General features: G+C 42.6%; 4 protein-coding genes across 5 annotated transcripts; 3 read left to right on the forward strand and 1 right to left on the reverse strand.

Moving 5' to 3' along the window:
* Positions 1–31,569: 31,569 nt before the first annotated feature.
* MTA3 (metastasis associated 1 family member 3) lies at positions 31,570–165,831 on the reverse strand. Its single transcript, XM_065679279.1, has 19 exons — positions 165,762–165,831; positions 163,678–163,745; positions 161,602–161,695; positions 143,387–143,513; positions 133,255–133,318; positions 132,009–132,126; positions 113,965–114,067; positions 104,507–104,606; positions 99,248–99,436; positions 94,074–94,148; positions 86,737–86,795; positions 84,063–84,187; positions 82,772–82,923; positions 81,728–81,950; positions 74,224–74,310; positions 68,584–68,730; positions 60,321–60,352; positions 53,196–53,350; positions 31,570–35,911 (listed from the first exon to the last, which is right to left on the reverse strand). Exons 1-19 carry the CDS (start codon positions 165,787–165,789, stop codon positions 35,776–35,778), a joined length of 2,082 nt encoding a protein of 693 aa, XP_065535351.1. The 5' UTR covers positions 165,790–165,831; the 3' UTR covers positions 31,570–35,775.
* Positions 126,984–129,527, forward strand: LOC136014537 (progesterone receptor-like). Its single transcript, XM_065679278.1, has 2 exons — positions 126,984–128,189; positions 129,410–129,527. The coding sequence occupies exon 1, from the start codon at positions 127,099–127,101 to the stop codon at positions 127,822–127,824; it is 726 nt and encodes a 241-aa protein (XP_065535350.1). The 5' UTR covers positions 126,984–127,098; the 3' UTR covers positions 127,825–128,189; positions 129,410–129,527.
* A 16,916-nt stretch (positions 165,832–182,747) lies between the features above and the next one.
* Positions 182,748–193,576, forward strand: KCNG3 (potassium voltage-gated channel modifier subfamily G member 3). The gene is made up of 2 exons (XM_065679283.1): positions 182,748–183,367; positions 192,315–193,576. Exons 1-2 carry the CDS (start codon positions 182,748–182,750, stop codon positions 192,958–192,960), a joined length of 1,266 nt encoding a protein of 421 aa, XP_065535355.1. The 3' UTR covers positions 192,961–193,576.
* Positions 193,577–209,142: 15,566 nt separating this feature from the next.
* On the forward strand, positions 209,143–215,755 carry LOC136014539 (cytochrome c oxidase subunit 7A-related protein, mitochondrial). 2 transcript variants are annotated; one of them, XM_065679280.1, is made up of 3 exons: positions 209,143–209,295; positions 214,420–214,545; positions 215,419–215,755. In XM_065679280.1, the coding sequence occupies exons 1-3, from the start codon at positions 209,224–209,226 to the stop codon at positions 215,560–215,562; spliced, it is 342 nt and encodes a 113-aa protein (XP_065535352.1). In that variant the 5' UTR covers positions 209,143–209,223; the 3' UTR covers positions 215,563–215,755. The 2 variants fall into 2 exon arrangements, with proteins under 2 accessions (XP_065535352.1, XP_065535353.1); XM_065679281.1 differs by lacking the exon at positions 214,420–214,545 and having other exon boundaries at positions 209,149–209,295.
* The last annotated feature ends 72,603 nt before the right edge of the window (positions 215,756–288,358 follow it).

Below are 288,358 nucleotides of genomic sequence, written 5' to 3' on the forward strand. Positions count from 1 at the left end.
AGCAATACTGCATTTAGGGTTCCAGACCTACAGATCTATAGGCTGCCGCAAGCAGCAGCTGAAACTGTACCACTATCCATCAAGCACTAAAAGCAAAGAAAATACAGGCCCCATCTCATTATAAATCATCATATATATCATATATTGGGTACTATTAAGCAAGAGTTTGTGAAGCATAAATCCTGCGAGAAGAGATCGGAATGCAAATTAGCTTGTTCAGAAAGGCATAAATATGTGCAGAAATTTTTTTTCTAGCGAGCCCTTCTGTCTGCATACAGCCCACTGAGTAAAGAGATGACTAAACAAATAATATTGTTTTCATCAGAAAACAGGGATTTAGGAGTATATTTATGGAATTCTGATCATTCCTCTCACTTCTACCCCTCTAATCTTTCTTACTCCATAGCACTGAAGAAGCTCAGCTCCTTTATAGTGGAATTAACTGGAGTTTGGTTTAAAAGTTTTTCACATATTCAGGACTTCACGTGAAAAACAAGTGATTTCAAAAGCCAAGACAGACAGATTGTATTAACATCAGCTGGCCTTTTTCATGTCACACAAGTAAAGACAGTAAAACTATTTTTCAGACAGATTAGTGAATCTAGCAACCTCAAAACACTATCAGGATCTTCAATAATATTAAATATTAGGGGAAATATATATTTTAGGCTTGCTTGTGCATAGGAAAATTGCCTTACTCACATCTATTAGTCCTGATGCAACCCCATTTCAATTATGAGGACAATCTGCTCCCTATAACTGCCTGACAGGAGGATGGAGCCAGGAGGGGCTGGGCTCTGCTCCCAAGGAACAAGGGATGGGACAAGAGGAACTGGCCTCAAGCTGCCCCAGGGCAGGTTTAGATGGAGCTGAGGAACAATTCCTGCCCCAGAGGGTGCTCAGGCATTGGAACAGGCTGCCCAGGGCGAGGCTGCAGGCACCGGCCCTGCAAGTGCTCACACACCGTGTAGAATACTGGGAAAAGAAGGAAGAATATTAGGAGTATATCAGGGTATCAATGTTACAAAATGTTATGGGTGCCATCCCATAGTTTTTGTTATCTATTCTATAAACACACATGTGCTTGCTTCTGCAATGACTGACCAAATCCAATCAGAACGGCATTTTACACGTAAACTTTTGCCAAGATTAATTTGACGTGGTTGAGCCATAAATATAAACATGTGCTGAGCCTAGTTCTGAAGTTACTCCATTTTTACATCCAGGCTTTTGGTTTGCCAATTACACATTTCAGTTGAATTGTAAACACACTTTATTTGGCCTGATGTTATCCAAAGATAGTTGTGAGTAAATTGAAAGTAAAATTGTTTTACATGTTTGAGAAATCTTGTGTAAGCTGTAACTTTCTTGCTTGAGTGGCAGCTGCATCAAGAATTACCTCAGCAGTTTACATCTAAAATACAATGAGACCACACAGTTCAGAGAAAGTCAGAACTGCTGCAGGTGAAACCATCCTGCTGAACTTGACAAACCTTTGCAGGATGATGCAATCTTTTCTATGAGCAAACAGCTTCTGTAACAGTTCTGAAAAAGGCCATGAAAGACAAACGCTGCTGTACTTTTCAGGCATGCATTATGTGAAGAAACCATCCAGTCTAATCTTTCTGCTGCTGTTATGTCAAATATACTATTATTAGCTCAAATTTATTGAACAAGTTTCCTTCTGCTGGATCTCAAAAATGTCTTAGAAATTAAATATCCACACAGAAGAACTGAGCTCCAGCTACCTTAGGGGCACAGCATGGGCCCTGCACACATAACACTGTATAACAAAGATAAGAGAAAGCAAATTCCCACCTTCAAAGCATCATAGGCAGAACACTGAAAAAAACTCAGTGTAATTTATATTGGTTCCAATGAAGGATCCTCACAAAACCATGGCAGGATCCTTAATTAGTGAAAGATGCAAAATGAAATGGACTAGAACACGAATGAAAATGTAGCTTTAGGAAGAATGGTCAAGGAATTTGTTGCCTTCTAAAAGCTTCTATCTCACATGAAGAGTGGTTTGGAAGTCAAAAGCCAAGTGATATGGGCGTAGCGGTGTTCACATCTGGTCAATAGCCTGACTGTTTCTTGGTCAAGCCTTGTGCAGCTTTATGGGTCTTCGCTAAAAGAGAGGGTAAAGTGTGGGGTACTCTCCATGATGAATCACAGAATCATAGAATAGTTAGGATTGGAAAGGACCTTAACATCATCTAGTTAAAGATGAAGCCTAATAACCTCCATTCCTGGCTTTTCATAGCTGTTAAGCTACCAAACTAGCAGGCTTTGGGGGTCCCAAACATCCTACAAAACTGTAGGAAAGGTTTGTAAAGGTGAAAACATCATTTTCTTGTTTTCAAACCAGGGGTCTTCATTTACGTGCTATGCATTCTATGACAAAAATCATCATAATAATAAAAACCATAATTCTTTACATCCCAGATTAAGTCAATAAGAAGTATAGTGATAAATGCTTTGAAAATAAATAATGCTTTTCTCACGTATTTCCTCTGACAACTCAAGAAAAAGGACATAGTCCTGAAAACAGCATACCTGAAATTAATGCATAAGAGCTACGTCCAGACTTCCTCTAAAACCGTAAGTCCATGCCCCCATTCATACTTAATTTGAACCATTTGGAGACAAGACCATACCCAGGCAAATGGTGACTGCTACCCAGCAGAACAAAAAGAATAAAGTGAACAGCTTATAAAGATTCCCTGGGAACTTAATATCTTACTGAAAAAAAAAAAAAAAAAGGAAGAAAAAAGAGAAAAAAAAGGTTTAATTAGTGACAATTTAAAAGTTAAAAAGATGCTGCAACATTAAATGTTTTGTCCCAGGGAACAGTCTGAGGGGAGCACAAGGAGTCTTTCTTACCTGGCTTTGTAGCTGCAAAGTTCTTTCCTTGTGCTGCTGATGGCACTTGCAGAAGAAGGTACTGAACGGACACATACAAAGACTAATTGATGCTAACGTACTTCAAAAGGAAGTTGGATGCCCAAATAATCTGATAAACTCCGACAAAAGTGACTCCAAGGGCTTTGACAATTATATTCTACAGATTTAGTATCCTAAATAAAGGAAACCACTTGGTCTTGGACCCATTCTTACTGCACGAGACTGAACAAAAGCAAGAACAAAATGAAGGGGTTTAGTGTACGTGTGGTTTTGCTGGAGACCTAAAGCCAATACAGCCAGGTTTTGCATGCTATGGCAATGCTTTAACTTAGAAACTATTTCACTAATCAACTCTCTCAACAGTTTGAAAGAGTCCATCATGCTCATTATGACTCATCATTTGCATATAAATGTACCACATCTTGAAAGTTCCCTGTACTTCCTCTGCAGCTCACTTCACAGACTCTTGGCTAGGAAACAGCTCAGTTTACCAACTGACTGTGGGCAGTAGGCCTTGAGCAACAACAGCGATGACGATGAAGCCAAGAAAAGCTCCAGAACTGCAGCAATTATTAAAATGACAAGCAGAAAAGACACAGTTTTGATAATTCTTGACCCTGTGCTTGGCAGTGGAATTGCTTTGAGCAGCTTTTGTGCTTCTATAGGAATAGCTACAGACCAAGCACCAGATATCTATGCAGTATAACCATTGCTGATTTCTTCCTGATGTTTTTATTTATCCTGCCTGTCACTTAATATGCTGAACAACCTGAAGAGACTTCCAAAGAACTTCTCTGCAGTATTAATCTATTCATGTTGCCATTTAACAGGACAGGGAGTATTGTATTTCTTGTTGCCATCACATTAGATTGGATATTTAAAGTGGTTCAAATGCACCATTAATTGAACAAATACCTAGTGCTACAAAAATAGCATTTATAGTCTGGATTACTGCTGTACTGCTGAACGTCCACATTATTGCCATGAAAGCTTTTCATTATGACAGATCTTGTCAAAATTACATAGCAGAAAGATACAAGCAGCAGTTGTATGGCATAAGCCTTCAGGTTGTTCTGGAATTCTTTTCTCCTTCTTAGGCTTTTCTTTTTTCTTTTTTCTCTTTTCTTTTCTTTTCTTTTTTCTGCATTGTCTTCAAGCTGAAGCAGTTGGCTGAAAGAACAAAGTCCAAAGAACTAGGAAGTTCTAGGAGCTGTTCTTTGTTCACTGTTACATATATCGCCTGCTTCTTTCCTGCTCTTCTGTTTGTACTAACTGGCACTGTGGAAAGCATTACAAAAATCTGGTATTTTAGTCACCTTATTCCATTTTCAACTACCTTTATGTGCCTAAACAATGTGCCTGGATAAGTGTGTATTGCTTTTAAAGGGTTCCTAAAAACTGATGCAAAGTAAAAATAGCTGCACCTCTTTAGAGAGACTCCAGTAACAGGAAAATGAGAGGTCAGCAGGAAATGTAGAACAAAGACTGTAGTATCTCAAAGTATTAGTGTTATGCCAGTAAAACTACTTCAGAATTGTGTGCGCATCCCTTGCCTATCTCCTGGTTTTCATTTACTAAATTAAAGGAGTGCTTTCTGGGTTTTGATAGAATACAGAATCATGGATACATGTGTGATTTGGACACAATAAGGCACCATGTCCCACCATTTCAAGATGAGCATGAGGGAATCCTTGGTGAACATTATGGTCTTTTCCAGCAGGTAAAAATTTGGGCAAGTTAAGTGGCCTCAGAGCTTTGAACTGGCTTCACTTAATTTTGTATGTACCCAGCTAATGCTTTGTCTGATTTTCTGGGACATTAAGGTTTCAGATGAAATCTGAATTGCCCAGACTTGGGGTCGAGTTAGCACAAACACCACTGTAGTCACTAGAGAGAGACAGCAGCACATCAGAGGGTGATACGTACCATAGAGAAGCAAATCTGTCCCCTTAGACTGTTTCTCTCCACCTACTGATTACAGAAGAAATCTAGCATGACTCAATTGACACAGAGACCTTAGCTAAATTGCTGATAGTAGGCAGGGTGAACAAGAGTGTAAATGCTATTACCTCTGAAGTCCCAATCTCAGAGGGACTCAGCTTTCATCTAACAGGAGTAGAAAAATCTTTTTAGAACTAAGCACTCTAAAAAATGAAAAGTCTGGCCAGTGTACCACCGTGGGTACTGGAAATCTGTCCAATTGTCTCTGCCCCAAATACTCTTCAATCTTTCTTTGACAACTCCAGACCCAGATGATTAAGTCTGTCTCTCAGGAAACCAATGTGAGTTTTGCAATTACCTTCAACGAAGTCAGAATTTCATTTATGAAACAGAAATATGAGATGAAAACCAAGGTATAAGAAATAAATTATGAGAAGCACTTTCAGTAATGTAGTTTACATACTTGACATGCAAAAAGAAAGGCTGGTCCAAGCACAGGGCATATATCAAAAGAGGCAATGAAGTATGAACCAGAAGACAGAATAATAAATTAAGAGCAGAGGTGAACAGATGGAGCACTGGCAGGAAAAAGAGGAGCAGGGCTTTGAAGTCATGGGACCACTTCAGACTGAAACTCAAATGCTAAGATCAGAAACTGGCTTTTCATAATGTAAATTCTGCCTTGGTTACCAGAAAATAAAATCAGTTTTCCACGACTTGATTATCTCAATCTAGAATCAAGTCAAATTCCGTAATCTGAAATTGCTTCTCTTTGTATCCAGTGCAGAATGAACAACGCTCTAACAGTGTAATGAACAGCAGCTTGTGAGAAGTCAGGTCCAAGCCTACTGTTTACATTTATTACCTGATCTCTAGAAAACAGCTAAATAGACCAGTTGCTCTTAGGAAGCATATATCATGTTATGAGTTATCTTCTTTGAATCATGCGGAAAATAACCCAGAAGTACACTGGTATTGGTATCACTAGCCGATCCAGCTATGGTTTCACAGTAATTTCCTAAAACAGCAGTTCCAATCTGTTAGCATTGATTAACCTTGTATTAAATCAGGATTCTCAAGTGCTTCACTTAAAAATCACAGTGTTTAAATTTTTTATATGGCTGAGCTCTTCTTGCCTTTATAAACAATAGAAATCATGTGTCATCTCCTCTTCCAGTCAATGCTGCAATGTCAAATTATATCAGTTACGAAGCTGGCCAAGGTTCAAAGTTCATTTAGAATTTCTAAGCCCTGATACAGCAGGCGACAGTCTCACAGCTGAAAGCATTACCACAACAAACACCAGCAGGAGGTGGAATATAGCTCATTTCATCTGCTTCTTCCAGATCTAAATAAGAGAACTTAATGGCTGGGGATGGTAAGGACAAATTCAAACTTCCAGGTGCTCTTCAAATTCATAGAAAAACTTTTTGCCCTCACCCCACCTTTTCCTTTTTAAATAAGCATTGCCTCCTTACAAGAGTTTTTGTAAAAGTAGTTCCTTGATAGGCTGCTAGATGGACAGTAGCAGACCACCAGTTGTTCTTAGCAGAGAGGCCACTTGTCGATAGGTTCAGACTTACCATCCAGCTTTAATTTTCACTTAAAAATTCCAGAAGGAAAGGCTGTGCCATATTGCTACAAAAAGCTGATCTGGTCTTCTTCCAGCTGAGTGAAACCTACCTTCTGCTGATAACATGAGATTAGAGTCAGACCCAAATTTGAAGGGAGAAGCTGTTTAAAAATCCCGATTGAAGTACATTGAGCTATTTCATCCCCTGCACATGTTCAGAGCCACAGCTGAGTTCCTTAAGCCCTTCATTTGAGAGTGGAAGTAGCCCCTTCCTTTTTTGCTAAAGCAATAGCACCATAATACGTAATTTCATCTCATGGTATTTTTGGTAGCCAGACACCGAGCAGTGATAACCAAGCACTGTTTTCATTTGCTGCTTTCTTGTACGCTACACAGCAGTGTGAAATGAAACTAAGTACAACTGATGGTATGGAATCTTCAGATACGGATTTCAAGAAGCATTTTAAACTGTTCAGAACTCCCCCTGTATGCCATCCCTGTAGTTTTGGCTGTTGGCTGATACAGAGTAAGATGCAGTGGAACTTGTTCCAGAAAGTTTGATAACTACTGATGGGGTTTATTGCAATTCTTGTTTGCGGTGACAGCTCTCCATCAAACAAACACCTGCCCAAATATACTTTCCTCCCTGAATGGTTTATTACTCTTTGTGTGCTAAGAATATTTCTTCTCTGTAGCTGGGCATAACTGTGCAAATTAAAACTCAATCAACCTACCTGGCACAAAGCAGTTTTCCTGTGCCCTCAGATTACTGCCATACATTCTGAATCACTGTCACAACAGCCAATGACAGGTGCTTCAGTTATGGAATCATAGAATCCCAGGCTGGTTTGGGTTGGAAAAGACCTTAAGATCATCCAGTTCCAATCCCCTGCCACAGGCAGGGACACCACATGCTAAACCATGTCACCCAAGAGTCTGTCCAACCTGGCCTTGAACAGTGCCAGGGATGGGGCAGCCACAGCTTCTCTGGGCACCCTGTGCCAGCGCCTCAGCACCCTCACAGGGAAGAGCTTCTGCCTTAGATCTAACCTGAACTTGCCCTGTTTCGGTTTGAACCCATCACCCCTGGTCCTGTCGCTGCAGTCCCTGATGAAGAGTCCCTCTCCAGCATCCCTGAATATGTTTTCAGGTCACCTATTCATTGTAACAATTGAAGGTGTCATAGATAAGAAAAACACTGGTTCTTGCTACTTGGCTAACAACCCTTTTACTCTTTCAGGAACTGTAACATGTTGATTCAATGCTGCTATATATTGAGAGAAGCTGTATGGATAAAAGGCAAAACCAATCCATTCATTATCCTGGCACCTAACAAACAACTTCTCCTCTTTAAATGATATTAGTGCATGTGTTACTAAATCACGCTATTGCAGTTCTACAGAACGTCTCCATTGCTTGGCTTTATGTTTGGGATTCCTTTTCTTTTCCACTGGTTAATATTGCCAGCTTTCTCTTTCCAGGTGCTACTGTGACATTTCCTTTACAGGGGAATGTGGGTAGAGCCACTTAAGTTATTTACAGCATCCAGTTCACACATCTGTTACTATCTACAGCTCACGTGATACACAGAGCTCGAAAAAGTCCCTTCCCCCAAGTCTAGCCAGGATAAAGACAGCACGACCAATTCAAAGCTGATGACATATCAATTCAAAGTGATGACATATCAGTACTTAGAGGTTTCAGTTCAGTAGGTGATCCTTTCAGCTGCCTGGACTGCTCTTCCGCAGCAAATACCAGTGAGATGTTACAACTATTTCACCTTTGCAAACTTATGTTAATTAGTAATTTGTTGCCTTTTTGAGATAGGAAAAAAATTACTTCCAGGAATATAAAAGAGACCACGGATTCCTTAAGAAATATTCACCATATCATTTTCCTGGGTATTCACCCTTCATGCTTTACGCAGCTGCCACGTTACCTAATTTACACATCTTACTTGGCAAAACCCAAGTATTTTCCACTTGACATTCAGCTCAGTGGCCTGAACCACAGCTCCTTTCCAACTCTCATTACCAGTTTTCCTTCCCACATGGAAGAAAGCACCAAGCAAAAGCCCAGCATATACATTTGAACCTGGAGTTCATGTTCATAACTCCAGCTTAGTCTCGTATCCATTTTACCAGCATTAAATACAACTTCCAAGTCAGTTCTCTGCAACAACCACAGACTAGTCACCATTTTAAATATCAGTATTTGCCAAGAATTGCCAGTGCAACTGTGAGTAGCATTAACATCACCAATTGGCTTCTAATTAGAAATGCAATTTAATTTTTATACCACCTCTTTTTGTTTCCTTTTTAAAGCATCCATATGTTTGACATTTTGTTTGTAGGAATATTCACAGAAATGAATCGTGGCTCCATGGCTGAGATACATAAGGAGATTAATGTTTTTGTTTCAAGTGTAAGGCACTTTCAAAGGTTCATTTGTTGAGTCAAAGAACTAAAACAGTAATGTACATTCATAACATATCACAGAGCTTCACTATTAATCATGAATACTAAGTACTTGACTAAACAAACTGGTAGGAAAAAAGGACTTTTCCCAGAAAAAAAAGTTAACAAAAATGAAAGGCAATGAAAAACAGCTATCAGCACTTTTATAAGGAACTATTTCTGCACCTCACGATACCTGCCCCTCCAAAAAGAAACCTAACAACAAAAATCATTTCAGAAGAAAACAAACTATTTCATTTCAAAAACATTACCAATGGAGAGATCCAGAGGAACTGGAGTTCTAATATTCTGCATTACTAGTCTCCCTCACAGACAGATACACCTCTAGGTTGCACTACATTTTCAATGGCATCATAAGAGAAGCCAGATATATCAAGGCTGGGCTGGACGGCGCTTGGAGCAACCTGCTCCAGTGGAAGGTGTCCTTGACCATGGAAGAGGGGTTGGAACTGGATGATCTTAAGGTCCTTTCCAATCCAAACCAGTCTGGGATTCTATGATTCTACAGAAGTCTGTGGTTAGAGCACATCAAGAACAACTTAATGGAGCTTGAGAGCCCAGTCTAATAATCTAAGAAAAGACAACCATGATTCCCATGATGCGTCACAGCATAATTTTTTGAATAAAATGTCTTATTATTATCTAAATGCTGGCATATTCAAGCAATCATATTTTTAAAAGAAAATAATAGACCCAAGTGAACTACTTGTGAAAACATTTGTTTTGTTAAAACCTCACTTTTTTCTACAAAATAAGCAATATTGACTATAAAACAAAATACAATCACCCTGAATATTTAGAGCAAATGGATGTAAATGCAAATAGCTGTATTGCTTATAGAAATTATTTACCTATTGAACTTTGCATTCAGGGTGCTACAGTATTTCTATTTCTGTTGGCAAGCCTGGATTTCATGCCAATATATTGCCCCCGTAGTAGTATGGCGATAGGACGCTATAGCAAGCTATAGCACAGCTTCCTCTGATGCTGTACATGCAGAGTGAGTGACACACAGAGCAACCATTTAAGTCAATATAATTTAGAAGCCTTTGAAATGTAGAAGCAAGATAAACATAAGCAGGGAGCTTTATTAAATGGAACAGTTACTAACTTGAAAAGGCCCTTTTTCTCTCACACTCCCACACAGAATTTCATTGGTTTCTGTAAGATTGCATACATCTGGGTTGCACGAATCTCTGATGGACAAGCTTTGAGCAAACCAAATGGCTGCCTAAACTGCAGGTTTGCATTCAAAACCAGTTATAGCTCTGCTTGCCATCTACAATGCTTATTACTATTTCTTCTGAATGTTTACTGCACTTGGAATATGTTTGAACAACATTGTTCTTACTCATTCCAAAATAGATCTTATAATGGATTACCAAATTATTCATGCAAAGCTTTGTCCTAAGTCAGCCACAGTAAATAGCACATTCTATAATGACACTTTTTGCAGTGGCTTAGGAAAAAGAAATGAAAAACACAAGGTAACTAGAGGAAAAAGGCTTTTCATTGCTTCCTTTACCTTACTTATCTACCTCTTTTCTCTGTATTTGCCTTAGTTGACCCAAAACTACATAACAACTATGCAGGAAGAAAATGCTCAGCAGACTGTCAGTTCTCATCTCTTGATTACTACACGGTGTAAACTCTCGGTGCACAAGTTCCCAGAGTTCAGGGATTATATGACAAATTTAATGACCTTTTTGAAGCGAGTGGAGATGCTTGAGAATATGGCTCATGCATTTCCTCATGTTTCATGCTTTTTGAAAGAAAGTAATGGCATTTACTGAGCCTGGAGGGGTTTTAGACTTTTAAGTCTATTTTGACAGTTTTTTCTTACAGGAGTTTTATCATCTGCACTTCATGCAGAATCAGCTATTTAACATACCAGAGTGTGGGTCTCTAAAGCAGAGAAGAGCAGAGCTCTCGTGGGTTTCATGCACTGGAAAGGCCACTTTTTCCATTCCAGACAGAGGAATGAAATTGTCTGCACTAGAGAACACTTTAGTGAAGAAACAGCCCCTTCCTGACTCATTTGTAAAGGACTTCAGAGAGTGATTCTTCATGGCCATAAGGCAGGCATAAAGTGCTGCTGTCTCCCATTAGCAGCCAAAGCTCTTAAAGTGTCTGAAAGTGCATCAGATTTTTAGAAGCCTTCTCCTAAAGCAGGGGGCCAGGGCAGGAAGGGCTACTAATGTTACTGAAAGCTTGTTACTGGGACTTGTTGGAAGCAAGCAGAAAGACAAATCATAGAATCCCAGACTGGTCTGGGTTGGAAAGGGCATTAAGATCATCCAGTTCCAACCCCTGCCACAGGCAGGGACCCCTTCCACTGGAGCAGCTTGCTCCAAGCCCCTGTGTCCAACCCGGCCTTGAACACTGCCAGGGATGGGGCAGCCACAGCTTCCCTGGGCACCCTGTGCCAGCGCCTGAGCACCCTCACACCCTCACAGGGAAGAGCTTCTGCCTTAGATCTAACCTGAACTTGCCCTCTTTCAGTTTGAACCCATCACCCCTTGTCCTATCGCTGCAGTCCCTGATGAAGAGCTCCTCTCCAGCATCCTCGTAGCCCTCTTCAGACACTGGAAGCTGCTCTGAGGTCTCCACGTAGCTTCTCTTTTCCAGGCTGAACAGCCCCAATGTTTTCAGCCTGTCTTTCTATGGGAGGTGCTGCAGACCCTGATCGTCCTCATGGCCTCCTTCAGATCAAGCATCTAGCTATGCACAGCTGTCCCCAACCCTGTATTTCTCACAGCAACAGAACACTTCCAGTGTTTCCATAAGCAGTACCTTTAGATTGGGCACCTATAACCGTAACTATCATCATGTTACTTTCAGGATACAGGGTCCTATTTGCGTAGGAGCCTGAAAATACAGCATATGCTTTTGAAAATCAACAGTACTTCAGCAATAAGGCAGCTGTAACTGCTTCTCAACAATAAAGTAAGCTTTGAGTGGAACAAGACACTTGATACTTTATTCCACTTCTAATTAAAAGTGACTTTAAAAATAAATGGAAAGCTGTTGGGAGAATTTAGGTTGGAAGGCACCTCAGACAAGACCGTAACAAACTCATTGAGGACTTGAATTTCTATTTGCAGCTGCAGTGAATATTAAAAGAAAAGCTTTCTTTTCCCTAGTTCATGTATTTAAAATTGTGTTCTTGCAGTTAGACGACTGGTTTATAGAAGCTTACAATAAAAAAGGCAGCAAAACATTGGGAGTGCAACTTGCATGTGCAACGCAGCACTTGGCTAAAACAAGCCATTCCTTTCTTGCCAAACTGCTGAACAAAAGCTGTCTTTAAATAAGGCTCCTGTAATTTAGCTATTGATAAAGAGATAATGCCACGTTATTCAATCAGGAACTGTCTTCCTCACATTGTCAACAACCATGGCAAACACAAGACATTCATTTTCAAAGGAGGAAATACTTCAATACTTCAACTGTGACAGAACCATTACATGCCTTTACATGAAATAATTGATTTGCACACAGTACTAACATGTGGTGCGGGGAGAGGAGAATTCCAGCAGAGAAAAGAAACAGTCCTTGCCTTACAGTAATTGCAGTAATTCATGCTTCTACCTTCCTCGCAGAAGACCGTTCCCAGTGATTGAAATAGAAACTCATTGGTACTTACCATAATCAGTTTGGCTTAAAATGCTTTACCTCCAAAGTATTTCTTGAATATTGATTTTCAGAGATTTAAACTATGTCTTAAAAATGCTTGACCACTTTAAAGTAGCCAATAATAAAGGAAATAAGGAGTTTCTTACACTAATACAAACAGTCATGAAGAATAATATTTAATCAATATAAATTCTTCAACCTAATGTGTGGGTTAGTTCTTGTTTACACATATAATACTATCAGGGGTCTTTACAGAATGCTAGAAAAAGCAATTTTTGCAAAAAGCCTTTGCCCCAAGGACCTTATAGTCTTGGCCAACTAACTTAATGATATTCTTTGTATACCTAAGGATGGGGATAAGATATTCAAATGTCAAAATCAAACCATATAAAAGGAAGCACTGCCATCCCCTTGCAGGCCGGTAGTATTTCCATGGTCTAAATTTAGGACCATATAAAATCTCTGGGTTAAAAACTTAGAAAAGAGGAAAATTTGATGGGATTGTTTCATTTTATCTCACTAGCTTTTTGTCTACTTTTATCTTCTGAGGAGGATTAGCAATAAGAGATGATGAGACCTTGCATATTGTGACAACTGTATTTCTAAGGATGTGCTTGAGACAAAGGCTGTAAACTCCTGGCTAATACCATGTCCTGAAAAAACAATCCTATGTAACACAAAAATATCTGAAGACATACTTTTAGCAACAGAATCTTAGTGCTGGATGGGAATTACTCATATTAAAAGATTTTTTTTTTCTTTGAATTTCAAAACAAGATTTTTACTATTTTTCTATGTTTTCAACAAGCCCTAATTTTATTTCCTACAGTTTGGTTTGGGTTTGGAAGACCATTATTTCATATTGGTGACACAGAGGTTGTCCTGGGTTCAGCAGTAGCAGTTATTTTTCTCCTCCTTAGTGGCTGGCGCAATGCTGTGTTTTTGATTTTTGGCCTGGGAACAGTGCTGATAACGGCGATGTTTCCAGTTACTGCTCAAATGTTTGGTCCGGCCAAGGACTTTCTGAGCCTCATGCTCTGCCAGGGAGGAGGGAAAGCCAGGAGGAAGCAGAGACAGGGCACCTGATCCAAGCTAGCCAAAGAGGTATTCCATACCACAGCACATCGTGGCCAGGATGTAACGGGGAGTTACCCGAAAGGGCATGGGGACTGCAGGGCTGGAAGAGGTATCAGATGGTGCTCGGCTGGGGGGAGTGGGGCGAGTTATTGGTCGGCTGGTGCTAAGGTGTTGTATTCTTTCCTCTTGTTATTTCCTTTAGCATTATTGTTATTGGTGGTAGCAGTGGTGGTTTGTGTGATACCTTAGTTACTGAACTGTTCTTACCTCAAAACGCGGGAGCTGCATTCTTTCTGATTCTCCTCTCCGTCCCTCCAGGAGCAAGGGGAGGGCAAGAAGCGGGGGGAGTGAGTGGACGAGCTTTGTGGTTGGGTTTAAACCACAACAGTTCTTTTTGGCGCCCAACGCGGGGCGCGAAGGGTTGAGGTAACGACAGAGATGATCGGATTAACAGTCGTCACCAAGCTGATTTACTGGCTCTCAGAGTTGTTCCTCTTGCTCTCACAGTTTCACAATGCTGTACATTACTCAGAGCCGGTGTTTGCTGTGTTGGTGTTCATCAAGTGTGGGGCCTGGGCTAAGGTTCTTGTCTCACTGTACTTGCCGGCAATGACTTGTGATATGGGCGGGCTCCGGCAGCAGGGAGGCATGGCCGTGGCCGTGGCCCTGTACCCGGCCGTCCCGCTGCTCTTCACCGCCCTGGCCCTTGTCCTCGCCTCCGTCTCCGTGAGGCTGCGGGGAGCCGAGGGGGAGCGGCCCCGGGAGCCGGCGGCGGCCGAAGCGGCCCGGGAGAGCGGCCCCGGGACCCAGGCGGCGGCGGGAGCGGGGCCGGAGGCCCGGAAGGTGGCGCCTGCCGAGCAGCGGGAGGGAGCGGCGGAGGAGCCGAGCCCCGCGGGCGAGCCCAGCCCCGCGGCGGCCGAGAGCGTCCCCCGGCAGCCGCCCGCAGAGCCGCGCGAGGATGCGGGAGCCCGGGCAGCATTTCCCAGCAGGGCAGAGGGGGAAGAGCTGCGCCCAGGAAGAGAGAAGCCGGTGGTGGGAGAGCCGGCAGGCACGGCAGCTGCACCAGCCCCAGGGACAAGCACAGCAGCGTCATCGGAGAGTTCTGAAGGGTTCGAATGGCCTGTGGGTGCCCTTGGGACCTGCCTGCTGATTGCGATGGGGATCAGCCTGGTGGCACACACACAGAGGGGCTTCTACCCACGGCCATTTTGTCTGATCTCAGAAGTTAGGCAGTCAGGTTTGCTTCTTGTCTGGGGTGACGACGATACAGGAGGAGCAGGAGATTTTCCCCAAGGCTGGACAGCCACGAGTGGCAGGGTGTGTGGGACAGTATGAGCCAGCATCTGGTCCACTGGGCCCCTCCAGTGCTGTGGAAGCGTCGGAGATGGAAGGCAGCTCTATGGAGTCCCCAGCAACAAGCTGCAGAAACTGCTGAAGGGGACAGTGAATTATTTTGAGCCTGGTGGGCCCATGGCACTTCAGGCCATCAGGGCAGAGATGCAACATAGAGATGGACTCATGATCGAGGGGTGGACTTAGCAATGGACACCACTGCCCAGGCTATTCACGAGTGTGAACACTGCATGCAGCCTCTCCTGCTCTGAGAGACTGTAACAAGTAACCTGGTATCATGGACTTGATAGACTCAACAGCTTTATAGGGACTGGGCCGTGCACTAAGATAAGAGTGCACTGAGATAAGAGTGATGGTATATTGAAAATGTGGGATCTGAGCATGACTTGAATGGCATAGAATAATGGGTGGATACTGTCCTGTGTTCAGCAGTAGCAGTTATTTTTTCTCCTTCTTAGTAGCTAGTGCAGTGCTGTGTTTTGATTTTTTGGCCTGGGAACAGTGTTGATAACTCCAATGTTTTCTGTTGGTGCTCAAAAGTTTGGTCTGGCCAAGGACTTTGTGAGCCTCATGCTCTGCCAGGGAGGAGGGAAAGCTGGGAGGAAGCAGAGACAGGGCACCTGACCCAAGCTAGCCAAAGAGGTATTCCATACCACAGCACGTCATGCCCAGCATGTAACGGGGAGTTACCCGGAAGGGCATGGGGACTGCAGGGTTGGACGAAGGATCGGTCAGTGCTCAGCTGGGGGGAGTGGGGCGAGTTACTGGTCGGCTGGTGCTGAGGTGTTGTATTCTTTCCTCTTGTTATTTCCTTTATCATTATTATCATTGGTGGTAGCAGCAGTGATTTGTGTTATACCTTAGTTACTGGGCTGTTCTTATCTCAACCCGTGGGAGTTGCATTCTTTTCAATTCTCCTCTCCATCCCTCCAGGAGCAAGGGGAGGGCAAGAAGGGGGGGAGAGTGAGTGAACGAGCTTTGTGGTTGGGTTTAAACCACCACAGAGGTCTTCAGAAATGAAGACATAAATGGGGTTGTTTTTACAATGGCTGAATACTTCTAGGAGAACTTAACCTGATTCCTACCCCTTCCCTCCAATTTTTCCAGGGAAAGTGTAAGAAGTGAAGTGGAGAAGGAGATGCTAAACAGCTTGGGACTCAGTGTATGTCACACCCTTGGAGTGTGACCAGCAGGTCAAAGGAGGTGATCCTGCCCCTCTACTCTGCTCTTGTGAGACCTCACCTGGAGCACTGTGTGCAGTTCTGGTGTCCTCAACATAAAAAGGACATGGAACTGTTGGAACAAATCCAGAGGAGGGCCACGAGGATGATCAGGGGACTGGAGCACCTCCCGTATGAAGACAGGCTGAGGAAGTTGGGGCTGTTCAGCCTGGAGAAGAGAAGGCTGCGTGGAGACCTCATAGCAGCCTTCCAGTACCTGAAGGGGGCCTATAGGGATGCTGGGGAGGGACTCTTCATCAGGGACTGTAGTGACAGGACAAGGGGTAACGGGTTCAAACTGAAACAGGGGAAGTTTAGATTGGATCTAAGGAGGAAATTCTTTCCTGTTAGGGTGGTGAGACATTGGAATCGGTTGCCCAGGGAGGCTGTGAGTGCTCCCTCCCTGGCAGTGTTCAAGGCCAGGTTGGATGAAGCCTTGTGTGGGATGGTTTAGTGTGAGGTGTCCCTGCCCATGGCAGGGGGGTTGGAACTGGATGATCTTGAGGTCCTTTCCAACCCTAACTATTCTATGATTCTATAATTCTACACGGTTTGCTCTTACACAGCTATGAATACAAAGGACAGTCTCTTGCTGGAGTTGGTTTCCAGAGTACCTATTAATTCCTTTCTGAACTATCTCAGATGCTGGCAAGGAGCGATTTGTTTCCCTGATGTGGGTTGTACACAGCCTATGTGAATCTTTGTTGCTTTTTTCCTGCACTTTTGTTGCAGTATTGTCTAAAATGTTAAACAAATTCCAAATTTAATTAAAAAAAAAAAAAAAGGCAATTCAAATGAATTGCAGTAAATTCAATGGCAGTAACAAACGTAGCATGCAATCCTGAGTGAAGTTATCCAACTTTATCTACTTACCCTAGTGGGTTTTGTTAACCTACTTTTTTTCAGTGAGTTAGCATTGAAACAGTCTGTTTAGACATTGCATTTAATGTACTGTATAATGGATTAGTTACTATTTATAATTCTATTTCATTTATAACCACAAGTTTTAAACATCAGTAGAACAAGAATATACTGAAAAAAACCTAGGTATCGTTTTGTCCAATGGCTTTTACTCACAATTTCTTCATTGGTTTGGGGTCCATGTGACCTAAAAGTTAGTTCCTGGAAAATCCTCAAGGAAGCTCATGAAAGCCTTTCAATTTCATTCATTGCATGCAACGGTACTTACACATCAGGCTTGTTTCACCTGCCTGGAATATCCTGCAATATACACAACCTGCCACCTTCATTTAAAAACCCATTTCAAAGCAAGTAGGAAGCAGATGCTGTTCTCTCTTCTATGACACCAGCACCATTCCGCTGGAATTCACAACATTCTGGTGCAAAGGCACAGTCAAAATTAATGCAGAAGTCTTGAGCGGTTGCCAAAGTCAGCTTTAGCTGGAAGGCACAGGAGTTGTCTCTGGGACTGCACAGATGCATCACCAGCAAATGGGCTATGGGTTGAGCTCCATCTTCTGTGAATGTGCAGTGTGAAACATCCCAATGGGACTTCCCTCTGACAGCTGAGACAGAGGAGTTGCTCTCTGAAATATATGCCAGCATTGGCAGGAGTGTGGCTCCTCTCCTAGTCCTGTGACAGTTCAAGGAAGCACAGGAACCCCAGCTGCTATGAACTGATGATTCTGACCTAACAAGCACCACAGGTTAAACACACAAACCACATCACAATTCCAGCCCTACTGGTCCTGAAAAATAAGATGACCTATGTAAAAAATGAGAAATGCATTTAAATTTCCCACAGATACTCAAATACGATATTCTACAAGCAGTCTTCGGTGTTTGCCACATCAAGTTTGGCTCTCCGCAGCATGTCTCCATTATGCTCTTCCCAACAAAGCAGGGGAAATAGCATGATCTGCTCTCAAGCTCTGTCTTGGTAAAATCCCCGATTATTTCTGTCATTATACACAAAAGTAATTTCAGGTGACTGCTCTCCATTTTCTAAGAATGTCACAAGAGCTTGGGCCATGCCCTACCTGCCCTGTCAATTCAAATCTGCCGTATCTACAATGCTCACTGGTGGACCTCTCCTAGAACTCATCAAGACTCTGTGGGTACTTCGGTCCATGGATACAAACATCAGGCAGGTAGCACGAGCAGCCAGTGCAGGTTACAGAAAAGCACAGTACAGTGTCACATCTCACAGCCAATGGCCAAAATTGAGTATTTGATCTAATCATGATATGGGTTTTTTTACATATTGCTCTGCAAAGCAAAGAGGACTTTGTTGTAGAAATCAGAACCCAGAGGTGTAATACCGTCATTATAATGACGAAACATTACAGCAACAGAGCGAATGCTGCAGTTACAGCAAAGCCAAGACCTGGCAAAAGCTTCTTCATTCTTCTTGAATGCAGCTACCGACTGAGCATCTAGAAGCTGCCTAAAAGCTAATAAGGTTCCTAAAGGGCGAAACAGAATAAACAACTGCACTGGAACTGCTTAGCCTAGAGAAGAGAAGGCTCAAGGCAGACCTTATCAATGTTTATCAATACCTGAAGAGAGGGTGTAAAGAAGCTGGAGCCAGGCTCTTTTCAGTGGTTCCCACTGAATTACAATTACAGGACAGGAGACCATAGGCACAAACTGAAATACAGGAGGTTCCCTATAAACATTAGGAAAGATTTTTGTTTACTGCGTGACTGAGCACTGGCACGGGTTGCCCAGAGTTGTGGAGGCTCCTTCCTTGGAGATATTTAAAAGCCATCTGGACATGGTCCTGGACAACTAAGTGGCCTTAGGTGACCCTGCCTGGGCAGAGGGTTGGCCAAGATGACCTCCAGGGGTCCCTTCCCACCTCAACCCTGCTGTGATCCTGTGATAAATGCTAATATAAAATGATAATATAAAGTGCTAATACAAATCATAGCTATTTTACTGATAGGGATACCATGTCAGTTCTATGTCTGTTTGTTTGCCCTAACTGATATTTCTGTCTTGCTCAGGTATTAGATTAGTCATGCAGTCTGGGCAGATACAACACAATGTCATCAGTGCAGCAGGGATATTGCCCTCTCTTCCCAAATAAATGGAATCCTGATGAACTGTCTCCTCTAGGGAAAGGAGTAGTTCATCCAAGCTGTCCCTTGGAATTACATCAGCCCTTCCCAACTCTTGTTCATTAATTCCCTTACCACTCTCCTGTGCCATATCTGTGCATCAAGAAGAATCAATTGCAACAGGCATTCCTACTAATCCTCATGCTGTTGGAAAGAAAGAAGAATTAAGTGAGTCATTAATAAGGACACTTAGATCTTGAAAGAAGCCTTTACAAGCATCTGGAACCCCTTTCCTGCAGATACAAACATAATGCCCAAAGCTATATTTTCATGCAAGACCTAACCCATCTTTACCATTCATCCCCCAGGAATATTTATTATCCAGGAAGATCAGTGGTTTCATGGACGTGAAAGTACCATTCACATTTAAACCTCATCAAAACTGTACCTTTTAAACTTAGTAAGAGCCTATTGAAAATGAGGTTCTATTCCATCCATTATAAATTATCCACAAACTGTCATGAGATCATGTTACAATGTGCTCTCATATCCAGCTATCTTTTAGTCCTTGAGTATGTTTCTGTCATGCAGTCTATACTGGGATAATGACATTTTTAATACCATGCTTGTGCATTCTTCAAGATGACTAGCATTGCAAACACCCGGTTTCTTTCTGCTCATCCAAGGAGATGTATCATTTCAGGAAGCATGATTTTCACAACAGTAAATCAGCTCACTTCATTTCAAACTGAAATGGATAACTGAAAAGAATTACTTTCAAGCAGCTGGAGGTTCAGTTCCTTCCTGCTCACTGAAAACAGTTGCCTTGTTTCCTCTTCCTATGAGCATGACAGTCAACCCATGACACTGCATATCACATCGCACAGTGAACATTTCATCATGACTCAAATGCCAGTGGCTACCTGCGTCTTTCAGAAGTTTAAAGTTTACTGTTAGCAAGCAAGACTTCCCTGCTATGCTTTTGAGAAGGAGTTTGTCCTAAAGACAAAACAATAAGAAGTTGTTTTAAGCAGCATAATTCGGATTGATTGTACCTACTTTCTGACAAAGGATCTAGGGCTGGGATCATTTGAAAATGAGATCTTACATAAGGACAATTTCTAGCTGCCCTGCTGCCAACTGCAGTAATGTGAAGTTCAAGCAAAACAGTCACCACTGCATCACCTCTGCTGCAGGGTGGCTCCTGCTGCTGGAACAACTCAACTGTTGATGCATCAGATACTGAATCACAGCTATTAGTCCAAAATATTTAGAAGAAGCATTAAGGTCAGATCACCTTCACATGCTGGGTTTTAAACTGTGATGGTTCAGCAGCAAGAATTCAGAGCAGTAAATACACTTTCTAAAACTAACTAAAGCTACTTCAGGCTGCACTTGTGCCTGCTAATTAGAAGAATCTTAAAGCATGGGCTGAAGATCTCTAGATGAGATGTATCAGTCTAAAATCCCCTACTAGGTTTGCAGGCAGGGAAGATGCTGTAAGGTGCAATTCCACTGTCAGGTTACAGAACTGCTGATGGTAAAGACTGAACAGAACAATGAGCAACACATATTTTTGAACAGGTTTTGTTGTCTATTTCTGTTTTCTATTCTCTCACTGACAGCTAAAGCGATTACCTTCAAGAATGACACAGGCTCAAAAAATCATCAGTTACATTAATGAGCAGACACAAACAGAGAAGGGATTAACATAATCTAATCCAATTACTCAGGGAGGCACAATACGCAACAGACCTATACGAAAAAAGAGCAGTTAGAATTTTCCATAAGGGATGCTCTTCAACATAACCACAGGCAAATGTTAGTCTGCTGCTCATTTGGTCTTAATTTCCCTGTTCAGAGCCATTATATAAACCCTGCCTGTAAAACTAACCAATTCCCTTAAGGCTGGCTGCTTCATTTTTATAAAACCCACAAGACTTTAAGTATTCTCGGGAGCTGCTCTCAGGAGTTAGTTATCAGGAGGAAATGGAAACATGCAGACTCTGGCATAAAGAAGCATTCACTAATGATCAAAAAGACACCAAACAAACAAAAATAACCCCAAACCCCCAAGTAGCTGAAGTTTTGGGGTTCCTGGACATAAAAACCCCAACCAACCAAAAAACCACACACACACAACAACAAAACCCAAAAAACACAAACCAAACCAACAAAACCATGGAACGCAGAAATTCAGCTAACCCATTTGCTCAGTCAGGCTGTCTTCTTTCATGAGATATCAACAAATAGGAAACATCTGGTAAGAGGGGAATTCAGTGAGCTCAGCCTATTCCTTAACTTCCTAGGTGCTATATCCGTAGCACACAGACAGACGACTACATCAGGGAATAGGACTAGTTGTTACTTCTTCCACAGAATGAAATGACAGAAAAATGACACCATTTTGACGGAAGTATACTGTGCTTCTCAAGATACCTCTCCCAAAGCCATTTCAGTTGTTCTATAGAAAGCTTGGAGTGCTGGTGTCTGGACTTGCCCATTCACTGGCATCAGACCCATAGCTCTCCTCTTCATTCATTGTCTTTAAGAATTAATTGTTCTCATCTTAACACTGGGACTGGCACAAGCACTCCAGCACAGACTCTGTCCTCAGCACTGAAAGTAGACTGTGAGCTTGGTGGTGCTAACTCTGCCTGGCTTCAGAGCACCATTCCTGGTGGGATGTCAGATGTCCCCTTCTCATCCCACATGATGTGGTGGTCTATGATGGCTACTTCACCCATCTGTTTGATTCCATCTTTTAAAGAAACTCTTGGAGGGGCTGGGGACTAAGGAATGTTTGCAGCAGACTTAATGGCCTTCCAGTATTACAAAACTACTGTGGAAGAAGAAAGGAGTTAAGCCAAATCAAAGTGCTTTTAAAAACATACCCTTGAAAGAAAAGAATCTCTGAAAAGAAAACAGATCAGTGCTTGCAAATAGAAAGTGCATTTAACAACCCCAACAAAAACTAAAATTTTGATGAAAAGGCAGAATGGAAAAGCTCTCAAAATACATTCAAAATATATTTTATATATAAAATATATAAAATTATAAAGGCCAATCTCCTATGAGATACTGAAATCCTGTATTGTCAGAAAGCACTAATGGGAAGTGGTTCTTTTCCATGCAGGTAACTAATAGCTGACGGTGCAAGGAGTATTAACACACCTAGGAATTAAAAGATGAACTTTGTAGAACTACACAAAGCAAGGGAGAACACTCAAACAGAGGTTTCTACAAGATGGCACCACCAAATTCTCTTTGCTCTTTGTGCTTCAGGTAAGCAAACCAACTCCAGCAGTGCTAGAAGCCACACGCTTAACCCTTATGTTGGTGCCATTTTTTATGCTGCATACCAGAAAGCCACAGCTCTGCCTGAACTTTGGGAATATCGGAATGGAAACCATGCCTTAGTGACGTAGCAGACTGCGAGTCTTCAGAGATGTGTGCATGGTGGGGGGAGTAAGGTTGAAGACTGATAATTTTACAGTCCTTATAAATCACTTGCTTTTGCTCTCTTTAGCATATTTCCACTTAAGGGAAAATAAGCAGTTCCTGCCTGCTTTCAAGCCCCTGACAAAGTACACATTTTTATGTGCATTTCTAATCAATTTACCCATGAATGTTCAGATCAGACACAACATCTGTTTTGCAGCAAGATTTCCCTTTCCACGAGAAAACTGAATCTATTATGAATCAGTCGACAGCACTGATGTGACAATGTGAGCTGAAATAACCATCATAGAACTACCAGACAGTGAGCACAACACTAATAACAGTAGGGGTCATTAATGTTTGGCATTCTCTATTTTCTGCCATCTCAACTGATTTTACACTGAGCCATCCCTTTCTTTCTAGCCGAGAATATTATCCATTCCGTATCTCAACCCTAAACTGTATCAAATGGCTAGAAAGGGATAATTTCCTTTGCCTAAGAGGTCACCTCACGCTGCAGAGTCTTTACTTAGAATAGTTCAAAGAAGGAGAAAAGTGTTTTGGATGGACAAGGTAATTCCCATGAGAGAATCACCCTACAAGAAGCATGTATTAAATCTGTTCCCTAGATTATATGGCATACAGCTCTCACACAAATAAAGTGATGAACAGTTTTCAACCTTCTGCAGGTGATGGGGTCACTCACCATTATGTTGTTTTTATCACTTAGTATCTGGACGATATATTCCAAAAAGTCATTTTGTGTGTGGTTTTAGTGGAAGGTTTGCAGTTTGTGCTGCACTACAGACTAGATGTCTGGTAGCAAGACAGCAAATGACAGGTTAAGTTCAAAAGCTTTATCCAAATACAGCTACGAAGCATGAAAAAACGCAATTATTGATCTGAATTATTTCTGATTAGAACCAGGACACATAGAAACACAATTTCAGAGCAAGGAGCTCTTAAGCTTGCCAGAGCATATGAGCCTGTTGAGACCAATTATGTTCATTCCCAGAACCCTCACTACCTTGTTTGAACTGAGAAATGCCCTAAATGAGATTTCTTCTTTCCTTAGTCCTACAAAAACTTGAATCTCTGGGTGTAGTTCTACCAGCTTTGCCTTTCATTTCAGGCTTAAAATAATGCTGTCTTGTCTGCCTAAGTAGACTCTGTTTCATAAAATAATGGCAGCAAAAAATGCATAGGCTCTCAAACCCAGAGTTTAAGAAACCCTTGGTAACGTCCCCTTCCTTTTCATTCCACTTCCCAAAAGAATCATTTGGTGAACAAATCATACGTTGGGTTTTTTTTAAGTCTCATGGTAGGGTTTGATCTCCTCTGATTTTAAACCTGCAAGTACATGTGGGAGCAGGAGACCTTTCCCTCATCACAAGAACTCTTGCAGCAAGAGGCAGAACCTCAGCTGGTGATGGATGCCTGAGAATGAGCAACGCTCCCCAGCAGCAGCTCTAAATCTTGTTATCCTGATGAATGTGAAGTGACTGGAAAGAGGGCAGAAGTTACTGCCAGAGGGACTCTGCAACACAGGTGCAAGCAAAATGTACTGCAAACAGCAGTGGAGTTCATTAGCAATGGTAATAATGGATGGGCCTCTCCCACAGTGTGCCATGGAGCACATGCTGCGTGAAGCAGCGCTAATAGGAAAAGTAACAGCACACTGAATTTCTCATAAACGTGCCCCACTCTGATCCAGGCACAGAGGAAATTCATCTCTGATTGCATTCCAAGTCTGGGCAAGGTCTAAAGAACATCTGCCAAGAGACATTTAGCTGAAAGCTGGGGCTTGGGTTGGAGCAGAAGGTATCACCTTCCAGCAGTATGCAGGACTCCACATTTAGATTTGCATGAACACACGAGTATGTACTTGCATTTGGAGAAAGAAAGAGCTGTTGATTTCTGGTTTTTTGTATTTTTAGCCTGCTGTAAATACACGCACTCAGGTTTTCTGCATTTCATTCCTCGCATTTATGTACAAGAGTTTAAGTGAAGCACAAATTAAAAGGGGGACAGGGTGAATGTACGCCACTTGAAAGTTATTGAAAGTTACAGGGACTTAAGCTCTGATGTGCTTGTTTCCTTTTGGCACTGAAAGCACTTCCTCTGCTCAGTGTCATAATGAAGTGGCCTTCTAGTTATTTTATAAATGATTTTTATCATGCACACTAGATGGTGCTCAAGTTAAAAAATGAATGGCTACTTCCATAAACTTTTAATGGAATTAGCAAAACACATGTTATTCCTCTGCGGTATTTAAAACAAGAAATCAAGGCAGGAGGGGGGAAGCCTATTTACCTGAGTCTCTTCCTGACTGCTGATCATGCCACATTTAAGTAAAATTCTATTCCACTGGCTTTGCTCAGAATCACTCCTGATTTTTAGTTGCATATTTATGACATTTTTTGCAGTCACTTAGAGCATTACTGAGGAGCTGAATTACAGGAATGTAAGTACACAGCTACAGACAACACGGAAATACATTGCCCAGCCATCAGAAATTCAGTATCTGTGTTCATGACAATACTGCCTTGTGGAAACTTTTGAAAATAGAATTCTTTCTTTCCCAGGGATCATACTGGATTAAATTAGCTTATGATAAAATTATAAATTACTTGATACTTCAAACAGATCAACTGTACCGAGTATGTCACTGAACTTTACCCTAGCTGCAGGCTGAGTTTTGAGCAAATCGGGCTCTTTTCAAGCTGTACAGAGAGAAAGGACTGAGCAATTCAGTGTCTGACAGTGTTTAATAGGAGTCCAGTCCCGGCTGAAGACTGATAGAACCCCCTGAATCGGCAGTGATTGAACACAAGTGGTCACAGTCAGACGCAGATGAGAACATAACTTTGGTGAGGAGCAGCCACTGGCAACAGTGCTGGATGGGTCACAGGCAGAGACACAAGACATCACATTAGCCAGAAATACCTCGATGCTTCAATGTGCCTGACCTTGCACTGATTAATCTGACATTTTTCTACTTTCTCAATACCTTAATAGCTCCTCATGGAAAGTTACTTATTTCTGCAAGGCTACTAACTCCTTAGGTAAACACAGGGGCTAAGCTGGGCTGCGGACAAATGGCCTCTTCCAGATCCAGCTCTGCAGCTGAAGATGCTGCTGACCTGAGCTATTTGTTTTCCATGGCCATCAGAGCTTCTTCTCTACGCCTGTCCCTCTGACTTTAAAGCAGAAGCATCAGAGCCCATCATGCTGTTCTCTCTGCTGAGAGGGCAGAACCCCCCAGCAAAGAGCTGTTCCGAGTTGACATCTTCAGTCAGGATGGCTGTTTGCAAAGCGAACACCAACCCCACAGCCTCAGCCCAGTCCAGTTATCAGCTCCAGCTTGGGGAAAACGATGACAGATAATTCCAGAATTGCAGATCAATGCTCAAGGGAAAAGGAGGCAGGAAGCAAATCTAATTGAATTTTACAGGACTCCACAAATCCCCCTAAATATTTGCACAAAGCCGGGAAGTGATCTTGATTCTTTTTATCCAACACCTGCTGCTCTGTCACAGTTCAGCATTAAAAAACAAATGACTCCAATCTGCTGGAAATAACAAAAGGCAAGAGAGTGTCAAGTGCTGTTTGCACAGAGAGAACTGTGCAATAAAGTAGTTCATAAAATCATGAGCAAAGTTCACCTTTATCCTCTACAAATAACATTTCAACTTCCCTGTGTGTATATAATGAAAAAAGCAATGTTTCATCACATACACCCATCCTGTACCTTTTAGTGTATTATCCTATCTTTTTTTGCCATGAAGGGAAAAGCATTTTCAAAGCTGTGAACAGAAAACACCATGCACTTAAATGTGGGGAGACCATCAGGAGCTAGTAATGCCTCACTCAGCCCGCAATTCAGAGAAGAATACATCTTTTTCCTCCTCACATGAGGTAACACCACACCTTTTCTGTAGAAGCAGCGACATGCTCTCCTGCATCCATTGCTAAATCATCGAATCCCAGCCTGGTTTGGGTTGGAAGGGACCTTAAAGCTCATCCAGTTCCAGCCCCTGCCACGGGCAGGGACCCCTTCCACTGGAGCAGCTTGCTCCAAGCCCCTGTGTCCAACCTGGCCTTGAGCGCTGCCAGGGATGGGGCAGCCACAGCTTCTCTGGGCACCCTGTGCCAGCGCCTCAGCACCCTCACAGGGAAAAGCTTCTGCCTAAGAGCTCATCTCAGTCTCCCCTCTGTCAGGTTAAAGCCATTCCCCTTGGCCTGTCCCTACAGGCACCTGTCCAAAGCCCCTCTCCAGATAAAAAGACCCAATTATCTACTACCAGCTCTTTATTTTTTTAGTATCACAGACATTGCTACCAAAGCTGTAAATCTAAAGAGCATTTTTTAATAATTCAGGAGGATATTAGCCCTAACCCAAAGAGCTTACAGCTTCGCCTACAATCCTGCTTCAGGATTCATTGTTCCCTTCAGGAGGATTTGTACAAATGCAGGAGTTTGACCAGAAGGCTGTTTCTAGAAGCCTCGTGTGACTTTATAGAGATTAATTCTACAGTTCTTATGGTGAGTGGGGGATTCCATCAGAGCATCCCCAGACAGGATAAACTGATTTGCTCAAGGAATCAATTCTGTCCATGCTACTCCACAGTCTTATAAACTGTCACCAGATCTGAACATCCTGAGAACTGAATGGTTAAATGGGAGGGGTTTGGAGAAGGTGCTTGGTTCTCTCCCAGCACAAGAGAGAATTACCTGCAGAATAATCCCCCCTTTTTCACTGAGGATTTGAGTCATAAGAAAACAGAGGGTTGAAGTACACTGTTGCAAACAGCGCTTTGCTGTCAGGCTGAGTGTCTTTGACTTTGGTTATGTGCACCAATGAGTTCACACACTGGCTTTAGAACAGTATCTGTAGGTTGGCCCAGATGGGCAGGAGGCTGAAATCAAATCAGCGAAATTGAAAGAGCTCAAATTAACTGCTACTTAAAAATAATAAGCAACTGCAATTGACTCTCATTAGTGCATCGAGGGAAGATGAAGAAAACCCAGAGCTAGGCAAGTCACTTCATTTGTATTCCTCTCCTGAAATCTTTCAAATTTAATCCACACAAGCAGTAAACAGAAGAAAGCTACTCAGCATTCAAGCAGCAGGTCTCATTACGGGCAGGCAAGGCGTGTTACAGGTACAGCTGAGCCAAACCCTAGAGCAGAGCTCCCCTAAGGAAGGGTAAAAAAGCTAAACACATTGAGATTGCGAGTCTGCAGCAAGCCCAGTCTTCAAAAGGGACAGTACAAAACCACTGGCTCCAAATACCTGAGAAACTGGGACAGTTTGAAATATTAATCTGGATTTGAATTCTGATGACTTGGCCAACACACTATCTGGGATTATGGAGCTATAAGCCCAGGCCCGATTTCTGCTGCCCTCGCCCCAGTTGGTACAGTTTCATAGCTTTGAAGACTATGTCATATTCCAAGTAAGATCTGAGCACATTAGATGGATCTTTATCAATAAAGGAAACACCAATGGAAAGGAAGAGGAAAAGGAAAGAGTAATGGAATAAAAATGGCTTTAAACTGGAAAATTAAGAAGTGATGAAGAAGCAAAACCTTCCAGATGCTTATAGCATCTTGATTATAAGCTTCCTTGACATTATTCTGAAAAGTGAGGTAGAATTCATTGAGATTAGGACCCAAGGAAGCAAAGTAAACATAGCAAAGCAGGATTAGTGTGCCTGAGCATTGGTGAAGCAACTTTGAAAGGGAATGGATCCAAATATGCCACTGGGATCCAAAGAAACCATTAAATGAGAGGGCTGGCAGCATATTCCAGTTATGGAGAAGTGGAAAGGGAACATCTCCAGAGCGCTCAGCCGCTCTGAACCATTTATTACACTACAAAACGCAGCAGTGACACGGAGCCTTCTTCAGCCACAAGACACTGTTGTGCTATGGGTGACAGTGGCACTGGCCAGACGAACTGTCCCCATACTTAAAATTTCAGAATAAGAAGTATTGGAGTGGTTTGTAGTGACCAGTACACAGTGCACAAAGGGACAGGCAGCACTGATCCAACATTTCCCTCTCCTGGGCATTCAGCAGCAACTGAGCCAAACCCATACACACTGGAAAGAAGAGGACCATTGAGCTCTCCTTTCTTCTGGTCATGTACAAGAAGCAGCAGAGCAAGCAGAGATCATAGAAGAGGAGAAAATATTTAACTATGCCTTAACTGTGCATGCAGAAATTGCAGGATGGAGTCTAGTCCACTTGAAAAGGCCAATCAATACTGCTCTCACTGTTACTAATGTGGAAAATAAACAATGGGCAGGATGAACAGCTAGGACAGAGTCAGGCTCCTGAAAGCAGACCATGCTTTCAGGACACAACTACCTTAGGCATACCATAAGGATTAAATGCATTCAGTGTAACTTTGCTTAGATTCACTGTGTGAAAAGAGATTCAAATTCTACTGAAAATCAAGGCTGAAGGAAAGAAAACAAACATTCATCAGCATTAGAGTCTCTAAATTTCCACTGCAATCTACCCCTATGACTTACCAAAAAAGCTGAAGTATGAATATTTCCTTTTTCCAATATGTGAGTACTGGGCAAACAGCACAAAGGCAGGAGTCTGATGAACACAGCAAAAGCAAGTGCAGTGTCCAGAGAACTGGAATGGAAAGGACTGATTGAAAGAATGATCCTTCAGTCATGGCCAGCTGTACCCATGTAACAAAAGCAAATCACGTTCAGTGCCCTATATTCTGCTATTTCCTGCTAGTTTAAGGTTGTTAGCTTCATGGAAATCCTTGTGAAATTCCTTTTTGTTGTTATACAGAATGTTCTTTTATGTGCCCCAAAAGAAGAAACTAGGAAAAGAGCCACTTTGAGCCCAGGGGTGGTATGAACTGCTTCTTCCACATTAGTGAAATCATTGATTGAGATGACTGAGGAGCAAATCTCCAAAGTAATGACATAGCTAGCAAGCAAGGAAAGAAACAAAACAGAAAAACCCAAACAACACCCCCTCCCCCCCCCCCCCCCAACCAAATTAGGGAGTCATCATGCTCCTCCAGGCTCCCTGGGGCTTAGCTCTGGGAAGAAGCTCTGCAACCACGAATTGCTAACTTGGTAGAATCAGCATCAAATCCTGGCCCTAATCCTTTTCCCCCCATTCTATTGCCCAAAGCAGTACAGACTAAGATTTATTTCCTGCAGGAGATTTCTTCATTACAAGACTCTATTAAGCCACTTAAAACCAAATGTCCTCATCACACAATGCAAGTGCGAATTCTACTGCTTAAGGAACATCCCAGCTACACGAGGCAGACTTTGATTTGACTGTGGGTCTTAAAAATTACTGGCCACAGACAGTGCTTTTGCCTGTCATCTAGGTTTAACCATCATTTAAATTAGTAATAATAGTTTTTATTTCCATAAAGATCCATCTGCTTAGCTTATAAAGAACACATACTTAATGTATACACAAATAATATATGTTTAAGGAACCTTCGTTCTTGCACCAATGGTAACAAGTGGCTTTTACATTAAGTGGACATGGTAACAGTCACTCATTGGCTTGTTTGTTACTGTATAAAACAGCCCATGATGAAGTCAGTGAATCTGACCTCATGGAAAAGTGTAGTGGTGTCAAACCAGTATCACAGAAAACGTGTTCTGCATTTGAAAACATAGACTCATAGTTCGGGTTGGAAAGGACCTTAAGATCATGGAGTTCCAACCCTCTTCTAATTACAGTGTTTTATGAAAGTTCTGCATATACCAAGTGCCAGAAGATTTCAGCTCCCAGTGAAATGCCCTCTCCAATCACTTCCTTTTTTTCTGATTGCTAGTGCAATGGAAAGAAAAACACTTCTAAGTGTATTTCCTTTCATTGCTGAGGCCTTGTAAGTATGATCAATGCCTTTACAATGAACTAAACAAAAAAACCCTAAAGAGATACCTTAAGTACATATTTCAAGTAGACAACAGAAGGGCTTTACAGTCCTAATTTGGAAGTGATGAGTGTCTCGGACCTCCTCCTTTTTAACTGTGATTCCTTATAAACCCAGTTAAAGAGATGCCCATTTCCTCAGTTCCCCTAGCAAAGGACTGCTTCCAGAGCGTATCCCCTCCTTGATATCAATACAACTCTCCCAGAAGGGCTAGAAAATAGAACTCTTGCCAAATAAATAAATCCAGCCACCGTGGAAGAACTTCATTTTTGCTACTTGGAATCTGCACAGATCACTTTCAGGGAGAGAGAGGGTACAAAGACGACAATCCATTGGGATGTACACACTTGAAAAAAAAGTTAGGGTATTACCAAGCAGCATGGATCCACATAAATCCTGCCTTCCCCAAGACAGATGGGGGAATTAGTACATGAAAACAGTTGCCTTGAACAAACCCGTGAAGTAGCCACCATTACTTCTGTTCAGAAGCCCTTTGATTGTCTTCGTGTGCAAAAAAAAATCCAGTATGTTTTGGGAAATTACTTCAGGTGTTGGTAAGGAAGAGGATTCAGATTATGTCCCATATTCACATAGAAGCCACCAGTTCTAGGTGCTACCAAGTTTAAAACACAGATAGATTTTGACACTAATATCAACCTGCAAAGTTTAGATGGGTCAGTGCAGCGGAGACTAACTTCTAGTACTGTTTTGTGGAATATAAGTCCTTTCGCCCAGATACCAGTTCAATTCCAAGAAGTTTTCTAGTGTTCCAATGCAATAACTAATACCTCATGTCTCTCTCTCCTTGGCTTGTGAGTCTTCTTTCCTCATCCACATCTAATCTAATGTGTCCTTAACTCGACTGCAGATTGAACAGCTCATCATCTTTTAGTCTCTTGGTCATTCAATAGCCTACTGAAAATAGGGTAAGTGTCCACGCAGAAATTTAGTCTCCTGCAAAAAGGGCCAAGAGTCACAAAACTCATATACAAATCCACTTTAATGCAAACCAAATAGTACTGTGTTTCAGTCTAAGGTGCTCCACATCCTCAAACACTCAACATTGAGCTTCCCAGTTTTACCATTCCATTGAGAAATCCACTTTCAGTCTCAGCAACAGGATTAAAAAAGACAGCTCTTTAATGCTTCTCTTTTTTTATTGAATCAATACTGTATTTCAATATCAACTGTTACATCTTTCTGAGCAACAGAAGCATATTCTGCAAATTTGTTTGTCAGTATATAGTACAACCTCAAAACTCTTATCCAAACCCCATGTATTCCAAAATTAGGTTTCCTCCCTCAAACATGCAACATTTGAATAAAAAAGTCCTGACTTACTCCAAAAAATTCCACTGTGCAGTTATATAAACTCAGATCTCTTGACACCCACTCTGGCTTATGAAGACACCGGTTTATATAAAGGACCTTCAAAAGAAAATGAAAAAGGAGTATTATTTTGCTGGGATTTCCAGAGGATTCTAACACTCCCATCACCATAGCAGTACACATACATAAAAACACCATGTCCAATATATCGTACTAGGCAATATAGTATTTCTGAAAGACTGGTCTTTGCAAAAGGCTGTGGCATGTTATCCTGTGACTACATCAGAAACCACCATGCAGCCATTCTATTTCATTTAAGCCTTCAGAATTAGGAAAGTACCAGTGTTGAAATTATATTTATGAAAAAGACCCCCTAGATCTAACGTTAATAAGAAGTGCACATTCTGTAAGGGCAGATCCCATTTCACCATTTCTACTGCTTGGCTGGTCTTCATTTCAGCTTCAATACCCAGTTTTCATAACAACAGCAAGGTCTGGATTGCAGAAATGAAGGCTATATTTGCCCTTAATCAAAACACTGTTTTAAAAGATGTTGTTTTCATATCACCGACACATTTCAAGCAGTCTCAAGTATTTCAAAACTTCGTTTTTCCACCCTAAAGATCCATAACTTCCATCGCTAAACAGGGCCTTTAAAAATAATCTGAAAACAATATGCAAAATATTTCAAGACAGCAGGATAGTGATACAGTTGAAATCAGCAATATGGACATACAAGCATAATCTTTCCATTTTATATATGAGACCTCTTGACACAAAAAGACCGTGCATTTTGCATGGGATTTTAGCCTCACATTTGTAAAAGGAGAGGCAGATTTTCAGATAGATTTCTATTTAGCTAACAGGAAAATTAATCATGTTGCAAATACAGGGCTGATGCTGCCTAGATTCTCTTGCTCACATCCATGGTAAGTACCAACTTCTTGTCCTTGTTTCTGAGGTTTATGTTTATACTCAGCGTCGTTGCTGATGACTGATACATGTTAGCTGGTTTTAAAATAACTACCTTGGGAAGCTTGATAAAAACAGTGCTAGGCTCTGATTTGCTGTGGAGATGCTGTTACAGTTTACACAGGAATGTGTCATCTTTGCTCGCAGCCAGCTTCAACAGACAGAATGGAACTGCATGATACTGTGGTGAGGACTCTCACAACGTCTACAACAATGTAGACCTTTAAGCCCAGACCCAGCAGGAACACGTCTTCAGCTGATCTTCCATTAACACTTCCAGTTGAAATCACAAGTAAATCTTGTATCCATCTCTTGAGAGAATCTTGCAGGAAAGGTCAGACAGAGAGAGAGCAGGTAAAGCCAAAGGTGCGGTACATGGCATACAGTTTCTCTGTGCACTGGGTGCATTTTAGGGAAAGGAAAGTCTCTGTGTAGCTGCATGCGAAACAGTTTAAAGACACAGCAGAAGTTGTTCCAGCAGCCTCCTTGTGCCTTATCCACCCCAAGGGGCAGCTACTGCAACCTTTGAAATGACTCTGCCAGGCACGGATGCAGCATTATTTGCAGTGTATCCAGATGAAGCACCTCAGCTTGAAGCTACAAAGCTACCTTACCTTGGCTACTTGATGCAAAAGAAAATGGCATCAGGCAGGTGGCTGCATAGCGTTGTTACCAAGCTCTCTCCTCAGAGAGAAAAAGAAAAAACGACTTCACATCAGACTATTACAGACGCTAATACCTTTGTCAAAAGCAGAAAAAGAGATTTTACAGAATACTGGCTAGACACCACAGCACACTGACTGAAAGGAATAATTTGAGTACGAGCTTAATAAGGCAGGGTAAAAAATCCACCACCTTACAACTAATGACACTCTGAAAATGAGTCTGCTGTGTGTGATTTCACTGATGCCTGAGGGAGACAAGGATCTTTCGTTTCATGTTTTTCATACTTTCAGTCAAACAGATTGCTGAATAATCATGTTTTCTGTATTTTAATGGGAGAGGAAGCTATTATACAGAAGGTGTTTCCATATGTCGTAGTTGATAAAGGCAATTCTTACTAGTAAGGTTGTCTCCACTCAGTTACTTGATGAAAAGCCCTCCTGTTGTAAGGAAAAAGCAGATCCTGTGGATAGAAGAGATGCCTAGGGCTGCACACTTCAGTGGCTACTGGGAAGAACCATGAGCAGATGAATCCGAGGTCTTCTCCAATTGAGTCCAAATCTGTGACATTCACTAGGGTGCTCAGGGTACTAGGAGCACTCCATGTCATAATTGCTCCTTCATATTCACCCTCTTCTTGCTGCTGAAAGACAGTGGACAAGACCTGGATCCATCACTCCAGAAAATCATCAGCAAGTCCCTTTAGGAGGTCAAGGTGCTTTCTTCTTTGAAGAAGCATCTGGGTCACTGTCTCAAAAGCTCAAAATCCCACAAAGAGTATGGCTTGTTTTAGGCTGAGATCACAGATGCTCTTACGAGTGGAAACCGTAAAATGCATGGCAAGGGGGAGGTGGAAAAATCGGGGGGGAATTACCCCCAGGTCTGAGACACCACTGACATCTTTGTCTTTCTAACCACAGAGCCAAGTGAACATCCACAACTGGATGAAATCCTCACATCCATTCTATCTGTTAGGGCTACCTAGTAAAGAGAGAGAGGGAAAAAAAAAAAAAAGTCTTGAAGCTCATCTCAGCTTACTATGACATGTTCAGTGTTTGACTACCTCTTAAAAGCCATATGGAAACCAAGCCTATTGTAGAACACAACTTGCCTCAGATCATCAACATATCTCAACTAGGCTTACACAGCAGTGCTACACACTGGTTGCCTCTGAATGTCAAAGTAGGGCAGAGATTGTTCACCCGTAAGTACCTGAGTAGAAAAAAGACCTGCCTCTGTTGCCATTCCCACTTTCAGGAGGACTGACAGTTTCCTACAAGCAGTTTCAAAAGGCACATCATCTCTCCATGGTAAGTATCCACCTGCAGCCTTACAATTATGAATTTTAATGCATTATGCACGACATCTTTTACGCAGGCATATCAAAAATGTACAAATTACGTTGTGGAGAGACATTTCTAATAGGCAATACTCTATTTCTTCATGTTTTCCTGGGAATTACGTTCTGCTGGTTTTCACTATTCAGAATAGGCTTCAAGAAATGCAAAAAGATGCAAGAACTAGGTGGATGCTTGCAAATATACAGACAACAGGACCAGTTCCTACACATGCAACTAGTCCAGCTGGATGTTCACTGCCACATGTTATACTTTCCAGGATTTGAACCAAAGCATTTTGAAATCTGGCCACTAATTATGGGCACTTCCTGATCCAATCTAAATTTCGTAACTGCTGAACAACTCCTTGTCCTCGTTTCAGGATCTGGATGCTCAGCAGTTCAGAAAATCAAATCCAAAGTGACTCAAGCCAATACTGAAAAATATGAACACCCAAAGTTTGCAGCTGGTTTTGAAAACACAAACCCCTCAAGGCTAAATGCTGCTTTAAAGACACTGCAATAGTTTCAAAAGCTGCATATTTTTTGTATCAAACCACTAGAAGACATAGACAAATGTGGTGGGTGGACTCTGCATCCATACTCCTTCAGTGTGGTCTGTGCAAACAGCCCCCCTGTGACCAGCCAGTACTGATGACTGGGAATGGAGGGAATAGCAGGACAATCCAGGATAGGCCTGCAGAGTGAAGCAGAAGTAGCCGTTGCAGAGACAAGGGAAAACAAGGGCTGCTGTTGGATCCTGCCCAGAACACAGAACCCCACCACAATCTGTCCATACAGTCCTGAAGATGTGGAAGGTCCTGTTGTATCTGCCTTCACAATTAAACATGATTCTGACATGATTATGGTGCTGATGCTGTTATATCTTCAGTGCATGATGGCTCCTGGCTCTGTTCGTGCCTGCCTATTGTTCATGAGAGTCTTTGTCTTTGCAATAATTGGAGAACAAGGTGTTCTGGAAGCTCTTTTCAGCTGTGACCTGGTGAACCTCTTACGGATTTTTCTGTAAGGAGGAAAGAAGGGAAGGAGGGAAAGAAGAGAGAAACAACAGAAGAGATAAATCTCAGTCTTTAACAGAAGACTGCTCAAGAGCCAATAACAAACATAACAAATACTCTTACCAGAGCAGGAAGGCTAGTTCATGGAAAAGAGACTCGCAGTCAACAAGAGTGAGCCCTGTCCATCAACTGATGGCTCACAGTTGCCTCCAACTAGTAACTGATAATTGATCAGTGAAAGGTGAGTTGGTGCTAGGCAATATTTGGACAATAACATTTAATTACATGAAAGCGTGGGCCAGAATGCTCAAATGCTGAATCCTCACACGCAATATCAATACAGGAATGAAGGGCCACAGAAGAAAGAACCCCATCGGCACTCAAGCGGCTGCCACCTCTGTAAAGAGATGGACTGGGAACAATTGTTATTCACACTCTATCAATTTTGCAGTTTATGCATGACTTGAATCTCTGGGCTTTTTGTGCTAGTGCCTTTCAGGCACAGTAAATTCACTTTCATTTTAGACTTTCAGAGGATAAATGAAACATTAACTACAAGCAGCCATGTTGTTTGTATTGTAATCTTATGCATCCAAGGATAGTTAATCCTGAATTTAAAAGCTTTATGTTCTAACTGCTCTGTTTCTCTACTATTATAAATCAGTAATCACAATCCAGGGGAGGGTATCAGAAAACATTGAAATGACACACAGAGACTGTGTCAAGAACCATCTCCATTGGCAGATTCCTGAACATTAGACGTCACTGGAAAATGGCCTACTTTTTGAATTCACTCAAGTCACGAATCCTGGCTTTCATTTTGGTAGTTTTATAAATTACAGAGATTTTGAGTTTATCGGAAGTGAATTAAGGCAGACTAGGTCCTCTAACATTAAATGAGACCAGGCTTTCTAATTCAAACTTTCCAAGATGAAAACATGACCTGACTTACAAACTACAGGGTGATGATGTGCCTACCTGCATTGCCCTCTCATCTTAATGGGCTGTTAACTCTGAAACTGAAAAATGGTGGCACATGGCATTGAAAACATAGGATGAGCTCAAAATAAATTCTCTTGGATATTAAAATAACATGCATATTATATTTAAAACACCTATTTTGTTACTGGCTGAATATTCCCCACGAATGTAAGCTTCCAGTTAAACAAAAGGGCCACAGCAGAGAACATAAGCAAAGACAAAACAAAAAGTCAAAACCCAGGAGAATAAACTGCCTTAGAGGTAAAAGGGAGCCTAATATTACATGTATTTTGGTTAATAGATTTAAAAGATGCAGAGAAATACTAATTTCAGCTGGCTGAAAGAAGGATGTCATTGGCATCTCATGGCCTGGGATACCAAATGATGATTTAGCATCATTCAGTAAAAAGTAAAAATTAAAGGAATCACCAGAAAGATAAGTTCAAGCTTTCCATACAACTCCACAGAGACCCAAATTTACTGTTTGAGTAGTTACTATACAAGGTTATTTTAAATTAGGAATAAGAAGACATTAAACTGATTGACAAGATATTGCATACCCTCTAGAATGGCAAAATCATAGAAATGGAACCTAAGGCTGGTAAAACGTGTATTTCTAAAATAATGACACAGCTAGGCTTTATACGTTCATAGGAATAGACAGCAGCCATTACCCACACTGATTATTAATGACAATCACTCCAGCAAATATCCTTTTGATATTTTTCATTGCAAAACTCGGTATTTATTTCCAGAACAAATGTGGTCATTGCTCACTTGAGAAGACCGGGCTCTACAGAACTATCAGACAGCTGTTTGCCCTTCTGAATTTTTACTATAGCAGTTTCAGGAACTGCCAAGAGGTTACTACTAATGAAAGCAGTTTGCAGCTGCCCCCAAGTGTAAGAACAGTAAAGTCTTTGTGATTAAAATCCGTGTTTATTTTGTACAGACAGTAAAGCCAAAAGATGTAGTTATTCTCCAGAAATACTGGTTCAAAACTAGCATGAAGAAAGGCAGAATAAAAAAGGGGGAGTCATCACATTATTCCATAAAGCAAACCACAACATGTTAACTCCTCACTTGGTATAACTTAAAGTAGCTCTATATAGACTGTATGAAGAACTAACCTGCTATGCACTCTAAAAAGACAATCCAGCACTTCCATTTAAACAGGATTGTGAAAATGCTTCAGAAATTCACTTTCTGGGATAGAGCCTCTCTGAACTACTGGAAGAATGGAAATTTCCACTGACTTCATTAAATGCAATATTTAAACAACCATTTCACTAAAAGCCAAAACTGTTCTTTTTACTGCAAAAACCATATAGAAGGTGGAGGGAACCGATTCTTTACACTGAAGAACTTAGCAAACAAATACAGTCAAGCTGTATTTAGCTGGGAGGCATCAATCAGGTCTTACAATGCTTCAGAGAGGGGTTTTTTAACACTTGAAATATTGAGGTTGTAATAGTAGCTGATGAAAGGCAGGAAATTCAAAGATAAGGTTGTGGCCCTTTCACTCATAGCATTTCTCCTCCCTCCCCCATGCCACAGTGAATTAAGGGCAGAGTCACCTTTAATATCAAATTTCCTGTCCCTTTTTCGGTTTACACCAGCCATATGTCTTAATTACAGCAAGCCTTTATTCACTGGCAAATAAATGGCTTTAATATCTGTCGCGTTAGCAACATCCTTTGCAGTTAATAGGAAAAAGTAATTGCTATTTCTCCCTGCTTCGTCTTTGACTTTTGTACTAGTGCTGGAAGTCTGATGCTTACAGACTTCACTTGAAATGTGAATGAAAAAGTATTTTAAAGACTTTTTGTTGTATTTCTAGCTCTCCTGAGACCCAAGGTATGAGAATGAATCAAACTTCTAAGAGGTGATTGGTATATAAAGCCCACTGCGCTCATTTTTATGTCAAATGTGATGCGCTGCTGCTAATGTAGGAATAAGACAAATTCTTTATGTCTGAATGATACTTCAAACAGTAACTGTGGATACAGGTATGCAAGGCCCCAAGCACCTATTCAGGGAAATATGGAAATGTACATAAGCACTACACACTATAAAGACCTATCTTTGCAAGTTTCCTACACAGACAGGAACCTGCTGGGTAGAACTAATAGTTAGGTTGTACAGGGCATTTATGCCTTGCTTGAATTTAATTCACCAGCCCTTTCCTAGGATCCAAGTGGCTTCCATGTAGCTAGCTAACCATGTGGTGAAGTTAAGCACAATCCTATCTAATCAGTTATGTCCAGATTTCCCAGGAATAGGATAGCTGGTAACAGTTCCTCATTTGTAAAGCGGGCTCAAAGTTCCCATGCCAAACATTAAAACAACAGTGATTTTTAAGCTTGAATGAAATAAAGAAAGGCGACCTTCAGTTGATGTTAGTCAAGAATGTGTTTTTCAAGCCCTTTCTAATAGGAGTTAAAGGAATTATTTGCTTTAGCTCTCCTGATACCAGGCATATCTGTCTGTTACTGCTTCTATATATAAACTGTTATGCATCAGTCTTGCCTCCTCTGCATTAGACTCAGAGTTGTGATGCCTACAGTGACTTTGGTCTATTCAGCTACACCAAGAGTACTTCAGAAGTAATAGAAAATACATTCAAGTTATGGCAGAAGGTTTTACTGTGAGAAAAATTAAATGCATGCAAAAGCCCGCTGACATTTTAGCAGATACCAAACCTTGTTCTGAAAGAAACAAACATTTCCCCGTCAAGGGGAATCACCCCCAACACACACTCACTTTTTGGGGTGAAGTATTCTAGTACAACTTGCCAATCGTAAATAACACTTAAATGTGCCAAGTGCAGTTTTAGTCACTAAAGCAAGGCAGGATTTTGCATTCTGGCACCAGTTTTATGTGAAACTTGCGATCGGTCTCACCATCAAGACATCCGGAGAGCAAAACTACAACAAAAAGAAAGTCTTCTAGGCACAGATTCATGAAGTTTCTGCAGCTCTAGGGCAATGCAAATTCTGTGCAACATGAATTCTCAGGGCAAGCTCGAGGCCAGTCAGCAAAAAACAACTTATTTAGAAAACAACCACCATTCCCAGGGTGTTTTGAGACCCAATGATCACTCATTTCTCTGTGGGCTTCTTGTATGCAGAGGCACACTGCAACTGTTCAGTGAGTTCAGCTACAGGAGGGGCACTATCTTAGGAGGCTGATGGGATCCTATTCATTTCAGTGGGCTTTTAAAGTGAAAGGCCAAAACGTGCAATGCTGCCTGCTCAGAGAGAACTGAACTGGGCACGGATCCCAAAAACCTGACAGCTTACAGACAGACTGGTTGACTCGCAGCACTTCCTACATTTCTACCTGTGTGGAAAGGAGAAGTGTTTATTTAACTACTTGGTTTGCCTTTTTTTTTTTCTCCCCCTCAGCACTTCGAGGCTAAAGCGCATCCACATCCCATTGAAGTTTCCATCTAACTTCAAAATGACAGAAACTGGGCTAAATAGATCTGAAAGGCAGAAGTGGGTTGACAGTGATACACCTTTTAAAAATAAGCACCTTTGTGAAATATTCACTTCTAATACAAATCAGAAGTGGTTTAATAAGCATTGGGCTACCAGAAAGCCACTGCCATGGGCCGCTTAGCTGCATTATAAAACTCATACAGATGTCAGGCAGAGCAGTACAATCTTTGTAAGCTTAAAGAGGTGCTGCTGTAGACATGCCGACAGATTTTCAATGCTTTAAGAGCTTCTCTTATTTTTCTCCTTCTAGCAAGGGAATATTTTCCTTTGCTGGTGTTTATCTTCCAATTTGGTAGTGATATTTAGGGAGCAAAACTGTTCTCTATGAACAACAATTTGCAGACACACCAGTTACAAATTACTGTGTCAGATCTTCCTAAACAGCTTAATATAGCATTTTCAGGCATTGCACCACCTTGAGGGCATCTCTGATGTTTTGTGTTTCAGAGCAACAGGTTACAGCTACTATGTATATATATAAAGCAATAAATAATGGCTTTTGAGTGTTTTCTTTCCTGAGAGGACAAACCCACATCAAGTGTTTAATGCACAGACTTCAATGACTGTGCCATGTCTGACCTCTTGCATGGCACAAGCCACCTCTCTGCCTCCTTTCTGCCTAGTGCTGACTTAAAATCTGCTTGGAGCAGAAACCATCTCTTTGTGTGCATTTTTAGGAACCCAGAACAACAGGAACCTGACCCATTATTATTTATACCCAGTTTTGCTGCAAACAACTGGCATGGCTTTTAGAAAAAATCACCTTGTTCCACAGGTTTTTCCATGCTCTCATTTCCCCCAAAATGGCACATTTCATTAATATTTTAAGGTGGTTTTGGATGCAAGGAGAGAAGGAATTAAGGAAGCGCAGAATCTCATTCTCAGCACTACTATTCATCTTTCAGTTGAATGCTGAAAAACTTTTAACCCCTAAGAAACATTATAAATAGATGCTGCCGTACAGCAGTCATCACATGATGGCTAAATCTAAATCTTAGCAATCAGCAGCGAAATTATCCTCCTAGCTCCTCTGTCAGCTTGGTATTTACCACCAAGAGACAAAAGTTACATACTGCAGATGGCAGGGACAAAAATGATTGCGTGTCAGTTCTGGTGCAACACGAGCTTGGAGTTGGACTGAGTGATCCTTATGGATCCCTTCCAACTTGAGATATTCTATGATTCTATGACTTGCCCCATGTCTTGAGTGGAGCTGTGTTAACTCGGCACGGATGATATCTCCTCACACCCCACACAGCAGTGACTACGGCAGAGGGAACCACAGAGGCGTGCTCCTCAGGCAGTTTTCCCCTTGAAGAAGGGAGGAAAACCTGTCTTTGGATTTATGGTGTTTCAGCACCGCATCCCGCTACATAATGTGAATTAGAACCAGTAAGGCCTAGCAAAGACAGCTCATTGGAATGGGTAAGAGGTAAATTATTAACATTCCTTAAAAAAAACAATGGCTCAGGCTTCACCAGGCTTGTAACCTGAGCTATGGGAGAGCTGCCCTGCACCTTATCTGAAATTCATTAGCCTCTCCTCAGCTACCAGCCACTTCACAGGCTGCAAGGCATAAAGACCTGCTTCACCTCTCCTCCCCATGAAAGCACACACAGGGTGACTGCAGATTTGTCCATACACAGGCACCCCGGCAAAGCAAGGAGCTTCTACAGCTCACAGAAACCTGAAGAAATCAAACCAACCCCTTTATTGTTTCCAACTGTATCAGCAGATTGTGGGTGAATTCCTGCCCTGCATGACTTTATACTGAACCCACAGGAATTTTCATTACCATCCAGTTCTTCTGCAGAAGGATGGCTACTCTGTATATTGATTAAACATCATCCACTATTAGATGAAAATACTTGCCATGATAATGACTTAAACAAGCATTTCACTGTGTATAGAGACATAGTCATGGACAAGGCTACAAGGACTCAAGATAAAGAAGGCATGCAACAAGAGGACCAGATGTCTTCTTTTAAACCAATGTAGGCCTTCCTGCTGTTGATAAGGCCTGAGAAATAGGTACATGGCTGCAAAAGAAAGCAGCTCAAGGAGCCTCTCAGGGTCATAAATTAGCCCAAACAAGAACATGCGGTTAACTGGAAAACTAAACACATTCCAATGTTCTTAACTAATGGATTGCCAGAAAAGGATAAAATAAGTGGGGTCATTTCTCCCTAAATGACCACCATGACCCCCAGAAACCATTCCTCCAACTCGCAGTACCTGCACTGCATCCTTACCTACCCACATTGCCATGTGCAGTGAGTAACAAGAATTGGGTGGGCATTTCACAGCATTATGATGCATATGTATATAATAAAGGTGTATCAGCTGTGAACTGTCTCTTCTCAGTGTGTGTGACAGGCAGAGGAATCCCCCATGCACCCAGTACTTCAATCAAGTCACGTCGCTATCTAACCAGTCATTCTGGTTGGAGAGTTTATCTCCCAGATTTTGGTGACATCCACATGGCAGCATGTATTTTGTCCCGAGACACGCAAGAAACTGGAAAGCTGGCGAAGACTGGAACACAGTTCTGCTTTCAACCACTTCCCAAAGAGCCTGAGTATTAATTCACAATTCCAGCGGTATGCCAGACTTTAAGATTATAAGAATGCTCAGAATATACATCTTCTGTTTCTGGCCCTGGGCTCCAAGCATTAAGTGCTGCTTCCCCAGCAACATTAAATTCTGTGTTGGAAATGGTCAGAAATGTTGTGTTCACTAAATATACTTATTTCAGTCCGAGATAACAGAAAACTTTCTATTACTTGCTCCGCGGGGGAAGATTTTTGTTGCTGTTGCCAACTTTGACACACCAATCTCAATTATTTCAGTGTTGTGTGTATTAGGAACACTGCTTCAACACAGCTATTTGTACGGCTTTTGATTAGTATTTTCATTTCTTTCTTTACCTTGTTTGACAGAATTTTATCTTGAGTGTAGAATTACTCCAGGATAGAATTTCACCTGAGGATTCTGGCCAGGACGTTGTGCTTACAGTTATTACAGTTTATAGTATTACCCGAGGCTCAAAAAAAAAAGGCAGTATTTTTCCTCTTTATCAATTATGCATATACATTTCCTGGAATAATCTATGCACCAACAGAGCATCTTTGGAGTTGCTTCTTGGCATTCTGGCTACTTGATATTAAGGAAGGGCTGAAAATCAAGATTAATCAGTCTTACCAGAAGGAGTTGGAGAGCAAAAGTGCCCTCACAAAACTGTCCCCTGGGCTCCGCTCCACACCATCATCTCTTGCATAATCAGCACTTACACTACACACAGGAGCTCTGATGCAGATTATGGATCAGAAATCTGCACTCTCCATTCTTATGGCCATCACTTTTCATGTTGGCATCTCATAGGCTTGCTTAATCCCTAGGAGCAGGCATACATCAACACTCTTCAAGTTTACAGACAAAAATGTGGAGCTACTCAGAGGTTAAATTACTTGTCTCACACCAAGTAACAGAATTTTAAAGTGCAGATCTGTGCTTTTTCCACTAGAACAACACTTGTACTGTGTTTTGTCAGGTACATAGAATCATAGAATAGTTAGGGTTGGAAAGGACCCCAAGATCATCTAGTTCCAACCCCCCTGCCATAGGCAGGGACACCTCTGCATCCATAGCACAAGTAAGGAAAGCAGCCAGCCACTCTCCTTAGATGTTTGACAAGAACAGATAGTTATCTCTGTGACTGGCTTTTGTAGTCACAGTCATTAGGCTCCCTGTGGTATTTTACATTTAAAATGCCTATGTAGTTACTTCTGCAAGCTTTACAACACAAACCAACTAACATTTATTTTTCCACAGCCTTACTTAAATTGATGCCAGAGGGTCATCTTTAAAAGATTTTAGTGAGCTAAAAATCCCCAACCAAACAAGAAACCCCAACCGAACCCCAAAATACACCCCCCCCAAACCAGACAATCAAAGGAAAGGAATAAAAATGAATTATTAAATACATTCACTGAAATATAGACTAGTTGAGAATTAAGTCCTCTCTCTGTCATTCAAAATGAAGACTCCAGTCCAGGACAACTTACCAGTGAGAGTCAGTGGGCAGATTTGGGTGAATTTTAAGACTGTGAGGATCACTGACATTACACTTTTGACCATATTCACCACAGTACAGTTTTATCCTCTTTGCTATCTAGTTTCAGCAACAGTGTGCTCACCACAGGATTCATCCAGTGTCTCCATCTACATGTACATTATTGCTGCGTATTTCTCTGCTTTCAGATGAAGTAATTCTTAACCCTGTGTCCAGCTTCTACTAGTTACTATTGCTCACATGGCACAGAAATTGTAAAAAGGGGAAGAGATCTCTCAAGACTGAGACTGTGCAGTGTTTGAGGATTACAGTCATCAACAGCTAAGATTTAATGTGATAAACCTCTATCGTTTAGGCATAGGAATGGTGAAACTAGTGTTACCCTCACCTTTGTATAGGTTACAATCTTGTAATTAATCTTGCCTTTATCTTTTCTATGATACTTAAATATGCAGAAAACTATGTTGGTTTGACAAGTTAGCATTCTTGTTGTTATTCTGTATGTTTCCCAAGGCTACAAAAGAGACAATGGCTTCCCGTACAAAGATGTTACCTCATAGAAAAATTTCTTCTCATTCAAAACCAAATTGGTTTTAACTCCCACAACAGAAGATGATCAAATATTACAAGATGACACATTCCCACTGGGGATGTGGATTTAGGAAAAAGCTGAGCAGCAAGCTTACAAAGAGCTAAGCCCTAAAACCTTTAGTTAAAACATCCTGTAAAGAGGATTGGGTTCAGCTACATCAAATCCTCTACACAAACACAAAAAGACAGCTTCTGATGGAAAACCTTTTGAAATGGACAATCAGACTTCAGGAAATTAAAAATCTGTGAAGAACCGTAAGGGAACAGGTTAAAAGAGCTGCATGACATCCCAATTTAACATCTGACGTGTAAGGTGCATCACTATGTGATGTACTCTGGCTGACAGGCTGCACTCAGTGGGAGTCAGGCATGCACCTAAGAGCTTTGTGAATTGGGTCCGGAATTTCCAACAAAGTGAATGAGGCTTATGGAAAACTTAAGTACTTATATGGGAGCTTCTCTACCAACACCTGTGTTTAAGACAATCCTTAATGCACTTATTATTATTATGCCCAAGTTTCATTTAAGCTGGTTTTGTTTCTTCCCCCCCGAGTCTCCCAAGACAGTAAAATTTTACAAAAGTCTCATTCCAGAAACAGTATTTCCCTTCCCAAATATCTAAATGCTCTGACTACTTCTGCAGCTACTGCCTGAGTGTGAAATGGCTCTGGTCAAAGGAAGTAGAGAAGATTGCAAGTGCTTGAGTAACACCTCTAAATGTGCCACTGCTCTTCAGCTGAGCCATGTGAGTTAGCCACAGCCATGCTCCTACCTAAGCTGCAATTGCGAAATGCACTTTGGTATCTAAGCCACCATCAAGAGGCAGCACATTTGACTTTCTGCTCTCTACAGGGTAGGCTCAGAGAAGATCATTTCACAAGGTGCCGCGGTGTGCCTTTTCAGGCAGCAGTAACTAAGTCATTTGCAACCATCTGCTCTTCGCCTCCGTCTCCCTGTGGCCAACACCGAAGCTGTGCACTGATTAATTTTCAGCTGCTAATCAGTGGAAACACCCTCTGGAACTCACAACAGTCAATGGCCTCTGGGCTCCTGAGGGGGAGATGTCATTACCAGTAAAGGTAAAACGTTTCCTCTGAGAGAAGATCCCCTGTGAGGCTTCTGACCTGCCTCATGTGCAACAGCCCTGAAAAGAGTATCGTACTCTTCATCTCATTCCTCAGGCAATGAACAGAGGGTACATTCACAACTGCCTCCAACTCTTCAACAAAGTATTCAGGCACCTTGTTAATTTTCATCTGAGGAATCAAGCATCTAAATGCTTGGAAATCTGAACTTGAAAGACCTGCCTGAGGTCTCATGGGAAGTCTGTGAGGGACCATGGAACTAAATCGTGTTTTCCCAAGTCCTGTGTAAGCAGTCCAACCACTGCAACATCTCTCCATGTAGCTTTAAATAGGGCGAGTACCTTACTGCAATGTACTGAAACTGTGAGAAGATTAATACATAGCTCCAAGCCAGAATGGTTGTGTTTCATTTGTCCTGAAGACTGAGAAAGCAAAATTGATAATACCATATGCTCTTCAAACCTACCAGCTCTAACTAAAGGCACAACATTGGGCTCCCTTGTGTACATGTTTTCCATGTATACAATGTCTACTATTCCTTCTATAAGTTAAAAATAAATAAATAAATCACATTCTTCAAATGAGTTGATTTTAGCTTCATGGAACGATCCTGCTTTAAAAACCAAACCATTGCATTATCACAGTAGTGTTACTTTGACTTAATGGGTATTGTAAAAGGCGTCAGAGGAAAAACTCATGTAGATAAACGGTGAAAGAAAGTATCTGGAGGCCCATGAAAGGTGCTTAATGAGAAACAAATGGCAAGAGATTATGATCTAGTTTCACCACTGCTGGTTGCAATTCTGTACCACAGTACCTCAGCTATTGCTCAGAGCAGTACCATTTGTAAGGTGTGAACAGTGTGCAGCATTCATACAGGGCATGTAGAGTCCACACTAAATAAGCTCAAAATAACAGCTCACAGAAACTCATGGATATGTAACCACTGTGAACAGTGGTGAGCTACATAGGACAGCTCCTAAAGTATAGGACAGTTCCTCCCGAAATTCCCCCTATGCAACACTGTCCCAGTGACTGGTTATGGTCGTCAGCTCACCTATACTCAGCTGCAGCCAATCAATAAGATATTTGCAACCCTATCAGCAAGGATTAGACATAACTCTAAGGGATACATTCTGTAATCCCTCCTTTTCAAAATGTAGGACAACTATATAATACATCAGAAGTAAAGCAACTGGAAAATGAGATCCTTAGAGACTGATTTTTTTTGGGTTAGAGGGTCATATGTAGTGTACCTCAGGCTTGCAGCTGATGCTGCAGGGATGCAGCCAGGCATCTCTGTGCAGCTGGTTACAGGGTCGGGGTCTAACAGCCATGCAGGCAAGACATGAAAATGCACTGTGCCCTGGATCCAAGTATGGTAAAGTTCAAAACCAGGATCCCAAATAAAATTGCCTCATCTTTATGAAAAGCAGAGGTCATCCCTGCACAGATATATTAAAAATACTTTTTTCTGTGCACTTTTTTTTGCACAAAGAAAGCTGAAAAAGAAAGAATAAAAATCCCTATGAACACCTCTGGGATATGAACTACAGATATGAAGAAGAAAAAAAAGCAGAGAAATTAGCACTGAACTCTTATGCAGACCTGCACCTGAGCACTGCAGACTTAGTTTTCCTTTTTCTCTCAGCAACATGCTACAAGTGATAATTCAAACACTGTGCCTGACCTTGTCTAAGCACTGACTAAGACACATGTGGGAGGCAGAAGGGTCAAGGGCTGGTTGTTCACAACTCCTCATAGAAGTCTGGTTCACCCAAGTTTTCAACTTGCTTTTAAAGGTGCAGGTGAGGGTTTACCCTGACATGGCTCCAACACAGAGTGTCAGTGCTGTGTGCAGCAGCACCAAGGGCTGTCAGCACCAGCATGACTGTCCCCTGCTCTTAAGAGAACCAGACCACTGACAGCAAGGCAAGATGCAGCATTTTGCTGAAGCTGGCTGGCAGCTTCCCATTCTCTTCTTTCTCAACATGCAGCTTCGGGTTTCAAGCTTTTTTTTTGTATGCTATGAGACATGCATAAATAAAAATTATCACAGCAATTTTGATATCCTCATGTAGCACCTGAACAAATCAAGGGAAGATCTTCCTTTCGGAGACAGAACATGAAGTGAAGAATATGAAAATTGCCTATATAATGCTGCCACAGGGATGCCTCTCAAACCATTTTATCAGCAAAAAGGAAGCAATGTCTGCTGGTAACAGCTAAAGATCATGTTCCAATTTTACCAGTTGCTGTTAACTCATTCCCAATGGAGTTGCACTTACCGTGAGAAGGTTTCTAACTGCTTCAGCACTGAAAGGAAACAAGCATTGAGTCATTCATCTGCAGTTCTACATACAAATATGCTTTTTGGCCATGAAGGGAAAGCATATGGAATTTGCTGCTATAACCCATTCAGCCAAACACATCCACACATTTCTTATACTGCAAGTACTGAAAGAAATACTCATTTTCTAGTGTTTTGGCTGTCCCTATACAGGTAAGATCATCAGCATGCACGTGCATTCTGATATGGACAGAGAATGTGGATAGCAACTGCATGCACACTGCATACTGAGAACCGGTAAGAACAGTTTTAATCAACAGATGCATTTCCCTTGACATCCAACAGCCATAGTACTGATCTGGTTCATAGATTATGTCTTAGATAACAAAACAGATATTAAGCTGATATATTACATTTTCATTAAACTTCTGGAGACCATAATATGAACTGTCCATTTTTTCCCATTATTCTCTACCTTGCAGTATGGTGCTTCAGTAGAAGACTTTAATTTTACACAATATAGTAGTTTTCCACATTAATTTCTAACAGGGCCTACAACAGAATCCACATCACGGCTTGTCAACAGAAGGGGAATAAAACCCAGAAAGCTTCTTTACAGCAAAGGTGATTTAGCACTATTTCCTGAATAAAATTATTTTATAGTTATGAGACTTCTGGTTGATCCTCAAGCATGCACTTAATGCCAGGAAATAATATCTAGGTTTATTAAAAACAAATACAGAGACTTCCTTGATGAGCAGTGACAAATGTAAAGCTCTTTATAGCATGACTTTTTCAATGAGTTGTGCAAACAGATTCGCACTGCAGAATAAAGCCATGAGCAAGTTATTTCATGGCGGGGAATGAGAATTCCTTTTTCTTTCGAAAAGGGTAAGAATAAAGAAAACAGAAGAATGTTCAACCCAGTAAAGCTCAACATAAAATTATGATGTGATGTCAAGGTAAGTGTTCTTGAACTGCCGCCTGGGTTTCTGCCTGGGTAATCCCTGCTGTGAGCCTGTGACTGAGCAGATGTGTGGAAATCCCAGGTGAGCTGGACTCACACAGGCATCAGGAAGGTGTTTGAATGGAGACGGCAGCATGCCACTACAGAGCAGAACTGAGGACATCTACAGAGTTACTGGCAAAATTCACTGTGAGCACTGAGCATGCTCACAGCTATTCAGGAAGGGGACCTTGAGACAGACAGAGATATAGATTAATTAAGAAAGTCACACGGGTGATTCACTCATGGCACTAACATGTAGGCAGATGCAAACTTGCTCTGTCCCTTCCCCAGCCTGGCCATGGACTGTACTCATGTACAGCCCAGCTCTGCAGAGACCTTGACATACAACAGGAATTATGCTGGCATTTCTCCCCAGATGTGCAGGTACCAATACCCAACAGGGGAGGAAACTGCACTCAAATAGCTACAGCTTCAAAACCAAGCTGGAATGTATGAGGATGCACATTACAATGGAGATAAAACACAGTCCTGTTCTACTCTGAAGGTAGGCTGAGCTTAGATGTAAACGCCAGTCTTCCTGCTTCAATGATACACACATGCTCACACTACATTATAAGAATACCTGCAGGGACTGTTGAACTACGGCCTGAGTGAAGGACACTGCCCTAAAAATCCCACGGGAACTCCAAGGGTTACCTTGGAAAGCGTACATGACACACACTTTCCACAATGATTTTCACTGCTCTGAATATTTTGCTCCCTCCACATCCATTGCTACAAGGATCTCAAATCCGTGAGCAATTAATTCATAATCAAGGTTGCAGAAATGCAACTGCTGCTTAAGTTTGGATGGGGGAAAGGTAATGCTAATTTCTTTTAAAATATCATCTAAAATAGAGCTATAGGCATAAATATATATATTCACCTCATCTAGGGATGGATAATAACGTTTAGAATGCTCATACGCATCTTTGGCTTGGTTAGCATTGAAATAGGCACTTCATGTAGTTCAGTAGCAAGAATATTACATTTTTTCCCTCAGATAATATCAACCAATTCTTGCAGCATAATTTTTAGCTAAATGTCTGAGAAAATGTACCCTCTACACTCCCTGCTTGATGTTTTTATAGAAATATGCATCTGAAACATTAATTCACTGCAAAACCAAAAATGTCTTAGGCTGGAGAAGGGAAAATTGTTGTGGACTGCTGGAAACAAAACCTTACGCTGAAAAACAGCCACCCTTTTGCAGGCTGTAATTACACCCCCAAATCTTTCCCCTTTTGCGGTTAATTAGCATGTGTCTGTCTTCCATGCATTTTTAGTCAGCAAATACACATGATAAAACAGACTGGACCCTGATGCAGCATGGAACAAGTGCCCTGAAGAGCAAGTTGTTCCCTTGACTCAAATGGGGTGATTATTTCTGAGACAAGTGCTCAGAAGATTTAAACACCCAACACTGCAAGCTGGCAATTGATCTTCTGATTCCTCTTCCTTTCTGTCATCTCGAGGCAGGGCTGGATAAACTGTGTGCTGCCTTCTCACAAACATCTCCTCCCCCAGTATCTCTTCCCATCACAATTATATGGTGCTCAACTCTGTCACGGCCATGCTCAGCTACACAAACTCCTATCACAGGACAGGCTGGCTGCCAGAGACTAGTGCCTGTTCCCTCTTTCTCCTTCTTCCCCAGAAGGGGCATCAGTGCCCTCTTAGCAGCAGAACCAGGGAGTGCTTTCCACTTCGAGCTGTGAAGGCTGCAGGCAAGTGAGAGCCGAGAGGATAATGTGCTACACCGGCTCTTCTAATTAATGTTGGAGTAAGAGAGGAGGGTGTTAAGGAATCAAAGGAAAATGTCAGCAAAGAGAAAGCACACCTGAGGGAAGGGGGAATCAATGGGGATGAGGGAAAAAAAGAAAGGAAAAGAGAAAAAAAAAAGGGAAAGCCCTGTGAGAGAGAAGGAACAGATTTAATGCAAAACTGAGCTTCGAAGGATAAAAAGTTGCTGTCTCCCAGTAGTTACAGGTTTGAAGATTAATGTGAGAGAGGCACTAATACTCCTTATGTGTTTCTGTCACAGAAGGAAGATGCATGCACGTGGACTGAACCTATGGGGTTAGCTCCTGTCAGACTGGAAATGGCCGCATTGGTGGGGGCTCAACCCTCATCAGCCCCGGGCATTCCCTGCTGTGCATCCAGTGATGCTACACAGTGTCTTCAGGCACCTCCTTGTTAGAGGAGAGGAGGTATCACCGAAGTCTGACTGCCCAGTGCTCCTCATGTGATTTTAAATCATTAACGTCAACTTCTAACAATTTGTAGGAGACCAGCAGCCACGGAGCTCTGAGGACTAAGCCCCTTGTTTACCCAGCACTGAGGGTGAGGAGGGGGAAACAGTGCAAGTTCTGCCTTGCTGCTGGGTACGGTGTTTGCAGCCATGGGAGTGGGGAGGAGGATTCTGTAGGGTGGGAACAGGCAGAGGTATCACGGATGAGTGGTTTGCAAAGGCAGGGCTCATCTCACCCTACTACCATCATTTAGAATTTAACGGTCTAGGCCTCTTGTCTGGGCTACCCCTGAGATCAGTGGGGAGAGACAAACACTGTCAGTGTAGGACTCATCTCATCCTTTGACAGGCATTTCTCTATTGTAACTGGGGAAAGAAAGACACTGCAAATTCTAAAGGTTTCCAGTCTCACTTTGAGAGTATAATCACTGGGGATTAGTTTGATACTACTAAACTCTTTGCATCAAATCTGAAAATAGTGAATGCTATCAATCTGGGCTTGATACCAGAAGCCTAAGAGCTCATCATCCTCCTGCCTGAATCCTCTCTGAACTGTCACATCCAAAGAAAAATGAAGTGCCATATTGAACTGATCTTGAAACAGCCACCAAATTGTCACCTACTAGTATTTTAACTTATCTAGCTGAATCTACCACAAACAGGACTAAATAGGCAGCACATTTTCCCTGGTTAGCTCTACATTTGCATCTGTTCTTTCTCTTCCTCCATTTTATTATTTACATTTTTGCTCAACTACCAGCTTTTTCAGGCTTCTGGAATCACAGAAGTGAGGATCAGTCTGATGTCACTTGCTATAATCAACCCCTTACTTAAGCAGGTTTTTAAAGGGTTTTAAATAACAGGACCAGCAACCACAGCTTATGAAAGTAGATTAGAGCTTCTTGTCTTAGTCTGAATTAAAGTGGGGAACGGCCAGCTCTTAGCAGGGGAAGAACAGGACAGAGGAGCCTACAGAAAACTAGTGACTCTTCTGTGATATAAAGCTCTAATCAGCAAAGCAAAAACTCACTAGATTTTACCAATTAATCTAGGTAAATGAATGACTGAAAAAGATGAGCATCTTAGTTGCTTTTAAAGGAAATCATAGGGAAAGGTGCTACCTGCTGTCCATTTCTCTGTTGTGTGCTATGTACTTTTCAAGTTCTGAATATTTTAGAGTATAACCTACATTGTGGATGAATTTACATTTTGCTGAATGATCAGAGGTGCCTTATTCTTCATTGTATATGAATTGCAATTTAATAACAATTAAAAAGTTTTAATCTTTGCCACAGAGAAGCAGCCCTGGCTGACTTAAGTCCTATTAGTGAAATACTGATAATATTAGTATGCATGAGATGCAAAGTTGGGTGTATCTTTTGCCGTAACATTGCTCTTCACTGTAACAAAACCTCAAGCAATAATGTCAAAAGGTGTTATTCGAATAGTGGATCAATAACATGTATGAAGTGAAGCCTCGTTCCCTGCTTAGATTTTATTCTCTTACCTGGTCTCTTCTGTAGCTATAAAGAAACCATCATCTGAAGCATCAAGCCAATTTTGCCTCTGTCTCTTGATCACTGGAATGGTGCTTGTCTTAATGGCACTTGCACTGGCTTGCAAGGCCTTACCATTAGTCATATGAACATGGGGAGCAGCATGCTGAAATCATAGTAAAAGGGAAAGATATTTGCCTGAGAATAAGCATAATTCTGTTAACTAATTCTCTTGTAAAGGGTGCCCTACACACAGCACCCTTCTCAAAAACCAGCTAGTCTTCCTCAACCAGTACCTAAGGGTCAGCTAACATCCTGTGCACATTGACATGCTTTATCCACAGGTCTCAGAGCCCTTTAAAGACTAACTATTGCTAATGCCATTTTGTACAGAGAGAAATCGAGGCATGAATCAATGCCATGAAATAAACAGTTCCTCAACAGAAACCCACTGATTTTAGGAAACAATTCATATTTTCTAAGCAAAAAACCAGCATCCCAAACAATGAGAAATGAGACTTGTTTTGTTCATGAAGTATGGCATTAATCTAATTTTTAAAAAATCCATACTTCTCATTTCATAGGTCCTTACTCCACCTGATTTTCTTTTCAAATACAAGTCACTGAATAAGGCAAGGGGTTTGGTCCTGCTGCTCACCTAAACAGCAGCAGGGTAACAAAGGTTTCTATCACCTTACCGGTGCCATGGTTAAGTTTACCCACCCATCATTATCCATCAGCACCTACTCCTATATGTCTGCATTCATTTTAACACAGATAACATTAAACACAAAGTGATGCATTCATTTTTCCACTAAACCTTTACCTGGAATAACTGCAATGAGAGTAAGTAGTCAGGCCTAATGAGGAAAGCTGCCTTCTGATACATGAAAAGGAGAGAGCAAAAGTAATGTTTTCTGTATCATATATAGATAACATTTTGAAAGAATAGCCCATGACAAATATATTAATCTTGGAAATTCAAAACCTGTTTCCCACATAACTGATTAGCAGCAGGACTGATAACACTGATTGGAACAGATATTTTACAAAGACATTATACAGAGATGGAAGTTGGCTCACTTTCTCTCACAAGGGTTCAACATCACATTTTCTTAGGAAGAGGCGCTATTTTCTTGCTGAAAATACTGGTATGCCACATTAGTGATAGCATTTTGTCATATTCCTGAAGTGCACACAGTGCTGCACATTGCTGGGAATACCCTCTAAAGAGGGGACCAATTCCACAGTCAGCGTGTAAGGAAGGGGCTGGCAGATCCACAAGGACTAGCAGAAAGGAACACAAACCTCACCTCCTAAATGATGCCATAAAACCAGAACAGCCCAAACTAATAATCAAGGGCCTCATTTCTTTTGTATAATTCTTACACTCATATTCAATGCATTATATTCACATTATGCCACAACTTTCAACCCATCCCAATCCACAGTTTTCTTCATCCAGGAGGACAAATTTTATGCCTTTGATTAAAAATTCCAGTGTTCATTATTTTAGTGCAAGTGACTGAACAATCTCCTCTGTGATTCCTTAGATCTGATGTAACAAAATTAGACAAAAACAAGACACAAAATTTAAGCCATATATAACTCTTTCTTTGAGCTAATCTATTTTCCTTTGTCTTAGAGACAAACAAGGTTTATAGGTGAAGTTAGTTGTTGCACACAGGGCTGTAGATCTGTCTTTGCAGCCCCTCTAAATACTTTTTCCACTTCTTCATTCAGTGTCTAGACTGCAGTTTGGTTTTCACACATTGGTTTGTACTGGCTTTGGTGGAAAGGAAAAACTAACGAACATGCTACTAGAAGAAATTCAGTTGTTAGAATAAATTCAGGATCAAATGCAGAGCTTGGATGAAATTAGACATTCATACAGGTATGTCACTGGGGATCTCTTAGTGTACAAAGTGGATAATGCTCAAGGAGTAAAAATTCATGCATGTTGAACACTGCCATACATCAGATTTCACACATTATTTTTATCTGGCACCTGCCAGTGCCATACATTACAGAGGAACATTTAAGGGCTCAAATGGCAATTTTCTGCTGCTTCCCCAGTCAGAAATGGGTTTACGTTATCAAACATAATGGTATACCTTTGCCCAGGCTGCTTCCTAATACACCACTGAATGCTTCCTTCACTCAGGATAACATGCACGAGCAAAAAATATTCAGGAAATGAACAAGGTACAAAAAGTGTATTTTCTATGGCATACACGCTGAAGAACAGTGAAGCCTGGTGGGAAAAGTATGTGCTTTTTCATAAGACTTTTTCCCCTTACAGAGACAGATGTCAATACTAGTCCTGACCTTCTATTTTGTCTACTTTTACTAGACCATAACTCTTTTTCCAGGCAAGAGATAACATTAGAGAAAATGGTGCAAGGGTCACAATATAATCTATTTTGTGTTGCATCATACTGGTTAGAATTTCTTCTTTTCTCTCCCTTCTCCCCTGGTCCTTTCAAGCTATTTGAAGAAATTAATGACATTTCAGTTCAGGACAAGAGCAAACAAGATCAGTGTTCTCCAGTCTGTGCTAGGGACCACATCAGCTTTCATTTCTAGTTAATTACAACAATTTATGCTCTTGAGTAGCAAATCAGTTCATTAGTTCCTCTAAAAAATATATTTATCAATGCGTACAAAAAGGAGGTTTCAATGCCACTGTCATCAATATCAAGGGCAAAATGAACTTTCACACAAAGTACTTGCTAAATGTATTTTTTTCAATAAGGAGGATGATGACGATTTTAGATTTTCTCCTGTCTAGCACACAGTTATGCCACAAAGGTTAGGAAAGCCTCAGGAATACTATCTGTGCTACCACAGAAGGCCTATTCTTAAAAAAACCCTGCGTGCAGAAGGCTCCAATGGATTCATCACAACACTGCAATTAGCAGCTCAATTTTGACTGTTGCCTGTGTACATCACCAATAAGCCAAGCTGTGATTTTGCAGCAAAACCACTGGTATTAAGAGGCCGTATCACCAGTGGCAAATCTCAGAGCAGGATTTGCACCCAAGCAGCAGGAGCTTTACCCAGCTTTTGCCAACTGCATGTTGGACAAATCCTGAGTGCTTCTTTTCTCCCAGGTTTTTCCTCCTCTCAATCCAGGTATGTTCACTGAGATCTCTTGTGCCTTTAAATTGTTCCATGCCCAGAAGACATCATAAGAAAACCTGTCTCTAAGCTTCTCAGCTCGTACTGGCATAGAAGTGGCTGAACAGTTATTCACTGAGAGCCACTGAAGATCCTGAAAAGAAATCCAGCTTTGAAATACAGACATAACACCAACAGCTGTTAAGAGTCTAACAACTAATGGTGAAAGAAAAATCTCATCAGGCTAACGGAGCTCTGGTTCAGGCAGTGTTACATCCAACAGAGAATACAAGTACTTAAGTCAGCACAGAGCTCTCCCCTGGGAAGAGTTTCACCTGCTGAACAGGTCTCCATGCTGCAGACACATCCTCAGCAAGCTCTGAGGCCAAAGGCAATCTTTCCAAGGTCTTCAGCGAGGAGGAGCTCATGGGAAAACCATTTGTTATAGTGTCTTTGCAGCTTCACTGGACCCCTGCTAAAACCTTTCTCTGGGGACAGCCATTCTCAGGGACTTCTCTCACAGGCTGGAATATAGCTCAGCTTTTGAGAGCTGCTTGCAAGTGCTGCTCATCAAAACTCACCTGGCAGGGGCACGGGTTTTCCATACACATTCATTTCCCAGTAGGCAACCTAGATGCCTCCAGTGTTCCATGGATGCAACAGTCCCTTTCATGAAGAAGCTACATGAGAATGTGTTTCTCTGTCAAATTTTCTGGAAGCAGCAGCACAGAGTTACTAATTCCATCAGTTGCTTAACTCTAAATCAGGTCTTTAAATACTAAACATAACGCTTTGCAGTGTCAGGGAAACAGAAATTAGCTGTACAGCATCACCAGACACATGACGTGTGCTGCAGTGGCAGCTACCAGTCCCACAAAGTTTGGATACTATTCCGAAGACACCTACAAAGACACTCCACAAACATCCTGCATTAAAGTGGCAAGTTATTGCATCTTCATTACAGAGGGTAAATCTCCTGTCCTCACTAGCTCCCAGGAAAATCTCGACACGAGGATGTTAAGAAGCATGTTGGAAAGTCAAGGAGAGGAATCTTGTACAAATTCACAAACAGGACTCGGATCGCAAGTCACAGTTGAGGTTCCTGTCTCTATCAACTTGCACTGGCATAGAAGTGCTGAGCATTTATTTATTCACTGAGAGCCACTAAGGATTCTGAAATCCAAATCCAGCTTTGAAATACAGACTTAACACCAACAGGTGTTAACAGTGTTAAAACTAATGCTGAATGCTTATGCTATGGCTGAAAGAAAGTTTAACTGGACTATCACAAATTCCTAAGTGGACCCAAACTTACGATCTCTTTCATTTTTCCCTATCTTTTCAAAAAGGAAGAACATCCCCACTGCCTTAAATTAGCAAACCTAAAATTTTTCTTGCATCTTTAAACAACAAAATCAAACCAAAATCAAAGCAAAAGCAGCTCACTACGTGGAGAGCAAAAAAAATCACTAGAAGAAATCAGGCATTCTCAGATGACTGAACCATATTCATTGGTTGAATACATTTTGCACTGACCTAATTATATTGACTTATGTCAAATCAGGTATTGACTCCGTTTTGCCACACCTGAAGTGTCCTTATTTGCAAAGGCATTAATATTATACCTCTAACAAGCATTAAGGTTTGGGCCAGGTTTAGTAAATTCATAGAGATTTGAGGAATGCAGAAATTGCAAAGCATGGTCTCCACACAGCATGGAGCTGCAAGTGCTGCAGATGCCAGAACGGAGGCACACCTTCATTTTGGGTATAGGATTTCTTTTAAGAAACCTGAAGGCTATTTAAAAGCAAAATAATTCCAAGAAACAGGTCATACAGAAGAAATGAACTGGTCAGCACAAGTATCACTTTGGAACCTCCTGATCTGCTACCGATTGTTTCACAAAACACCCAGAAGAGATGTAACGTTGAAAATCCAAGTCAAGGACTTGTCTACGCAAGGGAAAAAAAACAATCCAACAAACAAAACCCAGATAATTGACTTTCCAAAGCATCAGGGCTAAAATATGACAATGTCTACGGCCTCTGTATTTTACGGAAGTTACATAAAAGCTACCTAACCTCTGAATAAACCTTCCCTTTAAAAGCAGCATCTGAAAGTAAATACTTACTTGTATACTTAGCAAATTAGTAATGAAAGACTAACCAGGGTATCTGTCCACAGTATAAGAGGAAATTCATTTCTTATAGTTAGAACCCTCTCTCTCCCTGCCCCCAAACAGAACCTTAAACATATTTCTAGATTTTATGTTTCTGAACAAGAAACTGAAGCAAAACCCAGGGAGATGTCACTGGATTTAAATACAGAAGAATTCTGGTAATGGCTTCAGAAAAACTGCACTTCTTTCTCCTTAGGAAAGTACAGTCTGTTCCTCATTGGCTTTACAGAAATCGGAATCTTCAGAGAGAAGATCAGATTTAATGCCTTACTTGCGTTATTCCGCCACCTATAAATGCATCTTAAAAGGAGCTCAAATACTTTGTCTTGGTGAGACAAATGCCTTTTTTCTTACACCGAAGTATCTGGGGCAGTGTACGGATTTGCTGCTACACCTCTCATATTCTGACTGACTGAAGATTCTGCTTTGACTTTTTATCTGTTATATTAACCATAATCAGTCAGAAAAAGGGGACTTTATCTCAGAGCTCTTCCTTATTGCAGCAGTCACTCACGAATGGATCTCAGCAGCACTGCTTTATTTTGCTTGTACTGAATAGATAATCTCATACTGTTTCTGATGTAAGGAATATTATAATTTCTGGCTTTACTAACACACTCCACCTCCTCATTGGAGAGTAAGAAATTTTCCATTACACATTCAGTTATGCTCTAATTGCACAGAAGAGTGGGCATATTGTTATAACCTTTTCATACTAAGCAGAATACTTACTTTTACTCGCACTTAAATAAAGTGCAATGGACAATTACTGCACACTGCAGAAAATTAGTTTGAGTGGTCTGAGTTGTCAGCAGAGAGATCTGGAGAGGTTCACAGCACAGGAACCTCAAGAATTCGTGTTATTTAAAAACCTTTCTCTTAACCCTTTGAAGTTTGGCACACTTTGATGTCAAGAGAAATTTTGTTACCTGTAGTCATTACCTTTTTATTACCTATTTGCACTGAATTATTAACAACTACTGATGTTAAAGCCAATGAACTATATCTACCCTTTGTTCTCTGTTGAATTAAGTATCTGTGAGGGAATGTGCATGTCCAGCAAATGCTGCATATACAGAAGAGGTAATAAACTTGAAGGGACACCCTGAAAACTGTAGGAATGAAAACCAACAAGCTCACACCATAGTTTGTTGGGGTTTAGTCTGAAAGCTCAAAACTTGCCTCAAAAAATGGTCTTTTTCCAAAAGTGGAGAGCCCTCTTTCCAAGTATCTACAGGGGAGGCATGAACCATCCCCAGTCAGAGAAAGGTTTTCTTTATGTGACTTTTTGTTCAGTCTTTATCTAGCTTTTATGAGGAGCCTGAAACAGAAATTGATAAAACCCTATAAAAACCCAAGACAGACACTAAGTTCATGACATTTTTACACACAGAATTTTTCAATCTCTTTTTTGAAGATATATCTGTCTGTTTAAACACTTCTCTCTTTCTGGAACCTGAACTATCAAACTCTAGGTAAAGTCAGAACCTGGCCTGCCAGGAAATTACTCAGCTGTTGTTTTGTACATTAAATGTGCTCTGACATGTGATATGCATAGAATGCAAGAGTTTTTATCAATATTAATTTGACATCATCAAAAAGCACTCACAAAACTGGATTTTTCACCTATTCAAAGTGACAGCACTGCTACTTCAGCTATTCAACCTCCCATTTTTTTCCAGGGTGGTGGCAGACTCATTTGTCTATAAGGTGATATTGGACTTTGTAAAAAATCATGCCAATAGCTTACAATACTACCATATCCATTCTGTTTTCAAAAGAAAACCCCTATCTATAGACAGATTGTAGGAGAACCTATAATCTCCTTTATACTTACCATTATTGTTCTTGTTGTATGGCTGGATGATTCTGGAAAACAAAAGAACCAAAGTGGATTAGAGTATTGTCTTTATCCATAACCCCCTATTTTCTGATGCTCTACCTGAAGGCTAAGATGCTGCATGCCAGCTACGACAATGAATGTAACAGAAATGCAGAGACTGAAATGATTTCTCATGAAACAAGCATGAGAATCATCACCAGTCCTGAAAACACACAGCACACTCTAGTATGCTGTGAACAGCACTCATTTGTTTTGTGCAATTATCCTCTTCTGCAGGACAATATAATAATTCATAATTCATGTTCAAAAAAGTGGTTTTTTTCAGTTTGCTTTTAAGATATGGCATCATTTCACATGGGGGATTAGCTCTGCATGGAAAAAAAAATACAAATAGCATCAGCATAATTCCATTCTGATTCCCATTTGAAAAAGCTCTATAAAACATGACAATCCTTTTTCTGAGAATTTGGAGATGGATTCTCAGTTTGAAATTGACAAAATCTATTCAGAAGTGTAACAACCACAAATCTGAATTATTCTCTCCTATATGATATATCAGGAGTCAACTGATCACACCATTATATTGATATAAAATTGCTGAGGAATCACTACTAGGCCAATAGCTAACACTGATCTTACTCTGCTGTTTAAATTAAATTACATTTACTCACCCCCCCCCCCAAAAAAAAAAAAAAAAGAACAGAAATTTCAACCTCTTTGGCTTTAAAATGCAACAGTTGTCACATTAAAGCCATGCTCTTTCTGGAAGCAGTACAACTTCAGGAACTAAACATCCTCCCAACCAGTTAAAAAAATGCAAGGAAATTCACTGCTGATCTACAAGATGCAAGACAGTGCTATGAGGAATCTCGTAGATTTGCTCAAAAATCTGGGTAAGACATCAGCTACAGTACACAGACTTCTTATGGAAGAGACATTTAGCAACACTACATGCAGTTCTGGTTAAAATGTCCCCAATTCAGCATGAATTGGATGTGCAGAGTCTCAATTCTGCAAGTGAGATAAATGTATAGTAATTATAATTGGTTTTTCTTGCCCTGGTTCCAAATGGTGACTCTTATGGAGGTCCCAACTGGCATCACTTATATGAAGGATTCTCCAGCGGTTTTGCTATTGTTGGAAATAGTATTAAAGATATTCCAAGGACATGAGAAAGAAGAGCGGCACATCCTTTTCTGAAACAACTGTAATTACACTCTCAAACTGTTGTTTCTCTTTCATTCTCACCTGGACCTCACCTGGAGCATTGTGTGCAGTTCTGGTGTCCTCAACATAAAAAGGACATGGAACTGCTGGAACAAGTCCAGAGGAGGCCACGAGGATGATCAGGGGACTGGAGCACCTCCCGTATGAAGACGGGCTGAGGAAGTTGGGGCTGTTCAGCCTGGAGAAGAGAAGGCTGCGTGGGGACCTCAGAGCAGCCTTCCAGTACCTGAAGGGGGCCTATAGGGATGCTGGGGAGGGACTCTTCATCAGGGACTGTAGTAACAGGACAAGGGGTAATGGGTTAAAACTGAAACAGGGGAAGTTTAGATTGGATCTAAGGAGGAAATTCTTTCCTGTGAGGGTGCTGAGGCACTGGAATGGGTTGCCCAGGGAGGTTGTGAGTGCTCCACCCCTGGCAGTGCTCAAGGCCAGGTTGGACGAAGCCTTGTGTGGGATGGTTTAGTGTGAGGTGTCCCTGTCCATTGCGGGGGGTTGGAACTGGATGATCTTGAGGTCCTTTCCAACCCTAACTGTTCTATGATTCTGAAGAGTCACCTTAACCAGTCTGAAGGTATAGTTTAATCACTGATAGAAACAAAGAAGAGGCATTTTAAACGTCTCAAACTATTTCAAAACTCCAATCCAATATGCAGTAATCCCTGTATCTAATTTCCATTTGTACAAGTCTTCATCCTTTATAAATCTAATTAAAAATTAAAACAAAATAAAATAAATACAAGTATCAGTAACTTCCCATTAATAAAGGCTCTATCATGTAAACACCTATGTAAAGCCACCAATATTTTAGTTGTGAGCTCCTCTCCCAGCCCCCTTTCCCTCTCTTTTTCTGTGCAAAAGTCATCATAGATAAAACTATGTTTAGGCCACCAGTCCTCCAGGCATGGTTTAAACTGGTAGTATAACAATTAAATACTGGGACACCCTACTGTTTCCTTATACCTGAATATACTTGGCACTGTTATAAAGTAAGAGAAAACCACAGGCAAGTGAAGAACACTCTAATCTGCTTGATTTTTATCTTCACAGTGAAGTTGGTTTTGCTGTTACAAGTTTGTTTAGTTTTTGACATTCCAGTGAAGAACATTTCAGTACCTTATTGGTCCCGAGAAAACCCAGAGACTGCATCCATGGAGGTACAACCACCTGAGTAACTCTTGAGACATGGACTCATTCTGTTTATAAGCTGAACTACTCAGAATAAACCCCCCCCGGCTAACATACCTCCAAAAGCACAGGCACATTTCCTATGAGGAATCCTCAACTTCAGCAGAATGATCAGGTTAAACAAAAAGGATGGGGCTGCTTCTCTCTCAAAATACGGAGAAGACACATTCACAGCATTTCCAGTCACCCCCAAAAAGATCAACATGAACAACCAGAAATCCACACTTTTTATATTCAGATACTACAGCAATAAAATCTTGGCTTTTACTCAGAGGTGCTGTGCTTTTGCCACAGTTTTCCATGCCAAATCTATAAAAACTGCACTTAGCCATGATGGTCCCAAAATACCCAGTCACCCTCCCAATTACACAGACAACTGAGTGAGAGCATCTCCCTAAAGGGACTTGAGGAACAGCTGAATGTCCCCCGAGGCTGTTAAACAGCATATTTTGAATAATACTTCACAGACACTCTTAACGCAATGCCCACAGTTGTTAACTCCAGGGTAGTACCATATTGATAAGCTATTCATAAAACACAGCAAAGAAATGAAGAAAGATCTGTTATATATGCAATAGCTTCATGCGATAAAAACGTCCTCTGATTTCTTTTTCTTAGCTGTCATTGCTATTGTAGATACTCAAATATCATCTAAGTTGCCAAACATTTTTTAGGAAGACCTAAGTATGTCCATAAACAAAAACCTAGGGAAAGAACTGTTTAGTAAGCAGACATAGTCAAAAGATTCTAGGATCTAGCACAGGCTACTAATGAAGGTGCCACTGTCACACAGTATGAAATCTTACAGACTCTGATACCCAAATATTCAGACTTTAGAACAGAGACACTGATTTCTTCCAGAAAACAACTACACCCCGATTTGGCAGGGTTCTGACCAATGTTTATGCATGAACACAGCCCAGCCAATCCTGTGGAAAACTTTGCTTTTAATTAAGGTAATGAAGGAAGAAAGCTCTTGCTTCCAATTAAAAAGGCAGTCATTGCGCATTCAAGAAGTCGTGCTTTACAAAAGGTCTGCCCACCAATGCAACCTCCAACGCAGCTCGAGGGCAGTAGAGATTACCTAAAAACTGTCTTGGTGTTCAACACAAAAGGAAACAAAACTTTGGGTTTTCAGCTCTATCTGACAAGTTTTGTAATGCCTCAGGGAACTTAAATAGCCATGCTTGAACTTCACTGGCACCAGTTAGGCACTTCATTTATAAATGAGTTCTTAAAGCAACTGACTATGTGCAAGGCAATAGCTGTTATTTGCACTTCTCCAGCATCCACAACACAGGATGTTTCTCCCTTAGGGCCAGTGAAGTGCTAGTGAAGGGGAGTCCTCCACTTTAAACAGAAGTGGTCAGACAGCATCACTAACAAGGCATTTTGGTGATGTGATGTGAGTAAATTACCGTAAATGCAACTTCAGTACTGACAAGATGCTTAGAAGTTTATGATTGTGGAGAAATCGATGCACCTATGGCAGAAACTGCCTAAGATGCTCGTATGCTCCTTCTGCAACTTATTCTTCTCTTGAAGGCATCAGGACATCTCAGCCTGAAATACAGCATTAAAGGTCTGAGCAGAGAAAGAGAGAAGGAGGATCAGGGCTGCTGGTTAAAGTCTCTTCAGCTATGAACAACTGGTTCTTATATTTCTGCCCACAAGTCATGAAAATGGTATCAACAGGCACAGACTGATTTCTGCCCCTCATTAATGACACATATCTTGGACATCCTGTGGATATTCTGGTTCTGGCACATGTATAAGTCTGGAAATGTCTGCCAGCTGACAGAGATTATACTCATGTAAAATACCTCTACCTGATGTTTCCAAATAGCGTAAGGAAAATTATCATTACTCACCCTGCCAAAACAATAGCCTGATGTGAAACTCAACTACTCAGATGTACTGTTGCTCACAGTTAAGCGGCTTTGTGGGTGAAAGTAATTGCTCGGAATAATTTTAGACACTGTAATTTAAAGATCAGATCCAAAATACCTACAGAGCACTTTAGAGTCACACCTAAATCTTCCCATCAACTCCAGTCATAAAATGGGATCCATGACACATTTTGCAACGTCGTGATTTTCTGTAGGTGGAATCTTCCCATTCAAAGGAGACTGTCTTCACTGATGAGAACCACTTAAATATTTTGTGTTGACTTTACTTTCAGCAGCAATGGAAAGACTGACCAGAGGCCCAAACAATCCTGTCTTCTGTGTATACTACATAACCACAGCTCAGAGTAGTTAAAAGCACCAGCGTGCGTATTATACAAAACCTCCCTGAAGTACTGTGAAGGAAAAAAGCTTTCTGGCATTTTTCATTCCATTCTATGGAATGACAGATTTGCTGTTTGAAAATACAAAGAAAAAACACTTTTCTGAAAACAGCCAGAAAAAGTCTTCCTCCTACAATAAAAGACACAAAACAACTACAAGATCTTCTATCTATCCGGTTACAATAGGCAATGCTTAAGCAGCACAATTTTACTTCTCTCTATGCCTTATACAAGGGTTCATGAATACAACTACATCTCTCAGCCACAAGTGACTGACACTGAGACAAGTTAATAGCAATGACAAGGTATCAGGGCACAAACCCCAGCATTTCTGGAGAGATAAAAGGAGGACTTGGGAGACGCAGTAGCGGTCTAAAATGACAGACTCCCTCAACACTATCAGTCGCACCAGACTCTTGCTGGACACGCATCCATAGTAAAAAGAAAGGGAAGCTTGTGCTGCCAGTCAAAAATCAAGACCCGAGCCAACATAAGACTTCTTTAAGAAATGCTAACAGTGGTTTTGTTTGTTACTCTTACAAGCATTAAAACAAATATTAACTTGTAATCTTCCCCCACTCCCCTATACAGGCATAAAGAAGTGCCATTTCCACATTGCACTGCGTTACTTAAGAGCCAATAATTATTATTTTGTTAATAACAAATTTCTGCCTTTTAATAACAATATATTGTTATATATTCCCAATTTATTGTTTTATTGTTTTAATATTCTCAACTCACCTAGGCAGGAAGACTGATTTTAAATATGCCAATCTAAATATCTATTTGCACAAGCCTAAGTGACGTTTACTTGAATGCTGTCAGTTATTGTGTATCTTAAACATATTTATACTGCTTCTTTACAACAAATTTCTAATACTGTTGGAAAAAACCAAACCTGAACATGTAGACATTTCTATGGCAATAACATTATGAAAATAGCAAGAGGTAAGACTTAATGTAAGTCCACTGCGCTCCCTTTTGTTTGCTCATTTCACTGAAGTATGCATTGAAGAACAGAATGTATCATCATCTCCATAGCAGGCTTTCTGGGTCCTGTTAATTGATACTATGCAGTACACCCTGTAACGATCAATAGCATTTGGAGCCAAAAAAAGCTTTCTAATATAACACAGACACCTCTGGAGGTTGGCATAACCTCCCAGTGCACAAACAGGGCACTGTGGTCAGTGCAATTACGCAGAAACTACCATTCCCCAAGTTGAGCTGCTCACTGAGTTTTTGCTGTGTGCTGAAGAGAAGCTGATAAATCACAGCAAAAAAACCCCACCAAAACACACACACAGAAAAAAAAACCCACTACAACAAAAAGAGAGAAAATAGTTTATATTTACCAATAACCAGAGGAGGAGTTAATGGTAAATATTAAAGATAATACTTAAGTCAAAAGGAACAGAAGACCTGTGCTGTTGAATATCATTACTACTAGTTTGTTGCTTTTTCTATGCATTTTATTTACACTTTGAAGGCTTTTAATTAAAGACAGCAGCCAGGATAAGAACCAAAGCAGCCACTTTTAAATATTAAAATAGATATTTTATGCTAATGAAATAACAGATTTCAGTTATTTAGGATAGATGCTTTCCAGTAAGTTATGTTTTCACAGAAAAGAGATAAGCAGCAATAGTTACCTCCTGAAGCAATGAATTACAGTTCTCAATAGTGATTTATCAAATTAGATGTTATTTTGTGCAAATTGCCTTAGCACAGTTCGCTGTTTGAGCCAATCTAATCAGTGTCGTTAATGGCTGGGTTTATATACTCTTTACTTTGAGGATAAAAATCTGTACTAAGTAGGAGAAAGCTTTCAAGACTTCCAAGCGTGCCTCCTTACAGGGACATCATCATCATAACCTTTACCTCAAGCGTATTGCTACAGCCTTCTCTGCAGAAGAAATGGAACATCATCTTTATTTCCAAAGTGAAATATGATGTCATTCATCACGCAAAGCCCACATGGAGAGTTCAGTCTAAAGGGCAGCACTGGCAGAGCAGGAAGCAGCCTTTGTTCACATTCCCATGCAGCAACTCCCAGACCATCCACACAGGACTGCACACCCCAAGACTGCAGTAGAAATTCAGCATTTATGGCTACGCCTATTAACGTCATCACTTTCTTCCAAGTACAAGTCACATGGATGTCATCTTGGCCCACCAAATAGCTTGTGTAGCCATTCGTGCATGTGATTTGCCTACCGCGTCACTGGGCAGAGGTGCAAGAAATCCTGTCTTCTTAATATCCACCTTTTGTCAAAGTGCCTGGTGATTTCTGTCTAGGTGTTATTAAATGTACAGGAGGCAATTTCACTTCACAAAGAGTGTTGGCAAGGACAGAATCATTATGGGAAGAGGACGGATAATGGATCAAGTTTTTCTTCCTGTATTTGGAATACAATTTCTATCATCTAAAAGGCAAGTCCCCCTCATTCCTACCTCATTTCCACATTCTGTGAAGCATGAAACCTCTTTTGTGCTGATCGTGCCCTGACCAGTCTATTTCAGAGCCTAACTTCTTTGAAATTCCTAATCTCAACAACCTCATTCAATTACAGAACAAATAAGGTAATGGCTTATAGAAGTTACATCTTACACAAAGACAGTTCAGGAACGCATGCACTTCCTTTCAGTGCAAACAAATTATGTCTTACTGGATTCTCCTCTTACTGGCACATGAAGTAAAACTGTTCAGAGTTAAAAATATTTAGTTTGGGTAATGATTAAAATAAAAACTAATGGAAGAATCAGTAACGCATGGTAATTGTTCAGAACAAAACCAAAAGCTATTTGAGACAAGTTAGCCTTACTCACAAACTTCCACGTTTTCGCACAGCTTCATACCTGCTCTCCCTCTGCGCCATACTGTAATGATACAAGAGACTTAAACATCACCTCTGGTGCTGCAGAGAGTACTCTTTGACACCCTTTTGCTTCCTCCTCCGCAAGTGGCAGAAATGCAGAGACAGTTGCTGTCTAAGGAGCTATACCTTCCACCAATCCTTATTGCCAGGACTGCTTTTCAGTGACTCTGTGACAACGGTCTTTGGATGCTAGCAGCTGTTGTCCCTCTATTGACAACCTCACTGTTGAGAGTTCAGACTAAGTTTAGAACTCACATGCTAGCAAAGAGATTGGCTGTAAACTAGGAGGTCCAGTACATACGAAGTAATTCCACATAGAGTAATTCCAAAAGTCTTGCATGTACCTGCAAAATGCTTCTTCAAGTCAAAACGCAATGCAACGAGCTAAAACAAAACATGTCGCATTGCAGTCTTCACCATATTTGTTTCATTCTTTTCTTGTCCTTTTATATCAAGATTAGTAAGAAAAATGGTAAAAGGAGGTTTTTTTTAAGAGATGGCATTAATATACCCACATTCAATTAATAAGCACCACCATCCAGTGCGGTAAGAATCAGTGCTATAAACATGCTGTCCCTATCTTACATTTCTGTTGGTCTGTACCACCTTACTTAATGGCATCTCAGGCCACAGTTCAGAGACTTAAAGAATAGTTCTTTGATATTCCTCCACATACCATCAAGGCCATTATGATGGCTGTAGTTTCTTTTCCCCAAAATACTTAATGAAGAGTGATTGGAGGGTGCAAGCAGTCGTTTTGCACTTGGAGTTTGAAGGCTTGGTGTTGACCTGATTACATTTGGTTTCACTGCAGGATGAATCTCTGTTTGAGACAAAAGACAGAGAGAAATTAGACACACTCGATTTAAAAAAACAAATAGAACCAGTCTATTCAACATACTAAACTTACATTTAAATTTCCAGCAAAAGCAAAGAAACACACTCTTCTGCACGAGTGTGTTTACAGGACCTTAAATAACAAATCTTCATACCTACAGTTCCTCCAGGCAAGAAAGATCTATTTCACTTGAGATTGCCCAAGTTAACACTATGGTGTTGATGTGTAAGGATTTCAGGGGCTGAAGAGATAATACAGATCTATCTGAAATAGGTTTCTGTTTACATTTTCCTACCTTTGAGGTTTGTATTGGAGCTACACACCTACAGATTGCTTTAGCAAGCAAATCAAAGCATTTTACTATAGCAGAAGCAGTAAAGTGCATCTGGCCAGCACACGTCAGGGTGGCAGCTGCTTTGTTTGCCAAAAGCTGATAGAGCTGTATGGAAATTTCTGTCATATGCCAGACAAAAGCGGCAAGAAGAAGCCTCAGTAGAGTCTGCTTGTGCTGCACCAGGGATCTGCTGAACCCATTAACTTATTCCTGTCACACATTTGGGTTCAAAATGCCACCACTGCAGCTGACTTTGGACAGACCCAAGGTTTGGAGGGAAGTCAGAGAGTCCGAAGGCAGGTCCCATCCCTCTGGCACAGGCTGTGAGGCACTTGCAGTCCCATTCCCTGGCAGAGCAGGAGACCCCTGAGCTGAGAACATGAGGGCAGAGGGGCTGTGGGGTGGATCAGGAGGTTGAGCTGCCCAAGGGGAGTGAGATCAGAAGGCAGAACTGAAGCACTTTCTCATGTGTAGTGCAGGTTTGCATCTCCTGAAGAGTGCTTCCTTCTGCTTTTCTGTTTATAAAATAAAATACAGAAGCTGGGAATATGCAGTATCTGAAGTGATGCCAGACATCCAAGTAGGAAGCCCTCCAGCCTCTGCCGTTCACAGCTATCATGCAAGAGAAACAGAAACCATTGCATGAAGCCAGAGTCCACCACAAGAGCACATTTTTTCTCTTTCAGAAAGGCCAAGGAAGTCTGACAGCCAAGGCTCCCATGGCAAGCCTTCACAGGCAGCCTGCAGGTACCAGCCCACCCACCCTGAGCAGCAACCAGTTGGGGCTGCCACGGGAAATCATAACATTTAAAGGGAAGATGCATAAAGGTGAGGCAGCCAAACAGGTGGACCAGTGGAAAGGATTATCTGAAGGGGTGATGGGTTCCACCTGAAACAGGGCAAGTTCAGGTTGGATCTAAGGCAGAAGCTCTTCCCTGTGAGGGTGCCGAGGCGCTGGCATAGGGTGCCCAGAGGAGCTGTGGCTGCCCCATCCCTGGCAGTGCTCACCCTTGGGTGACATGGTCTAGTCTGAGGTGTCCTTGCCCTGATGGTTGGAACTGGATGACCTTAAGGCCATTTCCAACACAAACCATTCTGTGATTCCATGATTCACATCTACACAGGATGACCGCAATGGCTTGGCTGTCCTTGGACCAGCATGCCAGGAGAACGGAACACCAACAACCTACACATTTCAAGAGGCTTTGCTTAATGTTTAACCCCTGATCTGGTCAGAGCTCACAATTACACTCATGAAGCATGAACACCCTCATCCAAGATGCTTCAAGAGGGTAAGAACGAACAGAGCAGGGTAATACCCAGGCAGGTATTAAAAGAGCACAGAGATAGGGTACAGGTAATTGCTTCAGATTTGGGTGTGAGTGTGAGGGCGAGTTTGAGGTCACCTATCCTCTCACCACTTACTTTGATGAGAGCTTTTTACTGCCATTCACTGCATTACTCATCTGCTTTTTGTGTAATAGGGTTTAGGAACACCAAGCACTCACCCATTTTCCACGCTAAAGAGAACCAGTTTCTACTTTGCTTTCTTACTAAAATGGGAACAGAGGCAGTGCTTAATGTTATGAATACTGATGACTAAAGCAAAACCTTAAACTGAAATAGAAAGGTTTTGCACTGTTTGCTAAAGATGATTGGAATTTGGATTATAGAACACTCATCTGGCAATCTTTTCCCATATTCTGAAGGAAATGGTTAATTTCCAGGGCTAACACCACTAAAATATAATCTTATTTGCCGAAGAGCTCCAGCAGCAATCACAATCATCCCAGCAGCTACATGAACATACGAGAACTCATAAATCCTTCTGTCCACAGCAAACAGGAGATGTGATTTTATACTGTTAGGGTGAGCAAACAGTTGGAAAAGCAGCATTTCCTTACTTGGACTTTACTTCAGCGGGAGGTCACCAGTCCTCCATCAGCTCACCACAAGGCATGTCCTTTCTCCTCTGCTCTCGAGGAAGGCAGCCACCCCAAGCTCTCCTTTAAAAGTTCTAGAAATGAACTGAAACAGCCAGGACCGCTTCCCAGTGGACTTAGTCCTTCCTGTGGGGACTTTACACCTTACACTCACATGTCTTCCACATACAGACTGCATGCTTTAGATTAACACTTTCTAATAGGCTTCATCACACCCCAGAGGGGTTATGAGGCATTTCAGGGTTTTGCCTGAATTATATTACCCTATCATATTACTGTATTATGCAATAACAGTAACTAGGGTTCTTTAAGTTCCTGCTGCTGCTCTGATCCTTGTTCTACTGCTTAGTACTTCACTGAAAATCTCCTAGCTGCTAAGTCAGAGAACTCCAAATTACCCAAATTACCCCATTACCTGCACAATAAATAACCTGTTGGCCAGATTCAGAGTGCATGGGCATTTCTGAAATAAAGATAAAACAGGAAGAAGAAGCAACACTTGAATGACACGTTAGGAACCTTTCTCGTGAGACCAGGTTGCAGCCACAAACACGCAAATGCAGGAACAGCTCTAAAATCTTCTCCCCTTTCCACTAATGAATCAAAAACCCAAAGCAAACAAGAGGAAGTTAAAAGTCTCCTACTGATCACTTAAATAAGCATCCTGGATTCCAGAGGCACTTCTGCAGCTGCACCTCCGTCTCTCATCTCATCTCCTCAGTATGCATCCCAGCTGGAAACATTAGCCTGGTTTCCTCATACTTGGGAGGTAATATAGGACATTCAATTAGCCAGGGCTTGCACCTTAGGGGGTTTGCTTAGTAAAGCACAGCCATGACTGCAGAGATTACAGAGGATTAGCCCCAGCTCTCAAGAGGACAGAGCCTACTCTTAATGCTCAGCCTACCTCAGCTGTGGAACTGGCAGCCAGGAAGCAGAACAGGGATAAAGGGAAGCGATGACCCAGGGTGTGCAGGGCACTGAAATGCTGTCTGCCTTACCAACAGGGCTGAAAGCAGCATCGCCTCGAGACACACAGCCTGCTAATAAATGTCTGTGGGAATGGCATGGAAGGCATTTGAAAGAGGAAAACAAATGCCTCCTGTATAAGCTATGACACGATGCTTCACACCAGATTTTGTGAAGAAGATCATGCCAGCATTAATTATCCACTCAGACAAAAATCCCAAACAAACAAACAAGCAAACAGGAAATAAACAAACCCAAGCTAAACGGCAAACAAGCCAACTTCATACAACTAATTCAGATGCATGTATTTAACTCCACTGAGCACACTTCATATCCCTGGAACATGTGCTATTTGCCTTCACTTCCCATACAGCCAAATGCTGAACAAACTCTGCAGGTAGATGGTATATTTTTGCACTGTTAATCTACAAAATCTTCACCCACGTACACAGAGAATCACAGAATCACAGAGTGGTTTGGGTTCGAAGGGATCTTAAACCTCACCCAGTTCCAACCCCTGCCACGGGCAGAGACACCTTCCACGGGCAGAGACACCTTCCACTGGAGCAGCTTGTTCCAAGCCCCTGTGTCCAACCTGGCCTTGAGCACTGCCAGGGATGGGGCAGCCACAGCTTCTCTGGGCACCCTGTGCCAGCGCCTCAGCATCCTCACAGGGAAGGGCTTCTGCCTTAGATCTAACCTGAACTTGCCCTGTTTCAGTTTGAACCCATCACCCCTTGTCCTGTTGCTGCAGTCCCTGATGCAGAGTCCCTCTCCAGTATCCTTCTAGCCCCCTTCAGACACTGGAAGCTGCTCTGAGGTCTCCACGCAGCTTCTCTTCTCCAGGCTGAACAGCCCCCATGTTTTCAGCTTGTCTCACACAGGAGGTGTTCCAGCCCCTGAGCATCCTCGTGGCTTCCTCTGGACTTGCTCCAACAGCTCCATGTCCTCCTTATGCTGAGGACATCAGCACTGCACACAGTGCTGCAAGTGGGGTCTCACCAGAGCAGAGCAGAATCACCTCCTTCAACCTGCTGCTTACACTGCTTTTGATGCAGCCCAGCACATGGGTGGTTTCTGGGCTCAAGCACACACTGAAGGGGCTCATGTTCAGCTTCTCACCAACCCCAAGTCCTTCTCCTCAGGCTGCTCTGAATCACTGCTCTGCACAACCGGTACCTGTGCCTGGGATTGCCCTGACCTAGGGGCAGAACCTTTCACTTGGCTTTGTTCAACTTCATGAATTGGCACTGGCCCAGTGACACCATACGGAATACACACAGCTGGGATGCCCGTAGGAAACTATCACTGGCTGTTCTCTCAAACTCCAGGGCAGGAAGAATCAACATTCAGTGAGAGCTGGCATCAATTTTTCATTATCCATTTTTTTTGTGAAAACCGATGTTTTGGAAGAGCAGTTATAACCACATCAACAGCTCATTTCTATTTCAGCAAGTCAAGAGACTGTTGCTGTTCCCTTTGTTCCACTACAAAAAACCTCTTGTTGACTGAAATCTCAAGAAAAACATCTAGACTGAGCTCTGCCCTCAGCTTCACTGCTGTACACTGGGATTAATACACTTCACTGCTTCTCTGATCAATTGATTGATCTCTGTTTGAGGATTAACAGAAAGCCTGTGGGGTATCTCAGCCCCTACAGGCCTGTGTAAACGTTTATACTCAGTGGTGCTTCCTTGCAAAAAGGACAATTTTCACTTTTGTTTTAATAAGGAATCACAAATTCCTAGGACATCTCCTCTCCCCATTATCTTACATGAGCTCCTGGTCCTCCTGGCTGTGATCTCAGCACTGATTTCATCACATCTACTAAAATCACATCATCACATTAAAAGATCAGTGCCTTAGTGCGGCTGAGGTCTCCTCCTTTTAAGCACACAGGAATATTGCAAGTGGATTCCAGGGGCAGAGCAGAGCAGCACTGAGCATACTGAGAATCTCCCCAGTTTGAACACTTATTTCCATTCATTTAGGCTACCAGACTATTGTTCACATTCTAAATTGCACCAGGTTTTACTCTGCTGTTTAAAGACAGTAGCAGAAGGGCTTCTGCCTCCATCCCCCAAGTTCTGCAACTGAGAGAGGACTAGAGTTTTTATTTGTTTATTAACTTTATAGTTCGCTTGTTACTAAAAGCACGACTCTCTCATTCCATGTGTATGGGATTTTTAAGTCTCAGTATATGCTGAGTGTTCTCTGAAGGCAGATACATACCTAAATACCCAATGATACATGACAGTGGTTTTCTGGTGCTTTTTATCTTCAGAGGATTTCCAGCAAGTTCACAATGTCGATCTGCATCTGAGGAGTTTAAAGAATAAAACCCAGTTTCAATATTTCAACATTACAAACAGAATCAGGACACAGCACAAATCTCTTTTTTCCTTCTAGCATATGTCCTTTTTTCTCCATCAACGCTCATAATGATGGATATTTAAAGGCAGGCCAGGTCCTCATTCATGCAACTGATGTTGCTATTTTTTGGTTTAAAGTTAACGTAAGTTGTAAGACAAATGTGATGGCAACTTTTGCTTACAAAGTCTTTTTGGAGACAGTCAGCCAGGCAAATGGAACATGAAAACATCAGTATTAAAATAAAAGTAGCTCATTAAAGCAGTAAATTAAACATAATTTACATTGAATTCTTCCTTGTTTTCTACAAGCTTGTCTGGCTATAAACGGGGTAATAGAGAGGTAGAATTTAAAGTTAAGCCTACTGATTCTGGTCATGTCTTATTCGCATGGTGTGGCAATTCATGTAATTCTGAGTAAGTAAAAGAGAACACAGGGGCTATCATGGCAAGATGAAGCTTAACAAACACAACCCCAACACACGAACAACCAAAAAAGACCCTTTACTATAAACTTTTGAACAAAGTGGTCAGTTGTAACCAAGTATCACAGAGCTCAAAGGTCTCAAAGATAGCAGACAAAAAGCAGCTCAGTAACTACCTTAAATGTGATGCTATAACTAGGAGCTCACACCTTTGAAGGCACTGCAAATACACAAGCAGAGAATATGCCTAAATGCCCCAAACATAGAAGTGTTACTATGAAGAAGTTTTCACGGTTAGACAGCGGAGTCAATCGACTTAAGGCAAAAATTCACAATTCACTAGGTTTCAGCAAATAGTTTCAAGACTCCTGGAACTACACTATCTCTTTTTAAACTACCCAGAATGACTGTGTTATGTGTCTTCCAAAAGCATGTAAGTAATCCCAATATAGGGCTTCCAATATCCCTAGAACAGAGGTATTCTGTTTTGTACAAAACTGCATTCCTATGTTTGTAGCTCTAGAATTCTCTCACATGCACTGCTTCCCATGTATGCATACCTGCATGTACACCTTTGTATAGGTTTCACACACACACACACGTGCAGAACCACACTTTCTAGCAAGCATTACAGGAACTAGATATTCTGAATAGATGATGGTAATTGTTACTCCACATTGTCTCTGCCTTCTGTTTTACCAAGATGTTCCTGTTTGCTTCATTCCAGCACACGAGATAGGAGTACACAGTCACACGAAGAGGGTAAGACACAATACAGAACAATCTGCAATCTCTTCATACATTCTATCTAGCTCTGTGCAAAAAACACGTAGGTCACAAAACCACAGCAATGACTGAAATAAGTACTTCACCATGTTCACAGATGTTTCCAATGCAGCAGCCAATGCAAAGCTCAGTTCAGTATATTAAGGGATTGACTCGAAATTCTGGAAACGCCAGCTGGTGTCTGGGCAGTCCAAGGGTTCCTGAGCCCTAACGCTGAGTACATGAAGTACTTGAATATTTTAGCTTAATAACAAAATACACTGTTCTCAGTATCAAAAACTACACTGAACCTGGTGCCTGGAATAGATTTAAAATTCCACAACACTTGAAATAGTTTAAGTGACAGAGGAGAATGATGCGTCTCCACACTGTCTCCCTTATCAAAATAAGCACAGACTAAGCAGTAAGTATTTTAGAGTTACTTTGGGAACAGCAAAGCATCGCTTAAGAAGTAATTAGCAAGAAAATTTTCCATCTACGTGTCTGCGCTGTAAAAAAAGCCATTGACTCATGGTGAGGTATTAATGTGCTGACTGAGAATACAGGCTGCCAAGGGAGCACAAGTTCCATGCTGGAGGCAAAGCATGTTCACCAAAGGTACTGGGTGGGTGTCTCAAAGCACACCTACCTACTAAAACATCTAAATACATTTATCAGCAGCAAACTTTAATCCATAATACGGTACTGCCATAAAAGGTGTAGTACAGTTTATGCTCGTTATGAACTACATAAAGAGAATCAAAGTTGGATTGTGTATCACTCTCAAGTGTAAAACCACAGCATAAAATTTAGATAGAAAAGTTGTCAAAACCAAAATGAAAACCAAGTCCTAAAATCAAATATGGGCTCCCACAGGCACAATGAAAACTTCAGGAAGGTCAGGGAAATAGTGGAAGCTATGAGGAAAAAACCCCAAAAACCCTAAAATGAAATAAAGGAGTATAATATTTGATAATGTATTTTTTCAAACATATCAAAAGCAGAAAGTATGCTACTGCTGTAGCAGTAAGAGATGCTCAAGGTGTGAGGACAATATGCAAGACATAGGCATGGCAAAAAAGCTGGGTACATTCTTTGCATCAGTGTTCACTGCAGAACATAAAGCAGCTCAGTTCCAACACACTTTGATGAGGGAAGCGTCAGAACTGTGTCACATCAAAGTGTCCACAGGAAGTACCACAAAACAAACTGGTTAATGAATAAAAACAGATTACCCAGACCAGGTGTAATTCATCCAAACAGAAACCGCTGAGCGTGTACTCTACTGGTGTTTAACTAATGCTTAAGCTGGTCTTGGTTCAAGAGAACCAATGAGAACCAAGAGAACACGGCAAGTGTGATAACATTCTTCAGTAAGTAGGTCTGCAGCCTGGCGAAAGGGTTGAGCTATTAATAGAGGCAGAAAGTTAAATGTGGAAACATCAAGGGAGCCAACAAAGACCTGGTAAAGGGAAAACATGTTTAATGCTCTCACAATATTCAGTGGTGTGGCCTTGCAACAAGAGGGACAACTGCAGGAAACCATGTTCAGACCCTGTGTTGAGTTCTGGGATCCCTACGACACAAGATGCTTTTGGAACAAGTCCAGCTATTGGAGACACCAAGCTCGTGTCTGGAGTGCAGGACACACAGAGAGCCTGAGAGAACTGGGTCAGGTCTCCCCTTGAGAAGGCCAAGGGGAGACCTAATGACCATCTGTAACAACAGAGCAGCAGAGCATAGACAAGACCCAGCCAGACCCTTCTCAGGTATGCAGTGACAGGACAACATACTATTTCTGTCTGTGGCAAAAGACACAAGCTGGGAGATGGAAAACTGTTGTTAGATGTAAGGGAAAGACTGTTTACTGTGAGGTTGACCCAATGCTAGAAGAAGGAAGCTGTGGAGTCTCCATCCTTGGAAGACACACAGATCTCATCTGAACAAAAGGCCCATGAGCACATGAACATGCAGGGGGTAGGATTAGAGACCTCCAGAGGTCCCTTCCTACCTACATGTCCTGTAAACCACTGACTGCAAATGCCACAGGTCTTCCAGGACCCTCTGGAGGGATTATGACACATACACATGCAGCTGATCTGGCAGCCAACATGGCATTTCAATTGGCTCTTCACAGACTGTGCCACCAGACTGCGAAGCTGTCCCAGGGTTAAAGAGAAGGGTTTTTTTCAGGGATTAGAATTAATTGTCTGTGTAATCCCCAAAGGATCTGTGCTGCTCAACATATAAAAGATCAGGAAAAGAGGTGATCAGAGAGCTAAAGTTTCCTGGTAAGAAATTCCTGAGCATAAGTAAGCTAAAACTGATGGCAAGTATATCAGCAGCACCATGCAATAAATCTAGGGATAAAAGGCTAACGTACAATGGGATGATGAGTTCCATATCACCCCCATGCAGAAGAAAATCCATGGAGTCAGTGTTAACAGTGTTCTAAAAATACCTAGACAATACTAAAGAGTGATCACTTGAGAGTAAAATCAGAGTATTATAAATTATGATAGGAAAACAGAAAACATGTGAGACTAAAATTAGGGAAGACCTGTCTCTTGAAGCACATGTAACCGGCGGCACTACAACCCTAGAGAGGATACAGCACAACTAGAAAAACTCCAGGGAACAACATTACAAACCATAGGGGGAAACGGATTCTTCACATAGTTTTAAACAGACCAAGCTCTTAACCTAGAAAGGGGATGACTGTTGTGGGTATTAGAGGTCAATGAAGTCGTGAAGGCTGTAGAGAAGATGACAGTGAATGAGGCTTGTTCTTTTAGATTTGAAAGGGGATTTAAAAGAAACAGATTTATAATTCTCCAAGGCTTAGACAGAGGTGAGGAGTTGTTTCTCTTTGACATGCCATCATCTATCAAAATTCAGATTATCTAATAAACATACTGTGCTCTATGGATTCCCTGAATTGTATTCTTATAACTTTGGGAGAGAAAGAGTGTGTTCTTCTAATTATTTTACTGGCTAATAAAATGTGGCACAAATTGTAATCAAAGGTAACAGCAGAGAAAAGATTTTCATCCCACTGGCAGCCAAAGCATCTTCCATAGCTATCAAAATCAAGGATGGAAAACAGTGCTTGTGAACGCTACTCACCTCAGATGAATGGGCAGTTTGATGTCAGTAAAACACAGGCCGTGTGCTTACAAGACAGATCAGTAACATTTTGCATATTCTACTTAATTTTCACTTGTCTTTGTTTTATCAATCCAGCCTGTAAGAAACAAGTGCTGTGTACCAAACTTGTTATTAAATCTGCAGATTGAAAGGTATGTTAAGTTTTGGTTGTGATCACTATACCCATTTCCAGATAACTGTATTATACAGATCATACATTAGCATCCACTGAAAACATTTTGACAATCACATCAACACAGATGGAATGCAGTTACCCAAATTTAAATTACTATAATTAATACATAAGAGTTATAATGATAAAATTGTATCTGAGCAAGGGAAAAAGATCCCTCAAAAACCTTCCTGTGCTGAAGTAAGAAGGTTCACATATATCAACATGCTCATAAGCTGGAAACAGATCCAATCTTGCCAGCGACTGCCTGGAGAAGAATGCCCACTTTGGCTTCCTCTAATTCAGAGACCTTCCACAGTCAGGGTAGTCTTGCTTAACTTTCAAACTGAAAAGAAGGTATTTTGCCTAATTTAGAGCATGAGAACTTCCTCTTACTGAAACAGTTCACTAATTCTAACTGTTTCTAACAATCCATCAGACAAATTCATTGCCAACATCTACAGCGAGTCTACTGTCTTCAGGCAGAACAAGGTTTGAGGTTTCCGTGATGGCTTTTTCCAACTTCCTCAGAGATGGGAATGAGTTTCACTTACAACCTGGCACTACAACAAACTGCATAAGACCAAGACAACATAAAACCTGGTATGCTGCTGGGGAAAGTGCGCTACCAGCCCTTGTCTTTAGATTTTATGGTTTCTGAGTGTGGTCTGGTGCCTATTGCAATATAATTGAGAAATGCAGCTATGTTTTGAAGCACTGGTTTGGCACACACAGAGTCAGGTGAGTCTGACAAAGCAACTAAGCAGCCATTAGATTCACGTTTCAGCACACCAACATGGAAAACAAATCCCAAATCACTTCTTGGATGTCCTAACCATCTCATGCCATGTCACATCAAGGGCAACCTGACGCTCTGGCCAAGTTATTAACTAAGCATGGTTGTCACTTCTGGAACACCTGCAGACATGCATTTGATACTGTAATTACTCAGCGGTATTCAACATCTGAAATTATCACTGTTAATGAAGTAGCTCAACTAAAAATGAAAAGATTAAAAAATTACAAGCTTTAAGAATGCAAAGATTTAAGAATGATTCACATCAATCCCTCCTTAAGAAAGAATCCAAGGCGTTCTCAGGAAGAGGTAGCCTATTTAGTTGTAACATTAAAATCTACAGTATGCACTCAACATAGGTCAGCAGATGAAAGTACAGGAACAAAACTAGAAAACCTTTATTTTTATCTTTAAATTTACTTACTTACTAGTCCTTACTAGAGTAAGGACAGGCCAACAACAATGCAGGTAAGAGCACTGTACAATTCCACAAAGAGAGACAATGCCAGCAACAGTGTGTGTGTGCATGCATATGTACACACAAACACAAGTTAAATCAGGTATCATTTGGTTTCTGCTACTTATATAACTGCTTTTTTTTTCCTTCTATTTTTTCTCTTCCTTAAACTCAAGCTTCATCTTTCAAACTGAGTTACCGCAGTGAGGAAAAAAGATGCATATGGATAAAAACCCATGAGGTTCAAGGGAACTCCACAATTTGGCAGAAATCAGTGCCAAATACACACATTAAATGGTGCAATTCCTTCCTCTCAGAGAACTCTTATTTTGTTTTAAGGATTTAAAACATAATCCTTGTCCAGCCTTAGACACACTTTTTCCATAAGGTACAACTCACTTGGACATATGATTTCCTTAAACCTGAAAGCTGCTCCTGACTTGCATAGCTTTGAAATAAGAAAGAAAATGGCCAACAGGACAATAAACAGAAATAGTCACCATGCTCTGGATGACTGCAGAAGCAGATCAAGAGTTTGCATGGGAAGGACGGCCAGTGTTAAAGTACGTAAGGGGAAAATAATTACTCAAAACCAGACACTAAGCCCCTATGGAGTAAATTTCTTAAAATCAACACTGACACCACCTGCATCCCAGTTAAATACGCTGGGAAAATATTTAGCCTTAATCCAGTAAACATGGTTATAAACCCAACATCTAATGTTCTAAAAAGGTCTCTTCAATTCTAATACAGTTCGCAGTATGATGAGCCAGCACGGCTCATCTTGGAATGCCAAGTGTCTGTTCCAAGAACTGCATCTATGGAAGTCTGGGAAACAAAATCAACAGCACAAGCAGTAAAAAAACACGCTCAGCACAGACACAAAACCTACTGAAATAGTCAGTGGCTTTGCAGCAGAACTTACACATATATGCACATAAAGAGAACGACCCACAACCAGTGAATTTACCAGTTCTTTCTATTTTGGCTATAAAAAGAACAAACGTAATATAGAATTCTATTTAAAACTAAAAGTTAAAACTGCAACAGGCAAAAAGAAATAAAGCTGCAACCATGATGTAACAATAACCATGGCTATCACCACAATCTGACCACCACAGCAATGAAGGGCTGGATTATAGGCCAGATTTCAATTCTTCTGCATCCTCAGCTCCTTAATCTTTCACCAACCCCACTGAGTAAAACACGTACAGGTTTATGCTTTCTGCTCAGTGAAAGAATCAACACACAATATGAAAGCAAACTCCTTTCGCACTGCCTAGCAGGAAGCATGGTTTTTATGTCACAGCACTGATTTCCCCTCACTGCCCTGGATTTGTTATGAGATTTTTTTTGTAAGCGAATGAGGTAATAGTTATCCACTTTTTAATTCACCTGAATTTTTCCCCAGCCTGAAATCTGTTGCAGGCAGCCAGACTTGATTCAATGTATTGGTGATATGCTGGACAAATAAAAAAAGGAAAATGAAAAGCAAAAAGTGTATAGACAGAAATGTTTATTGAAAAAGAAAATAAAATTAAAACACAAAAATAAAATGGGTGGGAAGCACAGCACACAGAACTAAGAGTTAAAAAAACATCTTACATTCTGCCTTAATGGCAGCACAGTTAATAGGGACAAAGGGACGTCTCGCTGCCTGCCGCAGCCGCAGGGTGTTTTTGCAGACCTGACGGGCCAGTTTTGTCCAACACGTTGTGTGAAGAAAGAAAGCCTGACGTGTTTTCACAGCCGACTTCGGGCTCCCAGTGTTACGAACTGGAGTTCCCTGTGTGGCCTGCCGGGACAGGTGAGTCCTAACATGGGATTCCTGCAAAAACACCAAACAAAAAATCGTACCACACACATGAGAACTGCAGCTTCAAAAAATTACACAATATGGATCAATTTACGAAGCTGAATATATACATAGTGTGTATAAGCATGGACATTTGTCCTGGGTTTAGCATGGTTATAGCATGCATAAGCACTGTACAAAAATGAGCTTATGTATGAAGCTGTAAAAAAAGGGAACTGTTTTTTACAAGGTACTGAAGAGGGACTCTTCATCAAGGACTGCAGCGACAGGACAAGGGGTGATGGGTTCAAACTGAAACAGGGCAAGTTCAGGTTAGATCTAAGGCAGAAGCTCTTCCCTGTGAGGGTGCTGAGGCGCTGGCACAGGGCACCCAGAGAAGCTGTGGCTGCCCCATCCCTGCCAATGCTCAAGGCCAGGTTGGACACAGCGGCTTGGAGCAAGCTGCTCTAATGGGAGGTGTCCCTGCCTATGGCAGGGGTTGGAATTGGATGAGCTTTAAGGTCCCTTCGAACCCAAACCACTCTGTGGTTCTATGATTCTATTGTGGGTGGATATATAATGCCATTCTAGATGGCATTTTATAGGGTACACACCATCTGACTGACAAGATGACATCTGTCCACAAAAAAAAGTGTGAAATAGATGTTTGTTGATCTAATAGTCAAATAAAGACAAGGAAAATTAAAGACAGGAAAAGGATTAAGGAATTGAGCTTTGTAATACCAAAGTTGAACACGTACATAAAAAATTCATACCATTATACATTCAGATCACAGCAGTCTTGTGAAAACCCCGCATTATTGGTTTAGGAACATTTATGTACACAATCCTACCTCTGTAGGCTGGCTGGAAGACAGTTTATCATCATCTGTCTGTGTGGGCATTTTCAGGCCACCATATTTCTTCCAGTAAATCCAGCAAGATGCACACAACCTACACTGCATATTAGGAGGACCCCAAGAATACCACTGGTGAGACTGTGGAGCTAAGGAGAAGAAAACAGCACAGGTAAAGTGGTGCATGCTACATTCAACATAATAAATCCAAACGATGCAATAGATGGGTTTATATGGGCATAATATACGGCATTAGAAAAGCATTTTAACACAGGTATTTAATACATTTGACATGGAGGAAGTAAGAACTTGAATTTTGAGTTATGTTTTACAAAAGCATCCCAGAAGTCAGCTGCAAATGGAAATTTCGAAAGTGCTTCCCTATTTAATTTTGAACCAAGGACATTTTCTTCCAGCAGACTACCAAAAAAAGTCCTATAAATCCTCTATTTCTAATCTTACCCAGGTTTATTATGTTGCTTGTTACTTACTACAATTAGTTAAGATCTGCTTTTTTGCTCAAGTCATGTAAAGTGAGTACTTATAAATCAAGATGCCCATATGAAAAGGAAAAGCACATCTGTTGAAGTCTTATGGAAGATGTACCTTTATCTCGTGCGAAGACTCTGCAGGAGACAATAATTTAACCTTTTTTCTTTTCTTCTGGTAATCTTTCACAAGAAAACTCTTCTTTACAAAAATGTGATTTGAAAAACAACCAGTTTAATTTAATTGGTGTTTGAGAGACAGACAGCCATAGCCACAGCACTAGTACATGAAAGCTTTTCCATTCTTGCCATTTCTGGAGTTTTTAATATCTGCTCTGATACAACCCACGCTGAAGGCTGCTGTTTCAAGGAGTCCAACAGGGACCACCAGAAACACACAAAATAGGAAGAACTCAACACACCCCTAACTCCCAACATCAATGGGGGGAGACACAACACCAACACTCCCCCAAACCAACCCCTGCAGCCTTGAAGAAACATCAAAATTAACACTGAATCTAATATTCTGAAGGAAAAGGAATAACATATCAGGGCCATCATATTCTACTGCTTCATCTTTCCATGCTTTCTGAATTGTTAAAAAAGAACAAATCATAAAGTGCATTTTAATATTGACATTTCATCACTATATTGAAAACGGTTCTAACTTATTTCTGCTACAAAGTCACTAAAAATTACCCTCTGTAGCATGATTGCAAAGCTAGAAATAGTGCAGATTAATATCAGCCAACCCCCCTGATTATTAAAATAAAAGAAGAAAGAAAGAAAACTTTACTTACTATAGCAGCTTTCACAAGCCCGACCTATTAGTGAGGCCTGTGCTTGGTAAGAGGCTCCCATCGCTCCATTGACTGCAGCAGGTTTCCCACTGTTGCTGGATATTTGATTAGGATTTGGCTTATTGCTTTAAATAAAAAAGAATAAAATGGATTTTACCAACCTTTTAGTCAACATGAAAACAAACAATCTAGTTCTGGAATTCTGATTCATGGTGACAACTTCTGCAGAATCTGCTCTAAACCACAAGGCTGGTTTTTACATCCCTCTTGTATTTTCAGCACGGTCAGAGACTTGCTATGTGAAGAGCTGCTTTGCTACTCAAATTCACAGATCTTTCTGAACTGCTCTCTCATGGTCAGAGCTACTTGGCAAGCAAGTAAAAGCCCAAATGTCAGGTCAAGCATCAACAAAACCTGACATAGCACAGGGGTTCCAGACAAGAGATAAGGCTTTACAAGGTGAGGCTGGGTAGACATTGGGTTAAGTGGGACAATTAAGAGAAGCAACACTGCCTGCAATACTACAAGGCTGTCCATCCCAGAAGACGGCATGAGATTACTGCTGCCTCCTGTTTCAAGCAGAAGCACATACTTCCACCAGCTGTAGTAAATGTGAATGTCTATAATCTTGGCAAAGCTCACCTGCATAACTTCAGGCTGTTCTGTCTGGGTTCTGTCCTAAATTACTTTCAGAGAGGCTGAAGAACTGGATTTGCTTTTTTTTTTTTTTTTTCCCTCTTCCTTTGTTTATATTATATTATTTTACCTACTGATACTTCAGTGAAGAAGGACTTTACCGGCCAGTTAATTCAGAGAGAATCGGTATACTCCTCACTAGGTAAGTACAATATTTCCAAACTCCAACTTTGCGGGCGTTAGTCACCCCTCTGACAAACTATACTCTCAATACAACGCAGGGCTGGATACACTGATCCCCCCAAAACTATTCATTACTTCAGGTAGCACAAAATATATTCAAGATTAGTTACAATGACCAACTGAAGAAACCTTTGGTGTATGAAGTCTCTGCTCCGAATGCCTGCAAGTCTGTCTCCTACCTTCTCCTTTTTCACTACATTCAGTGAGAGACACAATTTCCAGACACCCTTTTATCAAGTACCGTGGGCTCCAGGTACAAGAGAAGGGATCGAGACATGATTACATCTCCCACGTTATGATTTGTTGCTTGGCTGCCTTCCAGAGCAGCTATGAATTGAAAGGGACTCACAGGAAATGCAGACAGAACATTGCTTTTACAGGAAATACCTCATGATCAAGTTCAAAAAGGTATTGACCTCTGAGAATCAATTCTACTCAGATTTCAAACACAATAAAGCAGTCCTGAAGCAGAGTGGTAGCAATCCATTTGCCCACCAATGCCCCAGATTGCACAGTTACCAAAGACTTGAGAAGTCCTACCACCCTCATCCCATCAACTGGGGATTCTGTCTTGAGGAGACAAAAGACAGTAAGAAAGATAAAACAATCCCATATTTTCCACAGAGATTTTGCCATCCTGTGCTACCAGTCCCTCCTGAGAACATCCTGCAGAAGTCCTGAATTGTCCGCACGGGCCAAGGAAATCAAATTGAAAAAGCATTCCGTAAAGACTGAGCATCTTTCAATGCTCCTAAAGCAGCCACTTCCCTGAGGGAATGAGGGAACACTCATTACCAGAGGTTTCAGCTTGTTTTGAACGGCATCGTTTATTAGAGACCTGAGCTTCCAAATGCACATTTCTCCAGAGATGAGATTAAAAGACTGAATTTAATTGTCTGCTGTTTGTGTTATTAAATCTGTTTAAGAGAGAAATGTCTGTATGCAATATGGAAATGAAGTTCTATTGTATGCAGTTTATACAAGTCATTGAAAAACAACAGTGGATTTTTAAAGTCTCTCATTTGGTATTCTAGCATTCCACAATAAAAACACTCCTAACAATGGGAAATTCACATATATGTAAACTGAATGTACCCACAGGAAGCTTAACAGAACATCATCTGTAACCCTTTCTCTTCTCATAATCTTGAGGAAATTATGAATATGAAAGAGACATTATATCATGTTTCTGCGAAATACATGTTAACAAAAGCAGGTATAGCATCGAGTTTAAGTCTAAAACCCCCTCAGAAGAAAACAGATTTCATTGACAAGACTTAGTCAAAGATAAAACATTTGGGGCTGTGTGCTAGCTACCTTTAATTTACATCTCTTGTTTCTAGCTGAAGAACAGACTGTATCAGCTAGATAAAACTTGACGTAACTACATTAACAACTGCTTCTATGCTGAAACATTGCATTTACACAAATAGGAGGTATTGTGCTACAGGGACTGGAAAGCAGCTGTTCTGGAAACCCTGCTTTCTAAATGGTAAGGCCCTTCTTGCACGTGACAGCCCTCACAGCACTTGATCACCCTTGTGAAACTTCTCACCATTCCAGACCAGGCAGTTTGTAGGTCTATGACAAAGGGCTCAGTGAAGTACAAAGGTTTCACTTATGGTAAGAGCTTGTGATTTTCTGATTATATCGCTATATATTGCTTGCATGCAACAAATACTAAGAAAGTAATGATTAAAAAGACGACAAGAAAATACCATGCATGTAACTGCACGTTACTGTTTCCATTCTACTGGTACAACCTTCAACAAGAAGACTTTATTATTATACTCACTAGGTGGGGATGTATACTTGTTTCAATTTGCTCTCTGCTTCAGCTGCTTTCAGGCGTTTCTAGTTGAAAAATTAACACATTAAAATAGTTTATTACATTCAAATACCAGATTTCATAAAACTGCACACAATCCATCTTGAAACTACTTCTAATTTGTGATTCCACAAGAGCCTCCAGAGCACGCGTAGGACTCAACAAGATGAAACCCATGCAAAATGAGTTCTCTATTTTCGTTGTTAGTCTGAAATTATAGTTAGTCTGTAATATATTGTCCTCCCCAGTGAAACTCCCAGGCCTCACATAAAACAACCAAACTGTTACAATTGTTACAACCAAACAATTACAGTGCACGCAGATTACACCTACATGAACATTGTGGCCAACCTTAATTGCAGAATAAGTAGAAAATGAATGAAATTGCACACTCTGAGTCCTTCATCAGTCGTGTAACTCAATACATCTTGTGTGCTACATCTGACCTGAGGCTAGTATTTCACAAGCAGCAGAAGGAAGTGGAACAGTAAAGACCACTGACTGTTAGAAATAACTAAACATCTACTTCCTTTAAGCCATTAAAACTGTAGCTCAGGAACAGCAGTAGCAGGACAGCTACACTATTATCAAGACAGTCAGTGAATTTCCTGAATTACTACTTTCTTCATACTTGCAACAAATTCAATGCAGGTTGCACTCAAGGTAGTACTGCTAACTTCCAAAATGCTGAGTTCTTGTTATCACCATTACACAAGAAACTAAGACAAGTATTTCAGCAATGGGCACAATACATATGGAGCTCAGATGTCCACTGGTTATCTGAAACATTTGCCTGTATATAAAAGATGAAGGAAAACCCACTATTTCCCTGTTCTTCTCATACTCAAGACATTAATTCTGCTCACTTGCTTAAAAAAAAAGGAGGAAAAAAAGAAAAGAGGAGAGAAAAGGAGTTGAAACAAAAGGAGTTTTATTACGGGGGGTGGGGGGGGTGGAGGTGGTGGTGGCAAATCTGGGACATTGATATCCAGTAGTAATTCTTACCAGTACCTGCCTGCCTCTCAAGATCCCCCCTTTCTTTATCAGGTGTCTAAAGGTCAGTCCTCCATTTCTCCTACAACAGCCAGTTCTCTCCTCTGCTATTCTCTTTATTGTCTGACACCCAACCTCTGCAAGGTTCACAATCCAGGAAGATATTTACCACCTTGAGAAAAGTCACCAGCAAAAGACTCTGCTCCCAGAGCCTCTTGCCTGAGCCATGAGGCGAGGGGCAGGTTCCAGCTTTCCTGGTTGCACAGCCCCAGTTAAGCCTCCCCATGGAAACAGCATCTCTTTCCCATTTCAGAAAGCTGCCTCTGTGCCATCCATCACCATAACTCCCACATTTATAAACACTTCAGCTTTGAGGAGCAATCCATGACAAACAAACTCCTAAGCAGTCTATGCCACCTCGAACGCAGGACAAGAGCCCTTTTCCATCCAGGTTTCTGCTGTTCACAGGTGCCTTGTTGTGTTCAGTGCTACAAAAGCAACTTCCACATTCAGTGCAGTTGCAGTCCTTCCCCAGCACCAGGCTCAGCACCACTGTACTACCTTCAACAGGCCCATGGGAAACTCACAAACGTGATATGCTCTGCCTAGGTCAGCTTCTACAGGAGAAGGAGCAGCAGCATCATGCGCCGAGCCTCATAAACTGAGTTTTTAATCTGAGAACATTTCACAGCCCCAGCAGAAGAGGTCTCAACGGTGAACTCTTTCCACTTAAGAGGAAAGCTTCAGACCATAGGCTTTCCACAACTCTCTCCTTTTTCTTTGTTTTCCAAGTGAAAAAGAACCCGAGACTGTAGGTCAACAGGTAATGTGCTCCACTGAGGTTCCTAACAGACTGGGTGAATTTATTCACCCATTCTATAAGAGTATGAATAAATCTCCCTGCACACCTATCAAGATCATCAGAGCAATGTGAAAAACTCCATAAAGAGAAAGAAATGGGGAGAGTGGCCTTGAAGCACTGTCAAAATGTAAAGGCATTTGTAAGAAGCTGTGTCAGTGAGAAATGACTATACACATTAATTATATTTTAGCACACTTTTAGTACTGGCATGGGGCTTGTAAGGAATGCAATTTTGGCAATATCTTTCCTCCTTTATTTACGCAGAGAGCAAATGATATCCTGCCTTCTACAAAACAATCACACTACGCCCTTCCAGTAAAAGCTCTATTTTTTGCATTAAAACTGTGGTTAAACATTGCTCTCTAAAAGCAAAAAGGACGTTACAGCTTGAATTCACACTGACAGATCAACTGAAGGAGAAGAAAGGATACAGAAACAAAACTATCAACAAAGAGTTGCAATTTCTGAGATTAAACCTCTGCCTGTTGAGAATCAGCGAATGAAAACAGCTGAAGGGTAAAGGCTGGAAGCTGATCTCATGTTAAACAGTAACTACTGCAAACAAGTCTTACAGACTGCAGTGTAGGGGAGGTCAAGCTACACTAACCCAGCTTTTCACATGGGCCCTACCACTTTGAATCAATTACCCTTGAAATTGAATGCTATTTCTTTTTAAGATCTTCTGTGATGACTATCAACTGACAAATACCCCAAGAAATTAACATTTCCCTATGTTAAGTACTGTTTTCAACAATGGAAATCAATAAATGAGAGGGAATGGAACAGTGCTGCTGTACAGTAACGCAGTTACCCTTACGTAGGTTCTTCCCTTTTCCTGTTGAAAAGTCTTTTAGCATTGAATATTATAAGGAGAACACCAGATCCAGTGGAATTCGCCACCTGGCCTTCCTCATAATAGATCATGTAGTGGTCATGGTAAGTGCTACATCACCAAGAGTGACACCCAAGGCCTGAATTAGTTTTGCTAGACAGGTTCGGCTCTCTCTGAGAACATTAACACATCTTATTTCTCTTCACCTTGCGCTGTCCTGACCAATTTAGCACAGTTCAGCAGGGTTTACCCCAATCCAGACCAGCCCAGCACACCTTAGCCCTCTTGAGCCCAGTTTAGCCAAGTTCAGACCAGTTTAGCCCAGCACAGCACAGCTTAGACCAGTTCAGCCTACTTCAGCCCAATTCAGATCTGTCCAGACCAGTTTAGCACAGTTAAGCCCAACTTAGCCAGTCCAGACCAGTTTAGCCCAACGCAGCCCAGCCCAGTACAGTACAGTGCAGCCCAGCCCGGCCCAATGTAGCACAGTTTACGCCAGCTCAGTCCAGCCCAGTTTAGCCCAGTCCAGCTTAGCCCAGCCCAATTTAACCCAGTTCATCCCAGTTTAAAGCCCAGCCCAGTCCAGACAACTTGAGCCCAATTAGGCCCAGTTTAGCACAGTTCAGCCCGGTTTAGCTCAGCCCAGCCCAGCCCACACCTGGTCAGTCAATTGAAGCCCAGTTTAGCCCACTTCAGCCCAGCCCAGCCAAATTTACTCCAATTCAGCCCAGTCCAGCCCCATTTAGACAAGCTCAGATCTGTCCAACCCAGTGAGGCCCACTTCAGCCCAGTTTAGCCCACTCCAGCCCAGCCCAGCCCCATTTAGAAAAGCTCAGATCTGTCCAACCCAGTGAGGCCCACTTCAGTCCAGTTTAGCCCACTTCAGCCCAGTTTAGTCCAGCCCAGCCTCATTTAGCCCAGTTAAGCCTAGTTTAGCCCAGTTCAGGCCAGTCCAGCCCAGTTTAGCCCAGTCCAGCCCAACTATGCCCAGCCAACAACAGTTCAGCCCAGTCTGTAAGTACATGTCTAAAGCGTTCAATCCTTTGGTGTATTGCCATGTTCCAAGTTCAGGTGTTTTAAGTTTACTGAGTTACAAGTAAACCACAGGCATTTGTAAGAGCATTCAAGATGCAGATAACCATAAAGGTATGTGTTTTTCTTGTATGTGAGGCTAAAAACCTAATCCTGTGAAAAGATAAACACCATACCATCACACACCTTGATGGCTGTAATAACAGACCAGTAAGAAAGCCCTAGAGAACTTTAGGAAGGGAGTCTTTCACCAACCTCTCCAGAGCAACTCCAGGAAACAAGATCAGTCTCCGAGCAACCTAAGAGTGTCAACACAAGTCAATTTACACCTCAGTTTATCCTTACTCCATACTTTCAGTATCAATAAAATCTGTTCATCTCATTCTTCACAATCATCCCCTGCCAAATCCTTAAGAGCCAACACTCAGCACGGCTAAACTCTGCTGGCAACACCTTTCTAGGATAAAGATTAACAGCACAAAAGAAGTGAAATGACTGGAAACAAACCCAGAAAAAGAAACATTCCTTTATAAACAGCACAGTCTTTTTTATTTGTATTATGCACAGCACTAAAGGTCCCAGTGATAGCCTGAGACTCTACTATGTAGTAAAAGACTTTTTCCCTTACTTTCTGTGACCTAATGAGATTTTGTTAGGAACACCTCCAAATAAACCAGAACAACCTGAAGCAATCACCCTTCTGGCACACTGGAACAAGATCTGGAGCAGTTCCAAAGATCCAGCTAACAATACAGCTGCAGTCATTACAGCACAGGATTTGTTTTCAACGTGCTGTATCTAACGTCAGCACTATTACGCAGCAAGTAAAGGAGCTACAAACTTAAATGCTCAATCTTAATGAGTATTTCAAAATATTTTATGTATCTAAACCAAGGAGAAAATATATTAAGAATATTAACATATTAAAAGCACCAACATGGAAATTTTGCCTAAACCTGCTTAAAATATAACAGCCTTGGTACCCAATATAATCTTATGTTTCTGCTCTAGAGCAACCCAAATAATTGAACATTCCATCAGAAGGATGAACACATCCACTGTGTGCAGAATGTTCTCCATTTGTTTCTTAAATCCTGGTAATGCCAAAGTAAGGTTTTATTGTTAAATAAATACCTGGTTCCTAATGTTAGTAGCCACTTCACCACAGTGCATTTTTCCTTTTGTTTCAGTCCCTCGGTCCCTCTAACAGCTTCAAAGCCTAACACATTTGCTCTACAGCCCATTTCCTTCTTATTCCATACTGCAGCAGGAACCAGGAACCTTAGAATCACAGAATAGTTAGGGTTGGAAAGGACCTTAAGATCATCTAGCTCCAACCCCCCTGCCATGGGCAGGGGCAGCCGAGCACAGCTCGGGTCGGCTAAGCCCCGCCCGGCTCGGGTCAGCGCGGCTCGGCTCGGCCCGGCACGGCACGGCTCGGCCCGGCACGGCTCGGCCCGGCCCGGCACGGCTCGGCCCGGCACGGCTCGGCACGGCTCAGCTCGGGTCGGCCCGGGTCGGGTCGGCTCGGGGGAGCACCGAGGAACCGGGGCACCGAGGGGGTCTGGGGCAGCCCGGCAGCGGCGGCGGGGCGGGGCCGCTGTCCCGGCGTGCAGCGGGGGCCGTGTCCCCGTTCCCGTCCCTCCCGCTCCCCGCGGCCGCTCGGTGTCCCGGTCCCCAACGGCAGGAGCAGCCCGTGCCCTGGCGGCTGTGAGCCTGCGCCAGCAGCGCCGGGCGCTCCTCCGAGCGAGTCCCGGAGCCCCGGCAGCAGCGTTCCTGGATATTGGATGTGATGGAAGCCACGCTTTGGATGAGGGGGGCTCCTCAGTTTGGAACTGCTGAGCAAGGGAATGCTGTTCCGGCAAATCTGAGTTTCCAAGAACGTTCTCCTGCCATCTGGGAAAACCCAGCCTAGCCCAGCCAAGCACAGCACTGTGCAGCACAGTTCAGACCAGTTTAGCACAGTTCAGACTGGCTTACCCCAGCTCAGCCCAGTCAAGTCTGGCTTTGCCCAGTTCAAACCAATATAGCCCAACCCAGCACAGTTTGGACCAGATTAGCCCAATTCAGCCCAGTGCACACCAGTCTGGCCCACTTTGCCACACTTCAGCCCAGTTCAGCCCACTCCAGCCATGTCAAGTCCAGTTTAGCCCAGTTCAGCTCAGTGCGCACCAGTCCAGCCCAGTTTGGCCCACTTCGGCTCAGTTCAGCCCACTCCAGCCTTGTCCAGCCCAGTTTAGCCCAGTATAGTCCAGTTTAGCCCAGTGCACACCAGTCCAGCCTAGTTTGGCCCACTTCAGCCCAGTTGAGCCCACTCCAGCCTTGTCCAGCCCAGTATAGTCCAGTTTAGCCCAGTTCAGCCTAGTGTGCACCAGTCCAGCCCAGCTTGGCCCACTTCGGACCACTCCAGCCTTGTCCAGCCCAGCTTAGCTCAGTTCAGCCCAGTGCACACCAGTCCAACCCAGTTTGGCCCACTTCGGCCCAGTTCAGCCCGCTCCAGCCTTGTCAAGCCCAGTTTAGCCCAGTGCACACCAGTCCAGCCCAGTCTGGCCCACTTCAGCCCACTCCGGCCTTGTCCAGCCCACTCCAGCCTTGTCCAGCCCAGCTTAGCCCAGTTCAGCCCAGTGCACACCAGTCCAGCCCAGTTTGGCCCACTTCGGCCCAGTTCAGCCCACTCCAGCCTTGTCCAGCCCAGCTTAGCCCAGTTCAGCCCAGTGTGCACCAGTCCAGCCCAGTTTTGCCCACTTCGGCCCAGTTCAGTCCACTCCAGCCTTGTCAAGCCCAGTTTAGCCCAGTATAGCCCAGTTTAGCCCAGTTCAGCTCAGTGCACACCAGTCCAGCCCAATCTGGCCCACTCCAGCCTTGTCAAGCCCAATTTAGCCCAGTTCAGGCCAGCCCAGTTTGGCCCAGTTCAGTCCACTCCAGCCTTGCCCAGTCCAGTTTAGCCCAGTATAGTCCAGTTTAGCCCAGTGCACACCAGTCCAGCCTAGTTTGGCCCACTTCGGCCCAGTTCAGCCCACTCCAGACCAGTTTAGACTTGTTCAGCCCAGTATACCCAAGCCCAGCCTCGTTTAGCCCAGTTAAGCCTAGTTTCACCCAATTCAGACCACTCCAGCCCAGTTTAGCCCAATCCAGCCCAACTAAGCCCAGCCCAGTGTAGCCCAGTTTGGCTTAGCCCAGCTCACTTTAGCACAGATTAGCCCAGCTCAGCCTAGTCCAGTCCAGCTCTGTCCAGCCCAGTTTAGCCCACTTAAGGACAGTCCATTTAGCCCACTCCAGACAAGTTTAGCCTAGTTCAGTTCATTTTAGACTTGTCCAGCCAGGCTCAGACAGGTCCAGCCCAGTTCAGCCCAATCTTACTGCTGCAAAGCAGCACACAATACAAACAGCATAAAAACCCTTCACAGCTATGTGATGTATCAGAGGATTTGACAATGTGCCCTGTGAAGAGCACAAAAACATCTGTCTGGAGCCTAAAGTATTACTGTAGGCCTCCCACAAGAACACAAACAGATTTTTATGCTTTAACATGTTCCCATTAAGAATGTGGCAGACTGGTTCATGCTGAAATAGTCATTAAATTACCTGCTGCACGTATCTGTCAGTGGTTTTCCACATATAATAATACTCAATGATGCTTGTCAGCGACTTCCAAGGGAGCTGAAAAACATTTGTTACAAATTAAAGTGGTTCCAAGAAACTGCAAGTGCACATCTTATTAACACATGTTAAAATGAAGTATAGGTGATACACAACTACCAAAATGTCAGTGTACTCAATAACTACATTAAAATCCATATGCAAATGAATATGTTACTATTAATACTATACAACCTTTCCTTATAGTTAGCAGGGATGAAGAATTACAACAATATCACACATCCAAACCCAACTGTAATTTATTCTGTTTAAGCCATAAGGTTAAACAAAATGATCACAACAGAACTCAGATTTCCATCAGGAAACACAGAACGTAGTGTCTCTATTATAAAGTGTATCACATGGAGAACAACATCAGGACTAAAATAAATACATCGTGACAAGACTATGTTTGTGTCTCATGATAATGTGACAAAATACAATGGCTACTGTACTCAGTTCACAGGTTTTTCAAGTCCTAGAAGAGCTCAGCCCCTCAGCCAATGCCACTAGTTTGGCATAAACCTCCAAATACTCTCAACCACTAAACAAGAACAAAAGGATGCTAGGGACAAATGTTACCTTGAGCAACAAGAGTGGTTCTGACAACAGGTATTTCACAGAGGTATTTTCCATCACCTGGAAACATGCAACATGGGCATGGTACTTCCTAGAGGCATGCATTAACACCAATATTCTCTGCTTTCTATAAAGAGGCATGATATTTATATGGAGTCCCAGAAAATGCAGGTGTGGAAACATCTTGCCAACCTTACTCACTCCCCCCTGGGGCTTTCTGCGTGTCTAAAGCCAAAAGAATAGGTTTCTGAACCTTCAATGAAGTTCCTGTAACAACAGAGGAACACCCATCACACTGCCTCTCCCTGTGTGCAGGAGCTCACAGCCAGTTTTCCCACTGCTTGCTTGTGAGCACTTAGAGGAACCAAGCCTGGCTCCCACCTCTGCCTTTCAGGAGCTGGGATTCAGGTTCAGACTCAGCTATGAACTCTTTCTTGGGCATTGTACCAACAGTTGTAAATCCCTGTCCATCTGCACTTAATTAAGAAGCTGTAGTTTAACAAATGCCTAAGTTGATGTTTCAGTAAACAGCAACATGATTTGGTTTACTGAAATCCTTTAATTATGCATTAAGAGAAATCTACCCAAGCAAAGGCTAGTGATAGAAACATGTGTTTGGTATGAGGTGACAGATGAGCTGCTTCTCAGTCTCTAGGTCCATATTCTTTGTGGCATCCAGATGAAATACTGTCACCACAACTACTTGCCATTGCTAACAAGTACATTTTAGCATCTCCATGTTTGTTTTCCTTCCTGAGCACCTATTAACACATCTATGCTACAGATTACCTTTGTCATTTCTCTAGAAAATACTTCGATCTGTTTTAACTATGCTTGTGACACCAGTGTGCTCATTCAGCAGGCACCCACAATTAAATGAAGAGAAAATTAAGGTGCTTGTACTGGATAACCAATAATCCTTTTACACTCGGACTCCCAACTTGGAAAACCTGTTTGACACACTGAATTTGAGTATCCCGTATTCTATTTACTTACACACTTCAATGACAGCACAAGAGAGGCACGAGAATTTTCTAGAGGTTGTTCTGAACTGCCAGAGAAGCTGTGAACAGCCATAGAATAATGTACTCTCATTACCAGATTCTATCAAACACCGACTGCAGGAGGAAATTAGCAAAGAGGTGTCAGCAGTAAAAAAACAGGGAGAGGGGAATTTTCAGTTCCTGTAGTTTCTTCAGGGTAAAAACAGGCCACTCAAATCAGAGCAGCAGGAAAAACCTAGAATTACGCGGTATCTTTAAATGAACATGTTAACTTTAAGGCATGTTTCCACAATTGTCTTAAGTTGGAAATCAGCTGCTCCTGCTTTCTACAAATGCTTCAAGTCTGATTCCCAAGGTCTTTCCTGCTGTATTTGAGATCTGACAATTACATGTTTGTGAAAACTTGATCATGAAAACCTAAGAATTAACAAGCACAAAAGCTGTCTCTTACATGAGGAAAACAGTTATAATTGGAGAACATAAAATATTCAGGCTTATTCCACTGTACTCCCCTGCGGTGTGAGGTAATTAAAGTACATCAAGTAAATTTAATTAACTTAAAAAGTTTAGGTTGATTAGGATTCACATAGGGTCTTAAAGACAGCAGAACCTCAACAAATGACTCATCAGCTGTTACAGGAGCTCAACAGTTGATGAAAATGATTGTTCAAAGGCAAGACTGGTGACTGGATAACAAATGAGCTTCTCCTGTCTATTAAAATAAAGGTAAACTCCTTTACACCATTTAATTTATAATAATTGTTTGCTTACTAATATTTCATGTTTATAGCTTAATGCTTGGGCTGCACATTGAACGTTTTGAACGTTTGGGCTGCACATTGAACAGTGCCAATACTTACTAACTGCTGGAAAAGCAAATGAACCTGCCCTTTAGAACATTGTACAAGGACTGCAACTGCTGCCTTGCCTTGCAAATCCAGCCTGATTCAGCAAAGGCAACTCCTCTGGCACAGAATGACTTGAGCAGGCACTACATAACCCTCCTGCTTCAGAAGACTGCTACCAACCACTTTCTGCTACACCACATGACAATCTTGCCTCCAATATGACACCACTGCATGACTGCTTAGGTTCCAGTTTGACCTCAGGCATCACAGGGTCCAATTTTATCATTAGATCCTACGTGCAGACCTGGACAAGTTCACATGCACACTACCAGTGCATTAGTTTCTTTGTCCATGCTCTTGTAACAAGTGTAACAGTACTCACTTTTCAGTGATGAGCTACTGAAGAGAGGGAAGATTATAGATAAATGCATTCTTGTGGAAAATCACTGCTTTAGTCCTACGTATTTATACCTACCTCACCTTGCAGAAACTTTTCATATACCCATAACCTAAGTCTTGAAGGACTATTTCAGACGATCACTTAAACCCAAATATTTGTTTTCAAATGCCTATATTTTTAGAATGCTATACAGCAAGTGAGAACACAATAATTTTACTCTAGAGAAATGAAGATATCCCAAGATGACACAATTATTAATAACTGAAAGATTTCAAATTACATAGCAATAGATCAAGACTGTGTGCACCAAGTTACCAATACCATAGAAATTGATACGTAGAATAGATGTTCTCCTAATGATGTTTAAAAATGATATGCCACTTTTCCCAAGATAAAAGAAGCGACCAAGGACAGACTACCTACCTGTGTTAACTAAATGTGACTGTAATTAATTAGTGCCTCACCATCCACTGCTGCTGCACTCTGACTCATCATTAACATGCCTTGAGTAGGCTGCACAACCCTACCTCTAGATGTGCGCATGGCTCCCTTTGGGAGGAGGGCATGGAAAGATATGTGCATTTTGGGAAGGAAGATTCAGTGAAAGAGAGAAGGTATCTACCCGAGAGAAAATCTGAACACTTTACATGGCTTCTAGTAGACTCACTCATATCTAGCATTTGAGCATAGCAAACACATAAGCAATTTCTGCAACACATTACTCCACTGTATTACTTTAATGTATGCATATCTCCAGAATTCCATGCTATGTAACACAGCAGTTATACATAAAATAATACAATGTGAATACCAGAGACAAGGCTTAGGTATACTTGGTCACAAACAGTGTTAGGACTCAACTTGTACACAGACAATAAAACCTCAATTACATGCTTTCAACATTTTGAAAAGCCAAATACTAAGTATTAGGAAACATCTACTGTTTTGACTCGATGATCCTAAAGGTCTTTTCCAACCTAGTTCATTCTATGGTTTAGTTAGAAGACACAGCTACTGAACTACTGCACAATTACAGCTGAGGACCATTTCTCTGTATGAGCAATAATAAGGAACTGCATTTTACATGAAGATTTCAGGTCTAAAACTCTATCAAATATTCTTTTCCAATCATATTCCCTTGAACTTAACAGAGCTGTTTCATCCATGATGCAGTTTTCAACCTTATGCGATGAATGCAATGAACATTTTCTCCCTTGGGAATCTCAAAATTAAGCATGCAGATATAATACACCTGTTAAAATGTCAGTTCTTCAGAAAAACAATAGCCTTCCCTTCATCATTCCATTATCTGTTTCATTTCAGAACTGTGGAAGTGAAAGGAAGACAGCTTAGCTCAGTGCTAAGCCTCATCCCACTGTCCCACACTCAATCATGGAAGGACTTCTACATTTACCATACTGCATCATTTTCCCCTCACAAAGCCTATTAATAACCTCTGCAAAGAAAAAAATAGATCTGAGCTCTCAGAGTCAAGCAGAATGAGATTGTGGTGGAAATGTTTCAACTGACTTTGCTCTTACATAATGGATTCCTTTAGCTCAAATCCTAACCTTCTTACAAAGCCCAACCTGAACTTAGTACAACAGAGGAAGTCTTTTCCCTTGAAAGAAAGAAGGTCTACAAGAAACATGCAAAAACCTTTGCAAACTACTACTAACAACTCCAGAGAAAGTGTTAAGAAGCAATTTAGCTTAATTACTCTGCGTTACAGCTCAGCAAATGAAAGCTCTGCTGCCCTCCAGTACCAAACCCAGTGTAGTTAAAACATAATGGAAAACATTTCCTTTATTTTTCAAAAGAACCCAAATACCTAATAAGTCAAATAACTCCCTGTAGTGCACTTTAAAAAGCTATCTGAATATAAACTTCTCTCTGCTAATCATAGGAGGAAAACCCAGCTTTCCAAAACCACTCAGGGGAGTCAGCCATGGAGCCGCTACTGACTTTCAGTGGAAATTGTGCTGAAGTTCTGAAAAGTTGCTGTAACTTGTTCAGATGCTTACGAAACCCTCGTAGAAGTCCTTATGAAGCATGTCAGCACATGACATCCTACCTGGTGTTAAACCATTAAACGGATTATCTTTCCAATGAATGGCACTGAACAAGAAAGCACATTGATTTTCAGTTAGATAAAAACAGATGATAATTACATATATCAGCTGCACAGATTTCTCCCTCCTGCAGCTAATCTTCCAAACCTACAGAGAGCAGCTATGCTCAGCCATGTGAAAACACAGCAATGGGAAAGTGTACTACTTAAGTACTTACAAAGTCTTGTCGAATGTCATTGAAGTCCTTGCCATACTTTTCCAATGCCTCTTCAAATAAACTAGCTTCTGATGCTGACCACTCTTCCATTTCATCTCTACACAAGACAGGTCCTCCAAGTGGCACTAGAACACTGATGGCGCTGCTCAAATCATAGTTGTGTTTATGCAGTGTATCCATTGCATGAAACTAGCATGGAGGCAAGAACAAAAACCATGTTTAAATAGACAGTAGTCCATTTCAGTCAACGCAAATTCAATGTATTATTTCTTATAAGCCATGCAAGAAGTCTCAATTAGTGCTAAATTCAGATTTTATCTTGCTATCATAGGTTGTCTGCTCTGGAACATAAGGAAGATACCTTGTTTATTAGGCAATTTGGGAAAGGAAATGCCTTAACAAAACGTTTACTAAAAATATCATTACTTTATTAGTTCCTGCAAGCATTTCTAGAGAATCTTTAGTTGGTAGGAATTGGTTCCAAGTAACTCAACAGACTGTCTCTGGCATATATTGACTGAGGAGCTATTTTCAATTAACACAAGTTCTAAATAGCAGCTAAACCACTGCTGGGCATCTATGGGCTCGATATTCTCATTGCTGGCAAAGGAAGCCATTTATTCTTTTCATTATTATCATACTGAAAAACAAGCAAGACTTTTGTCCCTTACTAAAGTCTGTTGTCAGAGATGGGTAAATGAGGTTTCTCTGGTTAATTCACTTTCTGCTATAAAAGAGGAAAATCAAAACCAAGTTATAGCATCCTTCCCTTTACAGGTAACCCTGAACGCTTGCATCACAAACCTACACTGGGGAACATGAATACTGAGCAACTACATCACAAATCCAGCCCCAGGGAAAATGAGCAACACAGAAGCAGCCTTTCTGACTCAGCGTCCCAGAAGACCCCACCACTTACACTGTTGTGCTGAAGGAGGTATTAGAGGTATAAGTGCAATAATGTGTGTGAATGTGTTAACATCACTCTCGTATTTGTCCCATGACAGTGATGAGCTGTAACTTGTAGCACGCCAACTCTCACACAGCCCTAAACTCATCTTATGAGAGGGGGCACCCCAAACCTTTCAAGGAAGGAACACTCTTGTGTTATATGTCAGTATAGCACTTACAGAGCATTTCCAGAGGAGCTTCTGCATACAAATGTACTGCAAGTACTGAATTCCCCTTGCCTTTTGCCATCTAAGAGTGGCTTAAGTCTTTCTCCAGCTTTCAGTACACCTCTTTGAAAGCTTATCAAGCACAAGATTCTTGAACTGTTTTGTCTGCAAGAAGCAATGTCACTATTATCCTGCAATATGTCATCTTCCTTATGGTTCAAGTCAAATTCACCAGCCTTGAGAAAAAGCAACTCTTAAAATCAAGTATTCTAATATGGAAATAAGTAACATATCTAAAATCTGTTCTCTTCAGATTAAAAAATGTACAAAGAAATCACCGATTTATTGCTTATTATTCAGGCAATGAGTAAACCAGGCCTCAAGATTGAACCCTTACAGTCTATGTTTTACCAAGGTTTAAATCGTCGTTTAAATCCCAGCCTTTGTCGAATAACTGTACATTCCAGGCATTTTTCCAAGCAGCTGCTAAATCCAGATCTATTCACTGATTGCAACTTTCTCAGAAACAACAACAGAAATGAATAAACCAGGATCTGGCTCTTGCCTTATGTTCATTTTTTCCCATCTATAATGAACACTTGATTCCATAAAGCTTGTTTTGATATTACTGAAGATTGAGCTCTGTGGATAAGCACTGGTCTTGCTGAGCTAGCTGTTCTGTGACAGAAGACCACTGACAAGCTTGCATGGTAACAACTCTGCCTTCTGCAGAGTTGTCAGCCCTCACCTGCAATCCAATTCCCACAATAAACTGTGTAAGCACAAGCACAAGCAAGAGCAGCCTGAAGACATTACTAGAGGCCAAGACAAAAAGTCCTGAGTATCTCCTTTAACCTGCTTTACCTAAGGATGAGAAGACTGCAATACACAAGGTACTAGGTACCTGATACCTAAGGTGCAGGAGGCTGGGAACACCTGGGGTTGCCCTTCCCAAACAGGACAAGAGGAGGAACCACCCTTCCTTAAGAACTCTTGCCCAGAGCATACTGGCCAGCACAGACAAGGGGTCCCACCAGAGGAAAGGTATTAGCCACAGAGTGAGCTAATTTCTAGTCCAAAAGGAAAAGCAAAAAACTCTCCACCAAAAGCTAGGGAAGGACTGCATGGAGCTGGGACCAAGTGGGATGACAGGGCATGCTGCAAAGGAGCTATAACAGTTCCCAAACCAGCTGCAGTTTCAGTAGTCAGTTAAATCAGACTAACTGCCTCCAACAAAGCGCAGAGTATGGAGTCTGTAATTCAATAATATTTCAAGCACATTTATCTTAGGAGCCACATATACTGAAGTCTAATAAAAATCAGTGTAAAGATGCCATTTGAAATGCAAAGGAAAAACTTGTTCATACTTTTAATTTTGCAGAGACATCCAAAACCAGATTTACATCCTTACAGTATCATGGTCTCTTCCAAACAAGTCCACCACAAGGAACAAGTGATTCCATCAACCTGCTTTGCTTTAACAGCTCTCATTGTCAGTGTATGCACTATGCAGTGTTCAGGAATATGAAACAGGAAGTCTTCCCAGTTTCTTTCTCTTCTCAGAGATCAACTTCTATGACAGAGTGAAACACTGCCTCTGAGAAGGCCAGAAACGCAAGTGTCGGTTGTTTATCTCACCAGTCTTTCTCACTGCAAAAGAACATTTACTATCACCTAAGAAGGTAAGCACAGGTTGTTTCATGCCTTTGAGTAGGTTTTTCTCAAAGCACTGTTAGTTTCCTGCCTTGTCTCATTAACTTCCCCATGTTTTCAAACTAATGATACATGGAAGTAGCCTCTCACTTGCTGTACATCTGCAAGACCTCCTTAATGTGTACACCCACTCTGAATTTACTCATGTTTAGAACCTTCACATTTACTGTGTTTTAGGTTTTTACATCAGACTGTTTACAGCCATCTCTAATTGAAACAACTATTTAGGAATACTGGAAAGGCACAGGTGTGGTGTACAGGAATCCCATTAAGAACACTTCAAGTGCAAGGGTTATCTGTCTTGCATCAAGAATACAAACAGGATCATTTTCTTAGTGTTATGCACCCACATCCCTTCCAAAGCACAAATGAGATACAGACTTTGCCAGAGCTTGTGGTGTAACTAACTGCTGCTCAAACTATGCTCCCAATTAGCACGGGAATGTCTGAAAGAGTAACTACTATGATGACAAATATGTCTTTCCTTAACTTGGAAGTACATTGCCAAAGAGCGGAAGAGAAGGGTTTTTAAAAGCTGAGTGGGCAGGAAAATGGGGACAGACAAAATAAATAAACTTGGGGTGGCTTCTCTGGTGCCTCATTGTAAGATATGCCTTTCATTAAGTGTACTGGAACTTAATGGATTATTTGCAATGGAGAAACATAGGACACTCAAACGCTAAATGCATCCCCTTCTTAGCAGCATTGCACATGAACTGTTAAACAAGAAGAAATTTTGAGGATGAACCTGTTCTATTAACCACTGGATACAGGAAGAAGGATGCACAATGTGTGGGATTTATTATAAATGCTTAATCAAATGAAAACTTTATAAAATGCAAAATGTTAAAGAACTGTTTTGATGGGCAAATTAGACATTTAATGTGAACACAACTGCACTGGTCATATCAGCAAGTGTGAAACAGAAAACTCAGCCTGAGTATTACTGAAAACATCACCTTTTGCCACTGCCTTTACTGCACTGCCATAGTCCAGCTTAAATCAGTTTCCTGTTTAATAGCCTTTGAGTACACCGAAAAAAGTAAGAAATTAAACATTTTTCTCATTATATTATTGAATATATATTATCTGGAATATAAGAATTGCCCCACTGAATCAAACCACCCATCCACCTAGCCATAGCCAAGCAGTGCCAAGGGATGTTACCTAAGAGAAAATAAGTAGCTAAGTCTGACCACGATCTGAAGTCAATTCCCATTTCATTCCCCAGCATCTCCAAACCTTGGGAATTAGGAAGGCTAGATGGTACACCTCTCCCTGTTCTCCTTAGCACCCATTTATGGACCCCTGGTCCATAATTTTTCTAATCCCTTTTTTTTAACCTCATGATATTGTCTGTTCCCACAGAATTCTGTGTAACTAAATTCCAGGGGCTCTCGAGCTACTTTATAAGGCAGTAACTTAACTAAAACTGCTGGTAGTTTCATCAAGTCTCCTCTAGCTCAAATACTCAAGTATCTGATGAATAGCAGGTCTACTTTAGCCGTAACTGTTTATGTACATGATTCTGAATATAAACACTTAATAAACAACTCCTGCTAATGTCTTTGGAAATTTAAGTCAAGCTTGATCCTGTGAAATAGTTAAGATTCTTTTGTTCTCACATAGTTTCCCTGGCACACTTTTATTACTGTGGCACATCTCGTCATCTCAGCTAGTATGAGTATACAGAGACAAACCTTTGGTCTGTAACTGATGTATTTTTAACTTTCTCTAAAAGATGTAGGTGCTCACATTACAGTGAATACTTCAACAAACTAAGGAAACATCCTAAAGATATCTTAAGTAAACTATTCCTCAAAAAGTTGCTTATAAAGTCAGATTGTGTATCCTTTAGAAATTTACTGACACATACATCTAGCAAAAATATCAAATCAATTTTCAATCAGCTTTATTACCACCTACTCTAAATCACGTTATGGATCAATTATATTGAATGAATTGCTACACAATGTGTATTATCCACTCTGCCGCGCCTATTATCACATATGAAGATACTTATTGAAATAGATTCAGGTTAGATCTAAGGCAGAAGCTCTTCCCTGTGAGGGTGCTGAGGCGCTGGCACAGGGTGCCCAGAGAAGCTGTGGCTGCCCCATCCCTGGCAGTGTTCAAGGCCAGGTTGGACACAGGGGCTTGGAGCAAGCTGCTCCAGTGGAAGGTGTCCCTGCCTGTGGCAGCGGTTGGAGCTGGATGGATGAGCTTTAAGGTCCCTTCCAACACAAACCAGTCTGGGATTCTATAAAGTGATTTACAGTATGACTACTAATTAGCTTACAGAAACTACACACCCAACTTGCACACAGGTATTGAAAAGACGTCCAGAGGATGAGGACTCTGCAGTAACAGATAACTGCTGAATTCCCAGATATAAAAGAAGCTGTAGGGTTTTTAAGAAGCCACCTACCAGTGTGATGTCTCGGGAAGCAGCAGCTGCACTCATGTGTAAACTAGGTTGCCTGACAGAACTACTGCAGTCCAATGCTCGAGCAAACGTGCCAACCGCACTGCAACAGAGAGACAATAGACAGTAAATCCACAGAAAGATGTAACCTCTTTTTTCATTATCAAATATATAAAGGTGTCCTTTTAAAAATAAAAGTGACATATTGTTACTCGTAAGATTTCAGATCTCTGCTACCACAGGACAATGTGATAAAGACAAATCACTAAACACTGCACCAAACCCTCTGACCTTCTCCCCCAGAAGTAACAACCTACATACAAGAACAACAGCACAGAGACAGAAGATACTTGGAGAATCCCAATGTACCAACTTTCAATGTATCATTTTCTTAGTAATTAAAAAGGCAAAGTTCCTATTCAGTTTGGGGTTTACAAAAGTGACTATTACATTCAAAATTAAAAAGCCTGTTTAATGAAATAAAGGACACTGTTTAATAAAAACCAATAGTTAACATAAGGGGTTTCACCATGTTCCCATGAGGAAATTAATAACATTTTGATCACTTCAGTAATGCATGTCTACTACTTCCATTAGTGAGGCAAAGAAAGCATATTAGCCTAGTCTAATGTACCTCCAAATCCTGCTTTTTTCACAGGTTTTAATAGTGAAATAAACAGACCTCTCAGCCTACTTAATAAAAGCATCCCAGCATTACTGAAATGCACATGTTTTTCTCCAAAACTCTGCCTTTTTTTTTTTTTTTCAACTCCACTTTTGTGGATGACTTGTACATGGCATTTATGTACTTAGCGGAACAACAAAAAGAAACAGAGATAGTGTGACCAACATTGTTAATACAGGGTTAGCCTCTGGATTAAGGACTCTGGACTAAGCAATTACACTGCCCACAAATTGTAAGTGCAGAAATACACCAATGAGGAATGTCATTGACGGAGATCGACACAATACCAAGTGTCACATTACTGTGTACTATAAACCTGATATTCAACAACAAAATAATGTGCATCAAGAGTTTAACTCATTAAGATGTATTACTGATCATGGGGAAACTGGCAATAACATCTGCTACTGCAATTTCATCTTGGATCTCAAAACATTTAATACCAAATGCATGTTTCAGTACTTGCTGCCAAAATCTTACAAAATACAGTCAAGATTCAACAGCAGTGATTCACACACTCCAGATACTAACTGCCTCAGTTTCTAAAGGCTGTGGAATAAATAAGTTATATTCAAACACTGTTCCACAACCTTTGCTCCCTCTTTGCAAAGATGGCAAATATGTGCCAAGAACACACACACACATTCTATTTTCTCCCTTTAAGTTTGGCACTACATAAAACAGTATTTGTTCACGAATCAGTCCCAAGAATAAGGTTCCATACTGAACGTGTTTCCTGATAGTCAGTCAACCCCTTTAAACATTGATAAGGGTTTAAGCATTGATAAGGGTTGTAGCTAAACAGTCTTTCCTGTGATCCTTCTGTCGCTAATGCTCAAACCAGGGAAGCAGCATACGGCATGTCTGTATTTCCCTTCTCCTGCTACCTACTAGCTCCTTATCTTCCTTTTGCATAATTAGCACTACATTCTTTTGACCATATTTCTAAATCAAAACCAGGGTATGATCTGGAAATTACAAAGAGCGTGTTCTCACAAGTCACTCTGGCACAACAAACTGGAGGCTGATTTCTGGGCCTGAGAGCATGTGAATTACGTTGCCCAGTGTATAAAGGCAAAACGAAGACACACTATAAAGCTAGGTTTATTTTGAATATGTGACAAAGAGGTAAGAACTGATGCACTTGCTGACACTGCTTCCTGTGCTGTACTGAGTAGGAGAGGATCATAACCGTCAGAGCAATGCTGCGTTGGAGTGCGGGGTACATGAGTGCAAACCAAATAAGGAATCGCCATAAAATGCAGGCAGTGTGCCATTCTGGGATGGGGGGCAAGACAGGGGGGTTGTGCCTGTGGCTGTATCTTGAAATCAGCATCACTACCAGTTCACCTGCTTTTGGCTGTTAAACAGTAATTAGTGTCAAAACAGTGGTGCCAGGCCGCAGGACGAGAGACAACGGGCATAAACCAAAACAAAGGAAGTTTCACATGAACAAGAGGAAGAGCTCCTTTATTGTGAGGCTGACTGAGCACTGGAATAGGGTGACCAGACTGGTTCTGGAGTCTCCTTCCCTGGAGATCTTCAAGAACCATCTGGGACATGTTCCTGTGTAACCTGCTCTAAGTAACCCTGCTTGAGCACGGAGGTTGGACCACATAAGGCATGGTGGTCCCTTCAACCTCTACCATACTGCGAGCCTGTGATACACAGTGCTCTGTGTAATCTAGCCATGCAATCCAAATCCAAACTCAACAGTAATTTTAGAAATCACTAAAATCCTTATTTTATTTTTTTGCTTTCCCATTGCAAATACAAATATGAGGAAAATATTGATACAAAGGTCAAACATTTCCTCTGTCATTTTTCCTTGCATGATTTTTCTTCTAATGCCACCGACTTAGTTAAAAAAGATGTTAAAAGGAAAAAAACCCACTAACCAATGCCTGTTTTGAGAAGAAACACTCTCATCTACTCCTTCCCTCTTTTAAAAAGACTCTTTAAATGCTCCATTAAGTTGGTAGAATCCAAAGAATAACTGCAAATATTTAAACTACATCTAATTCAATAACAGCAATAATAAACTCATACTAAAAAAATGTGCGCAGTGACCTCGCCACAAATGAGTTATAAAGGATAATTAAAGTACTTCGAGTTCAACAGAAACCAACAGTACCCATGCTTGCCACAATGAGCTAAAGCCAGAAGGCATACAGTGAATTACAGAGGTGGCAGAGAGATGGACACAATAAACAACTGCTATTATCAGCAGAGAGCTCACTCTTTGCACAGGCGGCATCAACAAGCAGGTATCAGACCTTTAAGCATTAGACCAAATGATCCAGCGTTATCTTAATTAAGTTTTCCTCAGTTTAATTATCTTAAAGACCAGAACCAAGACTGTTCTCTCCAGGACTTGTAACATATTGCAGCTGACAACAGCACAAACATAAAGCAAATTGAGAGACTGCAGTGCCAGGCTCAGAGACCATTGAATAAACCCACAAATTCAGCAAAACTCCACAATATCCACGTCCAAAAAAACCCTGACAGTCTTGTGCCTGTGCATCCTGCACTGGGGCAAAACTTCAGGGTAGGTGCTGAGCACACAAAACAGTGCTCTCAACATCTTACAGCTTAAGCCTAGACATTAAAGGATGTGGTTGTTCCAATTTCTGCCTTGGATCAGTGTTAGTCAATGAAATTATGAATCAGTAAACAAGAGACTGTCATAAACATCCCTAAAGATTTAACTGCTGATCAGTAACTACTTTTGAAAAGGGCTGTTATTTACCAAAGAAACTCTGGAACCACTGCGATTATACATCAGGATAAAAACAGCCACTGGCTTCCCCAGCACCACCAGCAGTCTGGCATCAAATCAGATCCAGAAAGTTCTGAATCCAGCCTAGTAGCTCTATTTTCCTGTTGTATTCCCCAAAATCCACCCAAGTTCCTTTTTAATCTGGATGCTCATTTGAAAACTGTTCACTTTTATATGTTGCTTTTCCATTTCAGTGATAGAAGATGAGCAATAGGGGCACTCTGGACGAATCTGTTTCGAGTGAACCATCTCTGTGCATCCATGAATCTTCCTCACATATCTGCAAGCTAATGAAGGAGGCCTTCGCCCCACCTCAGAGTTATTGCTGTTGAGGAAAAGAATTAAGTGGATCTTTGGGGGTTTCCTACATATTAGGAAAGCTTTTTGTTTTCCGTATCAGTTTGGCAATGTTCCCTTTCACTGTGAGCTGGAAACAGTCCTAAAAAGTGATGTCTTACACTGCTGTAAGTAACAGCATTTTACAAACAGCCAGTTAATATCTGATTGCTCCTTAACAGTCTTGTGATACTTAAAACCTTAAAAATACTCCTTCAGTGGAGACCTGTATCACCAACACAATACTGACACTGAAAAATACTCCTGAGATTTTTACTACTGGAGAATGCAAAATCTGACATAAAGAACACATTTAAAATAAGTTGCTGCTCCAAAAGACAGATTTTCCTTGCATTTCTAAGCAGCTGTCTGTACAGTGCTATGCTTCATTGTCATCACTTCAGGTCCTGACAAAAGCACAAAAGGAGATGACATGATAAACATGAGAAGTCAGCTGCCACTGTTCTTTCTCTGAAAGATTCTCAAAGCTAGGGGAGGGGCTGACTTTCCATATAACAACCCCTGTGCACCACAGCTGGAACATATGTTAAATCTTTGTTATTTATCAGAAAGAGAGCCTGATACATACAGGTAGTTGCATTCACAGAGTATGATTTAAGCAATCATCTGCACATCATCCCGCAATTTCACACTCACAGAGATTTACAGCTCCCAGAAAGCAGGCCCATGACAATGCTACTGAAGAATATTTTCCTTTATAATGCACTAAATCAGAATTCATTAAAAAAAAATGCTGACAGAAATTCAGCTCCAAGTCTGAATTAGTTGTTTTCAAAAGAACTTGATCAAGAAGAAATACAGTAACATGAAATGCAGGAAGGAATAAACATGCATTAGCCAAGCATGATGGAGAGGCAAAAATGTAGTATTTTTGATACTCCTAGTAAACATTATGTGAACGTATTTTTCCTTTTATTGCCAAACTATCTGCCTACCATTAGGTGCTGTAATTCACGCTGCCAGCAAACGTATAGTTTTGCTAGTGCATCACCAGCATCAAGATTTTTCACCTTCTTTACCATGTAATTTTAAGTTATAATTCCACCATTAAGTTTTATTACCTCTCAATGAACTCCGATTTCTCTTACTTCTCATCACCTAAAGAGAATCCAGAAAGAACTAATGCTGAAGCTTTCAAACCAGTCACTTCTAAGGTATTTGTTTTCATTGATGAGCTTTGGGATTCCTGTCTACCGCCACTGACTACACTGAATGATCTTGCAATAACAGAACATTACTATCTGAGCACACTTTTACATGTTTATACATAACATCAGTTATGTATAAGTATGTATCAATCAGTTGATGAGTGTATTCTTTTCCTTAACACAATGACAGACACATTGCCAGCTGAAGCTGCATTGTGTTCCCTCCCTCATTGCAAGATAAATTGTTGTAACACATACACATCCAAATATACCAATATACCATGAGCACTTGGAACTAAATCAACAGTGACCAACAGAAGATTAATATAATCGCTGTCTCAGAGAAAATGGCAAAGTGGAAACAACTCAGGAAGGATCAAGCTCTAATGATTAACATTAATTGATTACATGATTAACATTTAGTTTTCCATTCTTCTGTGATGTTACATCAAAAAATAAGCAGGCATTCCAATGAAGATAAATATGTTATGCTAGCCAGAGGTATGCCATGCCATTTGACTTGCAAAGAAATCAAAGAACAGCATTTTAAGGTAAAGATTCAATGCTTTAGGGCTACTTTAATTAGTCTTCAAAATTCTGTTTTAGTTGGAAATGGCTGGGACCACAAATACCCGGAAAATAGCTTGATTTAGAGATGTATTCTTCCAGAAGATTATGTTGATAATGTAGCTAGATAAAGCAGAATAAAAGAACTAAGCTGTTAACTGTTCCACTGTGTCATAAAGTACATAAGCAGAACTAGAATGTACCAAAAACATATTATGTAATGAATTCTAGACTAAATTAGCAGATAGATAGAAAACAGGAAAAAACAGGTTAGGTCTGTGGCTCTCAGCATCTGTCCAGACTGGAGCTCACACCTCCCACTACATTTGACTCTGACAAACAAAAGACAGGACTATTAGATACACAACAGAAAAGTTTCTATTTCCTAATGCTATGCGATCTGGAACAGAGTTAGAAAGAGAACCTGAGATCTCACAAGGAAATTAAGTACTCCTTGTATATTAGGAATGATAAGAGGCTGCTGACTGGAGAAAACAAGCTTCATCCGGATCAGTGTTTTAGTTCAAGGTAGGAATGGATTTTCAAAGGGACTGTATCCAGCATCTTCATCTACTGCACTTTAACCAACATCAAAGATGTCTTGTAGCACACATACTGGATTTCTGTGAAGTTAAACATACTCATAGTATTTAGTCCACAGGAGCAGACTAGAATTAGCCTAAAAATAAAACTGCTCAAAATATGCATAGTGTGGATGCCAGGTCCTAAGCACCAAACATTGCAATCCCTCAAATCCACTCCTACTATATTGTACTGTCTGCTAATGTGGACAGATCTAAACTGCTGTTGCAGCTTCTCAGAGTCCTGCTCCTTAAAGCTGGTAGACACAAAAAGTGATGACTCCACATTTGATGATTACATTTGAATGGAGTAGAAAATGGTGTCAGAATTCTCACTGCCAGAGTATAAATGACACCGCATTATCACAAACCAACTAAAAACCAGTTTGATGCCTCAAGCTCCTCCTAACAGATGCAGATGCTTTTTGCTAGTTCAAGCAAGAGCCCTTGCCCAAATTATACTTAAGTAGCAATAAGGTACTTTCAAGATTTGTAGGCAAGCAAGACTACTTAGGGAGCTCGAAGTCAAGGATCCTTCCATTCAAGTACTCGTATGCATTTTTCCAAAATCTCCAGTTTCTGGACAGGATCAGCATATTCTACCTTTATATCCAGCATACTAGGGCTTGGTGACAGACCCAGACTGAACAAGCATACAAGGCTTTTTATTCCTGAGGCAGTAAACCTTGCAAGACTTTGGAAAGCCCCATGTCTGAGAGCAAGTTTGTGATGTCACCCAAATGCTGTGCAACCTGAACACTGCTAGGGACAGGGAAGCCACAACTTCTCTGGGCACCCTGTGCCAGGGCCTCAGCACCCTCACAGGGAACAGCTTCTGCCTTAGATCTAACCTGAACTTGCCCTCTTTCAGTTTGAACCCATCACCCCTTGTCCTGTTGCGGCAGTCCCTGATCAAGAGTCCCTCTCCAGCACCCTTGTAGCCCCCTTCAGACACTGGAAGCTGCTCTGAGGTCTCCACGCAGCTTCTCTTCTCCAGGCTGAACAGCCCCAATGTTCTCAGCCTGTTTTTGTACAGGAGGTGCTGCAGCCCCTGAGTATCCTTGTGGCCTCCTCTGGACTTGCTCCAACAACTCCATGTCCTTCTTATGTTGGAGAACCAGCACTGCACACAGTGCTGCAAGCGGGGCCTCACCAGAGTAGAGCATGTGAAAAACATGCAGCATGTTAAAAAGGACCACATGGAAATGCTTTCAGAATGTCAAATACAGCTACATACACACAGTTCACCAGAATCACAGCCAGGAAAGCAGTTAGGAAAAGGCTCTTATTACCAGAATTTCAAGTTTGCAGAACTAAAGGTAACCAGAGAAATGTCATTCCCTGGAAACCCAGCAGGCACAGCCAGCCAGTGCCCAGTGAACTGCAGTTAGGCCACAGCACTTCTGAGTCTGTAAGCAGTTTACCCAACCATAATATCAACTCTGCTGCTACTCAAGAAGCTTTTCATGGTCCAGTATAATGAAAGCTTGTACCTGCAAGCATACAACTGAATTTAAAGCTGCCACAATCATTAAAGCAGAATGGCTTCTCCAAAAATTGGTCAAAATTTGTCTCAGAAGCACTTAATGCAAAAGCAATGTGATCTTGCAGCCTGGGAATACAAATGTATAGGAGCTTGGAAATAGCTTCTGTCAGTTCAAAAGCAGCCTACAAAGGTGAAGGGGATTTTGTGGATGTACATCAACAAAGTGGTACCCTAGTAACTTCTGATTACAGGCGGTCATTCGTGATTGCCTATCAAAACATCTTGGATAGCTGTAATTTATCGGCTATGACCAAGACCCATTCCTGTCATAACAGAAACCTTTACAGAGAGGCATACATTCTTGGTCAGGGCATTGCACAGGATGTCTTAAGGAAAGTGAAGAAGAGAGGAGAATGTTTTTCCTCTAGAATTTCACTTCTCCTCTTTCACTTTCCTGTAGCAGACTGGGAACATTGTCAGCTTCATAGGACACTATTTCAGCTTCTGGAGGGGCTGCAAAACAGGGAGCAAAGGGATGTGAAGGCAGTGCATGAACTCTTACAAAATGCACATAACCTTCATGTGGGTGGTTTTTTTAGGGCACCCCACAATGGTTTGCCCACACATGTCTGGGTATTCTATTACTGGTGATAGAAGTAGTTCTGTTTTCTGGGTTCTGTTCTACAGAGCACTTCTCAGGCATTGTGATCCTCTGAAAAGATGCCTTTTAACACCTACACCCGTCTGGCTTGCTTGGAAATTTAACAGGGGCGGGCAATTCTTACTGCTGTTTAGAAAGGATACAGCACTGCAAAGTCAAGGAGAAAGAAAAAACCCAGCTGGGTCAATATCTGAACTGTAGAAAAATAAATCAGCAACCCACTTCCCCATACATGAGCTATAAAATATGAAGCAACTTCTCCATTTCCTTTCCTGAAACACTTTGTTCAAACAGGAGAAAGAATACAGAACAAAAGCTGGAAACAATGTGAAAGGATTATTTGCCTGAGAAGATGTGAGACTACACTGGGCAACCAGGTTATAGAAAATAAACGAGATAGAGGGATTCAGGATAAATTCCCTACGTTAGCTGGCAATAACAGCTCTGTGCCATCATTACAACAGTACCTTTGTACTATATTTCAATTTCAGGTCAGGCAAAACATGCTGCATGCTATGAGTGTAGCGCTGTCCTTCAGTTAAGAAGCCTAAAGAGTTTTGAAAGTCTTCTTTTTAAATACAGAGAAATAATTCAGGTACTGATGAATTCCAAAGGCTTTGATGCTCCTCTTGTTTAATTTATAAATTAAATTTCAGTTATAAAATGGAACTGACCACATTTTTTCCACTAACAAAATACGTCCAAACTTTTATTTCAACATCCACCCAAAATAATTGCACTGCACATTACTCAGCTTCAATGCAAACTGGGCAAGTTCGGCATTCGTTTCATCTGTTAACATTTTCTTGATTTCTACTCTTCACTTTTATTTTATACTACAAAATCCCAAGTGTCATAATCCAAGACAGAAACCATTAAGCACTGAAGTACCGTTTCGTTTTTTGTTTAGTCTGAGGGGAAAACAGAGTGATGTCTACATTTCAGACAGCAAATTCTACTATAACCTGAAATACAGGGAATGTAGCATTATTCCAAAACTCTTTTCCTCTCTTCTATTTTGGTAGCTTCAATAAATATGCAGAAGGTTATGGTCTGATTTTCTTTTTTAGCTAACTGTGGGAAAGAGAAGGGCTCACAAAATGGCAAACAAGTTGAGTAATGTGATATAGGGGAATAAATAGTCAGTAGGAAAAGGAAAAGGAATTTGTTTTCATTAGAGGATTTTAATCTTACCGTGCTACAACTAAAAACTGGTCAATCTGACGGTCAGTAAGGGGGCTATCTGGATCCCATACTTTTACTTCCAGCTTTGCCTGTTCTCTGTCATCTAATTCTCCTGTCAAAAGGTAGATGGGACAAAACACTTATTACTCACAATGTTTTCCTCTGTGTATTTCTAGTACTACGTTTAAAAGAGACATTTTACATTTTTAAACATACACACAGTACTTAACAATAAGCAGTTATCCATTTAAATTTCATAAGGCAGCATCAGTAAAATAAATATCTTCCCTTAACATCAGCATTTCAATTTAAGGAGGCACAGTACCAAAGAACTTTAATAACATGTGATTATAAACTTGAAACCATAACCTAAGTAACCAGCGGTTTCTTTAAATTGCTTCTCAACTATATAAAAGTTACTGTTTCACTTAAGCCATATTAATATTAATGTTACACTTAGCCAGCTTTAGCAATTAAATTATATCCAATTTGTATTCCATGCCCCAAACCAAAAATCATTATGAAAAAATGCTGTCTACTACAGTGAATTACTTTTTCACCTCTTGCTCTCAGCCACTACATTATTTGTATTGTTAACACAAATCATACTATTAAAATTGCTGTGTACATTAACTAGTTATATCTTCTTATAAAACAACATGTAAGGCTACAGCACAAGAAGGTTACTATACACTGCATCATCATTTCCTAACTCCAGTTGTGAAGTGTGAAACTGCTGCAATGATTCACATTCATAGGGAAGCCTCAATCTTGTCTTGACCACTTGACTACTACACCAGTAACTTACACTGCAAAATGAGAAACACCACAGAGAATGATGAAGTATATTCTACTATATTCCACCACATATTCTACTAGCATGAGAAAATTTACCCGTGGGGCATGGCCAACACATTTGTGGCCACAACAGATGACAAGAGCGAAGTTAAAATCATTGTCTTTCCTTGGTGTTTTATCATCTGAGCACGTTCTTCCTTCAGTGAACATGTGAAAGCCTAGCTGGCTGCCAGTACTTGTCTTTGACTCACGTGAGCGACTACAAGAATAAAAACCTGTTCTCAAATACAGCCATTCCATTTCCTTTGAAAACTTAGGTGTGTGTAGTCTCCCTCTGAGCATACAGATCGCTTTCGTCTGTGCTTCTGCTTATGACTTAATGAAAACAGTCACTCTGAACACACAGTATCATCAAGACATGAAATAACCTGTATACTTAAGAGTCTGGAAGCAGACTGCAAGCCAAGCACGGCTCTTCTGAAACCAGCTCATCTATGGTGAGTTTCTCTAGCACATTCACTCTGGAAGGAAATGAAAATGTGGTATATATATTTATCCCTATCAAATACACAAGTTAGAAGTGCACCATGCTGCATGGCTAATGTTTCAGGAACAAAATTCACAGTCATATTCTAAGAAAAAGACAGTAAATTGCTTTCTTCTGATACACAGGCAAACAAGAATTGCCTGCCTAATGGGACTTCTGCTTAAGTGAATTCGAATCTGGTACTGGAGACAAACTGTTAACTTTTGGCAAGCTTGGGTAGGATTTTAGATCTATAAACTTATTCGATGGACTACAGACCTGTCAATACATTCATTTTTTCCATCTGTGACAGACGCATTGTGGGTGATGTTCTACATTTTATAAATAATCTCTGAGCACTTCATTTCAATCTGTTAATATATAAGTTTTTAAATGTCTTTAATGCTAGTTAACAGTTCCAGGACATCACACCCTGGAGATCGTAACGAAACTCAGGCAGGGTATACTTCCCACAAAGAAGAAACCTCATACAAGCACAGCACAAGTAGTCAAACTGAACATGTCACTTTCCTCAATCAAGATTGCAAAGAGGTGAACAAAACTGCAGTACTACACATCGTCCTTCAGCTGGAGGCAATTAAACAACTGCTCCTACAAGATGTTGTTGTAACTCTTGATAAAGGTAAACCTGAAATATTGCAAACAGTATTTTGTAACAGCAGTAGACATCAGTGGGTTATGAGCAATGGAGTATTGCTACCAAAAGAATTCAAACACATAAAATGTAGTATTTGCAATATTAAATATTACTGCAACAATGGTAGATAGAAGTTTCCAGAAAATATGTGGTCGCTGCCAAACTGCCCTAAAAAAATGGCTTCATTCCCCATTTTCTACTTAAATGGCAGGATATTCTCACTGAAACAGGAGAAAAGTAACCTAACAGAGATCAAATCATGGAGGCAGTCAAGTGGGGCTACAGAAATCCCTTAACAAGGTATTTCAGGAATAAAGATTTTGTCTAACTTCCTTTTAATGTGTTGATAGAATAAGTACATGAGGATCACATCAGCAGGTCTTCTTTCCAGAAGTCTTCTTTCAAACAAGAAATTATAAACCTCCTCTTTATTCCTTGGGCTGTGTGCCCTTAGTCAATCACGCCTAACCTACACTACAGGACTTTTAATGCAGCAGACCCCTTTAAAGCTGGATTTCCCTGTTAACACTTCTACTTTGATCTTTTATATTCAAATATTGTTGAATTTGACACAGAACGCCAAGACATTCCAATTGAACAGGTATCCAAGTTGTCACAGTATTAATTCCATATATTGCAAACTCAAGGACACAAACAGAATCACAGAATCACAGAATCACAGAATCCCAAGGGTTGGAAGGGACCTAAAAAGATCATCTAGTCCAACCCCCCTGCAAGAGCAGGGTAACCTACAGTACATCACACAGGAACTTGTCCAGGCGGGCCTTGAATATCTCCAGTGTAGGAGACTCCACAACCCCCCTGGGCAACCTGTTCCAGTGCTCTGTCACTCTTACAGTAAAGAAGTTCTTCCTGATGTTAACGTGGAACTTCCTATGTTCCAGTTTACACCCATTGCCCCTTGTCCTATCACTGGATATCACTGAAAAAAGCCTAGCTCCATCATCCTGACACCTACCCTTCACATATTTGTAAACATTGATGAGGTCACCCCTCAGTCTCCTCTTCTCCAAGCTAAAGAGACCCAGCTCCCTCAGCCTCTCCTCATAAGGGAGATGTTCCACTCCCTTAATCATCTTTGTGGCTCTGCGCTGGACTCCTTCAAGCAATTCCCTGTCCTTCTTGAACAGAGGGGCCCAGAACTGGACACAATATTCCAGATGCGGCCTCACCAAGTCTGAGTAGAGGGGGAGGAGAACCTCTCTTGACCTACTAACCACTCCCTTTCTAATGCACCCTAAGATGCCATTTGCCTTCTTGGCCACAAGAGCACATTGCTGGCTCATGGTCATCCTCCTATCCACCAGGACCCCCAGGTCCCTTTCCCCTTCACTACTTTCCAGCAGGTCAACCCCCAACCTGTACTGGTACATGGGGTTGTTCTTCCCCAGATGCAAGACTCTACACTTGCCCTTGTTAAATTTCATCAAGTTTCTCCCCGCCCAACTCTCCAGCCTGTCCAGGTCTCGCTGAATGGCAGCACAGTCCTCTGGTGTGTCAGCCACTCCTCCCAGTTTTGTGTCATCAGCAAACTTGCTGAGGGTGCACTCAGTTCCCTCATCCAGGTCATTGATGAAAATATTAAACAGCACCGGTCCCAGCACCGACCCCTGAGGAACTCCACTAGTCACAGACCTCCAGCTAGATTCTGCGCCATTGACCACAACTCTCTGCCTTCTTCCTTTCAACCAGTTCTCGATCCACCTCACTACTTGATCGTCAAGCCCACACTTCCTTAGCTTATCTATGAGGATGCTGTGGGAGACAGTATCAAATGCTCTGAATGGGGGAGTTTAACTTCTAATGCTTTCAGCGTTGCATCAGAGAATTTATTTTACAAGCATTACCTTTCCCCCCCACCACCACCGCACCAATTCCAGCTCCTGAGAAGTGCTAAGCTGCCTTTTTGAATGGCTGGTATGACACACTAGCATATCCAATTTATTTTGAGCACTGCTTATATTATTACAACCAATCTAAACCTGAAGATTCACTTTACTGGAAAACACAAGTAAAAGGCCAGAAATACACCTGATTTTCTCCTCATCAATCATTCGATGCCACACTTCACGTGGTTCTCCTCTAATAAAAAAAAAAAAAAACAAAAAACTCAAACCAAGCAAACAAAGCACACAAAAGAAAGAAACCCCCCAAAAAATTAAGTTCTGCATTTCAGCTGGTCTTTTTAAACAGAGGAAAGTATGATACACCACCCCCCCATCCCCCCAAAAAACCCAACAAGAACAGTTCTACAGAAATAAACCAAATGCTACTTTTAACCAAATGCAATTAAGATGATCTGCAAGAAATTAACAATCCACTTAGTCAGACTTTACTTCCTGTAGATAAATACCTCAAGGTAATTAATTCAGCATGATTCTATGTTCTTCTTACAACATAGATTGATTCTTCTTCTTAACATAGTGCTTAAAACTACAAGGTCACCTTCAGTTCAAAGGCAAGGGTAAGTATTCAACTAAAAGAAAATAACCTGCAACATGAATGAAGTAGGAACATTGCTTAGAGTGCAGCAATTTTAATTTCACAGGTATGTAACGATGCAATGTAGGATCCTTTTAAGAAACTAAAATATTAAATCTACAAGTTGGATTCTTTAAAAAAATGGGTACCTGACTGAAAAACAGCCATTGCTCAGGGCCACAGTCTTACTCATGAATTCTGCACAGTTCGCCCCGTTTTTCCCAATGCCTTTTGGTTCTCCTTTTCAAGAAGTAGCTCAGCAGTCACTTCAACCCAAATATATAAACTGAACATCTGCAGTGCTTATCTTTCTGAGTGAATCCATCTTTCCTGATATGCAAAACAGAGGTACCGGCTGCTAAATCCTTAATTGCATGGGACAGAAACTCTGTCGTTGTGATTTTTTGGTCATAGTAAGAAAGCAGGCATATCAATGGACAGCAGTCGGGCACGAGACCAATAGGTTGTACAGCAGAGTTCCTCCTACTATGGAAATTCATTCAGGGCTCGGTACAACCTCTTGAGATCAGACAGGAGTTTTGACTCATGTATTAATTACCCAGACTCACAAGATCCCAAGCACAGAAACATGAAGGCATTTGTAGATGTTTATACACCTGTAATGCTTAGCAGGTATCTAAGTAAACTCAGTGCCTTCATCCTTGTGTTTCAGTTTTATGCCTGTGAAACGGGAATATCTCTTGGCTGCACTGCAAGGATGCCTAACAGAGGTACTTGTCAGCTCTTACCCCCCCTTAGTGCAGGTGCAACGAAACTGTTGCTGACATATGGGATCAGATTTAGCAGATACTGCATTTAGATGATTTTTGCCAGAACTCTTTGCCAGTATGTTAACTGCAGGTACTCCTAGGTGTGTTTTAGAGCATCGTTTCATGTGCTGAGATTGAAAAAACAGGAAACTAATCACTGAAATGGAGGCTTCAATTCATGAACCACCTTCCCATGCTGCTATTAAGACTGCCTGTCTGCAAGCTTCTCCTCTGACTTACAGATGAGGAAAACAGCATCACACCGGATTTTCTCCTACTGCCTAGGTATAAACAAAGTTCCAGGTATTAAGCCTGTCTACAGTAAAATCTGAGCCTTCTCCTTCAATGAAGAGTTCATTAGTTCCCCTCTAAAGCAGTCAGCATAATCCTACTGCAGAAAATGAATTATGCACTCATACACAGAAGTTAATTACCACCCAGCTTCTTGCAAACAACCGAACAAAGAGGAACGTACAGTTTAACAGAGAAAGCAGGTTATAAAACATCAAAGTAACGGCCATAGGGAGACTACGTTTTACAGGAGGTATAGGAGGAAAGACATCTTTCAGGTGGAGGTACAAACCATCTACTGACACTTAATGAGTTCAGCTCTGTGTAAATGGAATTCACAGTAAACAGCTCGCTGGCTGCTGGTCTCAACTAACAGAAATTGCACCCCTCCTCACTATAAAAGCTCTGCAGACATAGAATTCTCAGTACTCATTTTTAATCTTACTCGTTATCATTTGTGATTCTCCCCAGCACCGATAATCACAAATCAGCCAGGAAACAGTTCTAAAGCTTACACTTAACTCTGCCAAAAATAAAACTGAGTTATGTGCGAATAATTTCTCTGATCAAAGCAACATGAGGAAGCTTAGATTATTTTAGAAGTGTAGGCAAGAGGAAAGTTATCTGTTTACCTTTCAGCTGCAGAGCATTCCCCCCGTTTAGCCTGCCTGACAGATACACATTCAAGATTTCATTAGCCATTCAGATAATGAGTTGCATGTTTACACGCATCTTATGGTACAACTCAATTTAGGAACACAACGCATGTCTGAAAACCAGAAATGAAAATCAAGCTGTATAAAGACTACTTGTATAGAGACTATAAATTAAAGATACCAGGCGATACAAGCCCATTATTTGTCTACAATAATTTAAACTGCTACTGTGCACAGTCCCATCACCTCCTACCCTCTAGAGCTCAGGTCTATAAAAAAATGCAGTCTTCCTTAACAAATCCTTTGGGAATTAAGATCACCTCTAACTCCAAGGAGCTTAGAGCTCTCTCAGTGCTCAGCCTTGCAGTACTTACAAATCAATCACTGATGATGCAAAGACAAGATTTCACAAAGCATTCAAAAGAGAGAGCTTTAGTTCATCAAGTTCTCAATTCCTAGGAATAAACAGAAAGAATTACAGCCGGGCGCAGAATAAACTAAGCTGCACCCATGCAGTAATGACCAGTTCCTCCCTAAATGCTGCATCAAGAAGACCTGGCTTATGTGAATCATAGAATCATAGAATAGTTAGGGTTGGAAAGGGCCTCAAGATCATCTAGTTCCAACCCAACGCCCAATGCCGGAGGAAAGAAACAAATTAGGTTGCCTCTTCCTCAAAACCCTGTAGAACAGTATGCAAAACGGGACCTCCACAGATCAGATAACAAGGAAACAGTGTCCTATAACCACAGTATTCCTCACTTTATAGACCTTTCATTAAATCACATTTAGGTAGAATCTCCATTGTCAGAAAAATTAACCAATAAAAAGTCAGCCATTTCATTTTAGCTTTTTATGGCAAATCTAAAGGCAACGACCTAAATTACTATATTGCATAAAACTACAAGGTCACCTTCACTTCAAAGGCAATTTTAAGTATTCAACTAACGAAAAGATACCTGAAATTCCCCTTTATTCTGGAATTAGCTTCCTGTTCTCCTTTGACATCTGTGAACAAACCTGAACAGTGTGACTTGCACCAAGATTCCCCACCCCGCTCTCGCATTTGAGATGATGTTCTGGTTGGTAGACACTGTGCAGTGGTCTAGCACCTATTCCAATCTGAACACAGAAAGATCACAACAGATTTACTGAATGCCTGAAATACCACCACAGAAAGCAATACAGTTCTTAGGAAAGCAGGATTCCGTGTAGAAATAGTGACAGGACCGTACTCCATGTGAATATTAACAATATTTAAAATACTTAGACCACAACACATAGACATGGGAGTCTTTAAAAAACCCAACCACCCACTAAATCAAAATGAAATCTCTGGTCCTGCAATGTTTGTATTTAAATAAATGAAATGAATGAATATGATTTATGTTATAAATATGTAAATTCCCCGTGACCACAGTATTCTGGAGATAAATGGGACAACTCAATTGCATAAATTTAACCAAAACGTACCTTAGAGAGGAATTTTCTCTCTGGGATGAAATGTATTTTGACTTGTTCAAGTGTGAAAACTACATTTCATCTGCAGCTGATACTGGGTTTTCATCTTCCCCAGAATAAACTTATATGAAATAAATGTGACTTACAGTAGAACAGCAAACAAAACAAAAGCAAAGTTACTGAGGTAGAAAATAACAGCAAAGTCAATTAAACACTAAGATACTGCTGCCTGAGACGTGACTTGAGTGCTCACCTGCGTTATGCTATTTGAGATAATAAGCATATACACAACATCTAATAAGTAACTGTATCCTGACTACTCCACAGAACTCATTTAGAATCATAGAATCATAGAATAGTTAGGGTTGGAAAGGACCTCAAGATCATCTAGTTCCAGTTCAGTTAGTATCTGAACAGCTTCAGCCAGGGCTCTGTAAGTATTTATTAATAAATATTTCCAACAGCAATCACGCACAACATTCCACACCAACAACGCAGCACAGACCATACATGCTGCTCACTGAAACTAGAGAGCAAAAGGGAAGACAGCTACTTTAGCTGCTGCCCTCAAGGTCAAGTCCAGAGGAGGCCAAGAGGATGCTCAGGGGCTGCAGCACCTCCTGTACAAAGACAGGCTGAGAACACTGGGGCTGTTCAGCCTGGAGAAGAGAAGCTGCGTGGAAACCTCAGAGCATTTTCCAGTGTCTGAAGGGGGCTACAAGGATGCTGGAGAGGGGCTCTTCATCAGGGACTGCAGCGATAGGACCAGGGGTGATGGGTTCAAACTGAAAGAGGGCAAGTTCAGGTTAGATCTAAGGCAGAAGCTGTTCCCTGTGAGGGTGCTGAGGCGCTGGCACAGGGTGCCCAGAGAAGTTGTGGCTGCCCCATCCCTGGCAGAGTTCAAGGCCAGTCTAGACACGGGGGCTTGGTGACACAGTCTAGTGTGGAGTGTCTGTGGCCATGGCAGGGGGTAGGAATTGGATGATCTTCAGGTCCTTTCCAACCCAAACCAGTCTATGATTCTTTGTTGTGAAAAACATAAGGTGGATAACAAACATAGGAAAAGATGCCTATGTCTCCTCAAGAAGCTAAAGACAGCAGGAAATCACGGCTCTCTTGTGATGAAGCTAAAATTCCAACTGACTTCTCTTCAAGCATAAAAACTTGAGAAAGGAAGACCTGCTTTTACAATTCAGGGCAGGGACAGAGAGGGAGAGGGAGGAAAAGAAAGGCTACTACACAATCCCTAAGCAGCATGACATGAACAACCTCAACTGCTGAACAGCTAAGATCCATTTGCTAAAAAGCACAATTTCAAACCCTTTTATCATTTGACTGCTAGCGTAGAGGTTGTGAATGATCTGAGAACTGAAGCTCATAAATTTGCATTACCACATCATGTGAGCATAGTGTTTGTATCATAAGTATATAAGGAGGAACCAACTTAATCCATGTAACTGTTTGATCACAATGATAGACACACTTAATACCCCAACCAATTGTACCAAAAGGCAAAAACCATTTTAAAATCACATTACTGAAAAGACTTCAGAAAAAACTCTGGTTTCTAATGCAAAGTTTACAAATACCCCATTGAGCTACTGCAGGACACGTGGCTGCACACCTCAACTACGGCTTACCCTTTCTTCTGCAAGATTAGGAAGAAGTAAAGGAAGTCTTCACTGACAAGAGACACAAACAGGCCACTTACATGGGCTTTATTTCATTTACAGTAAAACTGACCAAAGTCTATAAACATGCATCTAGTTTTCCAGTACACAAATCACTAACCCAACTCCCTAGAAAAGAGATGGAGAAGACTGACATAAAGGATATTATAATCCTATTAAAATTTGACATGAACAACACTGTAAAGAGTATTTTACTATTTCCAGTGATCATGCACTTGGCAGTTAACTATGCAAAATTTACTCCACTAAGCTTAATACAAGAAAAAAACCTGCCAACTGGACAAGTAACCACCATATTTCAATTTGCTAACCCTCAGTTCCTTCTCTTAGAAGGTGTTCTAGAAAAAATAACATGTTAACTTCAAGTCAAAAGTGCAACCAGCAGAAACTCCTATTTGAGAACAAAATATATTTGAGTATACATAAACAGGAGTTTTGCTCTGATATATTTATTACCTGTGTCAAGATGCATCTCATCTAACTTAAACATCCTCCGATCTATTGTAGAAATTCACCTTCAGCTGAGATGAACCAATTCTAGACAGCATTCTTCTACTCTGACCTGGTCCTCTCCAGCTCCACATGACTTTCCCAGCACTCAGAATCCTTACAGCAGGCACTATAGTCAGAGCCAGAGGAGCAGACCACTGGACACAAGCAATTCATTAGCAGTAAAACATTCTTACCAGGTACTTCCCACTGTTCAGATAAGCCTGCACACACTGAGAGTGCGAGTAGCTGCCCCTGGGATGCTGCCCAGGATAACACAGGTTGGGAATCTTTTTGTGCACAAAGACACTCTTCAACCACCTGAGCAATCTGAAGGCAGGTAGGGAATGCTCAGAGGTTAACTGCCTCTACAACCCACTTTCAAGGTGGTGGGTTTGTGCCAAATCTCAGAAATTACCCCGTGTTTTTACAAGAGAAACAGCACTGTTGAAGGTCAGTAGCTGCTCTGTTACACTGAATCATACTATGCATATGTTACACTTTTCCTTACATTGCAGTATTACAATCTAACTATATTGAAGAATTTTGGTAGGTATTAATGTTGTTAGCTTAACGTTGGTGTTTGCACTTCCTAATCTTTGGGTGTCCTTTTATTTTCAGACTGAGATTTGCTAAAAGCTCAATGTATTGGCACAAGCCTTTATGGAAAAAGTCACTTGAAACTGAGCATGCTAATGGCAGTGACTGAACACATACAAACAGGTTACCCCAGCACCACCACCAGAGGGAAGGTGACCAAGTAGCAGCTTGAGGTTTCTCTTGAAGCTTCTCTTAACAGAAGTCTCTAGCCCAACCTTCTCTTCAAAGCAGGCTCGCAGCGGTTTGGAACTGGATGAGCTTTAAGGTTCCTTCCAACCCAAACCAGCCTATGACTGGGGGACCCAAGCCTGGATCAGTAGGTAGATGTGATCTAATGAACGCTCAGTGAAGGCGGATGATCACTTCCCTTGATCTACAGGCTACATGCCAGGGGACAAAGCCCAGGATGTTGTTGGCCTCCTTTGCTGGCTTACATCCATCCTCCACCTACCTGCCAGCACCCCAGGGCCTTTCCCACAGAGATGCTCCCCTCAGCACCCTCATCCCCAAATACATTTCACACATTTATGAAACACATGACTAAAAGTGCCTACATATGCTGTAATTTTCCCTTCAACTAGAACAAAATTAATGCCATCTCAAAACACAGAGGAAGAAAACTGTCCTTGTGACAGAGGCACACTACCAGATAGAGGTTTACTGGGATATTTTAAGTCTTGTCACTCCTCCTTCACCCTCCTATTGGCTACAACATTGTCCAAATTTCAGAGGGCATTCCAATGACTAAAGTCTTCTCTGATAATCAAGACTCAAAAGACCTATATACTACCTAAGGGTCTAAGACCTTGGCAATATGATCTGTTTAAAAAATGAGCAAGTAAGGGGAATTCAAGTTAACTGTCAGCAGAAAAATCAAACTAGTTCCCTGCACTTGTGATGACTGGACAAAACTGGAGAGGTTCACATGCTTCCTGAGAGACCCAGAAGATCTACCTCACCTGTAGGAGACATTACAGAACAATTATACCATAGGAGAAGTACCAAGTTATTTCAGTTTGGACAAGCATTCTCTCAAGATCTCTACAGGAACTCAAGGGCACAACAGCTACTAATCATGACAGGTGAACTCAAATCCACTTGTGTTACCTAGGGCGTGAAGAAGGGCATACAGGCTGAACAGAAAATGTGGGCAACTAAGCACTGTCAAGGCTCACAGCTACACTAAGCCAGATCAGTAGAAATTGAAACAAAGATACACTGGAGATAGGTCAGTAGGCGTTTTATAAAGAAAAATCACACCTCTTTATAAAGAAAAATCAGGCTGGACAACTTGGCCAAAGCAAAATTTTATAGTGATTTTTTTTGCCTTTTGCTTGGGATTTTTTATATACTAGTTACTTAAACACAGTAGGTGGATGCACCAGACAGCAGCTTCTGGCCATCACATGCAGAGAACCAGATACCTTGCTCCTGCACTGTAGAGGAGGGATATTTGAAACAGATACTCTTTTGTCCAAATGCATGTTTTGGTTCTCTAGGATAAAACCTTTTATTCTTGCTTTGTAGAGAGGAGGAGAACATCACCCTGCTCTGGAATCACATTTGGAAATAAACAACTGCTGCATTCACTGAATAAACCACTGGAAAATGTGTTGTGAAAAGCAGAGGAAGGACCTTCTTTAGCATCATACAAGTGAGAATTTGAGTCAATGCTGTAGAAGAATCTCCCATTCTCCACTGTAGTAAGAGCATCTAAGAAGACTCTCAAAATCCCTGAACTAGTCTAGCAAGTCTCGTCTAGCAAAACTGGAGCTCTTGGCACTGGGGGCGATGTGAGAGACTGAACCAGAATCAGACTCCACCGTCCACTGTCTCAGAGGCTGGTGTGAGGAGCCGAGGTAAGACTTCACCATCCACAGCCTCAAGGGCTGGTGTGAGGAACTGATGTCCACCATTTCAAGGACTGCTGACAGACGCGCAAGACCAGCGAAGCTGGATGCATGTGATCAACCAGGAATGTGCAGCAGGTGACATCAACAGAGGTACCTCCCCCTAATGCATTATAAAAGGGGGAAAAAGGTAATTGCTGTTGGGTCCACCCACAACCGAAGACAATGACTATGGACCCTCAGCATGCTGCTGGATCCCAGTAGCGACCATTTCTCTCTGCACTCTAAACTCCTGCTTCATTTCTATCCTTTTTCCAATCTGTCCTATTGCTTTTTCTAATAATAACAATTTTCATATGCCCTGGGTTCAGCAGTAGCAGTTATTTTTCTCTTTCTTAGCAGCTGGTGCAACGCTGTGTTTTGACTTTAGGCCTGGGAATAGCACTGATAACACAAATGTCTGGTCTGACCAGGGACTTTCTCAGCCTCATGCTCCGCCAGGGAGGAGGGGAGGCCAGGAGGAAGCAGAGACAGGACACCCGACCCAAACTGGCCAAAGAGGTATTCCATACCACAGCACGGCATGCCCAGGAGGTAACGAGCTTTGTGGTTGGGTTTAAACCACAACAGTTCTTTTTGGCGCCCAACGCGGGGCGCGAAGGGTTGAGGTAACGACAGAGATGATCGGATTAACAGTCGTCACCAAGCTGATTTACTGGCTCTCAGAGTTGTTCCTCTTGCTCTCACAGTTTCACAATGCTGTACATTACTCAGAGCCGGTGTTTGCTGTGTTGGTGTTCATCAAGTGTGGGGCCTGGGCTAAGGTTCTTGTCTCACTGTACTTGCCGGCAATGACTTGTGATATGGGCGGGCTCCGGCAGCAGGGAGGCATGGCCGTGGCCGTGGCCCTGTACCCGGCCGTCCCGCTGCTCTTCACCGCCCTGGCCCTTGTCCTCGCCTCCGTCTCCGTGAGGCTGCGGGGAGCCGAGGGGGAGCGGCCCCGGGAGCCGGCGGCGGCCGAAGCGGCCCGGGAGAGCGGCCCCGGGACCCAGGCGGCGGCGGGAGCGGGGCCGGAGGCCCGGAAGGTGGCGCCTGCCGAGCAGCGGGAGGGAGCGGCGGAGGAGCCGAGCCCCGCGGCCGAGCCCAGCCCCGCGGCGGCCGAGAGCGTCCCCCGGCAGCCGCCCGCAGAGCCGCGCGAGGATGCGGGAGCCCGGGCAGCATTTCCCAGCACGGCAGAGGGGGAAGAGCTGCGCCCAGGAAGAGAGAAGCCGGTGGTGGGAGAGCCGGCAGGCACGGCAGCTGCACCAGCCCCAGGGACAAGCACAGCAGCGTCATCGGAGAGTTCTGAAGGGTTCGAATGGCCTGTGGGTGCCCTTGGGACCTGCCTGCTGATTGCGATGGGGATCAGCCTGGTGGCACACACACAGAGGGGCTTCTACCCACGGCCATTTTGTCTGATCTCAGAAGTTAGGCAGTCAGGTTTGCTTCTTGTCTGGGGTGACGACGATACAGGAGGAGCAGGAGATTTTCCCCAAGGCTGGACAGCCACGAGTGGCAGGGTGTGTGGGACAGTATGAGCCAGCATCTGGTCCACTGGGCCCCTCCAGTGCTGTGGAAGCGTCGGAGATGGAAGGCAGCTCTATGGAGTCCTCGGCAACAAGCTGCAGAAACTGCTGAAGGGGACAGTGAATTACTTTGAGCCTGGTGGGCCCATGGCACTTCAGGCCATCAGGGCAGAGATGCGACATAGAGATGGACTCATGATCGAGGGGTGGACTTAGCAATGGACACCACTGCCCAGGCTATTCACGAGTGTGAACACTGCACACAGCCTCTCCTGCTCTGAGAGACTGTTACAAGAGATGGAGCCTCATGTCATGGACCAGATGGACTCAGAAGCTTTATAGGTCCATGCACTAAGAAATGACCTTTTTCTCTGTGTGTATGTAGATGTATATATATCTAAGAGTGATGGCATATTGAAAATGTGGGATCTGAGCATGACGTGAATGGTATGGAATAAGGGGTGGATACTGTCCTGGGTTCAGCAGTAGCAGTTATTTTTCTCTTTCTTAGCAGCTGGTGCAATGCTGTGTTTTGACTTTACGCCTGGGAATAGCACTGATAACACAAATGTCTGGTCTGACCAGAGACTTTCTGAGCCTCATGCTCTGCCAGGGAGGAGGGGAGGCCAGGAGGAAGCAGAGACAGGACACCTGACCCAAACTGACCAAAGAGGTATTCCATACCACAGCACGGCATGCCCAGGAGGTAACGAGCTTTGTGGTTGGGTTTAAACCACGACATCATAACAATTACATTTTGTTATATACTGACTGTGGTACTTGACCTTGTCCGCATCTTAATTTCACTCTGGGGATCACAAACACAGCATTTTCAACACTGGGTTTTATCTAGTCAGACCTTGACAGGAGAGAAGTGAGGGTTTCAGACATCCATAATACCATTTTAATCTGACAACTCTGATCATAGTTTTACCCCTAAAGATGCTCATAACAAAAGCCATAAGAGACTGCTGAAAGAAATCTAGTTTGCTCTTTCTCCAAAGTTATAGCCTTCACTAAATGTGTAATCTAAGCAATTCAGCTGCACACATAAGCAGTGCAGCCAAGCAAGGCTTAGGCATTTTCAACCAGATTTAAACTTTGCTTATATTTGTTTACTCTAATCGTGTAAAGGATTTGATTCAGTGTATCTCAGAGTGGAAAACTAGTTTGATCTGGAATACTTTACTCTGTAATATTTTAGGCTTTTGAAAAGGAAAACATTCTTTTCATTTCAAAAATGATAGAGAAATATAAAGTTATTCAATTCGCCCACAGGGCGAGGGGAAAGTATGCTGCATTACCAGAAGTTTGGCCTGGACACCAGGCTTTAGAGTATGTTTTATTCAAGGCCAGAAAAAAATAGTAACATCAGTGCAAGCAAAAAGAGAAGTAAACTATTCCCACAAAGACTAGTTTTCTCCAATAAACACTAAGAAAAAAAGGTAGTTCATTCCATCAGGGCATAAAATTACCACAGTATCCAGAAAATGCAAGCTGTTTGAATTGTTAATCTACTATAATACATCACTATGTTTACAGCAAAATCATTTAATGGGTTTTGAATACATATGGAAGGCCTTTTTTTCTGTTCCAGCCCCTTTCTGAGTGGTCATCTGAAACCTAATCTGAACTGACACGTCTGCAGTCACTGGAATTGCATTTATACACCAGGAACTTCTAAAATGAAATAAACTGGTGAGGTGTGAATCTGATTTTTGCTAAATCTTCTTTAAAATGGCTTTGGGGAATTTCCGTCAACATACAATTTGCTTACCAACCACTTCTGAAAAGGTATTCAAGGTACTGTTCCTTTACATTAAAGGACAAATGTTATGTGGGAATCAAGTTAGCAATGCTTTCTATTTTAGTAGATTATACTATTACCAGATGACATAGAACCTGATTTTTCTCAAGTGGTGCCCAGCTGACTCAAAATTATCTAAATCGTCTCTTTTAATTTAAGGTGATTGCTCTGTGTTTTTTAGGTTTTCAAAGTTATACAGTATGGCATAACAATTTGGACATACAGATCATTCATTAGCCATTTTTAGCAATATAGGCTTGAAAAGTTTATTTCGAGATCGAGAAATCGTCACAGAATCCCATCATTTCTGAACGTATCTGTTTGATTCTATTCATTTTAAACATTGTTTAGATTTGTTTTCATGAATGTAAAGGCTTGATGGTGAAAGGATTAACTTTCAGGCTGTCAGCTTACATAAAAACACAGTAACAGCTGAATCATCCTTTTCCTATCCTTGGAGGTCAGCAGGCTATGAAAACATTTAGATAACAATCAGTCAAAACTAGAATAATTCAGCTATTTTTATCCTACAAACTCTTTTTTTCCACCAGTCAATAGAAATAAATGCAGATTAATCCAACTGAACTGCCAAAGAAGTGCTCCATATACCGTAACAGATCCATAACAGATCTTTGCTTTGTGGGCAACCTGGTCTTTCTTTCTGAACCTTAATAACTGAGGGACTATTACTGCCTACTCAAGTCAGCAAGACAACTGCATCACTCACTGCACTTTGGGGATTACTGAGGTGGGAGAAGAACACCCAGCAAAATCCCGTCTTCCTGATGTAAGTGAAAGATCTTCTACTCATTTAACTGAAGCAAGGATTTAGCTCAAAGTTACGCTCCAGAAGAACTCAGTAACTTAACTTTTAATAAATATGGGATTCAATTTTAGAAGGAGGGAAAAAAAAAAGGAGTAAAATTTCCATGGGAAAGCTATTTACTTTGTACTTTCTATGTAGTATTCACTATTCCATAATTAGGCTCTGTGCTGAGTTAGAATTTAGGGGGAGAAGATTTCCTGCCTGGCAGACAAGCCTAGCTCATCCTGAAAACCCAGCAATTCAACCAGCTACTTCAGAAGCACATCAGTACTTCCTGCCTACTTGATACACACATTGAGACATTTTGTCTTAATCTCTTGGGAGCTTTCCTCTTGAGCATATGAATGTCTACAGAAATATTTGCTTCCCTATGATAGGCAAACTTGTTCTAAAATAAGTCTGTATTTCTTACATACAAGACTGGAAAAGACTTCCTTGGGCTTATTTCTGGTTATTAAAAGTTAAGAGTAACAATGTAGGTGAGCTACTAAACATTCCATTAGAAAATGGAATTTCTAATGCTTCTGTTAGAAAACAATCTGCCACTTGCTAGAAGTCAAATCATTCTAGTTTTATTCAGTTTAATAAGCAAGCTTTGTAGAAATAATGCCTGTTTTATATGAAACAAAACAACAGCAGGAACAAAAAAGCAGCCCATAACAAATGGAAAACACACCACTTAAAGCTACAAATATACCCATTTGGTGCATTCAGAACTCCTGTGAATTACTGCAAGTGATATTCCTGTCACATCATCTCTTCTTACTAAGGAATAATACAGAGACTCTTGACAATTGTATCTATGTGTAGATAATTCTGAAGAAACTTTGGTTTGTAAGCACTCAATGTAGAATGCACATTTCCATGAAAAACACGCAGCTTATTTTAAAATGTACTAAGTAAATGTAACCTCAAATGTAAGACACAGTTGCAATCACTACCACTAAATAACATTCAACACTAAGTACGTATTGCACTTGAAGTTTTGTTTAAAAGAATCAAGTTCCCATGCAGCAAAAGACTAAGGTGCAGGTAGTTGTGCTCAATTATATATAGATAAAATATAATTTAAATACCAGTGATTTTAAAGATATGCCAAGACTTGAAAGATTTGTTTCTGTCCTGCCACAAAACAGGCAAGATGGTTTGATGGAAGCCATTAGTTGAACGTAAGACACAAACACGCTCTCTATGCAAAGCCTGTCTCAAAAGGGACAGAGAGAGTACATTATTCGCTTGTTCTGCTACCATGTGCTGATTCTACCAAATGGGTTGGTCCCCAACATCTTACCATCAGGCCTATATTGAAGACCTGAAGTGCACTGTACAGTTAAATGAACAAACACTGCCTTAACTGTGTTATGCACAATCTGGAAATGTAATATCCTTTCAGCAGCTATTCAAGTAGCCTTTCTTCATAACATTTAGTGGTATTTGTCTATTTTCTAGCACCTACTATTTTACCTTCTCTACCTCTATACTGATTAGGTTAGTTCAGAAAGTCAGCAGAAGTAATGATGCAAGGTACGAATGTTTTTGACTGATCAAAGATCATAGATTTACCTTCTGCAAGCATGTCCGGCACATCTGCTTGATAGCGAGGCCCCACTCGGATTTCTCCCTTGTCTGCTAAAAGCGTTTTCAGTGATGGATCATACACCAGTGAATAAAAAAAGGTATCCTAAAAAAAGAAGACACGTTTGCAACACCATAACGGTTTTTAATCAGCCATCCACACACACTTGAAGAGAGCACAGGTTTGGTACAGTCCTCCTTACTTGAAATAAGAAGGATGTTTCACAAGTACTTTTAAATGGCTCGCTGAAGCTTCTCTCATCACTATTTCAGAACAGATCAGTAATGAGAAGATTCATACACAAAAAAGTATAAAGGGGTTTGAAAAGAGCTTTCTGAATTGAACGTTTCCTCCCCAAAATCTCTACCATATTGACTCTGCATTACAAATTAATCTGAAAAGAGCATAAAACACTGCCAGTGGCTGAAAAGGGCTAACAGCAAAATACCTGCTACAGGCATCTGAAGGATAAGTAAGTCCTGTCTGCAGAAAATTATCACTGATTATCAGTGGTTTTGATGTAGAAATACAAAGACATGCTCATTTCAGGTAGAATCCAGTGTCTGCCTGATGTTACACTAAAACTTTCTGAAGAAAGATGGGTGTATTTTGAGGGTATTTTGCAATACGATTATCTTCCAAATTCTTGGAAAGTTTCTTTCCTTCTGGTAAAGCTCAGAATTTTCAGTTCCCTTCACAAGAAATTACAGGTGAGAAGATACTGCCATGCAGTAATTCAGAGACATCTGAATTAAACGCCTTGGCTAAGCTGCCCTCAGGAGCCTCTCTTGCTCTCTCAGAGTCCATTAACTACAGAATATTCTTCTTTCTAGAATCCATCTGGGGGAGCGGGAGGGGGGACGGAAAAAGAAAGATAAAGAAAAAAAGATAAAACAAGAGGGGAAAAAGGCACCATGTGAATGCCCCCTTTGGTGTCTACAGGAAAAGGTCTGGATCATTTTCTTTTGTAGCATATGTTAGGAATTACTTGGAATTAACGATTTTTGAAATACAACCATATTAATACCAAACCCATCATGTGAGAGTGGGGAAAAAAACCTTTGCTCAATAACATTTTCCAAGTCAGTGTTTTCTACAATGTAATTTTTCTAATTTATCATTCAAGAAAAGATTTTCAAACTCTTATTTGCCCATTTATTATTGACACAGTCAAAAAAAAACCCAACACATAAACCCATCCCAGTATTTACCCAAACAGAAGTCACGTCTTACCTCTTTCTCCAGGTATGACAGCACAGATTCGGTTTCATTCAGAAGTGCAACACTGCATTTTCCCCTACACAAACATAAGGAAGGACTGTTAACTTTTTACAAAGTTCCGTTTTTTATGAGGGCAAGAAGTTATTTCCAAGAAAATACTTAAAACTACTACGTTAATTCTTCTACAGAATATAAAATGAACATTGCAATACTTTTGAGGTACCAAAATTAACATCAAAGCAACCAAATGAATGAACCCATGCCTTCAAATACACAGGAATTCTGTCAGACTGGGAAAGAGTTTCAGAAAAAGAGAAGCAATAAAGGGACAAGAGGTACTATGGCAAAAAAGTAATTGTATTTATATACAATTACTAATGCTTGGCTGAATGAAGCATCACCTCCGAGTGGCTCATCCCCACTAAGTTCAGTGCCTAATCTGAAAACAGCCCAAAGTAGGAGCTATGCAAGGTTTTGCCTGTAAAACACTGCTCTTTTTTTAACTGAATCACGGGATTCTATCCATTTCTCCTATGGCCACATTAAAATGCTAACTACCACATTTCTATGCAGGCTGTCAGTCAAAACCTTCCTGTTATTCAGCAAGGGTATAGATCTCCCCATGTATTACACCACTAGATAATAACATAATGTGGCTTAGACCACATTGCCCCCCCCCCCCCCTTCTTCATCCCTTTCTCCCCCAGTGATCCTTTGGCCTCAAACTCCTCTGCCTCCAACTTCTCTGCAAAAAAACCTACAGATTTATTGTTAATAAATGGGATTCTAAAGAAAACCACATTGATGCAGCCCTTGGGCTGAGCTGCATCAACAGGACCAAGAGCAGCAGGTCAGGGAGGTGATCCTGCCCCTCTGCTCTGGTGAGACCCCACTTGCAGCACTGTGTGCAGTTCTGGTGTCCTCAACATAAGGACATGGAGCTGTTGGAACAAGTCCAGAGGAGGCCATGAGGATGATCAGGGGCTGCAGCACCTCCCATATGGAGAGAGGCTGGGAACATTGGGGCTGTTCAGCCTGGAGAAGAGAACCTGCGTGGAGACCTCAGAGCAGCTTCCAGTGTCTGAAGGGGCTACAAGGATGCCGGAGAGGGGCTCTTCATCAGGGACTGCAGCGACAGGACAAGGGGTGACGGGTTCAAACTGAAACAGGGGAAGCTGTCACAAAAAATAACTAAACTAAGGTAAAAACTACAAGGAATTACCCAGCTTTTTTGAAATGAGATATGAAATCTTCCTCTTATCCGATTCTCTGATTTACACTATATTCTTCCACCAAGCAGCATTCTTAACTGCTACCAACATGGTGATTTGCTAGAAAACAGCATCAGAAGGTCTCCCTGATGTTAAGATTATACACCTGGGTTTGACCTTTTTCCCAAGTTAAGTATTCAGAAAGCCTCTTTTTATATCCTGCAAAATTAGGCAGAATTTCCTTTGTACGAATGTTGAAGGAAAGCCTCGGACACCTCAGCAGTATACAAATAACTACAAACAAAAGGAAGTTAGCTTTTGTGTCTTCACTTAGAACTCAATTCTGATGAGACTAAAGTGTCCCTTCAGAATCCTTTCTGCTCTTAGATGTACTTTATACTTAAACTGGGCACAAATAAGAAGTTGTTATTCCACTGCGCTGACAGCAATGCCGACAAAACTCTGTATTAAATCAGGCTGCAATAAAAACTAATTTCAAGGTCTTGCAATAAAAGGAGACAACAACTTGCCTATATATATGCTCAAGGTGTTACCAGCCTCTATCATATCAAGCACTCGGTATTCACTTCCTCCCCCTATGCTAGGAACCAGAGCTACAACTCCTAACTTTGCTCTTTTCTTTAAAGCATTAACCATGTGAAAGCTGTTTGCATGTGTCACACCTTAGAAGCCCAGACTGGTTTGGGTTGGAAAGGACCCTAAAGCTCATCCAGCTCCAACCCCTGCCACGGGAAGGGACACCTTCCACTAGAGCAGCTTGCTCCAAACCCCATCCAACCTGGCCTTGAACATGCAGGAATGAAAACGTGTGGGAACAGAATTCAGCCAAGGCCACAGCAATGATCAATACTGACAACAGAGAAGTACAAGACTGCCCTTACTAACCTGTTCCAGTGAAGACATAAGATGATGATAACCAGCACAAGAATGTAATACATCTGAGAACAGTGGTACCAAGGCTTACACAAGACAGCTTTATGAGAAGATTTCAATATAGCCCGGTTAAGCAACATAAAGCAAAGCACCAAATTCTCCAGAAGATACACTTAATGTGTATCTGAGGGAAAAAACCACAACCCAAACCAAGGCAAAAAACCCCAAATCAAACATGCAAACGAACAGTGCAACCCCCCCCAGACATCTCGGTTGCAGTGCCTGGGTCATCACCCTCTAGTAAGTTTCTTATTTAAAATAATGGAAAGTGTAATTTCACATTTTACCAACATATCAAAACCTGATGCAGATGCTTACCTTTGAAAACTACCAGGATGAATCAAAATCAATGGCAACTGTTTTGATCATTTAAAGTCCTTGTTTGTTTGTTTCGGCACAGCCCCTACTTTTAAGCCAGTGGAAAACTCTACAATTCCTGTGCTGCTGTCCTTGCAAGCTACTCATTCATGTTCTCACCAGATGAGTAAGACAGCCCACAAGATACAAATCTGATTTTAATAGGGTCTCTTGGGACAGGAGGTATGCAAACAAACGAAACAAACCACTTAGTGCCTGTTCACCACAAGAAACCACAGGAGTAGAAAAAGCAACCCCCTGGGTAAGGTATCATGCCAGGGAAGTTTCCTATGGGAATGTAGCTGCGGTGTGGGTGAGACTGATGCAGTACAAGACCTCTCAGAACTCATTGCTCTCGGTTCCCACTTCGTCAATGAAACTTGATATAAATTGGTCATTCAGATACAAGTTGAAGAAAGAAAATAATACATTCAGGCATGGCCTGACACAGACTTTGAAATCTTACGGTTACCAGTTACTAATGGCCCTCCTTGTCGGGCAATTCTGTACACATACGAATTGTCAGTCACTGATCTTCATCAAGAACACTGGCCTCTGAGTAGGGATTTGGAAAGTGTAAGTGTGAGTCACTAGCTAGAGTCTGAGAACAAAGTAACAGCAGAGAGCATTAGGAAATACTGTGCTTGTGAGAAAAACCTGATTTGATTTTAACATGTGCTCTTAGTTCCGTGACAACCAGAGATTAAACTATAACGAAGGTGTATTACGAAGAAGGGTTGAAAGGCTTTGCACAGGAGAACTCAGGACTAACCTTTCACATATTCCACACAAATGGAAAGAAGATGAGAAAAAGGTGCAGATACTGAGTAGAGGAGGAAAGAGCTACCTTAAATAAAAAAGGTTTTTCCTGAACTGTCTTAAATGGGAATGCATTCTGAAAATTTGCAATCAAACAACCACTCTGAGCCAAGTCTTGATCCTTTGCAAGCAGTCTAAATTGAAGCAATGATCACCAAACTGCAGAATAAGGACTGTGGAGTCCAAAAAAGCTTCTGCCAATCAGATGACATTGATTCCCCAGCTATGAGAAGCAATACTAAGAGTATTTGTGTATTTTACTTTTTAAGCACAGTTTAAGGGGCACAGAATCATAGAATGATTTAGGCTGGAAAGGACCTTAAGATCACACAGTTCCAAACCCCTGCCATGGCCATGGCCACCTCACACTAGATCGTGTCACCAAAGGCTCTGTCCAACCTGGACTTGAGCACTGCCAGGGATGGGGCAGCCACAGCTTCTCTGGGCACCCTGTGCCAGCGCCTCAGCACCCTCACAGGGAAGAGCTTCTGCCTTAGAGCTAACCTGAACTTGCCCTGTTCAAGTGAATGATGCTGACAGACACGTACCAAAGCCTTTACAGCAATTTCAAGTTTTGCAGATTGCAATGGTATTTACAACTGGAGTTTGCACAACACTAAAACAAAGAAAAGCAAAGCATCAACATAAATCTGCAACAGACCCCTAACTAGAGTTTAACATTTTAAATATTCAGTTGGTTCCTAGAAATGTCAGAAGAAAGAAGTGCATTGTATTGATTCGTACTTAACTGGCTTGAGTTTGGCTCTGCTCATTTAAGGAGATGTCTCAAACATGAGGGGGGAAAAAACAACCAACATTTGATAGGCGAATACTACTGCAATCTGTGCCTCCAACAAAACGATGCCAGTCTCCTGAACAGCGTAAAATTGTGTATTTGTGACCAAAAGAGAGATCAATAAATTTGATATTACTGATTAACACAGTCTTGACCAAATAGGATTAGAAACAGTGCACAGTAAATTGATTTATGTACATCTAAATGAACCAGTAATTGCCTGGCATCTACACATACGCACAGATCACATAGGCAGCCCAGGCTTTTTATGCTGCAAGTGGCTTTTAGACGTAAAAATCAGAGTTTTAGTCTTAATTAAAGCTGGAGTGTTGATTTTGAGAAATCCAAATGAGTGAGAATTAAATGCAGCCTCTTGGAGCAGTCATGCACAACTGACATGGATTTTCAAGTAAATTGCATATTCTTAAGGTTCCAACTTTCATGCAGTTCTCCCCACTGATTTTTAGTCATAATCTAAACAGGACAAAACATTCCCAACGTGAGACAAATCTACAAAAGGCAAAATTAAAGGAGACTTTGCCATTCAGTAACAATTTACAGTTTCTATGGTTAAACTGCTACGCTGTTAGCAGAAGAACCAAAACATTCAAACAACTCTTACCAGAAGATCCTACCTTGATAGTTGGAGAAATGTTAAGAGGTAGATGTAGGGATCCATGAACATACCCACATCTGAAACAAGCTTTAACACATTACCACTGAAAACCGCATTTACACTCGTACTGTTCCAGCCTACGTTACTGACTGAATCTTGTATTCTGTAGCTGAGAGGGGTCTGCAAGAAAACTCCGAGTAGAAGAACAACGCACTGAGTGCCACAGACAGAGGTGAATGCTTTCTTGGTCTGGGAACAGTAAAACTGCATGTTTTGATACTCAGAATAAGCGTAACCACATATATACTTTCTATAAACTACTCCAGAAAACTCACCTCATTGGTATATTTACTTTAGGGAATAATTGGTTCTAAAAAGTAAAAGGTTGCTAACTCATAACACAGCAGCAGCGATGCACATACTGAACAAAACCACAGCAGTCTGGTTTGCAATATTTTTTCATGGCATGGTATAATCATTTAGGTTGCAGAAGACCTTTAAGATCATCAAGTCGCCTGGCTCAGAAGCAATGCACATCACTCCATGCAATGGAATTGGTAAATTTTGCACCATATGAAAGACTCCTGCTTTGTAATGATGTCGACTAGAGGGAAATCTGTACTGATTTTCAGGTTTCTGAAAGACAAGTTTCCACTGATTAATACACTTTTTCTTATACTGTTACTAGTACTGGCTATCGACCATATCTGAGAAAAGGATTCTGGCCTAAAGTGAATTTTCATCTTAACTCACATCAGAATTAGCTGAATGCTACTGGGAGAGCCCCTTTGCTCTAAATCAATGCAACTCAGAAAAGAATACCTTTCTTAACAACCCAAATCAGCAGGTAAGCACATGCCTATGCAAAGCAGATTCACTCCTTACCTAGTTTGATTTATACCACAAAAATAAATCAGGCTTTTAAGGTTCAACATGTGCTTTTAAAAAAGTAGCTAAAAGTTGTATCTCACAGATAGGCCAGGCTGGGTGGGCCTTGGGTGACATGGTCTAGCGGAAGGTGTCCCATGGCACAGGGCTCTGACTTAGGTAATCTTAAGGTCCTTTCCAACCCAGACCATTCTGTGACATATACACAGGCACGTGCAAGGTATATAATGCACACACCACCACCACCCCCCCCCACCCCCCACCCCCGCCGTATCCCAGAAACTTCTGGGTTTGCCAAGAATGCCTAAGCTAGAAATCCTGAGGCAATACCACCAAATGCCACGGTGCCATGCCTTAAAAAGTCACACTTCTTCTGTCAAATGACCTGCCTTGTCTGTTTTGAGCTTCAGACCTTTTGGCATGTTTTAAATGAAGGAATCCCACATTGACCAAAAAAAAAAAAAAAAAAGTATTTCCCTGCACTTTAGTTGCTTGAAGTAGCAATATTAGTGACTCACGATGAGATCAGGGAGAAGAAAGTACAGCATAAATTATACCAACCCAACCCCACACAACAGCATCAACTCAACCCACACAACTGCATCAACCAACTAAATCACCAACATGACAGCAAACAAATAGAACTGTGTTTGAAATACTCTTTCCTTTTCACAAATAGCCACCGCTCTTTGAAACTTGTCTCCATTCTCAAGCTGTCTTGACTTCAGGCAAATCATCTGTATACAAGCCTCTTTTTACTTTGCATGAGTTCTTTTTGTAGTATAGGGCAGTCCAAAAGATGCACACCTGATTTTACAGACATCTGAGAATGCTTGGCTTGTATTTGCTTCCCAAACACTTAAAATAACACCACTGCCACAAAAAACCCACAACCCCAAGACTGAAATACAGTTATTAGCAAACAAGAACTAAGCAAAGATAATGAAATGGCAAGATAAAAGATAAACCCTGAAGGATAAATTCTTCTACTCAATGCCTATGAAGTAATACATTTAAAAGCAATCACAAATGATCTCAGAAGTTAATGCAAGCTTTTCCAGCAATCTAAACACATTTATCACCTATTGACTCTTGAGACCTTACAAATGAAAAAGAGATTTAAAGCCCAAGTCAGATAACCCAGTGCATATCTCCAGACTGGAGCTGCTTACAGGAGCCATCCACAGGAATTCTGGGTGCAGACAGAGTATTCAGTGAGCCTGGCTGGCAGCATAACTGTTTCAAGAACTTCTGGGGATTACAGTGCCTGGCAAACTGCATCTGTAACATGCAGGGATTAGGAAGAAAAGATAATTCACTGGAGGAGTGCTACCAACCTTACACATTTGAGCAGATAAGGAGGGAACAGTTTCACTTGTAACATGACAAGCAGGCACTAAGGTAACAAAACCTTGTCTTTGAGACCTAAACTAGTACATCATCTTGTAGTGGTCCACATGCCACTACTCCAGAATGGTGCCGCTCCGAGCTAGGCAATTATACCTTCTTACATGCATTTCACTGCAGAAGCACTGTGACCACAAGGCACCACTGCCGTGTTTAACTACCACTACACTGCCTACACCTAATGAAAAGGGGAAGTAAGATGAAGTCTAAAAAAATCCATATAGTTAAAACAAAAAAACCCTTATATCTCAAGAGACTTTCATATATAATATATAGCAATATGAAAGGTATGAGAATAAGGAATTAAACTGTATTTCCGTAATTCAAAAGCTAACAAATTACATCGGAATCATTCAAAACTCAACATTGCAGACCAAAGAGCTTCGGAATTAGGCTTGTACATCAAAGAAACCTAACCTGCTAAAATAACTGCAAGGCACCTCAACTATAAAGTAGTGGCACCAGGTGTAGAAATGAGACACGACTGTATTTGTAATTGGGAATTAGAATAAAAGTATTCTTTGTCGGAGGGGTCTTCAGGGAGGGCTGTAACTTTCTCTGCCTTTCGGTTTAAAAAGAAAGTAAAAAGACTAAAGTTAAGAAGAAAGATGAAACAAAAGCAGTGAAAGTACATTATTAAAAACCAAATAAAAGCAGACCACAGCAGGTAATTTCATTCCCTTGAATTACAAGCAGAAAGGCAACCAAACTCAGTTTCTTTCCTTGGCTGAAGTTGTAAAAGTTCAAGACCTGTAGCTGCCAAAAGCAATTACAGACAGTTCAGCCTCCTCCATTCCCTTAAGATCACTTTTAGCTTTCTTCTTGTCCTTTCAAGGGGACTGAGGTTTTGTATTCTTACTCTTGAGAGAACCAACCCTCATTGTCCAGTTTATACCACTGTACCATTTAGTTTCTCCTGTAAATCCAACTGTTCCCATGCAGGGGCTAAAACTGCATGTGGTAAGAGCAAAGACTCACAGAATGGAACTACTCAGACTTCTATTGCTTGAGTATCTTCCAGCTTTTTATATGGAGATGACTGACTTAGATGAGTGACAGCAGTGAATGTCATCTACCCTGAGTTTAGCAAAGCTTGCAGTGTGTTCCAGTGTCCTTCACCCAGATTGGTAACATACGGACTAGGTAAGCAGACTATAAAGTGGGAAAAACTAGGCTGAAAAAGCTGTAGTGAGGGGTACAAAGACCAGCTGACAGCTGGTTACAGGTGGCATTTCCCAAGTGGCAATACTAGGGCCAACACCTTAAGTTCTTTATTGACACTTTCAGCAAGTCTGCAGATGATACTAAATTGGATTTGTTCACTCTTCAGGGATGACAACTGGAGGGAGAAATCCTACTGCTGTCTTCAACTACCTAATGAAAAGACATATAACACAGGTCCAGGCTCCTTTTCAGAGAAGCACAGCGATAGGACAAGAGGCAGAAGACAGTTGAGTTTCAACAAGGGAAATCCCAACCAGATGACGGGGAAAAAAATTTTGCCAGCAGTAGTCAAACACTGGAACAGGCACCCAGAGAGGCCATGGAATCTCCATCCTTGGCTCTTCTGGAGTACTGATGGGAAAAACCTGGAGTGCACCACCTTCACGACATTTCCATCCTCTTTTACAGGACCAGCTAATTAATAGACGTTATGAAGCCGAGGAAGAATCACAGAATCTGAGTGCTGGTAAGTTAAATAAGCAAAATAAGGAATAGTTTGTGTGTATTTTCTCCTTTTAAGTAAAGTCAAGATTGTTAAAACATCATCAGACCACATAAAGCTTGCTCCAGAGTTCACCTAGTAAAGGTCCTCATAACACACGACAGCACCGCCCTACAGCATTCATCTGTTCTGAAAAGGAGATGCAAGTCATCACTCTGCATCTGCATGCTGTGCAGTGCTGTGTGTACTATGGATTCACATGGTTTTCTGGTGTCTTTGTGATGTACTGGAGAACCACTATTGTGTTTGCTCTCAGAGCTGTGAGGTGAGGAGACATTTACAATACTTTTTCTATGTAATCTTCTCTCTGAGAAGAGAATACCTTCTTTCGATATCTAAATGTCAAAGGAAGTAAAAGGAACTCTGCAGGATTATTATCTCCAGCTACAGCTCGAGAAGCAGAGATTTGACAGTTAAATGACTTTCTCAGAGAAAAACTAGCTGAATCAAGCACAGGAAACTAATGTAACAACTTCCAACTTCCAGTTTTCTGTTGGCATTGAGAAAGAAAAGCCACACATTTGCCAACAAGAGAGGAAATACATATGCGCATACAAAGTGGTTTTCCTATCGGAGCATACACACTTTTTTTCTAGCTTCTAGTTATTTATGGTCTGGAATGGCTGAGAGGAGCTGGATGTAATGAGAAAATGAAAACTCCTTTGGAATGCAATGTAAGAGCCCCTTTTACACTTGCTACACTCCTCTCTCTCGCTATGCTCTTGCTTTTCCATCATCACCTCCCGCCCCAACACAGTAAGAATTTCCTTGACTGTTAAATAGAGGATGACATAAGTGCTTACATCATTTACAGAAAGAAAATTAATAAACCCTTTCTGAGCTTTAACAAGCCCCTTCTTACATCAGCATTAGAGCAACTTCAAACAATACCTGAAATGCTTTTGCAACATTTAGCCAAACTCAATCACGACTTCTTCACGTGCACTGAAGTTGGTATAATTTAATGTTTAAATGCATGCAGCCCTAAATTGCAGCACTGACCACTGAGCCTCTGCCTCCCTTCCAAAGCCATCTGTGGCTTTCCTGCGCAATCAAAGATCCTCTGGCCAGACGAAGAGTAATTAGACAACTCTTCCAAAGCAGAGCAGACTGACCTTTTATACCACATTACCAACTGATGCTCTTAATTGGCAAGCCAGAGCTCTGAGATTCTTGTTGCCTCCAAGGCTCAGACATGAAGCAACAGAAGGAAAAACAAAAGGTACTTCCAAAGCAGCCCACGGGTCAACCTGGCACAACTCCGCTGTGATCAATCACATCCTTTTGCAAAACAGAGGCTGAAATGAGCTACTGGCAGGCAACCCACCTCTATAGAACACACAGAGTCAATGAGATTGACTTCATCTTACCTGATATGTGTTGCCGGAAGGGACTCATATTGGCGAGAAAGGAAGAGCTCTCTGTGCTTCAGCTGATGTTTCTGTTTATCAGTCAAATCAACCTCAACTGTAGTTTCAGACTCTTCTTCAACTTCTTCTGCAGAGAAGCAGAGCGTAGGTCGAAATTAACTCTGTGCATAACACCCCTGCAGCCATCTCGCTTGACATCCCCCACCCCTTCGCAACCTCCCCTACTACTGCAAAGAAAAGATGAGTTTAGCAGGGCTGCAGTTTATGTAACTTGGCAGAATATTAAGTATGTTGAATTCCATACCTTCTACTTAAAACTCTTAAAAATACTATGCTCCTCTCCTGCGGTACTACGCATTGATGTCTTTCACACAGCAGGAAGAACAATCCTAACAATATTAGTCACTCTTTTTCCATCTTCTTTCACCTTGGTTCTTTCTCTGGGGGTGCCTCTTGCTTGCTGAACAGTCCTGGTTTAGTCTTGCTCTTGCTGATATTGGTATTACTAAAACTCTTACAGAAGTCCTGGGGAAAAGCATGCTTTCTATGAACAGAACTTACCAAACACAACTGCAGTACAAGACTGCCAAGTCACAATCTAAGACAACTACTGCCTTCCATACGTTAATCTTATTAGACACTGACAACAAATAGTGTATTTCCATATTTAAATAAGACCTACAATTATTTCTATTTAAAGCAAGACAGCACTATTTAATCTAGAAGATAGCATCTACAGCAGCAAATCATAAATGATACCATTTTTGAAGGGTATTTTCAATTGAAAAATTTCTTTCACAGTTCTAATCTGGAATTCCCGAGTATTACCTCACTTATAATAAGTCTCTAAAGGGAGTAATATTCCTTGATCTTAAAACAACAGTAAACTGGGAACGCAAAGGAAGAAATAAAAGCAGATACAAGAAAGTGCCACACACAAGAGTTAAAGAGCAATGTTCACAATGGTTGCTAACGTCTCATACGATGACAGGCTCTCCAAAATGGCCTTGGATCTTCACGGCTGAAATCTTCTTTCCTACTCGGTTCTTGGGACATGTGAAACTTCAATCTCTATTTCCTCTTGCTTCCCAGAAAGGACAAAAAGCCTCTGGGAATACTGTACGCAAAACCAGGCACTTTAATACCTTCTCTAAGATTCGACAATTTTCTACCTGCTGAATTACCTCTCAGCTGCAAAACCAAGTGTACTTTATAAAACATGGCTCCAAAATCAAACAACCAAACCTCAGCGCTAGGGAGCACTGCACGTAACCATGTGCAACGGATCGCCTCGCCCGCTCTTTCAACAGTAGCCCTTTCCACAAACAGCTTACAGACACTACCTCAAAGGAAGCCTGCCCGCATCCTCATGGCAACCACAGCTCTTTCCAAACCCACTACGTTACTACTTTCTTTCTTTTAAATCATGCCCCTGTGTGGCTCATTCCACTTCAAATAGTTCTCTCCCCGAAAGTGATAAAACAATATATCTGATATAACCAGTTCTTCAAATCCAGTCCCAACCACCTTAAGCCTATCTTGCTGCAGTCTCCCTCAGTCACCCTCCTTGTTTTGGCATGTTCTGTGTGGGGAGACAACATAAGAAAAAACAAAATGAAAACAAGACTCCCCCAAGTCTCATCTGACACCCCACAGCCTCGCACGTACAGGTTCAAGTACAGGTTCTCAGTGCAGAGTTATCCTGGCATCTAGAATACTAACAGTAAATAAACCTTAAAAAGGATAAATCTCTGTGAAGGCAAGGTTTTTTAATAAGGGAATTAAAGAAAAAATAGAAATTAATGCAAAAAAGCTGTATGTTCATGGTGGTTTCATGATAGCTGGGACAGGGCTGTGTTTTGCATTTGTGCTGGAAACAGCACTAGTAATTCAGGGATGTTTTAGCTACTGCTGAGAAGCTTACACAGAGTCAAGGCCTTTTCTGCTCCTCATACCTGCACAAGGAGTTGGGAGGGGACACAGGACAGTGACCCCAACTGACCCAAGGGATGTTCCACACTCTATGGGGTCATGCTCAGCATACAAAGCTGAGGGAAGCAGGAAGGCGGGACGTTCAGAGTGATGGCGTTTGCCTTTCCAGGTAAGTTACTCGTGACGGATCCCTGCTTCCCAGAACGCCTGCCTGTGATGATGGGAAGTGAGGAATGAATTCCTTGTGCTGCTTCGCTTTTGTGTGTGTTAAAATACCAAGCCAAGCCAGTGACTGCTCTATTGTTTGGGGATTTTTTAAGTTGATGCACTCCTTATATTATTCTACAGGTCCAAAGTTCTCAGCTTGCTATATTTATTTCATCTCTCCTTCCTGAAAGCTATCAAAGCAAGTTATTCTTCTGTTATAACCATCTGAAAAAGCTGACAGAAAGCTGTCTGCTAGAAGGCAATTTAGGCATCCAAACACAGGTGTCTGGGAACCTTTCAGACTGACATACCCAAAACATATGACTGCACATATGGCACAAAACACAGGAGAATATATGTCATTTTAAAGTGGCTGCAGGGAGCCAGAGATGGTATCGCAGAGTTTCAAATGGCTTTAGACACCTGTGCTCAAGTACCTTAAAAGCTCCCTCAGAGAAAGAATTTAAAGCCCCCCAGACTTTAATCATATTTATTGTACTCATCTCACATAAGCCAAGAATCCAACAGTCCAAGAGCCTGAAGCTGCAAGTAAATGTCTCCGACACAGATCTCTCAAAACACTCCAAACCTACGCATGAAACAGTGAAGCTTTCCTGTTGTATGCTTAGGAATAACACACAGATTTTACTCATGACCTGACAAGCTCAGGAGTAAGCAGAACCAACCATGGCCAGACACAGAACAGTTCCACTCTTAACACAGTATCACCAGGTTAAGTACACAACTTTCTTCTTCAGCACTATAATATAAAACCAATGCTAACAGCAGGATTAGCATTTAGTAAAACCAGTATAGTTTGCCCCAGCAGTAACACAAACCTGTAGCAGGGAAGGAAACAGTGCACACCATAAAGAAATGAGAACGCTACCTCTGCTTGACAGCAAGTACAAATACAAAACCAATTTGCTTATGGCAATACAAAGAATTTCGCATCTGAACAAACCTTTGGAGAGCTGCTTTTGAACCAGGTTTTTTGCACAGATCAGGCCTTAACACTTATCAGGAGAAAAGTGGTGATGAACTTCCAGTACTTTTGGAGATCTCTTCACCTTTTTGACTCAGATTTGCATCATGTGCGATGCAGCCCAAAGCTAAGCACATTGTCAGCACTCAGGATGAAAAACAAAGCAACAGCTCAGAGCAAGCAGATATTTTAATGCAGCAAAATGGTGACGCCAGACACAGGCCTCACTGCTCCAAGGGTGGAGCAAAAACAGAGTTCAGCTTAAAACTGTTCTGCTTCATACCTTAGGCATGACTATATATTTATTAACATTATATATATTTACAAGGTATATTTCATTATGTAAAGAAAAACATCCTAGAGTGCAAATGCAGGCATCTCCCAGTGCACTTGTAAAGCTTTATTTCTTACACATGGGCTTTTTAATCAGCAATGGTAAATACTTACTCTGATCCTGAAAAGCAGAGTGATCTTGGTGATACTTTCAGTGGCAGCGCCACAGACTTACCCTTTCCCTTTTCCCCCTGATGTAAGTATGACTTAACTGACTCAATCGAGCCATAGATACTGGGAAGAAACAGAAATCCTCACTCATTTTACATATGCATCACCACTTTTAAAACCATGAGGAACTACCCCCCCCCCCCCCCCCGTGGTGGCATTAGTGCAATATAGCAATAAACAACTGTCCATGTCACCTCAACTTTTGACACAGTGGCTTTATTTCTAGTTAAGTAAGGTGATGACTCAAGCTTGCCACTAGGAAGTACTGCTTGTTTTTACAACTGAAATCAAAATAAACTGAGGGCAAGCCTCTAGAAACAGAATGCTCCCATTTATTAGAAAATGGCTTCAAAATAACCCCCAAAAAAACCACAACCACCAAATCCTGAAAGATACTTAAAGGTTTAAGTGTGACTCAAGCCAGTCTATACTTAACCATCAGCTAGCAAACAAGTTAAATTCCTCTAACATATTACTCTTCCTTAACTAAGTCAAAATTACCCACCATCTGCTCCCCTTGTCTACTGCAACAGAAAGCAAGAGAAATTCGTTTAAATACTGAAGCCTATCTTCAGGGAGGAGCAGTAAATCTTCAGTTTTAAGAGGAAGACTAAAGCTCTCCCTCTCCTGCCACCAAGCTGCTGATGTTGTTTTCACCTAGAGGTTGGCTAGATCTCAGAGCCATGGAAAAAGGTCTCTTGTAGCAACTCCTCCCCAGAGCTGGCTCACCTGTGAGGTCAGCCCAGGTTATTCAACATTTGATTCAGCTGGGTCTTGAAAACCTCCAAGGAAAGAGGCCGTGTAACCTCTCCAGCAACCCAAGCATGGTGAAAAGTCTTTTCCTTGTATCTCATCTGAATTCCTCCTGTTTCAATTTGGTCACTGCGGAGTCCAACTCCATCTTCTCTGTAACTTCCCCATAGGCACTGGGAGCCCACTTCCTCTCCAAGCGGCGCAGGCTCAAATCCCACACCACAGCCCCTCCTGTCTCCACCTGTGATGGTGGCTTCTGCCAAGCTTGCTCCAATTTATCAGCGACTTTCCTGTACTGGGGACCTAAAACTGGATGCGGTACCTAGATGTGATGTAACAACTGCTGAATAATCAGGGAGTATCATCACGTGCCTGGATCTACTGGCTGTGTGCCTGGTAATCCAGTTCAGGATGCTCTTGGCCAACTTCATTGCCAAGGAGCTGCTGTTTGCCAGCACCCCAAGGGCCTATTCCCCTCTGTCCTCAGCCTGTATCCCTGCCAGGGGCTGTTCCTTCCCAGGTGCAGGGCTTGGCACTTTTCCCCACTGAAATACCTTCAGGTTCCCGACAGACCATTCCTCTTGCTTTCTAGGAACCCTCAAGCATATCACTGGTGATCCCCTCAGTGTTGTGTCACCTACAAACATGACGAGCACACTCCACATTGCCCACTCCCATCACTAACAAAGGCAGGTCCTCATGGGGCTCCACACACAGTATGAACCCTTAACCACAACACTCTGACTCAGACCATGCAACTAAGTTTTTATTCACCTAGTTGTCCCTTAATCCAGATCAATTCTGCCTACCAAAAAAGCTAGTGCTGTCACAAAAGCAAGAAGCGGAAATAAGAGAGTTAAACTGGGAAGACATTATGGGAAAACCCAAGATTACTCTTTCCAACAGCAGCACAAACCAGCGCTGAATTAGATCAGCAGAGGAATCAAAAACTGAGGTGCATTAACTTCCTACCTCTTCAACTTAATTGCTTCCCATTTTGAAAGCGTATCTCAGCTTAAACGCATCCGGTTTATGCAAGCTGAGGTGGAGAGATCTAAATCACTTACACTGTTTTTGAAGTTACAGCAGTTTAACCAAGGTTGCTAAAATATCTTTAAAATTGCCTTAGATTGGTGTAAATTTTGGTTCAAATAATGCCACTGAGCCTTACTTCAGAAGAGTTTCTAAGCTTTTCCCTTTCCTGCACCCCTTCTTCTCCTATGCTCTGCCCAAAAACTATATACATCGTAGATATCACCAAACCTGCAGATGAAAAGCTGCGAATGCTGAACAGCAGCAACTTTACTGCACACATCAAAGGGAAGAAGTCTCTTTTAAGCTCATCTGGTTGTGGCAAAAAACACCCACAAAAACAAGTGTGCATTTGGCAGTTAGATGCTACAACACTAAGAATTATAAATACAGATTTTGGGGGAGGGGGAGTAAATCCATTTATTGCCAAACTGAGCACAAAAGATGAACATTAAGTCTAACCATCTGAACAACTACATTCAGACTGTGAATGACGAGCTCTTAGGTGAGCAGTTGGCCAATTTGCTCATCTGCGTGAGGCTTCTTGCCACACGTTGTGTTGTACTAACTTAGCTGTGATATTTAAGCCCCTAATGCTGTAGTAAAGCAGTTTAAACAATTTCGTGAGCTAGACTATGCATGACTAGGCTGTCAAATTGACTGAGAAAGTGTTTACCAAAGCTGATTTAATTAGCTTTACTTACACCATGGCTGTTAGTACAGTGTTCAGATGGCTCTTAGAATATATAACATCAATTTGGTATTTGCTGTTACTGTCAGATAGGAGTACACATCTAAAGCACAATGTGCATGGATTATGAGTCAGCTAGACAGCATATTACCATCTGAAGTGTGAATCTGAGCAATTCTGCAGGTAGGAAAATAAAGACTGATCGGCTGTACTGACAGGAAACAGGTGTACTTAAAATTCCTACTGGATAGCAGAGATGTTCATGTTATCCATGTTAGGGTTATCCAGTTTTCCTACACAGTTACCCAGGTTAGCCTCCCATGCTACCTCATCGTTATCGTTCCAAAGGAGGTCACAAAACAAAAGAAGAATTGCCCTGTACAACCATTAGGAACTAATACATGCACCTACCCTCCGGTAATCAAAATTCTTTCTAAGATCATGCAAAAGAGGGTGTTTTAAGTCCTTCCAAGTAGCACATCACAGTAACAACTCCCAGGACAACAGTCAGTTATAACTCTCTCACACTTATGGTAGTCCTGTAACAAAAGTATTTAATGAACACTATCCGGTTTCATTAGCAGAAAACTCCACCTTTCAAAACGTGATGGATGGGTTTTTTGGATAACTGGGTTTGGAGATTTTTGAGAGCAAGGAGCCCGTAGGTGGAAGCCAGAGGAGAATTACCTTCGTTAAGTAGGATGAATTGTGTTGTGCTACATTAATACATCCTAATCAACTGTGACACGAATAAATGCACGAGTAAGCACAGTAGATTTTTAACCCTATTATGCACCACCTCAAACTACTTGATGATGACACCACACGAGGGTCTCACAGAAGCATGAAAACAGTGACATGCAGGCAGTGGTGAAAGAGCTGGTGATTCTGTATCAGAAACCTAAACTAGGCTTTCCCCCTGTCATCCCCCTTACCTGGTTTCTGTCTCACCTACTCAAAGGCAAACTCTTCCAAACGAGAAAATACCCTGTTACAGGGCTCAAAATGCATTTGGTCATGTGTACACCTGTATGAAGAGTAGCAACCTGCTGCAGGACATGTGAAGCTACAGCCCTACTTTAAGCAGCAGATTAGCAAGCAGCAGACTCTAAGTTGTGCCACAAACACAGCTATTTGCAATATGATGAATATCTGCAATGTCCAGTTACTGGTATCCAGCTCATCAGCCGAATCAGAAGCCAATTAGTAACTTTTCTGAAGTGCAAATACTTCAAAAGCTATGGGAAAGCAAGAGTAAGGTTTTAGTTCCGCCCTCAAACCCAGGCTGGCAGCCCACCCCTGAGCAACAGAGCATGTGGGGAAGCTGACACTGCCCAGGAATCAGCTTTTACATCTATCATCTGACTGAAGGAGTACAAAGGCTATCTGCAAAGGTGCCATGTAACCTGCATGAGTAATTACTAGACACGATTTTGAGAACATGGAGATCTACATCTGTTTTTGTGAGTCTGATGCCATTAACAACTTTTCCCATCGCTTGCATTTTCACCATTTCCATCATTTCCATACAGCCCTCATGCTCATAATAAACAAGATGGTCTTTTTTTTTAGAACAGGCCACAGGTATGCCTGATCTAGTTAGTTAACAAGTTGTGTAGTCGCCTCTCCTTAGCAAAATGCAGTGTATATATTAAATGTATCATGCAGATAAATAGGAAAACCAAAAATCTCTTTAGTTTTCTGTAAGAACCCAGAGCCCACAGTTAAGGTCTATGCTGGCATTTTCTTTCACAGAGTGACAATGATAACCACAGAGCTTCAGAGATCTCAGCTGCTTTTCTAACATACCATTCACATCCTCAATAGCAGGTAAACAGCTTTTCAAGATCTGCTGGCAGAGACGAAGAGGCGCAGATTGTACAAGCACTTTCCCACCCCTACTGAGAATGGCATATGATTCTGCTTATAAAACACAAATTATTTATCCCCTACAGTATCTCCTTCCAGAAGGGCTGAACGCTGTTTGTTGGTTTTTTTTTTTTTTTTGCAGGAAGGAAAGAAGGGAGGGGGGAAGAGAGACAAGGATTTGTATATCCTGTTCTCGAGTAAACTTAACTAAGATACATTAAAGCTCTACGTGCAGGATTTTAAAATGAGAAGAATGTTATCCAAGATAATGTCTGTTCAATGCCAGTGTGGTAAGAAAGCTGTTCTGTTTATGGACCTGAGGAGATGAGCAGGAAGAGGAGTTCATTCACTGCGATGGTCTGTGTAAGACTTAAAAAAAAATCACTTGTTTTCCATCTTAAGGTATGCTAGAGATTGATCTTCCAGGGTTTATACATTATTTCCTTGATGTACCTACAGAGAACTTAAGATTCTAATTAACAGGAACTAGACATAAGACTGAGGTATGAACATATGTGTATCACTTCTAATTATTAAAACCTTTTCATTTATTCTGATGCTGGTGGGGGAAAACAAACCAACCAACCGAACCAGTGTAAGAATAAACATCACATTGTATTAACCAGTCAAATCTTTAAGATGTATGCCATTTTTGTCATCCTCTTTGTAGACAACACATTCAAATACTGGTTTTATTATGGCATCAAGACAAATAGCTCACTTCATACATGCTGAATGTTCAGTATCCTGATCCTGGCTTTGCTTCCCTCTTACTAAGAAAAAACCTGAACAGAAATAAAAAAGGATATAAAAAAAAAAGGGGGAAGAGCATTATGAAAATATATGAAGCTGGTCACCCTTTGGAGGCAAATATAAATACAAAAGCTGTCCAAACATCAAAGCCCTTTCTCTTGTATGATGCTTGGCAACTGAGTCCTTGGCCCCTTGAGGCCCTGCTGAGATTAATAGCGTGAAGATTCTGCTCCTGACAGCAGCATCAGTCAAAGGATCTGGCCTCCGTCACACAGCAAAGGGCCACAGTACCCTGCAGGATGAGGTTACAGGTCACTGACCCTGCCAACACTAACAATTTCTGTGCTGGTTTAAGCCAAAAAAAGGCTGCACTTTTAATACAGGGAACTGAAACATGACTCTTTTCAGTGTTGTGTAGCACTGTCACAATCCTCCACAAGAAACAAGAGCAGACAAATCAAAGTTAAAGCCTATCGCTTGGCATATACAAAATGGGAAGTCTGCTAAGTTAGCTGTGCTGGTTTTGACGGATGCTTGACCTGTTGTACAACTAGAAAACACGTACGTACTTCCATAACCTCTGGATGTATGCGTAACAGTGCTCTGTGCACAGCCCAGCACTCCACAACCTGCACCGACAAGAAACCTTATGTACCATGAGAAATCTGCAAACAAGTTCTAGATTCAGCCAGTGGGTGACAGCCAAGACGAACTACTTGGCTCCTCAAAAGTCTTTTAGGAATTTAGTAATGTAAAAGAGGCTTTTACCAGAAAAAAAAACACCCTCAAACTCGTTTTGCTTATGGGAACGATATATTCTACCTTAGTACAAAACACCTCTCTGCAAGGGTTCTTGCAGAAGCACTTGGTTTGCACATCAAAATCAGAATCAAAGCAGGATTGTACTACAACCCTTCCTTGCTCAGGTAAGGTTACAAACATCAGCTGAGGTGAAACCCAACATATTGATCAAACAAATCACACTGCCACAAAGCCCAGCTATTCCAGGCACTCACTCTGATAGTCTGTGTGGTTCAGGACATGTCAAACTCGACATGTGCTTTGAGCCCATATCCCATTATCTGTGCAAGTGACATGCAACACAAGTAATCTGCAGACAAACCACAGAAGTACTTTACAGATTAAACCGATCTGCTGCTTCTGCCTTTCCCATAATACCTCATGCCATGTATACATACTCAGCAGCGCATGAATCAGCTCAGGTAGGGAGCACTATATTCATTCTCACACAGTGTTCTGCCCAAGCTAAGCTCTACCTCTATCACCATGTGTGACATTACGTGAGTATTACCAAGAACAACTCTTGCAGGCTTCATTCTACAGCATGGTACAGACATTCAAGAATTACAGCTGGCAAGCCTTTAAATCATGAGGCCTGATCCCCGATTCATACATTTATGGCTTTTGCATGATGGGTAAAAAGTCTAAATTCATGGTGAGTTTACATCATTCAGATTTGTAAATTCTATAAAGTACTGATTCAATCAGGCTATCATTGAAGCCTTTGAAGGTATAAATTGCGTCTCTAATTCAAGCTTTACAGATAGAGATAACCTAGCAATGTTTTTGTAGCCTAAAATTTGTGCTTGAGCTGCACAGTGTGGGTCCCCTGGGGAGATCATGGGAAGAGTCATTTCAAATTACAAGCCAAGGAAAAAAAAAGTAGAAACATCTGAGATTATGGAAACTAGGAGCGTGAAACATCCTATTTATCTTCATGAGACAAAGCCACCTATCAATAGAATCAATTCAGATTATACCAGTATTTTAGAAGGCATCGAGGAAACAGTGTAGGATCATTGGCCTGCACAATTGACAAACGTGGAGGAGGCAAGAAAGTTACCAGCTGAGAGATGTTTTCGACAAACCAGAAGAAACCCAGGACAAGAAGTACAGTAATACTGATGCACATATTTAAACTTGACCATGGGGAAATTAATCCTAAGGAACACATGCAAACAGAGAACTTACAGTGCTTCGGCAGCTTTCTGTGCTGCAGTCTCCTCCCAAAATTCAAGTGTGAAGAATTTATATTGTGAGTATACCTCAAGAAAGTGCCACAATTTGTAACCCACTGAGTCCCTCCATGCTCCACACACTAGTAAACCATAGAATCACAGAATAGTCAGGGCTGGAAAGGACCTTACACTTCCTTACACACATAGGAACTTAGATCATCTAGTTCCTATCTACCTACCATGGGCAGGGACACCTCAAACTATACCATGTTACTGAAGACTCCACCCAACCTGGCCTTGAAACACTGCCAGGGAGGGAGCATTCACCACTTCCTTCAGTCGGTAATTAAGTAATAAAAATCAAAGATGCATTGCAGAGGTCTACTAAACAGTAAATCCAGGTATGGCTGCCCAAAATGACAGATTTATTCTGGAGAGGTCAGAAAATAAAGCTCATGGTTACTAGCTAGTTTGCTAATTCATGCAAACAATGCATGTTAGAAAGGGTAATATTTTGACATGTGCAAACCCCCACATACCCAAACACACATCACATGTATTCAGGTGGAAAACCCAATGTATTTATGCAAGTTTTCCATCAGAGCTAAGAACTCCTAAAAGTCTGAGCTTAGTTGGAAATCCATTCACTCCATTAAGAGAAAATCATTAGCATTCACAATCTAACAAGACATTCTGCACCACGGAAGAGTCTGAACAGCCACAGTAGTTAATGATTCCACAAGATACTCAAGAGCTGACAGTAAAGTTGTTAATGAGACAATATACACCACATTTAGCTACCAATTCTCAAATGTCATTCACAAAAAAAGGAGCTTCACTGTCAGAAGCAAAAAGCTCCTCATTACTGCTGCTATAGTGCTTTTACACTTCGGGGGGGTCACAAGTATACAGCTCTTGCACAAAAATCAAATGAACAAAACACATAAATTATGAGACTACGCAAAGCGCCCTTGAAAAGAGTAATTGGGAGCCTTGAGACATGGTCCTCCTTGCTGACAAGGATGTCATTCCGGGCAAGACTGGCTCTATTTCATTAAGTTCTGAATTCCTCCCCCCTCTCCAAACAAATGCTAAGCAAAGGATTTCTGTCGGGTAAATGAAGAAAAACTTCACGCTCCCTTGTCTCAGGAGATCAAAAAGGTCATGTCTTCCTCACACAACAAACAACCTACTCCTCAAACCTAATTTCCAGAGAAAGCGACAGTCACACAGATACAGAAATACCTTCACATACAATCTACTCTGCCCCAATTAAAGAATCAGTTATCTGTATCATCCTTAAATGACCCTCCTGGGGTGTGTCCCACCCACATCACAGACTTCAGCATCCCCAGAAGCAACACAACATACCTGCTTACTTTGCATGTCTCTATTAGTTGACTGTAAACAAGCATAACATGCAAAATTCCCGTCTGGAGCAAATGAGCTACAGGAACTCACTCGCCTACACTTTCCTGGTTTACTGATCGTGTCGTCTCTGTTCACCACCCCATCTTCAAAGCAAACCCAAGATGCCTTGCTCACAGATGCAGACTTCTGAAAGACTTGTATTTTCCTCAAAGAAAGGACGGCAAATAGATGAGGCCAAAAAAGAATTTTCTCCTAGTTCTTGGGTACTCACTGAAGGGGGGTGTGGGCAGACACAGATGTCAGAGCCAGCGACGCTAAACTGCAACCAAACACTACAGAAGCTTACTACTTACAGAAGCCTTGAGATTAAGGCGGTAGGATCTAACTGAACCGGTTACACAAGTCTGCTCACCCACTCCTCAGGCATATCCAGCAGCCAAGCCTTCTTCCTTATAAATGCTCCAAGAGATTCTCCTGTCTCCGATTCTCAGCTCTGCCTTCCACTCCTTAGCTCTTTTCCCTCCTAACATCCAGAAAAATGGCATCCTTTATCCCAGGGTAACATCAACAGATCTGTTTTCTTAACAGCAAGCAGGAAAGAGGACTCACCAAGTGCAATTAAAAACCAAACTGTAACCTAACACTAAGTTCTGCAGCAGAGTCACTTACACACTACTGTAAGGCATACAAACCAACTGAACTCATGAGCTCTAAGGACCTGATTTTCTTCCCCCCCATATGACCATAAATAAGACCAAAAGGTGCTGTTTCTCTTTTATTTGTATTGAGGCAAATACAACACAATGATCTTTTCATTTGAAGGACCACCTGCTAAACAGATTAAACTCTTTAAACTTCAATTCCCTTAAAAGAGTAGCTAAGAACTCACTATGTCTCTGAGCAGCATTTCCTATAGGATGGATGGCAAACTCTTCCAGCACTACCAGTAAAGCGAATAAACTGGAAGCTGTATATAGGATACAACAATCTAAGCAAGCATCCACCCTGTTAAAACAACACAAAAAGTATTCATTATTTCAACATTTAAAGTGATGAAGGTGAAGAAAATAGAACATATGCAATGGAAGAATTAACATTTGTCTCATATTCATTTGATCAAAGGTGCTTCTAATTAAATATAGGCTGTGGAGACAACAGGCATTCAAGGGAACTAATGAGACCCAAAAAAAAAGCCAATGTAAGGTTTCAAATAAAATCTCCATTTTTTACGCTAAGAAATTACATGATTTGAATCAAGTAACAAGAAAAGTCTCTCCAAGTGATTTTTCAGAAAAGGGACTCTGATTAAAGAAACATTATATCTTCTCTGAATAACAGCTTTTTAGTTTGATGTACAAGAAGCACTATGATGGAAAAGAAGCACTATGATGGAAAAAACAAAGATTTTGGTTGTATCATCATCTGACTGGACAAAAATAACCCAGTAGTACTAGCTTATAAATGTTCTGAATTATACTGAGTGAAATATATGACTAAGAAAAGAACACAAAGCGTTTTCTTGTGTGACCTCGCTTGGAGCAGTGTGTGCAGTTCTGGTGTCAGCCTAACAAGGACATGGAGCTGCCAGAGCAAGCCCAGAGGAGGCCACCAGAATGATCAGGGGCTGGAGCACCTCCCATATACAGACACGCTGACAACACTGGGGCTGTTCAGCCTGGAGAAGAGAAGCTGCGTGGAGACCTCAGAGCAGCTTCCAGTGCCTGAAGGGGGCTACAAGGATGCTGGAGAGGGACTCTTCATCAGGGACTGCAGCCACAGGACAAGGGGTGATGGGTTCAAACTGAAAGAGGGCAAGTTCAGGTTAGATCTAAGGCAGAAGCTCTTCCCTGTGAGGGTGCTGAGGCGCTGGCACAGGGTGCCCGGAGAAGCTGTGGCTGCCCCATCCCTGGCGGTGTTCAAGGCCAGGTTGGATAGAGTCTTGGGTGACACAGTCTAGTGTGGAGTGTCTGTGGCCATGGCAGGGGGTTGGAACTGGATGGTCTTAAGGTTCTTTCCAACCCAAACCATTCTGTGATTCTGTGATTTTACTCGAGTTCTTTACTGAACCCCCAGAGTCTTCACAGACACCATTTTTTCTTCCCCTTACAGACTGAATGTCTAAATTCTCTATTGCTGGTTTAGTTCTATGTAGACTGGAGAAAAATACTGAAAGAATGAAGTGAAGTTCTATTCCTTCGCCCGCTGAAGAGCACAGGAAAATCTCTTGGTTTTTTGCTGGAATTATTAACAATGCCACTATGTAACAGCAACCACGTATTAAAAAAACCTGATGACATATGAAAGGAATTCACATTTCACTTCTCTGTATTTTGGGGAATATTAATGAGTAATCTGCCTCACTATTAAATACCATAAACAATATTCCTCAAGTTAAGATCATTTTCTTGCCATCTTCTAAGCTAGCTGCTAACCTGCTGCTCTACTGAACTAAAATGCTTCCCAAAAATTAGATTAACAGCTCCATTCACTTGGATGCATCTGGAGTTTTTGGCAATTATTGTGATCCTGATGCAGACTGACAGTATGCAAAACAATTGGGGGGTTGGGTTTTGTTTGTCACAAATACAAGGTATAGTTACTTAAAGTAATCAAGAGCTCAGCAGCAGCGCAACTACTGTGTAAGATCAAACCATTTCCAGGACTGCTGGAACTTGCTATTAATACCCATTCTGGGATCACTAACAAGACTCTTTCTTTTCTTCCTAGGAATCTATCGTGTTCAAAAAGGCTGCAGCAGAAAACACCATCTTGCAAAGCAATGTGACGAAACACGACTGCTCAAGAGCCAAAAGCTAAGACAAACCCTACAATTAGTTCAACCACAAGAAGTAAAGCCAGTCAGTGATCTCTACAGAGAGCAACAGAGACTGAAAAAAGGAGACTTTGACTACAGCTCCTGTTATCTACAAAGAAATCTGTTTTACCTCTGAACTTTCGGTCACTGAAACCAACATGCCTCAGAGTTATTTTTGAATTGACTCCCATCTCATTCACAAGAGCATCAGTTTTGTTGACGACAAAAAATACATCATGCGTGGGCTTTATCACCAGCACAACTCCAGGCGTTTAGTCAGGAGCTCGGCTCACCTAAAGTCAATGCAAACTCTCTTAATATATCAGAAGACAAAGACCTCTGATAACAGGAATTCCTTTCTCTATCTTCGCCAGGTGGTTGACTAGGCAAAAGCTGTTGGAGGAGCTGCAGTAAGAGAATAACTTCAGACATAGTATTACATGATAGCGCATGACCAAAGAATTTCAAATGTGAAGTACCGTAAAAACCAGCATCATGCAACTCAGGCCACCCTACTCAGCTTCCAGAAAGTAAAAAGTAATAGTTCATAAAGCTATTACAAAAGAAGGAAGTGCAGAAGTTGAATCCATCGCTGTAAGCCAAACCCCATGCTGGTCCAGAGCTAGTACAGTCCCCACCTTTGCCCTAAAATATTTATATCAATTCCACTTTAAAGGATCATCTGAATTGTAAAGATCCAGCTACAGTTGGCAATTTCTCATTCAATCACACCATTTGGTTACAGGGTACCTCTATACCTTGTGTTTGCTTCACCCATTTTAATGAGCTGTGTGGTTTTGTCTCATCTCTCCAAGTTCATCTGCTTATGTACTTCAGTCATAATGGCAATAGTTACTGTACTGCCTTCTATTCACCTCTTCTTTTCCCCATAAAGTAAGCCTCACCACTGCAAGAAGAAAGGCATTTCCCCTCACAGAGACCCTATGGTAACAGCTACAACCTAAGTGCTGGTGGGTGCTGACACTCCAGCAGAACTCCCCTACTCAGTCCAGGAGGCTGTGTAAGACCAAGAAGCTGATCCTGGCCAGTATTTTGGTTTGGCTTCCAAGTTGGCCTTATCATAAACTCTATTTTATAGCAACAGGAAAAAAAAAATGGTAGCAATATAAAATGCCATTAGAAAAGATGAGTAGATCTTATACTTAAAAAGACTCCTCTAGACATGTACACTGGAGAAACCAGCACCTGAACTACAATGTCTATTCCGTAAGAAACTTGCATCTCTTAGCATTTCTTTTTCTAACACCAGATGTCCTGAAGCATCAACACATTTAGCTATAGAAAACATCCCTAAAACATTCCGTTCATAAATATACAAATATTTTGTTTACATACATCGTATTTTTAAACAGAACACTGTGATATTCCATAATCAAAACATTTAAATAGATCTGACATTTAACTACATCTGCTGTATGAGCTGTAGGAAGACCTAGGCAAGCAATGTTTCACTATGTGCTGTCCCCTGTAACATGTATCTTGTGAGGTAACTTGGCTGATTCCAGAGTCTGGTTAGAAAGGAAACATCATGTACAGACAAAAAATCCACAGGGAAACCTAATCCACCAGAACACACAGTTAGAAGACTTACTACCTGTGAGACAGAGGGATTCTAGCGATGCTCGTTCAACCACCTAGATATTACATGTCTATTTTCTCACTAGAAACCAGCAAGAGAATCTCCGCAGAGAAAATGTGATAATTCCATAGTACGTCTATTGACACCAACAAACCCCTATAGTGGAAGTGCAACAGACCGTCAACAAGCCCTTGACATCAAAGTGCGGAGAAAATGGCACTCTAAAACTCATAAAGGAAATAGAAGACTCTTACCCACTTCTCCAATTCAAATGATGCCCACAGAACTAAAAACACCCTTCTAAAAAAAACAAGCCAACCAAAAAGCTCTACACTATTCATGTTTTAAAAATCAAATTGGGAAAAAAAGATAAATGTCTTTCCAGTAAACCTGTTCTCCCTTTTCATCCTTTTCTCTGCCCCCTCCCTTAGAAAAGAAAAAGAAGCAAACAAGAAGTGCTAGAATGCTTAGTGAAGCTCACTGAAAGTTCTATGTTTCTACACATTTCATACAGAACAACTCAAAAAGCTGTATTGATTGTAGGGGCAGACTATAAAATAGGTCACCAGTACTTAGAAAGTAACCCAGCCTTACCAGGAAAGCACTCAAATAATTCATTCCCTTAGAACATAAGCAAGATGTATCATTTTTCTTTAAGAAACAAGCTACTACTTCACACTATACACTCGAATCACCTCTACTTCTCTAGGACCAAGGAACAAATAAAACAAAAGTCAAAAGCTGGCTGGTTCTTTTCACTAACAGTACTTGTATCTTTTCATTGACAGAAACCTGACATTCAACGAATCGTAAGATATTTCTTAAGCACCTATTTACACCATTGTGTATCTGTACACAGAAGATGGCATTAGACAATGTCTTTAAAGATAATTCATTCCAATCAATCAGAGAATAGAGCTTTATAATCACTTATTCACATATTAATGTTGAAAACGCTAGGATCATTTACAACCAAAATGTTACTTAACTTACTACACATTGACACGGTTAACACTATATTTACAAACATGAGTGCAATAGTTCGCAAATAACTATCTTCTCAAACACCTCCAGGTTTTAGGTCTGGTTTTGTCTTCAGAATTGTATTTTTAATTACAAAGTTATGGAAAAAATATGGTATTTCAGTTGTAGACCTAACAACAGCTACCAAGACAAGTTAACTTCATGATGAAAATGAGACTTTCTTCCCCAATTACCACTTGTTGCTCTTCTGAAAGAAATCAAACCCTGATACTTACTGCTATTTTACTCATTAATACCTACGCTTAGTATAAATGCACAGAACTACTTTACAATCTCCAGTGATTTTCAGTCTGTGATGAAACATTCCACTATTTACAGTAAGCACTACACATTTATGTCTAACTCAAAAAAGTCAAATCAAATCCTCACAAATGCTTTTAAGCTTAAATCAACTTACAGCCAGATTTAGTCTTGACATAAAATATAGCTGTATCTTCCAGATAAGAAGTATTTCTCTTTTCAAATGGAGACTTTCAATCACTTTAATACAGCTTATAACTTAAGTCCTGGAAGCAACTACTAGGAGTAGAGCTAGTATCAGATAATGCTAAGCATCTAACTGGGTATTAATTAATGCCCAATACAAACATGTTTTCCACATGCCAAAGAAATGCAGTTTTAATTAGCCACAGAAACTGAACAGGCAGCGACAGAAAAAATGCCCTGCACAATCTACTTACTAGCATGCTTATCTGCAAGCATTATAAGGCTGTTGGAGATATCTCTTCGCCTGTAAAAGCACACCACTTTTGCTTCCACGTTTCCATTGGCAGTCTACAAAAGAGAGATAAATCAAGTCAGAATGTATTTCTGATCAGCTGAGGAATAGAAATTAAATGCCCTCTGTTTGCGATCTCCCCTCATGTTAGCAGTTCTCACATGATCAGGCTGAAATCAACAGAATTACTCAAATAAGCAGAACTTCCTGACACCAATATCAATTCAGATCAGACAACAGTATTCACAGAATCACAGAATGGTTTGAGTTGGAAGGAGCCTTAAAGCTCATCCAGTGTCAACCTCTTCCCATCTGCAGGGACGACTCCTACTAGACAAGGCTGCTCCAAGCCCCATCCAACCTGGTATCAATTATAATTACTTTGTCCTAAGAATGTACATATTATTCAGCTGGTTAAAGATGTAATGCCAGTATCATGTTAACATGAGAAGCCTTGAGAAATACTAGAAGCTCATGAACATTTCTTTGCAACCCAGCCTTAGACAGAAATGTGTGTTTCAAAGTACTGTTAATTATTTTTTTTTCAGAATCATATTTAATATAACATGGATTGTTTGAAAATTCATTGCAGCTCTAAGATAAAGAAGCTACTTAGCTCGCAGCTGTTCTCCTGACTCGTTATAGGGACCATGCTCTTCAGCCTGATAATGTAGAGAATCTACTAATATTTGGAGAATTGTTTCCTCTTGCCCGTCATAAGAAGTACAAAATCAGTTCATCACCTTGAATTACTTATTTAAAACTAAAGATGAGTTTTACTATTAAACTATTATAATGTGTTACTCAGTTTGGCACTGAGTAATATCAAGTTTTAATTTTCTTACACAAAACCACCACCACCAAAAACGTATCTGATCTCTAGTAAAATAACCAAAGCATTTCATGGCACATTTGCTCAATGCCTTTAATACGTAATTCACTATAGACTATATCCTCAAACCTCTCTTTTAAAAAATAAGAGCTAACAAAAAAACCACTGTATGACTCCGTTCTACCATCCACAAGCAAGATTCAGTTTTTCCGCAATGCAATGCAGTTTGAAGATAATAAATATCCCATTCAGAACATCACTGGAATCACTTCAATTACTGTACATAAACATTCTTCTCCAACCAAAGTCTAAACTGATTTGCCATGCACAAATTCAACGGCTGTTGTGTCGGCCAGCACTAGCAGGTAAGGTGGTTGATGTCTGCTAAGGAGCAGTGTTATGTTCTATTAAAAAGAAGAAAACCATTTTGCAAGTCACCAATTCTATAGTTTACTTTCTAACCACAGGGATCATTATTTCCATCGTGACAGGCATTCTGATCATTGACTTCTGACATAACATGTTGGGAAGTTTTAACACTGGTTGATGGATGATTGAAAATACGCTATGCTAAAAAATCCCACACCAGTCTTAGTAGTAAAACAAAGAAAAAGAATCACACTTTCCCCAAAATGACACTGTGAAAATCCTCCATTCTTTACAAAATACACTCGGCTAAAGTCAGAGAATGCAGTCTCTATTCACAAGCCCATCCTTCATTCACAGCTGCCAATAAGCAGAGCAATGAACAGCCACAGAAGTCACATATTCTGGTATCTGGTCACTGCAAAGTCTCACTGATACCCACCAGCTCTTTCCAGACACATCCAAAAGCAGGTACATTCTGCATTTGCTATCATTCCAGATGGATTCGCAGACAGAGCATTAAACTCATTCATTTCCTCAAGCATTTGTAGGATTTGTTTGGAAATTTCTACAGCAGAGTACTCCTGTCCACCAGGACTGATCAACTGGCTGTTGCCTTGCATAACAGAGCAGAAGGACTGGGTATCACACAGCAAGAGCTCAGTGACTGGAACACAAAATACACCAAAAAACCCCAAACAAACAAAACCCCAAACCAATCACACCACACACCCCCCCCCCCCCCCCAAAATAAAAACCTTATGGGATGGAAATCACTGTCAGTGTTTGAAAGTGCACTGTCTGCCAAAGGTTAAGCAAGAATATTAGTTATTTGTGTACCTTGTTCAGTTCTTCAATTCTCCTGATGAGATACGGGTTGCTGGAAGAGTTTTCAAAATACACATAATCTGCAATGAAAAAAGGAAAGGTATTGAAATACCAACCAAGCACATGCAAAATCGTATCAATGTTAGCGCAGAAAACGTTCTCCTAAACATAGAAGGCGTTAAAAAGCCGAGATTTCTTAATGCATGTTAAGACAATGAAGTTTTTCTGCACTGAGAATCAACACCGTTTGTTCCTAAAGTCCAGTTATAACTGTGCTACACGTGCTTTAACAATCGTGCTGAAATCAAGTTAAATGCCTCGTGGTGGAGCCTACACTTGCATTCAGCAATCCACACGCTTCATACCTGATATAAACCCAGTGGTTTCTCACTATTGATTAGGGAAGATTTAAGAACTGAGCACTTGCACTGAGTTTCTGTATTACAGTGATTTCCATAAAATATGGTGCCTAGCAGTTACTGTCAGAAGCTGTGGTAGTGGAGTTGTCCTAAGGAGTAATACATGTTTAATGATACTTGCTTTTGCTGTCATCTCTGTTCAGTAACATACAAACGATACTAAGCAGTAACAGTCCAGGTCTGTGAGGTTCTTCCAATCAGACGATCACTAACATACAAATATTTCCATAGGGTAGACGGACGTTTACTTACACCCTGAGAGCTGCTCCCGTGTAACAAACAAAGAGTTCACAGGGAGCACATCTCCTTCAACAGCTTCCCAAAGCCTGTTTTCCTCAAATGCTAATCACCCTTTACATGTGACACCTGGCTTCTGCACCATACACCTTGGAATCTCTGTTTGCAAAAGTTGGGTGGGGGGACCGCAATGATGCGCAGGACTCTTCCACAGTGTTTCGACACTACATTACAGTGAAACAGCACCTGGTGTAGCTCACTTAGCTCTAAAAACCAGCGCGTGATCTGTGGATGCTGCCCACAATTGCTCGCTAAGATTACAACAAAGTAGCTGAGAATCTATGACCTAAGAAGCAAACCCTACCCAGATTTCAACAGCACTGCACAGCGAAGTTTTACCTCCCTGAGTAAAGGCTGCCAGGACTGCAATTTAAACGCCCTAATGAAGGAGCATGCTGATGGCCGATTTGTGGATGTGTATCAGCGCTCTTTGAAACAGAAGCAGAAAGAGATTCAAACTCCCATCACCCCTCATTTCCCTGCACCTTCCCTCTCGCCTCAGGCTGCCGAGGAGAGCGCAGGAGGAAACAAGCCATGCCTGAGCACCAAGCAGTGCTGAGAACCTCACCGGAGCGCTGCACCTGAGCCGCAAAGCCGAACTCGGCCATGCCCGCTCCGTAAAGGGAGGGCACCGGCAAGTTACCAGCCGCTGTTCCGACAGGCTGCGGACGGGAAGGGAAGGGAAACTGCCCCGTGTACTGCCGCCGCAGTGCCAAGCCCCCGTCCGGGCTCACGCCGCCGGGCAGGGCGGCCCGCGGCGATCCCCGGCTCCGCTGCCAGGCCGGTTATTAACCGAAACCCAGCCGCGGCGCCACCTGACAGCCCCCGGCTGCCCGCGCCACACCGCACGGGCCCCGCAGGCCGCAGAGCGGCAGCGCCGGGCCGAGGCGGACCCCGCCGGGCCGCCCCTCGCTCGCCCCGCGGGCGGCCCAGCCCGCCGCAGGGCGCCGGCTCGGCGGGGCCAGGGGCCGCTCGCCGGGGAAGGAGGCGAGGCGCGCAGGGAGGCCGCTCTCGGCCCGCGCCGCGGCCAAGGGGCAGGAAGCCGGCGGCACCGCTGCCCGCTTCCCTGCGGAGGGCGGCGCTGCCCTTCTCCTCCTCGGCGGCGAGGGCCGGCCTCCCACCCAGCGCACACGGCTGGCGGGGGAGGAACCCGAGTCCTCCGCCCCGCGGAGAGCCCGCGGCTCCTTCGCCGGGAGCGGCCACGGCGGCCCGCTGCCCTCGCGGCTCCGGCCGGGGCCATGGCGATGAGCCGCGGCGAGAGCAGGGCACCGGTACAGCCTCTGTTCGCCCCGGCGCTGCGCGCAGGGCCCGCGGCTCGGCTCGGCTCGGCCAGGGCCAGGCCCCGTCCCTGCTGCCGGGCGCCGCTGCGTCCCCACATACCTCCCACTCGGTACATGTTGGCCGCCATGTCTGCGCTCTGCGTCGTCGCCGCCGCCCTCCTCCTCCCTCCTCCTCCTCCTCCCGCCTGTGCCGGGCCGGGCCGGGCAAGGAGGGAGCGGCTCCTGCTGCCCCCCGCCCCGCGCCACCCTTCCCCGCCCGGGCGCAGGACGCAGCGCCGCGCCTCCCGGGGCCGCCGCCTCGGCCGGTAGCGGAGCCGCCCGGCGGAGAACGGGTTAAACGGCCGCCCCCCGCCGCCTCCTTCCCTCGCCGCGCACCGGCCCCGGGGCGGGCCGCAGGCCGGGCGGCCCGCGGCGGGGTGTGTGGCGTGCGCGGCTCCCGCAGCCCGGCTCCCGGGGCGGGGCCGTCCGCCGCTTTGTCCCCCCGCTCGGAGCTCCGCGCTGCCCGGCAGGAGCGGCCCCGCCGCGGTTTGGGGTGATGCTCGCTGCTCCCCCGGCGCCGCTGTGTCCGCCGCAGCCGGGGATCTCCGGCCCTCGGAAAGCGAGTAACAGCGCGGAGAAAGTTTCCGAGGCCGGCGGTGAGCGGCACCTGTTGGCCGAGAGCCCTTTGCTGGGCCTCGGCCACCCTGCCCCGCCGCCGGCATGCGGGCACCGCGGCCTCGGCTGGCTCGCACCGGGCGGCCGAGAGCGGCTCCCACGGGACAGAGAGGAGCAGCAGCCGGCCTCGGGGCGGTGAAGGACTTGCGTAGAAACCCTCCGGGGAGAGGGATATGCTGCGAAAACATCGATACTGCTGTAAAGCGAAGCCGTTTCCCCGTGTCCATACCAAGTTCACACCTTCGCCGACGAATCATGCACTTCACAAGCAAATCCGTCCCTCTGGGGAATGCTTCCTTGCTCGCTAACAATTTTCTTGCCAAGAAGGCGATGATTTAATCTTGAGTGTCCTGGATTTTCGTGTATTACCAAGTGAACATTTCACTCCATCCCAAGCTGCAGGGAAACACATCTGTTATAAGGATGAGCTTCCCTGGTGTTTCAGATGAATGCATGCTCTCTTTCCTTTCCCTTTTTAAGTGAATCTGGCATTATTAGATTCTACTAAAGAGCCTACTTGCAGGGCAACTGAAAGTAGAATCTAGTTAATAAAGATACTACTTTCAGGGCGCTTTTCGTTTCCTGTGTGACTGCTTTGTGTCAAACAGGCAACTGGGTACCCAATTCCTGAAATACGCGAAGTGGGCGTATGATACAGTGATTCAGTCTTCTTTAATAGACAGCAACGCATTCCTGCACTGAAAGGAAAAAAGGGATATCTTCCTCTATTTTGTCTCCCAACAAGAACATCTGTGGGAGCTGAAAAACTCCCTGGGAAGCTGCAGCTCCCTCCGGCTGGTTACTTCTAGAGACACAGTAACACTACCTTAGCAGAGACCTAAAAACAGACACCTAGAAGTTAAAGTGTTGGTTTGACTCTTGTGGTTTACTGCTTGTTTAACGAAACAGGTTAAACTTTAAAGGCAAAAGTCAATTCTAATAGTCGGCTTGTCACAGTCATTAGCAATTAAACAAAATGCCTCCCAGCTGTTTTCCTGCACTGCCACATCGGAGGAGTTTCCCACCTTTTGAAACTTGCAATGGCCACCAGTTTTCTCACCTACACTGACCCAGCAAAGAGTGGATTTCAACAGACACAGACCCTCGCTGCCCTCAGCTAAAGGCAGGGCCCAGGGAAAAGGAAGGCAGCTCCTGAAGGTACAGAACTGGCCTCTCAAAACAGTGCCAGAGCAGCCAGAAAACCCATGGTCCCAGCCAGCCCGTTCACACTGACCACAGAAAATAGCAAGGAAAAAAACCCCTTTATTTACAATTGCGTGACTAAGGCATGCATCACAGACCAGATAAATAAAGAATAATCTTTATATACCTTAGTACTGAATCATTGGGCCTCATTACTCACACTAAGGAGTTGATAAACCCACAGGCAGCACAACCTGGTACTGTTTGGGGTTATGCTGCTGTATTTGCACAGTTTAAAGTCCCTGCTGGAAGCTGAGGGAGGCAGTGGGCACAGCTAGCTGGCTCAGGTACTGAGCTGCAGCACATTTTACTTTGGTGCAGTGCATAACAAAAGCCTGGAAGCAGTTTATTTTCTGTGCTATCGCAGTGCACAGCATGGGGAAAAGTGTTATGTAAATACCTTCATTTTTCTAGATTAAATACAACAGAAACCCCTTGTTTCAGCCACAACATTGTTGAGAAAAACATCAGGCAGGAGCTTTGTCTTAACCTGGTAGCTGAACTGTATCCAGCTACAGACTGAGATTACTTGTGCTGTTCTAAAGGAACCACATTCCTGGCACAACGTAAAGTTCCAAAATAGATTGTTCCTGTTAGAGACGCAGATTACTCGAGAACTTTTGTTGTTCTGCCATCCCGAGCAGCCCATCTTTCCTCCTCATATTCCTCAAAAAAAGGGCCAAAGACAAAAGAGTGTAAAGAATAATTCAAACACAGAGCAGTTCCCTGGTCCAAGCTCACCAACTGCAATGATGAAATAAGTATTTTTCACTGGGGATAATACAGAGTTTCACTTTTCCTCCATTCAAGGCTTCTCGTGTGTGGAATTTGTCACACAATGGGAATCTGCTGTCAGAGAGTCCGATTCCTGGGTTTTCATTTTTAATTCCCTATAGCTCTTCAGAGACTGAAAGCTGTGTTCAACCAGTGGCAAACTGTGGCTGTTCTCATTAGCTCAGAGGTTTTAGGACAAGTTCTCAAGGATTCCTGCATCAGACACAAAACCTTCTCACCACCAATGCTCTTTCCCCACTATTGCAGAGCCAAGATGAAAGCTTCTGAAAGCTCCAACAAACCTGTCACCCACAAAGCGGCAGCAGAAGAGAACTCCCCTTGTAGCTCTTGTGCAACATCCTGCTTTGTGTCCAGAGAACTTACCTTCAGAGGTTCTAGCCCACCATCGTCTCCAGCCAACAAAAGCCTGAATCTAACCCATACCCACTCCCCCCCCCCCAAGCCAAACAAATACAGATTTGCTCAAAAAAGACACCAGTATTGAAGACAAATTACTCCCTAAATTACTTGCTTAAGGATTAAACCAACGCTTCAGAGTTCTGAGGTAAAATACGTTGGTAGAGGTGTGTTTAAGAATGGAATACTTGGGAGCCTCGCAGGTAGAAACATCTTAACAAAATCGACAAAAGCATTGGGAAAAGAGACAAAACACTGGAAGAGAGATGCTTGAACCTTAACCAAAGGTGCTCAGAGCTTTCATGGAGACTCACCCTTATGCTGATGCAACAGAAAGGAAAAGGCATTTAGCCTTTGCCATCCGGGGGCCATACTTGTAAGACCTGCCTAATTCAAAGCAGCTGAGCCTAGAGGATCTTGTTGGCAAAGGTAATCTGGGAGCACAGGAAACATTCAGCACTTCAAGCTTATGTCTTCAAGCCAAGGGAACGTGGCTCTCTTGCTAGTAAAACTTTGTCACAGTAAATAAACAGGCTGCATGCATGTAACCCGTAACAACAATACAAAGGACTTTACAAATGATTATTTCTTGTCAGCCTAAACTCCTGCTTACACTGAGAGTAACTCACCACAGCGGAGGACTTGGGCAGTTTGCAGACGTGTCCTGGAATATGTAGTCTGTACCAAGGCACTTTCATCTCGTGTGAGCAAACATGCCTGCAAACACAGCTGCACAGGGATCAGACTGCCTTGCAGGCAGCTAGAAGTACACGTACTTGTGGTTTTTATTCATGCAAAGACACAGCGCAGCTTGCAGAAATTCATATTGCTGTCACCTAATTAGTCACCAGAGAAAAACCTTTTTCCATGTGAATACTCATGGTGACATTTATAAGAACCTTAGAAAACTTCCATTTTCTAACAGGCATTATATGAGATTGTACGGATTCAATTCACAGGAAGATGAAATTCAGTGTTTATTATTGTATGCAATAGGTAATTTTAGCTGCCTCTACTGAAACAGAAGCCAGGTGTGATCTGTAAGAGATGCTTCCATATCAACTTCTTTATGGAACAGGAAAAAACCTCAGCACTCTCACAAGAGAAAACCATCCCCTGGCATCAGAGATAACATCGGCTTTTTTATTTACTCTGTCAGTCAGATCTCTCAAATGACTCTTGGATAAATATGTCACTATTTTCATTAAAAATGATTTAAACAATAAAGTTAATTGCAAAATTATCAGTAGTCTGCAGATTTAGATGTTCAAGCCAAATCTTCAAATTCTAAGACTGCCACTAAATCAATGTGCAGAGAAAAATGGTGCTTATGGCTGGCAACAACTTACTTGAGTGGGTAGTGAAAAAGACATATCACCTAATGGACTTTCAGTAAGTATTATACTATTATATAGATAGATGCTGTATCCTACCATCCAGCACTGCTTTGACACCATGCAGAATTTCATCTCCCACAAATCAGACAACTGAATTAAGGACTTTTTGTGCAAAATAAGTCAGATTTGGTCCTGTTTATGTCTGTCTCCTTATTCTGACTGAGTTTGCTTGAATGAAATCCATACTATTGCAACGGAAATAATACTACAGGTTTGATGGAGAGACGGAAGGAGGGTAAAGTAAGGTTTGTTATTAATCTACTACTACAGACTAGGTATGCCAGAAATGCATTTCTTCCACTCCACAGGCATAACTCTCACAGTTTTTGCCAACAATCTCAGTAACAGAGCAAAGATCTTTTCTAATTAGATTGGCCGATTTCCTTTAATCTAGAGCTTTTGTTATAGCTACCAATTTACTTTGCAACACAGACAAAGCCTACAGCTCTAGGATCCTGTTTTGTACCCCATTATGTTTGCCAGTGTTAGAGAAGACTTAGGTTCACATCTTGTTTCTGTTCAAGCCATTGTGACTTTTGTGGTTGACTCCAGTAGGGTTAAGGTGAGGCCATTATATACCTTTATCTGCTTGGGAATCGGAGCAGTTGGAAAGGTCTTAGAGTATTGCACACACCTGCAGCACTCCTAAATGAAGCCTTTTTGGGCTTGAACACAATACTACTAGAGAGGCATTAAACACACCACAGTAGATGTACTCTTTATCTCTCCCTTTCTCTCAACTGATCTATTTTTCCTGCTAAACACCTGCTAAAAAGCTGTCGGAGGTGCTTAATGACACATATTTAAGTAGAGTACAGTACATTCATCTGAGCAGAATTAATTTAAGGCAAGGACTCAGCATCTGTTCAGTTCACTTTGGGGATAGAATGGTTACAGGCAAGCAACGTACTCATCAAATGTACCCTCAGTGCCTCACCATGTCTCTGAACACTGCTTTGTGTTTCCATTACAGATATGTTCGACCTGAATTTCCCAGGTACCGGGTTTACCTTTAGTTCTGGAAATCAGAGCAATGTCTTTATGCAGGTAGCAAGTCTCCAGGTCAGTGCAGCGAGAAGGCTCATTCTACTGGTAGGAGCAACTTCACTTCTGAAATGGCTGGGTGAATTTCAGGGCCACATTTATCAGCGGTATAATACACACACCTTCCTCTTAAATCGTGCCTGCCTGTGTTCAAGTGACCTTTATTTCTAAGGCAGTATCAGAGAGGAAGTCAGTTTGCCTGCCTGATTAACAGGCTTCTGACTAGCTGATGTGCTTCCAAAATCAGACTGGGTCCAAGCGAGGAAGAACTGCAGCACAATAGCGATACTGTTATTTTGGAAGTATTGGGAGTTGCTTTGAAGGGAGTCTTTTACCCAGCAACAATCACATGCCTGGCCAGTGAAGTGCATGAAGTATTAGGATGAGTGGAAAGAACAAGTAATGTAGCGTTAGGTAGCCAGATTACCGCAGGTAGTTAAGAGTCACCACACCAGGCAATAGGTGAGGACACAAGAAATACTGTAGGAACGACAGGCTCCCTAACTGCAAAGCTGGCATGGTTTGTCTGTTGCTGGTTGTATTCTGTTTATGTGTTATGCCTGCAAGAAGAAATGCAGAGTTTGAAAACACTCTTTTCCATAGTGTAAAACTGACTGTTGGAGATCACTCATGCACTCAAAATGCCCTTAGTATTCCCCCCCTGCACGCAAGCAAACAGGAGATGTTACATGGTTTCCTAAACAGGACTACAGCAACGAGCCTAACACCGGATGTCACACGAACTGATGTGTCCTGCAAGCTCTTTAATAATGGCTGTTTGAGCCAAAATAGACACAACAACAGGCAAATTTGTGCCAAAATTTGTACCAAATAGGCACAGACAAAAAAATCTGAACTGCATCCCCACTACTGCAGTACGTCTCTTTGTCATAGAGAAGGCAGATGCCAGTTCTGCTGTCTGAGGTCTGGCATGTCCAAGTTCAGTCTGCCAAGTTGTACTCTTCTCCTATGCAGGTTGAAGATTTTTGGCTCTACAGTCTCAGGCTCATTGATCAGATGGGCCTCTCACTATTCTTTCAGCTCTGCAACCAGATCCTTATGTAGTTTGGGTCTTGGTTACAGCTAGGGGTGGAAACGTGTAAAATCTGGACACCTGAGATTAACCGTCTGCAAGGATCTGAGCTTTAATACTCTACAGTATGGTCTGGAATAGCAGCGGGTATTTCATGTGCTTACAAACATGTCGTTCTTGTCATTTACATTTCAATATAAGCAAAAAAGCAGGGTGCATCAGCCCTCTTCTAATGCAGCTCCACTGGGAGGCAAGTGTACAACATACTGCTGAGACTAACAAACACACAGAGCCAAAGTGGAATGCTTCCATTCCCTTGCCTTCCTCAAAACTATCCAACAAACTGCTCTGAACTAGGGAATCAGCCATGAGGAATGCTGCTAGCGGGAAACACACATTCGTGCTCTGCAGGAAGAATAAGACCAGAGAAGTGTCTCTTAGGTTATGCTCTTTGAGAACACCAAGATTCCCTGGTCCACCGGTTCTGCCATACAACTCTGGAGGGTATTTCAGGGTTCATCCTGCAAGTTCTGCTGACAGAGCTGGAAAATTCAAGGCAAATAAAAGAGACACAAGATAGGAAGGAGCCTTGGGCTCACATGTGTGCAGTGTGCTTGTTTTCCTACTCTTTGAAACACAAGAATGAGCTCTACTGGAATAACCCCCTCTCATACTGTTGCAGCTACCTTCCCTTTAGGGATCTGTAAAAGTTGTTAACCTAATGCATGTCAACAGCCATAAAACTGCGAACCAACCAAGCCACAACCAACAAACCACAAAACAAAAAACCCCAAACAAACCACAACCAAACCCCCGCCAGAGGAGGGGTTTAGTGAGTTATCCAGGACTGCTCCGCTGAAGCCAGTTCCTGCATTTCACCAGAACAACAACCAGCAGCCAATCCAAGTGCAAACATCTGTGCATGTGAAATGCCCAGAAGACATCAGAGGGAAAACAAACACAGCTCCTGCTGCTAAATCACACAAACTGTGGGGTGGAAGAGGCCTGCTCATGTTTGTTTCTTATTTCTGCTTCCAGAAGTTCGGATCTACTTCCCAAATGAGACTCGTGTACCTTCGAGGACTGGCTGGGTCTGTGATTTAGCAGCGCTCAGCATCCAAACCTATCCCTGTAGTATTCATTTCTAGTAGGTGCTGAGTGATATCCGCATTCATGAACACCAGCTGGAAGGTAATGGTGTACAATAGAGGTAGAAAGCCTTCCAGCTTTGCAGTGCTGGAGAGCACCCTGTAAGTTCTTGTCATAATTATTTATAACATCAGTTCTCTACTGACTTCTCCATGAAAACTGTTAAGAAATAATACACTGTGATGGGCAGGGGGAAATTGCCACAAAACCCTCCTCGCACAGTGACTGTCAAGCCTTTCACAATATGACATTTTTAATGAATATCTCAAGAAGATTCCATGTTTTGACTGGGCTCCTCTTTGGTAGTCGCCTGACATTTTGGGATGAGGAAGGTTATTTACGATTGTTTGATGAATATTTTCCTCTGCATATGAGTCATTGTGTGTTTGGCTATCAACCTTTTCTGCTTAGGAAAGAAAATAACAAATCATTGAAGGCAGCAGAGTGAGCTGTTGTGATGGGAGAAGCAGAAGAAGGTGTTTGGGCAGGGCACAGCATTGCCTTCTATAGGACAACATCTGAACTCCATGGAGTTTACACTGCTTGGGATGCCGGAGAGGAGCTGTAGCGATAGGACAAGGGGTGATGGGTTCAAACTGAAACAGGGCAAGTTCAGGTTAGATCTAAGGCAGAAGCTCTTCCCTGTGAGGGTGCTGAGGCGCTGGCACAGGGTGCCCAGAGAAGCTGTGGCTGCCCCATCCCTGGCAGTGCTCAAGGCCAGGTTGGACACAGGGGCTTGGAGCAAGCTGCTCCAGGGGAAGGGGTCCCTGCCTGGGGCAGGGGTTGGAGCTGGGTGAGCTTTAAGGTCCTTTCCAACCCAAACCAATCTGGGATTCTACTTAATCTGACATCTTACCTCAGCCCTTTAGCAGGCTTAATAGAGCCTATAAAGCATAGGATATGTTAAGTTTATGTTAATTCGACCTCTAAAACTTGAACAGGGACAGTGCTTAATAGCACTCATGACTTAAAGGTAAGCTGTCATTTTTTAAAGGCCTTTTACAGATTTTCTCATACATCAAAATGTAAAAGTGAAGTGATCAACTTGTAGTTTAACGCCATCAAAGAGGACAAAAGTGACTACAGCCCTTCATGGTCTTTCTGGAATTGCTTATTACATCACAGTACTCACTCGCTGTTGGAGTCTGCTGCTCTGACCAGCCCAAGGTAATGCTGCTATTTCAGGCACACCTGCCTTGCAACTCCCTCCAAGCGCAAACCTTCGAAGCATAGAGAATCCGTCACGTCACCATTCAGAGCTCTACATTTCCTCCATCGCTATTTCCATTGCCAGCTTCTGTTCCAAGGTTTATAACTTGGCAGTAAAGGTTCAGCCTAGGCTGAAATTTGCCCTGTGTATTTTAAGGAACCCAAAAACTACTTTGTCTTTCACTGCAGAATTACTTCCCTGGTTGTAGGAGACAGAGAGGACTGCAACTTTATGTCAGCAACACAGGCAAAGAGTCCAATGCCCCCAAACAGCTCTACCAAGCAATTTGTCCATAAGAAATATCTTTGCTGTTACTCAGAATATCTGCCTATTGAACCAATTGACCACAATTCCTGCAATGCAAATTCCTTTAACGGATATACTGGAATTCTAGACAGACCATCACTGTTAGCAACGAAAACAAATTGCTTCATTTGCCTACAGAGATAAAGAAACACCGAGCCATAATTAACACTCAGTCACACCACTGTAAGTGCAGATTAACTCTCTTGATACACTGAAGCGTTAGGTAGAAGACACAGAAAGCCAGTGATAGAAATTGGTGAATTAGAGATCCTAGAGGAGGCAAGGAATCAAACGAACCAAGCACTGCAAACAGGAGATGCCTGTTCCCAGTTTGAAGTCTGTTTGGCAGCGCAAATGTTTAAACAGATGAAATTCCTAAGAAAAGAGAGAAGAAGTAAAGAGAGTTACATTTAAACCTGCCGAGGGGAAAAGGCGTTGATGATAACAACACTCCTCGGCAAATGAAGGAAGCAACGTGATCTTAAGGTCATGCTTTGCAGTCTGCAGCACCAGCCTAAACCACAGCATACAAATAAACATTAAAAAGTCCAAACCCCCAAACGAAATGAAGCTGCTCCAGCTGAATGCTGCAGTAGGAGCACTGCGAGACAAGCTTCTCTGTTATGATCACCGAGAGCCAGGGCGTTATCATTCACTGAGGCACAACACAATGGAGCGTGTCTCATTAAATGATGCTAAGCTTTTCTAAGAGACAAGTACAGATGTCAAGGTTCCCCATGTCTCCTGCCTTGTCTGGCCAATAGTTAAAAAAGAACAAACCACAAAACCTCCCATGGATCAAAGGAAAATATGACTTAGAATCCGAAACAAGGCATCTCTTTTATTCTGGCTCTTGCAATTGAAAGGCACAGCTGTAATCTTGGCTGGGCAGCTCAACCTGTGAAAACCCAGTCCTACTGAAAACTTACCAAAGGTATTAATGAGACTAAACCTGCAAGGCTCTGCAGACAGCAGTAGTAACTTGTTCCTTAGCCATCATTTCCAGGAAACGATCTCGTTTGACATCAATATTGTGATGATATTCTGGTTTTCTGCTCTACCCAGGCTAGAATCAGTCCTAACTTCATAGGAAAGTTACGCCAAAGTCACTCCAGCCTCAGCAGCTGGGTCCCACAGCTCATCGCAATGGGAAGCAGGGAAATGAGGGGATGTCTGAATTGCTAATGTCAGTTGATTAGCTTTACATCCTGCAGGTATAGCAGCAGCAGGGTCAGAGGCAGTGGCCATTATAGCAATGCAGGTGGCCACTTGCTGTTTGATTGCAGCATGATACAGCTGGGTTTGAGCACTGCAAAGTCCACCAGCAGCACTCCCTAGCACACCACACAAAGGGATGCATCATTTCCAACTGACTTTCATGATGGATTTGGCACACATTACAGAGGGATACCACTGGCAAACCACTCCTCCCTCCCCTTATTTGCTTTTCCCTCCTGTAATTAGCAGGAAAAGAACAATTAGTGAGCATACTGCAGCTTTCTGAGTGACTCAGGAGCTGTGACTTTAGTGACACTTGACTTAAAATGTGGGGGCAGGTCTGCATGTAGGTAGGAGCTGCAGTTGCCAGCATAGAGACAAAAGGGTGTTGAAACAGGCAAAAATAGGTGCTAAGAAGAAAAATCATTAAATCAGTGCTTGCACCAAATGCAGCTTTAGTGACTTATACCAGAGACCAACACAGCGTAAAAGCTGTACACAAGAGTGTATTTTTACAGCAATAAAGGCGCACTCTCATGCAGCTGTTTTATCTCAAGAACCAGATTCTGAGGCAGTTTCCTCACTCTCTTCTGTCCAAGAGCTGATCAGTCCGGGGGTGTTTGCTGCGTTTGTACCTGATCCAGGCCAGCAGTGGTTACATCTCGAAGCCATAGCTGAACATTAAGGCCATAACGAATATTAACACCTTCATAAAACGAAAGCAGAGAAAGGCAGACTCATTCTGGCGATGAGGCATCTCTGTCTGTGTAATGGAGATAATGGTGTGATCACTCTAGCTGCCAGTTCCAGGACATAACCCAGTCCCTTGTGGGGTTTCAGAAGGCATCACTCGATGTAAAGGGTGAGATGTTAGCACTCCTGGAAGCAGATACCGACTTGGCACCAGTGGTACAGCAGTGAACTTGGGAAACATCTATGGAGTTCGCTTAGATGTTGACAGCAGCACCTGTGGGGACCTATCTACAGCTGTTTACATGGAACCCAGTTGAACAGAACCTCTTTGCTATCCTGGAGACCTCTCCAATATATTACAGAAAGTCCTGAGGCATCTTCACCTTATCTCTGCCCAGCCATGAGAGGCAGCTGCCGTTTGACACCCTACCCTGTACACTCAGGCTGCAGTGGCTTTCCTGGCTTCCCTGGGACTGCCATGGAGCTACGCTCCAGTTGTTCCCCAAGCGCCGGTAATGCAGAGGCTTGCACACCTCATTGCACTGCAGCACGAGGGCTGCCTGTGCTGTGTGCTCACATCCTTCCTCTCAGACACTCCCCAGTGCTGCGAGAAGCTCGGGAGAAGGGGATTTCTACAGAGAGGCCTCATCTTGTTTTCACCAGGAATTGCAGGGATTCTGTGGGAACTGAGCACAAGTCACCGCTGGTTTATCAAGTTGACCTGGGTGGGTGTTTGACTTCCGAGTCAGTGTTTTAAAGCACCTGAGCATCATTTTGAGGTTTGAAATTGCCATGCAAGTGTTTCTCTTAAGTTGGCAAGCTCCATCATTGTTATAAACCAGTACAGTCACCAGGAAGAGCTGCTGAGATTGCGGGAAGAACGTGTAGGATTAGACTAAAAAAGTGAATAAATGCTTTTAGAAACAAAAAGCTGCGTGGAAGGGATCAGAGTGACTGCATTTTGCACGCACAAGTATTAGACAAGACCTGATTCTGCATCAGTGACTGTAGTTTAGTACAATCAGTAGTTAACAACACAGCGTTTGAGAAAGGCAGGATTTAAAAAGGAACTCGTTCCTCTGTACAGGATTCCCTCTATCAGGAAACAAGTGAAAGGGGTTTCAAAAATCCCTTATTTAACTTCATTTCCTCTGAAGTGTGAAGCTTAGAGCAGTGTAATACCAAGACAGAGCTTCTAACTCTCTTCTGCTTCCCCTGAGAGCTCAGATACCTGAAATGGACGAGTTTACTTCTTCTCACTAAGGATTAGAAGAAATTAACCAATACACCAGAACCTGCTCTTCCAAGTATACTTTCCCCAGGTCCAGTAAACCCCGGTGTGCAGGACACGAGCTCCCTGTGGTTAAGTCTCATCGAATTAAACCTCCAGGCTCATCAGCTGCTCTGCATGAGCAGGCAGGGCTGCGTGTGCTGCCTTCAATAGCTCCTCAATGCAGAAGCGCCCAGGAATGGGATTTCGGAGTCCCAGCGGTGCGAGCTCCCTTCCCAAAGAGCACGGGTGACTCCCCAGGGCATCTGCCCCAAGTCCCGACCAACACAGCTGCCGAGTTCGCAGTCCTGTTCTGCAGCAAGTCCCAACAGATGCCTGGGGCTCTCCCGCCAGTGCTCACTGCCTGGCCTACGAACCCATCAAGTCTCCAGTATCAAATCTTCATTGGTCACAGCCACGTTTTGCTAGCTGTTAGCAAGTTTCATGAAGCTAATGATAAATGTCAGGCACAGACTGCGTTCTGTGCACACGTGTACGTGTGTGAATACCCAGCTCCCTGCTAAATGTCATTTATCCCGTTTTAGAAACATTCATATTCAAAATTATTCAGCTCTTTCCAAGTGCCTCAGTGACAAGGGAACGTGTACTCTTATGTCAGGTGCCACTGACTGCATCTCTCATTAGACTCTTTGGTAATTATATGGGGTAATAGGCTCATCTCCTGAAAGGTTTTCTACATAACCCGCAGAGCACAGTGAGGTAGAGGGGCTTGGGTGAAGAGAAGTTTGCTTCAAGGAAAAACATCTATTTGAAATCAATTTTCCCCAGCCGAGACCTAAATTAAAGCTAAATACAAACCACAGTCCATCTGTGCATGCAGAACCTTTTGAAGCATTTGTTCTAGTCGTATGTGTTGCCTCTTCAAGTAATTAAGACAGATACGGCCAAATGCAGCGTGTTTAATACAAAAAAGCATCACATTTTTCCTGCCACAATTTCATGTTACACACCATCTACTCCCGATGAGGGAGATGGTTTTGTTCTGTGTGTACAAGTCTATCATCATGGCAACCTGCACCACAGCTCGAGTTCCAGTGTACTCTGGTCATAAAAAGAACTGAGGTTTGCGACAGAAGACACCCCACCAAAAGCCCATTTTGCTTGCGCTTGAGTCAACAACATTCAGTAGCTACAGAATCTCATCTCTGCCATCAAAATACACCACTCTGTTCACATACAAAATGCAAGTAAGGAATCCCTTTACTAAAGCAAGCATAGAGCTGCACTCAAAACACAGAGCAAGGGGCTCAGCGCAAAGCCAGAAAGAGTCGGAAACTGTAGAAAATACTTCACGCTCATTAAATGCCCCTCGGATGGAACAGCACAGAGCAAGCCATGGAAATCAGTGTTGACACAAAGAAAGCAATTTTTACATAATGACTATTGATTGTACAGTTTCTCCTGGGCAGCAAATGATAACAACTGCAACACCAGGAAAAGAGTAATTGCTTTGATTCAGCATCCCAGCATGTCTCTCCAGATCAAAAAACCCAAACCAACGCCCCAGCCACCTGAATGAACTAAACTACTTGAAGGATTTATTATATTTTAGATTATACAATCCCAGACTGGTTTGGGTTGGAAAGGACCCTAAAGTTCATCCAGCTCCAACCCCTGCCACGGGCAGGGACCCCTTCCCCTGGAGCAGCTTGCTCCAAGCCCCTGCGTCCAACCTGGCCTTGAGCACTGCCAGGGATGGGGCAGCCACAGCTTCTCTGGGCACCCTGTGCCAGCGCCTCAGCACCCTCACAGGGAAGAGCTTTGCCTTAGATCTGACCTGAACTTGCCCTGTTTCAGTCTGAACCCATCACCCCTTGTCCTGTGGCTGCAGCCCCTGATGATTATTAGCCAGCTCAGTTCTTCTGAAGATTCACTTCATGCCTCATTCTTTGCCATTTAACATATAGGTAAGAACTCTTCACTGATTTCTATCTTAACCTATTTAAATGGATTTACTGGCTCACTTGTTTTCTACTAATTAGGTACCATCTTTCTAATCAGGACAGCTGGAACTTTCAAACACACTTCTTCCACAATAGCCTTTGAAAAGGTCTTTTTCTTAATGCACCACTAAGTGTTTTGCTTACAGTCACACAAAGCCTGAAGTGTTTTGTCCCTTTCAGGCTCTCCATCCTGTCTTCTTTCAACTTACTTAAGGCTTTTGGTCACAAAATTCAACCCCAACAAGAGGCTACACTCACTGAATCTTCCTGGAACATAAGGCAGATATCTCACGACAACCACTGAACCGACACGGGGAAATTCTGAGTAAGTGCCTTGAACCAACGTGAGTTACCACAGATTTACCACAAAGCAGCCGACTCACAGCTGCAGTGGGGTGCCCCATCTTAAAATGCCCCAAATCCAAACCTTCACTGGAAAATTGCAAATCCTGTCTGAAATCCAAAGTGCTGCTGCTGGTAAAGTGCTGCTCCTCGGGCGAGGAGGTGTATTTACAGCTATTGCCACCAGCCCGCTAGAACCGATCTCCTCCATTGAAAGTCAGTGATTGTAACTAAAATAAATACACTTGAACACGGCAGACTACAGAGGCAATGAAAACAGGCTGGCTTTGCTTACACTGAGTGTTTGACAGGGTGATTCTGAAGGAGGAAATCATTTTACTCTAGATCTAAAAAAGTGAAGACCAGCAATAGGCATCAGGCAACCTGCAATGCTTCATCAAGCGATGCCTTTGTCAGCCCAGCACTTTACCCGTTGTGCCATACAGCTTCACAACACACGAAGCTTTAGTTTATCTTGAAATGATTCCTAGAACAGACACCCCAGCCTGTGTTTCTATACAGCAAAGGCATGTCCTCAGGCCATGTCATTTGCACTCTCTTCCTCTGCACCCTCCCTGGGAGGAATGAAGAGGGTGAAACCGCATGGAGCAGGAAGCATGACAGACTGCAAAGCCAGGGTAACTCAGCATCACTGCCAGTTCTGGTCAGCTTTTGCTGTCTTTTAACAGGTATTGTAGAGATTCTTTCTTCCTGGGAGAGGGAAACGCAGGAGCACACACCTCAAACAAGAGGCTTAAAATCGTGTTTGTTGCTTATTAAATCAAAAGGCAGCCAAGCAACATGAACGGAATGCAGCTGCTGGAAGGAAAATCCTTTCCAGCTATATGGAAACAGACACCGGCGTGAGCAAAGAGAGCTCAAACCCTTCGCCACGTAGTGTAAAGGGAGTTTTTGGGTGGCTTCTTGTCGCCCCGGTAAATGAGTAGAGAAGAACGTGTAACCGTGACCTCTAGTGGCTGCACCTCGAGTACCACAGCAAAGCCTGCTGAGTCCCCTGCTAACGGACTCGGATCCCTCTCCAAGTGTTGTTTAGGAGACGACAAACAGGGTTAAACCCAGCAGCGCTCACTCGCATTCTGCTTTAAGCCAACCATTTTCACTAAACAACTCGGTGGCTGTCCCTTGATTCTGCCACGGCTAAACGCGCGTTACAGATCTCAGCCGAGAGAGTAACGTGGCAGCAACAAGAACAAAACCACCCCAAACCCAACCCAGAAACACGAGGAGACGTACCCGGAGCAAGAACGGGGCTGGTAAAACACCGGTTTAACCGGGACGTCCCTTTACAGCCACAGCGCTGGAGCGACAGCTCTTTGGCGCTGGTTTTGAAGGGAGGTACTCACCGGCGCTGCCTCTCGCCGGGCGGAGGCACATTCTCGGTTGGGAACACCTCACCGAAAGGCAGGGCTGTAGCTCGGCTGCTTTCACCCCGTGATGCTCCTGATGTCAATAACCCTCGAAAACGCCTCAAATAAAAAGGATTTTAACCCCCCTGTACATACTGCAACCAGCCGGAATCAAAGCTACAGACAGCAGGCAGGGTCGTACCAGCTGCTGATGGTGTAACAATGGTATGTAGGACATACCAATGTAGGTATGTAGGTATGGATGTAGGACACGAGGTGTCTCGGACCCTGAGCTGGGCGGCAGTAGGGAAGAAGGCTCTTCCCGAGGCACCTCACTCTTCCTGATGTCCATATGCTGTGTGTGCGGGAAGACGCGTTTCCGCGCTCGCATGTGCAGGGGGTGGGGGACGGGCTCTGTAGAGCCCCCCGCTCTTGCAGGAACGGCCCCGTGCAGTGGGGGTCCGCGACAGCGGCATCAACGCTTCGCTTCCAGCTCTGCTTTCTGGGGCTGTGTAGTGAACGCCCCCCGCGGCGGGCGCTCGATGAACACCTTCACCCTTGCGCCGCTCGGGCGGCCCAGGCCAGACCCCCCTGCCCGGGGGGTGTCCCCGAGGGGTGGCGGAGCCCCGCGCTCCGCTCCGCTCCATGTGCGCGGGCGCCGGAGGAGGCGTGTCCGTCCCCTCCTACCCCCCCGCCGCGCCGCCTCCCGCTCGCCTCTGAGCCGGCACCGGAGCGGAGCGGCGGGTGCGGAGCTCCCCGGCCCGGCCATGCCCCTGCGGGGCCCGGCGGAGGCTCCCGCCCGCCGGCGCTGAGGCCGCAGCCGCACCTGCGGGCGCCCCCGTGTCGTGCCGGGGCGGCTCCTCCGCCTCCTCCCATCCTCTGCCGCTCACCTCCCTCCGCGCCCGCCCCGTCGCCGAGCGGAGCCGCCAGCGGTGCGAGCGGAGCCGGAGCTGCCCGAGCCGAGCCGAGCCGAGCCGCGCCGCCCTGCCCTGCCCTGCCCTGCCCTGCCCTGCCCGCCCTTCCCCTCCTCCGTCCCGCCCAAGCCATGAACTTTGGCCGCGGCCCCGCGGTGGTGTTGAACGTCGGGGGCACCCGGTACTCCTTCTCCCGGGAGGTGCTCAAGGATTTCCCGCTGCGGAGGGTGAGCCGCTTGCACGGCTGCCTCTCGGAGCAGGACGTGCTGGAGGTGTGCGACGACTACGACCGGGAGCGGAACGAGTACTTCTTCGACCGGCACTCGGAGGCCTTCGGCTTCATCATGCTCTACGTGCGGCACGGCCACCTGCGCTTCGTGCCGCACATGTGCGAGCTCTCCTTCTACAACGAGATGATCTACTGGGGGCTGGAGGGCTCCCACCTCGACTACTGCTGCCAGCGCCGCCTCGACGACCGCATGTCCGAGACCTGCTACTACGCGGCGGAGGAGCCGCCGGGGGAGCCGACCCGCGGCTCCGAGGGCAAGGGCCGGCGGCCGCCGGGCGCTGAGGGCAGGAAGTGGCTGGAAAGGATGCGGAGGACTTTCGAGGAGCCCACGTCCTCCGTGGCCGCCCAGGTCCTGGCCACCGTCTCCATCCTCTTCGTCATCGTGTCCATGGTGGTGCTGTGCGCCAGCACCCTGCCCGAGTGGCGGGCGCCGGAGAACCGCAGCGTGGAGGAGCAGAGCAGGTACACAGCAGAGTCAGTGAGGGAGCCCTCAGGGTAGGAGGATCCTTTATTTTCCCGCTGTCCGGTCCCCGTGTGTCCCGTCCAGTGTGTCCTGCCCCTCGTCCTGACGGTCCATAGCTGTAAACCGCCGCCGGCGGACATCGCCTTAAACCCGCTGCCCCGAACGGGGGCTCCGGGGGGTGTGTTTGGGGGTCTCCCGGGGCAGCGGGTTCTGCCGGGGGCTCCGCGCTGCGGGCGGCGGGGCTCGGGCAGGCAGCGCGCAAGCAGGCAGCGCATCAGGTGCCAGCGGAATACGGCGCTCTGTGAGGGTGGCTCCGACTGTGCGCGGTCTTGGAGCTCTGATTTCCCCCGTGTGAGGAGCCGCGGGACTCCTGGCCCATACAGAGGAGTTAAAACACTCGGAAAATCGCGAGGTCTTGCGACTGTGGAGGGAAAAACAAGGGAAAGAAAGCCCTAAAAGAAAGCAACTCCTTTCTGTTTTCCTCTGGGGAAAGCACGATACTGTGTGTACGCTGCCTGTATTCGTTCCGCTGGAGAAGATCCAGTGCCTGCCGGGGTTCTGCCCGTGTAAACTCGTGTACGTGGGGACAGCCTTAATCCTGTTCCTCCTTCCATCTGAGATTCTCTATGTGGGGAACACAGGAGATGATCAGGCTGCGCATTAAGCTCCTGCAAATGCATCATACAAGTGCCCCAGCATATGAATGTAACATGTGTTTACATTTCCTTTAGATAAAACATAGGTAAGCACACTAAACATTGCAGAACAGCGTCAGAAACCGGGGCATGGGGTATAAGGCTCAATCCTCAGCCTTTCCAGCAAGGACAAACCCTTTTCTGTCGTCTTTGTGACCTCAGTTTAGGGTTACATCAATGCAACTCTGCTGACTTCAGTAGCATTGTGCTTTCTCTCTCTCTGTTCTGTTCTCTAGAGAACAGAATCACAACCAATCCGGTAGGATTTCTCCCATAAATAAGACACAGAAAGCAAGAGGGACAGGGGGGTTGTTTGTTTATTAACTTCTCATTTCCTTTAAAATAGACAGGATATTCAACAGAAAGTTTTCAGCTTCTGCTCTGCTGGAGGGGCCCTACAGTGAAATTGCAGCCTTGTCATTATGAAATCATCACCTTTTACCCTAGCGTTAATTGGAACGTGATATATTATAGCCTAGCAGCCAAATTAATTCCTTGGAAAGTATGTTCAGAGTTTCCATTAGCTTAATGGAAAAGTGCACCTGTATTTCTCATTCTAGTTGAGCCAAAGTATTAATTGTATGAATAAAAAGCAAGATGCCGATTTGAAGCTGTTGATTCCTGCTTAGATTCAGGTATGGCAGAAGTTGCTCCTACAGGTTCTTCCAGTTCCAAAGCCTTCCTTGAGCTTTGCAGGGTTATTGAAAAGGGTGGATGTTCCGGGTGATCTTTTTGTAAGGCAAGAAATTGCGTAGATACCCCCAGCAGACAGGGGAAAATAAACGCAGCACTACCATAGCATTAGCATCGGGCATTCCTTTGTTCACGTCTTCATGGGGTGGGAGTTAACAGCAGTTCTTTTCCTGAGAGAGTTCAATTTGCAGAGGAACAAGGCATGTGACGTGTAATCTTTCTCTCACAGTGCCTTTGGCTTCAAGAACCACTGTGTATTATACACACACATCCTTCTGCTCTTCTCAGTGATTGCCTATTGAAGGACCAGGTCCTACATACTGAGGTAGAGCTTGGGTGAGCACTTCTCAGCGCAGTGAAGGCTGCTTTTAAACCCCAAAGGACCACTGTCAGTGGCAGGGGGAGTTTCTTCAGTACCAACAACAGACAAGAGAGGGATTACCCGAACGGTTGTGGCTGAGCAGTTCCTAACATCTTCTTGCAGGAGTCTGTCACATACACATACTGATACAGCTGATCGTATGGAGCTCATCACAGTTCGATAGCGAGCACATGGAAGACAGATAACAGATGTGTTCTCTCTGCCCGCAGCTGCCGAAGTGCCTTGTTCTATTATAGGAGCCACTTTTCTCTTGGTTGCATATGCTGCACCATGACTAAAAAGCCTCTTATATATGGAAAAAAAAAAGGTGTGAGCTACAGTTGCTTTTATGTGAGTGACCCAGTTCAGTTCAACTACTTACACACACCACAGGATTTGACCTGACGTCCTCAGTTGTCATCTGACTGTATTTCACCTTTAGTTGTTGGTATCTTCTTTTCTTCTGTCTGTAGTTACTTCATTTAGAATGAGTTGGGTTTTGAAAGCCTCAGAAGCCAAGTGGCTGGTTCGGAAGCACACAGGAATGCCTGGGACTTCCTACTCTGGCAATACTGTCCAGAGGCACTTAAACTAGTTTCTGATACATTTAAAAGTTTGAAGCCAAATTCTGCCCTTTGTTCATTAACCATTTAATCCATAGGAGGCTCCTCATAGAAATGAAGAAATTCTGTCTAACGTGGTAACGATGTTTTTTTGTCAAGAGGAATTGTGACATGAACACTGCATGCGGGTGAGTTCTGACTCGCGTGGCACTGCAGTGACTCGGGTGAAGACTTTACCTTCTTCTAAAAGCATCTTTTGTGCTCACCATCAGTAAGCCCTGATACTAACCCCCCCCCCCCCCCCACTTTGTTATGTTACAGTTCAGAAAGGTGCCACATGGATAATGTCCGTGGCTGAACGGTGGTAACCATCCCCAGGCCCCCTTAGGGCAGCTGCAGTGAAATCAGCTCGAGCAGCGTGTCTCCAGCTGACCTGGGTATCATCCCTAAAGCCCTGGGCTCACTGACTTTGGAATTCACGGAATCAGCCTCTTCAGTGAGGTTTGCATGGGGGCTCCTGTGGCTCCCAGCTAATATCAGTCCACTGATTCCTTCCACAAGAGGAACCGAGTCCACCAAACAGAAATCATTACATTGCTCTGACTTCTCATGGTGACCACGCTTTCAAAGGGTGAACATGGCTATCTCCTGTCCTTTGGAGTAACACCCTGTGGAAGGCAACAGAGAACCCCACGAGTAAGCCTTTTGAAGGAGAGAGGGATGGGGAATCCGACCTCTGTATTTCAGAGGCCTTACAGACACTGCCAGTGTAATCCCTTGGTTTGCAGGTCCGTTCCCCAGGTCCTTCTCGGGATGAGTTATTGAATTTCTTGTGGTTTCAGATTCTTGCTCTCTTCCCTGCCTTGGCATGTTTCACTTAGAGCTAGAGATCTGCATCGGATTTGCACAGCTTAGGAGCAGACAGCAGGGATGCCTGTCTCCCCTTCTGTTGCTTCTGGCAATTTCAAGTCATCTTTGCTCTCCTCCGAACACTGCCAGGAGATGCACACTGCGGGTCTGTGCAGGAACCTGTCCATACACCGATTTAGGATCATAATCCTTTGGGAACAGCTTCTCAAGCCAGTAACACAAAGTCATTTGAAGCTGGTTTACTGCCAGCATAGTTCTATCTACCTGCCTTTAAGCTACTTTTCCAACGCTAAATACAAGTAGCTTGTTAGCACAGGGGAAGGACTGGTGCCCCTTGCATAGAATGCTTTGGGTTGGAAAGGACCTTAAAGTTCATCCAGCTCCAACCCCTGCCATGGGCAGGGACCCCTTCCACTGGAGCAGCTTGCTCCAAGCCCCTGTGTCCAACCTGGCCTTGAGCACTGCCAGGGATGGGGCAGCCACAGCTTCTCTGGGCACCCTGTGCCAGCGCCTCAGCACCCTCACAGGGAACAGCTTCTGCCTTAGATCTAACCTGAACTTGCCCTGTGTCAGTTTGAACCCATCACCCCTTGTCCTGTGGCTGCAGCCCCTGATGAAGAGCCCCTCTCCAGCATCCTTGCAGCCCCCTTCAGACACTGGAAGCTGCTCTGAGGTCTCCACGCAGCTTCTCTTCTCCAAGCATTCCACTTACTAATCGTGCTTAATTTTATATTGAGAGAATCACTCAGTTATCAAGCCTATGAGACTGCTGTGTTCTTAAGCAAAAGCAAATCAATGCAGTAACTTCTCCATACAGCGTCCCTCACCTGGTGCTGGTAGCTTGGGTTTTGTTTTTTTTTATCTCTGTAAAATATCAGCTTAAAAAGCTGCATTTGAATTAAGACACACAAAAATCATCATTCCTTCATGGTGTTTTAGAACACCTGAAGGCTCACATCCAACATTGTTCAAAAAACCCCAAAATAACTTCTTTCCTGGGTAGCACCTAACCTGAACGCCGCATTATTGCTAGATTAAAGCAGGAGGGTGAAGGTAAAGGAGGGAACTACAGGCCTAGGTTAAAAGCAGATGTGGATTCTTCCAATGACTTCATGAAAACTAGAGGTAACATGAAGAACAGAAGCATACCAGTGCCTGGCCACAGGAGAACCTTAACTGACCCACTACTGCTAGGTGCCACTCATGTTCAAAAGACATGGAATAGGCACTGAGGACACCAGGGCTTGAGATGTTCATGTCCAGGTATCCCCACGAGGGCTGTGAAAGGCATTTGCCCCTTCCCTGGGGAGTGCTGGGTTGCTACAGCCTTCCACATCAGGCACTGGAGTTTAATGCATCAAGACATGTTATTGCTACCAAAGCAGGGACAGAATGGGAAAAAAGCCAGTGAGGTTTTTCATGCAGGGAAACTGGCTGCTCTGTGGCCTTCCTGTGCTGCTCATAATGAGACAGAAGCCCTGCTCATTTCCAAAGGATTAAAATCATCCCCCAAACATTTGCTGGAATGACCAGTCCTCTTCCTGAGCAGGAATTTGACCACTCTTGGATAATTTTCAGCTTTAATGTGCTTGACATGGAAATAGGCTTTAGCAACAGTTTAACAAATCAGTGCCGACAGACTTTAATCCTGTCATAGACTGTCTTTAATCATATCTGTTTTCCTCATGTGTCCCGTTGATGTGTATGTTTTATTTAAAGCTTTATAGATAATAGTGCCACTAAGAAATATTTTGGCTAGGTTTCAACTGCCTCAGAGGGGAATATTGAGCGTATTCAAACTGGCACGCTGGGGCAAAGAATAATGCTAAGAGGAAATGTTCTAAGACGTTCACAATATGATTTTTTTTTTTTAAGTAATAAATATTTGCTGAATATTTCAACAATGTTTTCAGGAACTCATCTTTTCTGAAGTGGTTTAACTCATCGTACATCAACCACCAGCTTATTCTGAAAGGGAGTTATCAGATGGCACAGAAAATGGAGCAGTGATGGGACTGCAGTAGAAGCGAGGCTTGCAAAGGCCTCCTTTTCTGTTTATGGACAAAGGACTCATTAGAGCAATCTTGAAAGGCTGTCAAGTACCAAGAGGCTGAAAATTTTAGGAGGAAAAACCCTCTTTTATGTGCTGAGGTCTGGGGCAATGAACAGCAAGTTTGAGCAGAAATAACCTGTAACTGAATAAAAATGAGGACTTAGGATTTTCTCTTATTTATACATTTTGGGAGGAATCTTTAAGGAAACACTTATTCCTAATTCCCCCTCTCCTTTTGAATAGCAGCTATGTTAAAACTGAACTGATTGGAGGGGGGGAACCAACCAAAAACTGTGATGGACGTTGATAAAATAGGTACTACATTTTACCATAGAAAGCTCCTGATTTAATTACACAGCTACAGATTGTAATGCAGCATTATTCCAGGAATGGGCAATAAAAGGCAGTTTGTCCTGTGACTATGCAGCAAATACTTTAAGACTTGTTTACAGAAGATGCAGTAACTTTAGCCTTCTGAGCTCATGCAGTTTATTTGTCTTTATACTCAGTTAAGTTCCCTTGAGGACTAACTGTTATATTTGCTTTCCTTCTTAGATGTTTATCCATTGAAAAGGTTAGCTATAAAGATAAGTCACTACAAGGAGAGGAGAGGGAAACTTGAGCTGAAAGTGAGAATGTGGCTTGTAGCCCTCTAGATTTCCCAACAGGCCAGCTCTCACCAAAGTGCTTATTCAACGCCGTTCACCAGGACTGCCGAAATCCATCTACACAGGCAAAAAGGAGTGACAGAGAGAGGGATAATGGAAAAGATGTTCCACTGGTGGCTAAGAAGTAAGGAGGGGAAAGAAAAGAATTAAGGGACACCCTGCTTCTGTCTTCTCCCTAGCCAGGATGCATACAAGTGCTGAGAAAGAAGGATAAATGTGAAATGGAGAACTGGAAGCGCAATAGGTAACGGAGTGGTGGTAATGCATCTCCCACTGCCTTGATCTTGCTTTGTCATTTCTGCATCAGTGTGATGTTCCTTAGCTCTCTTCCAATCCGTTCTACAAGAAAAGGCTTCTTCAGCCCTTCCTTCTGAAGTACAACTGATTTACAGTATTACTTGTGCTAGGAAGTGCCAGAGTGAAACAATGGATTGATCACATTTTCACTCGCACAACTATGTCCTAGTTAATAGCAGGCCCCTGAATCAATGTTGGATCATAAAGAAGACTTCTACTTCTTTCCTTGGCTTATCTTTTTTCACCAGCAGTTTGAGCGACACAGAAGCCAGTCACCGTTGACTTCTCATCCCAACAGGTCTGAAACCAAACTGATGTGAAACTGGGGAGCTGAACCCTACGTACAATCACAGCTTTGTTTGCTACTGCAATGGTCAGGGCCAAACTTCCTTAAAGCTCGACTCAGAGATAACCTGCCTCATTTGTGCCAGAATGAAGGAATCACGTTTCCAACGTGATCAAGACATCAGGAGGCAATACCAAGTGAAAAAGCTTTAAATAGTTACAGATTGCTTTCTCATGTAAATGCTCCATGTCATAAGATACAGGCAGCACTACTGAGAAATCTCATACCATGTAGTGAAATCCTCTGGTGGAATTGTTGACTATTTCTGACTGCAGTATTCCTTCCAGATCCATTTTTTCTTTTAATCATGATATGAGATCTGAACTAGCCAATATATTAGTACATTAAGACTTTCTAGGTGTGTCCATTACCATGATCTTCCTGTCTGACTGATTTTACTAAGGGAAGTCTTAGGTGTTTCCTCATCATGTGGAACAAGGCTGTAAGAGAACCTACCCTGAGTTCTTTAATCCAAAAGGAACGATCATCCACATCCATACAGTATTCATTCTATATATTCTGTATGTGACTCCTGTTTAGAGGACATTCAGATCTGAGCATTTTTTACAGTAAATGAAATGTGCATCCGAGGTAATGCTCACTCACTTTCATTACTAAGAGAAACAGGAGTATTTTCCAAAGCTTAACCTTTAAGAGAACACATCATTCTTCAGAGCAAGCTGGTTTTGAAATTCACAGGTCCTTCCATCGAAAGGTGCTGACAAGAACAAGTGTTTTATAAGCCCTTTATGAAGAAAGGCCACTTGCTCCAGAACTTTCATTGTTATTCATGAAACGAGAAAAACAAGGTCTGGTTTCAGAGAATAACTACTTTGTTAAGTAATTAATTGATGTTCATTTAAATCTGCTGTGGCTGGAATGACAGTGTCCCTTAGGACTTTACATCAACTGACCGCTACTGTTTCCTCTGTTTTTTTAGCATTAAACTCAATAAATAAACAGAAATTAATAATAAATAAAGAAAACTTTAGTGTATGAAGCTTTGATGCAAGTTAGTTTATAGAATCTATCTGCATAATTACAGCAGTTACAGAAGGTTGTTTTTCTAGCAGGCCACTGTATTAATAATGATAGATTTCAGACCTGGTAAAAGATAATACAGATGTGCTGGGGAAGCAAACTGTTAAGTATGAAATGACAGTTGGATTATTACTTGAAAATCATTAAGTTGCTCCAGGCATTACCTTGTTAGGATGCCTGCAGCAGCAAAAAAAGGCTGCGATTGTATGCAGCATTTTCAGCTCCCCCTTTCATATCAGGTTGGTTGCAGACCTGTTGGGATAAGAAGTCAACGGTGACTGGCTTCTGCTTCACTCAAACTGTTGGGGGAAAAAAGATAAGCAAAGGAAAGAGGAAAGAGCCGCTTCCATCCCCTCCTGTATTAAACAAGTGCGCTCAGTCTGCATGTTTAAGACTAGGGCTCTTTTCAGGTGGGAGGTTTGAGACTACAGCCCCAACAGTTATAAAATAATCTCAGAGGAACATGGTTTTCTGTCCCTACCTTCCACTGGGTTCAGGTTGGGATATCCTCAGGGCTCATTCCCTGCACTGGGGCCTGAAAATACTTAAGAACTTACTGAAACCACCTTCCAGGATTTCTCTTCTTCAGGTCATTATCTGTATTTGGCAAGAAGATGATCTTGCTCTGGTTACTTTGACCTTTTTGCTGCAACACAGTTTAGGTGGAGTTAAGACAAATTCAATAATGCAGAGCATAGTGATAAATGGGAGGACATGAGCTTGTTACTTTGTGAACCCCATGGTGAAAAATAAAATACCATCTGTATTTACTGGCAATACCTATAAAGTTCTGAATACAGCTCTAGGTAAGCCCCTGTTTGGGATGCAGATCAAGCAGACTGGTTTAGGTTGGTTCCTGAAGAACCAGTTTGCATGACTTAGCCAAGGCAAAGGTTGATTTCTGTCTACTCTATCTTCATTGCCATTTTAGCATAGCAGTCTGATTCTACACATTGCTGTTCATAACCAGCCACCTCACTGAGCCACAGACCTTGGCATTCTAAACTGAGTCGGGCCTCACAGATTTAAAACAAAAAAGGAAGAAAATCCACCAAGTCCCATTTCCTGTAGGCTTCCAGTGTCTGTAGGTGTACTTGCCCAGTATTAAGAGCAGTAACAACCTATGATACAAAGCAAATGATCAGTGAGTTCTCAGCAATGATGAGTTTAAACTCCTTAACAGACCCTCAAGTTAATTGCTGAAACCTGGTGTTCCATGTGTTGGATGAGAACAGCATGGCTTTCTGTTCCTCATTTGTGAAGGTCTCGGTGTCAATGTGGTGCTGTCTGTGCCCAAACCAAACAGCCCATACTGTTTCTGCACAGAACGTAAATACTGCACTTTGTTTCCTTTGACAGGATAATCGAAGCTATCTGCATAGGCTGGTTCACTGCAGAATGCATCGTGAGGTTCATCGTCTCAAAAAACAAGTGTGAGTTTGTCAGAAGACCTCTCAACATCATCGATTTACTGGCGATTACTCCTTACTACATCTCTGTCCTAATGACAGTTTTCACAGGGGAAAACTCGCAGCTCCAGAGGGCTGGAGTCACCTTGAGGGTCTTAAGAATGATGAGGATTTTTTGGGTGATTAAACTGGCTCGTCATTTCATTGGCCTTCAAACGCTTGGTCTGACTCTAAAGCGTTGTTACAGAGAGATGGTGATGCTCCTTGTCTTTATCTGTGTTGCTATGGCAATTTTCAGTGCACTCTCCCAGCTTCTTGAAAATGGGCTGGACTTGGGAACAAAGAATAAGGATTATGCCAGCATTCCTGCTGCTTGTTGGTGGGTGATCATCTCGATGACCACGGTGGGTTATGGTGACATGTGTCCCATCACTGTCCCAGGAAGGATTCTTGGAGGAATTTGTGTGGTCAGTGGCATCGTGTTATTAGCCTTGCCAATCACTTTCATTTATCACAGCTTTGTGCAGTGTTACCATGAGCTCAAGTTCCGATCTGCTAGGTACGGTAGAAGTCTCTCTGCTGAATTCTTAAACTGACCCAACTTGCATTCTGTTGTAGTTACTTGCTAAGCTTTGTCTTAGAAGAGAATGGTGGAAGGTCCCTTCGCGTGTCCTCCTTGACTGGATGGCCCTATGGAACAACATTCTCGCCAGCCTGGAGAAAGCCCGTCACCATTCAGACAGGAAGGATGGCCATCTGCCTTGGGCATCTCGCAGGGACAGGGAGCGATGCTTCAGATTTGAGAGAACAAAATTAACACAAGAGGATTCAGAAGTCCTCAACCAGACCAGCTTGGTTTTCAGTTTGCCTTTCCACGTAAAAGCAGAACAAAAAACGGGCTTAACACTGAGCTCTGTCATTCCCATAATTACATCCATTCCAAGCAACGTGTAGCAGAAGTTTTTCAAAGATTTCAGTATTTAAATGCTCTGCAGAGGCACTGATAACTTCTTGCCTGAAGTGTCTCCACTTTTAACTCAGATAACCAAGCTAGATACTGAAGGAGAATCACTGCTACTTTTGAGCTTCATTGCAGATTAGAGCTAGTTCTGTAACTCAGGAAAGATGAATAATACCTGACTGTAGGGCAACAAATCTTGAGGCCTGATTCTGATCTTTGGTGAAGCACACAAATCTTCTGTAAAACCAGTGAAGTCAGTGGCATTTGCCTGAATTTGATAATTCAAAGTGCAAAAAGTGCACCTCTGAATCACAGAAAGGTTTGGGTTGGAAGTGACCTTAAAGTTCCAATCCCACTAGATCAGGTTGCTCAATTAGCCACAATTAATTCCTTCTCCAGAACCAAATCGTTAGTGGAAGCAAGTGTTGTACTTTACAAAGATCAGCATAGAAAATCAGGCATTGATAAATACATTTTCTGGTAGCTTATTTGGGGAGCTATCCATATCTTAGGTACATTCAGTTCAGCTCCATCCATCTGAAGTCACATACTCATAAACATAGATTCCTCCCATTTAATTAAACATATACATCTTAGCGAAGGTTCTCTAAGACCAATTGTAAGATTCCATCACTTGCAACAGTCTGGAGAAAGCACTGGTAAACAAGAGGAGCTGCTCCCTTTCAGATGAGGCTTTTCATCATCTTTAAATCCTGCAATCCTTACTGAAGGATACACTTTAATGGTAGTTTAAAAATAACTGTAAAGAGCCTGGAGCATACCAAAGAAAGTAAAATACAGAAGTGTGAGTTGCACTTGGCAAAATGGTATATTCGCCAATTTAACTAGGAAATGAATCAAATTAGGTTCTGAAATACTGTTCACTACATTTCTTGTGTAGTACTGACCTAATAGCATCACTCAGTACAATTCTGAAAGGCTGCTACATAGAAATGTGCAGGTAGATACTAAAACACATTAAGGTACAGCTTTACACATTTGGGTACTGATAAACATCAAAAAGAAGCTTTCTTATTAACACAGAAGTTGAGAGTCATCAGCATAGTTGAATTTGGTGTGCTTGCCTGAAAATACTGCATTTACTATTACTGTGATGTAGAGCCATCTTTTGTATATGTATTTGTCAAAAGCTTTAGAAGCAAAATGAGTACCACCTAGAAAACACATCTCTGAATTGCTCATTCAGAGAAAAGTACCCCGTTGGTCAATAGCCAGTACATTGAAGGCTCTACCTTGAGGCCTGCAAAATCCACTCTCATTTTAGGTGGTCTTAGTCTAAAGTAGTCTTAAAGAATGACACTGCAAACACAATTTGTCTGAAGACCTGAAAAGAATTTTAGTCGCCTTCTTACAGACGAGCTTGACTTTTCCTTCAGCAGCATCTCAAGACTATATTATGAAATAACATTACAGCCATCCCTGGGTTTCTTGTCATGTTCTGGTGTTCAGGTTAGCTCTGTAGTTCCGTCTACTACTATATTTATGCCTGTTGTATCAGAATCACGTCATTCAGAAACCGGCTCCAGCATTCCACAGAGAGGTTAATATGAGATCAGCAAAAATGTCTTTCTTAGGTGAGATTCACAGCTGATGTCGGTTAGGCAAGGTGTGACTTCAGAGACACGGAGATGTTTTACACCAGTGGAGATGCTTGCTCTGTATTCCTGCATGTGTACTTATATATATCCTGCATATATTATATATTATAGTCAGTGGAAATGCTGGCTTGTGTTTTTTTCTCCTTACAAAAAATGTCGTCCTTGACAAAATTGAGATTTCAGACTTTAATCTGAGCACAGCTGGTGAAGAAAATGACATTTTCATCTTCTAATGAAAAGTTTGACAGTATCAAAACCGTTTTCAAGGAGAAAAGTGCTATTTTGGGGGGGGTTCTGCTCCAGTTTCTTTTTTTTTTCCCATTAAAAAACCAACCACATAAGAACTCAATGCTACAGATCTGTAATGCTTGGGAAAAAATACTGGGTTTCATAAAAACTTACTTTGTCTTTTGTCCATATATTGTATTTAACCAAACCAGTACTCTGAGATACAACCCTCCTCCCACAGAACGCCCAAACCATCGTCACAATGACAATAGTTTGAAATCCATACAGAATGTGAATATAAAGTATGTTGCAGTCTTGATTTCAAGACAAAATAAAACGCATTTCAGCACTGCCTATAAATCTAATCTTTTGATGCCTGTACAAAGGAAAAAATAGAAATTACTGCGCATAGTAACTTGAGAATACCAAGTTACACCATGAATCATTTTGTATAAGCAATTAAGGACAGGATGTTTTCAAAGATCCAGGCTATATGTGGGATACAAACAAAATGTCTGATCCTTTATAAAGTGTTTTCCAGCTAAACAATCTTTTCCTAGTGTAAAAAGATTATCTAATGAAAATAATTGCGCAAAGGAAGAAGCCTGTGGACATTAAGTCTTACTTTAACCGCTTATGTTCACTTTTTATATGGCAAACTGTGAACAGAATGAGCTGATGTATCCTTTATTTTGAGTTTAAATTATTTTGCTCTATAGAAGCCCATTAAGAAGAGGTACTGGGGTGGGGGTTTTCTTTATTCGTTTTTTATTGTTGTATGGTTATCAGTGTGTAGACTTTAGTTTCCTTAGAAACCAAGTTGAAGGAATGTGATCTCAATGGTAGCCTTAAACCAGAACTTGATAGGGTAAATAGGGTTCCTTCCTGACTTCTAGTAATATAGATCATCTTATTTCCAATAGACCAGTAGTTTTTTAGTGAGACTAAGAAGAAATGAATGACATGTAGTCAAAACAAAGCGTACTTTTAAGCAGATGGGACTGTTCTACTAGAACTTGAGCCCATGTTTTACGCAGACACAGGGTGTAATGCTCAAATTCAAAATACAGCATTTCAAAGCCACCCAAAGACAAGCTGGCTCATTCCTAGTAACTGCCAATTTGAACCCTATACAGTAGACTACTCCATGGCCAGTACCTCTTTCAATATCTGAAAGATTCAGAGTTGGACCAATATAGATGAAATACAAACGTAATAAAACTGGGGATACACGAAGACAGCTTCTGTGACCCAGACTTTCTGTTCATCTAAAACTAAACCCAATGCTAACAGTTTTTTGAACTGCCATTGTATGTTTTGATGACCACAAAGGTTAATCCTACATTATATACTAGGTTCAGTCCTTAGGGCTGACCTGTTGAGGGCTATATATATGGCTGCAATCCCTCAAGGTACCGTGTGCCATTTAAAAGCATTGGATCGCTAATGAAATCACTGGAATGGAAAAGCTGTCCGAGTGCATTTTCTTTCTACAGTGCTGCATGAAGCAGCATCCCACAAATCACAAAGAATGGAAGAATATAATTTCCCTTGATGTAAGACTTGGAAACAATATTGTCTTGATTAATACTCATCAAAAGGAAAAAAGATCAATTTGAGTAATTTTAAACAGTTTTATCAGCATGGGGATCAGCCATTTACATGTGATACTTATTCTTACTGTACAATGGCTCACCCTGTTGTATATAGCAGCAAGTTTGATGAAGATAAAAGCCCTGTTAATGTAAGATTCATATATTGCTACCCATGTATTTAAAGGAAAAGGGACTGGCTTTTCATACCCTGTATGCGGTTTGTCCCCATGAAGGAATCATTCTTTAGCTTTTGTAGCATTCAACCCTCGTGTTTTCAAAATAAACCTGAAGTCCTTATGGGTCCCAAGCACTTGTCTCTTCCCCTCTGGGTAGCAGCTACAGAAATGTTCCCAGCTCTGACTGCCTGCCAGAAGCGGTCATATGCACAGACCAGCCAGCTAAATTCAGCAGCCAAACCAGGCAGTTTCCTGGGAACCTGCACGACGAACACGCTCTGCTGTGATCTGAATTTTCTTCCACCTAAGAGCTTCAAGGTAAAACCACTGATTAAAGTTTGATCACTTGAAGCACCTTGAACAGTTTAGAATTAGCCTTTCAAATGAGCTTCTAAGGAAGGAGATGTTTGCTGGAGAATGAAAGAAGCCGTGCATAGCAAACAGGATTAGAGCACCTTATACCAAAAAAAAATCATTCTGATTCTAAATAAAAGGAAACAGACTCTCATTTTCTGATATTTTTTGTAAAAGCAAACATGTAGGTCAGGTTTAACTAGCATCACGTAGCCTGCTACATAAAACAGATCCCCATTTAAATAAGTAGGCTTAGCAAGAAAGGTCTTCCAGCTTTGCTAAGCTCCAACAGTTTACACTAGCTGAAGAGCTGCCCCAGCCCATATGGAAGGAACAACAGAACGCTGGTGTATAATCAAAAGCTATTATGATGTATGGCCTGTGAAATGCAACACAGCGTAGGGGGTATCTTTTGCAGATGACAGGAGAGGTTAAGCATCAAGAAGGCTCACAGTGAGCAGCCAAGACTGACAATCTGCTTGACAAGAAATTGTCAGAGCCACAGAAGAATTTAAACCTTCGGTCAAATTAACAAAATCTGAATGTTTGCAACTCTACATTTTAGACTCCTTTATTCTTTACAAATGCAAAGGTTTATAATTTTATAGAACATTAATTTTATACCTTGTTTGCTTATTTGTAAAGAAAAATGTATACTATAATTTGGAAAGATAATAAGTGTGGGGTCTTTTTTGATGTGAATACAGAATTAGATGCATAAAATCACATAATAAAATTTGCTGGTCTTGTTGCTGTATTTCATGGATTAGTAGTGGTCAAAACATAAATGTTCATAAAATGTGTTCTTTGTAACAAATGACTTCTGTGGCTATTCCTATTGGTATCGTACTGCAGCAGAAACTCTTCTTCTTGAACAATTTTTGGCTCCTGAGAAGTCTGCCATTCGGAACTTAGGAGTTTTACTCCATAGAAAATGTGAGTATTTGATCCAGAAGTTAGTTAGAAGAGCCAAAAAAATAAAGTTAAACCTACACAGGGTTATTATTCAGCAACTGAACATCTATTATAATGATGGACCACAGAACAGCCAAAACACAATGAAAAAGCAGCCGTGTAACATGTCCATTATTCTTCAGGGATCATTTACAAGAAAAAAAAAAATGGAAAAATGGATTGAATTTGGCTTCGAGTTCACTGAAATGCATTTCTGTTTAAAACAAAACACATTGACATGGGCTTCACTATGGAATTTCAAAGCAACAGAAGGCTCACCAGTGCAGTGCCTGCATTACTGGGTGCAGATCTGAGGCATTCGGGCGATTCTTTAAATGCAGCCATCTCAAAAGGACTTCCAAAAATAAGCAAACTAATGTTCCTGAAAGAAATAAAGTTTGCATATTTTAAGAGCTCACTGAATTACAAACTATTCTGGCACCAGCCCACTGCATTATTAGGAAAATGATCAGGCTTTGCATTTCGAAACCGGGAGCGGTTTTACTTCTCATATTTTATGTATGAGTTTTGAAGGGCTTACTTCAATTCAGTCTGTGCAGAAATGAAGCAGTGTCCACAGAGCTGTATCAGTGTAGTTTAGAAGTGTGTTTTCTAAAAGGACTTCTAAAATAGTTTGGCAGCAGAAGGGGTTTTTTAGCATTTGAGCATGATCACTTTACAGCTGTGCGCAGCACTTGCACTTCCCAGCCGCCTGAGATGCAACTGTGAATAGACGGAACCCCCCAAAATAAGACTGATTCTTTATATACGTGTTTGCCGTAAGAGTTTCAAAAAGGAACCAATGAAGAGGTTCATTGAAATCTCACCAGTCTGCAAGTTCAAAATGAGAATCCTTTCCCCTGGACTCCAGAAATGCTCCTCTTCAGGTTTTAGATTTCTTTTCACTGCTCTTTCACCAATACTGAAGTAGCAACTAGGAAATGCAGTGAGGACCAGGCTGCTGCTGTACTAACTACTCTGCAGCCATGGGTCAAAATGACAGTGCTGCTCCCAAACCCTATGTAACCCAAGCCTGAAACACAAATCGGAAGCTATCTGCAGACAGCAGTGCAAGCAAACAGCATGGTATTTCTCTGTAACATGACTGTCGCTTATCTATTGAGTCTGATACGCTTTAAGTACTAAGCGTTCGAATACATTTTATTTTAACCCTCAGTTTGAAGAGGCTCCCAGAGAATGCAGTGTTTAGAAAGCAGTCTGTTACGTTGCTAAAGGCCCTGTCAGCTCTACTGGTTGTGCCAAGACAGCACAACCTTTAACCAGGACTTTTTGTTGTTAGGTTTTCGCATTCAGACTTGATGTCACTTGATGGGATGCTGTGAATGAGTAAAATTGGAGCTGTTTATTGTAATAGCATCTTGAATCCTTGATGCTATATAAGGATACTATTACATGATGCCATATAAAAGAGACAAACAATCCCAACAGTGTATTCATTAAGTATAGCCATGCAGAGACCCACAGAACAGCAAAGCATCACTAATATATCACTTCAATAAAAAATAAATAAATACAAATCTAAAAGCGTGGATTCCTGCCAGAGATTCTTGCTTAAAGCCCTCACATTTATATGGATTCCTTGAGTATCCTTGCCTTTGGGTGCAAAATCTTTAGGCTGTACCTGTTGGGTCCTTTGATACAAACTAAGCCTATAGGTCACACCAACATTTTGGTCTCTATTGACTCAAGAGGTTTAAAAACCAGGTATGTCTGAAGAGAAGAGTTTTCCTCAAGGGAGTCAGGAAACCGGCAGAGAATAAAAGCTGAAGATGAATTCTGCTTCGTTTTAGAAAATCTATTTGTCATCTGGGTCATGGAAAACAAAGACTTGGATGTAAATGCCAGGTTACCCAGACCAGGGACCATGAAGCTCATCTGCTCCCCTCTTTACAGCAGACTTCATCTTCAGCATCTCTGTCTTGTTTTCTTAGACCTTTCTCCTTTCACCTGATCCTCATTCAAGGAGCATTAAACATTAACATCCAGGGACTGAAGCTGTTGTTACCTTTGCATTCTCTTCATACAGACTGGCCCATCCACATTTGAAATGCAGTTCAACTCCAGATTAGATAGCTGAGAATAAATATCCATACATTTCTCTGTCTCAGTGTAGGATAAGAAGCTCTCTCCTCCCCCACAATAAATGCCATATATAATGGGAAGAAACAGTGATGCAAAGCAAAGCTTTTACAAGGCAATACAAAATAGCCTAAATCATCCGCATCCCACCCTTCATCTACAGCCTTATCCTGGCACCTCACATCCCTCAGCCCATTCAAATCCACTCACAGTGCTGCAGTGAAGATCACTGATCTGCCTTTGGCCACCTACTCCTGCCAGTGTGAGCGGCCCTGACAGCTGAATTGCCAGTGGGATGCTGGAGTTACAGATTTGTATTGCTTTACTTTTAGGCTGATTATTCCAAATTTCAGTTTCTACCAAGAAACTGTAAAGCAAACTGCCCAAGCTTGGACAATGCATTTCCACTGGCTGGTCCACTCCCACCAGTATATGACAGTCATGCTAGAAGCAGGTAACAGCCTCAGCAACTGGTAGGCTTTCACTCTAGTATTAAACATCCCAGCTTAAGATCCACAAGAGGAATTACTACTTTTATGTTCCCTGCTTTGGGGATTTATCCCTACTTAGAGTCCATAATTATCATGCAAACTGTAAGAACATTGCAAAGAGCAGCAGGAAGATTAATAAATGAAAGAAGGAAACTGAGTAGAGGGACAGGGAGAAGTGAAAACCACTAAATCCAATAATGCAAAGGCTCTCAGGGAGTAACAAAGTCCTTTCTAAGTGACTCACCAGAAACTAAGAGCACGCAACGCAGATCACTCTCAGACACTTACACATAATAGGACCTGGCTGTGCTTTTCAGCCCCCTCCCTATCACTGCTACTGTCCTGCTGAAAACCCATCTCTGCTTTCTTCCTTTGCCAGACTTCCTCCATCCAACTCCGTTCCTCTTTGGTCTTTACCCTTTTCCTGGCTCCCCCTGTGGCTGCTGCACTGGCACCAAATATTTCTGAACTGGCAGTGCCAGCCCACTGTCTGCCATCCCGTCCTGCCCCTTCCTTCCTTGAGTGTCCTGCCCCTCAAAGAACTGTGACAAAAGCAGTTCCCCCTTTCCACTCATCCCTGGTAAGTGTTACCCAACCAGTACCTGCCTGCTTTGCTGAAACAGAAAGCTTTCATCCATTTCTTTGTGTTACACACTGCGACGATAACTTGTATTGCCAACACCTGTGATTTAGTACTTCCCCTAAATGTTTTCTGAATGTGTCTGCTTGCAGACAGTCTCTCAGATCAGAGAATCACAGAATGGCTTGGGTTGGAAAGGACCTTGAGATCATCCAGTTCCAACCTTTGGATTCTGCAGGCTGCAGCTCCAAACACACACAAAAGCAAACAGAGGGCTTTCACCTGAAATATTCCCAAAAGTCACATCCTTTCCTTTCTGAGGTGACCAACGGAAACTTCCATGAAAGCATGCCATTCTGGCACGGAGGGGCCCTACCCTGGCCTTTCATCACGCTAGCTGGGACACTAAACACAACCATTTTGCCGCTTACACAGCCTAAAATTGTGCCCAGCACCATGTCAGCCAACTCCTTGTGCTCTAAGGCTACCAGTAACACAGGCAGCAAATGCTGCTGTGTCCAGCTCTATAACTTGCCCTCCCAAATGACATCTTTATCCATCTATTTTAAACCAGAATATAGTACAAACAACACTCACTACTTAGCTTTTAAAAAAAGTATGAACAAAAGCTCGGCTAAAACACCATAAATTGGCTTGGAGACTTGAGCAAGAAGATAAGCACTATAAGCACTTCATTAGGCATTTTCACTGCTCAGAGGAGAGATACAGATCTGAATCAAGATGTTCAGCTTGAGCATTACACTTCAGAGGGAAAATTGGATAAGCCATTGTAGAAACTTGCAGTTATTTACCAGTAGTCACAAATTATCCATAAACTCTCTAGTACATCTTTTCATTTCCTCCTCATCAAATGTGCAAATCATACTTTATTGCTTTTTCCTTTGAAACCAGCTGTAAGAAAGTTTTTAAGCTTTAAGGCTGCAATCACCCAAAAAGGAACACAGAGAGGTATCTTTAATGTTCAAATTGGTTTATGTGTGAATCAAAGATTACATGGAAAATATATGGGACCTTAAATAAAATCTTTTTAATAGCATTTGGAGAACATTTCCCTCCTCTCCACCCATAAAACTGTCCAGTAAGGCAAGTATGGAGATGTGACTCCTAATTAATTTTTCCCTGCAGCACTATAAACATGATGCTATAATATAATAACCCAGTGGAAGCAAAGAAAGAACTTGGAGTAATTTGGTTCCCATTATTTTAGTGTAATCTTGAGACTATAAGGCAAGTGTTTAGCCAGTGCTAAGAAGCTCAAGTTTGGAGGTTCAAATTGTATTTGGTATATTATAATCTGATACTGTCTATTTGATGGCAACTGCACCTGGGACAAGCAATTTCATGGGGTCAAAGTGGTGCCTCCAGCAATTCTGAAGACGCATAGAAGCCAGTGAGATGGTTTAGTGTGAGGTGTCCCTGCCCATGGCAGGGGGCTGGAGCTAGATGATCTTAAGGTCCTTTCCAACCCTAACCATTCTACGATTCTAAGTTTCTGCCTTTGAACAGTACTGTTCAAACAAATACTGTCGTCTAAAGGAGAGGGGGAATCCTTCAGGAAACCATAGTCACATCAGCTCCACACTGCAAAATCTAAAAAGAGAACTGTATCAGGGAGGGGGAACAATCAAGAGTACATAAAGCAAAAAGCAAGTAAAATCATGGTGGCAAATCTTCATTCCCACACCTCCTCACCACCCCCTTTCAGTTCCCTCAGCCTGCAGAATAGGATATAGCACTCTTAAATGAGCATGCCTGCACCACCAATGGTACTGCGAGTTCTGGTATTCCCTGGGAAAACAGAGCACAGATTTTGCCATTAAAAATCCCAGGCTCCTATATACTGAGCCAAGTGAAGCTCTCGGTTAGCAACCGGCATCCCAGAACCTCCACAAGACAAAGGAGCCACAGGCGATTCGGCAAGATTCACTGCAAAAAGGCTTTAGGAGGGAAGATGTTTTCAACAGAACTTTTTACGCCCATGTGAAGTGTGGTCAGCAAGAGAATCCCACTGCTTCCATTCCACACCTGCACTCACACAGGTCATCTGTTTCCTGGGACAAAACTATAAACAGAGGTGCAAAGAGCAGTACGAAGAACACTCATCTAACTACAGGCTCTGTTAGGCTGTGTATGCTCTGCCAAAGACAAGTTCCTGCACAATGCAGAGGCAGATGTTGCAGGCAGCATTTACTCGGAGGGCTCCCTATTTCTGCAACTATCCAGCCCTTTCATGTGTGCATGGACTTGGCTCAGGAACAGTTCCTTTCAGCTTTCCCTGCTGTTACTCTACTCGCTCCAGCACGTCAGTCCTCTTTTCTGAAGAGCTGCTACTGAGCTTCCCTCTTCCCCTCGCTCCGGACTTCATCTGTGTTCTCCCACACTGCTACCTGATCTTCTGAACCTCCTCCTGTGCTGGGAAATGCTGGGATAAGGAAGTAGATAGCTCCTTCATCTGCTTGTGCTCCCAGTTTGACAGTGCTCCTATTCTGCTGGCAGTAAGAAGGCACAGACAGGTATACAACAGCTGACAGAGTATTTTAAAAGGGAAAAAAACCCCAACCCAAATCATCATTTATAATGTGGCAAGACAAAGGGAAGATGCATCACAAAACCTGCAAGGCACTACCAAATGAAGAGACCATAATAGTTACATGCTTATAGAATGTCAGTGAGACTATAGGATGCTGCCGGAAAGATAATTGAGATACTGTCAGTTGTAAAGGCATCACAAGGAAATGATTCTTGCTGCTGGCAGAACAGAAGCCTGAAAAATAAATGTAGTCAAAACTGTGCATTATTTTCAATGCAAGGAGACACTGCTCTCGTGGCAGCAATATATTTTGATTATGTTACCTCTGATGTGCTAAATGATTCATAAAGGAAGAGTATTTTCTATGAGAAAGATTTCTCTAGGAACCAGGCAGTTGACACTTGTATCACTGAATTTAAGTATGCCCTTTTTTTGGTCTTTTGAAAGTCAGTCAAACAGAAACCCCCTTGAGTAGAGCCTTTCAGCCTGGCCACATTGTGGGCAAAGCTGGACCTTCGGCCTGAGTATGGTGATAGTTCAACCAACTCCGGATGGCTTTATCCCAGGCCTGTAAGGCAGTAGCTGTGAATGGGATTCTAGGCAGGCATCAGGATCTAGAAAATCCATCCTCACATTTCACCTTCCACAATTTACAAGGCTGTGCCTATTGTGGGCATCATGCTACAGTCCAATACGATGCCCCTATTGTCAAAATCGCTATTAAGTAACTATTGTTATCAAGTATTTCACATACAGAAGCCTTATGTGAAGACAAAGAAGTGTCCATGAAATGAAGTGAAATACGGAATTCTTTGTAAATCCATCGAGAAGATATAAATCGCTGCCTCTTTAATCCCATCTCAGAAAAAAAGCAAGGATTTTGTTATGAGAAAGCTACATAGTAAAAACTTAAACATAGTAAAACAAAAAACATAAACATAGTAAAAACATAGTAAAAACTATTTCTCTTATTATTCTAAGTGTATGAACAGCCTAATATTAAAAATTACTTTATTGATTTTCAGCACTGAGTTTATCAAAGAGAAATCTCTTAGTTGACAATACCAGTCCAAGAGTGATCCGTGTTGTATTCAGTACGTATGGGTCATAAAGCACCAGTGAATTCAGGCACAGGTTTTAGAAGCAACTCCCACCTTACTCTGTGCATAGACTTACCTTTCCGTTGAAAACATGATTCAAATGGAATGTGTTTACAACGTCACAGTCTCTTGCATTAACAGAGCTTAGGCTTGGTGATCATCTAGTTTGGGGGCTTGTATATATTATGTATACACGCACAGAGGGACACACAGAGCAAATATTAAGCAAATCCAATCTCGTACTCTTAAAAACAAGTGCTGCATAAACAAAACACGAGCACACACGGCACTTTCATGGTTTAAATCCACCCCCACGGTTGTTCTGAGCAATTCAAGAACAGAGCTGCATGGGCAGATTGACAGAGTTTGAGTTACAGGCATCTGTGCTGAAATAATGATCAGCAGATGAAGGTTTTGTTCATTAAGCAACAGAATAAGGTCTTGTATTTTTGTTTGGTCCTCAAAAGGAAAATAAATACCCCAAAATCGCCAACGACAACAAAAAAGCAGAGTAAGCTCAAGGTACTCCGCTCCTTTCATTCACTTCCAGAAACCTACTCATCTGGGAGCACAATCTTAGTGCTATTCCAGGAACAAGCCATGATAAACAAACTCGCATGTATGAAATCAGTTACCTTACAAATCTGGAAAGAATGGAATAAACTACGGGGTAGCCTGTTAGGATAGCATCTGGCTGCTGCCAGTACCTCACTGCAGATGAAGCTAGGGAATCCCTAACAGACCAGATGTAGAACTGCCAGTCCCTATGTCTCAGTGTCTGAACAGTCAGAGTTAAGCTTCAAGTCCAACGCAGGCAGTCCTCTCCTTCTGGGCCACTTTGTTTATATTAAGTGCATGTAGTTTTATGGTCCGCAAATACACCCAGTCTTTCTTTCCAACCTGCTAGAGTGAGTGGGCTCATTTTGCCTCAGTTACTTCCTATGGCAGGAAGTTTCACAGCCTCATTACCCATGATGCCAGAAAACTGGATAAACAAAGCAGTCTTAGCAAAAGTCTAGAGACTAAAGCAAAAGGTGGGCCAAAAGCCTATGGCAAAACCATGCCTCTTCCTTTAAAGAAAAGAAAGGACTTTATGCTATTCTGATTTTACTTTCTTCTTCATGGAACGTCCCCATGCTCCTGTGTTACAAGAACAACAGCAGAAGCTTCACTTGTAACTGTAGTTTGATTCATGTCATCCTCCCATGCATCTCTCTTGCAAGGTAAACAATTCCCATCTTCAATTTTGCAAGCTAAAATGAGAGAGAGATAGCACCTAGGTTTTGTTTCAACAGCTTGCAGCAGCAAACTTTCACAGCTTACTTTAAAGCATCTTGACTGAAATTAACCGAAGAAGAGGATAAACGTGCGTGTTTTTCACAGCTGCCATGGAGCTCCAGGGCACAAATCTTTCCTTTCAGCCAATACTGAATGACTTTTCAAGAATGTCATTTAAGAGTATCAATAGAGCAAGCACCAGTTGTACAACAGTGTTATCTCCATGCATGACCTGCCACAAGCTATGCTCCTCTGGGATTATAGCATGTACTAATACTGGAAAACAAAGGTAGAAGAGCAAGATACTAAGCTTGGTTTGTAAGTGAGCTTGCCAGGCATACCCGTTTCTTCCTGAAAATGCTGAAATAGCTGGGCAGGAGGAACTGTGCTGCACCTGCAGACAGATATACTCAGGGAACATTCCCAAGTGGTGATAATACATACCAGACCCCATGGATTTCAATAGGACAAGACTGTTACCATTCAAACCTAGCCATGATTCACAGCATTCCACTCTAAAAGAACATGCATACCCCATCTTCAAGGCCTTTGGCTCTATTACAGGCATATTTGTACTCAAACATAACTTCTAGTTTACTCAGAAATAAATAGAATCCCAATCAGCAAGTTTTTTCTACCATAAATTATGCAGCACGTGTTCCAGTTCATTAATGCTGCCTCATCTTGAAAGCTGAAGGGATTTCACCATTCTCCCCGTAACATTTACCAAATATTTCCATAAATTCCCTACTTACTGAGCAAATAACACATCCTCTCCAGTCAATGCTCCTACAGAGGCAGCACGTCAGCTCGGGCTATCACGTACGGAGCACCCAGCTGGCTCTCTCACCCAGAGGAGAGCAGGGACAGCTTGTGGAACTGAAGTCCCACCAAGAAGAAAGCCTGCCTCCAGAACAACAGGCTTGGATAAGAACTGGTGCAGCGAGGACCTGCGCTTCTGGTTCATAGCCCTGCTCTCACAAGAGAACACAGGGGTTTCCTCATGTAGGACACATCTGTCCAGAAGGGGATGAATCCAAGGAGATTCAAGGCTCGATTTTGTTGCCATCAAACTCAAAATTCTAATAAGTAGAAGGCGTTACACGGGGGGGTAAAGAAACCATATCATACATATTTTTAAATGGGTATTTCACTTTCTAAACCACCTCCTATGAATAGCTCTTCCCCCAGTTTATAAGCAAAGTGTATTTTAATAGTTTGCACTCAGTGCATGACCACAGATATTTTTACAGCAAGTACATCTGCAGAACTCTATGTAGGTCTCCTAATAGGCAACACTCTAACGGGTGCAGGTCACTAATAATTAAACATTAACAACAAATGATCCTTTGTTAATCAGGTCTCAGTATGGTTAATTTTAACCAACAACAGGGTGAACCCAAACCATGAACTTGCACTGCCAGACTGGCAATAGCAGGATGCTCTGAACTTTCAACAACATCTCAGGTGGCAACTGCCTATGACCCACAATCCAAAGCACCACTCAGCACCCCTAGGCCCTCGAGCTGAGGGCATGGCACAACTCTGCAGGGGTACCTCAGCCCTGCAGCTGCTGGTCTGCTTTGGGAGGTGTAGTTCTGGTGTCCCCAGCATAAACACATGGAGCAAGTGCAGAGGAGGCCACGAGGATGCTCAGGGGCTGCAGCACCTCCCATATGGAGCCAGGCTGAGAACACTGGGGCTGTTCAGCCTGGAGAAGAGAAGCTGCGTGGAGACCTCAGCAGCTTCCAGTGCCTGAAGGGGGCTACAAGGATGCTGGAGAGGGGCTCTTCATCAGGGACTGCAGCGACAGGACAAGGGGTGATGGGTTCAGACTGAAACAGGGCAAGTTCAGGTTAGATCTAAGGCAGAAGCTCTTCCCTGTGAGGGTGCTGAGGTGCTGGCACAGGGTGCCCAGAGAAGCTGTGGCTGCCCCATCCCTGGCAGTGCTCAAGGCCAGGTTGGACACAGGGGCTTGGAGCAAGCTGCTCCAGTGGAAGGGGCCCCTGCCCGAGGCAGGGGTTGGAGCTGGATGAGCTTTAAGGTCCTTTCCAACCCAAACCAGTCTGGGGCTCTATGATGACCCGTACAACAGCAGCAGCACCGCACCACGTTGCCCTGGTACAGCACGCTGGTTTCACGTAACGAACGCCTTATTTTACGAATCAAGGGGTCAGTTTCGGATGGTTCCAGTTACGGTGGGGCAGAAGGGATCCTCGTGGTAAAGACGCAGAGATCACGCTCCACACTCACACCCGCCGCTGCCCCCCGCCGGAACGCACTCAGACACCAGCGGCCAGCGCTGCCTCCAGCTCTCAACACCCCGGGGGACGCAACGGAGGCGGCCGTGACTGAGGGAGGCGCAGGGAGCCCCAGGGCTCCCCGTGCGCGCTCCTCTCGGGCTCCGCCCGCACCGATAACGCCGCAGCCACGACCCCGGCCACAGTACGCCCCGCCCAGTGGGCGGAGCCTCCCATCCCGCTGCGCTGATTGGCTGGTACCAACCCCGCCCCTCTACAGCATCTGCGGTCAGCTCGCGTCCCTCTGCCCTTCGGCCGGAGCTGTGGTGCGCAAGCGCACGGTAGCTCGGGTCGTTAGCTGTCCTTACTGCTGCCTGACTGAAAAATGCCTCATCTTCCTTCGAACCCAGGCACTCGGTGGAGAGAGACGCGCTCCCTCTGCTTTAACAGCGATTTATGCGCTTCTCCGCATTTCTGTTTCACCCCCTCCATTGGCAGCTTCCTGCGCTCACCCCTTACAGGCGTTCGCGGCCAGGAGCCGCTCGCCGGAGGGGCCTCTCACGTTAAGGGGTCCTTCCTCGCGAGGCGTCGCAGCCGGTGTGCCGCCGGGGCGCTCGCCGGTGCTGCCCGCTATGTACTACAGGTTCCACGGCGTCACGCAGCGGCTGGTCGGGGCGGCGGCGGCCGACGCATACAGCCCGCAGGTAACGGGGCCGCCCGCCCGCCCGCGCCGCCGTGACCTTCCCCGTCCTCTGCCCCGCACGGCGCCGCTCGCTGCGCAGAGCCGGGCCTGCCGGTGCAGGGGCAGCGGGCGGCTGCGTGCCGCCGGCCGGGGCGTCCCCTCCGCACCGGAGCCGGTGCCGTTTGCACGGCTGGGGAGGGATCGCCCGCGCCCCGCTGGGCGCGTCCTCGGTGCATCGCCACCGGTCGGGTGACCTTGGGCAAGGCGAGGCGCTCGGTCCTGCGGGGCACCTCTTGGCACGTGTTGGGTGCTACAGCAAGAGGCGGACACGCGCTCCTGCCATGCAGGAGCCCCCCAGGCTGGAGCAGTGGCTGCTGGCATTTTAAACTGGCTGGGAAGTCCCCGTCCCTTGTCCCTGCATGCACAAAAACTAACTCCTGAAAGCATTGACACCCTTAGTAGAGAGGGCACGCATCTAGGCAGGTTTGTTTGAAGCAAAATGAAAACCAGCCTTTCCTCCTTACGGCACTGACCTGTGTACTATGCGTATAAAGGTTAAAAGTGGCATTATACAGGGTTATACTTTAAATGCTTCGAGTCCATGGTTAATTCTGCGAGAGCGAGGGGAGCTGAGGGAAGAGAGGGTAGATCCTGATTACATCAAGCATTAAGGCATTAAATACATAAATATTTAAGCATTAAATACATAAATAATTTCCTATTGGTGAAAAGAAATCACAGACCATGTTTGCTTTATATGTGCATCAACGATGAATCCTAAGTAATCCTAGGAAGACTGTAATGTGATTATGTCATGGGCTAAACGCAGCGTGGTTGCTAAGCAGCATTCAGGTTTTTGACTAAACTTCGAAAAACTTAAGTTCTTACAGTTTAGTAATAAAAAAAAAAAACCAAATCCCTCAAAACAAAACAACACAAACCCTGGAGGTTTAGGATTGGAAGGGTGATTTTTAAGAAGTCAGACTTCCCAAAGAACTGCCTCCAAACAACAGACATACAGAATCCCAGACGGGTTTGAGTTGGAGATGACCTTAAGATCATCCCTTTGCAACCCCCTGCTGTGGGCAGAGACACCTCACACTAGAGCAGGTTGCTCCAAGTCCCTGTGTCCAACCTGGCCTTGAGCACTGCCAGAGATGGGGCAACCACAGCTTCTCTGGGCACCCTGTGCCAGCGCCTCAGCACCCTCACCTCAGTTTGGACTAATGAGCTCCAGAGGACCCTTCTATCCTGAATTACCACAAGATCTTAAGTAAAGAGTGGGGCAGCAGTGACTCTCTGATGTGGCAGGTTCTTCCCCAAGAAGAATTTTTATCTTACTCTCTTCCCATCACTCTTTGGAAGGCTTCTCACTAGTAATAGAGGTGCAGGGCACAGGGAAGACAGTAGGATAAAGTGTTCTAGTCTAAAAGTACATCTCTTCATTAAGTGTATGTCCAACAGGTTCCTGTGCTAGAAAACATTTGCCACTGTTGCGTTATTACCTCTTCTACACAAAGTCATAGCCAAAGAATAAACATTGACGCATCATTTATGTAGAAGAAAGCAAAGGCTAGGGTTACCGTCACACGTGTGGGCAAAAGGGCTTCAAGCCCAAGCAGTAAAGTGGCTCCTTTCTGGAAGAGTATAGCTTAGAACACTATGAATACATAGTGTTTATACATAGGCTTTAGGTCACTGTGACTATTTTTCTACAAATAATGCATCACTTGTAGGATCCTAAGAGAAAAATCCCAACATAAAAATACAGAAAGCTCTGATAAACCACCTGGAGTAAAGCTGTCCTAAAACATTTGGCTTCTGGAGACCAGGTTGTGGAGTATTACTTAACTTTCTTTTCAGCAGGCTCCATTACATTATAACAATCATCCTCTTTCAAGTATATCTTTAGCTTTGGGGGGATTAAAAAGGCAGAAGCAAGATAAGGGGGGAATAGAGAATTCTCTGTTATCCCACATTCTATTCTATTAATGAATATTAGATATGAATATCATTACACTAGATACAGAAGACATGATAAATTACGAATTCTTGACATCTTGTAGATGAAAATGCTGTAGTGTCATATATCATAACTGAATTGTAAAAGGTCCGTGCAAAACTAGGTTCACAGATACATATCACTGCAGATACAAACAAAGTCTAGGTAGATCTCACTTGTGTGCTCTGCAAGCAGGAAGGAGAATGTCCAAGGCACAGAAATACTTCTCTTCCAGAACACCGTGATTCCTTTATAGGTCATCATCAGGCATTGTATTTCATTTCAGTGCCACCACTGAAATGTGAAAACCTAGTTTTTGAGAGAATATAATAGAGAAGATGAGACTCTCCAAGCAGGAGCATTTCACGCAAGTCTCGCTTCATAGGTGTGGGTTTTTCAGACTGATGAAAGAAACGCTGTCTTTTGTGTCTGGCTCATCATTCACACAGCTTAGTCCTCAACTGTAGCAAGCAAACAAGCTATGCAATAGAACAGAGAATAGCTGCATTTTCAAAAGTCACCTTCGGTCCCTTTTTACAGTGTTCTGAGGACAGCTTTTTGGTAGAATTTGCCTTTTTGTGACACATTCAGGTGCATCGCTCTGATTAAACTGATAAATAGAGACTAAAATAGGAAAGAAATCACTTGAGCGAACAGACGCTAAGTCCAAAATGAAGTAAATTCTTTTTCCTACACATTTCATTGCTGTATTTAATAAAACCATAGCTCAGTGTGTAAAACAGTTTGCTGTTTATACTTCTATTTGTCTTGATGTTTCTGCAGAAATGAAGACATCCTGCAATTCAAATCCTGCTTGGTCAAACACACAGTATAACAATTCACTCAATTCTGTGCTGTTCCATTCCGATGTTTCCCAATGGAGTATTGTTCTAATGCAGGTTTAAGCTTAGTGGGGGCTTGCAAAGTATCAGTCAAAATGTATTTCAGATATGCTTTTGCTGACAGGAACGTAACAGCTTATCCTAACCAAAAAAGTCTCAGTCTGAAACCTGTGGTGTTCTTTCCATCTCAGTGCTGGCATTCTTAGAAGACTTAAATTTTCCATTTAGCAAAGTTATGTACAGTACTATGAACAAGTTAGCCTGTTTGAGTAAACAGGAGGTTAAAAACTACTACTCACATTTACGAGGATAATGACTGCCATCACTGTTACAAATTCAATAAAAACTATTAATTCAAACAGTTGGCTGGTGTTTAAGGTACAAAAAGTGGGATCAGTTTCAGGTGAGGATGACTATGTGAGCTTCTCCCTAGTTCAAGGCTGACTGTGATCCTAGTAGAAATTTAGTAGTGCTACCATATCTTGAATTCATGCAACTTCTTTTGCCTGTGGCTATTTAAAAACCCCACAAAACACAGAGCTGGTGACTTTAGCTGTTATGAATTGCTTGGAGTTACTTGAGAAATTATAATGATTAACCTATGCTGTAGATGGTACTTAAAATGTACACAAAATCGTTTTTACTTACTTGTGTCATCCTAATACAAACAAAGCCTTAAGTGATCCTAGCTAAAAAATTCCTTGTGTTAGTGGCAACAAATATATTTAACCTCTTACAGTGAGGTATGTTCTGCTATGAAGGACATACTATTTAGATGTGTCTGGGTTCAGCAAGCCTATAAAAGCTACTTCAGTGCATGCTCTGAAATAAGAATTCTCAGCTTTACTTTCTTACCTGTTTCCCCTTTGCCATTTTGGTCCTTACCTCAGTTTTCTCTACTTTCTCATTCTCTAATGTGTTTGAGCAATTCCCCTAACATGCAATAGCTTAAGTGTGGTGGTATTGCCATGAAACTGCTCCAAATCCTGAACTGGTTTGGGCTGTCACAGAAATGCAAATCTAACTTGGGAATTCACACCAGCAAGGCAACAAATTCCTTTTAACTTTGTGCATGTTGTCAACCTTCAGGCCTCTGACAGGAAAACAAACACTCTTTACAGCGGGGTAGGCAGGTAATTCTGTTTGTTGTTTTGGATTTCACTGAGGACTTCAGCAGTGCTAATGAAATCAGCTGATGGTGACTCTTCTGCACGAGCACACATCTGCTGTACTTTGTCCAAGGATTGGAATAAATTCAGAGAATTATAGAATGGTTTGGATTGGAAAGGACCTGAAGATCATCATCCAGTTCCAACCCCCTGCCATGGGCAGGGACACCTCACACTAGACCATGTCATCCAAGGCTCCATCCAACCTGGCCTTGAACACTGCCAGGGATGGAGCATTCACAGCTTCCTGGTAACATGATTAGAAAGAAAAGATTAACACCTTAGTATCAGAAGAAAAATTACCAATGTGAAACATTTTCTTATAAAGCATAGGTCAGATGCGTAGGGGCATTCATTCCTCAGTACTATCTTCAGTGTAGTGAGACTGATGTTAATGACATCTGCAGTTCTAGTCCTGTTAAATATAAGTGACAATTAAGGGTCATTTAATGACGTGCTTAAAAAATTATCTACATTGAAATTACAGAATCATAGGATAGTTAGGGTTGGAAAGGACCTTAAGGTCATCTAGCTCCAACCCCCCCTGCCAGGGGCAGGGACACCTCACACTGAACCATGCCGCCCAAGACTCCATCCAGCCTGGCCTCAAACAATGTCAGGGATGGAGCATTCACAACTTTCTTGGGCACCCTGGACCAGCACGTCAGCACCCTCACAGGGAAGAGCTTCTGCCTTAGATCTAACCTGAACTTGCCCTGTTTCAGTTTGAGCCCATTACCTCTTGTCCTATCTCTACAGTCCCTGATGAAGAGTCGCTCCTCAGCCCCCTCCTTTGCAACAGTTCTTACACTGAGGATTTCTCTTCAGCCATGCGAAGCTGCTCATGGGGAATACATTGAGAAATCAGAAAGAATGCTTCCATGTTCCTGCTAAGCCCTGACCCAAAGATCTAGCTCAGAAACCAGTGTGCCAACCACGTCTTTAGCTCATTGTCACAGGTCTTCATACCAGATATATATTCTATATATATATATATATATTCCATATATATATATATTATTATATATTATTTCTAATGTATCCTTGTAATGCCTGGCAGTGCCTGCCTAATGTGACAATTGGTGCATTTGCAAGTGTTATATTCCTTGATATTTTAATCTTTATTTATGCAGGGACTCAAACCAATAGTTTCCACTGAATCCCCAGCTCTGACAACATCTAAACTTGCTTCAGATATACCAGCAACTGATTCTTTCTTGGGTAAAAACAAGGTGCCAGACCTACAGAAACTTTTTCAGGTAATGAAAAATTAGAGTAACTTAAAGAAAACAAGAGTGAGACATATCTTTCCCCATTTTAATGTAGCTAACTACCTCTGTCCTTCTACTAGACCAGCATTTTGTAAAGTCTAGTTAAGAAAGTGTCAAGTATGGTATAACCTGTATACTTGTACTGTACTGCAAGGTAGCATATGCCTTACAGAGGAGATAAATACAGAAAGTGGAAAGTCCAGTAACATTGTCTGCCTTTTCCCTGGCTTCGGAAGATTCTTATTATGTTATTTGACAACTGGAAACGCTTTCTGCCTGGGAATCCAAGTGTCTGCCTTAAAGCAGATCTGAAGGAGCAGAGCAGATCATTACTGTTGCGTGTATACTTTGGAGCTGTTTATAAGGCAGTAGAAAAGCACAGTGAAGTTCTCAAAGCCGGTTTGTTAGTTGTGCAGTTTCTAAGTGTACTAGGACTTTTCTTAGAACAAACCAGTTAACTCTTAAGGGAGTTCAAGCATGTGCTTTATATAACCTTCCCTCTTCTCTCTTACCCGCTCCTTGCATTTGGAATGTGCTGGGCTGACTTGGTGAATCACTTTTTATATGTGTCTTTTCACATTCATTTCTTAGTGACACTTTTTCCATCCAGATCCTCTTGAGAAATATTGCAAGATACATTCTCTCTGCCTGCACTTAACAGCTTTGGCTAATAAATTAACTTGCCTTTGCATTTGTCTTGCTAAATGAAAACTACATAATACCCTTTATTGCAGATAGCCTATTTGTCAGGAGGTTTCCCATGTGGAATTCTTTTAGTTCACCCGAATTAAGCTTGATCCTTATGATCTTGATATGGGTGTTCACTTCCTTTTTTGTTTTCTGTTTCACTCCTTCCCACAGAAACCAGATGGGCTGCCAGTACACCTGAAACGAGGAGTTCCGGACCGGCTGCTTTATCGGACCACTATGGCTCTAACAATAGGCGGGACAATCTACTGTCTAGTAGCACTGTACATGGCCTCACAACCAAGAAACCAAAAATAAATGAACCACAACTCATGGGACTCATGACACTTCCCTGAAGAACCTCCTGCATGTATCTGCACTTGCTTTCATTCGGTGACCATGTGGGGTTCGTTATTCAGGTCACATTTCTCAGAGAAAAGGGTATTAAATCAGTTGCCTTACGTGTTCTAAAAATCAATGTAAACCAACATAAAGACATATTTTAACATGGTTTCAGCTTTGTACTTGTTGTCTTGCAGGAGCGTGTGGATAGTTGGAGAAAGTGAAGCTTTTTCTTCATTCCAGCTTAAACAATTAGAGGGAGGACAGGAGAAATGCTTTGTGGGCTGTGGTCCACATTCCTTAGCAGGGGGCTACTGCTGGTTTTCAGAATAATAACAGCAAATCATTACTAACAACATGTTGGGAACCTGTTTCTGTCATACACAGCTCATTTTACCTAAGCAGGTGGCAGTGGAACTTCTACAAATGCTGGCATATCATAAATAATGTTAGCGTCACTGTATGCAGCAGAGAGCAGCAGTGTTGTAACATCAGTTATACCAGTTATTGGACTTTCATTTGTCAAACTATCTTACTGTGCAATAAAGGTAACTACACGAGTAATAAAACAGGCAACTCTTGAAAAGTTCCAGACTACTTCAGCTGGCTCGATAGTGCAATAAACCTATTGGTACACTTTTGGGTTAAGTTCAACTCATAGATCTCAAACCAGACAACTGGTTCAGTTACCTTGCTGCAGTCTTTTTGAGGTGGTAATCCTCTTAAAACCCTCTCTCAGAACTCACTGGGTGTTTAACTGTGATTTTTGATTACAAGTCACTGTCATAACTCAGCTGCCTATTATTTTCAGTGCATACACATAGCTCTTTATGTACACAAATACAAGCGCACTTCCTTTGCTGTGTGAGTGGAAGAGAGAAGCCAGTAAACCTCTTTATTCATTCTCTTTCCTTTGTAATATAGCCTTGAACAGCAAGTTTCACACAAGTCTTAAAAAAACCATCCTCTAATTTGATAGATCCTCCTCGGACTACGGACATCAAGTGTTCACTCGTGGTCACCCAGGCTGTGGATAAGCATGGCTTCACTGGCGTCTGTAAAGGCTCATCTCTTTCAGAACTGTGCAGAAACCACTTTCCATATAAATAGTAAAACCATTAATAAAGGAACCTGAAATTCTCTTTTTCTTCAATCTTTTGCTAAAAACATTTTGTCTTTTTTCCAGTCCAGTTGTATCAAAGCCTTATTACTGTTATTTCCATAGGGAAAAAAAAAAAGGAGGGCTGGAGCACCTCCATATACAGACAGGCTGAGAACATTGGGGCTGTTCAGCCTGGAGCAGAGAAGCTGTGTGGAGACCTCAGAGCAGCTTCCAGTGTCTGAAGGGGGCTACAAGGATGCTGGAGAGGGACTCTTCATCAGGGACTGCAGCGACAGGACAAGGGGTGATGGGTTCAAACTGAAACAGGGCAAGTTCAGGTTAGTTCTAAGGCAGAAGCTCTTCCCTGTGAGGGTGCTGAGGCACTGGCACAGGGTGCCCAGAGAAGCTGTGGCTGCCCCATCCCTGGCAGTGCTCAAGGCCAGGTTGGACACAGGGGCTTGGAGCAAGCTGCTCCAGTGGAAGGGGTCCCTGCCCATGGCAGGGGTTGGGACTGAATTATCTTAATGTCCTTTCAACCCAAAGCATTCTATGATTCAAAAATAGCTGCTTGTACTGTGATCTCAGCTTTCAGTCGATGTTGGGATTTCAGGAGGGGATAGATCAAGTCAGTGAAGAAGAAATCTCTAAGGAAGCAAGACTGAAAGAACAGGAGAAAACAATGAAGTTCAAGAACTGATGGCTGCATTGCCTCTGGTGATAAAATTTGTGACCCTCATTCACCTGTGCTCCCATGGCACCAAGAACCTGGTGCTGTAGGCTGGTTAGTCCTATTAAGAAAAAAGAGGAGGCAAGCACCATGGAGGTTACTGTCTGCTTTGCTTGTGTATCATCTGTTAAGCACTACCGACAAGGGTTGTAGTAAAGGATGCTTTGCACACTAACTTCACAGGGTGAGCTTTGCTTAGAAAATGTCTATTTGCAGTGAGTCTTAGAAATTCCAGTGCTTTTAGAGTTCACACACTGGATAACAACTCTCTGCTTGTTGGTAAGGTAGGTGTGGAGAAAGCAACTCGGCTGTTATCCCGGAGTCCATTAACCAGTGGAAATACTCTGCCAAGTGCTTGTGGAATGAACAACCACTGGCACTTATCACTCAGGTCCAGCTGTCATAAAGGGAACTCATCTGGGAGATTGGGCTCATGTATTGCTATAGAGGTCAGGGTTGGAACTATTCATATCAGAATTGTTTTCCTGTTGCCCTGGTTCAGGCTGTTTCCAGCCCTGTGTCAGCAGCTAAAAACAAGTACTACAGGAAAAAGAAAACACCATCGAGTTTTGCAAATAACCAGACACTGAATCATCCTTTTGGGGGGTTTGGTGATTTTTCTGTGTTTGGATTCAGAAAAACTCTTCACTTTGCCCTTCTGCAAAAAGCTGACCAGAGTGCTGCTTCAGCTTGTCCGATTCCCATCCCCGCTTTAGCTGGAACAAAGCCATTGCTTGCCTGCAGCCATTGGGCAGGGCTCCAGTCCCAAGAGAAAGAGGAGGCTGCATTTCTATATTCCCCCAGCAACATACTGTGAAGAACAGGAGATCTTGCAAGCTCTAACCAGAAGGTCAGGTTGTGACAGCAAAATGTTGCCTTTTCACGCAGTTAGATTTGAGATCAAGAAATGATGACATTATAAATCCTTTTCTTCCTGGTTAATAAAAGCTCTGTTAAGTATCTACTTAAAAATATTTCTGATGCCAGATTTGTGTGAGGATTCAAGAGGGTTTAAGTGGTTTGAATTACCGTTTGTGACAGAGACACCAAAGCTTATTCAAGAACACCCTTACCTTCAAAAGGAGTGGTTGGTCCCCGGCCAAATGTTAAATAAGGTTTTAAGTCAGGAGACCCAGGAGTGAATTGCAGCATCAAGAAGGCTGCTTCAGTATTTGGAGTTGTCATCCCCAGAGCTAAGACTCTGACTTGGATGCTACAGGTTCATTCTGTGTGTTGTGTTTTGGTCATTTGTTTCTTTTTACCTTTAAAGACACTCTCAGTTTTGTACTAAAAATGATGCAACCTCCCGGCACTGAGAAATGAACAAACAAGAAGCATTTTTAAGTGATAGCTTATACTCCAGTGTTCTGGCTTGAATGCACAGTAGAGACTCAATTGCAATAAGCTCTCATACCCCAAGGCAGTGGCTTTGGAAGGGAAAGCAGCCGAGATTTACAGTACTTGGGAATAATATTATCTCATGGATAATCATCCGTCCCCCATGACATTATCTTATTGCCGAGAGACAGTGGTTTTCCTTCTTAAATGATCTTTCTCCCAACGTGAATTCAATAGTTACATCTTTGTAATGGTTTTTAAATAAGATCTCCTTCCCGACATTTTATGTGGGAGGAGTAGAATAAACGCACTTGAGATGATGCTGGGAGTCCCCACCTATCTTTCAGCTGCTTTAAAAAGCAAAGCATGTTAAGGAGAAGATTCCTCCGCAGTATTTCAGTATGACCATTTCATCTCAACAGGCTTTTGCCTTGAGATTTTAAATTGTCAATAGACTGATTATATTGATACTAAGATTTTAATTACTTGATCTTGCCTTGAAATAAAGCTTGTCAAACTAAAAGGCATTGTAAGGAATAAAACCAAGACAAACTAGGAATCTACTCTTACAGACATCAAAAAGCTGAAGAGTGTTTAAGAGGTGTTTTCTCTCTCTCTCTCTCTCTCTCTCTCACACACACACACACATATATATATATAATTTATTCTATCTTTATCCTCCTTCCTCCAAATCCAAGCCTCCCAAGAGGCTTCGGAAGAGTCACAGATCAGTTTTTTCCGCCCCCATCACAAGCCATTACCCCTGCAGATCTTACGGTGTAAAAACATCCAAATGCTTTCACACAAAGAGGAAGAAGTGTGTGTACAGGCAAGTTACACATACAATCATGCTCAGCTGCTCTAAAACAAAGTTAGAAGCCATTTACTTTTCATGCCGTGCTATACCCATCTTTCCCCCCACTCTCCAGCTCTTAACCTTAGGGAAAAGTTTCACAGGAAACCAGTCTGATCTCTGCTTTCAAATGGGAAGGAGGAAGAACCTGCCTGTACTCTAAGCCTGAATTTAATCTACAGGCACAAAACCCCCACCTTTGAAGTATTTTGCATATGCAGGACTAATTGCATCTTATGCTATTAAAGATGATGAATTTGAATCAAATCTAGTTAGCTGAAGTGCAAGTGATGCACAAATTGCTAAGTAGAAGCGTATTTGCTTTGAGAGGGAGCACAAGCATGCCTGTGGATCAGGAAACAGTGTATACGCTGTCAAGTATGGTATCTCACTGGTATCAGATCTTACCTCCTGGTGCTTCTTGTATGATACCAGACTGCTTTTGGGTCTGGCACTAGACAGAAAGAACCATTTTGTTTGTACATGATCTTAAAATAGAAGAAAGTTAAACTCGAGGGTATGTTTCCCACCCAGGCTATTGCAAGCAGCCCGTGTCTGGCCCACAGGAAGACATTCATCACCCTCTGGCTCCAAAGTGAGATGATACTCCACGCGCAAACATATTGCTAAATGACTTTGCCCAGTGCATCCAGTGCTGCAAAACCAGGGAGGTGGGAAGGAGGGGGAGGTACTTTGCTTCACTTCACATCAGCTGCATACCACTGTCACTTCTTCCCTCACTCCCCCAGTTGTATTCTGTAAGACCATGAACCATTTTCTACTTCACTTCTCTTTTCTTCCCCACAGCATTTTTAAACATTCAGTGCCATGAAAGGAACAGAATCATTCCCAAGTGCTTCGGGAGAGCTTCCGGAACGCTCCTATTGGAAGGGACACATTTGTCACACAGCGTTTCTTCTCTGCAAGTTGGAACAAGCCCTGGAAAACTCCTTTGTGAGGGATGTGATCCTGTCACCTCCGCAGCTTGCACCCACTCCAGGTACACAGGAGAACCCCTCACTGCAGCGGCAAGTCTATAGCATGCAAATGTAGGGGCCTCAAATGACTTGATGCTCCCAAGCACCTGACTATGTCAAAGACACAGAGGAAATACTTCTTCCCTGCAGTATTCTTCCACTTGTTACCTCAAATGTATATTGTACCCACTCTATATCTTCCTTGCAATTCAGGCACACACTTGCTATCAATTGCTTTATCTATCTGTGGTGTGGGGCTGCCTCAAACACCTTGGATTCCCTTTCCGATTTCATCCCTGCCCTAAATTTGAGCATTCAAAATTAGGAATTTAGGCATTAATTATAATGAGCATCTGTTACAAAACATTCCCTTGAGGCATGGGGCAGACAGCTCACAGCATCCATGGCAGAGTTCAGTGCGACCTGCCCCCACAAACCGGGTGTTCTTCCCCACCACACAAAGCCATTCTTAGCCTTTCACATAATAATATGTAAGGAAGATCATTTGTGTAATCCTCAGTCTCTTACCTACCTGCAAGAGATTGAGCTCTGTCTAATTCACAATACTGCCTGCGTGCAAACCGCGCCTTAAACCAAAATGATAACAGCACTTCTTTGAAAAGAGGCAAGAACATGTCTGGGGGAGTGGAGAGGTCATAACTATCAATTCCACCAACTCGACCCGGACTTGCAGCCTGGAGATCAAAACTAATGAAATGCAGCTTTTCTGCCATAGAGAAGTGCTGCTTGTTAAAGCTTATTCTTGCATAAGCTTAAGGAAAACATATCAGTCTTCTGAAATGGGACTGACGAAGCAACTCTGCTCCTATGCTGAAGAAAAACCATGCTTCAGCACACTCGCTGTGAGCAGCACAGCCCCGCAGGATGAGCACAAGCCAGGACTCCAGGCTCACAAAACACCACCAGCAGTGCCCTAGGTTGTGATAAAGCTGGAGCCCACATGGGTGCACCGAGATGTGGGGAAACCAAACAGCTCATAGCCCTGTGCCACCAATGCACTCTCCTTTTGGGAAAGCTTCAAAAGCAATCTGAAAGGATCGTTTCTGCCAACCCCAGAGACTTCTGGTTTCCCAGTTCACCCAGATGCCTTTCTAAAGCTCTGCAACAGCCTCCCATGGCCACTGAAGAGCAGCTTGCTGGACAAGGGGCTGAAACGGCATCCATACGTGTTCCCAGCCTGACAAATAGCGCCTCTCAAGTGGAGAAGCTGTGTATTCGATCCCTCTATAAAAATAAAGTCATAATGCAATATCCAAGTGTGACCATATTAGAATGAATAATCCAGAGGCACATGCCCTTCAAGGAATTCCTCATCTGTGTGTAGCACAGTTTTTACTTTCACTGACCCAATGGGCTGCAACAAAGTCCAATGCAATACGGATTTCCTGGATTACAAGCTCAAATCCCATGTTCTTTATTTAAGTTGTATGGGATAAAGCAAGCTGAGTAAAAATAGAAAGTCCCTGGTGTGCTGCCCGCCCTTCCCAGGAGCAGATGTCAGTGTCTGTGCTTTTGCTGATGCTTCTCCTGGGAGTGGGAAGCCACAGGCAATCACACACCTATTCACAGTATGGTTGTTCTTGCTTCTAGGACAAGGGAGGTCGGGTGGTTATAGAGTAATGAACTTGTTTCCATGACACCCATTCCTTTCTTTGTGGATGCAACCACACAGCTGGACTCCACAGTTCTCTCCAAGCAGTAGCACCTTACATGTCTGAGTAGCCTCAGGAAGGGGAGGTCTTAGAGTCATAGAATGCTTTGGGTTGAAAGAACATTAAGATAATTCAGTCCCAACCCCTGCCACGGGCAGGGACCCCTTCCACTGGAGCAGCTTGCTCCAAGCCCCTGTGTCCAGCCTGGCCTTGAGCACTGCCAGGGATGGGGCAGCCACAGCTTCTCTGGGCACCCTGTGCCAGCGCCTCAGCACCCTCACAGGGAACAGCTTCTGCCTTAGATCTAACCTGAACTTGCCCTGTTTCAGTTTGAACCCGTCACCCCTTGTCCTATCGCTGCAGTCCCTGATGAAGAGCCCCTCTCCAGCATCCTTGCAGCCCCCTTCAGACACTGGAAGCTGCTCTGAGGTCTCCACGCAGCTTCTCTGCTGCAGGCTGAACAGCCCCAATGTTCTCAGCCTGTCAACTTCCATTGCTTTTATTAGGTATTTCTACTAAGCATTTGCTGAACAGAACTCTCTAGTATATATGTTGTATGAACAGTTCTGCTCCTAATAACTGAGCTGGAAAGTTGCAGAACTAGGTGCATGAATGAGCAATTTTGTGCATTATTTCTTGGGAGCAGCAGGCAGGTCTGCACACAGGAAGCCTGCAGGTTTCATTCTGGCTTTCTGCTACGCTTCAGGAAACATAGATTTCCAGCAGCGTCAATAAGCAAGCAAACTGAATGCTAGTACCAGTAAGAAACCATTGTGCCAGGTTTGCACCACTGGCTTGAAGAGATTAAACTATGCAAGACCCAGCAAAGCCTGTCTTCACATGGCAAAGGAGAAGTTTGAAAGAAGAATACGTTGAAATCCACTCTGGACAACTTAGAGTTTAACAACTGCAGCACGGTCTTCCTCTGGATTTTAACATACATTGGGCAAAAAGGCACCACTCGCCCTTTTCCTCCTGACTTATTTCAGTTTTACACTGTGAGGAGGTGCAGTGACTGCTCTCCTAGAGCTGTGAACACTGGAGATGTGATGGTCTCCAACTCCACAGCTTGTGAAAGGTTTCAAACAAGTGTTTTACTCTTCATGCCTTTTTTGTGTGTGTGAAAAATTGCAAGGATCCTCTATGCTATCATTTTTAGAGTCAGCTTTGCTAGTACACAGAGTGTGGGGCCAGAACTAGAGGAGCCCTGCCAAGTTGCCATGTATCGGATGGTTATTCTCCCCTGGGGCTGAATCAGAACAAGTTTTGTTTCTGGCAAGGCATAAACTCATTTTTAGGCTGTATTTCCATACTCTTCACTTTATCAGCAGAACTTCTGTTGGTTCAGGTTTGCACAGCAACTTCGCCAAGTTTAATTCCTACTGGCAAAATCCAGGCCAGAGTGGAAGGGGTACTTGTGAAAGAACAAAGTCCTTTATGTTTCTGTTATAATGACCGGCTCCACAAACGCGCAAGGATAGCGTGAGGAGCATTACAGGAAAAAACCAAACCAAACCAGAAGGCCTGGCAGAGTTTCTGCCCATCTGCACAGATTACGGCAGGAAATCCCTAAGGATCTTTCCCCTCTCAAGATTCTTTTCATATTTCATCAGAAAGATCCAACGGCCCAGAGCAATTTCTTTCTTATTAAGCAGTCTGTAATAGGCCACATCTCTGCAGCTCCAGACACAGGACTCGTGTCTGCAGAGCTTGCACAACGTCAATGGAAATGCTACCTGTGAATTTGTGACAGTGCATGTGGCCCAGTTTGATGCCTTTTGGGGACTGCAAAGTTAACAGGACACAGAGTATGGAACAAACTATAAAGCAACTGTACCAAAACGGCCCTTTTGCCATCTGAGGTCTGTGATGAGAGCAGAGCATTCAATAAAAGCACTGTGGGCCTGTGGCACTCTCAGTCTTACTTATTTACAGGATTTTCACCGAGTACCAAATAGTTCCAGTACTCAGGATGCTGATTTTACTCTCCCAACAAGGACAAACATGCTTTGGCTGACCCTGGTGCTACCACCATGTTCGGTTTTCCAGACTTGATTTCCCCTGTTGTAGTAAAAACAGGGTGCAAGGGTGGTATGAAAAACCCATCATTGCTTAAATGTGCAGAAAGAGCAAGAACTAGTGCCATGCAATTAACATAGAAACTGCCTCACAGTTATTCTACCATGTACTTCTATAAAGAAAAAGCTTCTTGAACCTTTGCACTGTATTTGGTATATAACACCATCTACAATTCTGGATTTTCAGGCTTTGGTTTACTGATAGCACCCATTACAGTACGCTCCACTGGGCTATGTGGATTTGGGCTGGAGTTTCACCTAGTGCAGAATCTGATACGGAAGTAACTGCATATTTGCTGTAGTTTTTGCACCAACAAACAACTCATGATCAGACACACTAGAATGTATCTGAAGTGTATTCACTTCCTTAGGTTTATCCTGAAACCACCTTTATCTCATCCGAAGTTATCAATTATGAGAGGCAGCAGCAGTGATGGCACTAACAACTATAAGCAACTTCCCAGCCAGTTTTGTGGCGAGCGGTTGGGTTCTGTGAGTGAGAAGAGACCAATGGATCTGCCAGCCTGAATGGCCACGGAGCATCATCTTGTCACTATGACATTCATGTTTGTAGTATTTTTGATACCCTGCAAATCAGGAGTTGTGAGCTGTTCAGTAAAAAGAGAGTACATAGCATTTCTGAAGCTTTAAATGACAATAAAAACCCCAGCAAAACACAAGATTTTCTGGAATGAAGCTGGTACACACAAACACATACACTGTTCCTTACTGGTTTTTCCTCCTTATGCAGGTGAAACTACTCACTGAATTCAGCCCAAGCTCGAGTTTCATTTAGCTTCCACAGAAAGTGACTCCCTTAACAGAAGAAAATTCATCTGCTTCTTGTGTGAATGGCTCAGTGGTGTTCCAGCAAGCGCATTTACCCTTCCCAGGGCTAAATTACTGAAGCAGGAGCACTAGAATAGAACAAGCAAAGCAGAAGAAAATAGGGATCTAGGACAGAGGCTCATTTCAAGGCTAATTTAGCATAATACCAACTGAAAGAAAAAGTATGGAGGGTAAAAAACACCTGTGAGGCTTTAGAGTGAACTGTAATAGATTTTAGTAAAACCAGACCAGTATACATAAGCTGAAACCCAGCTTCTGCTTCCTAAAGGCAAAACTGGAAGTGGCATCATCAACAGAAATCACATAAATCAGGACACTGAATTTTCCTGCCGTGCCTCCATACAACATCCAAACTGTTCTGCAAAGTCATCATCCACATAGTTTAACTTCTTGCTGTTCTATTAGGGCTAATACAAATAATTACATTTACAGAGACACTGGTCTAGGAGTGGATGGCAGAAGGCAGACTTTCCATTACGGACCATTAAGAGCTGTGTATGAGCAGAAGGCCAGGAGGGTATCCAGACATCTCAGTGAAGAGGGGTATTTGTTTCCAAGTGTTTCAAGATGAACATCTGCTGAGACCAGAGCTCCAGAGGTCTGGATGAACATTTGAACTGATGAAGAGGTCTGTGGATGAACATTTTAAAGTGATTTGATTTCTACTGTATGAGGCAGGACACTCAAGAGTTTAATAATACAACCTGAAGCAGTGTTTTCTGTCTGGTGCTTAAGACTATTAATAAAGCGATTATATTGCTTCTTCTAGAGAGAATGATTTGAAAATGATTTCCGATTCATTGACTTCTAGGTTTTACCCCAGCTATTGAATTTTGATGATCGCATGTTTCATGTAAAGCTGTTTTGCTTTTCCTTACCAATGACCTGTCCTTCTCCATTCCAGAAATATGGAAAACTTCATATAATCACATCTTCAGAATATTTTCATTTTAATTTGATAAATACATGATAATAATGCAACATAAAATTATGCCAAGACTGACCACTGCTTTGAAACAACACATTTCTGAGCACACAAAGGGAATGAACGAAAATGAAAGCCTGTTTTATATGGGGCTATATGAAAGGGAAACATGAAAGGCTGGAACGTCATCCTTAGCTTTCTTCCATTCAAACATTGCCATTGTTATAATAGGAGCTTTGCTGAAAACCTGCAATATGTTATTTTATTAACCAGCTCTTAGTCATTTGTCCCAGTAAAGGGCTATAGCCCCTGTTAGACTACTGACCATTTGCAGTTCAGCTTCACAAAGCCAACAGCAAGCACCTGACAGGATTAAAGCGTGGTGGCCATTGGGATGACTTTGCCCAAGACCGACCTCAGGAATTTATCTTGCTTGTAAGACATGAGGGGAGGGAGGAAGCAACCTCAGTGCCTGTTCTGAGTAGGCAGAACACAAGATTAGGGGCCATCTGTGGAAGACAAGCTTGTGAACAAGGATTTGATCCTCAGACTCTAGGAACTGGTTTGTTTCAACACGTGGTTGTACGAACAGTGCCTATCTGCCGTATGACCTCACCGTGCCCAGCATTTTGTTTTCTCAGGGTTCTTCTTGTATCAAAACCAAATCCATGTGATGTATTTGAATAAACCTCTGTTAACCAACCACTTAGGAGAGGGTATTTTCAGCCAAAGCTGAAATGGCCACACCTGCAGGGCAGCGTGGAAGGGTGCAGGTAAGACTGAAGACAAACATCTCTGTGCGCCTGCTCTCCTGTGGGAGTCACACTCTGCCTCTCAAACTTGCTCCTACAAGGAGCCTAGGTCTCCTTTAATGTTTTAATCAGCTAATAGACAACATGCAAATAATCTGCAGCTACGGACAGTCTGACAGACAGAATTACAGCTGGCAAAGTAGCCCCAACAAATAACTGCAAAGCGGCTGAATTCTGCTGCTTTTCCCAACACCGGGAGCACAAATCTCAGCTTTCCGCTCTGTCAGGGCAGTGATTTTCAGAAGTTTCCAGGAATTTCAGTGTCTATCATTTGAAGGAGATCAACAAACAGGTTTCGAATCATTATCAGTGGGAGACTGACAGAGAGACTATGAATATCACATATTGCATAACTACCTCAGTGTGTTACAATAAACCTTATTCTGTTATAGAGCATGACAGAGCTGCAAAGGAGCCCTTTGGACAAAGCAAAGAGGAGAAGTGGCAGTGCATCGAGACACTAATACCCTGTAGGAGGCAAAGAGCTAGCTAATGTAACTTGTGATGGCCCATAGGATTCCAACAACGCAGCCAAGTTGGTTTATGGGCATCACTGTCCTCCTTGAGGTGCCCAGGCTGCATTACGTCAGAGGTACATCGCTACCCTCATCTGTCAGAGTGCTGGAATTCAGCTGTACCTTCTACCAGGCACAGTAGTACCACAAGGTCTACATTATTTATTAGTTAAATGAGGCATTGTAGTCAATCTGCAGTTCTATACTGCAGTGTAATGTGCAGTATAACATATGCGGTATCTGATAACAATATCAATTAAATATCCAGAAGGGAAAAAAAAACAAACCCAAACCTGAAAATTAGTGTTTGCCCCAGGTCAAGATGCGAATCCTGAACACTAAGCAGAGTAAGAGGGGAGCAAGAAATACAGGCTTTGCCCTAAAATACTTGCTGGTGAGCCTCATCTTTGTAGACAAAGGTACAATTCACAGAAGCATGTAGCAATTCAGTGGCAGACAACAGCCAGAGTACTGAAGAGCCCCACTAACTGCACGCTGCTACATTTAGGGTACCATCAGCAGCAACCAGTATTGAAAATAGCCATGCTGCAGTACAACGCTGCGTAAGTTATGAGTTAACGAGGACAAATTACATTAACCAACACTAAATGGCATCCAACTTTGTGGGTCAGACAGTATTTGTGTTCAATAAAAGAATAAAGAGGTTCAGCAAGTTTCCATCACGCCGCAGGCATATCCTCTCCACACAGCACCATTCCCTAGCAACACGCAGCATTATTATTAGCAACTTAAGTCCCAAGGTTATTAGTGAGCTATGAACTCAACACTCTGAAGATACAAACCTCTAATGCTTTTATTGCTCTCATTCACCAGCTGGTGTTTTAATCATAATATGTTTCCTCATTAAAAAGCATTACATTAATTCTGTATATGATTAGAATCCGCAAAGCCCGTTGCTCGCTGTGTGCTTAGACTGAGACACTGTGTTTCCCATAGCGTTTCAAAGCACGCTCAGGTTCGTGTTAGAGCCTTTCCCGAGGAAAGGGTAAAAAGGAATTGCTGTACACACCAGGGTTTGCCCTAAGGTAGAAGCAAAACCTGGGAAAACCAAAGTCTAAGCAGTTCAAGAGGGCCGTGTGCTGGAACTGGCTCTGCCCAGGGGCAGGTTGCACACAGCTCAGCTTTAACCTCCAGGCTCTGAGCTCCCAGCACAAGGAAGGGTTCTCCTCCCATTTCCCCCAGCATTCCCAGAGATGCTGGCTGTCGGGCTGGTGTTTGCGCATGGGACCCACACACATGCTGGGAAGCTTTAGAAGCTCATGAATTGTGTTAAAAAAGGTAAAAGTATTGCTGTAGAATCGAGTCCTCTGGTCCCTGGAAACACAGCTGAGGATTGCACCCGTTGCTCACTGATCCTCATCACTGCTGCGCTCTATGTTTTGCTAGCTCAATTACAAGCCAGGCCCCCCCTCTGACATGAAACTTCTGCTTCATCCTTTGCGCTTCACTCTCCTCATTTGCCTGTTTCTGCTCTTATGCAGATAACTCGGACTCAATTTAGAGGGCTCAGGTTTAGGAAGAACTCATTCTGCTGAGAAATCTCCTTTCCTGCCCTTCAGGACTTCCTCTCGGAGCACGGTTTTTGACAGACGTGTCTGCTGCAACACAGCGCAGGACGAAGCGAGGAAGCCTCATTTGTTCAAGTTGCAGATTCAGACACAGGACGTCCGAAATGTCTCCTTTCAAGCTGTTGAGCTCCATCGCTCCACTTTTCAGTGCCACCAACCGCAGTGCCCACCAGATGTTCTTTCCCCCAGCACAGGGCTGCTAACGCCCATCTCAACAGGGAGCACTGAATCACTTCCCAAACAAAAAGTAATGAAACAAGTCAGGAGAGGGGAGGTTTCCTGTCAGTGAGGGTGCCCATGTGCAGATGCCATACAGTTGGCACTTCTCTTCAATACGCTTCTAAACAGAGCTGGACTTTCAAGGGGACATTCCCCACGAAGGGTAAAGCAAGCCTGCAATGCAGCCTTCTCCTAATTCCAGCTGTAGACAATATACACAGTTCCCAGTTTATTCCATCTAATGGCAGGAGCGTGGGTCCTATTGAATACCTCTTCTTCAGAGGAAAGGGAATTGAGACTGGGAAGGCTTTGTGTCAATCCCCTTCCTGTCATCCAGCTGTCATCAGGAAGCACCACAGCTTCCTCTTGAAGCTCTGAACAGTACCATGAGCAAATCAGTGTCTCCAAGTCTCAGGCCTGAGAAACTGACCCCATTTGGGAACCATTTTGCCTTGAGAGATCAGTGGGTGCATGATGAGTCTCAGTCCCACCACCCCACCCCCTGTTCCAGTGACAGGGTGGGACAGTAGCTGGCAGACTGGTTTATGGCCAGGCTGGTAAATTCACACAAACTCCCACTTGTTGGCACAGATCAGACGGCTCAAATACCACATCATAGTGCTGCCAGATCCCTCCCTGCCCATGCAACCTCACCAAACGGTACCGATGGTACCACAGGCTGTGGTTCACTGCCAATCCTCAGCACAAATTACACGAGTACTGCAAATGCAGTTCCTGGGGCCAGGACAAGGAGGTGGTCTTGGTGCAATTCAGGCTAACCCTGTGCTTGCAGGGTGTCTGAAAAAGAAGGTTCTGTCTCAACCCTCAACACCAGCCTCATCCTCATGTCCCTTCCCTTCTGTCATTGAGCCCTAAGCAGAAATGTGGGTATGTTCCCAAATGAGCTTGCCATTCATCCTCCTGTTCAGCAGCAACTCCCCAGTCAGCAGCCATTCTCTCACTGTAGTCTATACTCTAAGACTCATTATTCTAAATATATCTACCAATGGAACAGCCCTCTTTCCATCTGCAATCAGGTATGAGCACGATCCAAGTCCTTCCTCATCTGACTTCGTTACTGCTCATTAAGTTTCTTCCTTAGTGTTGTTATTCCAGCTTCACAGTACTGGGTCGTTGCTGACTACTGACACGACCAGCTTCAGCTGAACAACTCAACCCCTGTACACCTAGTCTTTCCTATCAGTCAAATAAGCACATTTATGTTCTCATCTGTTAGCAAAGCTGAGTCCTGTTCATAAGAGTATTGTGGACCAATATGTAACATCATCTGCAAGAAGAAATGTACAAACATTTCCAGTCTAATTTTGGGGTTTAATTATATTTGCATCCTTCTATTTCCAGCTGGAACATGACTAATTTCTATCTGAGGCTGCATTTAAGAAACATGGGTGCTAGGTGGTTAAGACAAAAACTAAAAGACAAAGGGAGAAATTACACCTTCTAAGAGGAGAATATTGAAACAACAACAGAACTCCCCCAAAGTCAAGATATATGTCAATACGAGGTATGATCTATGGTTTAAAATCTGAAGAGGGGCAAAGACATCCAGTGCAGTAAAACCTCTTCACTGTGCTGAAGATGAGTTCCAATTGTGAAATGTAAAGAGCTAAAGAAACTGTACTCCCAAACATAACAAACACATTCACACCCAAGATGGACAGAATCCAGACCTGCAATTGACCTGCCCTCCTCTTAGTCCACTTCTCTTTCCCCTTGACACACCTTGCATGGCCCCTTAGCGAGCAGTTTGCAGCTCCGCGCCCTGGCCCCTCTACTTCTCGTGTCCTTGCACCTATGTAGGCAGAGGCTCATGGGCATAGCCAGACATTTCAAACCTTGGTTTCAGACACATCTTTCCCTCACGGCAGCTCCATATTACCCTTGCTGTGTGAACAAGGGTGTGTGAACAGCAAGGGTGTACAGGATCCAAATGCAGTGATGAACTGCACCTCGAGCTGCACAGCTGCTCCAGCGATCCTCCCAGTTAACACCAGATTGTGGCTTCAGTGCTCGCCAAGCATTTTTCTCACCATCCTACCCAGCTTAGGATCCAAATTCTGTATCCAGATCCAGTGTTCAGCAGAGCCCCATCATCTCCCGTTGTCTCAGAAAGCCACTCCTTGGAGCAGAGGAGCTCCTTGCCCACTTACCCCCTAACTGGGGCACCCAGCCATCTGCAAAAGGAAATCAAACCCAGCCCCTTTTAGGCTGTGATAATTCAATCTCTCCTTCCCAGCTGATGTTAAGATCAAGCAGGAGAATGCTCCTTGTCCATGTACCATTCTCAAAGGCACCAAAACCCCTTTATAAAGGTGTAATTTTTTTTTTCTGAAAGCTAAATAACACTGAGAACAGACACTGCAACACTCTGGGGTTTCTTCAGGCTGATGATTTTAAATACTGCTTCCTTAACCTTCAGACTGAACAGTTGTTTCTGCTTCCAGTGAAATAGCATCATTTGAACTGACTTAAAATGCTTCTTCAAGTTCCCATACTAAAATTTTCCAGCTCTTTTACCCGGAACCATATCATCTATTATGGCTTTAATCTTCACACTAACCACTTGAGGAGCGATCTGTGGATATCCTAATCCTTCCTTTTCTAACACTATAATCTCCCAGCCTTTAATCAAAAGAAAGAAAAGAGGAAAAGACTTGCAAAGCTGTTCTGTGCCTCTGCTCCATGTGAGCAGTTGCTAAATCACTTTGCAAAGTTCTTAAGCAGTCAAGCTTTTCGGCTCTATTTGATGTTTGCTTTTAGTTGAGCTCCCTCTGTTAACCCTCCTTGCTGCTTCATTGTGCCTAATCTTATTTCTTCTAGTCCTAGATTAATTTCATTGTTCTTTATTACTCCTTGGCAGAGCTCACAACACCTTCCTTCAGCACCTTTCCCAAACCACAAAGCTCTTTAACTCACTGCCCCCCTTTTTTACTCCCCTTTGGAAATGGATGATGCTCCCTAGGTAAAGCTAAAAGGGGGGGAGTGAGTGAACAAGCTGTGTGGTTTGGTTTAAACCACGACATACACGCACAACTGGCACATGCTGCTTTATTGAACCAGACCAATGTGATGCGAATGCAGATGGTACCTCTTCCCAACACTGTGAAGACCTTGTTTTGTGAATGACAGTAGATCAGAGGGAGTCCGATCTGTACCAGATGCAATGCTTACAGGAAACAACCTTACTCAGCATTGAACTGAGCCCTGTTCAGAGAACGAAGCTAGGCTACACCATCTCCAGATGTCCCTTCCAACATGCAATTTTTTATGACTAATTCCAGTCTTCCCCTTGCTCAGTTCTGTCCGGCTTAATTTTTCCTTGGATCCTTCTTCTGCCTTGCCACCAAGTCTTTATTTCACCAGAGGCAGTATCAAGACCTTCTCAGGATGAGAATGTGCCCACGTATTCATGAAGGGCTCCACTCACAACACAGCCCTTCAGGTTCACATCCTCCCTGCCTATAAACTCACCCTGTTCTCTCATGTTGCAGAGGAATGCTTTAGATACCTGCATAGGCCCTCGGTGACTTGCTTCCAATTCCTTGATGTGCTTTCCCTTTGCACAGCAGGAGCAAAGTCCGAGGTCTGCCTTCTCTCACCTAAGTGCTCTCACTGCCAAATTGTGCATCATATTCTCACCCTCCGGTTCACTTTTCAGCCCCTTTTAGGTGAATACTCAACTATTTCTCTGTGGCATAGGATAGGAGAGGAAAAGTTGTGTTGTCACCTCTCGTTTGTTCTAAAGATGAGCCATAGTTACTGGCTTTGAATGGTGCACACAAACACACACTGCAGTCTGTTTAAAGGAAACAAAGAATAACTCCCTCCCTCCCTTGTCTTCCTCCTGGTTGTCCAGGAGCTAAATGAAGCTAAAACTTGTTTGCACAGCCCCAGCAGAGTATATAGTGATCATTTCTCTTAAGTGGTTCCAAGCCAGTGAAACAACACTGGTAGCTACTTTTAAACTTCATTAATGGCACAGAGAATAACCCTTTGATTATTCATTACTTACAAACTAGTTACAAGTAATATCTGACTTACGTGTCTGGTCAAACAGGAAAAGCTATGACTAACGCAGAGGCCACCATTTTTACATCTAGGAGAAAATGCCACATAGGAATAGCAGTTGCTTGTACCTAAATGCTTCCTCAGGGCCACATCTAAGGAGAGGCAGAAGGTCACAAACTTACATGCCCCAACAGCAGTCGTGTGGGGGGCAGTGAAGGAGACCCTGCAAGCTTGTAGCTTCTGCGGCATCACGCAGTGCAAAGCTTTCACCTGTCCAAGAGGTGCTCATAAGGCAGGAGTCACCTCCCTCAGCCTCTGCAGGTTACTCCACGTAAGGTTACTTAACGCTTACTCCGCATTCCGCAGAAGGGCTGTCTCACCCAACAGGAAGGTATAAGGGTGCAGGACAACATCTCTGTTACAGCATTAGGACACTATACCTGAGGACTGAGGTCATGGTGCAAAACACAGATACTGCCTGAAGGCTTCATAGAAATAGCTGAAATAAGTATTAAAGATTTCCTTTTTCTTTGTAGATTAATTTCTTCAGTACAAACAACCAGAAGGAGTATGTGAGAACATAAGTGGGAAGCTAATGAGTGAGCAGGGTGGTATTACCATGCCCCCAAGTGAATGTTATCTCTGCACTGTGCAAGAAGCTAAAAATGACACCTGCCAACTGTGGAACTTTTGCTGTTGTAAAGAATGAGAGATTAAATAGCTTCATGAAATGTCAGAATAGATGAGTAATTATTCAGTGAGGTACCTAGACCAGATTAATTACAGCTTGGAAAGAGAAGTCTTGATAGGGATGTTTCTGCAACTTGGAAGCACTGAAGGAAAAGCCTTCATGTTCTAGGTAACCAACATCATAATCACAATAGAAACAAGAAAACCAATCACTACTACAACAACAAACCAATGAAGAACAAGGAAGCAACCACCCCCCCCCCCAAAAAAAAACCCAAAACCCCACACTGCAGGAACCATAGAGAAGATCAAGGAACTATTTAGCAGTGTCCACTCTTTCTCTTCTAAGCTAGAAAATCCAGCTCATATATTTGGTGTGTGTATATACATACATATATATATATCACTTGGAGACAATTACACTAACCTTCATTGCAGTGACAATGACAATAACAGAAGCCTTACATCACCATGTATTTAATCAAAGAACATACCAAACACTTAAAGAGCACACGATTACAGACTCCTGCCTTACCGATATTAAACATCTGGAGTTTTCCCAAGCTTTCTGGTCTTACACAAGCAATAGCAGAACACACCACGATGATGCTTTCTTTTCAAATGAGCTCAATAGCTTTCAGCTTCCAACAAAAAGAAATACAAAATTCAAGCATCATCCCAATTTACTGTCATTTTAACTAACTCACACACTCTGAACAACTCTCAGCAATTAACTTCATTCCAGCAGCACTACGTCACACAGCATGAATACCTTTAAGCTAATGCAAGTTTAATAACTTTACTTTTAAGGATGCATATTTCCCTTTGGTTTATCCAAAAACCTCTCCCTATGCTCAGTCTCCAGACAAAATGCTGCCTTTCAGGTCCAAGTCTAGTTTCAGCGGACTAACAAAGAGCGTCTCTTCTGCTGTGATGCTTTCAGAATAGTTTGCATCTGATCCTACAGACACATCTTGCCCTACTTCAGCAGGATTATATTCAGTTTTAAACTCTCCTTTACAAGTGAGCACTGACAGGTCCTGGGATCCCATACTGCAGTCATGTTCACGTGAGGGCTTTCTTTTACGCTTTCAGTACCCGGTCACCATCATCACCCCACGGAACCCACCAGACTCAGCTCAAAAGCTCTTCACTTACCTCCAAGAACAGTCAAGCTCCTCCAGCACTGCTGCTCCTGGGCTGAGGAAGGACTTTCAGCAGGGAAGGTTTCTTGCAGGAGCAAGAAGAGCAACAGCAGCCGAAACAGGCCCCAGAGAACTAGTGAGGGCAACACCCAGCTGAGGCTCTCTCCTATCTGCTAATGGGGCATTTATTGCCTCGTTATCTGGCTCCTTCTGGTGTAATTCCCCCATCCCAGCACTACTCCACCTGCCCTTCCACTTTTCTTCCTCTCTGCTAGAAAAGCCTCAAAGCCTTTCCCTGAGAATTAGGAAATAAACTCTGACAGGCCATTGAAATCCTCCTTTTTCAAGGGAACATAAAGGATAAGTGGTCATCAGAACAAGCAGCTTACCACTGCTGCAGTCCCACTGATGGCTGTGCCTGCACCTCAGGTGTGATTTTCTATCCTTCCCCTTTCAAGTCTTCACTCCTTGAAAGAATAAAGATTTCAAGCTGCTCTGCACTTGCAGATTTGTAGCATGTATGGGCTTTACTCCTATATGGTCCTTAACTCCATCATTATACTAATTAAAGCTGAACTTTCAGAAACAACAATTAGACAGAAGCCTGAATATTAGGGAACAGAAATAGTTGGCTGTGAAGGTAAAAGCTGTTTTAGAGACTGGTTTTCTTCTCCAGCACACAAGGTGTGAAAATCTAGACTTCACAGTTCAGTTTGGGGTATGAGAGTTGCCAGTGCTGTGGAGAGCAGTCTGGAAGATAACTTGGGATGCCACACACCCGTGTTTGCAAGGACAAGTTCAGTAAGCCTGGTTTTCCTTTTGAGGATGGAGGCAATCAGTTGTGCTCACTCAGTGCTATTCCCTTATAAAACTATTAAACTGTTTTGTTATGAAAAAAGAGAGGAGCACACGTCAAAGGGCAAGCTGTCATGTCTGATTAACAGAGCAAAGTGAATCCAGAGATCTTCACCTTCTCAAGTGAGAAAACAAAACCAAAAGAAAGACCACAAAGTTACTTTTCATTTAAACTTGAAGCCAAATGAGCAGCCAGGTGTGCAGCTGACCCCCAGTTTTAGGGCTATTCCTAACATGTTTTCCTTCCTTCCCTCTCAAAGAAGATTTGGTATTTCTAGGAAGTTTCAGCCCAGGTGAGGCTTTTCAGTGATACAAGTTTTATATTAAGGCATCTTCTTGATCAGTTTTATTCCAGGTATCAAGGACAGTTCGGACATCCAGCAGCCTGAGAAGTGTTTGCTTCCTTCAGTCCTGTTTTTGTGTGAAGAAAACTGCTTCATAACACAGGCCCCATCCAAAAGCTCTTGCAAGTACAAGCACAGCCTGGGTGTGATCACATACTCTGAAGCCATGCTTGAATTACTAGAGCTAAGCTGAGGCTGCGCTGCTCCTGCTGCCAGCATCTCTAGAGAAATCTCTCACTGTGATCAGCACTGCTTTAAGCCACTTTAAGATTGCTCTGTTGAAAAGGCAAAACTTCAAATCCCCCTTTGAAAGACTGTGGCAAAAATCATCTCCTTTGTCAGGTTTTTCAGCACTTCACGAGGCAGAAAAGAATCCTTCTTTAAAAACTCTTGTTAGGTGTTTCGTTTTCCTGATACAGTTTTCTGAAGGGTAAAACGTTATCGTCCCCTTGAAGGAGCCTCATCCGCATGCTCTTTGCGATACTGTTCTGGTCCTTTTTGGTAATTTTATTTCCTTTTCTTACAACTGAAATTGATTTGCAGGGACAGGGCTCTTCAGAGATATTCCCATAAGATCGATGGTTAGATTAAACCAGCGCTTCAAATGATAATGAATCCGTTTCTGAAAAACCAATGTTTGTCTCTTCCAAATAGTGCCCTGCGTTCCCTTGAGCTTCACAATTCAGTGAGCATTAATGTTACACAGCACAAATAATGGGACTGCTCTGAGAAGACAGGATGCAGCTGCTTATGCTTAATTAAAACTTATAAGATCTGGTGTGCTGCTTTGATCTCTTGCTTTCTTGTTTCTCCACCTTTTGAGCAAAGCATCTATCAAAGTCTAAACATGTGCTGCGTGTTTGTCACAGTGAAAGTCATGCATAGGACCTGTCTGAAGCTGAAGGGCACTTCCTGTCAAGGTGAAAACATTGACACATTTAACTGTGTTTGCATTACATTTTTAGATCCGTGTTAGCAATATACGAGGTTTATGTATTCAGCTGGTTGCAAGCAGATGACAGTGACATAGTTTGCACACACCGACAAGATACACAGGCCAAAATCCATAGAACAGGTTTATATACCCCATTGTAGGGAACATCATTTATGCAAGAAGCCTATACCACAAAATATACACTATGCATCACCCTACGGAACACCAATGCAGACACTGGGGCAGGACAAGAATTAGCCAGAGGCAGCATAACATGCTGCTGGAACAGATGAGCATCAATAGTGCTGCATGAGCTGGAGCAACAAGGCTTTCATTGCTGCCACATCTGCCCATGGAGTAGCACAGCTCCTGCCTGGAGGGGGACGTTGCTAACCATCACTTCAGAAAGAAGCTGTGCTGTAGCACCTCATATCGGACCAGCAGCACAGACACCTGCAGCTCTCCTCTTCCTTTTGCCTTTGCAAAAGGCTGTGCACTGGAGCGTGGGGCAGAGCATCTGAGCGAGCAAAGACTAGTGGGAGGCACAGGCAGACACTTTAAACCCTGAAGTACCTCGCTATCCAATGGTGCACTGTATCGCACATTTGGAAATAGCTTGGGAATCACTGCAGTCTCCATTGTGTACACTGGAAAAGCCCTCCCTTTACCCCCTGCAAGTGCTGGGGCTGGTCTATAGGCTAGGAGGTGAAGAAACCTCAGTCTCTGCATAACACATAGGGCTCACTACATTTGCATTTGCCTGAGGGTGACTCTCATCAACCACCAGGATGAATTTTCTACATCTTCTCAATTGGGTGCTCAGAACCTCTCCATAAAAGCAAACCCAACATCATACTACTTCACTCTTTCAACTCAGTCATTAGACTGTTGTGTTGCTGTTTCAGGCAATTACAGTCCAAAAATAGCTGTGTTTTGAACATGATGTTGTGCAGAATGAGGAGCTCAGTGGGTTGCCTTGATCAAGCCACCTGTGAGAAAGAAAAAGAAAGAATTCCTCATAACTCTAGCAGGATTTGTCTAACAACACTCTTTAAAATCTCAAACGTCCATTTACCACCATCTTCAGCTGCTGCTGCTGCCAGGAAATACTTAGTGAAAAGAATACCCAGCTCAGTAACTTCTTTAAGAGCTTCTAAATGAGCAATTAATGCACAGAAGCAGCCTTCACTTTCTGTTCATTTGGATCATTAGTGATTTCCCAGGTCATTGCAAGCCTAACACAGCCACAGTAAAATTATCTGAAGAAGGGGGGAAATCACCTCTGGGAGAATAACTGAGACAGGTGAGAATTAGGAGGATCTTGATTTAGTGATAGAAACATTGAGACACAAAATACTCTGTGATTCATTGTGAAGGGGAAGCAAGGCTGAGTGTGTCTCACACTGCTCGATGTGTCTCTCCTACAACCTCGTGATGAAGCTCGCAAGCCAGGCAACTGTTCTTACAGATTTCAAGTCAAAAACTATTGCCAAGAGAAAAGCTTTCAAAGCACCATGGGATTTAACTTCCTTAGTCATGTGGGCTCTTTTGCACATGTAACCTTAAAGATCTCTTTGTGTATAGTGAAGTCCAGCCACAATTTTAGAGTCAGGATGCATTTTTCCATTGGCTTTGAAGAGTTATGAATCACAGAACCACAGAATGATTTGGGTTGGAAAGGACCTTAAAGCTCATCCAGTTCCAACCCCTGCCACAGGCAGGGACCCCTTCCACTAAACCATGTCACCCAAGACTCCATCCAACCTGGCCTTGAGCACTGCCAGGGATGGGGCAGCCACAGCTTCTCTGGGCACCCTGTGCCAGCGCCTGAGCACCCTCACAGGGAAGAGCATCAGGCATAAAGAGATGCACAGCCCTGCTAGTGAATAAAATCATCAGCCCCTCAGCACAGCACTTCAGAAAAGTGGGCTAGGAGAAAATTCACTGAGGGAAACACAAGGGAAAAACCACGGAGTCTACAGGAATTGGCTCCGGCATTCCAGGATTTCATCCTCACTGTTCTTTTTAGAGAATAAAACCCATCTTGCAACTACTCCTGCGGATTTGTATTGATAATCTTTACAACACAACCTCACTGTGCCCCGTCTGTTTCTGTACCACATGGAGCTGTGACTGGTCCATACCATGGGCATCCAGAAGTAGCTTCAAGCAGCCTTTGTACCTTACTGAAGACTGTTACATAAGAGTTTATCTTCCAAGATTTATATGGCTTTTGGCACTTAATTTAAATACCCAACAGATTACTTTTCTCTCCAGAATATCAAAAATGTTTAGGGTCACAACCTCAGAAGAGGATTGAAAAGTAATAGAGAAAGCTTAACCATACATACTGTGATATTAGAGACATGGACTGCTTGAAGCTCTTAGGATAAAAGACAAAGTCACTCGTCATCCACAGTCATGCCATTGAAGGTAGGTAGCATCCAGGTACTGGATGAGTGCCTCTTGTATTTCTCTGTCAGTGGATAACAAGACTTTGGCACTAAGGGTCTCAGCTCACTGCTATGAGGTTTTAAGGGCCGAAAGCAGAATACAACCTATACAGACAGAACCTGTGCTGCTTTTGTTGCCATCCATATACAACACAACACATGCCCTAGGGAGCAGCATGGCCAAGCTGCCTATGCCCTGGAAAGCCAGGCTGGCTGCTGCTGCTGGCAAAGAGGTGTTTGCTCATGCAAGGTGGTGGCTGTCACTAGAGCAGCAAGTGGCACGAACATAAACGAGTCCCAGGATTCAGCTGTCCCTGACCTGCTCTCAGCCATCTCCTCCCTGGGATGGTAAAATCCAGCATTACCTGTAGCGCTGGCAAAGCTGGAGCCAACAGCTACGAGATCAGGAGAGAAACGAGTCATACCCTGTGCTGCATCTAAGCGGTGACAAGCTTGTAAAGGTTGGAAGGTCATTGCATGTCTTAGCAATAAATAATACAGGAGACGGAGTTCTTAAAGAGGGTATAATTTGCCAGCAGGCTCATTACTGATTTCTACCCAAATTAAGGGTGAGTCTTCATGGACAGATGCAGACAAACCCCAAATCTTGAGCTCTTGCTTTGAGCTGGCATTGTCTTAGTTGGTGTTTCCAGCCTGAAAATGGCACAGCTGCATCACAACTGGGTGCTTATGACTGGTGGGATGCAACAGGAGCAGAGGAGATCATCTGCTCATCACTCCATTTGGATTTAGCTTATCCTCTATGGAATCTGACTTTCCTTTTCTGGATCACTTGCTATACACCACTAGAGCTGATTTAAGCTTCAGTTTGGATAATCCTCAGAAAGGTCTGAGAAACATAAATTTACCAAACCTTTCTGTAAGCAGAATGGTGTCCTCTGCCCTCAAATCCTGCTCAGAAATCAACTTTTTTGACTTAAAATGCACATTCTCTTCTACTGTGTAACATATGCCATAGTACAAGAGCTGCTTGCTTTATATCAAACCATTTTGAATTATGAACTGCAAACACTGTGTTAAAGAGCACATCCTCAGCTTGCCACACTTACCTCTTTGGTTTAGATTCTCTTCTTCCCTAACACACAAATCCTCAGGAGATTCCTAACACAGTGTTTGGAAATGAAGGTTTCTGGGTTTAAAATTAGTTCTGTGTTTTGGCACAAGCTTGCCCAGGGGGAAGGTGGCTGCGCAGAGAAGGCAACCGATGAGTTATGAAAGATATTAACAGGTATGTAAAAAGATGAACCACTTTGTAGGTCAAGCCTAGAGTTAGGATGCTCATCTGCTAAGTGAGGTAATGGCATCTTAGTAAATCAAATAAAGACAATGTTCCTCTGGCACAGAAGACTGAACATCCACTTGCAAGCTGGGTGTATCACGATAGAATAAGATGGGCTTTGGACTGTGGGAGGTTTACAGGAGTTGAGCACCATTTCATGTTTCCCTTGTAGTCTGAGCTGCTATGTTATTTATCCAAGTTACAGATCATAAAGAAAGGAAAGCCATTGGACATGCTGATTTCATTGAAACACAGCATGGAGAATGTATAAAAACCCATTCAAGGGGTTGTGTCATTCAAGCTCCTGAAGCAAACCATTGAAACGGGTTGGTTATGGGTATTTCATGTGCTACATGAAAGCTGTTCTGCTTTCTGCCAAAACTATTTCATTTGATACTTGCACAGCCTTGGTACTTGTTTAAATGCATTTCATGGTACAAAGCTCCTCCAAGACAAGGTCATTACCATTCAGATACCTGCAGAGACCCCCTTCCCATGTTGAGTTTCACTTTATTCACTGTGAACTGGTGGAAAACACATTAATGCAAGCGAGCATAACTGGGTTGGTTTGATTGGTTGCTTGGTTGGCTTCCTCTATTTAAAAGAACAGAAAAAGATAAGCTCCTTTATGAAAAAACTCCATCTTTCACACCGGAACTCAGCTGCACGTAAACAGTTCAATATAAAAGCAGAGCACTCAGGAATTCCCATGGCATTGTGAATTACTTGTGTAGGTGTAACTGTGGATAGGCGTTGGCATTCTCTTTTTATTTGTCCAGATTTCAGAAGGAAGGCAGGACCTCCCAGAAGCAAAGCAGACAAGCACTCTGAAAGATTCAAGGCGAGCTCACAGAGAGCGTGTGGACTGAGCACACAATGTGACAGGCTGCAAGCTGTGGTCAAAGAAACAGATCTGTGCTGCTTTACGCGACTGCATGCAGAGAAAGAAAACCTTGGATGTTCCTTGCAAAGAGCTATGATTTTATCAAAGAAACCGCGGGTTTAGTCAGGTTTTCTTTCTAAAAAGAACAAAAGCAATGTTTGCTTCATCCTTCCTGTTTAATGATGGAGAAGTGTGACACTATTCAACTCTTTACTAACTCCATTCCTGGTTTAGCCCTATTTGGTCAGCTGTTTTTCAGATTGAGTATCAGTCATTGCACAAAAGAGCATAAAAGACAAATGGTAGGTAGAAAAATACTCAATACTATTGATAAAAAGTTCAATATTATACTTCGTGTATTTCAATTTATGGGATTCACTTACAAGCATCCTTAAAGCTCTATGATTTGAACCTTATTTCGTAAGGGAGGAAGGAGATGTTCTGCTTGTCTCATGACTCTTGGACATGGAATTTATGGAGGATGCTGACATCACAAGATTTGCAATAAAAGCATAAGAGCTAGCGTCAGTAAATCACATCACCCCAGTTCACAAGCAGCTGAGACAGAACTCTTGCATACCACGTTCTGAAGGTTGTTATTCAGATGGGCAGCACTGCAATCAGGGTTAAGCTTTCCTGACCTACTAGATGAGACCCAGGTTTCTAAAAGCACTCATCTGCTCATACTATCTGATCATTCTTTCAGATGATATTAACAATGAGTTCATTTGAAAAGGTACCCTCTCCATGGGCGCTGAGCGGGAGCTGACAGCAGCTGCGTGTGCATTAATACTTGGGTCAGAGCAGGATTGTGCTTCTGCTCTAAATCTCCAATCCACACCCATTTCTTGTGCTGGGGCTCACCTTGTGAAGCTGTCTCAGGGCGCGCAAACCTCGCTCCTTCCAGACCCACGCTCAGCTGAAAGACATGCCCAGGGATTCAACCTCTCAGAGGTAACCAGCCCACAGGACCAGGCAAGAGATGGTCTGACCTACCCTTCCTTCTCCCCTGCCTCCACAAATACAGGCAGTGTGGGTGCTGCATCTGCAGCACCAACTGTTTTGTTCTGGTGATCCATTCCTATTGCACTGCATTGCTTGCTGATACAGACTTAGCCATCTTGAGAAGAACTGGCATTGTACCCTAGAAAACATGATTTTAGCAGCACATCTACAGTGCACAATGGGGAACAGGGCAGAAGCACGGCTCAGAGTTGTTTGTCACTGAGGACAAACTGGGGATCATGTGGATAAGGGAAGGAAGGGGTAGAACACTGTGATTGTTCAGCCCTAATGCTTTCAGCACAACCTCAGTTTCAATGCATCCTGCTGCACTGTGCTATGAGACGGGACCAAGCTGAGGCTAGGAGGACATCTCTGCATACTGGTGCTTCTTTGTATGCTTCACTGTCCGTTCTTACTGTAGATCATGGAAGGCACAATAATTTCCGAGGACTCAGCTCCGAGGTAGCCCGAGAAACAACCTTTCTGTCTGCGGTGCCTCCTGGAGTTAACAAGGTAACAGTCATCACAGAAGGGTTTACTCTAGCTAGAAGAATGCTGGGGAATACAGAATTCAAAGGGAAAGGCAGCAGTTTCCAGTGGAGGAGGGAGGGGGGAAATCAATCAGTATAAACCACAAAGAGATTAATTCAGATTTTCGCATGCAATAGCCATTGATAGGAGTTGCTCGCTGCACATCAGGCTGAGGGCAGTATATCACAAAGTAAATGAATTTCTCTGCCCTTGTGCGCATTTCTTTCTCAGGGACTAGATCTTTATGTTTTGTTCTTGCTTTCAAAAAGCACAAGGGAAGTGTAGAATATTCAATCAGCCTATCATAGAAAAGCAACATGTAGGGCAGACTTCCCCTGGCTGTGAGAGTTTTCCTTGCTATAAGATGCTAAAACACTTGCACAAAGATGAACAATTAGTTCTGTGCAGAACAGTGCTCTAATAGTTTGAGGAGAGATGTAAGAAAATCTAACAAGGTTTCTTATTCTGTGGTTATCCCCATGGTGTTTGGGCACATTCCATAGCTAACAGGACAGTTGGGGGCTGGCAGTGGTTCTGAAACTTATTCATATGGAATTGATGAAGTGCATAAAGAATGCATCTGTATGTGTACAGGGGAATTAGGAATCCTGCACATAAGGGGAAAACCTCGAGCAGATCTGGTGGTTTACCCTGAGCATTAACATAATCTTAATATCTTCCTTCCTTCCTTCCTGGAGGAACAATTACAGCACAAATCCAGTTCAAAACCCAAGGAAATCAGTGCTGTTTGCTCAAATACATTCCCTTTTGGCTAGATTGGGTGGCTGCAACCCCTCTTTTTGTGTGTGGAATGAAAACATTTGAGAGATAGGACAAGTCTGCCTTAACGTACTACCAGCTCAGGACAAACTAGGACAAATTCTAACAGACCCTGTCCTATAGAGGGTAAGTCCCTATCCACTGCAACCCCTCTCTATTTTGCTTTTTAAATTTGATTTATTTCTGCATTGCCAGAGCAATAGTGTGCATAACTGACCATATAGGTACCTGCTGAGTACCTGTTGAGTGGCTGCATGTAGACTTACGGTCAAGGGGGTGGGGGTAAAATCTTTACCCACAGCTGTCTCTCTTTAGTCCTTCACTTTATTCATCTTTAATCTAATTTGGAAAACCTATTCAAACTTGAAATGCGTAGAACTTGTAAAAGAAGAAAGCCACAGAGTAGTCAGGTGAGACTCAAAATGAGTCTCAGCATTTTAGGGCACAACAAATTAAAGATTTCCAGATAGGTATCAAGTGTCTTTTCACCATCAGAGACACCTAAACCATTAAAATACTCATTCAAGTAGCTATTGCTGCTTTCCAAGCATTCTTTATTAATACATATGAAACAAACGCACAGCAGAAGATCCAAAATCCCCCAACAACAAACCGCCAAACCACACACCGAAGGGAGAAGGCTACAGCAAATCTACTCGAGTCAGAGGGCTTGTCCTTTGAAATCCCTTTGCTACTTTTGGACATTAAGAAGTGCGTTAAAGAATTTCTCTCCCTGTATTTATCGCAACAGATATTTAGAAAGGATGGGAAGTAGAATTGCCAGTAGAATTGTGTGTATGGAGTTCTTGTTTCAAATGCGTTTCAAGCACTTTGAATAGAATAGGGTAAGACAAGCAGGCAATCCACACGCTCAGTTTGTGCCCTACTCAAAAGGAGGTTTCCTTTGCTTCCTGTGCATCACTAGTTTCAGTTAAGGCACACTGTTTGGCACAACAGTGCTGATTTTTGTTGTTTTAAACCTAAACCAAAGTCGCGGGTACCAGTACGTGTTTTAAGCCCTACATGTGTCTTGAACAAAGATTAACCAGTAAATTCCAGTCAAAGCTATACGTATGTTTTCTCTAAGCGCATGACTGAGTTTTACTTAAGTTTATTTCACTTTTGGTTTTCATTTATTTATTCTCTTTGGAAGCAATGCTCCTTGAGAAGCTTCATGTCTTTGCACCATACTTTTCTATCAGCTACATGGATAGAAATCCAAAGTAAACCCACTAGACCAGCTCCTGAATTTCACTGTTGTAATTTACAGACAACTTTTCACTTACTCTACACCTCTTGGTAATGATTCATAGATCTGAACAGTATTAGGAACACACTGACACCTCATCTTTACCTTCTCTCCTCCAACTTGTCTTAGATTTGTCACAGAACATAACGATGTTCCAAGCGAAGGACATTTTGTGCTTTAGCAGATTTCATTCCTTGGATTTGAGTACAACAATGGAGAAAGCACGCTGGCCTGTCTTCCTTTTGAAGGCTATTGCATTGACATATTAAAGTCATCTTCCCCCTTACTGATGCTAAAGAGCAAAGTTCTTCCTTCATTAGCCAGCTAATGCAGACAGAGCAGACTTTACTGCTCCCATCTCTAATGGTTGTGCTGACATTTCCACAGCCTAATTGTGTTATTTCTTGAAATCTTTTGAATTGTGATTTTACAAGTGACATGCACTCTGCTCCTTATGCTGGTGGTACATAACACAAAGCTCCTTTCATTCCTGGTGTGTTAGCCCCTTCCAGGGAGGTGTGGGCTTCACCCGTCAGGCACAGAAGTAACAATTTTTGTTAAAGAATAAAGCAAATAACTCACTGTTTGAATTCAGTTGCCCCAAGCTCATTCTAAACTCAAAACAGTGAGTCACCCAGGTTTCTGCTTTAGGGTAAGAGTCAGAGCCAGTAATGAGCTACATGCATCAACTGTATTTTCATTCTCATACCAGGGCAGCTGGTGCTTTACATGTGAATCCAGAGTCTCCAAATGAGAAATCTCAGTGACACTGTTTATTTATGAATAGGAAAATGTGACAATTCCCTGATCATTTACCCATGGACAAGAGACCACAACTGTCTTGCTGCAAGCATATGGGTGTTTTCAGAAGGTGGAAGGCAGAGGAGCAAAACTGCTTCCAGAGAAGTTAAAGATCAATAACCTCCGAGAAAAAGAACGGACGCTGAATGGAACTCTAGGCGAGGGGTTTAAGGTAAAAGATTGCGTTTCGACAGCATATTTGCTGAGTGTGCCAGCTGTGCAAGAAAGCTGAGAACCCAGCAACCTGGCTTAGGGACCCACTGCCAGGGGCACAGTGTGGCAGCTGGGATTTGATCTCTGCAAAAGTGGACTGAACACAGATCTTTAATTTCTGCCGCCTGCATCTTGATAAACTTCTGTATCTGTGTTGGCTGCTTTACAAATCATTAGTTTTCTTTTTATATTTTTAGAAAATTCTATTATAAAAATTTTATAAATTATAAATAAAATAAAGACTAAAATAAAAAAATTAAAAAGTTAAAATAAATATAACATTTAAAAAATTAAAATAAAAATTATACATTTTTATAATAAATATAATAAATCATTATAAAATTATATTTTTATAAAATCTTTTTATTGCCTTAACTCAGCTTGAATGAAGATTGATTCCCAAAGAGCTGGTTAACAGCGACGTTCAATATGCCTGGGTACAGAGAAATCTAATGAGGGCTCTAGGTCATCCCATGTTTCACCATGAAACTAAACAGTTGCAGCTCATCTGATAACCAAGGCAAAGAGGCAAATTGTCTTCCAGTGAACAGCATTAGCCAGGAAAGCTTCCTGGCATGCAACAAAGAAGTGGGGAACATACAAAAGCCCTGTGTCCTGCAACACAGTTTTTACTGGGGAGCTGGCTCTTATGGGCCACCACCTGATGACAGCAGAGGATTATTTTAATGAGCTATTCTATGGTTTAGATTTTTCCAAGGAAAACATGGTATGTTTTCACATCCTCCCGTGGGAATGTGGACAGGCTATGAGAAAGAAGGCACGACACAGTGGAAAGTTCCGGCTGGAGACAATGAAGGGTTGTCAGACACTCTGTATAACTTTCCCCACCTTTTCCCACTATCGGAAGAAGGGGATCTGCTTGCTGCCATGGCAGGTTCCAAAACAATGTCAGTGTTTCTCTGAGAACCACACAGAACCCGTCTTGATTTTACGAAGGCTTCAAGAACATGACTGTGTGATGGGCAGTGTCCTTACTGCTTTTGCCAGCAAGGGTAAGGGGGCTTTTAATATAAGTTAAAATCTCTGGTGTAGCCGAGGATAAAAGCACAAATATTGAAGCTTACGCAGTCCTAATGGGAACAACACAGGGGTACCTACTCCTTAGATATGCAAGTTTAGCCATTTGCCACTCTGTCTTAGACTGGATTGCACAAGGATTTCCACTTTTTCCTCCAGGATGGAATGGTGTGGCAGAGGAAAGAACAGGCAGAGAGGAAAAGATCTGATAATGAATTTTCTTCTGCTTTCGTTACAGGAGAGGGTGAGCTGACGAAGTAAGTGCAGCTCTAAAAAGCACTGTTTGAACCTTGAAATAGCTTGTTAGGTAAATGTCCTGCTTGGCATTTGGAGCAGAGAAAACAATGTATTTGACTAATCATTGATATTTGTGATGGAACCTGGACATTTCAGTCTTAAATATTCAAACAGAAGTCCTGATAAAACCCCAGGAAGATAGAAATAAAGGAGCTTACATCCAGCTACCATCAGTCCTTTTACTGTCACAAACATCCCTGCTCTCCAGCTATTCTTTCCATTCTGCCTTTTTTCCTTCAATAAGTTGTGGCATTTTCTTGTGTATCAGGTGATGTGCAACGCCTACATACATATGTTACATACGTACCTTATGCTTTCTGACTTCTTAGCTCTTCTAAGGATTCATCAAGGGGACATTAAGCAGCTCCCAGGCTTTGGTGATTAAGCCAGCAAGGGGGAAATGTAAATGCTGTTGTTCAGTTTACTGCCGCTACTATAAATCCTCGTGGTATACAGAGAACTCTGTTGGGCCGCTGAGTTTTAAACGTGCGCATTAAGCTTAAGATAAACTGCCTAGAAGCCAATTATACTCTCTTTCTAGACCCAATTTAGACCATATTCCTGAACAAACAGCAGTTAGGATCCTTTTTAATCTCCAGTCTTTTCTCTTTTCAACTGCAAGTTCACCTGTGGTTAGAGCTGTCAGAAAAGAAACCCAACCAACTAATGCAAGGAAGACTTGCAATAACAACCTCCAAAACTGGTAGCATGGCAAATTTATCCATTCCAAATGCAAACGATACGTAAATGTTTGAATGGGATATTAAAAAGCCCTATGGGTATATGCAGCAGAGTAAGGATGAATGAAGCTGTCCCTGTTTCGCTCAAAGATTAAAAATTGCCAGCCTTCCCCCCATCCCAGACGGTGCTGGACAGCTATATACACAGTACGTGGCACCAGAACAGGCAGTGTTCTTCCCCATGGCCGACTCAGCTAGCATCTGAGACAGCAGCTCAAGGGCTGACAGAGGCTTCAAAGACCCTTGTATTTAGTAACTATCAATAGAACTATATTCCATCACTTTCATTTAATTCCTCTTGGAGGCCTATTTTAAACCTTTAATCTTTTGTGATAATGGGGTTATTGGAACATCTCTTACTCCTCCTGTTATGAGAAATGGGAATAATAATCACCTTCTTCCTGGTTTTCATGATATGATGTACTTCCAGTGCACCTCCTTCTAGCTGCCTCTTTTTCAGCCTGGGGTGTCCTCTTGTATTTCCATTTCTGGTTTTGACTCTCTGATTTAGTCTCTTCTCATCTGGAAGCTGCTCCATGTTTCTATCCCTCTAACCAGTCCTTAAGGCACAGGGATTATATTCTCAAGTGTTGCACACCTGGGCACGAGATTGCTTTCTGATTCCATTCTTTTTCTAATGGTTTCTAACACTTAGCTTACATTTTGCACCACTGGTGATATTTTTGGAGAACAAACACTAAGAGCACAGTAACTCCAGGATCTTTCCCTGATGTGTAAGAGCTAACACAGAGTCTGTTACTGCCTCTGCTTGTTTTAGCTCAGGTACACTACTTTGCAGTTATCAATAATGAAGCTTATCTCCTGTTTAATCATTCAGCCGGTTTCACAGCATGAGGAGAGCCTCCTGCAGCTTCTCAGGAAGCCTTGTTTTGACTATTCAGACTATTCCTGTCGCAATGACAAGCAGTGGTACCCTGTGATCACCCACTTCTGCAGCCCACACACTGGCTATGCCCAGCAGCGCCAGCCCTGAGCCATCTCACAGGCATCTCCCTCCTCATCCTGCTCTCCCACTGTGAGAACTCACGGCTCACCCCCAGTCCTGCTCCCCAGCTTTTCAAAGGCATGCCCTTCCCTAAATCCTGATCAAATTCGGAAGGGGACTGAAAACCACTGCCACTGAAACGCCTTCTTGTCCACTAGAGGGAAGTGCCTCCGTGGTTAGGATTAGATGCATGACAAATCAAGGAAAAGAATATTCTGAGTTTCTAATTTGAGAGGCAACACTCGCTTTGAACTTTCATAGTAATAATTAAATGAAATAATGAGAAACTACTTTTTCTTGTCAGGACATTGACACATGAGGCAATAAATAACCTTTTACAGTGATTTGTGTTAGGCTTACCTTAATGCAGACTTCTCCGTTCAGTAAGAGCCTGCTTATGGCTTAATAGACTGACCAGAAATTGCTGCAGAACAATTAAAGAAACGAAGGTTAGATTTGTATTTCTAGCAAAATCTGTGTTGAATTCAACTCCCTCAAAATAGAAGCACCATTAACCTCTCATGAAACAATGTTAAATTGCTTTCAAATAATTGTCACTCTAAAGATGAGTCACGCAGAGAAGTCACCTGAATAACGTTATATTTATCTCTCCACTGACACATGTAAACCTGGCCTTTTCTTTCTTCAGCTATTTATATGGTACTATCAAAGAAACACTGGTAAAGGTAGAAAGTACTGAGCTACTGAAATACTGAAGCATACCAGTGATTTAACAGATTTGAAGAGAGCATGCTCACAGCTGGACACTCACTGTGGAAGGAATTGCACGCTTTATTTCCCACAAAGCTCAGGCACTTAAGCATGAGAGGACGAGGTCATATCCAGACACAGCGTGACCACATTGCATTCCCACTTTTCTCTGACAAAACACCAAAAGAGACCCTGCCATTTTTAGCGCCTTTTAGAAATGCATCTCCAGGCTGAGCAGCCCCCAAATGTCTCACCTACAGCTGCACTCTGCTGAAGGAGTTGCTTGAGGTTCTGTTCTGGGCATAGACTGAAAAAGATGTTCACTTACCACAGAAGAGTTGGTGCTGAGTTTTGAGCAGCGGAACTGTGAATGAATGGTGCACAAGGATAGCATTTGAGTGGCATGGATTTTCAGTGAAAAATGAATTTTTACCCAGCTTTCTGAAGTCTAAAACTTAATTAACAGTGACTAGACTGCTTAAGGCTAACGGATTCCCTAAGTAGCTATCATTTTATTTAAACCGTAATGGAAGTGAAATGCTCCCTCAGCAAACAGCAGAGCAGAAAAGAACACAGTGACGAGGCAGCTGTTTTTTCCTTGGGTATCAAAACCCTGTCGAAGGAAACAAGTTTGTTTGTAAAAATACAATGGAGACGGTGAAGGACTTCAAAAAGAGAGTGCAATAACAATGTCTGATACTGAATAGGTCAGAAAAGGGTCCTTGCTGTCTGAAGACACACAGAGCTGTGCTTACTTTTCTGCTGCTTTCATAGTGCATTAGACGCATACACAGACAACCCAGCGAGGAGTCAGATGGGAGATGTGTTGGACTGCTCAGGGCTGCCTTACACCTTAATCCTTGTCTTTCTCAGGTGACCTCCTACAGAATAACTGCAAGGTAATATCTCCAGAAGTGACCACTAATTTGGAGTCCTTCAAGTGCATTCCAGAGAAGCTGTGGCTGCCCCATCCCTGAGAGTGTTCAAGGCCAGGATGGACACAGGGGCTTGGAGCAAGCTGCTCCAGTGGAAGGGGTCCCTGCCCATGGCAGGGGCTTGGAACTGGGTGAGCTTTAAGACCCCTTCCAACCCAAACCATTCTACGATTCTGTGATTTACACATACACCTAGAAAACCTATCTGGTAGAGACATCTAAGAACTTGGTTCACTGGTTTCCAGGGGAGACCTTGCATTCCCGTGTGCTCTGGAAGAACATGACAACAAGCAATTCAAGCCTCTCTCTTGTTTTAATAACATCATGCTTGACAACATTTCTATGTCCTGGTTTCTACACCTATAGTATCTATAGCAATACCATTAGCAATCCCTTCCACATAGATATATAGATATATGGACAAATAACATCAAATTATTAAATACAAAGAATTAATGTTGACTCATTCTTTTTAAGTTCTAGCACTGGTAGACCTGTTCCTTGAACTGAAAAGTAAATGCACCATACTTAGTTTATCTCATGTGACTAGACATAAGCAGAACAGACACCTGCTAACACTGCAATAATTCAGGCTACAACATTATTTCCATTATAACTACCTTCCTCTGGTGATTTTCAGGCATTCATAACTTCCTGAAATATTAATAAGTCCTGAAATTTATTGTGCACCTAGGGCTCAGTCTGGTGATGTACTTACTCTGTGGCACTAGAGCTTGTAGTCACACGCTCTTCGGGCACAAAATCAAAGCAGCAGAAAACAAGGCTGAAAGGCACCTGAAGGAATCAAGGAGCATCCCCTGGAATTTCCACCCTGTGCATGGGTAACCATACAATTTTGTAATTTATTCCTAACAGTCTCTGGTGGCAGAAGAGGCGATGACATCCCCATTCTCCAGCCTCTCTGCTCACTGCTGGGTTGACTTTGTTGGCGCTATTCGGCCTGGAGAAGAGAAGCTGCATGGAGACCTCAGAGCAGCTTCCAGTGTCTGAAGGGGGCTACAAGGATGCTGGAGAGGGGCTCTTCATCAGGGACTGCAACGATAGGAAGAAGTGAAACGGGAGATTCAGGTTGAATTCCTGCAGGAAAGTTATGGAGAAGATGGAGCCAGACTCTTTACTGAGGTGAATGGCAGGAGACAGTGGTTATAAATTAAAGAGAGGTTGTGGTCAGAGATTTGAACAGGGGAGGTTCTGGCCGGACATCAGGACATTTTCACTGTGAGGATCATTATGGACTGGAAGAAGTTGCAGACTCTTCCTCCTAAATGTTTTCAAGACCTGGCTTTTCAAAATCCTGAGCAACCTGGTCTGAATTCAGCATTGACCCTGCTTTGAGGGGGAGTTTGGGCCAGAGACCTCCCAGAGGTCCTCCCAGCTGATTTATTCTGCGACCCTAATTGTGTCTCTCTTTACAGAGGAGTCCTACAATTAATTTGCTTTTTTTTCCCCCCATCTAGATTAAACAATAGCAATGGATTCAGCCTCCCTTCAGAAACTGTTTTCCACAAGCCTGGCTATTGCTATCTCTCCCATCTGGCCTGTCTCTGGGTTTCTCCCATCAATCCTGAGTGGCATTGAAAGTCTGATGTGATGAGAACACATTTCTAGAATAAGGCCAGAGATATCATTAGGTGGTGAAACAGATTCTCAGTTGCTATGTAAGTGCTGAACCTTCAATTGAGATGGCTGCTGAAAGGACAACAGACAGCACAGGGCAGCACAGACAGCGTGGTATGTTGAGACATGTATATTCTGTAAGCAAGCAGCTTGGAGCTGCTCAAAGAGCTCTGTGTACTTCCTCAGCCATGCAAGACTTTACATGTAAAGACGAGAGCTACCCTGAAATTCAGCCTCATGCATCTGCATCTCCTTCTCCAAAGTGAGATCATTTTTCTCACTTGGAGTATTTGCGCTCCTTCCCAGAGTAGTTTCAAACACACCATTTTTCACCAGAAACCTTGAGGTTGGCACCAAGCATTAATGTTGTACCCAAAGATGAATGAAGTAGAAATCCTGACTCTTGAACAGAACAGAAATGGGTTTGCAGCTCTAAATAATGGGCAATGCTTTGACAGCAAGATTTTTTACTTCTAGTTTCTGTATACAGCCGTATCCCAGTAGAATTAAAACGTGTCCTGCAATAGGTCCTCTTCATGAGGATATGGAGCAAACAGTGCCTTGTAGTTGTTTATGTGAGCCAATACCATCCATTTTGTTCCGGAATCTTTTTCTCTGCAGATTCAGAAGAACCATAAAGCCACATTTGAATAATAATAACCAGAACATAGAGAGTATTTCCCAGGCACTGTCTAAAATGATTTCAGCAGTTACCATCACGCTTTGCTTCTCATAGCCCTACACAGCCTCAAAGCCCCAAACAGTACCTCACAGTCCCTATAGTTCACTTCTCCCTTATGCTCCCCCCACTAACATACCCACTGTGGTGGTCCTTCAGACTGTGGCAAAAGAACCCAAACCAACAACGAAAAACCCCAAACCCCACAACAAGACAAGAAAAGGATGTTCTCTTATACAAGGAGTTTTCCACAGGGTCTCTTTCAATGCCCTTAGTGATTATAGGACAATGTGAAATTCCTGCAGCATTATGGCTTATGTGTTCCCAGCCTGGCACACTACTCACTGATCCTGGCACAACTGTAGTAAATTTAAAGAGAGACAAATATGGTTTTTACTATTTTTCTTGAGCTTTTTCTTTACCCTTTTCAAGGGACCAGTATGGTCAAAGAATGTCAGCTTGAGGACAGGAGTTCTGCAAGTTATCTCTTTCCTTCCAAATGACTCAATGCATCGTCTATACAAATGTCCGTATCAACATGCTATTAAAAAATCACTTTTAATAAATGGATGCATAGTGAGAGTCTTGATTTTGGTACCAATCCTTTTGAATACTTATACACCGTTACAAGTAATCAAACCACAGGCACTTTGATATCATGCTTGGATCTTAATTTCATTTATCATCTTTTTCCTGGCAAAATGCATATTTAATCTGTATTCACTGCAAGTAAAATGCCTCTGAAGTACTGGGCATTTATTTCTACAGCTGATTCTGAATTTAAATGCACTGGTTATAAATAATTTCTGAGGTCTGTGTAATATTTATGCTGGAGATCTGAAACTTCATGTCATGTTTGGAAAAATGAAACACACAGACAAGATGGTGCTTTTCCACTGAACCAGTGCGTGCTGAACCATCTGATACGGTACTACCAGTGTACCTACAAGCACCTGGGAGTAGTGCTTATTGCACTGCCCCCTCTGAGGGACCTGAAAGTCTTCTCTTGGTTATTTACTTGGTCTGCATAATGGCTTGTCGTATCTTCTCAGTCCATTCCCTTCATCCCAGCCCTTTGCAAGACTGCTTGGCTCTTATGGAAAGAAATCTCAGATCTATCCAAGTGTTGGCCTCCACTTGGCAGAATGTAGCCAATCAACTGGTTTTGATGTGTTGCTTTTTTGCCTGATTGTGTATTTGGAGGGGATGGTTAGGCATTTATTTATTACCTTGCCTTGTTCAGTAACAACTATGTTCTCAGTTACTCCTATGAGAGTTAAATTTAACTGTCCATCTTTTATGTGAGAATTACCTTACCTGACTTTAGGAATCTCCGATTTGGACAGTTATGGCTGAGCTATGTTCCCCATACAGTCAATAGGAAGGAAGAGATACAAAATGGGTAACAAATCTGTAGATGACAAAGCCGGAAAGGATTAAGGGATTGCTGAAAGACAAAATCGTAATACAAAACAACCATGAAAAGCTGTGAAGAATGCAAGATTCTGCACCTAAATGGGTCTAATCTGTTGCAAAACAACTAGCTAGCCATTGATCTCCTGTACATCACACTGGAACACAAACTGAACATGAGTCCAAATTCAGGTCAATGTGATCAAGCTTTCAAGGAAAAGGCCTTGGAGTATTAACCTAAGAGATCCTCACCATCTCTGTGTCCTGCTTCAAGAACAGTACTGTCCTTGCTGTCAAGGGTGGATTGTGTGCACAGGGTAACTATCCCGAGGATGATTGGGATCATTTCTTCTAAAGACAAGACTGAGGGTGGCTATGCCAACAGTCTTCAGAAAGGAATGGAGCAGCCTGTTCTACACATCTGTAGCAGGGAAGGCAAGAAATTGTTGACCTGAGGTGAAAGAGGAGCTAACTGAACTTCCAAAAGAAGCTAAGAACACTAAATGGCTTTGACAGGATCAAGATCTCCACCATAAGGAGTCTTTAAGAGACAGTCAGGAATGCCGGGGGAGAGCAACAGACTCTATAACTTGCCAAGCTTTTTGTCAGCTCTATGCCCCTTCAGTTTCGTGCGTAAGCAGCTGATGCAGAAGGAAACAATTGCCTGTGCCACAAACAGCAGGTGATCCAAGCACCACATGGCTTGCAGCTTCACAGGCTTTGGGTTTATTCAGACAGCTAGAACATCACCCAGCAGTACAAACAACGGCAGCAGACTGTGTTAAACTGAGCAAGAACGTCAGGTGCTTTTATTGCAGTGCACAAAAATCCAGCTTAAATGTCTAAGTTAGGCTCCAGTGAACGGAATGTTTGAAACGAGCTATCCTCCTCACTGAGATACACAAAGCTCCTCACATTACTAAGAGTTGTAGTGCAGTCATTTTAGAGAAGACTGTGGCCAGAAACTCCAAATGTATTAACTGACAGAGTATGGCAGTGGCAATGACTATTTTGATTCAGCAGCCTAAAACTGCGCCAGAGGAATACTGAGAAGCAAATGATATTGCTTAGGTCATGAAGTTAGAACAGCAGCAGCAAAGGAAACATAATATATCCTTTCAAATAATACAGGGAGCATTTCTGTTTTCCCCTTCCCATTCCTTTTTCTACAGGCTCCATCATTAATCTCACGTTGCCCAAGCCTGATTGCTTTGGGAGACTAGGACTGCTGCTAACGCAGGCGAACCTTAACTGAACAAGTAGGAGGCAGGAAAACAACATCATAAAAGACAAGCCAAAAATGAATGTGTTGGAAAAAGTGCAGAATCAGAGCTGCATATTTAGTGCCACAATAAATACAATAGACAGTTTCATTAAGGCAAACCAGAAACTGAAGGGTAAAGCGGTTTAAAGCTTTGGCTAATGCAAGGAAAAACAGCTGTGGAAAGCAAAGGCTTTGAAGTGCTGACACTTCAAACACGCAAGTGCTGACATAGAAAGAGGGACAGCACCCAGCTTTGACATGTGGAAATTTTGCTACCTGACAAGGAGAGTGAATGAATGATCTGGAGTCTGCACCTTTTTGATCCGGACATTTTCTGATGGCGAGAGTACCAGGACAAAAGTCCTGCAGCAGTTTTTGAAGCCACTGGGGTCGTTCGCATTTAACACACTCATCGCTTGAGAATAAACAAGCTCTTTTATTGGGAAAAGGCATTTAAAAAGATGGCAATGTTATAGGCTCTTTAGGGAATGAAAGCGTTGAAATGTACTGCAATGTAAGGGACTTGCAGGAAAGGCGGTTCTCATTCTGGTTAGCAGGGAAGAGACATTGAAGAAGGAGAGTACCAAGGGTGGAAAGGACAAGCCAGGGCTTAGGTAAATGGCTAGAAACCAGATGCACTTCCAAGCTGAACTGTATTGATTAGTGCCTCAACCTGAAATCTAAACTGCCAGCTGGGTAGCTAGCAACCCTGTGTAAGACAAGAGAAACCAGAACTCTCCAAAAGACAGGGACACAAGAAAGCCACCAAGCAGCAAACTCCCTGAGGCTAGCCAACAGCCAACACAATGCAACACAGGACTGCTTCCAAGCTTCTCCCCTCTCCAGAGGTTTCATATCCAACCAAGAATTCCTTTCCCTAGGTGGGAGGAAGAATTTCCAGCAACAATTCTAATGAGGGAAAAGCCTAGGAGAGCTCTTTAGGAAAAGTGATCATCATTCCTGTTCAAACTCAGCTGAGGCAAAAACACCATTCGTTTTTGTACAGCCTTCAACAAAGCAGAGCCAAATGGGACTAAGCCAGCCCCCAAAGGACTGCTTTAACCTCTGCCTATGGAAACAAATTCCATCTTGCTTATCTTGAATTTGATGTTCTTGCCTCCATGGTGATGGTTTCAAGATTAAATGTTGTGTCAAGAATGAAAATCATCAAGAGCAAAACTTACCCTGGTGTTGGGGTATTTCTGTAGTAGAAAAAGCTGAGAGACTGGTGGACGTGAACTCGGCTCTCCCATGTGCACGCGCAAGTGTTCTTAGTAGTCACTGGGCTGCCATGAAAGATTAACATTGTAGTTCACAATTGCTGTAGCTCAAACCTGAAGCAGAAAATGTGCAACTGCTCTCTGGAACATCCCAATGTCTATTCATACAACGCTAAACAGAGTGGCTCCAAACCCTTTTCCTTGCTCTAAGGTCAAGTGCACAACTTGGTTTCTATCCACTGAATTCTCCCGTGTGCAAAGCTGCACCCAGGCTGCTCATCAGAAAAGTTCCTGACACATGCCCCATACCCTTTCTGTGTCTTTGAGAAGCAGCAGAGTACCACAGGCCAAAACCGGGATGGGGAAAATGCTCATCGTTAGCAGGATGAATGATCCTAGGCCTGAAAAATCCCTTCAGGAAGTCAGGGATGCCACTCCTCAGTTTACAGAGCCTACCTTCCAGGAAGAGGGATATTCACACGGCCTAGAGCATCTCTGGAATTGCAGGCAGAACATGGAGGCCTCCAGTGAATTTAGGTGGTGTCAGGACCAGGCTGCTCCTGGGAGAGAGCAGGCAAAAGGTTCAGATCACAACTCTGAGTGTGTTACTATCACCTTGACTGGGGCTGCTCAGTTCTCCACTGGTTAAATGAGGCTGTTGTTTCTTGCCCACTTCCTCAAGCTGTTGCGCGACGAGCAGCAGGACCAGGCAATCAGATACTGCAGTGAGCTGCTATCGGCGCCCTTGGGGACCTCCTGCCTCTCCTAAGCAGGGATCCTGCAGGAGCTGCCAACACGCAGAGCTCTTCCTCAGGCTCCCTCCAGCCGCTGTTGCTTAGCCACAGCCCCGGGAGGCTGCACAGCTCCAGATGTCAGCGTGCGGTTAATCCTCGCGCAGGCAAAGGGCCAGAGCTACACATGTCCCTGTGTAATTACCCTGCTCTCATGGCTAAACAGCAGCCTGTGCTCAGCGCCCAGCTGCAGCTTGGAGTCCTCCCTCCTTCCTGCTCCATCAAGAGCTAGTTGGTCTTTGTGACAGCATCTTCATGGCTATTTTTGCATGAAGAAGCGAAGCCCTAACACCACGTTATAAAGGAGATTTTCTTGCACGCCCAGTGGACCAGGGCAGTGCGCCCAATATCCTTGCTATGGGAATACAAATCTGTTGTCTCCTCCTGCAGTTTTCCCACTTCCTACTAATATATTTCTTCAAGTGAAGAACAGGAGAGCCCTCCTGTGGCTAATTTAACACCTATTATGTCACCCACATGCTATGGATGGCAGTAAAAATTGCTTACATGCAAGTTTTCTTTTGTTCTCACCTCTGGTCTCACCCCCCTCCCCTCTTTAAATATGGTTGATTTAATGAAGCTCCAGTTTGTTTTCCAGGCAGTTACATCTCATTTTTTTCCCTTCTACTTAAAATGAAAAATCAATTCCTCATACCATATCTGTGCTTCATTTCCCAGCTGACAATAGGAATGTAAATTCTCAAGTAACCCTCTCTGAAATGCTTCTCTTGAGGGCTGTAGGGCAGAAGAGAAGCATATGGCGGATTTATTATGCACAATGACCTCATTCTTTCCAAGTTCCCTCACTCTCCGAAGACATATTTGCAATTCACACACAGAGGTCAAAACCAGCAAGCTACACATCTGCTGTATGCACATACACACACGCGCACACACTGAGCTTCTTACATCCCAAGAAGACAACAGGTAACAAACCAGTGGGAGTATGCACATGGTTTTTGCATTAGAGTCTCTCTGGAGCTAAATGAAGCCAACAAGCATATTAAGTAACCCCTAGTTTCTGTATGAGCTTCTCAAAGGCACTGCAAACTAAAGCCAGTCAGACCATCTGGGGTCCATAGTATCCCAGACTGGTTTGGGTTGGAAGGGACCCAAGCTCCAACCCCAAGCTCATCCAGCTCCAACCCCTGCCACGGGCAGGGACCCCTTCCACTGGAGCAGCTTGCTCCAAGCCCCTGTGTCCAACCTGGCCTTGAGCACTGCCAGGGATGGGGCAGCCACAGCTTCTCTGGGCACCCTGTGCCAGCGCCTCAGCACCCTCACAGGGAACAGCTTCTGCCTTAGATCTAACCTGGACTTGCCCTCTTTCAGTCTGAACCCATCACCCCTTGTCCTGTTACTACAAGTCCCTCTCCAGCATCCTTGTAGATCTCCTTCAGATACTGGAAGGCTGCTGTGAACTAATGACTTAACATGCTTTTGGTGTCAAATGGAGAAGTTCAAGGTCAAAAAGAGGGAACCAACTGAGCTCTAATGTTTCTGTGTTTCTACTTATTATCCAATTCAGGGTTAAATTAATCTGAGTCTTGTTCTGACATCAAAAGAACTTGAGCTTAACCCTTAGGAGGCACTCATCACCGTGCAAGTAACATGACAGAGATTGAATTGTCTCCTCAAGCCTCTCAAAGGCACCCCTTTTCTACCCTGTCCGAAAGGCGCATTCACTTCCTCTTCCTCTGTATCTACTGAGTGTTGTTTTTTCTGCTCCCCCATCATTACTCCATTTGAAACTAACATGAACAAACACTGCTGGGCAGATGCTGCTGGCTCAGTGTATAGGGAATATTGGAGCTCGAGAAGGATTCAGGTGGAAAACAACTGTTTTCATTTGGTTACTGCATTTGTCTTTTTCTGCACATGAATTATTTCTGACATAACATAAATGAAAAGTAACATGCCCAAATACCAGTCAGTAATACAGGTTTTGGTGTTCACAGCTGGCCAGCCACTAATAGCATTGCAGAAAATGGTATGTGTCTGACATACAGTTAATACAAATGTTACTCTTAAACAGAACTAAACCAACCCCCTTGAAAGAACAGATCTAGAGGCTCCATATGCAGAAACTATCTGAACCACCTCAGATGAAGCATCGTGAAAGCTTGACCAACCCGAGATGATACAAGCACATGAAGACATAAGCCATGATTTCAGAAGACTTCTCCTAAAGCTAGCAGGACTGAGATTATAGACACTAGCTTGCCTTTTAAAGAGGGGACCTAGGCCAATGTGCTTAACAGTACTGGATTTTAGGATTTGCCTAGAAGTAGAATAACTGATGTATCTGTCAACCCTACCCTTGCATTCTCTTTTTCATAATGACCTGAATTCAGTAACAGAAGTGGAGACTGTTCTCAGCCCAAACAAGCTGGTAATATGCAAACAGAGAGGTTAATAAGTGGTTTGAGCCTACTTAGGCTGAGATAGGTCCCTGGGTAGCACATAGAACCTCTCTAGAAGAACTGGCACCAGCCTGACAACCTTCAGTTCTGGCTTAATGATGGAACACCCAGACCAAACTGGTGCCTTCTGAAGATGTGACACCACCGCCTGTAGTGCACTGGTGCTGCCTCCTAGTGACCTGCCTGTTAAATCAATGCTTGGCCTATTAAAACAGTTTTCTTTTAGAAAAGAAAAGATAACTACTTCTTAGTTTCTCTAGACAAAGGCACATTCGTTAGCTGGATGCCAATGGCGTTTGCAGCCATGCTCTCCTCCCATTAGTTTTATTCTATCTCTTCACCAGTTCACTTAGGCAGAGGCAACAGCCAGGTTTAAAATCTGCAAGACATAAGTCAAGCCTGTTTGAGAGAGATCTGAGTGCCTGGGGTCCAAAGGGTTAGGCCTTCCTAGTACACCTGCTTTTAAGAGAAGAGAATAGAGAAGTGCTTTCACCTGACACAACCAACCTGCCCAACAGGCAGAAAGCTGCCATCTGACTCCAGTGCTGCATCATGACATCCTTTTAAAGTGGCTTTTCCTATGACAGGCATCCAGAGGGAAGAGCAAGACATTTATAAATATTGCATTCTTATTCTGGTCTCTGGTTAGATGACGTGTACAAGTTCTCATTGTGTTCTGGCTACAGAACTCAGGCAGTCCCATATGTACGTATACACACATATACATTTAGGAGCTTGTGAATAATTTGCCTTAGAACAATAGCAACAATAATTTATAAGGCCACTCCTAAGGGTAAAATTGTATTCAAGATGAGACCAAAGGTCCTGTCTCTATTTCATCTGCTGAACCAGCGCTTGAAAGTCTGGAGCCCTGAAGCGTGGAGCTGTATAAAGCAGGCTGAAGGTGTTCTTTGAGATAAAATACAATTCATCAGAGGGACACAGGATTAGAAGGGATTTCCCATAGGTTTACAAGGATCCCTGATAGAAATGAAAAATTATTTGGCTTCCTCCAGTTACAAGAGCAAGATCTAAAAACGTAGAACCTTTTTCTGTTTGATGCACTGCATGGCACAGAGCACAGTCACGAAAGGTTGGATACTGAGGTATTTGGGAATACCAATAGTTCTTGCTAGTGCCTTGAAAAAAATCCATACCCATCCACTTTAATTCATCCATTTCATCCTTAAAATCAGCGTAACTTGGATATTTTTATTATTTTGCTATCACTTAAGTAATTCACATCTTCAAAGGTAAGAACTCATTTGCTATTCACAGCCAAAAAATCAGATAAAGCTACGCTCCCTGCTCCCTAATCAGAGCTTTCGTCGGCACATTGATGAACTCAGGAAGAAGCCAAATTAGTCCTAATTGCTTCTAATTTAACTTGGCCACTCAAAGAGGATGAGATCACATGTTATGGGATTGTAGATACTTTAATCACTGGAGAGTTTGCTGTGCACTGAAAAAAACTCATCTTCTCCCACGGAAGTTCAGCTGCGCAGAAACAGACCCCATGGCATTTGCATTTCCAGGTTTCCAGGTACAGATTTTAGCCAAAATGTGTTCTCTGATGTGCACTTGAGGTTTTAGGTTGACTTAGAACTGTGCACTTGAAATACTTCTTTAACATCTAGGGGTTGTTTTTAAAGGCTAAAGTGTTTTAAATCACTTCAGCATTACACAGCTTTACCTGAGGAGGAGACCTTTCGCTTAAGGGCTCTAAGAAAAGTTGGGCGCTGGGAGCTGTGCTCCTGGCTGGCTGGCTGGGGCTTTCATGCTGCAAGGCAGGGAACCTGTCTTTAGTTCCCACTTCAGCGACTGCTGCAGTTTTGTGGGAGAACTTGGAGCAAAGGGCTGTTTGCATCAATGTGCCGGGTCAGCATGAATCAGAAGTGATCTGATCTCACTTATCATATGTTAACTTTGATTTCCTACTACAAGTGAAATACCTCATTATCACTTCAGCATTCTTTTCCTCCTGCTTACTTATCCAGCAGCTTACATCTGCTGGTAGTACCTTCCCTTTGAAGCCAGATGATCAAAGATAGTTAAGCACTTTTTAAGAGTAACCTTTCAGAATCATAGAGTCATAGAATGTTGAAAGCTTTCTTGCTCAGCAACGTTGCTCCTCCTCAGAGAGCCTGCAAAGGCAGCAGCAAATCAGGAATGTTCATGACTACAAACTAGAGAGGGAGCAAACGTTACACATTTGCCTTAAAGCAGAAGAGCTGGGCAAGATAAATCTTGTAATCAGAAACCCTTGAACTGGCAGCCTATTTCTGACCATCACATGTAACTGGAGAATGCGAATGCCATGCAAGCTCTGCATTTAATAAATGTTCAGATGTTGGAGTGTTTTTATTACTGGAAATTACTGGAAAAATCTACAGACCCAGCATTATTCATAGCAGTTATTTGGCAAGTAGATTTGGATAATGGAAGTGTTGAAAGGCAAAGGAATCACAGTTGTTTGTTACCGGCTATAAGTTATTCTCCTCCTGTACATGAAGGAGCTCAACCTATTTCACTGGCATTTGTCAAAGAGGACATTTTCAGCAATATAATATTAGAGTTTAGAGCCCTGTTCTGTGGGAGCCTATTTCTCTGCTGCTTTTGGAGGAGCATCCCTAAATCAACCACGTCTCTACTGGGCAGTTCAGCTGCTCTGGGACTGGGAAAGAGCACAGTGCGTGCAAGCACAGGCAGCAACCTCTCTTCCATCAGTCACCTAGATTAATGACTGGTAATTCATGTTCACAGGAGATGGAAACCTGAGCATATGGGCACAATGGGTGGTTTTCTTCAAGCAAATCAAGGAAATCTCTAGAGAAATCATCCAGGAAAAGGCAGCTTTCACTTTTTTATTTTCCCAGCGAGAGTGACAAGAGCTGCAAAATACCATCTACAAAGGTGTTTCTTGGATGAAATTGAACACGGCAACATTTTCCACTGGAGGCCTTTGTGTGTCTCAGCTCTCCAAGCGTGAAAAAGGGCTCCCATCTCAGTGCTGCATTCCAAAGTTCACTAATGCATTTGGTACCATTTGGTAGGTGTTTCAGGTACAGGTATAACATTCCAGCACCACCGTCCCTCGATTTTGCGTGCCAGCATTTTAGGGCAAAACCACCCCTGAATTTGTACTCAAGTAGCAAAGAATACAACCCAGCATTGTGAAAGCCATTCTTTCAGAAACCTGCCAGAGCAGGTCAGAGCCAAGGCTCACTCTGTCATCTGGTGAGCACTTCCAAGACCATCCTGAGGGAAGGAGGCCATGCAGGCGCCGTCCTGCAGGAGCCAAGTTCATTTGATGGGAGAATGCTAGACAGGCATTTGAGAGAACTTCTGAGACACAAGGTGAAATAGTGCCACAGCATTCAGCCACCAGTTAAAGCTGCTTTGACCACAGGAAATGTTTCAGCTCTTGGCTGTGATGGGTACGGGCTGTGCTATTTGGATCCCTTATTCATGTGCACGAGGAGGTAACTGCTTGTAGTTTAGCGAGCAGAAGAGATTTTTCAAAGCTAGAGACACAGCAAGGATAAGGGAAAGAACATTCTTAATATTCAAAATAGAATACAGAATGTATAATAGAATAATAGGATTTATAGACTAATGAAGTTGCTAAGGAAACAGATAAAAGGGTTCAGTATTACAGCAATGGACAGGCTGAGCTGGAGCTTCAGTTGTGGATTGGCAAGTCTGGGATAAAGACAAGTCAGCTTAGTCAAATCAGCCTTTTTGAGGGACACATCTGTCAGAGGGAATAGATCACAAGAGGATGATGTGTCCAGGATACAGAACAACTAGTGAGCAATCGGGTTCTCCCTCTCCCAACGTTCAAGTGTACAGCCAGGCTCAGGTGTCCACTCGAAGGATTCTTAGCTCACACAAAGGGAGAGCTCAGGATGATTAATCACCAGTTTCCCTGGAGAACTGAATGTCGAGGAAAAGGCGGAGAGAAATAGCAATTGCAGGGCTCGTGGATCAACCACTCCCGTTTGGATCTCAAAAGAAACGCAAAAGCGGTCGTCAGAGCTCCTTCCAACAACTGTTTCTCATCTTACAGAAAAGCCCCCAAAGATTCAGTGACACTGAGGTCTGTTAGCACTAAGGACAAACCAGGCATCTTGGGTTTCCAGATTGGAAAGGAATTTGGAACCTTGTTTTAAAAAGCTATTTAAGAAGAAGAGTTTGGATCTTTCTTTATAGTTGAGGGAGAAATATGATCTTCTGATTCCAAATTATCCTGAGAATGTTGGGTATTTTGGAAGCAGAAAATCTTCTTGCTGAACTTCTTGAGAAAAGTGGCTTTAAATCAGATTTAACTCCGAGATTCCCAGGTTCCTCATAACCAAGAAGCATTAAGATTCAGCGGTTTTGCCAATGAACTAAGGCATAAGTTTAGGTTGTGGGATAACTTTCTTTGCATGTGTTGGCCATTGAAATATGTTAAATACAAGTTAAATACAATTCTGCTACCCTGTTTTTTACAGTTCTTACTGTTTTGTGCTGCCATCATTGCTCTATTGCAGAGGATGTGTTATTACTTGACAGGTTGTGTTGTTGCAAGTCTTAAAGAGTCTGTTTTCCCCTTATTACTTTGATTACTGTCTTGTTTGGGAAGACAATCAAAGGTCTGAATACAGAGAGATGTTGTGCATGGAAGAATAGTATAGAATAAGAGCAACAAGATGACTATTGTCCTGATCACAAACACCTCTTCCCTACCTGAGATTTCAGCATGCTTAAATGCTTGTTTCAGATGGAATTTGTCGAGGCCCTCCCCCATATATTTGGCTTTATAGTTGCCAGCTTCTGACTGAAGACTAAGTCTGTAGCAACTTGGCACATTTTACACCCTTACTACTCAGAGATTCATTGTTGACAATGGTGAGTTGCTTGCATTTCGTTTCATGGGTCATGATATGCAAGCTCCTCCTGACCTGCAACTAGCACTATTGACATCCTTGCTTTGCCCTTAGGGGCCCAAGTCATGAAGACCTGTAGGGCACCGAGTCAAATCCTGCTAGCTGAAAACTGCAGACCTCTGCCTGTGTATTTTAAGCTGAGGTCCTGAGCACCCACTCCTGGGTGCCCAATAAAACTGACTGGAACAGCATCGTGACAGTCATGCCATCTGAATGTTCATCAACAATCATACATATGAACAGTTTCCTTCCAACCCTAACTATTCTATTTTTCTATGGCTTTCAAGTTATTCAGGAAGAATATACAGAAGAGCAAAGAATACTGGGACAGCACTGCCACACTGGAGCATTACCACCCCCATTTCTAAGGGTCTTTTGTCCAAAATAAGCCTGTTTTCCTAGCGAAAAAGCTGACTCCCCATACTCCAGCCTACTCCACCCTCCAGTGTTCATCCTTGCTTTTCTTGATGCCAGGGTGGCTTTTATACACCATCAGCTACATTCAAGTAGCTGAACCAGCTGAAAAACACATGGGTTTTGTTGCCTTAGTTTTTATTTGAGTTTGGGAAAAGAACCATCTGGCTCTAACAGGATTTCTGCTGCATAAGGAAGTCAGTGGGGAAAATGTCTTCTGGCGATCTATAGAGAGGGACAGGAACAGAGCCACCCCATGAGCTGCTGTATGAGCTGCTGCCAGAATTATGCAGGTTTGGAAACTGCACCCCCCTGCTGTCTTGATGGGTGATCCTCAGAAAGTTTTGACATCACAGCAGTGACGTTTAGGATGCTTTGCTTAGCAAAGCCTGGAACATTGGCCTCAGGGATTTTTATGAGCTCTCTTATGCAGCCATGCCTGCATCTGACACAGACAAGAGCTGAAATAGTCTAAGTGTGCACATGGACAACAACCAGTGCAGGAGACAAGGTGGTGTGTTTGTTATAAAGACAGTAGATAACTCTCCTGAAAGAAGCATCTTTGTTACACTGTAGTAACTGTAGTCCTGAGTTTTCCTGCCTTACAAGACAATGGGGAAGTTGTGGCTGTTTGAAGATGTAAAGTTACGTATGTTAATGCCCCAGCTGAGCTCTGTCACTAGAAATGAGAGTATCTGTATACCATTATCTCAATTGCATTAATCAAGATAATTCATCCCTTCCATTACTGTTTGGCAACAGAGTGTAAAATACTAATTAAAGAATTGCATGCAGTGTAAGCATGAACTCAACTGTGGTTCAGGTTTAAAGCAGAGCGATAGAAGTATACATCATTCTTTCAAATGAGCCTGATGTAAATAAAGCATACGAACCTTCTGTTCCAAGTGTGTGCTCCTGCCACAGGTTAGGAGCAAACCAGAACAAGCTCAGGTTAAGAGAACAAGAACTCTTTAGGTAAGGAAGAACGCATGAGAGAAGTATTGTTTGATGTTTTAAGTATTTAAGCCTCACTTGATGATTAAATCTCTCGTTTTGGGATCTGAATGTTTCCAAATCCCTCAGGGAACTACACACAGAACTTCTTGTACAGAGTTGTATTTATTTTCATTCTGGATTGCTTGAACTTCTTCCTCTGATTAATTCTTGTAACCCATCGCTTACAAACACTCTTAGGGGAACCTGGCCAGTGAGCTCAGTGCAGAGGCCGAACTGGGGCTTCAAGCTCATGGCTTCTGAAGCTCTCTGCTAAGAGCTATGAACTAAAAGTAAACTGACCTGGAGCCAGTGAGCTCCGAAGGTTAGTTCTAATGGAGGCTTTGGCTCCGTATAGTTTAAAATACATTTGAAAATGCCATGTAATTGTATTTGAAAAGCATTATTTCCTTGTGTTACCTTACGGGTTGTGCTCAGAGAAATGAGGGTGTAGGCAGGAGACAAAGACTCGTTTTGGTAAGTACTCACCCCAAATTGCATTGCAGCGTGATGAGTACATTAGTGTCTGTTACATCAGCTTGACCAGCCACTTTGGCTGTTACTCGGCTGGCACAAATTCCTGTATGGGGCCAGGCAGGTTGTCAGCTGTGGGGATGGGGTAGTTTAGTGTATGTAGATATATCCACAAACACCTCATTCATAAGCACTGGGGGAAAGGTGCTCCAGTTACTCTTGCTTGCTCAGGATACTAGCAAGATATGAGCAATATTGTGCTCCTGTGTTTCTCATTCAGGCTATGAATCTGATTGGAGTAGTGTCAACTGGGCATCAATTACTGTTAATCATAACGGTCCCATTTAGCCTTTACCCTGAGCATGTGCAGTGACTGCAGGGGTGCCAGGCTGTAAAGAAACATCTGATGCTTTTTGATGTTAATCTGTGGAGCAGTTACTGTGCTGTTAGAGCTACACAAATAATAAGGAAAGATAAAGACAAGACGGAAAGTGAATCTGAGGCCAAACTGCAGCACTGCAGATACCTCATCTAAAAGGCAGTGGCTCAGATTTGTCCAGAGAGAGGAAAATAGAGCTTTGGGATGCAATTCAAATAAGGCTTTTCTGAAAGTCACAGGAAAACCACTGTTTTCTAAAGGATTTTATGATCACTATAGTTCAAACAATGATCCTCTCTTTATAGTGACAGCATGCTGGAAAATAGCTTTTAGCACAGGCCTGCATCTTTTGGGTTGTAGTTGTAATTGATTGTATTGGTGGAAGTTGTAGTGAGATTGCCAACCTGATAAAACACAAAGGTGCTGAATGCTTAAAAAACCCCCAGCCAACTCAGCTCTGCACCCAGACATGCTCTGCTGCGTGCCAGGGAAGGAGCAACCACTTTCAGCACAGCTCACCAGGCCTGTGCCACAGTGCCTCTGCACTGAGTCAGTTCCTTTCAGCATGATACAGACTAGAGACTGTGCACAGTGTGAGGGCATGCTGCAGAACAGCAAACAGCAAGAGAAGATTTGAAAGCCTGGATTTCTTGTGGACGCACAGATGGTCACTCTGCACCAATAAAGCCAGCAGATAATTAATACCTCAGGTACGCAACCAGAGCAAACTGCTTCACAAGTCCTCATCAAGTACAATCCCATCACTTAAATAGAGTGATGATATCCCAGTTGTCCTTTTCTCTGTAGAGACAATGAAAAGGATCATAACTTAAGCAGAAGACTACAATGTTTGTATAGCATGCACATGCAAGCAGGAGATCCTGACTGCACGCCCTGGATCCTTGCACACAGCATCTCCCCCGGATGCTGACAGGAAGGAGCATATGTGCCACAGAGGCTGGCAGGCACAGGATTATGTATGATGATGGATGAGATCTCAGAAGGGCCGAAGCTTACAGGTGTCAGCTGGCTCAAAGGAAACCACCTGAAATTCATGGATCATTTCACCACTGGTTAAAGCTTTGCTTTTGTTAGCCCATAAGAGGTACAGTTTTTCTACATTAGAGAGAGGAGCAATCTAACATAATCCATGTTTGTCCTATTTCTCTCCTTGTATTCCTGAGGCTAAGACTATTTGTTTTACCTTACACTGGAGAGCCTCCCAGCTGTTACCAGTCTGATAAACACACTGGAGGATATAAGAAGGCTTTGATTTCTCCTTTGTCCCTGTACAAGCCAAGTGCTGCTTCTGGGGAACAGAATTAAAAGCGCGTTAGGAAGAGTGCTGTAGGTGAGATATTTTGGTCACTGACATCATTACTTATAATATTAAATTAAAACAAATAGTGACATGCAGCACAGGACAAAGTAACACAACAGAAATGAGCAGTGGCTCAAATCGAACGTGTGACTTTGCCTTTCAGCAGACTTTGATTGAGTGATCAGTTAGTTTTAAATAGCTAACTAAAACAATAGAGAGGAACCCCCAAACGGGGTGCACTCCACAAACCTGCCGTGAAGAACAAATCATTGCCAACTTCAGAACTAATGAAGATTATACAAGTGAGAGCAGTATTGTCAAGACTGGAAAAAATCCAGAAGACTTTAAGGGAATGATACATTCAGGTCCATAGAACAGTGCTCAGGAGAGCTGGGAAGGGCATTGGGGTCACCACACTCTCCTGACCTCAAGGTCCCCAAACCCAATGTGACAGTTTGATGTAACATACAAGAAGACATCTATAAGAATTACTGGGCCATGTAATCAAAAGTCAATCATCCCGAGATATCTCTTCTAAATGACAGCTGTATCATATGACCTAGAAATAGTAACTGATGTGATAATTAATCACTGGATTGCCTGATTATTTCCATTATAAATTATCCCCAGGAAGTAACTGCTTCAAACATGTAGCTGTTTATTATGTGCTTATGACTTTAATTTTTGGTTATATCTAAGTAAGAATCAAATGCTGTTGGATAAGAAGACATACAGCTCATGGCTGGATAAGAAGAGATACAGAGATACAGGGAGATACAGCTCAGCTGTCTGTAGGCCTGGTGATAAGCCGTATTTCTTCATTCAAAAGTCTATCAAATGTTTGAATGGAGCTCACAGTTATAATTGTTTTCAACACCTTCAGCGGAATAGGGTCCTGAAATACTTAATTTTCTTCCAAGTTACAAGCATAGTAACTTGATACAGTTGAGGCGCTGCATGCTCAGCATTTACTCATTGGAAAGAGGTGGAATCCACACAGCTGAGATTGCTCCTTGAAAAGAAATGAGCTATTTCAAAGGGTCAGGTTTAACACTGACTGAATGGACGTATTTGTACTGTATCTGTGGAAGTTTTCATGTTCTGGCTACATGTAATGGAAACACAAATAATTTGTACTTCTTAGTCACATTACAAGCTCCTACAATGTATTTGCCATGAAAAATCATCATAGTTGAAAGCAGAGGCCCGGAACAGAATCAGTGAGCTATACTATGGCAATCAGAACAATCTAATCTAACTCCATGGAAATAAAACCTCTGTCAATGCATCCCAAACACTGTTAAAGAAAGTGGTGTGGAGATTCAGCCCCCAAGAGTCCTGTGTGTGCTCCCAGCTGAGCTCCAACCCCACCCCGCTTCCAACAAGGTGCAAACACTGCACATGGTAGGAAAGCAGTATTTCCCCTTATCATAGTCAGCATCATAGAGACATGAGAGAAGAGATTTTACAGTCAGCCTCTGAGCAGAACCCATTCTGCACCCCCGGCATGCAAGCCTAGGAGAAAAAAATGTCTTTGTGGTTTTCAATTTTTATGCCCAAAACTACAATTTTCATGCCCAAAACTACAATTTTCTTACTGAAATAGAGAAATGAACCATGGCCTTGCAAGTGAAATTCCAGAGTACTCACTGCTACATGTTATTCTTAGTCAAAATGGCTGCATAAAGTGCAGGAACCCAAAAAGCCTCTTCCAGTCTGGCAGACCAAAGCCTGTGCATCCCATGTCACAGCCTGTCAGGTTGTTTTACCTTAAATCTCTCCTTTCCTCAGTAATTTCCACAACATTATTCAAGGAATGAGCAAAAAAAAGGCGAGAGGCTGGTGGTGAAGATGATGTCTTTGTGCTTTTTTCTCTGAAAAGGAAAAGAAACTGGAGGGGAAAGGAGGGTTTTACTCCTATGTGTGTGGTACATGCTGCTGGTTTCATAGTAAGGACTTGAAGGTCTTGCATGCTTGTTTGAGAGAATTATTATGATGACCCTAAGGGTGGCTATGAAAGCAAAGCATCACAGTAGGGATACCCTTATACATTTTGACACAGTTTTTGTTATTATAAACTACCTGAGGGGAAAGTCTCTTACATTTCTCCCCAGGGTCAAACCTCAGGCCCCTGTAAAGGACAAGGAGTAGAGAGAACTGACAGAAACCCCAGCCTATTGCCATAAAAACCACCCATATACTACGACGGAAATGCTGATCCTCTTTGTGATTAAAGACTAGGCAGTTGGTGGCCAAACTCTTTCTTGTTCCCCAGGCTTTTTCCCCTTCTTCTATCTCTCCATCAGCTGCCTTTCTGTATCTTACAGTAATTTATCATGTACTCTGCTGCACTGATTGGTAAAGATACATCCCTTTACCCTTCCATCCTTCTACACAGTGAGTTACTGTGCTGGTTATGCAGTCACCCACAAAGGTCTCCCATCACATAAGAGCACGTGTTCATCATACACTAGCATTAACTGTGTGAAATAGTGAAAAGATCTATTTTTCTGCCAGCACTGAGGTGAATTTGATGATTTCCTGTGTCACGATAGCCCAAGAAATCACTCCTGTTCACTTTCTCTCCTCTGGTGGGGAAGGGACAGTGTTCACCTCATATTTACAAACACCTCTTATTTCCAGGACATCTAAGAAGATAAGATTTATTCTTCTGTGTCTACGCCTTAGAGCACAAACTACAACAACACCGAGAAACACAAACATAACTTCTAGTGACTGAAATATTCTTTGACATCCTGAGCTGAAGCCATGATTTATGAGCTGCTACAAAGCAGAAGGAAGGCAGAAGTGCAGTCAGTGGCAGCTCTGCACAGCTCACGCTGCTCATGTCACCTCACCCATCCATGCTCCTCTAGCAAAAGGAGCTTGCTTTATGCTCCTGGATCTTAATAAAGATGTTTATTCCCAGCGTCTCTACAGCTGTATACACCTCTAGCTGTGGAAGCATGATAGAGACAGCAGCCTTTGGGGTAATTACAGTCTGCTCAAAATGATGGCTTACAGCTCAAACAAACATCTTTTCACAAGAGCTGTCAAACAATCAGTTTATTTGCTTATAAGTGAATGCTCCAACATTCAACATGCTCTTATACAACAACAGCATTTGAGCATTCTGTTCCATCACATGCCTATATTTATTCCTAGCAGTTTTGATGTTTATCTGTTCAATGAATGAAGAAGATATGTAGGCAGGATAATTACGGTTAGGAAGTAATGATGTCCCAAATTAATGCAAAGACAATGGCAAAACACAGTCAAAAACGTTACTGAATGAAGCCAAGTTGATTTACACAGTGAAAGCAATCGAATGTTAATGCAGCTTTGTTTTAATTCTCTGCTTTCTTAATCTAATCCTTTTCTTGTCAATTGAAAACTGACGTAAGTGCTCAGGGTGCAGAACTGGAACTGTCAGCATCATTCAGATACAAAGCCAAATCACCAGAACTTGTGGGAGTTCTTGTGTGGGGGGCTTTTTACTGTAGTATGACTGCAACTTGCCTTCCAGTTTAGAATAAGTATTATGAGCTTTAGGTTTCCAATTAGCAATGGGTGCCTGACCTGCAAATAATGTGAAACTTTCTGTATTAAAATGCTTCTCTGTATGTGCCCCTCTGTGGCAATAAACCCCTGAAACTAAAGGTGACTTCTGTGCACCTTATACCTGCCATACACATATCGAAGTACTGCCAGGGTGGCAGCCAAACAGACTTCTTTGATGGTCATATGCTTCTCAGAGAGGCTTGCCTTGCCAGAAGGCTCTCAAAGGACCAGAGGATCTCCTCTGCCCACATGCTCAAGGAAAGACCCATTTCAGGATGCTGTCAGGATACTGGCACTTCCTTACCCTGTCATGCCTACATGAAATCACTGGGCCACTCTTGTAGCCATCTGTGGATTTTCAAGCTTCTGCCAGTAAAAGGCAAATGAGAAGTGGGAACAGTCATCGTATCCATTCTGGACCTGGGCATCTAATTCTGCTTATATCACTGTGTTTTATTGTCTATACAATCAAAGCGATGAACTGATAACACACTTCGGAGGTCTTTGAACAAAGAACCCCATATTGTTGTAAGTTTATCTTCATGGTCAGTGAATAACTTTATCTCTCACTAAGAGTAAATCCTCTACAACCTTGTAACTTTCAAGCACAGGGGTGTTGCTGTTCTTTACATTCCATGCTGAGAAATTAACAGGATTGATTGCAGGCACAAATTAATTTAACTGAAACTATAAATTGATTTTATAGTTCAGATGACAGACGGCTGCATTCCTTACAGAGCGCTCTGTACGACACAACAGCACATACTGCTGGCAGTAATCAACCATGATACATATTTGCAGGCCATTGTATGCTTCTTATTTTCTTGTTTATGTATTTCTGTCTGTTACTGACTGTATTTTAAAGCCTCTCAGCAGCCTCTTAGCTCTGTTAGAAGCTATAATGCTGTTTATGTGTTATGTTTTTCTCCCAAAGCACATAAAAATAGATTAAAGACTCCCCTACAGGACTTCAATTGACCTTGAAATTAATGAGTAGTAGCAGGAAGGGATTATTCTGATAAGAAAGCTTTATTGAAATGGTTTAAATAGACTTCTCTGGCCCACTACACCATAATATGACATTGAATCTGTAGTGTACCAGTGCTGTATTAGCTGTTGTTTGTGTCTCCTGTCTTGATGCAGGGGTACATGGAGTTTGACACCTTTTCTTGTTTTGTTTAAACATGTTTTCAACACTGTTTCTACTTATCACGGGAGAAGCCAAGCCCAGGAAATCTTTATCAGATTATTAGTCATAACGCTCCGTTTTACACTGCAGTGGAGCCTGGAAGATTGAGAAATCACTGCATATGTTTCATTGCCGCTTTACATAAATTATACCAACAGTGTCAACTCCATCCCAGACTTAGACAAGCAGCAGAAGCCTTTGTCTGAACCTCACACTAAATGCGATGAATGAGTTCATTTGCTTTTGTTGTGCAGTTTTCTTTGTGTGGATCTATTTGCACTGCTTAAGCCAAAGAGTTTCTGTCGCAGAATACCGGCATTTCTTGGTAGCTGACACATGCTCTTTAGAATTCATCCCTTGCTTTGAAGGCCCAATACAAAACCACCTGAACTGGCACAAGCTCTCAAGCGTTTGTTAATCCTGAGGCACTTTCAAGCTTATCTTATTACTGTTCCTATTCAAGGTATTAAAAGTAATTTAGTAGAGCACTGTAAACTATGGGAACATCCATCTGTGTAATGGTATCTTCACTCAAAACTAAACCCCCCAAAACTGCTTGATGATACCAGCTTCTTTAAAAAATAACCCACAAGACAATTCTCTTAAGCCTGCTCTCGTTACTGCAACTGTTTAAAACCATCTTCTATCAGCTTTTCATTTTCACCGTAAAACATCTTCTAAAAGCTTATTGTCAGAAGTGGTTTCAGCAGGATACATACTGATTAGAATCCCTATTTAGCTGACTAATGATCCTATTTCTGAGCCCTGTGCTCAGCAATAGTGATAGCAAAGTATCACTTATTGCATAGTGAAATATGTTCAGGCATGATTTATCTTCACATTTGATTAGCCACTGTGGTACTCAGACCCTGATAGTCTTCAGTCCTCACCTACCTGAACAAGAAACAGCATGTAATGCATTAGACACAGCATAAATGGTGGCTTAAATGCCACAGGTGGTATGAACGTCTCTGCTTATGAGGTGCTGCATTTAAGACTTTGGGATGAAAGATTCGATTAAGAGTTATGTGCTTATCTAAAATTAAGTGGAAAAAATGTAATTTTACAGGGGCTTTATTTGTCATGTCATATTATTCTGTCATTAATTCATGTATACGTTTAGTAAAATAATAGCCTGTGTCAAAAGTTTAAGCCTGACTACAATAGAGGACAACCTCAAGTCTGCCTTGGTAATGAATCAGAGTGGCTTCCATGCATATAAATAAGACATTGATAGCTGCATGCATTGCAAACACTGATTAAAACTGTAATTAAAGCTAGATGGAAAAGCTGAGATGGACAGATTTTTGTCTTGAAAAAAGCCTGAACACACATCAGAGTGATAAAACAGGAACAAAAAGGGTGAGCAATAGGAGAGTGCAGGCCAAGGAAAGCCACCTTCTCCTTCCTCTTCTTGCTAATATGCAAGGGAAGAGAGGGCATCTTAGTCTTTAGAGGCTATTTTCAAGTTTAATACAGATGTATTCAGAAATAATCCTGATTATTGCTTATTACTGATTATTCAGCCTGGCCTTGGATGTCTCCCTGGGCAACCTGTTCTGATATTTCACCACCCTCATTGTAAAGAATTTCTTCCTCACATCCAGTCTGAATCTCCCCCCTTTTAGTTTAAAACCATCACCCTTCATCTTGTCGCAACAGACCCTGCTACAAAGTCTTTCCTCATCTTTCTTACAGGCCTCTTTCAGGGTCCTCTCAGGAAACAGAGAGGGGCAGTTTTGGTCTCTCCTTTGTCAACAGAATGCATTTTGGTGGTCTTACTCCTAAAACAGCATTAGCCTCCTCCAGTGCATCTCAGTGCTCTCCACCATCTGTGGATAGCAGCCACCACACACTGAGCGATTGCTCCAGTGTGCTGAAAGAAAGAGGTCAAAACTGCCACCTTCATCATGAGCTTGGTGAGGCAAAAGCCTCCATGGGGAGGCAATGTTCAGCATCGCTCATGGAGCACAGCAGCAAAGTCTCTATTTTCAGTAAACATTTGAGAAGAGCATCCTACCTGAGCCCAGCAGTGACTTCCAGGGAGAGAGGAAGCGGGGCTGCTGGCTCTCACTTCGACTGAATTTCTTTTGTTACAAGGGGAAATTTGGTGCTAATTATTTGAAAGCAGTCTCTGCTGTAACTGAGGCTTTGTGAAAGCAAGAAGCTCAGGCAAAAAGCAGGCAGCCCTCCTCACAACTGCCTGCTGAGCTGTCAGGGTGAGGAGCAGTGGCACAGGAGGCAGCCACTTCATCCCTGACATCCAGGTCCCTACGCCTGGCCTGTCACTTGGAAGGGGGGGAGATTTTCTCGACCCCTAGTGTCTGATCTGCAATCAGTGCCCCAGGAAAGCCGAGACCCTTGTGCCTGACCAGTCTGTCAGCATCCTGTTATAGGGACCCTTCACTGAACAGTCCTGCTGGATCAGAGGTGATTCCACTGAATCAGGGGACTCCTCAGTGGCTGGGCCCACTTTATGTTACCCATTGCCAGTGACCGCTGCTGCCCATGAAGGGCCAACACTGACAGTTTAAGGAATAACACTATTAATATAAAATCATGACAAACTAAGGTTCGTGATTGCCGGTGACAAGGATCATCTGCAAAAGCAAGCTTGAAGCAATATACAACCAGACTATGATCACTAGTAAGAGCTACCATGAGTTAGTTATTGAGTGTGCATAAGATAAAAGTACTCACCCAATGAGCATCTCTATGGCGGAGAAGACAGGTTCTGGCTGTTGGCTGATCCCAGAAGTTACAATGGAGTCTTCCCAATGCCACCACGTCTCTCATTCACCTTTATAATGTTCTTTCCTCTCAGGTGTACTCCTGAGGGAGTACAACAGAGCCTGGCCGTGGCATCTCCACTCTGCTCTGCCCTCCACTGCTGCTCTAGCGTAGCAGGTTGTGCTGTCTAGGGAGCCATGCTGGAGTAGATCCCATTCATGCCAACCATCCTGAAAGTGGCAATGTTATTTTACCCTGAAAAGGTTTCTATAATACTATAACTTCTGTTAGACCCCAGTTTCCTCTATTTCCCCCCCCCGACAGTGATTTTCCCACAGTGGCCAAACACTCCCATCTTGTGGCAGAGCAGTTCCCACCAAAATTGACCTTACTGCACCAACCTGCTCATTGACCTTACTGCACCAACCTGCTCATTGACCTTACTGCATCAACCTGCTCATTGACCTTACTGCACCAACCTGCTCTGGGGGAAGCCAATAGCACTGCCTGATGTTGTGCCAGTAATGGCTCTTCTCTCTCAGACTGGTTCTCATCTTAGTTTAGATAGCCATGGGTAAAATACTTACTGCAGAGGACTAACATAAAGAATACAGGAAGGAGGAAGCAGCTTCACATCCCTGGGAACACACTTAAAGACTTGCAAAATATTCTAACTTATTATCTGATTTTATGAGGCCATGAATCCCGGCAAACACAGTGACACTTGAGTGATACCTTTGCTCTCTCTGCTCCTCAGCACACCACAGTAATATTTGCTCTTTCCCAGAGATGAAGATATTGCATCGCTCACCTTTGCATAAAACAAGAGGAAGCCTGGAATGATTTTCAGCACTGGGATGCAGACCTCTCTTATCTGATTCTTCTTCAGGGACACATCCACTTCAATAAGAAGAGTACTGCAGTCTGATATGCGTGGGCATGTCCTGGGTTCAGCAGCAGCAGTCATTTTTCTCCTTCTCAGTAGCTGGTGCAGATCTGTGTTTTTTACTTCAGCCTGAGAACAACGCTGATAGTTGTTGCGAAGTAATGCTTACCCCAATCAGGGACTTTTCAGTCTCATGGCCTGCCAGTGAGGAGGGGCACGGGAAGCCAGGAGGAAGCAGGGACAGGACACTGGACCTGAACTAGCCAAGGCAGAGGAATGGCTTCTGTTTCAGAAAGGCTGTTCCCCAGACTGCCCTTCAGATGTGGACACTTGCAAGAAGACCACAGACTCAAGAACAGCGGCAGCAAAGGAACATGTCAGCTTGGTGGGTGAGCATACAATTTCTAGTATCACCTCAAATGGAAGACCTCAAATCATCCTTTCTTAAGTTCCTATTTTGTCAACTTGTCTCAGTTCAGAAGCAGAGCAAGAAATAATGTCCAAAGAGCCCTCGCTCTCTTTCATCTACTTGCAGAACACCATTTAACAACAAAGCAAGAGTGAATTACAGCTGAAGTCTCAATATTTGTGAGTGACTGTGCCAAAGTCTTCTTTGACACCAGCTATCAGTCACAGTGGCTTCTGCTGGAAGAGAACTCTTCCTCCACTGGTCCTTATGGCTTTTTGAAAATGTTAAGAATAAGATATCATCTCCTGGTCTTTCTTGACCTTAATATCTAAATTCCTCCAGGTAGCAAATAGTTCACAATGAAAGAACTCCCATGAGTGTGCTGTTAGGATGGGTCTAAGGTTGCCATCTTTAGATATTGCTGCCCTTGTTCTTACCTTCCAGTATGTTACCATCGTATTTTCCAAGGCCTTTCCTCTTAGATTCTCTCCTGGATGATAACCCTAGTGTGAGGTATTTGCCATGCTAACCAAGTTAATTTGGTATTTGAGGATCTTGAGAGGTAAAGATCTATAGCACTTGTATAATTTGCCATAGATGAGAAAGCGTCAAAAAGTATTGCCAAATTTCGGGAAAGAATTCTTCTCTTTTTGCTTATATTGATTTGATTTTCTGGCGTGGTTTTCCAGCATACCCTCCTGATTTGGAAACGAGGAGAGTTAGCAGCACTTTGCCAACATCACAGACTTTAGCAATACACTTACTAGATGAGGAGTTCAAATAGCTTTCCTTTGGTATCCTGGATTTTACAGCTTTCATGCCTGAAGAAAAAAACACACCTGCCTGAAAAAGCTATTTCTATAACACTCTTCAACCCAGACAGGAGAACGAGGATTTATAGCTCAGAAAAGAGAGATTTAAAGCTGGCCTTCCCTGCTGCTGACTTCAGAAACTCACCTTTACTTCAATAAAGCTCTACTCCTCTTGCTATAAAAACCCTCCCCTGGCAGGATGTAAAGACAGAACTTGCTTTCACTGTCACTGGGTATTGCCAGTCACTTGTTAAATTAAGAATTGTCAGGTAACATGTGCATTAGGAGTAGTTCTGGCAGCAGCAACTGCTCTCAACTGTCTTGCCCCTAAATATTTTGTTCTATACAGCCCTGTTGTTCTCTTCAAATTGTGGGATGGGTCTTCTTTACAGAGCAAATCATCTATGACATTTCAGTAGGATCCTTTTTACTTCAAGCCTTGCTATAGAGAAGGATTTTAGAAGCAGCTAAATAAAGTAGCCACCCCATTTTGTCTAATGCATGAATGATGTGATTCAGCACTGCTGGCAACAATTACCTTCTGAAGTCTGAGTCAGTTTATACCTTCATAAAGAGTGACTGATAATGACCAGTGCATATACATTCTGTTTCTGATATTTTATTGATCAGCGTAGGTGTCTGAATGATGATTTTCCACTGCTGGTTCCACTGAGTAATAGCTTAAGAATGCTTTAAATACTAAATAGACCTGGAAGATTCCTTTTCCACAAGCAGGGGAATCCCATTGTTTTAGCCCTTAGATGGTTATTGTGTTGTGAATTATTGAAGAAGCTGAATTGAAAGGTTAAGGCTCCAAGCAAGCCTCCTACAGATCTGAGAAGAGCTGGCTAAAACAGAGGGGGAGAAAAGAATCACCCAAAGTTTGGCTGTTTCTTACATTTGAAATTGCAATTATTCTCTTCCGCAAACTACAGCATGCAGTAAGCAGATCATGAAAGCTGATCTGGAGACATGCCATGTACTGATGCCATCAAGATTTCCAATAGTCTGATGAGTTTTCTTGGCATGAATCCTACGAACAGAAATAGTTCTGATCATAAAGGGCAGGGCCATAGGCACAGGAGACTGGTGAAGGAGGCTTCATAAGGACACAAAATCCATCTCATCTCAGCGCAAGTCAGCTCTTCTAATGCAAACACTGAAATCAACTGGATTAGAAACAGAGGGTTCCAAACAATTCCCAATTAATTTGTACCTGTTGGCTCCACGCTTGGATGTGGTTTCCCCAGTCTCAAATACAAGCCTGTGCTCAGAATCGTTCCACTGTAAACAAGGATGTATTTATAACACCTTGAAAGAAATGGATTTCACGTTTATCTGAAGGGAGATATGTCTATCTCAAGTAATTTTTCATGTAAGGAAACACTGAACCACTGAAACATAGAAATGGTAGGCATTGCCTCTGTTGTACCACATGGAAAATGGTTATGAAGTGGAGATCACTGGTGGTTTGAGCTTGGGAATAGTTTTTTCCCCAATGCTAAAGTGTCCAAAAGTCCTCTCCTTATGCCAGAGACCGACCAGTTTTAAACTTTCAATCAGTGCTAAGAAAGCAAACACTTTGTTTAACTGTCATCAGGCAATGCAGATCAGGCCTCATTTCACTGTAAACTGGCTTTATTCACTAGAATTGTGTTTCCCTTCTTCCAGTCAAGCATCATTACTTAGTAGAGCAAGAAAAACAACACCGGCAGAGCAGCCATTTCTGTAAAATAGAGTCACCTGAAGAACACATTAAAGAAACCTGATATCCATAGGCAGTCATCTTCTTTGAAGTCCAAAGAGGTATGTAAAACTAGCTTTGTCCTCTTGGTGTTGAATTTTAAGGACAAGATGAGCTGTGAACTACACAGTCTCACACATATGGAACCAGTTTCCAGTTAGGAACTTCTTATAAGGCACCATAGTTACCACTAAGAAATTGTGATCACTGTTAATAGGCCAGAACTCTAAAGATAAGGGAAGCTCCATCCTGGAAGAAACCATGGGGGCTTGGTTTGCACAGGTTTGCTTTGCTCTTCTGAAGTCGTTTGCTTTTGGCTTTTTGTGCATGAAGTGTTCACATAGATAACCATTGCCATTGTCATCTAAGGCTAGATCTTAAACTCTTGCTTTCATTTCAACATTTGATAGGTTCTCTCATTCTTCTGAAGAGTGTTAAAGCCAGTAAAGCTTTCATACAAACAAAATGATGTTGCTCTTGTCATCTACAAATGAGCCTTCGTGTCTTTCTACCAACATAATTTGTTCTTTAAAATTACAAAGACCATTCCAGTAATGTTCTCCACGTTGAAAAATTCTTGTAGTACTCACAGTAGGATGCTGTGATTTCAACCGCATACAACTCCTGGTAAAATCCAGCAGACTCTAGAGGAATCAGAAAAGATCATCACACACAGTTTGAACTAAGGAAAACTAAAACAGGCAAATATCTCCTCCCCCCTTTTTTATGTAACTAAAGAACAAAGAATAATGCTTTTGTACAAGACTGTTCCTGTCCACAGTGGGTTTATGAGCAGCACTGTGATTGCTGATCACTAACCCAGGCTGTCCTTCCTGGTTTTGTGGAATAAGCAGAGAAAATACAATGAGAGATTAATAGCATCTCAAACAGAATCATTCATCCACCACTTCTGCCTCTGTGGGGCAATGCAGTCATCTTTTTGGAAGCAAGGCTAGGTGGCTGTGCAGAATTATGAACCTGCATCTTATAGAACATCCCAGAACTGCTCTTCCACAGCCACTCCTGTGTATTTGATTCCCCCATGCATTTGGCAATGGAGGGAAGCAGATGGGCTGCATTTACAGAGCACCTCTGTTTTTCCCTGGGTAGACCTGAGATTCAGAGATTTAACATACACCAGCAGATGAACAACCCCAGGCCACAAGAGCAAATGAGCATTGCTGAATGCAACTCTATCAATTTCACTTAATATACTGAACTCATGCAAATAACCTGCTGGGATGCTGAGTGAGTAGCTCAGGCAGGGAACAATTATGTTTGAATAACAACTGTCTTCTTTTCATCTTAATCGCTGAAAAAACAATGATGAAGTAGGCCCTGCAGGCAAAACCCATGGTGGGTTGCCCATGAGCCTGATAGGATGCCATTAAGCTAATTCTCTGCATCAATGTTTAAGTAGCCAATGAATTTGTGTTTTTGCTTAGTTGCATGAACTGTTTTTCACCTGACAGCTGTTGGATGCTGGGATTAATTGGTAGATGATTATGTGTCCTCACAGCTTTAAACTAGTAACCTTGAGTAGCCTTTTACAGTTCATCCCAGCTGAAAAGGAATATGACTGCACTGCAAATTGTGAGAAAATCAATTTCTTTCTTTCTTCCCTCACAGCATTGCTCAGACTCTAAATTAGAAAAGGCTTACATTTAAAGGACGTTCTCCTGGAGTTACAAACCTCTCCCCTTTCACAGAATCACAGAATGGTTTGGGTTGGAAAGGACCTTAAGATCACCCAGTTCCAACCCCCGCCACGGGCAAGGACGCCTCACATCAGATCATTGTTCTCACAGGTGAAGATCACCAAGATGTGGCTAGCTTCATTTTTATCAAGAGAGACATTTTTGGGAATACAGCAGCTGTGAAAACACAGACTAACTATGCACACATACTGCCCAAATACCAGCTCTGCTGTTAGACCACTGCTCAGTGTTTTCTTCCACATGTTGATCCCCAGCCTGGGAATGTAACAAGGTCACGAAGGGCCCCTCACAAGAACAGCTACAGGGATGCAGCTTCTTTTGCTGTGCAGGTTACTGCACAGTCACAAACAGCCGAAAAGCAAAACAAAGAGCTTCACTATCAATTACAGGAAGAGGGAAAACCGAAGAAAATCATTTACCACTTTGTGAGCTTAACGTTTTCCTCTTGTCCATCATTTTGTCCAAATATGTAGCATGGAAAGGAAAGACCTCAGAAGTACTCACTTGGAGCTTTCCTGTTTGTTTTGATATAGGGACTGAGCTATTGTAATGTTTCTATTAACAACTTTCATATGAATTCTGCTAATGGAATCTTAGAGCCTACAAAAATACACTGTGTGCTTTTGTTGGTCTCGGGTGTTCCCCACCAGGGATGTAGGAGGGTGAGTGCTGCTAGGAGCAGGAGCAAGCCTCAGCATTGCGCTGCAGGGAGCTCCCCTGCTGCCAGGTTGGTGTTTGCTTTTTGTGCCTTTTTCCTGTGCTCTGCTTTGGAGTCACCCTCTGGAAAATCCTCCTGTCAGGAAGTCTTGATCCTTCCCTCTCTGTCTGGCACGCTTGTAACTATACTAGACAATGTACTTTATTGTTTTCCCAGTTAGACTGTGCCTTACCACAATGAGACAGATTTTACTTACATAGGAAAAAGGATTCTCAAAGATAGCCTGCCTTCCTTCTATAGCTTCCTTTGAGCTGTGCGTAGAATTGTGCACAGGATTCATCACAACCTGTCCTTCTTTCTCATATCTCCCCTGTGAGCACAGTCTTTTCCTGCAGTCAGCCATTTCTTTTCTGGATGTGATTTCTTCCTCTGGACTCTTTACTGAGCTGTTTAACAGCACCACAAAACTCATAGTGTCACCTCAGACTGCACATTATCTTTCTCAGGCCAGTGGAATTACAGGCTCCAAATCAAGCCAAAATGCACCCTCCTTTTGATGCCACAAAATATCATGTGTGCCTCTTGAAATAAACCTAGCTGCTATTTCAATTTGGTACAAAATTTGCTTGGCTTTTGATGCCCTGGGGAAACAGCAGACTGCAGGACAGAGCTGTCAGATGTGAGCTGGTAGGGATCCAGCTGAAGGCTTTCCTGCTATTCTTCATGGCTGTAGGTGCAGTCCTACCCTTTTTAACACCTGATATTCTTATGAGACAAATCCCTGGAAAGCTGTCTACAACTGAAAATGCATCCTGCAGAACAAACAATAGTTTAGGCAAACATTCCTATTGCCCCATCACCTTCTCTGCCATACCTTGAGAATAAAAAGAGAACCTCCTCCTAAAGCTTGTGTCTAAGTTATATATGACCAGCAAGGGTGAGAAGACATAAAGAGGTGATTTAGACACAGCCTCATCTCCCTAGAAACTCTAAGCACCTCATAAAGAGAGGCAAGTACTATTTCAGTGTTGCAAAGCAAGAGAAGATGAAGTGTTTTGTTCACAATCTCGTAAGTCAGTGATGGAAACACAAACAGCCCTTAGGTCTTCTAGGAATGCTTTCCATGAGAAAGAGGCAGAGGACTGAGGGCTGCGGTCTCTAGGTGCTCTCCTACAATTGCCTCCATACCTTACGATTACATCTTTACCCTCTGCTTACACTTCAGTGTTTCCTGTAAGCTTTTTCTTTACAAACACATTCTGTTGTTCAGTGCTTTGTCGGGGGTGAATGACTTTTAGTGTCTGCCCTTCTCCCTGTGAATTACAGACAAGTCTCGTAGGCACAGGTGAAAAATGCACTGCAGAGGAAATGCTGTCTATAAGGGTGTCTGGAAATTCAGCCAGGTACGATACACCCATTTGCAGGCTCAACCAAAGAACACCCTGCTTATCAATACAGTCATTAAAGTTGCCTGACCATTTGTTTGAAAGTGAAGAATTCCGGGAATGACAGCTTAACACCAGCAACAAGAGGAGAAAGGAGCAGAAATCACTTAGGAATGGTATTCCTAGAAAGAAGCTCAAAGATAGGGTACAGTACTGTGCGTGCAAGGTAACATTTAAGGGCCCAGCAAACAATTTGCCAACTTCTTTTACCGTATCCATTCCCAAATGTGGAGCCCCAGCTGTAGTCAAAATATTCTGAAGCTGAAAACCAAGGATCCTAAAATACAGCAGCTTCATTTTACACCAAAGCTGACAGTTCTGTTTGGAAAACATGGCTATCTGAAAGGGCACGAAATGTCACAGGAATGGGCCATCTGAGTAAAACCAAACCAGCCTTCTCGGGCTGGTTTACTCACGGGGAGAAGACTTCAGTTTAAGATGCTTAACTTGGCAACCAGAGGTGTTTGTGAAACCAGCGATGGCGAACATCCTGCACATGGGGCACTGGGGCACTTTTGGAAAGCGGAACATTTTTCTCTATCAGGAGCTACATTTTCTCTGAACTAGCAGCAAAGAGAAAAATGCATCTCTGAACTGATGCTGATGCAATCAGAGCCAGCTCCCATTCTGCATCCAAGCCAGCTTAGAGCCTCATTTATGAAGTGCTGTTGACACTTTCAGCTAAGACTGAACACCCTGCGTACTAAAAACCCTGTTAGATAATATGAGAGAAATGCATACAGTGCCAGCACAATTCTGAGCACTCTCTTCAATCTGTAAGAGCTTGTCTCTGCAGGAACTAAGGGCACAAAAATTACTGACCAAGAAATGACATCACAATATACTCAAATGAAAAAGATTTCTACACAGTCCCTTTTTTCCTGCTGATTAGAGAAAACTGACAGGGTCTTTAACTGCTATTGTATGAATAAGGTAAATCCATTAGAGAAATAGGTCTTTCTTGTTTAGTAAGATCCAGAGATAATGACTTGGCATCACTTTTCACATAGCCAGTTCCTGACACCAGTTGCCATAATGCTCTTTAAATGCAATTCCTTTAACTTGTGACACAGGGGGGTGGATTAAATTCAAGGATCTGGTTAACTGGACGCAACTTCCCTGCTGCAGTCACCTGGGTGTGTTGTTTGCACCCAGCCAGCATAGAGAGGAGGTAGCTGTCTTTACTTACCCGTGCTCAGGCACTTCCACCTACCCCTCTGTTCATGCTTCTGAGCTGCAAGTGAGTTAAACCAAGTACGCCTCAGTGCTGGCCAGCTACATGGCTTGAACACATGGACGGTTGATTCCAGAGACGATGGCAGCTTTCTCAGGTGCTCCTGAAGTGCAAAAGGTTGCTGAATTCAGGAGATGAGAAGCTCTGACGCAAAGGGTGTTATTGTTGTTTTTACAAAGGTATTTTGTTTCTGTGGACAAAATTCTGTTTCTGTTAAAGAAATACAGGAAACGTGTCCTGAGGACATTGCTATCAGCAGTACATCACTACTCCTTTTTCTTTGCTGCTATCAAGACGCACCCAGAATGTGTAAAGCATGCTTACTTTCATGATGGCACATAGGGCTCTTGCACAAGGTAAATTGCAGCAGGTCTGATGAGCATTTCACAGCCTGCTACTGTTCCATTAAACCCATTTTATGCCCATGCACCATCATTATTGGCAATAATGAACAGTAAATAGGCAAATCCATTTGGAAACAACCTGTTGAAAATGATTACCAGTCATGCAGTTAATAACCTCATTACAAATAAAACTACTTTGAAGGAAGAGCAGGAATCTATTAAAGAGTTCTGTTCATGTTCTCTATCACGGAGTTACCCTGCTAGATGCTATAGGTATAAACCAATAACCCCTGCCTCTGGAAACGTGCAGCCTAAGAAAGAGGAGGAAACTAAGATCCATGGCAGTGAGGTGACCTGACTGAAACTGCACTCACCACTGAGCTACCAGAGGAGAGTAGGCAAAGGAAGCGAGCTTTCCAGTGGGGAGGTTTTAGCTGTTTGCTCTTTATTTGCAGCTTTTCAGTTTAATAATGAGAAGGGGATTGACTTCACTCACAGATGGGTGTAAAGTGCTAGAATCACTTAAAACATGAAAACGATCTAACAGGGTCATAAAGGACATAGAGTTTGCTTTGATTTAATCAGCATAGGCTGGAATTTCCTTGGTAAATATCCTAGTGCTGACACTTCTATCTGCACTGATGTGAAAAATGATGGCTTGATCAACAAAGGAGGATGTGAAGTATTCCAACACACAGCAAATAATTAGATTTCTAGATGGGAGTATGAAGCCCATCAGACAGGCTGCTAATGTATTTGCATTTATGTCAGGGATATTCATTATCTCTGGGCAGACAACAGTCAACTGCATTTAAGCTGATTTTTATTTCACAAGCAGTAAAATATTATGGGAAGATGATAAAATGTGATCATTCAGACCAATATTTCAGATAAGTCCCATGATGAGAATTTATAAAGCATTGTCTTTTGGCAAGAATCAAAGTTTAAGTTAAATTAATTAACTTGAATGCTTGAAAGGCAGCTGCATGAGGTCATCAGGAGGAGATCCAAGATATGCAAGTGTCCCAAAAATGAGGAAGGAGCCCCTGAATCACAACTGCTCCAGTACAGTATTAGACTAAGTGCAAGAGGGGAGGGAATCCACCATACAGAGACACCTGAGAAGCTCAGCAGGATTCACCATCCTCTTTAAAGACAGGAGAAGATGAATGGCAGGTTTTGTTCCTATATCCTATATCCTGTTCCATTCTGCCGCTATAGTCCCTTCTGCCCCTCAGTCACATGTCAGCACCAAAAAAAAGGTGAAAACCCCATTCCTTTGCCATCCACCTTCACCCAGGCTTCTGCTTTGTATTTTTATTTATTATTTAAATTCTGCTGTTCCTCCACCATTCTAAGTCTGTGATTTATGTTCTCATTTGGTATCTCCATAGCACACCTACTCTTTCGTGCGGTCCATCTTTCTACCACATTCCCAGCTGGAACTGGGTGATCCTAAGGTCCTTTCCAACACAAACCAGTCTGGGATTCTATGATTCCGTGAGTTGTCTTTTTAATTCCAACAGGCTGTAACAGTGCTGTTTTAAACATTATTTTGTAGGTGAATTAACGAAGCGTTCTCTGACAACAAGATAATAGGAGGGAAGATAAATTAAGAGCATTTTTCTTTGCACCTTACTAGCCCCTCGGAAACAATAACATTAATTCTGTGAGTACAGTTAAACTCTATCATCACTGTATTTCGAACATAACATTTTCCCTTCAGACAAAGACTAAAGACTAGGTATCCACTGAACTTCCTCCGTGCTCTTCACCTCCTGGTCCTCTTTTAGACTATTAACTATTAAGTCCATCAAGTTTTCCTCAAAAGAAATAGACTATCTGCATTTAGGAAAAGGAGAGATGGGCACAGATGTTTCTTTCCTTTTTACCAGTGTTTGTATGGGTTCTAGCCATTTTGAAAAGCAGGGCTCCTACAGCAAAATAGAGATACCTGAGAAGCATCATCCAAACTGAGAGGAAGAAGCTGTATGCTGCCAAAATGGACCTTTTAATTCACCAGCGTTCATAATATGATGTCAAAGGACTGCTGAACGAATCAATTACTGCCTGTAACGCTCTCAGAGGAGCAGCTGCACAAAGAGACTGAACATTATAGAGATCACAGGTGCTGAGATTTCACGTCAATCATCTGTGCAAGCATGAACATCGAAAGCCAGTGTCTCATGTAACACCCTCTCAGCGTGGAAACAGGCTTCTCACAGCCATTTGAGCCATTTCTTACACTAACAACCCATACTCTCTAGAAGCCTTATATACAGAGCCAGACTGTAATGCTAACAAATCTCTTTCAAAATCGCTTAGGTTAGATCCTGATGCTGTACAAATTATTTGCATAGAAAAGCAACTGTAAGAACAGGAAGGCTTCTCCTGTTGAATATCTTCTCCTTTCCTGCTTGCTTTTTTATTTTTGAACTGTGGAAATGCCCCATATAAGAAGGGCTGCATTTCTATCATGAAAGTAAAAAACAACACAGCAGGTGAA

Source organism: Lathamus discolor, chromosome 5 (assembly GCF_037157495.1).
Source record: "Lathamus discolor isolate bLatDis1 chromosome 5, bLatDis1.hap1, whole genome shotgun sequence".
In the NCBI taxonomy this organism is placed as follows: Eukaryota; Metazoa; Chordata; class Aves; order Psittaciformes; family Psittacidae; genus Lathamus; species Lathamus discolor.

What these genes read in the sequence shown, in the direction of transcription:
- LOC136014537 (XM_065679278.1), top strand. Translation starts at nt 127,099, where the DNA reads ATGACTTGTGATATGGGCGGGCTCCGGCAGCAGGGAGGCATGGCCGTG.
- MTA3 (XM_065679279.1), bottom strand. Translation starts at nt 165,789, where the DNA reads ATGGCGGCCAACATGTACCGAGTGGGAG. An exon ending in GAATTGAAGAACTGAACAAG is followed by an intron (nt 161,696 to 163,677) that starts GTACACAAATAA and finishes TCTCTTTTGTAG; the next exon opens with ACTGCCAATGGAAACGTGGA. An exon ending in ATAGCTACAGAAGAGACCAG is followed by an intron (nt 35,912 to 53,195) that starts GTAAGAGAATAA and finishes TCCTCCTTACAG; the next exon opens with AAAAATCCGTAAGAGGTTCA.
- KCNG3 (XM_065679283.1), top strand. Translation starts at nt 182,748, where the DNA reads ATGAACTTTGGCCGCGGCCCCGCGGTGGTGTTGAACGTCGGGGGCACC. An exon ending in AGCGTGGAGGAGCAGAGCAG is followed by an intron (nt 183,368 to 192,314) that starts GTACACAGCAGA and finishes TTCCTTTGACAG; the next exon opens with GATAATCGAAGCTATCTGCA.
- LOC136014539 (XM_065679280.1), top strand. Translation starts at nt 209,224, where the DNA reads ATGTACTACAGGTTCCACGGCGTCACGCAGCGGCTGGTCGGGGCGGCG. An exon ending in CCGACGCATACAGCCCGCAG is followed by an intron (nt 209,296 to 214,419) that starts GTAACGGGGCCG and finishes TTATTTATGCAG; the next exon opens with GGACTCAAACCAATAGTTTC. An exon ending in ACCTACAGAAACTTTTTCAG is followed by an intron (nt 214,546 to 215,418) that starts GTAATGAAAAAT and finishes TCCTTCCCACAG; the next exon opens with AAACCAGATGGGCTGCCAGT.